The sequence below is a fragment of the Lissotriton helveticus genome, chromosome 6 (genome assembly GCF_964261635.1).
Source record: "Lissotriton helveticus chromosome 6, aLisHel1.1, whole genome shotgun sequence".
NCBI classification, from domain to species: Eukaryota; Metazoa; Chordata; class Amphibia; order Caudata; family Salamandridae; genus Lissotriton; species Lissotriton helveticus.
In genome coordinates, this window is record NC_136067.1 from 1296377506 (window position 1) to 1296654708 (window position 277203).

The window sequence follows — 277203 nt, forward strand, 5'->3', positions numbered from 1 at the left end:
TTTGTTTCGTCGACTTTAAATCGGCATTTGACCGTGTAAACAGATATCTTTTATGGAAAAAACTAGAACACCAAGGAATTCCAGACCCATTACTAAAGCTTATACAATTATTGTATTCTGAAAATTGGGTCAGGGTGATAATTGGTGATGGCCGAACATTATCTAATAATATACCCACTACACGAGGACTAAAACAAAGTTGCGTACTTGCTCCACTACTTTTTAATCTATTTATAGCCGACTTCACCATTGCATTGAATGAAGTCAATGCACACCCACCGAAGCTAGCAGGAAAACAAATATCAAATCTGCTGTACGCAGACGATGTCGTACTTTTAAGTCATACTAAGGTGGGCCTGCAGAAACTAATTGATCGTATATCAACGTACGCACAAGAGAACCAGATGGTAATAAACGAATCCAAGACGAAAATAATGGTAGTCACTAAGAACAGACGACAAAAAAATAAGTATAAATGGATGCTGGAACAAACTCAACTAGAACAGGTTGATTATTACCGGTATCTCGGTGTTATATTCAATGACAGTGGAAATTTTATCCTACAAAAAAAAGACATTACCAGGAAAGCTAATAGTTTGGTGGCCGCTTTTAGGATCATACAAAAAAAACTAACAGCACTGTCCTATGGCCCGCTATTAAAGATCATATCAGCTAAACTATTACCAGCTTTAACGTATGGCTCTGAAGTTTTAAATGGTAAGGACGCGGAGATAATTAATAATGCAGTTGCTAAAACTTAGAAGACTTTATTCCATCTACCGTATAATGCTTCGCAGGCTCAGGTGAGATTGGAGTTTGGGATAAATAACCAACAACTCTCACGAAAAGGTCACATCCTGAAAGTATGGAATCGTATAAAAAATGACCACGATAATCAAATGTCCCAGATACTATGGCATGAACTCAAAGACAATCGGAAACTGCAAGCTTGGTCATATTTAAAGGAAGCGAAAGAAGAATTTGGAGTAATATCAATCTGGGAGAATACAATTACCAGGAAAGTTTCAAAAGAACAATTAATAAACTGACTAATCATCTCTCGCTGATAAAAGACAAAGAGGTACTTGTAAAAAGAAGACACGCATGGCCAATTATAAATGGATTTAAGAAAAAGCAAGTCCAAGAATACCTTGAAACATCATGGTCACAGCAAAGTAAGCGAATTTTCATAAAAGCACGCTTTGGACTTTGGCCAGGCTTGTGTCATCTCCCGTCTTGGAAGATTAGTGAGGACAATACTATATGTAGGTTATGTAAATGTGGACAGGAAGACATCATACACCTACTATGTCTTTGTCCTGCAATAGAAGCTGAAAGGAAAATTATCCTTAAGAGACTATTTAATGCCCGTGGAGTAAGGACATGTAGACAAGCATTAATGGCATGCCTAAACCCGAACGACATATTTATGAATTCTGCTTTTGTAAAACTTTTATCTATGATTGGTAAAAAACTTGAGGAAAATACTTTTTTGAAATCACAAAATATGTGAGATTAGAATAATTATGTATATGGTCTTTTAAACTTTTTATTCTTTGATGATTTTAAAAGCATTTTTGTAAGATTTTAATTAATCAAACAAATAAACTAAAAAAAAAAAAAAAAAAGTCCAAGTGGGCGACATGAAAGGGGTGGGCAGAACAAGCTTTGCATGACACTGGGATCTGAGCCCAGCTGCAGGCTTCACATGGGATTTGTGACACCTCTGCTTAATGCATCCTTGTTCAAAACGTGTTAAAGCTGAGCTGGCTGCTGATTAAACCGCGGAGCCAGGGGTCACAGCTTCGGGCCTTCAGACCGAAAACTTCAAAGGCGACGGCCCAAATCCGTCTAGTCGGATTTCCACAGGTAGAACCTTTTATTCACGTCTGCCTGATGGATTTAGAGCAAGGTGTAGAGAGGTTTAAAAGTGAAGACGAGAGGCCGAGTGAAGTACACGTTTCTGCCCCTCTCAGCGGATTTCTCGCACTTCAGGGAGCAATGAAGGTTAAATGCCTTTGTTGTGTTTTCTAGTAAACAGACCAGCTGCCCAGAGCAAATGAGTCAGTAGTAATTGCACAATACTGCCGAATCAAAGGGGGGCAGAAAAAAGTGACGTACCTCACATACTTCCCGTGGACTTCGTAATATGTCTGCTTCTTCGTTGTAAAGGACTTTGTTGAAAAGTCATGGTTCAGGACTTAATGGTTCAGGACTTCGTTGTATGTGATTCTTCGTTGTTAAGACTTCGTTGTTAAGGTAAGTCGTTGTTTGAACTTCGTTGTTTAGGATTTTTCCCGCCATACCCATAAGCCCCTTGTGCCACCGGTACCTCACTTTTTCCCATATAAAAAGCGATGCACTGGCGGCACAAGGGGCTTGTAAATAGACCCTTAAGTCTGTCCAAATTTACTCTACCCCAGGAATCACGCTTTCACTGATTTTTGGAAATGGCTGGAATTTCACTTTAACCAACAGAATTAAAACCTGCAAGAAATATGACAGCAGCTAGACCAAATGGAGGGCGGGACTGATTACTTGAGAGAAGGAACATGAAATACATGAGATTTTGTTAGATTGTATAGTATTCTTATTTGGCATTGAAATTTCTATTCTCATTAGTTGGGGTCATTTTTTAACTGCCTGTATGTGTAGGACTGATATTTGTTGTTTAGGAATGATATTTGTTTTGCTTTGAGGGACTACTCTCTTGTTTCATTCAAAAGTAAATATAGTTGGTTTAGTAACAGGATTACGTACAATTGTCTTTTTTCAATAACTTTTATGGGCCACGTTTTGACTGACAAACTGTAACATATTCTATTTGCACTGTACGTGTACGTGAATGAGAACAAAACAGTTAAAAGACATCTGTAAGCTAATGGTTTCTATATGTAGATGTACATGCAAGAAATCCAAAGCAGAAATATTAAAAACTAAGACACCAACGTCCGGGTAGGTTGAATTACACATGCCAGTTTCCCTACCAGCTGTGAGATCTGTTATGCTTGAAATGGCCTTATGTTAACTGTGCAATAAACCTCAAAATTAGAAAGGAAGAGAGTTAGAGAAGGTGAATGCTGTATTGCCTGCAGTGTAGCAGAATAGTTGCAGAGACATGATATTATTCAGGTAACAACATATACACAGTGAATCGAAGGATGATAGCTAATTATCTAGGCATATGATGCTATTAGTTATTAGTGTATCATAATTCCTTATTACATTTAATAAAAATTCAAATTACAAAATGGCACCAACAAATATGTTATATTTGTACCCCGTTTCTTGGCTATCCATTTGTTGGATTTTGGTTTAAAGTAGCATTGCCTTTTGTAGGCTTTAGATATAATAAAGAGATCACACAGTATTAGTACATTCACCCCCATGGTAGTTGCTGGATTATTTAAGGTTTTCCCCCTTCAGAATAATTTTCCTAGTTTGCACCTTTAGTTATCCAAAGGCACTCAAGAGCCTGTTTCATAAATGATAAAGTAAATAGGTGAATTTTTCGTAAACATTTTAGGCAATGAGTTAGACAGTTACAAGTGATGTCATGATTTGTTTCCAGAGTTCCTGCTGTGGTCCAAAGCACCCGATTCTAGTTAGCCAGTAGAAGGAAATGAAGCCTTAAACAAAGTAGACAGACTAGGCGTCACTTTCTCCAACTTCACTATTGAGAAATCAGTTAGCGGCATATAGGAGCAGAATTAAACTGATCAAAGATAGTTTCAGAGCTCCCTAAAAAATCAGGGCTGAATCTGGAAGGACAAATATGGACAATTGTAGAAAATGTCAAGAAAACAAGTATAGGTTATGGAATGTTATTTAAGCGTTCGAAGGAATATATACCAATAATTATCTCCTAAGAGAACCTTCAGCTAGGAAAAAGTCATTAGATATTCATGTTTTTGATTGGAGGAACTTGAACTTCAACACACCCAAACTTTATCAAGCAGCACACATACATTTGGCATGCCTTCTTGTGCAAAAAGCACCCATCGGCCTAGGGTTTTTTTGCAGGCAAATTTCCTGAAGTAAATGTTCACCCAACGGACTGTTAATATGAAACATTTTTGAGTGGAATAAATATGGGTGAGCATCCTCTATTTGCATTTCCCTTTGGGGAATGTAACTGCAGAAAGTTTTATTTCCTCTAAATTCTCCAGGAATCGTATAACTATGTGGGGGCTGCATGGGATCTACTTATTTTCAGCATAGTATCTCAATATTTTGAGATTATAGAAAGGCACATCTCTCACTAATAACATCTCTAAATACATTGAGAATAGTTTGGATGAAATGCTAGTGTTAGGACACAACAGTTTGTTTAGCCCTGGCCACACGTCATTTTTACTGCACCAATTTAGCAATTGTTCTTAGTATAGAAGTACTGGAACACAATTTCCTCTACTGATGTGATTAAAGTAATGTTCCGTTTTGTTCTGCTGAGTTGCCAAAATATATTCTCAGTATGGTCCTTTGTATTAATAAACCTGCAGATGTGAGACCACAGCTGAATTTTGGAAATAAGCATCTTCTCATTATTGTTCTGTGCTAACTTGAGGCAGCAAAGAGAATACTGACTTCTGCTGTGCTGGGGTGCTACTTATGTGGTGGTAGTGCTGCTTCTCAAGCATGTGTAAATTGATAAATGCACCCGTCATTTGACAATGTATGTACAATATTACTACCATTGTCAAGAGTGATAAAATGAATGATTTAATTTGGAGTTTGTGGTCGCCATTTCTGGAGTTTACCAACACATTGGCTGGTATTTTTTACTTCTCACACCTCCTGCCACTATGTCTCTAGTGGGTGATGCACTGGGTCGTCAGACCTCACTAAACGTTTCTGAAAATAGAAGGCCTTAGGTTCAGCAGGCACCACATTGCAATGACCGCAGGCAGAGTGCAGGGGGTGAAGAACCGGGTTTTCAAGTACCCAGCGGCGTCAGGGACACGCCCGAAGTCCTCTAGGTTCCCTTGCCTTGGTATACAGAGACACGGAACACTTCTAGGTGGCGTCAGAGATCACATTTATTATCTGCAGTTAGTAGCAGAAATCCCAGTAATACAGCACGGTGTACAACTCAAGAAACTGCTCAATTTTACTAAGGTGAGACATCCCTATTTATACACAAAAAGGTACTTTAAAATGCACGCCCCTGCACCAAAATTCAACCAATAGAAAATACATGACATCACACAGCATCATACAGTAAAGCTCATTTTACAGTGTCCCAACCCACAAGTTTATATTTAGGCATATCTAAATAATAATCTGGAAGGCCCGCACAAACCCTTAATTGAAAGCGTAACCCATGAAATGAAGAAAAAGTCATGAAAAGTAGTTTCAGATAATGTGCAAGATAACAGCTACGTAAAGAAACTTAAAAGTTAACAAATGTCTTGGATGATGATTGGAAAAGTAAATAACGATCTTGCAGGGAAATTGGCTTGGCAGGGTCAATTCCTAGGTGACAGGCCAACTTCTGAAATTAACTCCAATGCACAAAGGAATCCTTGGTTAATGTATATATATATGATTCACAATAGGTCAGACTGCTTTGCTCACAGACTAACTTCTGAGGCCTACATAAAAAGTAACACCAGATGGCAGTCACGACACATGGCAAAAACCCATGTTTCAGAAAAGAAAGTTTTAAGGAAAGAAACCATTTAGATATTGTTTAAGATAAGATATGCGCAAGGAAATTAAAGGTTAACGAGTTCCTGAACAGTGATTGAAAAACTCAGACAACGATCAGCTAGTGAAACTGGTTTTGCAAAAGGTCAGTTTCAGGTGAAAAGGGTTACCCTCTCTGCAGTTCATTCAGAGTCAGAGAAACCCAAATTAATATATGCACGAACTCAGAAGGCAAGGCCACTTGTTTTGGGCCTACTTCACTGGCCTACGTGAGGGCAAAACTAAAATGTAGTCAGGTTTGAGAATTTCAGAACCACAGGGGGGGGCAGACATGCATTTCACCTCTAGAGACTCCATAACCTGTGACCAGTTCAGGTAATTGGGCAATCTTGTAGCTTCTTGTGATGGATGCATTCCTAGGTCCTAATGGTTTGCCAGAAAAGAGCGGGAGGCAGGAAGCACTGGTAGATACATCCCAGTTCAATTCTCTTAGTCGAGGGATGTTAGAGCATGTTCCCTCACAGTGACCTATAAGACTTACATGCCTTGCCCACAGGACTCTTGCCATAGCTAGAAGTGAGCCCAAAGTCAGGGAAGCTGCATGGGATAGGGTACAAAAATCCCAGGTAGGCCAAACAGAGGATAATATATGCTGTCATATGAAGTCATGCTCAATCGACTTTTTACTTCACATGTGCTAAGGCTGTTTGGGCTCTCTCATTGTCTTTGTGTCCCTGTGTTCCTGCTATTGGTAACATCAATAGTTATGTAGAAAGATCTTGGTAATCCAAATCAGTGCAATAAGGATTCCTAATTATAATCCTCGGTGAGATTGCAGCCCTCCACTGCCCAAAACTCAGCCAAAAAACGAATACCATGTGTTATTGGTGGTACATGATCCCCTCTCATGCAGATGGGTCCGTGGATGTTGCAAACATGCTCTTTTGTGATTACCTCTTGAAGCTAGACGAGAATACGCTACTAACCCTGCTACCTGATTTCTTGGTCTCAGCAACTATACATGGTGTCAAGTTTGCCAAGGTGGCTATTAGCCATTTACAACTCCAATATTGGTAAATTGGTTAGATAGGCAAGTCATTGACACATCTGAGACCGCATCCTGTTGCACGCTGATGGGTCAGGCACCCAAGTATTTGCTGCTGACTCACATTTATGCCACAACTCCACTACTTGTAACAATGGAGCAGGGTCTGAGATCAACATCTACTTCTCCAAAGAAGTAGGTTCCATTCCTGTGCCTGAGTAATGAGGACCGTATGGAACAGAATGTGGCCTATGTAGATGAGAAGGCATACAACAAGTCTAGAACATCTCCGAACGCGAAACACATGGTAAACTTAGCAGGTTTGAAATGGATGGTGGAGATGAATGTGAACTGAGGACCACTATCTGGGATGCCCACTGTCCCCACCACTTCAGCTCTTGACCCTGTGAGACAGAGGAACTCCGTTCTGTTGGATTATACTATTAGCAAAGTAAATTTATTGCACAGTTGATTAAAACTCACAATTTAAAATGCATAAAAATTGGTTATCAAACATTTAAAATTATTTGCGTAGTACGTATTGTCGATGAGTCAGTTAATAATGTACTTCGTTTGGATCGTGAGCTCAGAGTTGCTCAGGGCAGTGTCTGGCTATTGCACATTTACATCTTTTTGTGCTTCATTAATTCTTTTTGCCACTGCGTCAAGGTATTTTGTAATTCTGCAGTTTAGTTGGGTCTCTTGTGGATTGAAGCACAGTTTGACTGCCTGTCGGCAGGATCAAATCCCCTTCTGATTCCATATTGCACGTAATAGTCATAGGATTATACTATTAGAAGCACAAGAGGTTTGTAAATTGTAGTTTTTTTTAAATGTTATAAGGAATGAGGATAAAATAATAACTAATAGCATCATGTTAGCCGGGGTGGCGTGCAGCCCAGTCCCTGATCACACAAGGTGCCGCAGCCACAGAACTGCTTCAGTGTGTCTATTCAGACACACTGCCAACCTGTTAGGCAAAAGTGTAATTGAACAGAGTAAAGTAAAATACCCACTGTTGATACAAAAAAGAAAGTATGTCTAACCAGAACTTGAATAATTTAATATTAACTGAAAATTCAAGTTTTGCATTTTTAAAAGAGGCCAATAACTTTGCAATATAATCCTTTGTTCAGGGTATGTTGTTGCCAAGCTTGGGCTGATTTTTTTAATACTGCCCTAATAAATTGACCAAGTTATATCTGGGATTTATATTCCAGATAGATTCTCACAAACTAATCTCACCCATATGTTGGCAACTTGCCACACAGCACAACAATTTCGGGAAAGTGTTACTGACCGTGTCATGCGGCTTTTAAACTACACGTTTGAGCTAAAAACTTCAGTAATTATCGTTGTTTGATCTCTCCACATTTTCCCTTCTATCATCACTCCAGATAAAAATGGCTTCCAAAGTCATTAAGGTAGCAAAGACTTTACTACTCAAAGGCTGGAGGTGCTCTTCAACTATCTTGTCTGACGTTTCGTTGGAAGAATTGTGATCCCTCTCGGTTTGGGGGAAACTCCAGTACTGCGCTTTTGAATCAGGTGGAGTTTTCTATAAGATATGGGACCTTTATTTGGGGATCTGTGAACAATATATGGCTAGTTTAAAACCTTCACTTTTTTCACTGAGCAATCTTATATGTTCCACCACTGATTTCCTAATATGCTGCTCACACTATGTGCCACCGTGTTGCTTATGACAAATTGATCGTATTAAATTTTATTATTACTAATGTGAATATATTTACATTATATAACATCACGGTAGCAAACACACGCCATACTAAATGGTCATGGTTTGACCTTCAGATGAGGCTCGCACTCTTCGCGCAGCTGCAGATCTCCCTTTGGCCATTTTCCTTCCATCTCTACCTTACTCACAGAGCTTGGACTTTACCATCCTCATTTATGCATGTTTTCTACTCTGTGGCTCATGTGGCTGTGGAACCTTCTTGACGACAAGTAGCTAGACCCGGGGTGTCTACGGCCCCAAATATGGGAAGCAAAGAATAGAGCGACATGTTCTGTTCGCTCCTCACACTGCCTCTTCTTACTCACTAGTCGCTACTCTCTGTCTTCATTGACTTCACTTCTTGGACCATCTCTTCTTCTCCCACATGGCTCTGGAGTTGCTAAATTCTTTAATACTTTATTCGATACATGTATCATAAAAGTACAAACATAAAAATACATACATAGATTTCAGGTATTACAGTCCTCCTAAAAGCGTTGCAACATTACAAACAATTAAAACTAAAGAAAAATAACATAGTTAAAATTCATACTGAGTCATGATCTGTGCACGAATGGGACAACAACCTTAACCGGATAATCCAGGCACTAGCCAAAAACTTAGCAACCCCGCAAACAATAACCATGCAAGAGGTGTCGGAAATAATGTGAAGGGCTGATCTATGGTCCCTAACTCCTAGCTTTCTACAGACTGGCTTCAACCATTTATCTCTGGCCTATTTGTATGCTTTACATGCAAAGAGGAAATGGCCCAGGGATTCTTCCGGGCAAGGACAACCTGGGCATTTCTGGTCCTCTTCCCTCCTTTCTTTCCATCCTGCCATGAAATTTTTAAGAGGGAGAATGCCATATCTAAGTTTCAGAAATAAAGTTCTGTCTCAAGGGGTTTGTATGAAATCCAAGAAGGGTTCTAACTTTACAACATGCTTATATTCGAAAAATTTCTCCGTTAAGGGACCCCAATTTGGGTTGAGCAGAACCTTGGCCTCTATACACTCCCAGTATAGTTTTTTCACTGTTTGTTTTGATGGGGGGGATTGGGAGGCCCAGGAGTCGCTCAATCCCAAAGATACCACAAGCTTCTTTAAATTGTTTAGCCACTTTATTTTATTTGAAGCATTCAGGCTAATTAGCTCGTCCAGCACTAAAGCATATTTTGCTAATTCCGGGGTCCTTCTAAGGTGCACCCAAAATAGTAATGGTCGGAGTTGGACTATTTCAGAAATAGATCTTTTGCCCATATCAGCAAATAATGGTTTCAAAGGGGTCGCAAGTGGGAGCGAGACTAGGTCTCTCATGAACTTGTTCTCTGCCACCACCAGTGCTTTAATATTCTTAGTGCCCCATAATTCGGATCCGTAGACCGCAGAGGCTAACACCTTCCCCTCATAGACCGCTAGGGCAGGGGCTACTGGTCTACTGACTGAAAGACGTTGATTCTTTAGGATAGCACTGGAAACCCTTTTAAGATTTAAAGCCATTTTGCACAGATGGGATTCCCAATTCATTTTGTTGCCAATTCTAACCCCGAGATAATCGAATTCATCCACTACCTCTAGAGGGGACCCATTCAAGGAGAGATGAACCTTCCTATAATTTCTTTTTACGGACATGACCATCAACTTCATTTTTGCAGTATTTACCGTTAACCCACGGTCTTTACAGAACACATTAAAACGATCAAGGAGTTTTTGCAGGCCACTGGGGGTTTTGGACAACAGGAGGGTGTCGTCAGCAAAGAGGAGTGTGTTGCTACATTCAGTTATTTGCTGCTGCCACTTATCGTTCAACCAGTCAGAAGCCAGGAGGCCAAAGAACATACAGAAAGATTTAGGGAGACACCGTAACTTTTTGAGTGGAGCCCAAAACCTACCCTCACTCAATACTGTTGTCCACCTCCTCCAATGCTGCACAGAGCCTACATCATTGGCCTTAAAAGAAGAGTGGCGCAAAGGGAAAAATTAAGAAAAGTGCAGTACCCGAGGGTTCTGCATGATAATGGTGGCAATGCAAAGCAAAATGATGAATGACCATCAGTGTAGTGCAGGGGATGGATATGTTGTGTAGGAATAAAGCAAGAGCACAACTAAACATGCTGCACTCTAACATGCTCAGCTCACTAGGTGCCACGTTTGCCTGCATTATTGCTGTCACTTACACCTTTGGGTTTGGGTGAGCGGTTTCTGCCACCCCTGCTGCTTCACATGCCAACTGATGGCTCATGGTGCTTTTGACTTATTCTCCCTCTCAAAGAAAGAGGAATGTTGTGCGTGCACCCTCCATGTTTTCAACAGGGTTGAAGGCAGCATCTGACCACATTGCCATAAAGATAGGCAAGACATGATTTCAAGGGCCAAGAGGGGCTTGCAAGTTATAAGCCACATTTGTATTAAGCCAGAGACCATGAATGGAAAAACCGGTCTGATTAGCCTACTTGCCATAACTGGTAGCAGGCATGCCTGTTTCATTGGTGTTGAGAGCAATGTCAAGTTATAGAAGACTAGGGGGCATATTAGCAAGAACCTCGTTAAAATTATCGCCGTTTTAGCGGCAGGAAACTGCAGCTAAAACGGCGATAATGGGCTTGCTAATATGCGTTATAGAATTCCAATAGAAGCCCAGGTTAGATGTCCTGCACATCTAACCAGGGCTTCTATTGTATTCTATAACGCATATTAGCCCATTATCGCTGTTTTAGCGGCAGTAAAACAGCGATAATTTTAACAAAGTTCTTGCTAATATGCCCCAGAGTGTCAAGAAGGAAAGGAATACTTCTTGCTCTGCCAGCCAGCTTGTTCCTGAACATCGTGCTCAGTGCATGGTGGAGAGTCTGCACTGCCTAGACTACTGTAATGGCTCAGTGCTCATGGTTGCCCAGATGGGTGTTCCCCGAGTTACCTAAAGCACCAGGCATAAAGGGTGGAGGCAGAACTCAGCAATCTACCTGGGAACAAGTGAATGTCAAAGTTGAACTACCTCTTTGTTTATCAAATAAACACCAAGGCTTTCAGGAAAGGGGCATGGATAAGCCTTACCACAGACCCTTCTCAAAACAGTTATCTGTCCAAAGTATGTTATTCGTGATTACCAAACTAAGATGAAGTGAAGTCTGTTCCTGTGATGTCAGTTCCTATTTGTATAATAGAAAGGCAATCATAGGAGGAAGATGTGTAGCATTGCATTTGTTCCCTTATTTTTTCCCATGGTCTTTGCACCCTTGCTACTATTTTTTCTAGATGTTTGTTTCAGCAGTTTGATCATCTAGATCAAGTTTCTCCAACAAGTAGCTCGTGAGCTACTGGTAGCTCTCAAGCCACCTGGAAGTAACTATACCAGCCAAATAAATTAGACGCTTTTGCTTGGTTGAATAATTAAATGTACAACACGTTTGAAAAGTGTGTATTCAACATGCAAATGTGTGTTATCAGAACAAATAAGCTGATGTTTGTAGAAAAATTGCTGAATTTCCATAATATAAATTTAAACAATTTAAGTGACATATCATACAGTGTTTGAAAGATTTATGGCTAACGATATTTTTGTGATAGGGGCATTGCAATTATTTATGTTATGTATTAATTATTTAGAAGATTTCCACATTGACAAAGCTTTTTTTTTTTCTTTGCTGCCTGCAACAATGCCTAGTGAACCGAAGTGGTCACTGCTCATATCTTGGATATGTTGGCCACTAATGTAATCTTGTCGGTATTCCACCAGAACATCGACCACAGAATATTGTGGCAAAAAATATCAGGCACTAAAATGTTGTGAAGGTAATTTTATATAGTTGATCACAGGTTTACTATACTTTACTTATCATCTGCATACCTTGACCATATACATATATGGTCAAGGTACATACATGTGAAATTAAGAATAACTAATCTATACATACCTATAGGAAACTACCTGCTTGATATTTTGGTCCTCAATATTGTTGCCACAATATTTTGGTCCCACAATGGTTTTGTCCTACATATTCTGTCATTTGACCAATCTTCTTTGACGTGGTCACGATCAAAATACTAATACAATTAGTACCTCGGGGTGATTTTTAATGCCCTTCAGTAGCTCTTGTTACAGAAAAGGTAGGAGACCATTGTTTTAGATGCTATACCTGGAGGTCTTATTAGGCTCTTTTATCCTTCCTGGCACCAAGAGCTGCCTCACTGATTACTTCTGGGGCATTCTCAATCTTCACTCAAGATCTACAAGACTGCCAAAAAGGTTTTTCCTTTTGTGGGTTTTCCCCCAAACTGTGACTCTTGACAGGTACTCAACACCTTCCCTGTATACTATTCTGTGCAGTGTTGCAACGTGGCTATTGGGAGGAGTTTGTCTTTCCGCTGGCAAACAGGAAGCTCACTCAACAGACTTTCTAAGCATCCAATCCTGTTCAGATTGCAATGCCAATGATTTTTCTTTAGATTTGACAATGCTATGGATTTCTCTCAGGATCTAACATAAGAATCACAACAATTGTGCCTTGAGAATTTTGTGATAAAGCTGACCATGGTGTCATGTTGTAACGACATACGAATAGTCCATTCATTTGCCCTGTGTTTTACAGGGGATCCAGTTAAGTTAAGAGAATGTTTGGATTCTCTTACATTGCTTTTTGCTTTTCACCATACACAATTTAGTCAATTCCAAGTCATAGTGGGCTACCTGATCAGTTGATTTACTGAATCTGCATTGGTTAGGGCAACACATTTCACAGCCAGTTTGGATCCTTGTATACAGTATTCTGATACCATGCTGTTATCTTTTTAGAAGACATGTGAACGTCATGACTTGGAGTACTTGGTTGAAGAAGCATTGTGCGATTTCCAACATGGGTGAATGGATATTTTGACTTACTTGACTCATTTCCATCAGTTGGCAGCTGAAACTACATGGGTTGAAATAACTAAGAGGATTCTTTTTTTAAGTTGATGGAAAAAAATTAAGAACACATTGATTTACTCAGCGATTTCAATGGACTACTTTTTTTTTTTTTTTTTTTTTTTTTTTTTTTTTTTTTTAAGACCTTTATTCACAAAGAGCAATTTACACAGCATGAGCCTACAACCCGGAGGCCGGCCCGCCATTTCATATTGTTAGTTCAGAACATATATGTTCAGTGTTTCTTACACGCATGTTTTTCGTAGGTCTCATAGCACGCTGTCAGTCTGAGTCTTACATTTTACATGTTATAAACAGTAAAGGACAACATTCCCCAACTTAAGACCTAACTGTATCCACATGCACACCCTATACAGTGAGTGAGATCGTGTCTCGGTATCCCTAGTGTATCCCTCGGTCGTCTCCAACTCTCATTTCAGACAACACTCAATCAAGCACCCACAGTGTATTCCGCTAGTCTTCCTCGGTATCCTGCAAGGAGTTCAGATAGTCTGTTAAGAATCCCCACATGTCCTTGGGTTTCGAGTTGGCTGGTAAATCCTCCTCATATGTTTGGAGTTTATCTCGACATATGGACATATCATGCAGCCATACTTTCGTGGTTGGTACCCTGCGGCTGTGCCAACATTGCGCTACCTGTCTTTTGGCTAACAACAAGGCGACGGCACAAAATTTCTTTTTCAGCGCCCTGAATTGCGGTATAATACCTAGTAGACAGATCTGCGGAGTGCATTTCACCTCATCCTCTAACATGATCGTGAGTGCGGCAGTAACCTCCGTCCAGTAATCAGCTACTTTCGCACACTGCCATGCCAGGTGTACAAAATCCGCACCTTCCCCATTACAGCGCTTACATCTGTCTTCCTCTAGCAGCCCAAATTTACGCATTTTGACAGGAGTGTAGTAAGCTTGGTGCAAGAACTTGAAATGAATAATCCGCAGATTCCCATTTGGTGTCAGTATCTGCGTTAGTGCGCACGCGCTGCACCATTCTGCGTCTGACAGTGAATTATCCAAAAGCACATCCCATCTCGCCTTAGCCTTGTGTGTGTGTCCTGCTATTTCGGTTTGTGCAGCAGTGTATAGTCGGGACACCAGGTGAGAGAGGTCTGTCGTAGTGATCAGCATTTGCAAAGGTGTCAGGGTGTCAGGTTCTGCTGGGAATGAAGGGTAGTGTTCACGTAATGCCCTCGTCAGTCTGTAGTATGTGAATCTAAACATGGGAGTCTGATTTTGGATATAAGCCAAGTCGGTAATGTCCAAAAATTTGCCTTCTTGAAACACATCAGACATTTTGTTGATCCCGACTTTGTGCAGCAGAGATATCCCCACTTTTTCGTTAGTGACCGACAAAGCCTGATGGTTCCGTAGTGGCATGTCCGGAGCATATAACGGGGTTTTGTGAGCCAATTGCCCCAGTTTGTGCCAAGCTTTGATGGTTGTGTCTACAGTGTTGATATCTTTCATGTGAAGCGGCGGTCGTGTGTGCGACAATATCTCAGATAAGGGGACAGGATGAGCATCGCCCTCCTCAATGGCCACGTGAGTGATATAGGGGACCTCATGGAACCAATAAGCTGCGTACTGTGCCTGAGCACAGAGGTAGTACAGTAGAAAATCAGGCACCCCGAACCCGCCCTGCGTAATCGGGAGTGTTAGTGTCTGTAGATCAACACGAGCTTGTTTACCTGCCCATATCAGTGTTAGAACCAGGGACTTTATGCGACGGAAGATCTCTTGTGGAGGTGTAATAGGTATGTTGTTAAAAAGGTACAATAACTTAGGCAGTATGTTCATTTTTACGATCGCTATGCGATCAGCTATAGATAATGGTAAGTGGATCCATCGCTGGACCTTGTCTTCAAGTTTGGAGAGGGCCACACCATAATTCGCGCGCAGTACTTCGTCAGGATCCCTGTGGAACATGACCCCCAGGTAGCGGATCGGGTCTTGTTGCCATTCTAGTGGATAGTCCATTTCAAAAGGAACGGTGGTGTCAGTGAGAGGGATGAGTGAGGACTTGGACCAATTAATAGCTAATCCCGAGTGTCCTCCAAATCGGATATACTCCCGCAACAGCGGGTTCAGATGTACCCCCGGATCTCGTACGTACAGCAGCATATCGTCTGCGTAGAGCGATATATGTAGCGGCCTTGATACAAATTGCAATGCCGATTCCTTGTAATTTTGACGCACTATGCACGCTAGTGGTTCTAACGCCAAAGCGAAGAGTAGAGGTGACAGGGGGCATCCCTGCCTCGTACCTCGCCCAATATTGAAAGGGGCAGAAATATAGCCATTGATGCGGACCCTAGCACTCGGCGCAGTATACAGTAAGGTGATCCACTGGACAAATCTTTTAGGGAAACCCATCCTGTTGAGGATAAGCAACATATAACGCCATTCAATGGAATCGAACGCTTTTGCAGCGTCGAGCAGTACAGCCACCGCCCTAACCGAGGGCTTCAGGTAGTGTGCTAGTGCAAACAGGGATCTGGTATTGTGTGAGGTGGATCTAGTGGGAACAAATCCCGCTTGGTCCGGCAACACCAGTCGAGTCATCAAAGGGGTTATCCGAACTGCTAGCAATTTCGCGAGAATTTTCGAGTCCACGTTTATGAGGGATAGGGGTCTGTAGGAGTCGCAGTTCTCAGGGTCCTTGGAAGGTTTGAGGAGTGCTATTATCATCGCCTCTCGCAGTGTGGGAGGGAGCGATCCATTATCAAAGGAAGTACCATACATAGCCACTAAGTGTGGGGCAAGGATATCAACAAATTTTTTATAGAATTCGGATGTGTACCCGTCGGGTCCCGGTGCCTTACCGTTGGGGAGGGAGGCGATTACCTCAGTGACTTCCTCTACTGTGATTGGCCGAGCTAGATATTCCCTGTGGGCATCAGACAGCCAGCCAATTGCCACATCATGTAAATAGGCGTATGTTTCATCTGTCGTGGCTGTGGGTTGAGATTGGTACAGCGCACTGTAGGAGTCCACAAAACATTGCACTATATCCGTGGGTTGCGTACGGAGCATGCCATCCCCAGATTTGATACGGAGTATAGCCGATTGTCCCCGCCCCTCACAAATTTTACGCGCGAGCACCCTACCTGGTCTACCCCCTTCGCCAAAAGCCCTGGCCGTGTGTTTGCGATTTAGGTAATTGAGTTCCGACGTCAGGAGGTCAGCATGTTCGGAGTTCAGTTCGCGCAATTTGGGTAATATTAATACGTCCTGTGTTTTTTCGTACCGCAGTTCTAAATCCCTCATTTGGCTTTCGCAGCGGCGAATTTGTCCCCTGATGTCTTTAAGTATACCTATGGTTGTGCTGATGCAGACGCCCCTCAAAGTGGCCTTAAAGGCCTCCCATAGGAGACATGGGTCATCAGTACTTTGTGCATTTTCAGCAAAATAGTCTTTGATTGCCGTAGTCACTGCGTTGGCATATATTTTCAATGGACTACTTGTCTCAAGTAGAGGCTATGCAAGCAGGAGCTGTGAGGGATCCTTTCAGTAAAGGTGGAAAGGATGTATTGTGGTGAAGTTGGACATATAATACAGGCCTGTGTTAAATGGCTTCATAACAATTCTATTTTTCTCTAAGAAGAAGACAGGTGTTAAATGTCTCACTGATACTGGATCATCTATGAAAAATGTTAACATTCATTTGCACAATTTAAAACTTGCACTGACAGTCAGACTATACAGTGTTTGTGTAATATTTTATGTAGAAATAGTCATCAAGCCAAATGTGCATTTTTCTTTCTTACAAAGAGTTAAGGTGGCTCAAGAACACATGGGTACGAAGAAATTCGAATATGTTAATTTAAAGACCCATCTAGTTGGACAAAATGAATTGTATTTCAGCCAACAATCTATTTATTTTCCAATAAAAGAATTGTTATTACAGCTGAATATTATGAAAATCTGTCAAGGCTCAGCCATTTCTTTGTCAGAAAGGAGTAAAGACTACTTTGGATTTAGGTTTGTGATTTTTATGATGGTCAACTGTTTACTCTGATGTTCTTGCCTATTCTGCTTCAACAGAACCTCTGACAGTTATGTTCAAAGAGTAACCAGAGTATGAAGGTCAAGAAATGTGTGATTCTTTAGAGCTTCCGAAGTTTTATTCAATTTCGATCCATTGAAAAGATTCACCACTAGTGATCATTCTTGAAAATGGATTCTTCTGTACATCTTCCTTTGTTAGTTTACCAAATTTTTCAATGGCAGTCAGATAAGCGCCGAAGGGCATATTGTTACATCTCTGAGGAGAATAGTGTCAAGAACCTACTGAAGTCTGTGCATGTTCAGGAAGGGACGAAGTGCTTCTGAAGCTGCTACCAGCTTGTTCATAAACATCGCACTCAACATATGGCTGAGCTTCCATGCCAGCTAGATTACCGTGGCATGTTCACACTCGTAATCACTGAAAGTAGTGTTCTACGAGCTGTCTGGAGTGCCAGGCGCAAAACTTTGGAATCCGGCATGGATCAAAGGATGTCAAACTCGACTTCCTCCTCATTTAACTCACAGATGACTGTGTAAATATATTGATCTTTCACAAAGTCATGGAGATTCATGAGTATATGCATATTTTATTGTCGCAGACTCCTGTCTCCGGATCCTTTTGGTTGCATGGAGGTGGTGCAGCTTCCTGGCTCTACAAGAACAACAAAACATCTATGAGGCATGCCAAGAAGCTCTTTATAAAGCTACTGAGCTGTAGCTGTAGATAAGAGACAATGCCTGGTGTCGTGCTATGGAAATGGAGATGTGGCAATCGGCAGCATGGTGACCACAGTTGTGAAAGTAAACTCCCCAAGATTAGAAACAACATGTCCTATAACCAGCCACTCCCCAAGGGCTTGCTTCCACACTCACCCATCACACCCATCCATCACAGGTGTCACCAGTCAGGTGACCCTGTCAATAAAAGAGACCTGGCGCACAGGCCCTTGGTCAGTTGCTGGTACCTGTGTCACTAATTTGCTCGTATGGAGGCCTAGGGTCCAAGGGCCCTATTTATGAAGGCCTTGCGCCGCCGGTGCGTCACTTTTAAAATGGGAAAAAGTGACGCACCGGTAGCGCAAGGCCTTCGTAAATAAGGCCCCAAGACCCTACAGTAGGCAGAGGCATGTGAGCAATTGTTCCGGCGGGAGGCGAAGCTGGAACAAAATCCTCTCTAAATAACTGAGCTTCAGCCTTGAGATTAAGAATTACCTTCCGAGGAGCCTCATTAGGAATGAGGACAAGAATGTGTTGTAACGGCCAGAGCTGCAGACTTTGGAGCAGGGAATTCAGTTTTGAATCTCGGCACTGGCTCAACATTCTGTGACTCCAAGCAAATCGCTTAATCTTCTGGGCTTTGTGTAATGTAACTGGTGCCTATGTAAAGCACTTCAGGTCGAATTTGCACTATATAAAACTACAAAAAAGTAAAATACTTTCAACATTTTCGTAGTGAAATATCTGAACTGAAAACATGTTCATCTAACAGGTACTAATTCAGCATCAGCAGCCAGGCGGGAATTCTTTGGATTGTTGACCCAAATGCAAACATGAGCAGCATTCTAAAAATAAGCAATCAGCAAAAATGTTTGTGCAAACGCAATGGGCCTTGAATTCTACTTAATAAATTTTTGCTTTCTCACAAAAATGGCTCGAAGAAAAAAAATTCAGTCAGCAGTTCCTTTTAATTGGTTTCAAGAACGTACTTCAAGGCGGTTGCTCACATGAAAGTGATAGAGCGCAGATTTGCTCTGTCGTTTGTAGGATTGCATTATAATCAAGAGCAGTTTGTGCCCTTATATAATACATTATTTTGTTAACATTTGTGTCTTTAGGTCGTGTACTGTAATAAAGTGAAAAGTGAAGTGGTAGAGGTATTTCAGTGTAAACATGAAGAAAATAATGTGAAATCATATGTGACTAGATGAAAACTCTAATTTGTAGAACTGAACATGTGGCTAACGAAAATTTCCATGATTAGTATGCTTATGCATTGATTTAAATGTGCACCCAAATGATGTTCACTTATGTGTGTGCCTTATAAAATAAATGTGCTGTTTGTTATGTTGGCCGAAATCTGTAGGCCTAATGTGTATTCCTCTCAAGCTCTCATATTAGATTTGCTAGTAAAATTCAAGTGTATGTAGAATCTGTTCTTTCTCACGCTTCTATTGCAGGTGGAGAAATTCATCCTTGTCAGTTAGAATAAGGTCTTTGCTTTAGGAGTTGGGTTTAGGGTGGAGAAAATAAGTTGGAACGGCAGTGCTGATAATATGGGACGGTGTTCTTTCTCACCGGAGAGAGCATGGGAATCAAAGTCATCGAGCCAAGGCCTGGGAGCGGGGAACATCCTTTACAACGCAACTTTTACAACGCACTACCATTACGATGCAACTTTTGCAACGCATGTCATTACAACGCATTGCGCTGGGGGCGCTCTAGGATAGGGAATAGATGTAACTTACTATCCAACACCTTCCCTACTATCCACGGGGACTGGAGTTGGAATAGTAAATTAAACTATTCACTATCCAGCACCCCTTAACGCTATGCGTTGTAACAGCATGCATAGTAAAAACTGCGATGTAAAGGTAGGCGTTGTAAAAGTATGCATTGTAACGTCATACATCTCCTGGGAGCATTGCTGCCGCATGGAAAGTTGCCAACAAGGGGCTGCCTTGCTTGGATGGGGTGATGCCGCGGGGTATTCTGTGACGATATCTGAAGTTCTTGTATTAAAGTTAGGAATGGAGTCCGGGGGACGTCTGCCTTGCCTTGGGAAGAGAGCATCTTGAAACAAGCTCTGTAGCTTTATGCTACTTGATCCATCCGCTGACATCTTTTCAAAACTTGCCTTTGAGAAACGCTAAGTAGGGGTGTCACGTTTTTGATAGTGTAAGGGCAGACTGATGCTTTTTACCTATGAACCTCCGATGATAGGGAAATGGGATGTTGGAGCCGTCCTCTTGTGTGTCCGGATTCTGGAATTGTTTATTACGTCTATGCTGCATCGTCATAATTTCACCCGTAGGTTTGGCTTTGTATTGGCTTCAATGCATTTCTACACCCTCTTCATGAGGTGCTTGTACGATCAACTGTTCTTGGCTTTGTAATTAAATAACTTCAGACTGGGAGTCTGTGGTTCTTCTGAGTCATGGTTCATTGGAACAGTGATGAGTAAATTGGCTAACAATTTTCCCTCCCCTCCACACTTTCGTGCAGACAAAATGAGACATTGACCCAAGGGGTTTCAGGGTAAATCTAGAACGTGGACCCCGGCTCCTTCAAAAGCAAATACCAGAGTGAAAATACCAACACACAAATACACAGAAAATAGAGGTGGGCAATGAAAGCTCGAACCAGACGCCAGGCTCAACTCAAGGCGTTCTGAGAAACCTGATCCCAAATCAGTCAGAGCTTTTCACCTGGGACATGTGGCCTGCAAGAGCACATCCCAGGCACACCTTAATGTTATATGACTCACCTTATCCAAGTGCCATAAAATGTGCAAGGCAGTCTGTTGTGAAATTCCCATGGGCCAGGTTTCTGCAATGCAAAACTGTCAAAAATGTGGGTTCTGCCTGTCACCTCATACACCATGAATTAGAAATAAAGCCTTAACATTTGATAAAGGCTTACACTTCTCTGGGCTATAGTGCACAATGTGAAACCATGAAAACCTATGCTCAATCCCACAGTTCATGCTTTAAGCAATTGTGTGGTCCTGGGTGAATACTTTATTTAATTGTTCCTCTTTTTTCTTCATTTTCACTTACAACACCTTGTAATCAGTTACAATGTGCATGCTTCCGTGATTGTGTAACTGTTTAGAGAAGTTCATATTGAGCAGCTATGAGTTTCAGATTGGACTGCAAATAATGTATTGAGGTGTCTGTTGGACCCCTAGCATCAGTGTCACCCAGCTAGGTTGCATCAGCGAGTCATCAACCCCTCACCATGGAAAAGAGATGACTCTAGACTTCCATTGGCTGGCGTTGGCTCGACTCTCGTCTTCCCAGGTAAGCGCTGAGCATCAATCTCTGCCAGTGGCTCCCATTGAGGTACCTTCAAATAAGTATGGGAACCGTGATCCCGAGTGCAACTTGGGGAGGAAGAGATTCTTGAGTGCAGGCCCAGCTTGATTTTTTTTTTAACAAATTTTATTATCTTTTTTGCTTGACAGCAGAAATCAAAACAAGAGCATGTTACATGAAGCCATGGCATATCACATATTGCATCAATGCTGTATCTTTAAGCCGAAGAGTGCTTTAGAAAAAAGAAAGGAATCATGTGCTCATTGTGTAGCATATCAATTGTCAGTAACCTTCCTCACCCATTGTCCCCAACTCGTTATCCCTCCCCCGCCCTCCAGTTCTATATCACAGTACAAACTCTTCACAGAAAAACTTAATCCACAGCTTCCGGCCTGCATTACCAGTCTCATATCAAGGACATTCCTGAAATGCAATACAATACTATCTATAACTTCAACAACACACCATACTCCTGTCATTGTACGTGGTGTGTTCAGGGGATCAACACTGGGAACCCACAGTTTTCATTGCAACCTATCTCATGGATCCACGACATCCACCTCCTGCAATTTAAAAGCTTCTAACATTACATCCCACTCCAATGCTATTGGAGCTTTCCTTAGTCCCCTGACTTCCTCCCGCCGCAGTGCCGCACTTTCAACGGTACCCCATTTGACCATTTCGCTATGCCATATATGTGTGGGGGGCGGTTTCTTGGACTTCCACCGCATAGTGATGGCCCTTATCGCAAGGAGTAATTACAAGTTTATGAACCTATATTGCATCTTGTTTTTTGAGGGGGACCTGTGGAGACCCAATAGGCATTCCTCCATGGTGTTGGTTACGTCACTTTGTGTGGCGGCAGTTAAGTGTCGTCTGACCGAGTCCCAGAATCTCCCTAGGTGTGGGCATGACCACACCATGGGCCCGATGTAGGTAAATCTAATTTACCACTTCTAAAATACCGAAACATACCGATTCGGTATTTAAGAAGTGGTAAATTAGAGGGGGGAAATGTAGGTAATTCTGATTCGGTAAATACCGAATCTGTAAGATTCGATATTTACCGATTCTGTAAATACCGAATCGGTATCCCCCATTGATTCCTATGGGCCTTGAAGCCCATAGGAATCAATGTGGAATACCGAATCGGTATTTACCGATTCGGTATTTACCTATTCTTGCAAGGGTGCAGGGGGTGTCACTTTGACACCCTCTAGCACCCCAATTACAGGCTTGTGTGCCATGTGGCACACAGACATGCCCTAAGGGCATGTCTGTCTGTCACATGGCACAGCTGTACATGCACAGATGTGCATGTACAGTTGTACACCTGTATTCGGTATTTTATCACCCAACAGGATTGGGTGGTGAAATACCGAATTCTGAAGGCCTGTAGCACTGTAAACAGTGCTACCTAAATCTGGAATTTACCGAATCTGTAAAATTACCGATTCGGTATTTTACAGAATCGGTAAATTTACAGATTCGGTAAATTTACAGATTGTGCAAAATATTGCCTCCTACATCTCAATCACCAAATACCGGTCGGTAACGGCCGAATTCGGCCGTTACCGACCGGTATTTGGTGACCTACATCGGGCCCAAGGTGAGCTAGATCGGCTCTCGCCTCGTAGCATCTAGGGCATTGGTGTTGCGTTTGTGGGAACATTTTGTCTAATCTATGAGGGGTAAAATAGGCCCTATGCAATATCATGGTTTGAATAAACTTGAATTTCTTGTAATTTTCCTGGGATGTGCTATAATTTTCTCCCATTCCTTATCGCTGAGAATCCTCCCTATATCTTCCGACCATGCGGTTCGCAGTGTGTTAAGGGCTATCCCCGCATGTGCCCGAATCCCAACGTATAACCATTTAATCAAGTGCCTGCCCCTCCCCATGTAGTATAGCATTTTAACCAGATCATTTGTGGGCGGTTCCTGTCGTTGCGGGGCCCAGTGTGTATTGACATAATGTGTTACAGCTACATGTAAAATGTACATATGGTCAGGTATTCCAGTCTCCCTAACGAAGTTATTGTAGTCCAATAACTGTCCCTCTTGAAACAGATCTGATATTGAGGTAACTCCTGCGTCAACCCCTGGGGCAAAAGCGCGCTTTGTAGTACGCCCCGCCACTAGTGGAATACCCAGTAGGGGGATATTGCCGGCATAAGCGGGTATGTTCGCGTGTAGTGGAGGGACGCCCTCAAGCATTGCAGCGCTATGCGCAACAGGGTAGGCAGTTGCAGTAGTAGTTTGCAACGCGGCAGTAGGAGCGCATGTAGGCCTCCTCCTGCAATATCTCAGTCTGTGTATCCTATTTCTTGGAGATTCCGTCCGGCCATCCAGTAGGACAGCCATTGCAATTGGCAAGCAGAATAGTATGCCCTGAGGTCCGGCACTCCAAGACCACCCTTATCCGTGATCAGTTGCAGCTTTTGGAGGCTGATCCTACATCTGCCAGATCCCCAAATGAGGTCCACCAACAAGGTGTTTAAAAGTCTAAAAGTACAGTGTGGGATCACCACCGGTAAGTTCGTAAAATAATAAATCAGTCACGGCAGAACCACCATTTTTGAAATAGCTACTCTACCCATTACTGACAATGCCAGGGTGGTCCAGAAGGCAATACTAGAGCGCAGCGCTCTAATCGCTCTATACAAGTTACCCTCCAGTAGGTCAGAGGGTGTCCGGTAAACATGTATGCCCACGGAAGAAAAAGGTGTGAGATTTCGTTGGGTTAATGGCTAGACCCGACACACATTAAAACTCAAATAATATCTCCGCCAGAGGTGTCAAATCCGATCTCAGGTCCCTAATGTATAGAATAATGTCATCAGCATATGCCGAGAAGATGTGAGTGGTAGGCCCAATGGGAATACCCATCTCCTGTGCGACGGCTCTTAATTTTATCGCCAGTGGTTCCAGTGCTAGTATAAACAAGAGTGGCGAGAGCAGGCATCCCTGTCTCGTCCCGCAGAATAGCGGGTATTCGTCCGAGATATGACCTCCAGTAAGGACACGGGCAGTGGGGGCATGATATAGCAGGCAAAGCCAATTAACAAAATCTTCCGGGAGGCCGAATGTGGCAAGAGCCTTGAACATGTATTCCCACTTAAGCGTATCAAACGCTTGGCGGAGGTCCAGTGATATGCAACCAGCATGAGCCTGCAGCGGTGTGGCGGCCGACATAAGGTAATGTGATCTCCTGGTATTCAGAGACGTGCTCCGGGCTGGCAGAAATCCCGTTTGGTCTATGTGTATCAATTTATTCAAGAGGGGCAGGAGTCTGTTTCCCAGGGTCTTGCTAAGGATTTTGTATTCCGTTGCTAAAAGCAATAGAGGGCGGTAGCTCGCCATGTCAGTGAGGTCTCTACCCGGCTTTGGGAGTGTAATCACCAGTGCTTGTGCCATCGTTAGTGGCAATGCTCCCATTTCCAGTGTCGTGTTATATAGCTGCTCAAGGTAGGGCAGGAGGGAATCCATGTATGTATCATAAAATTCCGCAGGGCAAGCCATCGAGCCCCTGGGTATTATTTCGGGGTAACCTCTTAATCGCTGCCTTGAATTCGGCCTTGGTGACTGGGCCAGAGAGATCTTCCAGTGCTGCCGGAGTTGGTTGTGGGCACGGCAACTCATAAAGAAAAGCCTCAATACGCGTGTCAGCGCTAGGTGTAGAGTTACTGTATAATATAGCATAATATATACAAAAGGCTGTATTAATGTCAGCTTGGGTGTATACTCTATTGCCCTCCAGGGTGTCGAGTTCCCTAATCACAATGGCAGGGGGCTCATCAAGCAACAGCCTGGCCAAAAGCGCTCCTGATTTATCCGCCTCAGTATGGCATCTCTGAGTGTAGCTCCGGTAGTCTATATTGCGAAGGGCTTCTAATTGTTCTGCATGTTGAATATGCAGCTCCTGTAGTGCCTCCAACTTCCCTCAGTCGTGAACGGCCTCTTGCTCTAGTCTATCTAGTTTCCGTTCCGTGTCTGTGAGGGACTTATTTATCTCCTGCCTAGCTCCCACTGTCGCACTAATAGCCCTCCCTCTAATTACTGTCTTAAAGGCGTCCCACTCGATTAGACCAGTAGAAGCTGTGTGGGTATTCTCGGGGAAGTAATGTGTAATGGTGTCCGCCATTGCGGCGCGAAAGACTGTGTCCTCAAGTAACTGTGGCCACAACCGCCATGCGGGTACCTGGGTAGGTCTCCTGCCCCACGTAATCGTTATCTCCAGAGGGTTGTGATATGAAAAGGTCTTTGCAAGATACGTGGAGTGCATGACCTGCATTGCAATTATGTTCGAGCAATAAATTATGTCTATCCTTGTATGTAGAGCGCACCGGGGAATAAAACGAGTATTTTCTGTGCGTCGGGTGTCGCATTCTCCACACATCACTTAAGGCCCAGCCATCCGCCCAACAACAGAGCGCCCTTGCTTGTTTAATCACTCCTGCACCATGTAGGGGGGTGGGACCTATCCAATGTGACGTCCATAATTGTTTCACTGTCACCCCCTATAATCCAGGAGTGGGCCTCCCAACCCGCCAGCGCCATGTTCAGTGTGCTGAAAAAGCGCTCCTGCTCTGTGTTCGGTGCATAAATTCTACGCAGCACTAGGTGCTGGCCATCGAGAGTCCCTCGTATAAAAATGTATCGCCCCTGTTTGTCAATTCACTGTTCCACACATGTAAATGGTACCCCATGTCGTACCCATATGGTGACGCCACGTGCATACCCCAAGTAAGTAGTGGTAAAGACCTGCCCTCTACACCTCTTACATAGCCTCACAGCCTCCTGTTCCAGCATATGGGATTCCTGGCCCAGCTTGATTATGGTGATATAGTCTGAGACGTGATAAAAATGGCTCAATATTCTGCAGCTGCTTGTTGGCCTTTCACGTCTAGGTAAAAACATTTAAAACAAACACCTAAAATTAAAAATACATGCAAAAAAATTGGGAATTGCAGTCTTACGCTGTGGCAGCCCATTCAGTTAATGTAGTTAGTGCGTATGTCACCGCGTGAAATCAGCCAGTCTCAGAATTAAATTCTGTTTTTCCCAGTGCGGGGCATAAATAATGATCTGGATATTTATAGTCCTATGAAGTGCCAGACCGTGCCTAAAAGTGCTGTGCAAAAACAACAGTTGATGGACAGAATACAGAACAATGTCATGCATTCACCCCAGTACAGAGATCTGGGCCTAAATCCATCGTTTTTTTGCTCACCATGCCATTCCAGTTTGAACACAGCCATATGCAAATCAGTCTTGACCCTGTGCCTCATGGGATCAGTCCAGCCCGAACTGCCAAGCCAGGTCCTCCCTGGACTGGAAACAAGCATCCTAGGACCGGTTTCGGGGTTTCACCCCTCTTCAGCCAGGATAGCTTGATTCCAGTGGCATGTAAATACACAAGTCATTATTCGGAAATTGTATTATCCAAAGTATAGTTTAATGACAACCTTGAGGTGCCTGTAGCTGAAAGGAAGGGGTTCTGGGTCTTCTGCACTGTCAAGCCATAGGAGAGACATAAATTGGAAGAAAAAACAAGTGAAATGTGCAGTTGGTTAATTAGTAAATCTAAAGGCTGCTTGGGAACCAATATCTGTATGGCTTTAATTGAAGAAGTCATTTGAGATTTCATGGAGTCAAAGATGTAGGGATAGTGCAAGGATGCTACCAGTTGAGCTTTGAAATGTGCCCTAAAGGGAAACTTAGTAGACATGTGTGCGCTAAGAACAATCTGATTTACCTTTACAAAAACAGATATATTTTACAAGCACTTATTTTATTTTACACACTACATCGTTTTACACATTTTCTGGCAGCCTCCCCTTCCACCGACTTACTCTAATCTGGGGTGATTTGATTGCACCAGGCCTAGTTGTTTTAGTTGCACCTAAAATTATTGTCTAGAGTGGGTGTTGATGGCTGATGCTAAATGGGTGTTTTGGGGTGTAAACGTAGCGCTGGCCAAGCCATGAAGGTGTCAAGCCTGCTTCCTATTCTCCAAGACACCATAAAGCAGAATATAATGTGAAACGGGGGCTGTAAGAGGCAGTCTGTGAATTCACACGGGACATGGACGCATCATGCAATGTGTGTGTCACCTCCAGGAACCACCACAACAGTACTTACAAGTTTTTTTGTTTTTGTATTTCTATGCCAGCACTCCATTAGCACCCTGAAGAGGCCAATTACCACTAGTCTCCCTCTTCAAACAAACATTTTAGGCGCAGCTACAGTTCCTAAGCCTGTTCCAATCCATTCCCCAGAGAACAAATGCCTTGGGTGAGAGGGGTGACTTGGTAATTTAGTGCAGAAAATGCACACGAAAATGCACCATTTTACACCAGTTTTTAAATGTTTTTCTAAAGGGAGTACTTCCCTGTATTCCCTGAGACATTCTGAGCTCGCTCGCAGTGCTCTCTCACATGACAAAGGGGCATATTATCAAGGGGGTTTATCTCCGCTTTTTTGGCTTTAAAAGCCAAGAAAGCGGAGATAAAATTATCTCCCTATTACCTAGCTGTTGCTAACACCAGTTAGGGACAGCTAGTAGGAGATAGCGACCATCTTGGGCCCCGCTTTGCATGTCAGTGATATTTATCACTAATGACATGCAAAGTGGGCGTGCCAAGATGTTAGCGACTGGAAACAGTCGCTAACATCGCTATCTCCTATTACCAACTTTTGGAGATATTCGTGCTAAGCGCGAATATCTCCAAAAGCTAACACCTGCCCTGAGCAGTTCTTAGCCATGTTATCCAATGGGAGATGGATAACATGGCTAAGAGCATTAGCTCGGTAATGCATGAATATCGCTGACTTTTCAGCGATATTCATGCATTTCGGCCGTTTTTTATTGCTTAGGAGATAAACCTTGATAATAGCAAGGTTCCTAAGCGATATAAATCGTCGCAGCTCGGCGATAAAAATATTGCCGCTAAGCCAACATAGCGTTAATTATCGCTAGTTGTTGGTAATATGCCCCCAAGTTTTTATCTCCCTTGGAAAAGAGATATCATTGGTTTATGACAATAGGGAAAAGGAAAAGCATTCCAAAAAGTGAGAACCACATAGGAGAAGCTGTGGTCCCCCTTTCCCGCTTTCCTAATTCTGAGGCTGGCAAGCAAAAGTGGAGCCAAAAATGAAAGCTCCCAAACCAGACAATACTTGCTTAATCTTTTTCTCAAGAATTGAGATCCCTCGACTACTATAGCTTTGAAGGTGAAGCAGCAAACCTTCAAATTAATTCTTTGTTCCATGGGTAGGCAATGGAGTTCTGTAAGCTGAGAAGTAGTGTGTGAATACCTCTTTGTAGATAACTCTGGTTTGATTCTGACAAGCTTGTTATCTGAAGATCATCATTTTGTGGAAGCCCGTATATAAAGAGTTGGTATACATTGGACCAAGCTGTACTCTCCAGGTGCATTGCTACAGTTCGTTAACATATTTTATAAGGATTGTGCAAAAGAAAAGTTTCACATGAGAACAGAACACCAAGGGCCGGCTACTCCTGGACTAAAAAGACATGTTATGAAAGCAAGATGGCAACCAGACAATAGCTATTTATAAAATACAGGCCAGCATTAGCTCAGGTCAGTCTAAATTTGAATAACGCCCAGTAAAAATAATTTCATGTGCACATGTCCATATGAATGTAAAACATTTAATTGTGAAAACACGCCTTCACGTGTGATGTGTTTTATAAAGTAAAGAGGTAATATTTCCAGTCTATTTAGCAAAAGATCAGAAAGCCATTAACAGAAGCCAATGTTTGTGGTAGAGGTACATTACAGATAGCCCATCAGAACACCATATGATTAACCTGGACGACTATCTGCCTTTAGAATCCAGCTTTGAAATCAGCCGGTTGCTGTACATGGCTTAGGAAAGGTGCTGCACATGAGTGGATTTAAGAAACCATACTACACTAAATCTCTCTCAAGGGAATGTCCAAGTGGCAATATTCGACTGAACTCATTTAGACATCTATGGCAACCTTAAACCAGAAAATAACAAAAATGGAGTGACCATGTAGCAACATAGGGACATGACTATAATTGTACAGTGAACATTGGATATCCTCTCTGCTATATAATGTTTGGGCAAAAATCACATTTACTTGTGGGTGGGTGCTCTGAGTTACATCTGATGGCACTGGCCTTGTCAACACTGTAAAGTGAGTGTAATGACTGAAGCAGTAATTAAGCCTATTAGATGATCAGTGGAATGAGGCCCACCAAACCTCCTGGAGAGAAGATACCTACCTGTAAAAAATAATAATAAATAATGAAACCAAGAGTAAACGTTTGCCCTTTATTCCATGGTGTCCGCTTGTTGATAAGAAGTCTATTTCCTTAAGGAAAACAAATTTGGGAACTACCCGAAATCTTAGCTCTACATTGTAGAGAGACAAATGGCTGGTAAATATGGTTATACAATTTTACCTGGGATTGTAAGACACAATTATAGACAAGCGTTGGCAAAACCAACAGATCTTGCCTTGGCAAGCATGCATTGTTTTATACAAGATTTATGTATTGTCCTTGCAAACGTGCAATGGTCAAAGAAAGTGGCAAACAAACAAGCACAGATAAAAATGCAGGAGTGGCACAGCAACCCAGGAGCACTAACCCTTGCCAGATATGTGCATGTCATTGTGGAAAACAACATCACACAGAGAGCGAGGCAACCAATCGATGAACTGGGCTGACCTAGACCCCAAGCTGTATACTTTGGTGGCAGGAAAAAAAACGTAAATAACACTTGAACAGACCAATAGAGAAAGAGGGTGGCCCTAGGTCCCTCTATGTAAGTATATATGTCGTTTTAGTATAGTTTTTCATTGGAAAATATGAGACTGGAGAACAAACTGTCGTTAGGCCCGACCTAAAAATTGCATAAAAACTGTCTATTACCTTCAGAGAGGACGTAGATTTGCAAGAAAACCCTCCCACTTGTGACGTGGCTCTGGATCTACTCAGTTTCAGGAAGTCAGGCTGAATACAAGTATGGCATCCAAACAACCAGATGTAGCTCTTGGTAAAATACACAACTCTTGGCCAGTGGTAGTTACAAAACTCCTGACAAATGGTGAAGAAGCGTACACCAGAAATCTCAGACACTGTGAAAGAGGACTCGGGGTCATATGATGGTTTTTGTACTCTTTTTTTTGCTTTATAATTCTGCCGTTGCAGATTTCTCGCTGAATAAGGACATTTAAATGACCTCCACTAACCGGTATAACAAACTCAGCTTTCCTTAAAAAGTAAAGGGTCTGTAGTTTGAACAGTAAACCCAAGGGGGGTTCAGAACAACTATTTGCACTAATGAACAGTCAAAACTCTAGCTGCCTAACCCAAAGGGTTGTGTCATGTCTATCACCACAACACACAGAGCAAATGTGGCACTCACATATGCTCACCCCAACTGTCGTACGATTCCGCGATTTGACATATGATCCCTCTAAAAAAGACATTTGATGATGTGGAGCAATGCCATGTCGTATCACTTCACACATGCCAGTCAGTATGAGTGCTGTGTTATTTTGCATATGTGTGCTCAAGGCCCACCACGCAGCAGGCGCACAAATGGTCCCAAATGTGTGAATCCAAATAAGTTGTGACTTTTTGATACTCCTGAGCTCACAGAGGTCTCACTACGTAAATCAAGTTGTATTACCTGTACCAGGAGTCACAAAGCAGAATACGCCAAGCCATTCTAGATGCAGTATGTCATGTCCTGACAGATAAGGACTGGAGGACACTAGGACCCTGTGGGTCATGAGGGAGGTGACCAGGTCACCGGACACCACATCCGGTCAAGGACGTTAGATCGACCAGGACGGACCGAGGGGACGGACGTGTATGTAATCTGCAGCAGAGAAAACACAATGAAGAATCATTGAATAACCAACCTGTGTGCAGAGTTCGACATCTGTCCTGCGCCCACTAGTGAGACACGACACAGTAGATGTCTCACTACATTCAACGACATCTTGTTATATGCACCGTGAGTTACAGATCACAATGTTCCACGGTGCTCAGCTCCTGTCCTCCACCCAACATCAATATTTCTCTCCCTTGACCCAATGTATGATCCAAACTGACTGGATAGTAGATCTAGAAGTTGGAAGGGATGGTAATGCAGCAAAGCCCATGCAAGGGCTTCAGGCATCTACCCTACTGATGAACCATGGAAGACGAGCAAAGGGAAATGGGTGGGCCCACTTATTTTGTCATGCCCATTTCCAAGATGGCCACCACCTTTGGGCAGCAATTGCATCAAAGGGGCAAGACCTTAGGGATTTGAGAGCGTGTAAAGTTATGAATACTTTAACCCTTTACCTCCTGACAGAGATCTCCAACTCTGCGCCAACTACATCTCTCCGTCGACAGATCTTTGCTACTGTGTTAGAATGAAGCACAAACCAAAATTCATACAGCAATTTAGAGTTCAGTCAATGATGAGCAGTTTGATAAAGTTTTATACGTTTTATTTCTCGTTAGGAGATTAGTCATAGTTATAGTTTTTATATCCAGTTACAGTAATATCGAGAAAAATATTGGTTAGAGGCAGCATGAAAAATAGCAACATGTTCAATAAAGGAAATACAGCCTGATTCATGAAGCTAAATTGCACTCGCAAAGGGCAAGATTCTCAGAATCTTGCCTTTTGCGAGTGCAATTTTGGCATTTGGGATTCACAATCCCAAATGCAAAAATCGCTAATGAAGAATTAGCTAATATGCGAGGATTAGCATTTAAGGAATCTCTATTAGAGATTCCTTAAATGCTATTCATGACACTTTCAAAAATTGCGATTTAGCAAAATTGGGCCGCTATTTACCGAGAGGTCAGACCTCTCGGTAAATAGCAAAAACTCAGAGAAATGCTTTTAAAAGCATTTTTCTAAGTTGCATGTTGCACACACACATGTCCTTTGGACATGTGTGTGCGCAACACCTGTTCAAATGTGCATTTTAGGGGTGCTACAGGGTGTCCTTTGGACACCCCTGGCACCCTTAAAATCGCTATCTTATTTGCGAGTAGTAAATTGCTACTCGCAAATAAGGGATACTCCCCATTCATTCCTATGGGCCTCTTGGCCCATAGGAATGAATGGGGAGTTATTCCTTTTTTTGCGAGTAGGAAATTTCTACTCGCAAATAGAGAACATGTAGGAATCGCTATTTATTTAGCAATTCCTACATGAATGCCGTTTTGCGTGTCCTCAATAGCGAGTCGCTATGATTCGCTATTAGGGCCACGCAAAACGGCCTGTACATGAATCAGGCTGATAGTCCCTATCTTAATCTTAGGGACCTAACCCAACATGAAATCCATAAAGAGTTCCTTGTGGAAAAGAACAATGAGCCAGAGCATCAAGCTAATAGTCGCAAGAGAGCAAACAAAATAGCAATAGCAAAGAAAATATGTGAGGGCTAGTCATGTAAAGCATGATCAAAATGGGGACTTTCCACCTACTAATAATCTGAATTTTTGTTTTTACACATTTAAGAAATGTGCATTTTCCTATGGTTTGTTCTGTTAAGCATTCTCTACATTATGTCTAACATTCTCTGCTCTACCAACCCCACCCACTGGGGAAACAATTACACAAGGCACTGCAATCAGGTCACACTCGACACACAGAGAAGTCACACCAGCACCCGGCCCCAGTGCCAGCAGTGCAGCAACCTATAACAGGGGCCAGCAAACACACAAAACGTCCAGGAGCAAAAGCGCACAGAAAGGGACCACACAGCACACACAGCCATGGCAGTGGAACAGAGCATGAACACACTGAAAAGTATGCATCAGAAATGATTGCTAACCCATTTGAATTGTAGCCTCCTGCTAACGTAAAATAATCTTTAAAATCCAGAGGTAAAGAAAGAATTGGGCTGTAGAAAGCTTTTTGCCCACAACACATAAAGTTTAATGTTAAACTGGTAATAAAAATCCCTCCTATGGCTGCTGCCTTTCACTTTGCAGTGCACTTTCGTACAGAACCCAGTGGAGGTGAAAAGACTTGGGGGTATATTAGCAAGATGCTCGTTAAAATTATCGCAGTTTTAGCCGCAGGAAACTGCCGCTAAAGCGGTGATAATGGACTTGCTAATATGCGTTATAGAATTCCAATAGAAGCCCAGGTTAGATGTGCTGGACATCTAACCTGGGTTTCTATTGTAATTCTATAACGCATATTAGCAAGCCCATTATCGCAGTTTTAACAGCAGTTTCCTGCCGCTAAAACGGCCATAATTTTAACGAGGTTCTTGGTAATATGCCCCAGACATCGTACATTTGAGAGACAGCAGTAGCCCAACTTACCCAAGCTCCGACGCCTGGGCTGGAACCAGGCCTCCCCCCAAGACAGCTCCTACCCACAGAGAGCCAGATAAATATGACACTATACTAGCACAGCAGGCTCTCGCCTAATGTTGGAGTGCATTGATAACAACACCTTTATACAACATCATGATGCAATAGATCAGTGCATACATACCACATTCATACAATTCAGACAGGCTTTCCTACCACTGCTCACAGACAGAGTGATTACCCGGTCTGTTGGAGGTGCATTCCCCACAGAGGACAGGCACACAACCACATCCAAAAGAGAGAGGACAGAGCTGTTAATCTGCACAGTGTTATAGTTCTGGCCAGGACATGGGCTGCTCATACTTAGCAACTCACAGTGTGTAAGCACAAAATCTGCACATAATTTAGAAGCTTTCACACAGTCTTGGGACTAGACAAGCCCCATTATGCAAATGGTTACATAGTGAATGCTGCATCAGTGTCTACGCCGTCGATCTCCATGCACTGTGCACTGCAAAACATAACACTATAAAATGTCTTCACTTTCCTGGCCAAGCAGCTCCTCTTTATCAAAAGTGCTCACTGGCATCAGAAATGTGGGGCATAGAGTCACTGTGACAGTGTGGACACCAAGTGAAGGAACCTTTTTCCATAAGCTCAATAATATGCCAGCTTGCCTCTATTGTACCAGATATACCCATGGAGTTAACACCTATTTGAACTGACATTGCGACATTCAATGCCCATCTGGATTTAGTGGGAAAAGTTTGGAAGCAGTAGAAGAAAGACTAGACAAGTACCAAAAAATACCTTGACCAAGACATATGGACGCTCTAGTGCAAATTAACACATTTGGAAGACAGCTAGAGGAGCAACAATATTCACTTTTATGGTATCCCCAAAACGGCTGAAAAGGACAAGATAATGGGCTTCCTGCCAATCTCATCTAATGCCTGCTTGGGCTACACTTACTTGAACCACTAGAGTTTCAAAGGGCACCTCATACCTGACCTCACAGATCTGCTACAAAGGACCAGCTGCTTCCTATAATTGCATATTTCCTGTGCTATTGACACACCAAAGCAGTTGTACAGACAACTAAAAAGAATAATTTTCAGAATACCAAGAGGAAGACATTTTTGGCCCTTTGCCTCAAATTACCACAACGGCATATCAAATATGACCTTTGATTCCAGCAACTATGATAATCACCATAGAGGGGGACACAGACGAGTACACAGGCCCAGAGTAACTGAATGATTTTCTCGATGCACTCATCTCTACCCCCATGAATGCAATAGGGGCCCACCCAGTTATCAGGTATGGTGCAGACTCACAACCCACACAAATATACACCCAGGGGCGACTAGTGGCAATACAATGATGGGCGACCAACCCACAGGAAAACCTACAAAGGCAGCCTGAGGGAGGTAGTTGGGAAACTTTCTAATGACAGGGATAAATCAAGGTCTCCCCTGAAAAGGAATCAGATGGCGGATAAAGATAATGATTGGCTCTCCCACAGGGATCTGGTGCCCTCGTCTACAAATGCGTTATTTCATGACACTGTGATGTTTCCGGTTTCAAGCTGCCTTGTTGTTGCACAAATGTTACAAATGTTTGAACAACACATTGTTGGCACATATTCCAGGTTACATACTTGCAAACCTTGAACTTTAACCTGAGACCAGGTAGAATTGACTTTGTATCTCAGCAATTTCTGAAGTCACTTAACAAGACATATGGACCTTCTTGTGTAAATTAACACTTTTGGAAGAAAGATAGAGGAGCAACAATATTCACTTTTACGGTATCCCCAAAACGGCTAAAAAGGGCAAGAGAATGGGCTTCCTGCCAATCTCATCTAATGCCTGCTTGGGCTACACTTACTTGAACCACTAAAGTTTGACAACTGCTTGCAAAAGCTGACATTTGTAAAGTCACTGGGTTTTCACCCACGAAATTTCTTTTTGTAATGTACAAAACCCATTTTACCAGTCATAAACGTTTTTCCAACTTATAAAAATGGGTTCTGTGATTAATAATGAATAGCAGTTGGAAAGCAGTGTTAAAGGGGCAGTCCGTCCAAATGATGATTCAGTACAGTATTTGTTAGTAGTTTTGACCACAAATCCGGTCACAGGCCATTGTCCAGTTACTGACTCCTCAAAGAAGAATTTAATTGGGATCCCAAAGGAAAGGAATGCGCTTCTCTTTGGAACACCTTCATCTCTGGAAACTGGGTTGGTTTACTCAGGGAGAGTAGGCAGTGGTCCAAAGCAATAGGGTTTCCTTTAAGGAACTCCAGCTGCTTAAAAAAGAAGTCCCATTTGGGAACGCAACCACTGAAATGGTGGTCTACAGTACATTGCATCTTGTATCCCTCTGTTTGTAGGCAATCACAATGGGTTGCAAATTGCAACCAGCCTCGTGAAAATTAATTAGGCAGGTCATTAAGGGATTTTCTGCAAATGGTGATTTTGAGAACCAACCAAATATAGAATAGTTTGGTTGGCAAAATCAGCTTCCATTCACAAAAATTCAGTGTGCAATTTGTGACCGTGTTTTGCAAATTGAATCTTAGTATCTGGCCTCACTTGGCATAGTTGCTTTTATTGAAAAGCATTGGCAAAGCCTCGAGTTTGCCTATGTGAGATCTATTGGCTTTGTCAATTTTATTTTTACATGTTGCATAGAAGGACAGGCTGCGGTGCAGCATGGCTTAAAGTTTTAAAAAAAAGCACCATGAGGCGACCAGCATTGACTGAGTCATGGTGTTTTTGTTACCTCAAGCTCACTCTGCTGTGCAAAATGTAACACAAATATAGCACTGGGGGTTGGGAGGGGGAGAACAGGAGGGAGGAGGGTGGTGGTGTGGTAAAATAGATAGTGAGAGAAAGGCAGTGGTTGGGGACAATGACAGCCGGAGAATGGGGAGCATGAGAAGCGCAGGGGTGGGGGACAACAGACAGGCGGAGAATGGGGAGCTAGGGGACAATGAACAAGAGACAGTGGGAGGAGGGCGGGTGAGGGGAAACCACAGGAGGAGTGCTGACGGGTGGTGGAACAACGGACAGCAGGAGGAGGGCATGGCTGCGGGGGCGGGACTGCAGATACATGCACACTACGAGAATGCATGTGCAAAAAGTAAAAAAGGGTACCTGCAGGAACCTGCGACCAGTGAAAGGACACTGACCACCGACAGGAAGCTGCACTTTTTCAATGGCCAATGGCAGGAAAACAAGGCAAAGCCCCAGGAGAAAGCGTAGATCAGGAGAAGGGGTGACCAATAAGATGCAAGGAAACAAGAGTTACACTGAAGCCAACCAATGGTAGGTAATGGTAAGTAAGGGGCTGGCCTTTTTAACCTTTTTTTAGGTCTCGCCTATTCCATTCCGCAGGAATGAATATGCAAGTCTAATGCCGCTAAACCACCGCTAAACCAAGACTTAAACCCAAGGCTCTCAAAAGGCTCTCAAAAAGCGGATTTCCAACAGTTCACGAGAATCACGTGACCACAAGCACGCGCATTTCCCCACATGAAAGGCATCAGCCTCCCTCCCACAGGCTTCCCCAGCGTGCGCTTGGCCGGCCTCTGCCAGTTCTCCTCCCCTAATTTTTCACTTCACTTTTCACGGCCGCAGGCCGTGACTCCCATTTCACGGCCACAGGCCGTGACTCGCATTTCTACTCCCCCCAGACCATGTAGACACCATTGCTTCACTTAGCTTAAAGCACACCAGGATACTGGAGTGCTTTAAGCTGAGCCATAAAGATTCTTATCTGTTGGCAGACATCCCCTGTGAAATGCAAATCTGACCTTAAGGGCCGACTAAACAAAGGCACATCTCCAGTCACATCATAAGTCACAACTTGCATGCTATTCTTTTAATATAATACACGTTGTCATTGATGTTTCCGTCATTGCATCTGAATATATCCTACAAGTTTCATGCTTTTGGCATGCTTTTGGATAAATGTATTTATTTTCTTTTTGTGCGCGCAAACACGCAGAGCACAGCCTCTCTCTCACTCAGCTGCACGTTCGTCCATTCCACCCCCCACCACTCCCTCTCATGCATGCTACTCGGTCTCAAAACACATTACTCATGACACTGACTCCATTACTGATGTGCTATTATTTTAATATAATACAAGTTGTCCGTGTGCCCCACTTTCTCACCCAGCATGTCCGTGTGTCCCACCTCCTCACCCTGCTTGCCCGTGTGTACACCTTCTCTACCAGCCTGTCCATTTGCCCTCACTTCTAATCCAGCCTGTCTGTGTGCTATAGCTCCTCATCCAACCTCAGTGCCAGCTCCACCTCAGGCTGTCCGTGTACTCCAGCTCCACCTTAGCTTGTCTGTGTACTCCAGCTCCACCCCAGCCTGTCCCTGTACTCCAGCTCCACCCCAGCCTGTCCGTGTACTCAAGCTACAGAATAACATGTCCGTGTACTCCAGCTACACCCCTGCCTGTCCATGTTATGTTATGTTATGTTATGTTATTTTTATTTATACCGCGCACAGCTGCCCCAGCGAAGGGGCGTCCTGGCGCTTTGACAAGGCAAACACAACACAACACAAAGAGACTCAGGAAGGGCAAAAGAGAGCAAGAAAACTAAGCAAATAAAAAGGTCTTGACGGCTCGTCTAAACTGAAGAAGGTCATCAATGGCCCGGACATGCGGAGGAAGAGAATTCCACCACTTTGCTGCTAGCACACGAAAAGAGCGGCCACCAACTCTAGCCAATCTAAAGCGCGGAACCACAGCCAGATTCTGACCCATAGATCTGAGGGTACGCGAAGGGACATACGATATCAGCAGGTTCTCCAAAATTTGGGGAGACATACCTTTGAGGATTTTAAACGCAAGGCAAAGAACCTTGAATTTAATCCTCTGGGGTATGGGGAGCCAATGGAGGGAGTGCAGAGATTTGGAAACCGAACACCGCCTTGGCAGACCAATTACCACTCTGGCTGCAGCATTTTGAACTCGTTGCAGCCGGGTGAGTTCTGCCTGATTAATCCCGGCTAAAAGCGAGCTGGCATAGTCCAGCCGGGACAGCACTGATGCTTGGACCACCAGTTGCCTGGTGGAAGCATCAAAAAATTTGAGGATAGGTCTGAGCCCTCTAATGATCCCATAGCAAGAAGCCGCCACCTTCTTGGTATGACAGATGAAACCGAGGGTCGAATCAAGCCACACCCCCAAATTTTGTTATCTCCGATGCTGGGAGAGGAGTCACACCTAATTCAGATGGCCACCACTTGTCACCCCACAACGCCGCCTGCTCACCGACCACCATAACCTCTGTCTTTTTGGTATTTAACTGGAGACAGTTGGAATTCATCCAGTTAGCCACTGCCCGTAAGCCGTCACAGAACCTGGGAGCCTCCATGTCTGAGTCCCCACTCAGCGTGACCGCCAGCTGCGTGTCATCTGCATATGAGACCATCGTCAAGCCCCATTGCTTGACGACCGCAGCCAGCGGCCTCACATAAAGATTGAAAAGAGTGGGACTCAGCGATGAACCCTGGGGGACCCCCAGGTCTAACGGATAGGATTTCGACTTGCCGGGCGGAATCGCAACCTGGAATGACCTTTCAGCAAGGAAAGATCGGAACCAGCATAGGGCGGAGCCCGTGACACCCACTTCCTCAAGTCGCTGAAGCAAGATCCCGTGCGAGACCGTGTCGAACGCGGCACTAAGATCTAATAACAGTAGTGCCGCCGTCCGACCAGCATCAAGCACGGACCGCAGATGTTCGACCATGGAAAGTAGGGCCGTCTCCGTACTATGGCCCGCACGGAACCCATTCTGAGTAGGGTCAAGAATGTTAGCCCTAGTAAGATGGTCTGCAAGGATGCCGTTCACATGGGCCTCCGTGACTTTCGTGGCCCAAGGAAGCAAGGAAATGGGGCGGTAGTTCTCAGGTTTGAGGGGGTCAAGGGTAGCCTTCTTCAAAATAGGTGTAACTACAGCCTGCTTCCACCTAATTGGAACAATCCCAGATGAAAGTGACAGATTGATCAAAGAGAGCACCGGAGTACGGCATAGCGGTGACATATTCTTACCCCCTGGTAACACGATTAAGAGTCAAGATGGCATAATCCGGGGGGAAAGCCAAATTAAGTATTGAAGAATCCGAATCCTGCAACCAGGTTTCGGCGAGGAAAAGCACATCAGGAGATTCATTCATTCCATGTACTCCTGCTCCATCCCAGCCTGTCCGTGTACTCCCCCTCCACCTTAGCCTGTCCGTTTACTACAGCTACACCCCAGCCTGTCCGTGTACTACAGCTCCACCCCGTCCTGTCCGTGTACTCCAGCTCCACCTTAGCCTGCCCGTGTACTCCTGCTCCACCCCAGCCTGTCCGTGTACATAAAAAAAAACATACAAATGTACACTTACCTGTCAAACGCCGCAGCTACAACACAGGAACACAACATGCCTTCCGCCCCCTACGATTCTCGATCTTCTGGAAGATTCCTCGGTGACGCATGCCAATCGCAATGCGATTGACAAAAACGTAGCACTGCGATTGGCTGGAAAAAACTTCATTAACAAATACAACACGGAACTCAAAGGGAAAAAAAATATTGAACGCAAAAAAACATAACGTACAACGTCAAGGGGACACATTGTAAGTAAAACTTTAACAATTACCTAATGAAAAAACAAAAAACCTGCTAAAGGTGGGCCACACAAATAAACATTTTTGAAAGTTAAAAAAGTTAATAAAACGCACAGACCATCTCCCTCACAAATATTTGAAACACTTCGTTGATTCTCAATGCTATTTCCAAATATTATAATCACAAACACCATTATAAATTCATAGTGTGTCCCAGTCTGCCTCCATTTTATGTTTAATCCAACATACATCCTTTCAAGAAATGACCATCTTACACCTCTGACCTACACAAGTGTACCTCAAAGTCCGGCTATGTACCAAACCAACTTTTGTGAATGTCACAAATAACATTCTATAAAAAACAAAATAACAAATGATCTTTTACTCACAAAAGACATGAAAACTACACTATAACCAAATCACCACACTAACCAATAATACGTTCATTTATATCACCTTGAATTATTACTCACCAAATAAAATTTTATTTTTTTTAAAAAAAGAACTTTGCAGGATAAATGGGAATAAAGTGAACATTCAGATAAAACGGAACTGCTAACTAAAAGGAACATCCACATTTGCAGTTTTAAAATGTGTTGACTAACATTATTCGCATATTTCATTTACAACGAAAAAAACAATAAAAGACTTTCACAAAAATATACATTAACGCACCTTCATATAAACTATGTGCATCGAATAAAAATCGAACATTTTCAGGTAATAACACCACAATAAAAAATTAATTACATACGCGCAATAAAAAAAATTGACACAATATAGATTACATACAATGCAAATATATACAATAATGTAATACACTAAGAAAATATTCATTAAAACATAGCACATCCAATTAATACATGAATAAACTCAAAGTACATACCCCTTCAAAGGGAAAATACATTTTTTGTGCAGAATTCGTCCAATAAAACCCAAAAAAAATTTAAATTACAGTTCTCAGCAACATATACATAATATATCACATTTCAAACCATTAAATTACATTTAAATTAAGTAAATACGCTATTACTAAGACAGTCGCGAACGAAAAACTAAAAAAGTTATCGACATTCAGTAATAAACATTAGTAAATTTATTCACACTATCAATAGTACATTCAATTAACTTAAAAAAACACATAAAAATACACTCTTACCTGTCAAACGACGCAGCAACAGGACAGGAACACCAACACGCCTTCCGCGCCCCACGATTCTCGATCTTCTGGGGAATTCCCCGGTGACGCACGCCAATCGCAACGCTACGTCAAAAACGTAGCGCTACGATTGGCTGGAAACAAACGTCAATCAAAAATTGAACACGGAAGGGGAAAAAAAAAATAACTAGACCGCTGACCTACTTAACGTAAGCAGCGTCAAGAAGACCCATTGCGTCCGCCATTTTTTTTTTTTTTAAACATCACTATTACGGCACACAAACCACCAATTAGACACACACCACACACTAAATATTACAACACACACACACATACACATACAAAGTTACATAGACATTGCATTTATTACATACTACAAGAAAACACTTACACACCTTCAATTCTACACATATACACATGTGGATGACGCACGTGCGTTCACGCGCGTCATTCCAAACAATAACATTATACCACACACCTCCCTCCTTTAAAAAAAATTTTTTAAGTAAGAACAAAGTCTCTGAACCGTACAGGAGCTCTGCGATTTCTTGAGCTTCTCAACAACTCTTCTGTGTTAGAATCACAATCAACAGAAACAGCAGTCGAATTAGATGACCCTGAACTGTCTGCAGTGACATCCAAAAATACATTGAATGAATCATCCTCATTTGAAAACACCTTTGGTGAATCACCTCCAGAAAGTTGCTTGCTAATATTAAACTTTGAAACTCTACTAAAATGCCAAACACTTCCATCCAGTACTCTGACAGCATTCTTGAATACTTCAATTACTTCAACGGGATCAGACCACTTTGCTAACCCTTTATGTACATAGCCTCCTTTTTTTAATCTCACAAAATCTCCCACTTGAATAGACACACAGCTTTTTGTCTCCACTTTTGACAAATCCTTCTTCATTTTCTCCTTATAAGCATCAACCTTCCTACGAATTTCTCCAAAATCAACCTCTGCAAAATCAATGCGACCACTATCTTTATTCTTTAACCACCAAGGAACCAGATTAGTACTGGGTTTACGTCCTCTCAGTAACTCAAAAGGAGATAATAAGGTAACAGCATTAGGAGTGGTTCTATACGACAACAGCATGGATTGTAGCGCTTTATTCCAGCATAAACCACCTTTGACAGCTAATTGAATAGCTTCCTTGACCACTCTATTGAATCTCTCCATCTGACCGTTGGCCTCTGGATGGAATACCGCTATTCTTCTATGAAAAATACCACGCCTATTAAAATAACTCTCCATTTGCTTACTAACAAACTGTGGACCGTTGTCTGTCACTACCTCTTGAGGAATGCCCTCTCTACAGAAAATTTCATCCATAAACTGTATAATAGCATCACTAGTAACCTCCCTAACCATCTTTATTTCTGGCCATTTAGAAAAATAATCTATCAACACTATGCCAAAAGAATGCTGTTGTGGCAAAACACTAAATGGTCCAATAATGTCAATACCAAGTTTGTTCCACGATGATGCAGGTAATGCAACAGGTTGTGGTACACTGGGTAAAGCCTTAGCTGTTTTATCACTCCTAGCACACAATTCACACAATGTCACCTGTTGCTCTACAAAATAATCAATACCAGGCTACCAGAAGTTGTTTTTCAAACGCCTTCTAGTAATCGATATACCAAAATGCCCCATATGAGCTAAATCTAAAAACTTTTTCCTAAGGCCAAAAGGTGGAATAAATTTATCACCTCTCAATAGGATGTCATTTTCTATCGCCAGTTCATCTTTAATTTTATGATAACTCATTAGACCACTAGTAAAATCTCTTCCTTCAGGCCAACCCTTCAACACATATTCCTTCACTTCTTTAAGTTCTAAGGGGTATATTATCAAGGGGTTTATCTCCGCTTTTTTGGCTTTAAAAGCCAAGAAAGCGGAGATAAAATTATCTCCCTATTACCAAGCTGTCGCTAACACCAGTTAGTGACAGCTAATAGGAGATAGCGACCATCTTGGGCCCCGCTTTGCATGTCAGTGATATTTATCACTAATGACATGCAAAGTGGGCGTGCCAAGATGTTAGCGACTGGAAACAGTCGCTAACATCGCTATCTCCTATTACCAACTTTTGGAGATATTCGCGCTAAGCGCGAATATCTCCAAAAGCTAACACCTGCCCTGAGCAGTTCTTCACCATGTTATCCAATGGGAGGTGGATAACATGGCTAAGAGCATTTGCTCGATAATGCATGAATATCGCTGACTTTTCAGCGATATTCATGCATTGCGGCCGTTTTTTATCGCATTTGCGATAAACCTTGCTAATAGCAAGGTTTATCTGCGATAAAAATCGCCGATGTGCGGCGATAATTTTTGTCTCTAAACAAGTTAGAGACAAAAATTATCGCTAGTAGTTGGTAATATACCCCTAAATCTTTGTTCATTTCTTCATTCCATGTCTCTTCTAGTACCACCGAATTTTCCCCAAACACTAAATTGACATCACTGAAAACATGTGCTACTTCACAATCATCTTTATCAACCACATCAGAATCTCTGCACCCCAATGGAAGTCGTGACATGCAATCAGCATGGACATTGGATTTCCCAGGAATGTATTCTAAAGAATACTGAAAATGTTGCAACCTAGATGAAAGTCTAGCTAATCTAGATGAAAGTGTACGTCCTCCACCCGGTGACAATATATGCACCAAAGGTTTGTGGTCTGATTTAATGACAAATTTCGTTCCCCACAGGAAAGATCGAAAGTGTTCCGCTCCCCAAACACATGCTAAAAGTTCTCTTTCAATTACAGAATAATGTCGCTCTGACTCCCTCAACGTCCTTGAAGCGTATGCTACAATCCATTCTTTACCCCATTCCTCTTGAATCAACACTGCACCCAATCCACAATTGCTTGCATCAACTGTCACAATGCATTTCTTGCCAATTACAAATGGTTTGAGACAAGGTGCTCTAATTATCATTGACTTTACAGCATTAAATGTTGACGTCATTGAATCAGTCCACTCAAATTTTGCATTTTTCTTCAAAAGCATCCTAAAAGGTTCAATTACACTTGCATAGTTCTGGATAAATTGTGCATAAAATTCCACAAGTCCCAAAAAAGCAACCAACTGTTCTTTGTTTTGAGGAATAGGTGCCTTGCTAATGTTTTCCAAATGTGAAGTTTTAGGTCTAATGCCATTTCCACTAATGCAATGTCCAAGATATTCCACTTCTTCTTTTCTGAATTTACACTTGGAAGCACGAAGTGTTAGTCCTTTCTCTGATAGAGCATTTAACACTTTAAATAAATGTTTGTCATGTTCAATTCTATCTTTCCCAAAAACTAAAATGTCATCTTGGAATGCAATTGCTCCAGATAAACCAATTAGAGTCTCTTTCATCAGCCTTTGAAATACCGCAGCCGCACTTGCTAGCCCAAAAGGCATCCTGCAAAATCTGTATAAACCCTCAGGTGTAATGAAAGCAGTTAAGTCTCTTGAGTCTTCATGAAGGACCACTTGATGATACGCACTTGCCAAGTCTAAACAAGAAAATACTGTGGCATTATCTAAAGTAGAAACCATCTCATGCAGATTAGGTAAAGGATGTGAATCCACGCAAATAGCATTGTTCAAACTGCGTAAATCTATGCACACATGAAGATCTCCCCCTGATTTGATCGAAATCACATTGGGCGATACCCAAGGAGATGACTCAATGGGTTCTATTATTTTCTTTTCACACATATCATTGAGAATTTCTTTTAATTTTTCCCTATAGGAAAGAGGAACATTCCTAACCTTATGACGGACAGGTAAGGCATTTGCATGTACTTTTATCCGATGTTCAAATCCTTTATATCTTCCTAGATCATTGCAGAATAATTTTGGAAATTTTACTTTAATTTCAGAAATCAAAACACCTTCTCCACTTTTACTTGGCACAGAATTACTTGGTTCAGAATCAATAGAGTAAACAGGAGGATCAGCATTAGGATCAAGTTTCATTCCAAGTTGTTCTTGGTGTGGCCAACCTAACAATGAATCACCAGACTTTGTAATATACACCTTTCCATATGTAGAGCGAGTTTTAAATTTAAGTTCAGATATGAAGTAACCAATGAGTTGCAGTCTATGGCCTGTATATCCGCTTGGTGTGATATCAGGTTGCATTAAGTTAACATTAGGCCAATTAGACTTAAATAACATGTCGGGTAGAATAGTGTACCATGAGCAAGAGTCTACAAATACTTTAGTGGATACTCCATCAATGCTGATATCACCTGAAGGAATTTTTTTTACTTTAGGTTCTTTAGTTATGCACATTATAGTATTAACATCAAATTCACAATCACTTGAACCTTCATGCTCTTGGTCTTGTACTAAACTGACTCTCCTTGGTGCAGATCTACAAACTTTTGAAAAATGCCCCTTTTTTTCACATCTTGAACAAATTTTATCTAAGGCTGGGCATAAATTCGAATTCCCCAGATGGTAACCACTATCACATCTAAAACAATACATATTGTATACTCTTGAATCTGGTCTTTGCCACATGTTCATCCTTTGATCAGGTCTTTGCCAAGTATTTGTTCTCTGATCAGGTTTTTGCCATCTATTTCTATTTCCACTTCTATACTGGTTATCATTCCTTGTGTTGATAGTTTTCCTATATTTTTCTGAGTCCTTAAGTTTGTCATTTTCTTTGTTAAGAATTAACACATCTGGTTTATTGTTGTTTTGTGATCGAATTTCATCAACAAATTTTTCAGAATGCTCTATTGACTTGGCAATCTCAATTGCAGCATTCAAAGTCATGTCAGAAGTTGTCCATAACCCTTGTTGTATTTTTTTATTGTTGGTACACATGAGAATCTGATCTCTTAGTACTTGATCATAATTAATATGTTCAAATTCACATGTAACCGCTAATGCCCTTAGTGCAGAAACATAGTTATCAATAGATTCATCAGTTTGTTGTTTCCTTGAGTAAAACTTAAATCTCTCCATGACCATATTAATTTTTTTTCCATATCTAATAGCAAGTTGTTTAGTTGCAATCTGATATACATTCAAATTAGAAGTATCATTTAAAGGAGGTAAACTTTTGAATTCTTTAAGAGCAATCCCTCCAAGACAATGCTTTAATAAAGCTAATTTTCTTTCTGCTCCACAATCTTCTTCTTCTAGAACCTCAACATATGCTAAAAACATTGGTTCCCAAATATCCCATTCAATTGGGGGATCACCCTTAATAGCTAAAAATTATGGAGGAGGTTGAATCCCCATCATAGTTATATAGAAGGATTAATAACAGATTAATTTAAACAATTAAATGTGAATAAACAAATTATTTTACAGTCTCCCTTAAAAGTTTGTGACTCACAACAGTGTGTGCGAATCACAGAAGTCACTTACTGTTCCTTGTATTGTGGTATTGGAGACAATTGTTTTCTTTTTTTTTTTCTTGTAAATATTCCCACAGTAGATATTATTCACAGTCTTTAGGCCAATTGAAAAAAAAAAATTTTCTTCAGAATCCAATGTTACCGATCAACATCCAATGAAAATGACCGTTACAAATCTGTTCTTGAGTCATCCAATGGAGAGGATAAAGTGACATCCAATAGAGAGAGTTAATGCGAAAATCCTTGGAAAAAACGACCAATGAAACAGCTTGAAACGAAAAAAACAGTAATTCCTTCAAAATCCATTTGTTGCACGCATAGAAACGTGTTCCCGATCGTCACCAGTATTGTGGGATAAAAGGAAAGCTTCTCAGAAGAAGAAATAGGCGGAATCCATGAATAAGTAAGAGGAGTTTTATTTGTAAGTTAACTCCAGCAACGTACCAGTTAGAATGGCATCACAACCGCCGGTCATACCTTTTATCTGAAACACACACATTCAAAGGACAACACGCACACGAGACACAGATACACATGGGCACAGCACGCGAACAACAACCACGCGACACACACGCATTTAAATCATAACACACGCACGCATATTGTTTGTGGATGACGCGCGTGCGTTCACGCGCGTCATTCCAAACAATAACATTATACCACAGTTCGGCCGACAAAAGTTTGAAGACCTCTGCCCTAAGGAGTGAACCCACTTCCTAGGCGCTCAAGAGAGGTTTGAAGCCGATTGTGTTTCTCAGAGGGGAGCTGAGGAAGACTTCAATGATGCAACAAGCTTAAAGTCGCTGTAATGTGCGCTCTGTTACTGAAGCTAATACTAGAGCAGGAGATAACCCCACCTGTGGCCATTGTCTGAGATGGATTGGATAGCTCAAAGAAGCCTTCAGTCATGCAATTAAGTGATCCAAAAATCTCAGGGGCACCAGTCTGAATCTCATTGCAGTCTCACCCCCAGCACATTTGATAACTCCATTAAATCTTCTATTTCGTGAGGTTTGACACTGACCTTTCTACCAACGCCTTGCACCCTTTTCCTGTTTCCTCTTATAAGTGTAGTCTTATTGACATAGAATTGTGCCCCCTACGCCATAAAATGATTATCACTATTTCCAGGAGTACGCCTGTTCTTTATTGAGCATTCCTCTGGCATTAAATTCCCTTCTGTGTCATTCTCAGCGTGCCCTATGCACTGGGTACTCGACTGACAATCTTGTCCTGCACCTTCCAGAGCACTCATATTTGTGTCACCAGATACTGTTTCATCCACTTCTGCAACATCTGTGGTCAAGCTGGCAAGTTGGAGATCTCCATTTCAGAGGGGGGTACTGAACTTCATCTCTAGAATGTAACCCTGATTAGAGTTTCTGGCAGAGCCATTTCTCCATCTCCTCCCAAGCTTTTCTACCAAGGGTAGGCGAGTCTGTGCGTCAACCTTTCCATGACCATTTCCATGAGAGGGTAGCATCAGGTCCATGTTTTTTACCTTCTACCCTCCATTCGAAAGCCCACTTCTCCTCCTTTCACAGTCTTTACTTCTATATTAGTCATACTGCCCAGACTAGTCATCCTTCGAGTAATTTTCCTTTCCTGTTTTCCTCTTCCTCTCCCCTTCCTTATTTTCACCATCTCTAATGTGATTGATCCTGTGCTAGCACTGACCAGAGTGGCTGAAAAGCCAGGAAGCCCCAGGAGTTTCCCTTCTGAGTGTCTGAGGGCTAGCAAGGCTCTCCATTTTGGACTTCAGCTGATGTTTTATCACAAGTATACCTGTCCTGCATTTCACCACTGCTGGCCCCCAACTTTAACTGCTCCCCTGCTTCTGCCTCAGCTGGTGGCCTCCTTCCCTCCTCTAGCACCTTCTGATTTGCTTGAAAATGCACCATTTGCCCACTCTTTTTTCAAAATGTTCTCGGGGGAGAACCCCCAAACCCCCCGTAAGTGGTTCAGGCTCGCTCGCTACGCTTGCTCGCCGCACTGAAGTACGACAATTGTTTTCTGCTCACCACTTTCAAATGTCACAAGCCGCCACTGTGCCAGCGTCGTGCAAATCACTGATCTGTTGCAGCAATTGTGTGAAATTGTTTCCAGACAGCGCTTCTCTCTCCACTGATGTCGCATGTGTCGCAACAGTGAATGTGTGGGGACAGAGAGAATCATCATGCAGAGAGATGGAGACAGAGAGACATGAGGAACTGCAGAGAGAGAGAGATCGGAGAGAAAGGGCGGCAGAGAGGGTGATCTACAACTAGGTAGAACGAGAGGAAAATGTGTATTGGGTGATGTCTTGTCACATATTTTCTGTCACAGCAAACCCTTCTGGCACAAACAAGTAGAATTGCACAGCCAACCATGATCCACTGCTGGCAGTCCTACCCCCAGAGGTGAGAGGGACCCTCAAGGGAGCTGTGCGTGCGCAATGTTGGAGCCCTGGCAGCCGAGTCCACAGGGTGTGCGAGGAGGGATGTTGGGAATGCACTGAGGAGTGCACAGCATTACCATTTACAGGATTTAAGGAATAGGGGTTGGGGGACCTGGGTTCAACATTAGCACACAGCAGGGGGCAGGGTAAATAATTCTATATGGACTCGTGGGGAAGGGGGAGGGGTGTCATGTTTCATCACTAGGTCTTCATACTTACTTGCACCATTCACAGGCGGAAAGCAGCAGAAAGCTAGCTCCAGACCTCTCCAACACATGAAGGAAATTATCTATCAGACAGCGGTTCAGCATTATTCAAGAAATTGAAAAACACATCTTTACCTCTTTCTCCTCAGGACCTTCGTACCCATGGCGGCTCTCAAAGTGGGAAGGCGAGTGGGCAGGGGGTTGGCATGTAGACAGGACAGAGTGCCCAGTTCTTCCGCTGAGTAATGAATGTCATCTTGGTTCTACCATCTTCATTGAGTGAAACCTTAGCAAGGAAGTGGCTCTGTATTGAATAACATGCCTATCTTTTTAGGTCTCGCCTATGCAGCGCACATGCGCTGCATAGGAGAGAGACCTAATGCCATCGGCACAGCTTTGGTGCCAAAAACGCGCAATGCCTGCTTTCAATGGCAACGCGTGCTCATCTGGCGATTTCCTTGCAGGAGCACGCAGCGCCATATGGTGGCACCATATGGTGGCAAACTCCCGTAGGGGAATCGCGCAGGCCCCCTCCCCCTGCTGCTGCGCGAAGCGCGCGCTTGATGATTCACAAGTTAAAATCAAAAGGCAGCGTGAAATCTGCAAGAAATTATGCTTCCAGTGAATTACGTTCTTCCACCACAAGGTGGCAGCAGAACACTGCAATGAAGCCGAGCCGCAGGTGCTAATAGTTTCTTTAAACCCCCCCCGCCCATCAGCCTGTGCTCACTGCTGCCTTGTCCCTATCTGTGGTGTCACCCTGCTGTGAAAGAGCTGCGTGGAACACCTGTAGGGTCATTCTCAGTAGTGCCTCGAAGACAGGCTTCCTTCCAGAGTTCAAGGCGCTTAGCTGGTGATTAGAAACATAGAAATGAAAGCGGAGAGGGCCGGCCAGGCTCACACTCCTTCCTGCTCTTTACTCGGTTACCTACTTGGTCCCCAGCTCGCTTCCACAGTTCTCTTCAACGCTGATCCCCCGTGTTACTTCTGGGATGTACATGCATTGACTGTCCACCCCTGGGACAGAATGTTCTAGAATCTTACTCCTCAGCTTACCTACCGCCTGTGCAGACACAAGGGGAGCTTGTGAGTTGGCAAACCCTGGTTTCTTCGCTCCTTTAACCTCTCCCCCCCTTCTTTAGGTAAATTGCTTGGAATGGAAGCTGTTGGCACCAACCCTACCTCCTTCAAGCCCTTGTGGGTGCCTAGAGTCACAGTAAGTGCTTTCCCTCACACCGGGCTGCACTTTATAGTAGTGACTGTCAAGCTCAGTCAGGCAGGTAGAGATGGCCAGGTAGAGGTATTCACAGCAAAGATTGCAGATTGGAGATTACACGTCATGCAAGAACACACACAACAGGAGACTGGTACAAATGGATTGAAAGGAAAGCCTCAGCAGGGCACACCAAGTACACATACAAGACACGCATTGGCATAGCCAATAGTTCTTGCTTTTGGGACCTTATAAGTATTTAGGTATGCAGCACAACATCCTTGGTGCAACAATATCAACTGTTGCATGGCTAAACACTTATAAGGTCCAAAAGGCGAGAACTATTGGCTATGCCAATGCTTGTTCATAAAGGTATCAGAAAGCATTCTCACCAACGATTTGATAGTCAGCACGGTGACTCCACATTTCATCCATGGCTGGTTAACTTCAGACAGATGTGGGAACTCGCCCGATTGCAATGTCAAATGCAGGGTTGGAATCATGGTTCTGCGTCTGGAGCACCAGGACAGGCCCGAAGCCATTAGCTGGATTACATGTTGGAAAGGATAAGGGGCTGGGATGGCGGAGGTCTTCACTGCTAACTGTGCATCAAGGCTGGGAACCCCGCAAGGGGTTGTTATAAGTTGAAGAGCTGTGATGCTTAAGGAGATGAAGAACTGAGGAGTCCTGATATGCTAATGAGCTGTGGCTCCCAAATGTTGGGTGCTGAGGAGCTGTATTGTACTGATGGGAGGTGGCATGCTGAGCAGCTGCGATGTGCTGAGGAGCTGGGATGTGCCGCGGAACTCTGGTGTGCCAATGAGCTATGTATGGTAAGTTGTGCTGACATGTGGAGTGTGGAAGTGATTGATGTGCTGATGAGTTGTGGGATTCTGAAATGTAATGATGCTTCTGGACTCTGTAATTGTCTGTGTACTGATCATGGCTCCACCCCTGCAGTGAAACAATGCCCCAGAACCACACTTTGTGCACCCTCTGGCCAAGTGTGGCAAGATGCTATAAAATAAAGGAGCGAAGACCGCATGTGGTCTTTGCAGCCCATAACCACTACTGTGCATGTGTCTCTTTATTGGCGCTGCATGCGGGCATGTTCGCTTCCTGACCAGGCCCTGCCTGACAACAGTAGGGGCAAGTCACACTGGTGACGAGGGTGGGATACACCCATCACCCCGCTCACCTGTAGGCAAACCAGCACGGCCACATCACAAGGCCAAATTCCAGCTAGCTGTTGAGCAGTATTCCGATCTCTGAGCCATCCGTCTCACGAGAGAATAGGAATATCTCTGCAGGGCGTGGAAAGTTTGATTCACTAACGCAGACCGGAGTGGACCAAGAGGAGGTGTGAGTAATCCCTCCTCCCTTGTGCTACCCTGTGCTGCCCACAGCTGTTACAGGCACCCCCTGACAGCCGCTCCTCAGAGCAGCTTGAGACGACCCCTCTCACCTCCAGGTCCGAGATGCTCTGCTGTGAGCTCCGCTCCAAAAGCCACTGTAGCGGGAATTCCGTTCTCCTACAGAACTGTGCATAGAGATTTGGAACCTCGGCGAATTAGGGTGGCCCAAAACTCACCTCAGTACCAAAAATCCCCTTACCAGGCTAGCTACAGTGTCCCATTGGTCATAACAAACTCCCAATGTTTAGACAAACCAGAACATGAACTTACGATACCTCAGGTCACGTGGAACACATGAGCACTCTTTCGTTATATAATCATTTCAAACCAGAACGTGGAGTAAATGAGGACACGTGCACATTTGAAATATTTATTTACTAATGCCGTTTTCTCAAACGCAGTATCTTAGATAATACAAGGAAACATATTATCAGAAGCAAAGTTATCAGCATAGTTACTAGTCCAGAAAAAGCAAATGGTGACAGCATACTAAAATGCTGTAATGAATAAGGGTTAACAACACCTAATTCTCACCCTCCCTAACTAGCATATTATATTAATATCTAAGAAGGTCTCTTTGGGTTCTAGCAGGGCGGCCCCATACCTCAAGATCCTAGTATGAAGAGATCACATCAGCTTCCACCAGCTCTCTCTGCATGCGAACCGCATCAAGTGTGTATGTGTGCTCTAAGCAAAGCAATATAAACGCGCCTAAAGCCAGAATTTGGCAGGAGCTGCACTTATGTTATGTCTATGAAGGTGCGGAGATCAGACCTCACAACAATTCTGTGTCGAGTTATCCTTGAAGCTTCAGCACTCTCTGTACAGACATAGTTTACTAAGCAAAGCTGATATCAGAGCAATAACATATTATTCTCGAGTAAATCACAACGCTCTTGTAGGTTGAAAGCTAAATCAACAATTAAGTGTCGTGTGCAGAAGCAGCAATAGGAAAAAATGGCGTTTAAACATGTAATAAGCTTGTGCTAACTTAACACAGTATATAGATAAGCAGTAACTATATGACACCCCCCCATGATCCGAGCACGGATAAGATAAGATAAGATAAGGGCCTCTTCATGAAAGCAGAGTTCAAGAACTATGAGCAAAGTTATAATTTAAAAAGTGATGGAAAAAATTTTCATCCAAAAATTCCAAAATGCCAATACAGTGTTTACTTGTACAAGCCAATAGTTCGGGGAGGTGAAAAATTCAAGCAAAATTTGCAAAAAGTTATTTCAGCAGAAATTAAGGGGCCGTGATCTGAAACTCGGAAAGCCTTTAGGGCAAGACCGAATATGCAAAATATGCAGCAACAGCCTCCAAAATGAAATCACCGTCTTCATCCGAAAACAGTTCAGCCATCCAATTTAACAATGGGAAAGAACAGATGTGCTCTTCTAGGACCGGAGCCTCTATTACCATCAGAGGACAACTCGGTGGGTTCTCAAGAAAGCTATGCGCCAAGAAGTCGAGCGCTGCTTCGAGAATGTTCCAATGACCCATTAGTCCATGCATCGCTGCCAAAGCCATAATCCTTTCGCCAGAACAAACCAACTCGTGAGTAACGACGGGACTCATCAGCTGATTAAAATCGACGTCAGAAGACACCGTCTTGCTGAGACCTAAATCAAGGGCCCAGTCAAAGTCACAGCTCAGGTAATGAAACACAGGCTGGACACAGGTGTATAGGAAAATCGAAACGATAATCCATATGCCGTGCTTAAAGTCGCAAGCGGCAGTGTGCCATAGTACTCAAGCATCCGGTTGCGAAATAGTGCCAGGAGGGGCTGTGCGGCTTCTTGCACATGAAGGGCATCCATGCTTAACGAAACAAAAGATGACCAGAACGCCAGCCGCCAGTGCCAGTAAAATGGGGAATCCACCAAACAGGCTTGAAAAAATAGAATGGAAGAAAGCAGGAATGACCCCAAATATTTTCTCAAATGAAGTCACTAGACCGCTGCTAACTATTTTGAAAAAATTAGCCAGTCCGGTCGTGGAGGACGCGTTAAAGATTGAATGGACCAGCTCGCTGAAATGCAACGGCAAGTCAGTATTTAAAAGTGCCTGAACTTCTGTGCGTGTGTTAGCAATGTGAAGCACAAATGTTTCTCGAGCCGAACTCAAGGCCACTTCTTTTTGGGACAAAAGAGCTCTTATTCTACTCATGCCATTGAACTCCGCTGTCAAGGTTGGGATGCGCGGCCAGATGGAAACATCCCCGTTCCCATGCGTGGGTGGGTAAAGCACATTTTTGCTGCAAACCACACGTTCAGATACGGTCACCACATAAGCAACACCTTTAATTAACCCACAACAATCCTCATTATTCAAAAGTAAATAACTTCCGTTCGCCAGTAAGGTAAAAGTGGGAACGATAGCGGGAGCTGGTGTGCCTTTCAAAACACAGGCTAAATTTGGCCGGTCCTGATTACAAGAACCGTGCAATTGAATGTGTCTACACATTAAGGAGTGATCCGGAGTCTCAGTACACTCCTCCCCATTCAGATAAACTTCTTGTCCGTCTTTTAAACATCTATAAGTAAATGGGAGGGACCAGACTTCATGAAGAAATGCATTATCTAATGGTTCATATCGACCTATAGCAACATATCGCATACAATTTGTGAACTTATATAAAGCAAACGGCAATGTTATCAAACCGTGGATAAGCCACGTTGCAGCAGTGGCCTCTGCCACGGAGAAAGGCAAGGATTCCAACCTTTCAATATGTAACATTGAAAAAGACGCATCGCGCATGGAAAGTAAGCGCTGCTTGTCAGTTAAATTAAAGGGGGCAAAGAGAGAGGAGACATTCATGTAGGTCCATGGCACCTTGCCAGACTTCAGTGTTTGCAGGGTCCACGCAAATTGCATGATAGAACGAAATTGATTTTGACCATGGTACAATACAGATACTTCATCCTGCACAATATCCACGGCAGAGGACACAATATTATCTAACGTGTAAATGCGGGAAGAAAGCATGTTAATACTATTATCTACCACTGCAAGCACTTTTTCTAGATTAGCTTGATCAATAGCTCTAAGGCGTGTCGCCGCCTCAATCTGTGATGTCTTCCAGATTTCATTGTAAATAGCATATATCCATCTTTTAGATCTACCACTAGCCGGGCCTTTTATGAAATCATTTAAATCCACATCTTCATTCAGCTTGGACAGATGTAATTTAACCGCAGCCAATGTAGAATGTTTCAGCCAATTTTGACATAATTTGCCTACTGAGTAAGTCGTGACAGAATGGTCAGAGTCAAAACGTGGATCAGGTCTGACCTGCTTAAAGCCATCAGATAAACCCAAAAAACGGTGCTGGCATGAATCAGCACTGCTGTGCCACATCAGCCAACCTTTTGGATCCAAACTGGATATGTTAAAGGATGAACTAAGCAAAAGGGTCTGCAAGTCCCTAATTGAAAACTGAGTATCATTACTCCAGCCAGAATAGTCTTCCAACTCAGGGATGGTAGGTGTATTTAATTTTTTAGAAGTAGCCAATCCAAAGCATGTTGTTTGCCAAATAGATGAATTCAAAAACAACATATGATTTGGGATGAGGCATGCCCTGTGCAAAGCCTCTGTGCCTTGTACCTGCCAGCTTTTAGAACCCCAAACTGATTTAAGGTCAATAGATTCCTTCCATAATTCGTAGCCGCCACTTGCCAGCTGATCAAGAAAGGTCTTCGAGTATAATAATTTAGTATCGGTAAGTCTAACCTTGGACATTGGCTTTTGTGTCATTTTAAAATAAAAGGACCCAGGATTGGACTGATTGAAGTCAGTAAAGTAAGTGTACTTTTTCAAAAAAGTACTGGAACTGCCTTGTTTAGGAGCTGGGCAATGCTCCCATTGTGTATAATTTACAGTATTCCTTCTAGAAGTATTTTTCCAATTCTTTATTTATGTTTTGGAACTCATAAGAGATCCACATAAAAGAAATACAACATATATTTGTACATACACAAACTATGCATAAAACAGATACTGACAAGCATTTGGTTCCCAAGCCCTCTAATAAATATCTAGAAAACATTTAAAAAAGTTAAATATATTAAAACAGAACATTTCATTGGGCGTATTATTCAAAGCATTCAGAAAGGAAGTAGTTTTATGTAAGAAGTGATTGCCAAAATGTTGAAAGCAAAACAAATCACCATAATTAGCCGATTCTAAGTACAAATCTTCCGCATCAAAGGCAGCATAGTATTTCAAATCAGAAAACAAAGACTCTACGGCCTGAACATCCCAATCATCAGAACGTATGTTTTGTTTCACCACATCCCCCATGTTAACTCTAAGCACATTAGGGAAATTAACAACCTCTGTAGGGCCATGAATTTGAAATTTAACGGCATCCCACACTATCCCATCAAGGACAGGCCAAGCAGTGTTGTTAACAAATGTCAAGTCTCTTTTCAGTCTGTGTGCAGAATGCGATAAGGAAAGGGGGGGCCAAAGTTCCATTGAGATGCCGAATGCATGTTCTTTCCTCGACATAGTGTCCATTTACAATCCGGAAAAAATAAAACACAAACCCAATTGACATAAAAAGGTACATTGAAAAAGCACCAGCCAAATATATGTCCAAGGGGGAATCAAAAAATGTTTTTTAAACAAACTGGCATAGATTGCAAACCGTGAGGGTCTCTTCGAGGCATTGGAAACAGAGTCAAATGAAAATCTGGATTCTGTGGCCAAACGTGTCTGCAGATCTGGCATGGATAAGTCAGTGGGGTAAGTGTAGTCAATTTCATCATGGTCTGTACCAAGCAAAGTACTTAATAAAGGACTGGAAATTGCAGGCAATTGGATGGCCACCACAGGTTCAGGATTAGAAGTAGTGGTCAAAACAGAATTTCTCACAATGGAAGGACAGGAAACTGCCGGAGTCATACTAAGAAGAATCGGCCACTCTGTGTATCTTGACATTGTCAATTGAGATAAACCTGTTTTCCTTACGACCTGGAAGCGGAGGCAAAAGGACTGTTCTTGTGCCCTTCAGTCCAAGGACTGGAACCGGAGCTCGATAGGAAGGTCCAAATTCTTTCTTGTTATTGATCTTCTCTCGAACCAATTCTCCAACTTGGGGTAGCCAGCCAACTACCGGGATCTGCAACGCATCATCCGATGTGGAGGGCAAATGTTCCTTTGCAAGACTGTCTCTGGTCTTTTGTAGATCCTGTAAAACATTGCAATGTTCATCTACGTCAAAGGTTGTGGCGCGAACCACGCAGTCTAGACCATCAAGGTCAGGGACGTACATCTTGATGCCAAACAGCATTTCGTATGGGGTCCGCCCACCCAGAGACCTTCTAGGGAGATTGTTAAGTGCACGCTGCACGCCATTAAGGTGGGCCAGCCAGATTCTGCCAGTGCCTATAACTCGAGCTGTCAAAGATTGCTTTAAATCACGGTTCATTCGCTCCACTAAACTATTACCCTCAGGTCTGTAAGGAGACGAAAACTTGACTTGGACCCCCATCGAAGTCATGGCATCCTTATACGCCTTAGAGGCGAAAGCCGGACCCTGATCCGAATGGAAGGTACCACAGGCAAAAACCCCTACAAAGACACGCAAATCTCTAATGACATTCCGTGAATCAGCGCTGCGATCGTTCCAAACCCACACAAAGCGTGTGCATGAATCAACTGCTACTAAGATGTACTTATACGCAGTATCAGAGGAAAAAGGACCGCAGTGATCTAAATAAACACAACCTAGTGGTTTATTAGATATGTACAACTGTGTCTGTGGCGGACGCGCAGCAGTCGAAGGTTTAATCTGCTGGCAAATGTCACATTGAACGACATAATCTCGCGTCTGTTTGTACAGTCCCCGCCACCAGAAACGTTGTTGTAATTGAGCTAAAGTGGCCGAGACGCCCGCATGCGCAGACGCCACACCTTCATGCGCCGCTGTAATCAAGCTAGCCCTGCGATCCGAGTTGGGAATCAAACGTTCACCAACTTCAGTAATTTTCACAAAAGGAACCCTTTCGGGACTTAAGTGGTATGTGTACTTCAAAGGGAACCCCGTAGGATGTTTACCTCCCTTCTCAGTGGCAGCAACAGCCGCCAAGATGTCATCATCAATCTTACTTTTGGACCGTGTAACTGCTGCAACTAAATATGTGGACACCGCTGATTTCGCTGCTTCATCAGCAAGCGAGTTACTGACAGCGTGAACTCCCACACGCTGATGGCCGAGAGTATGAATCACAAAAACGAGTGGCAACTTAGCCTTAAGCTCAGCCACTCGAACCCAGATCATCTTGTGTTTTATTGTGCTACCCTTGGAATCACGAAAATCTTTCTGAGTCCAAAAGAACAAGTTCTCATTGTAAGACTGGACACAGTAGTAAGAATCACTCACAATAAGAGTAGTCACCCTAGGATCAGCGTACTCCAACGCTAGTAAAAGAGCACAAAGCTCTGCCAATTGTGCGGTGCAGTCCCCTAGAGTCTGAGTGTGCACAACTCTGGACTTGAACTCATCGTTCACCATGGCACCGACCACAATGGCGCATGCGGAAACGTAGGCGTGTTTAGAGCCATGCGCAACCTGCGCCGAACCATCAGTGTAAATGATGCAATGGAAGTCCTCCAAAGGTCGCATAGCTAGAGAAGCCGGATGAACAAATTCATACTGCAAGTACTCTTGCGACCGTAATGAGGCGTCAAAAATAAACGTGACATCCGTGGACGTCAAGGAAGCAGCCCATTGAATCCACCGAGGGTGCAAAGCTTTTGAATTTGGTACACTGGCTTTAGTAACTGCCTCCAAATGAGGACACGGTGTAACAACCGACATGCGTTTTCCCTGTGATAGAGCACGTTCCTTAAGAATCGCCATCTGCACAGCCGTTAAAACTTTCTCCACAGTGGAAAACAGCATTTCAGCCGAAGTGTACATGTGTGACTTGTAAGCAATAGGTACTGTGTCTCCTTCATTAAAAGTCAGGTACGTGAAACCCACCGTCCCAGGAATAATTCTTATCACCAGGTTAGTGTGGTTATCACGAGTCAGCAGAAATTTAGAAGCGAGCAGATCAGCCTGCAAGGATTGCAAGATGGCCGAGTGCTCAGGCAGCCAGCATGACTTGGAAAATGTTGGTTGTATCAAAGCATACAAAGGCTTGATACGCTGGGCATATTCCGGAATGTATGTCCTCCCGAAATTTAAAAAGCCCAGTAAAGACTGTAATTTTTTCAGTGTTGTAGCAGCGCGCAACTGTGCGCATTTCTCCAAAAAATGAGGAGCCAAACCTCTACCTTCGCAAACTTTGTAGCACAATTGGGTAGTAATTCAAGGAAACCGTTTTAGAGAGATTCAAGCTTGAAAAGACCTATTTCAAAAATAGGTAGGTTTGTCCGACACCACCGTTTTCTGGAAACAACAGTGAAGGGGTTAAGGTTAGAATGATATACTACTCGAGTGTCATGATATTTGATATAAGACCACCAACGAATGGGCGCCATGTAGCGGGAATTCCGTTCTCCTACAGAACTGTGCATAGAGATTTGGAACCTCGGCGAATTAGGGTGGCCCAAAACTCACCTCAGTACCCAAAATCCCCTTACCAGGCTAGCTACAGTGTCTCATTGGTCATAACAAACTCCCAATGTTTAGACAAACCAGAACATGAACTTACGATACCTCAGGTCACGTGGAGCACATGAGCACTCTTTCGTTATACAATCATTTCAAACCAGAACGTGGAGTAAATGAGGACACGTGCACATTTGAAATATTTATTTACTAATGCCGTTTTCTCAAACGCAGTATCTTAGATAATACAAGGAAACATATTATCAGAAGCAAAGTTATCAGCATAGTTACTAGTCCATAAAAAGCAAATGGTGACAGCATACTAAAATGCTGTAATGAATAAGGGTTAACAATACCTAATTCTCACCCTCCCTAACTAGCATATTATATTAATATCTAAGAAGGTCTCTTTGGGTTTTAGCAGGGCGGCCCCATACCTTAAGATCCTAGTATGAAGAGATCACATCAGCTTCCACCAGCTCTCTGTGCATGCGAACCGCATCAAGTGTGTATGTGTGCTCTAAGCAAAGCAATATAAAACGCGCCTAAAGCCAGAATTTGGCAGGAGCTGCACTTATGTTGTGTCTATGAAGGTGCGGAGATCAGACCTCAAAACAATTCTGTGTCGAGTTATCCTTGAAGCTTCAGCACTCTCTGTACAGACATAGTTTACTAAGCAAAGCTGATATCAGAGCAATAACATATTATTCTCGAGTAAATCACAATGCTCTTGTAGGTTGAAAGCTAAATCAACAATTAAGTGTCGTGTGCAGAAGCAGCAAAAGGAAAAAATGGCGTTTAAACATTTAATAAGCTTGTGCTAACTTAACACAGTATATAGATAAGCAGTAACTATATGACACCACCTTGAGGCTCCTCTCCGAGGCAATCACTACCACAGCAACTGGGACGCTCCCAGAAGGACAGTGCCACTCCAAGCCTGCAGAGTATGAACACTGAGAGGTACTAATAAACATTGGCAGAGGCAAGAGGTTCTCAAGTCAATCCAATAAAAAAGCATGTGCCAAGTCAAGAAAAACACTTGAATAATTACATCCTTACCGTAGACCTGCCTCATTGTAATACTCACAAGTCTCCGCAACCATGGTCGATAAGGTCAACAACGCTGCGCCCAGCCAGGGTACCCCAGGGACATCCAGGTCCACAGCATGGCAATAGCACCATTCAGCAAACTTGCTGATCCAATCACAGCTTCGCCACCCTGGAGAATATTGGTTGGGAGTCTGGCAAACTACTTTGTGGCAAAACAAGAGACTAATGGCACATCAAATGGAAACTCCTACTCCATTACATAGGTGAATACATCTGCAAATTGGAATGCAGTCGCAAAACATTCATACTTTACCGACTCCGTGAAGGAGGTGGTAACCCATTTGCAAAGGGGTCTCTTGGGGGGGATCCCCAAGGGACCCCTTGCCCTTTGTCAATGTCGGCACTAACATTTTTTTAAGAGCAGGCAGTGCCTACTCTTAAAAAATTAAAAGAAAACATTTCATTTTTCTTTTTTAAATGCCCCACGTTTCTTTATAGAGATTCAGTCGCAATCGGTATTAGGAAATCACAAATCAGGAACTGCAGAAGCATCTGTACCTATGGGCCTTAGGACCACATTAAATGTAAGGTAAGAAACTAATGGTGCACTTGTAAAACCAAGTGCACGCTCTATGACACTTTAAAAAAAGCATTTTGAGATGCTTTTTTCAAATTGCACCTGGTTACCATCGATTGGATCCGATGGTATTAGCATTTCCTAAAAGCCTATTTAAGAAATGCTTTGTACATGGGGTTAGGAAATTGTAAACAGGAAATCAAGATTTGGGATTGCTTATTTTGGAAATCCCAAAGTGCGATTTCTACTTGTTAAAAATCGGATTTTGCTACCACTTTTTTACATGTGGAAAACCTATTTAGCATTTCTTAATGACCCGAAAATGCGATTAGGTCCGTTAAGAAATGCTAAATGGCTTCTTATATCTGAGCCTAAACGATTTACTAGGTACTGACGAGCACAATCTTGCTCCGCTCTTTCTGCATACCCAAATCACAACGCGCTCTAAGACCACCATAGGTTGCTATATAGTGAGTTATGAAAAAGTCATAAATACAATTTGAGCCTTTACTCGTGTAAACCTGACTTACTCGCACAAATGGTTCCGTGAATCTCATCGTTTGCGCGAAGTGATCGGTTAGTGTGCTCTTAGCGCCATCTAGTGGATTATTTACCTAAATGCTACTCTACAATATCAATGCGCCGCAGGAAGCACCAAAGCTATGCCAACCCATTTTTAAATTAAATGTATTCATTGTATTCATTCAATATTTTAGCAAACCTGTACATTTCAGGATAGTGCTACTAATCGCCATTTGTGTCAATTCTCCACATTAACATCAATGTTTGCCCAGAACACCAATATGTAATGTGGGAAATGTCCGTATTTGTCAAAATCGTCTCTGAAGGCAGACATTAATTTAAGGTGTTTTGCTGTACAGTGACATTCTTTTTCAATTTATTTTACATCTTCTTTTACTTCACCCTATCTTTCACCACCACTTATTTCCTATGATTAGTTGATCCCATTATGCTAATGAGATTGGCCGCACATATCCTAAGTGAAAGAAATCCTATTTTAAATTACGGATTTCCCTAGATAATATTGAAGGAGAGTCCTGATGTTAAAAAAAAAATGTTTGGTGAATGGGCATCAAATCAGATGAGTTTTATAAAAGGTCTGGCACGTATTTTCCCCATACCCCTTGTTATGCCTTAACGGAACTGGAAATTTCTCTTGACATTACTCACGTGCACAACCTTTGGGCCTATTCACAGCTAAGGCTCTTGATACAAAAAAAGTCTACTTCCTTGCAGACATACCTGCATGCCGTGTGAATGAACGGCAGGCACTTTCGGTGTAAGCTCCCCACACAACCAGCATTGCTGACTAATTGGTGCTGAGGACTCGAGTCCCCTCCACACTGCCCAATGGTTAGTCTTTTTTTGCCCAGCCGCAATCCTTGAAAGAGGAAGAGAGACTTGACCCTAAGAGGGTGCTAAGCTTATACATTGATCACACAAATGACCATCGCATGGATAACCAGCTCTTTGTGGCTTTTATTGTTGCAAAGAAAGGCAAGGTGGTGCAACAGAGGAACTTGTCATGGTGGTTAGTCCCCTGCATCAAAATCTGTTATGGTCAAGAAGCAGCTTTCTGAAGGCCTGCGGGCCCAGTGCACTAGGGTCACTGCTGCCACAATGGCTTTTGCATAAGATGTTCTTGTTCTGGACACCTGCCAGGCTCTGGCATGGGTACTGGTGCATACGTTCATGAAGTATTAATGTCTTGAAGGTCAGATCTGGTGGGGAAGTCACTTCACCTGCTCTGGTGGGAAGGCCACTTCACCCCTTCTTTCCTGCAGGACTTCTTCGTAGGAGTCCACTCCTCAGTACCACCAACTTTGGGAAGTACTGATGAGGAAAGTGTTCGAAACGTGAAGAATTTATAGTTAGAAGTATCCATCAGAAGAGCAAGTTACATGACTTCATTATGTTCTTTTTTAGTGAATATTCTATTTAACTACAGATTCCTCCCACCTATATTTTTATTTATTTATTTATTAATTTTCTAAAGCGCGACAGCTACCCAACAAAGGGTTTCCCGGCGCTGAGAGACACTAAATTGCAGAGCAGGATGGTAAACTCTGAGAGGGAGGCTAGGACAATTTACTGGTTAAAAAGCCTCGTTTTGGTTGCTTTGCGAAAGTGGTCATAGCGAGTTTCCAGACGTAAGTTCAGTGGGAGAGTGTTCCATAGCTTGGGGCCCAGCAGTGAGAAAGACCTTCCTCCGATCGTAGCTCTGCGCACTTTCGGTACGCAAAAGAGGCCTTGAGATGCCGACCTGAGACAGCGGGCCGGCATATAAGCCTGCACAAGGGATTGTAGATATCTGGGGGCATTACCCCATTTGATTTTGTGCATGAGGCACAGAGTCTTAAATTTCACACGGTTTTCGATTTTTAACCAAGTTGGAAATTCACTATTGTCTGAAGCAAGGTGAAAGATACAAGAAATTGACATGAGTGTGTAGGGATGGGGATTCGATGAAGTTCCACTATATCAGTTCTGGAGTGGTACAGTCATCGCAGAGCTGTGTGGCGACACCTAGTGGCATTCTGGAGCGTTGCTGGAAGAATTCTCCGGATCCAGGAAATCTGGGAAAACCGTAAAGGTGAGGAATCTGCAGCTAAAGGTATTCATCACAAATACTGACTTTTGATGACCCAATGCAGCGCTGCACATGATACACTAAGTGCAGTTTGGTAATACATTCATAATGTTATCCAGATGACTGAAGATACTGCCTGCCATTGTTTTGTTAGCTCATCACAGCATTTAAATGCAGTTAGTGAATGGGCACATGCAGAATTGCTTAGCCGAAGTGCAGGGTGTAGTTTAGGGATGTATCCTCCAACATTGTTCAGGTAAGGTCCGCATGCAGTTGTTAGAGGGCTCCTTGCAGCAGGGGCTAAGGAAAGTAAAGTATAAGTTGTGTATGATCTCTTGCGATAAAGTGTCACTTGAAATGTCATACATTTGGCAAAGGAATACCACTCATATGCAGACTGAAACCATGAAATGTAGCACATAAAATAACTGAACACATGGCAGTTATGTGCTGTTCAAGACTAGTGTTTGGGGCTGAAGCAGTGCTGATCTATGGACATAAATGGCTCCCTTTACAACACTTAGCAGTAGCTGTGACTCTTAGGTCTAAGCAGTTGCCTTTTCCACCAGCCCAGTTCACTGTTCTATTGTGAGGCCAGCTCTTATAACTTAACCCCACTTCCCTCATAGTCGTTGGGCAGCTGGAGTCAGCACTAGTCCTTGGCACATTTCACCTAGACTTCTGGTGTGGACAGAAAACATGGGCTTTTGGAAACTGGCTGTAAGATATGTAGCTTTGAGTATCTATCGATAACTTGAAAACACCATGCAATATGTCAGAGTAACTGTACTTTATGTTATTTCTTTGCTCCTTCCCAATCGTTTGTCACTTTCATGATTTCTGAGATCAGCACATATTTGACAACTTTAGAGCAGCGCTGAGGCTGGTATGAGGCAGGTAGCATTCGCAGAGCTCCTACCACGACAGTGAGCGATTCTCAGGATCTTTTTTCCACAGCCTGAAAGCACCATCTGTGTTTGCTATTTGTTCCTGACTGCATTCCCAAGGAGTATCATGCATGTTGCCATTTCATTATTTTGCGAAGCTGTGGTCATATGCACACTTGATCAATGAGTTCATGCTGCGCTGACGATGCAAAGAAAAGAGCTACTCTTATCTTGGACCTTAACGAAGGTGCATGACAGAAGGATGTTAACCAGCATTGTGAGCAAGCTGAGTGGAAAAGAATGACTACTGAAGAGTGAAGGTCAGCATAATGAGTGATACAAGTCAAATATAGGAACAAGGGGGCATATTACCAACGTTAAGCGATATGTATCGCTAACGATGCTTAGCAACGAATTTTTTAACGCTAAGCATCGTCAGAAATTATCGCAGATAAACCTTGCTATTATCAAGGTTTATCGCAAATGCGATAAAAAACGGCCGCAATGCATGAATATCGCTGAAAAGTCAGCGATATTCATGCATTACCGAGCTAATGCTCTTAGCCATGTTATCCACCTCCCATTGGATAAAATGGCTAAGAACTGTTCAGGGCAGGTGTTAGTTTTTGGAGATATTCGCGCTTAGCGCGAATATCTCCAGAAGTTGGTAATAGGAGATAGCGATTTTAGCGACTGTTTCCAGTCGCTAACATCTTGGCACTCCCACTTTGCATGTCATTAGTGATAAATATCACTGACATGCAAAGTGGGGCCCAAGATGGTCGCTATCTCCTACTAGCTGTCGCTAACTGGTGTTAGCGACAGCTAGGTAATAGGGAGATAATTTTATCTCCTCTTTCTTGGCTTTTAAAGCCAAAAAAGCGGAGATAAATCCCTTGATAATATGCCCCCAGGGGCATATTATCAAGGGATTTATCTCCGCTTTTTTGGCTTTAAAAGCCAAGAAAGAGGAGATAAAATGATCTCACTATCAGCAACAGGGTGCTAACACGCGAATTCGCATGTTAGCACCCTTTTTCTCTACGCTTCCCCTTGCATCTCTAATGAGATGCAAAGGGGCGTTCCAGAGAAAAATAATAGGAGAAATGTTGTTAAGCGACATTTCTCCTATTATCAAGGATTTCGCTAACCCTGTTAGTGATAAAAAAAAAGCAGCGCTACCCGCAGTTAGCACTGCTTTTTTCACACCTGGTATTTTCCTGACTTAGCCATGATATCCTATGGAAGGTGGATATCATGGCTAAGTTTGTGAGCCCCTATCATCAAGCTAACGCCAAACTTCGAGAGATTATCGTTGGTTTTCCAGCGATAATCTTTCATTTGGCAGTTAGCGCGAAGATTTTTATCACTTCTGAGATAAACCTTGCTAATAGAAAGTTATCTCTGCGATAATTTCCGGCGATGCTTAGCGTTAAAAAATTAGATGCTAAGCCTCGTTAGCGATAAATATCGCTAATCGTTGGTAATATGCCCCCTGGCTCTTCCAACAGTAGTCGTAGTCCAGTCAGTTACCCCAGGCTGTTTCTTCACTTGCTCTGTTTTGGGGTTAAGACAGCGCCGGGACACTCCTTGGAGGAGCCGTGCGCTTAACAAATACCCCTATAACATAACATAGCATAGCATGAAGACCACCCTGCGGCCAATACGGTGACTGAGGAAGGTGCGACAGTCATAGATTCTGCCCCCTAAGGAGTATTCCTGGGGCTTTTGCTTTCTGTGTCCCCCTGTCGCCTGCTTTTCCAATCCATAATCCCATTGCAGTCTGCGAATAGCCAGTGAGCGCCACGTTTATGCTTAGGGGAACATCAGGTAAGAAAGGAGCATCTAAGCCAGAAACACAGGTTAGATGATCAGAGACTTGCTTTTGAGTCAGAGACGTCAAGGAGCAAAACAATAAAGGAAAAGCGAGACAGATTTGGAATTAGTAGAAAATAAACAGCTGAGGAACCGGTGGAAAAACACCTTGAGCTTGAGACTACCAGGGCAGCTCCTGCTGCTGGAGTTAGCTAGGTGTCTCGGAGTAGTATTCCACGATGTCCGCATTTCCCAGAGGAATTTACTAGGATCTATATGGTTGAAGCTGATATGATTTAATGGGTGACTGCATTTGAACTTGTATGCAATGGACAGAAGTGAGGCACAGAAGACTAAGCAACTCCTTTGCAGGAAACGAGGCTCTAACAAAGAGGAGGCTTAGCGTCAGAAATGTGTCCGTAAGTCACAAATTTGGACTGATGTACAGGTCCTATTTGTGGAAGCAACATGGGGGAGCCCTTGAAATTCTCCCTGAACTCATATTCCAAGGCACATATGGAACAAATCAATGAGTTTAAGACACACCCCAGAGGGACGAGTTAGGAAGGTACCAAAGGGAAAAGGCCTGCAGAGTTGAGGAAATAGACGGCAGATACTGAATACCATATACCTATAATCAACTGTCAACTGGTCCCATCGTTTATTGCATTACCATGTAAATAAATAACATCTTTCAAATTGAGAGCTACTGGGATGCCAGGTCTCTGGCATCATCTGTGATGAGAAACTGCAGACCACCTAATAAGTTAATGATTATAGCAGGCCTAACAACCTAAGCATCACAAACCAGCCATATCATTTCACAGGACCTAAAGTTGTGGGTCATGTTTGCAGCTGACATCACTCCACAGTTTCACCATTCCTGTGTACACTCCTAAACCAGGTTTGGAAGCTCATGAGTATCTTTAGCTCAATTCATTTATATAGTCATGACACGTTTGGGCCATATACAACAACCTTGCTCACATACTGAGCCCTCATTTTGAGAGCGCTTATGAAGTGCACATGATAATATTGCAATAAACATACACAGAATACCATGACAGTAATTACCTGGGTAGATCATAACATATATGTAAAATTATTTTTCTAACGAACATTGGGGCATATTATCAAGGGGGTTTATCTCCGCTTTTTTGGCTTTAAAAGCCAAGAGAGCGGAGATAAAATGATCTCCTTATTACCTAGCTGTCGCTAACACCAGTTAGCGACAGCTAGAAGGAGATAGCGACCATCTTGGGCCCCACTTTGCATGTCAGTGATATTTATCACTAATGACATGCAAAGTGGGCGTGCCAAGATGTTAGCGACTGGAAACAGTCGCTAACATCGCTATCTCCTATTACCAACTTATGGAGATATTCGCGCTAAGCGCGAATATCTCCAAAAGCTAACACCTGCCCTGAGCAGTTCTTAGCCATGTTATCCAATGGGAGGTGGATAACATGGCTAAGAGCATTAGCTCGGTAATGCATGAATATCGCTGACTTTTCAGCGATATTCATGCATTGCGGCCGATTTTTATCGCATTTGCGATAAACCTTGGTAATATCAAGGTTTATTTGCGATAAAAATCGCCGCAGCTCAGCGGAAAATTTTTGTCTCTAACCAAGCAATAGCGATAATTATCGCTATTGCTTGGTAATATGCCCCCTTATTACTGAAATGTGCTCTAATTTCCGATAGCCTGAATATAATTGCATTCAATAATTACAATACACCATAGTTCACAAAATTAATCACATTAATTACAGTCTTCCCTTAAACAGGCACACACATTTCACAAATACATAAAAACTCAAAATTCATCGTATTTACTGCAATTGATCCATTATATTTTAACGTTTAATTGAGCCCAATTGGGAATAATAATCACAACACAACGGCGTTCAGATGAATCACCAACTATCTGCATCATTCCATAGTTGTGTATATCAAATACAGAGGCTCGAGACAGGAATAATAATAAATAGAGCACCGCATTAACATTTTACGCGCAACACTCCATGGCTACTAGTGAATTTACTCAGGATTCCATGCAGAAGCAATCAATCACATAAAAAAGGTACACAACTATCACATGCAGAAGGACACACAGTCCTCATTTATCAAAACTTTTGCATTGCTGAATGAAAACAGCGATGCAACAGTTTTCACTGTGCCCTCCTTGCGACAAGATGGATGTGCCATATTTAATGTACGGCGCACCATGTCGCAAGGAGTTACAGATATGTCAGGAACCTTGACGTATCTTTTGGCGCAAAAGTTACGCATTGCTGTAGTTGTGTTGCAAGTATGACGCAACTCCAGCAACGTGTGGGAGAGGCCTATCTTCAAACCAATGTGTCACCCTTAAGCTTGCCATGAGGCAGGCATAAAGTTTTGACGCAATGGTGTCCTAGAAGTGGCGTATTGAAATCTTATAGATTTCATGCGCCACGTTTACGAGGCTTTGATGTGGGAGAATGCTCACCCTGGATACATTATTCCTGACGCAGATATAATGTGGCTCAGGGCTTTGCAAGGCGACGAATCTTCCTAGATGCGTTATCTTGTAAATATGGCGCAACATGGCGCATTGTTTATGCCTCCGCTGCGTCACAAAAAGTGACGCAACAGTGGCGTAAAAGTACTGCAGGGCCTTCATAAATAAAACCCTGGTTACGAAACTGTACACATATTCAGAACATGTCATCATGCAAATGTGCCAGAAGAAAAGACTTGAGGTATGCCATGGAAAGTCTGGGCATAACAGTCTCACAACATAATAGGCAAGTTCTCACTCCGCCCATAAGAAGATATGGTCAGGATCAAGTGAACACTTCCCCCTTAGCACAAGAAAACCTGTAGTCTTCCAAGTGGTTCCAGCACTTGGAATGGCCATTGGGGTGGTGTGTAGTTTCCAACTACATCTTCTCACAGTTTGGTGAAAGCATTCACAAGAACCCAGGGGCTTAGCTTCATGGTATTTTTGGGGGTGTTACACCCCTACTGAGGTTCTGCTTGCAAAAGCTAGGACTGCCCCTTACTTGTATGCTGAAGTTTGTAACCCTGAGAGCATATAAAAGGCCTCTGTTCTCTGTACTCTTCAGACTACCTTATTCAGTTGCTACGGCTTCTGTGTGACGTGGCCTCACTTATTAAATTTAATAAAGATGTCTTTTCATATTTTCAGCTTCTGTACCAAGTTCTTTTCTATTAGTAAGTATTCCCTGAGAATGAAGATTTCAGTTCTTCAAATAGCGCGGCCAACGTGGGCTTCATCAGAGAAGTGACTTTCTGTGGGAGTGATCTGGTCAGAGGACTGAAATCTACTGAGGAGGACAGAACAGGATTCTACTAAGGAGGTACTCTGTGCACAGGGATTCTGGGGATTCTTTGATTCTGCAGCCCAGTATATTTCTGATCTTCCTGATTTTGATCCTCCACATGATGTCACTCCTGACTGAGAACCTTTTTGGCGTGAGTATTCTAAAAAAGACCGTTAGGTCATGTAGAACTTGACAGTTAGAATTTGGATAACCTTTTGATTAGTAAAAATAAGAAGTACAAGTGGGTCGCTCCCACGACTTTGTTTGGTTTCTTGGTTTTGATTTGGTTATTGCAATTACCAAAGCCGAGCGGTTTGGTTTCTTGGTTTTTGATTTGGTTATTGCAAATTACCAAAGCCGAGGGGCTCGTATATTTGCGAGTGTATTGGTAGAGATAACCCCTTGAAGTTTGAAGCTAGATTAGTGAGCTATAAGATGCCTGGTCTTAGCAAATTTAGTACTGTAGCTTTGGAACTTTGGAATTTGTGTTGGCCAACTTTTGATTTGTATAGGTTTGGATATGCGAATTGCAATTTGTGTAGGCAGGTAATGAGGAGATATTTCTCCATTTGGTTTAGTTGAACGATGCACGTACGAAAAGTACCTTAAGCACCACTTTGATTATAATATTTGCGTATTCCGCAGTATTTTTGGCATGCCTGTTTGTAAGCTCACCTGGAAAAATGTGTTGCTTTTTTGGAAGGTACCATAGTGTGATGTGAAGTAAATTAGCCGGCCCCCCTAAAGGGAATATCTAAATAGGTTTAGATTTACAAACATATTTCTTCCTTGGTGATTTTGTATCCCCAGAGAATAAAAATATGACATAATACAAAACAAGGATCCTTTGTTCTGCGCAGTTTTATGAATGAAGATATGCAGAACGATTTTGTTCTGCTGGGCTGTTGGACTATTTTTGCAGTCTTTTTGAAACACAATTGAGAAGCGTTTCTTCTAAATATGACTTACAACTAATATTTACAAATGGTTTGGTTTAAGTACAGTCTGTGGGCTGTCCTTGGTTTCTGTCCTGAGTATTGATTTGTGGGTTAAATGTGTGTTTAAATGTCTATGTGGGTTTCCCATTAGTGCAACTTCTGTAAGTACATGGCGATGGCGCTATTCACGAGATGCATGGCTAAAGCGCGCTGTATTGTGTGTCCTGAGTGTTTTGACCCCTTTCTGTTTATGTCTGAAATTAGCTCAATGTCTGTTCGTGGTTTTTCTTGATGTTTTCAGTCTATTAAGCAACATTTTGTATGCATATTCTTGGGTCTGTTGCTAAATAAAATTGTCCTTTTTAGACAGAAAAAAATGGAGCAAACATTTTGTCATGTTTCAAGTTAGGCGTCTGTGCTTGGGCTTATAAATGAATGCGTCTAAAAATGATAGGCAAGGGATGCAGCTTGCTCTTACATGTGGAATTATAAAAAATAATTGGGTTTATTAAAAAAAAATATTAATTATGAAAAATAATTATTAAAAATAAGTGCTACAAAATTAGTTTTTTACTATTCATGAAGCTTAATGCTCATACTATGACATCCTAGCATTAACATTTAATTTAAGTTGTGCTATACCGCATAATGAGAACATTAGCATATGGAATTTCACTTAGTGCAGGCGTACAAAACTCATTTTTCTAAAGATTTACATGGGATATGTCTGATTAAAAATCTCTGTAATTTGTAAAGAACATTCTGAGGATGATTAATATGTATCACAAGTATAGGATATTTATTTTTAAGTGCCCCAAACATCAAAGTTGAATTTGGTAAAATAGACCATTTAAAACAGCATTCTTGCCATTTATGATAGCTTTAAAGTGCTTTAAGCTTCAGTAAATGCATACATTTAATACAAATTTACAGACTGTCCCCATTTGGGGTTTGCTTTTAAATGACCCAGTGAGATCCATTTAAGGTTGATGAAATGAGTACCATTGCAACAAGCATTTGTTCTAAAACTGGTATGTGTGTTATTAGGTTCGGTGAATTATTCACAGTAACTGTTGTTTAATAATCTGGGAATAGAGATAATTTTTAGCGCCTAAAAAGGAGAAATTATTTTTCAAAATAGAGTGAATTATTGCAGGTTAGGAGGAATTAGGAAGGCCTTTCGCCTTTGTCAGCCTCAGAATGAGCAGAAGCTGTGAGCTAGGAGAACAGGCTGCTCAAGTTGCGCTAAGATGCTATCTTTAGTTTTCCTGTAAACAATGGAAGAGGTTGTCATGTTGACATTTGTGACCTTTTAAATTAAGGCCTTGTCTCTGTGAAATGCAGAATGACCTTGCTAAACAGGCCTCTAAAAGGAAGGGTTTCTGGTTTCTCCACAAAATTAAAGAACTTAATTCCAAAGGGAAAATATGAAATAGGTTTCTTTGAAAGTCCCAACACATGCTAAATGCTCTGCAGAAATGATATATTTGTATCTCTGCCTCTAAAAAAATAATGTCTGCTAGTTGCTTTTATTTGACCGAAAATGAAGCATTGCATTAAGTCTTAGACAGAAAATAAGACAACGTTTTTTTTATTGAAATTTTGAAGGCTACATGCCTAAGTGAGAACGAATTGTGGTGCAAGGCTAACATGGAGTGTCAGTGAAAGAATTTTACTTTTGGAAAGTTAAAAGGGCTTCATGTTGCAAGGTGACTGACAAGATGGTAACAGTTAAGTAATGGAAATTTATTTTTGTGTCTGTTAATGTGTATTATGTTTTGTCTTCTGATTAAAAGTTATAATTGATGTTTGTTTGTTATGAAAAATGTCTCTCTTTTGTGTGTTGTGTATTTTTTTTTTGCTTCTGCCAACAGATCATTCATGGATTGTTCTGGGTGATTTTAAGGCTGACAAGACACGTGAGTTTGGTTGGTTAAAAAGGGATGTGTTTTTGGTCCTATCATGAATTGTTCCTGCGGGTCCTGTGTGTCAGAAGAGACATAGTGGGTTGTATTTGACAGCCAAATGTCCACTAAATGGTGATTTGCTGTCAAAAGGAGGGTGAGGATTTTAAACCTGACAAATTAAGAAGGCCTCAATAGTGGATTTTCGGCTGCAGGTTCACAGTGCATAAAGTACAGGACTTAAAGTGGGTGCGGCACCGTTCATTTACATATGTTATTGTCTTGTCTATGTTTTTTGTGCTTGATATACAGCAAGTATATCTGATGGCTTGACATGTGTGTTTTGTGCGTTTTTTTTGCATGTTTTTTGTTTTATGTTGCTGCTTTTAATACTATTACAAGTTTACCTGTGTTGTGAAGGGATATACATGACGATGTGTATCCTGCAAACAGTTGGGTAGATTTGCTTTGACACTAAATTTCACAGAAAAACAGACAACACTTCATCAGTGTATGTCAAATTTGGCTTTAATGGTATTTGAAGGAAAATAAAAAAAGAGATATACAGAATCAAAGTGTGTCACATGCTGTTAGTCACGTACTGCCCCTCCCCTTAAGGAACAGGCAGCCCTAAAATTATGTATCCTGAATTGGACGTAAGGATAAATTATAGATCTGTGACTTTTGTGTATGGTGACCTAATTTTTATATTACATTAGTCAGTTTTGTTTTGCTTCCTAAATAGTGTATGGCCTTGTACCATAAAGGAAACAAGGTTTAATTTTTTTTTCCCTGAAAAAGGAACTGGAACATTAGCTGAGATTACCGTATATGGTGTAGAGGCCAGCGGTAGAGCTGACTCTCATGAACTATTTTGATTTTTATGTATCACCCCCACTCTTGGTGTTGTGTCACATGCCTGACTATCACCCAAGTATTTTTTTGTTCTTCCTATAGATTTTTCTTTCGTCACTTCTCCCCTGATTGATGTTGCATCGTCCCTAGTAATTGGGGATTTTAGCTGTGTCCTAGTCCCATTTTCCCTTTTCCATATTCCTTTCACCAGTTAGCCTTCTTTTATTATTATTATTGTATTAGGTTCACACTTACAGATTGCAGTAATGTACCAGAGACCCCCTATATTATGTACAATTCCCTTTTGTATAACTAGACTGTTTTTTAAGAATTTTCTTTAGGCCCAACTCGATGTTTTTCAGTCTAACCATCATGGTAGTGATGGACTGGTTAACTGACTCAATGCTATTATAAGACAAGTTTCCACATTTTGATTATTAGCCTGTGTATTGCGTAGTGCACTTGGTGCACAGTTATTAAAAGGGAGGTATCTACATGTCCCTGATAATCTATAGTATGCAATTTTTCTTTTGAGATGTTCTAGATAAGGAATTTAGGAATACCTAGACTTAATCATGTCGCTATCTACCCTCAGATGGTGGAGGATATGCTCTCACACGGAAACCCAATTGAAGAGCCTAGAGGCACTGTTTTGCCTACTGCCTTTGTCTTTGTATTGCCTTTGAGAAATGACAGTGTATTCTAGACCAGAATTGTCCCATGGCATATGGCCACTCCTTTGAAGATTGCAGGCCACCTGCTTGCAGTCTCCTTGTTATACAATGAACTGTTTAAAGCATCACACTTGCTCCATCAGACGGCATTGGACATCACAGAACAATAATTTCAGTGCAAAGAGCGAAAGAGAAGGATTCTTGTTGTTCGAGGCTTCAGTTTTCCACCCACCTGTCATGTGCTGGCAACCTCTGACAGTGTGCAGTCCCTTGAGCCCCTTGGCCTGAGTTTTGGCCACACCCCCACCCTTTTCTTTGCTCCAACGGAAGTGCAGTGCACCGGAGGATCCATGATTGGAAAAAGGCACTACATTCTGGTGCCCATGAAAGAGCAGCCTGAGCGTTCTCTGACACTGAGTAATGAGTGTTGGAGCCTGAGAATGTAGACCCGGATCTGCATAAGATGATCTGTGCCCTTGATCAATGAAGAGCACACTATCTGTAGTGCCTGCCACAGAGGAGAGATATTGGTGCACTGCCTTGAGACATTGAGACTTTCAAATGAGCTGTGAGTGTTTGCCAGGAGGGCACTCCAACGGATACTGAAAAACACTATTTTCCATGGGAGGCCTGAATCAAGAGGGCCGTGCAACAATTGGAGCAGATATAATGGACAATAGAAGCCTGCCAGAGAGGCTTTTGAACGGACTCTTAGCATAGTTGGTTTCACAAGTGGTTTCCGTGTGATTGCATAAAATGGGTTTGAGGAGACTGATCATTATTGTTTTACTAGCATTGTTTTAAAGTAGTATTCTGTTTTGTAAAAGCAGAATAACATCCATTCTTTGTGGAAGAGTATCCCCTTTTCACCTCTCGCCACTGTTTCACCTGAACATATAATAAGTTACTAAAGTGCATAGGAGCCATAAAAATGTTACTAGATAATTTTAGGATTTGCTTTCTGCTTAGAGTTGTGAAAAATTATAATTTTGTTTGTAATAGTGGTCATTACTTTCTCCTGTTGTCTATATGTTCTTAAAAACGTGTTTTCTAGTGTTTTTAAGCATGATGTTGTCTCTGATGGGTGGGATTGTTTTTGCTACCCAGTTGACATCTGTACCCACCTCCCAACCTATGTCTCTTCCTACTACTACTTCTTTGCATTCTTTCCATACTTTACCTGAACATGAACTGGTTAGGAGGTCAGAGTTTATTAATAATTATTCCTTTGTACAGCTTCTGCATCAACACCAGTTAGTAGTGAACACCACTAATTGTTGGGTGTGTGGTCTTATGCCACATACTACAGATAGAGGTATTCCCTATTTGGTTCTGCCATTTAGTTGCAACGGGTCTGTATGGGCATATCAGACGATGTTTATTTATGCCAACGAAGTCTATCCCTTGTGTTCCATGAAAGATAACTCGAGTAATAGTGCCTTAGTGAAGGGAATAACGGATAATATTGATATCGATTCAGACACAGACTGAGTGATTGCCTATGTAAGGGCAAAAGGAGGGCCTGAGGTTCTGTGAATTCTGAACCCATGGGTTCCATTTTGTGTATGGCAGCCATTTTGTGGTTGCCCTCACATAGGCCATGATTGTGGCTGAAACTAGTCTTTTAAGGACATGTAGACCTTAGCTTGAGTTCATGCTGACTCCTGTTCGACCTGAGTGAACTGACCCTGTTGCCTGAAGCTGACCTTGTTAAACCAGTTCCTGCCCTTTAGCTGATCAAGATTGAGGATCAAAGCACAGGACATTGTAGAGTTTGGTATGCACACACGCACCCCTTAGCCTGCTTCTTATCTGTTTCTGTTCCTTCTTTTATGGTCTGTTTATGATATGGGTTGTGGTCCTTTTATTATGGGTTTGTCCGGCTTGTGTAAGAAGGAATGTTAGGCATTTTGCCTGCTTGCAAAAGCTAGGACTGCCCCTTACTTGTATGTTGAAGTTTGTAACCCTGAGAGCATATAAAAGGCCTCTGTTCTCTGTACTCTTCAGACTACCTCATTCAGTTGCTACGGCTTCTGTGTGACGTGGCCTCACTTATTAAATTTAATAAAGATGTCTTTTCATATTTTCAGCTTCTGTGCCAAGTTCTTTTTTATTAGTAAGTATTCCCTGAGAATGAAGATTTCAGTTCTTCACTACCCCCCCTTATAAATGTATTTTCTTTTTTTTTTTATTTCAAAATATTTTTATTGAAAGTAAATTTTCCATATACAGAGCAAAACATTCGTAATACTTGTACTGTTCTTGCAATGTTGCGGCCTGGCGGGGCCAGAGAGAGAGAAGAAAAGGAAGAGAGAAAGAAAAAAGGAGGGGGGGGGGTCACTGTTCCAGGTATGCGTCGAGAGCTTCCCACATGTTATCTTTGGCAGTATGATTCGCCGTCTTTTTCTTGGCAGTGATATTGTCTGCCCCCCGGAGGAAGGTTACCCAATTGAACCAGCGTTTGAAGGTGGCTTTGCTGGTGTCCTTCCAGTTACCCAAGATCGTTTTCACCGCAGCCGTCAGAAGTACATCGACCAGGTCTCGTACTTCTTTGGACTGGAGTTCTGTTGCTAGGAAGGCAGTGGCTATCCCCGCTAGTCCTCTTTGTGTCTTGCTTCCCGTTACTGTGTCTATGACGTTATAGACCTTGCTCCAGAAGGTTTTGACTCTGGTGCATTCGTATAACATGTGAGATAGATCTCCTGTGGCCATTTGGCAGTTCCAACATGTGCTGCTCTCACTGGCTCCAACCTTCCCTAGTTTCGCTGGTGTCCAGTGCAGCCTGTGGAGTAACCAGTATTTGGTTTGTGCTAGTTGTGGCGTGACTTTGTTTTTGGACGCTGCCGTCCATAGTTTGGCTCTTTCTACTTCGTTCAGCTGTCTTTGTATGGTCTCCTCCCAAAAGGCCAGTGTCTTATTGTTTAGAGTTGTGGTGCGTGGTGTAATTAGCTTCTAAATTTGTGCTGTTTGGTGGCCTATCTTGTTTAAGTTTTGCGCGTATTGTATGATGGTGGGTGTCTGTTTCGTGAGGCCTGCTTTGGTGATAGCTGCTTTGATTTTGAGGAATTCGTAGAACTCCTTGTTAGGTAGGGAGGTTGTCTGCTGTAGTGCCTTGTAGGAGAGTGGGTTGTTCCCTGCTTCTAGTTGTGACGGCGTTGTGATGCCTCTGCTGCGCCATTCCTTGCTGTCTAGTGTTTTCCCTTTGTATGTGACTTTGGTGTTATGCCACAGTGATTCCCATTTGGTGCCTTTGATACTTACTGCCATTTCCCTGTCTACTCTCAGCAGCGCTGTCTTTGTGTTGTGGATTATTGCGTTTTTGGCTTCTGGGTGCTTGTGCGCCGTGAGGGCCATAATTGGGTCTGCGCCGCCAAGAATACTCCTTTCCAGGTCCAGCCATACCGGCATGTATTCTGGTGTGGGGGCTATCCAGTGTAGTCCCTGTTTGGCCAGGCATGCCGTCTGGAAGGCTTTGTAGTTTGTGAGGTTCAGTCCGCCCTGTTCTTTTTTGAGTCTGAGTTTCGCTAAGCTGATTCTTGGTTTTTTTCCTCCCCAGAGGAACATGTTGATGCTTTTGTCTAGGCGTTTGTGGAAATCGGATGTGAGTGTGAGAGGCATCATGGAGAGCAGGTAGTTTAGCATGGGGGTTACCATCATCTTTATTGTCTCAATTCTTCCCCACCAGCTTATGAATTTGGGGCCCCACGTGTCTAGCTTGGACTTAATTTTTTTTAACATCGCCTCTTCATTGTGGTCTAGTGTCGATCTTAGGTCCCTTCCGAAGAGGAGGCCTAGGTATTTTAGGGGTTTCGTTTGCCATGCTAGGCCGGACGAGCCCAGGACAGTCTTGGTGGTGTGACAGTTCATAGGTTTGCATTTGGATTTCTCCCTGTTGAGCTTGTAGCCTGAGACATGTGCATACTCTTCTATTGTTTGCACGAGTGCCTTAATTGACTCTTGTGGGTTGTTTGTGGTGATCAGAATATCATCCGCGTATGCAGCTAGCTTGAAAGCTTGACCCTCTATCTGCACCCCCGTGATCCGGGGGTTTGACCTGATCATGTGGAGGAGTGGTTCTAGGGCGAGCAGGAATAGTCCCGGTGAGAGGGGGCAGCCTTGCCTTGTCCCTCTCCCTAGTGTGAGTGTGTCCGATGTGGCTGCGTTAACCACCACTCGAGCCCGGTGGTTTTTGTACAGGGACATGACCATGCCCCTGTACTTCTCACCCAGTCCAAACTTGAGCATGCATTGGTTAAGGAAGGGCCATGAGACTCTATCGAAGGCTTTTTCCGCATCCAATGCGATCATGACAGCCTTTTCCGCGCTGTTGGCCGTGCGGTTAATTAAATGGCATAGCAGTCTGGTGTTATCTTACGAGAGTCTATTTTCCAGGTAGCCCACCTGAGATTTGTGTATGAGAGAGGGGAGATGTGCATTTAGTCTCGCTGCCATGATTTTAGCATAGATTTTGCAGTCCACGTTAATTAAGGAAATTGGCCTGTAGTTATGTGGGAACTGGGGGTCTTTCCCTTCTTTGGGGATAACAATAATGTTTGCCTCTGCCATTGAGTCTGTCATATTGCCTTTTTCCGCACACGCTTGGAATACTCTGACAAGCGTGTCTTTGAGTAACGGTTGGAATTGTTTATAGAAGGTGGCTGTGAAGCCGTCCGGTCCTGGGGCCTTGTTTGGTTTTAGTGAGTCTATGGCCATCCCTACTTCCGCTTTGGTTATGTTTTGATCTAGGGCCTCTCTTTGTTCGTCGCTTATTCTGGGTAAATCGAGCTTCTCTAGCAGGCTCGCCCCGCCGTCCGCCTCTAGCGATGTGTCCGCGGTGTATAGGTCTTTGTAGAACTTCCTGAATGTTTCGAGGATATGTTTATTAGCTGTGTGTGTCTTGTTATCTGCGTCTGTGATTGCCGCGACTGAATGCTGCCTTTGCTTGGCTTTCAGGTAACCACCCAAGGCTTTCCCTGCTTTATTGGCCGAGCATAAGTTTATGGATTTGTATTTGTTGATCCATGTGGATGCTCTCTCGCTTAGGATTCTGTTTAGCTCATATTTTTTTTGTTGTTAGCGTTGTGAGTGTATTCCTGTCTTTTAAGTTGGCCGTGTGGTTTCTTTCTAACTCCTTGATCTGCTCCTCCAGTTCCTTAATTTTCTTGTTTCTGCCCCTGTTCATGCGTGCTTTGATATTCATGAGTTTCCCCCTTATTGTTACTTTAAGCGCGTCTCATAGTGTTGCTGCCCCTGTGTCTGCTGTGTCGTTATATTGGAGATATTCTTTGATCGCTTCCTCTATTTCGGTGATGTTGGCGGGGGTTTCGAGTATATCACTGTTAAGGCGCCACCTCCTGCTAGGCGTTTCGTTATGTTTGCCACTCAAGGAGAGGGATATGTGTGCGTGGTCCGAAACTGTTATGGGTCCTATTTCCGTTGTGTCTGTCAGGTGTGTGTGTGTGTCGGACATGAGTATGTAGTCTATCCTGCTGTATGAGTTGTGGGGGTGCGAGTAGAAGGTGTATTCTCTGGCACTTGGGTTTTGTAGCCTCCACGGGTCCGTTAGTGCGAGTTTGGTGCATAGGTTTTTAAGTATGTACTGTTCTTGTGAGGTGTGGCTAGGTCTGTGTGGGTGTCTGTCTGTGGCATTATCCATCGCCTGGTTCATGTCTCCTGCCGTGATTAGTAGTTCGCCCAGTGGGATCCTGCTAAGCTCAATTTCTAGATCCTCCCAGAATTTTTTGTCCCCCGTGTTTGGCCCGTATATGTTGGCTATGTGTATTGTCTCGTCACCTCTTTTGATTGATGTATTCAGCCTCCTCCCTTTGGTGTCTGCGGCATTGTTGTGAACCTGGAACTTCCCTTTCTTACTGATTATGGTGATGACTCCTCCCTTTTTGTTGACTGCCGGTGAGCATAGTACCTCGCTTATCCAGTTGGCTTTCAGCCTGTTCGCGTCCTCTAAGGACACTCTAGTTTCTTGGAGGACGTATATATCAGCCTTCAGTCTGTTTAGATAGTCTAATGTTTTCCGTCGCTTGACGGGGTGGTTGAGTCCCTTGACGTTAAGTGACACTATTTTTATGTCCGAGGCTATCTGTGCCTGGCCCCTAGTGTCGGGTGTCATCATGGTGTGATAGTTCTGTCGCTGTACCTTAATGAGGGGTTTATGTAGCTCCTCTTTGCTCTTTGCTTGCTAGCTAACTGCCACCACTCATTGGTGCCCCCCTGGGGTGTAGGATGGGATGAGGGGTTGTGTGTGGATATAGGAAAGAAGAGAAAGAAAAAAGCGTGCTTCCGCCAGGCTAAGATTGTCCGTGCTGCATGGCCTCCCCCCCGGCCCTCTCCACCCCTCCGCCCCCCCTCCCCCCTCCCCCCTGTCAACGTACTGTAAACGTGCGACAGCAACGGTTCCCGCCCTCCGCTCCCCCGGTTCACTAAAAGTCAAAAGAAGACCCTCTCAGCCCCCCCCCGTGCTGCGCATTTAGGCAAAGGATATTGGTTATCAAGTGTCCAAGGTCCTGTGTTCCCTGTGTGCGGTAGACCTTGTTCCGATGAGCTCGGTGTTGCCCTGCAGGGTAGGAGAGTTCTGTGTTCTAAAAATTGTCCATGGATCTCATTCCCATTGTTGAGGTAGTTCCTTCTTCCGGTGAGGTAGGTCCCTTTTTCATTGAGGTAGTTGTTGTGCTTCCGAGGTAGAGTATTATTTGCCGCCTGCTGCTCCCTTCTCTTCCGTCTCTGTGCTGTCTGATGAGGCTCTTCTCTTTGCCGTTCCGGGAGTTGTTTGTTCCATCTCCTCCTGCTCTGGCTTCCTGAGGTACCTGCGTAGTTCCGCTGGGTCATCGAACATACGTGTGTCCTGCCCGTCTGTTACCCTCATTCTTGCTGGACCAACAAAGCTGAACGTTATCCTTGCTCTCTTCATAGTGTCTCTCAGCGCGAGGAACCCTTTCCTTGCTTCCACCGTGCCACTTGAAAGGTCTTGGGTGAAGATTATCTTCTTGCCTTTCCAGATGGGGGTTTGGCCTTTGCGTGCAAAGGCGAAGATAGCATCGGTGTGGCTCGATCTTAGGGGTTTGCAGATGATCGTTCTTGGTCCTTTCATGTGCGCTTGTTTTGTGGCGGGGATCCTGTAAGCTTTGTCGATCTCCAAGGCTCTTTCGAATTTTATGCCAGTCAGCTTGGGTATCAGTGTTTCGAGTAGTGCCGCGCATGAGCCTGGCCCCTCTTCCTCGTCTTCTGGTATGCCTAGGATCCTGATGTTCCCCTTCCGGTTTTTGTCCTCTTGTTCTGCGAGCCTTCTCTGCATCTCACTGGAGACTTTGGAGATGTAGCAAATGTCTTTATCCATGATGACTGATTTATCTTCTATGTCGCTGATCCTTCTCTCTGTCTCCGCTACTCTGCTTGCTATTTTGTTCTGGTCTGCTCGTATGGCTGTGAGTTCTAGCTGGACGTTGTCCATTGAGATCTTTGTGGCCTTGGCCAGGTCGTTGGCTTCGGTTATTTTTTTGACGAGCAGGTCCATCGCAGTCTCTGTGCATTGCAGGTTTTTCATTTTGATCGGTGATTCCAGATCTTTCCTAATTTTTTTGGTATCACCGTTCATCATCTCTAGGCCTCTTCTTCCTTGATATATGGACAGTCTCTCCTTCTTTTGCAGGTTGGACTGTGCTTCCTTTGGTGGGGTGTTTTTGGTGTTTGTGGCTGTGTCAGCCTTTACAGTGCTACCGAAAGTGAACCTGCTTGGCCACCTTATCGACCTTGTTCTGGTTTTCCCGGACGCCAGGGCTACCGTTCAGAGCCAGGTGCTGATCCCTGGTATTTGGTCTTAGCGCTCTCTCCTCTCTGTCGCCGCTCGCTTCGCTGTACCTCGCCTGTCCCTCGCCTGGGCGGTGGCAGGGTGTGTCCGCCCTGTATGGCTAGGGGGCTGCAATGGTGCGTTCTGGTGCTTGGTTGCTCTCTAGTTGGCCCTCGCACCGAGGCTGAAGGGCACCGAGGCTGAGAGCTCCGCTGTCTCTGCTGTCTCTGCCTGTGGTTATGCTCTCTTGTGGTGCCCCGCCGGAACCACCTTCCCGCACTGGCTTCCTTAGTCCACTTGTGCCTTGAGCCGCACTTCCGTTTCTCGCGTGCGTCTCGCTTGTGCTTCTCCGTGTCCAAAGCTTGGTGCGTGCCCGGCTGGTGCTGCCTTTATTGCGGTGTGTTTGCGTTGGTTTCGTTGCACAACCTGCCCCTTTCTTCCGCTGTGGTGTGATCTGGTGTGATCTGCCCCTTCCAAGATGGCCGCCACCTTTGCTCGCCTCCTCCCTGGACGGGCCGCTCCTTAGTGCTCCCCTGTTTGGTGGACGGCGCTCGCAAGAAGACCACCTGGCTAGCGCTGCCTTGTTGCGGTATGCTTGCGTTGACTTGCTTGCACATCCGCGCCCCAGACCGCTGTGTTGTGATAAGGTCTGCCCCTCTCAAGATGGCCGCCGCCTTTTGCTCACCTCTTACCAGGACAGTCGCCACTCTGTTCGCCGGCCGCTACTTTGGTGTTCCCTGGTCTCGGTGGACGGCGCTTGCGAGAGGTCTTTGCGAGAAGTCCAGCGATGCCACGCTTCTCCCTGCCCTGCGCCGGCTGGTCTTGGGCCCGCTTCTACAGCGCTGTGTCTCTTGCCCTTTCCAAGATGGCCACCGCCGTTAGACCCCCCCGTTCCCGGTGGGCACTGCCTCAAATTACCGTCTGCTTCACCGGCGCCTCGCCGCGTGAAATGGAACAGGCATAGCTTCGCTTGTGCCTCTTGGGGGCTGCACTCGCGCTTCTTTTGCAGGGCCGTGTCCCACTGTACAGTTGTGTCCCACTTCACTACCGCTCTACTGCACCACCCTCGTGTGTGACCGCTTGCTCCGCTCTTGCAAGTTCTCGCGGCAGCGGGCTTTCCGGTGGGGGGCTTGCTGGGCTTGCCTCCGTTGTTGCACCCCCTTGTTGCGCTCCAGGTTGCGGTCAAGATGGCTGCCTTTGTTTGTCTTCAAGTTCCGCTTGTGTCTTTTGTGTGCATATTCATGTATTCAAATGTATTTTCAACTGAATAGTTGGGTACAGGTGCCTTCAGTCGGGTATGGTGAGGTGTCTATCGAATTTCACCTGGGATTTTTGCATACATACTCTGACAAAAACACACACACCTCTCACTTATCTCCATTTTGAACGCCCTAAAAAACAAAAACAAAAAATATTTTACAAAATATTGTTTCTTTCATTTAGTACTCCTATTAAGCTGTATTCCTAGCCCTTTCCACTGCCTCTTAAGCCCTCTCATGCACCCTGCTTGTCATAAGATGTATTTTGACATTATATGCCACCGTGATGGTCTGTAAATCTGTTGCTCACACACCCTCAATCTTACTGACCAAGCTACGCCCCTGCAAGCACCATATAAGAGGAGAGGGGGCTTTTTGAAGTAAGATGTCCACTGTTCTCAAGTGAAACCACCAGGTTGCATTTAAGAAGGCAAGGTCAAAGGGGCACGCCACGCCACAGTTTGACAAAGCTTCACCATGTGTTTTGAGTAGACCTTGTCTCTAGTGGCCCTCAGCCCATCCCTGTATCCCTCAGTATTTGCTCATACACGAGGTCTATAGTGGCATGAAACCAGCAAGCATTGGTGGGCATGTGCAGAATGGACAGCCAGGCAATTCCTGACACCTACTTTAAAAAAAAGCAAATCAGGGTACAGTGACGATGCACAATGCAAGCATAGAAGCACTTATGTATCTCATTCATAAATGTTTAAGGGGGGGTGCGAATGGAAAGAATGCGACAACCTTTGAGATGCTAATCTTTTCCTAAAAGGGTAATGTTTGCAGGTTTGAACAGATCTACATAAATATTTGGCTGACATTCTGGATCTAAGGAACTTGAACATAGATTGATAACTTAGTAGGAAAACGGATAGGCCAGAAGGACTAGGCAGTCAACAGGTAAAAGATCATGGGGCATTAGTACCAGGCAATAGCTGCATTATTCCAACAAGGATACTGCCTGGCTTAGGTACCCAGCCCTCTGTCTCTGTGACAGTGCAGGGAGCGCCCCCGAGGTCAGAGGTGGCATCACCAGGGTCAGTCTTGGGGGTGCTCTGTTCTCAGAGATTGCAACCCCTGATCGACTGTCCTCCAACTGTGGACCGGTTTTCACCATCGGGCCTCTGTGCCTACGAATTATGAGCTTTACCCCAGAAACCAGCACTTTCAGGGCACCCATAGCGGCTGCTCCATCCAGCGCTCCCGACACCAAGGAGCTCTCTCCAGGGGATGGTCTCTTGGCATAGACCAGGTTCCCTTGCTTGTCCCTTAAATGGGAACAACTCAAGCACTGGGGTCAGAAATTGGGCACCCTGGACCTAAGCCCGCAATAACCTACCCTCCTATCTTTAGAAGAGACATTGGAACCCCTACCGCCACAAACTTTACTGGGACCTGCCTGGGTCACTGTGTACCTCCCCCTCACTCTGTCAGAGGGAACCTGGACCCCTCCTTAAGAACACTCTTCAGTGCCTTCCAAAACACTCTGGTAATAACCCAGAAGCTCCCTGGGGTCAGTAAGCTTGCAGTCAACCAGGTGTGGGTGTAGCTCTGTAAAACAAGGACTGAATATGTTCTCTGTGGCAATCAAATTGTAAAGCCCCTCATAGGTGTTTACCTCACTGCCATTCACCCAACCATCCAGTGTCTTACACAAGAAATCCACAAAATCTCCCCAGGATGGGTAAGACCATATTTCTTGACAAGGGTTTCCATTATAGGGGATACCTATTCCCATCCTTTCTCTAGAGTAATTAGGGCATCCCTCAAATCCCTAGGTATATGCCTCCACAGGCTAGCTCCTCAAATATCCCCAGGGATCCTGTACATCTCTAGAGCAATTTAATATGCCTCAAACCACCTATGTCATCCACCACACAAAGTCAGGTACCATGTCCTTGTGTATGTGTATGTGGATACTCCCTTCACCACTGGACAGTGTATTTTCGTTGACACCATTCCTGCTGGACTCTGACAGTTGTGTCACCTTCAAATCAGGCTCCTTAACCCCTTCGACGCTGATGACAGAGCGGTTCCGTCATCAGCGTCGGTTGGGCTGTGCTGATGACGGAACCGCTCCGTCTTCAGCACAGCCCTTGGGGGGAGCGCTGGCGCTCCCCCCCATGGGCATCGATTCTTGTCCTTTACCCTGGGGTGGCAGCGGAAGACTTTCCGCTGCCACCCCCTGGCCCCCCCCCACGCTTCCTGGTGATGTCAGCGCGCACAGCGCACGCCGACGTCATCAGGAAGCGCTGGAAGCCATTTGTTTCCAGCACTTCCAGAGGAAGGGTAAGTGTTTGGTGCTCCGGTGGGGCGGGGGGCCCGTTTCTCGGTGCCTTGAGGCATCGGGGGGGAGGAAACAGTGTTTCCTCTCCCCTGATGTCCCAATGCAGGGCATTTCAGGTTCAGGATCGCGCACAGCGTCGCGATCCTGCACCAGAAATGCCCCCACTAGACACCAGGGATTGTTTCTTTATTTAAATAATGTGTGCAGGAAGCGACCCCTTGGGCAAGGGTCGCTTCCTTAGGGGCAAATTTAAATACAGACTTTTCTGCCCCCCCCTGGGGCAGATCGGCCGGTTTTTGGGCCGAATCTGGACCCAGGGGGGGGGGCAGAAAAGCTCACTAGACACCAGGGATTGTATTTTATTTATAAAGGAGGCGACCCCTTGTGTAAGGGTCGCTTCCTAGGGGCCAACAATTTTTTTTAGACTTTTCTGCCCCCCCTGGGGGCAGATCGGCCGGTTTTTGGGCCGAATCTGGACCCAGGGGGGGGGGGGCACAAAAGCCCACTAGACACCAGAGATTTTTTTTTTTAATAAAGGAAGCGACCCCTTGGGCAAGGGTCGCTTCCAGGGGGCAATATGAATATTTTAGACTGTTCAGCCCCCCCCTGGGGGCAGATCGGCTGTTTTTTTTACCGTTTCTGGACCTGGGGGGGATAGAAAAGCCCACTAGACTCCAGGGATTGTTTTTTTTATAGGAAGCGACCCCTTGGCCAAGGGTCGCTTCCATGGGCCCATTTTTTTTCAAAAGTATGTTCTGCCCCCTCTGGGGGCCGATTAGTGTCTTTATTTGGCCTCTCTGCCCTCCGTAGGGTTGCTTCCAGGGGGCCCACGTTTATAATGATTTTTATTCTGCCCCCCATGGGGACAGACACCCCATTTGTGACATACCCTGTGACATAGCCTGTTGTAATGTGTGTTGTTTTTGTTTCTTCAAATGTGTATTGTTTTTTTTTTCTCTTTAGATTGTTGCAGTGTGCGGTTCCGTTACTGGTGGTTCTGTTGTTCTGCTGTTTGTGTAGTTGCATGTGTTTGGTAAGAGACCTTTTTTTGTTCAATTGTAATGTAATTTTTTTTTGCAAAGTGTGTAATAATACGAGTATGTTTGGTTTCTGTTTTTTGTGATTGTAAAACATGTTTTGCATTTGTTCTTGATGTGTACTTCTTTTTTTGAAAAAAAGGTTTTTATTAAAGTTATTTGCAGGCTAAATATCAAATACAAAAAAGAAAATATGATTTGCCACAACTATACATTCACATTCTTAATAAGGTCGAAAGAGAAAAAGAAATAGAATTACACGAAAAACTGTCCCCAAATCTTTTCAAACTTTTTTATCCCCCCAACTCGTTTTGCATACAATTGTTCACATTTCCTGACCCTTTTCATTTTGTCAAACCATTCCTGCACCACTGGTACTTGTGGAGATCGCCAATTCTGGAGTAAAAGTGATCTAGCGACAGACATTGCTATATAGACAAATTTAGCCAAATATTCTGAGAGTTGACAATCAGAATCGAAGCCAAACAGTAATAGTTTAACGTTGCAAATAATTGGAATTGCGTAATAAAATTGAAGAAAATGAAAGATTGCATCCCAAAAAGGCTTAATTTTAGAACAGTTTGCCATAATATGAGACCAGTTAGCTGGATCACATTGAAAGCATCTAAAACAATTTGCAGACAAATTATCATATATTTTGGCAATAGTAGCAGGAGTGCGGTACAAGAGCCATTTGTTAAAATATAACATTCTGCGCCAATTGGCGCCGCGTAGTGAACCAAAATTGAACTTATTAATAGTTTTCCATGTATCGACAGAAAGCACTATATTTTCCTGAGTGTGCCATTTGCGTGTTGCTTTATAACACAGTTCCTCCTCCCGACTATGTGCCAAGTATTTTTTCCATTCCCCTGGCTTTTTTGTTACCGTGTTTATAAAAAGGTCTTCAAACATTGGTGACGAGATACTAAGATGGCTCAAATCTAATGGAGTAAAAATGTTAAGAATCTCGATATAAGACCTAATAAGTAAAAAATTGCTAGGAATCAGACGTTTCATGGTATCGGGCGTAAACCAAAACCCATTGTCCACAAAATCAGCTAGAGTTCGAAACCCAGCACGCTCCCAGTTCACGGTGATTGTAGATTCGATTTTAATTTTTAGAAAAGAAAAAGCACCAAATAGGGGAGTTGATAAATTAAAGAAAGGGAGGGAATATCTTTTAAGCATGGCATTGCGTCGTTTGAAAAACCAGTTCAAGGTCTTGTATCGGACAAATTTCGGGGATTTAGGTACGAGGAGAGGGGATGGGATCTGAATTTCCGAACATATTAACTCAAAAAAGAAATTTTCGAAGGCATTTGCTCCTGAAGTTATATTCTTGAATCGGTCTAAATAGTATACAAAATATGCATAATAGTATTCTCTTAAATTAGGTAGTGAAAGACCGCCATATTCGGTTCTTTCATATAGAGTACGAATATCAATACGAGGGTTTTTTTTCCAAACAAATGCGGAGAACATAGATTCAATTCTGGTGAAAAAAGACCCAGGGAGAAAAATTGGAGCGGTGGAAAATAAGAAATTAAAAAGGGGAAGTATCGACATTTTAATCAATGCTATTCTGCCAAGAAGAGATAGTGGTAGTGGATCCCACCGTGCTAACATTAGACGTACCTTTTGAATCAACGGCACAAAATTAAGTTCTTATGTTCAAATCATGGGCTTCGTTTCGGGGGTTTTCATGTGCGAGTAGCTCACAACGTGGTGTTGCCCTTTTTTTGAATAAAAAACTAGAAGTCGAAATTGTTCAGACGGATCAGGATGATTTAGGCCGTTGGTGTTGGGCTTCATGCCGTTTCAAAACTCAACAAAGACCTATTACCTTTGTCAGTTTTTATGCCCCTATAGAGGATAACTCCCAGATTTATGACGCAATGTTTCAATCTCTGCTACTATTAAGAGGCGATATGGTTATAGGTGGTGATTTTAATTTACTTATGAATCCGAAATTGGATTCTACTTCATCTTCTAAAAAACAGTCTAAACCTAAATCTCATCGGACTATGCTAAATAATATGACAATATTTGATTTATGTGATCCATGGCGTGTGAAAAATCCACAGAAAAGCGAGTTTACTTGCTGTTCGGCTCGGTTTAAGTCATCCTCTCGAATCTACTTTTTTTTGGCATCTAGACAGCTTAATTTCACCTCACAGAAAATTTGTCATTATGGTTTCTCAGATCATGCAATGTTGGTTATTACCTTCTCTCTGGGTCACAACAACATTAAAACACCTAAACGCTGTATTTTTAATAAAGCCTACTTACAAGAGACAAATTGGGTGACGATACTTGAAACAGAGATTTCAGATTTTATAACTCGAAATTTAGGATCAGCTCCTTTACACATCATCTGGGATTCTCTGAAGGCCTTCATTCGGGGCATAATTATAAGCAAAGACGCAGCTAAGTGGCGCACTGTAAAAAACATTAGGAACTCTCTCTCACAAAAAATTCACGACTTAACAATACAACGACTTCTTAATCCAACTCCTAATGTCCAGGAACAACTTAACGTGGCAAAACGGGATCTGAGCGCCTATTACTATTTACAGAGTGAAGAGGCTTTTCGTAATCAATCTCAGAAAGTTTACGAAGAAAGTAACTTCACAGGTAAATTTTTAGCCTGGCAGGCTAAAGCTCAAACTGCTTCAAATATGATACATTCTCTAAAAAATTCAGTTACTCATATTGAGACATCTAACCAAGCAGAAATAAGCTCCATAATGCTTTCTCATTATCATAATATATATAGTACTCAGCACTCCATTGATCATCAAAAATTGTTCAATTTTCTGGGGAGACATGCACTTCCAAGCCTATCCCTAGATGACCAACTAAATATGCGACGCCCATTCTCTCGTGCAGAAGTTGATTTGATTGTTAAGGACCTTCCTTTGGGCAAGGCTGCGGTCCTGACGGCTTCTCTGCAGAGTTTTTCAATGTTTTCTTTAATTCATTTGTCGATTTGTTTCTACTACTATTAAATTCGATGCTCGAAGGCGGGCAAGTTCCCGCATCTTTTCACGAAGGGACGGTTGTTTGTTTTTTTTAAAAAGGGAAAGATTCTAAAGACCCCAATGCATACCGTCCAATTACACGATTAAATTCAGATTATAAAATTATCACCAAATTATTGTCACTTTGTTTTAATTCTATTTCGGCAGATTTAATTCATCCTGATCAAAATGGGTTTATTGTGGGCAGACAGCTTTTTACCAATCCGCATTTTCTGATTGAGGCATTAGATTTCTTTGAGTCACGGGGATTACAGGCTTTGGTCTTATAACTAGATGCTGAAAAAGCTTTTGATTTGGTGGTTTGGGACACACTTTTTATTATTTTGAAACATTTCGGGATTCCACAACAAATTATTACCTTAATTCAAAATCTGTATAGTGGTGCAACAGCTAATATAATTATCAATAAACTAATAGCAGGTTCAATTTTAGTTCAGCGGGGAACTAGGCAAGGGTGCCCCTTGTCTCCCGTTCTCTTTGCTTATTTTATTGAACCACTCGCCGTAGCTATCAGGAACTGTGTTCAGATTGTTCCCCCGGTTACCTCTATGGCTAAGATCAAATTGTATGCAGATGATATCATGCTACTAATTAAGCCGGATCTTCAATCACAAACACAGGCCATTAAGATTTTTTCAGAATTTGAGGCTGTAGGGGTTACCGAATTAATAAAAAAAAGACAGAAATTTTGGTCTGTGGGGGCGCTAACCCTCCTTTACACCCGGATTTATATAGCTGTATCAACCTAAAACCTAAAAGATATTTGGGAATCTTCTTCTCCCCTATAATCCAGGATTTATATATACTTAATTTTGTGCCGTTGATTCTTGATGTGTACTTCTGTAGATGTAAGTTTTTTTTTTCTTCTTTCTAGTGGAATATCGTTGCCTATTTGCTGTGTCTTTGCAGAGTAGGTATTGGTGAGTGTAGCTGTCTCTTGTATGCAAATTGTATATCTTTTCAATATATAGATATTTGTTTAGGCTTACATTTTTTTACTTACTTTGCCCAGTGTTGGGGTTGTTGAGTTGTTTGTGCAGACTCCTTTATTTGTAAGGATAATGTCTAGCCGCCGGATTACTACTCAGCAAGTTGTTGGAATGCTTTTTGATTCTTCCTCTGACCATGATCCAGAGACTGATTCTGATTCTGAGCCAGAGGCGGAAGGTGAAGATTCAAGTAGTGAGTTTTCTCTACACATGGCTTCATCTGATGATGAAGATACTCTGAGTGCTGATGAAGCTACTTTTGGTGTGGATGAAGTGCCTGTGGTTGCGGAGGACATTGCTGTGCCAATAGTGCGGCAAGAGGCATCAGGGCTGCAGCCTGGGGCTGCTAGACTTCCAGTTGGTGTAGTGAGACAAGAGGCAGCTGGTCGGCAGCCTGCGGCTGCAAGACTTGACGTTGAAAGTTCTGACCTCTGGGTTGCACCAGGCATGGTGCAGCTGGCATTGCCTGAATTTACTGGTGTTCCAGGGTGTAGGGTGAACACTGAAAACTTTTTGCCAATTGATTTTTTCAAGTTGTTTATGGATGATGTGTTTTTGGCTGAGATTGTAGAGCAGACTAATTTGTATGCAGAATTTTTTTTGAGGGTGAACAGTGCCAGCTTTAAGCCCCACGCTAGAGCTACCCGGTGGACTCCCACAAACTTGGAGGAGATGAAAAAGTTTTTGGGTTTAACTTTTTTGACGGGCTTGCTTAGGAAACCATCAATGGCTTCATATTGGTCTACTAGTCCCTTGATGGCAATAGCTATATTTCCGGCAGTCAGGAGTCGTGATAGGTATTTGCTTCTGCTTCGGATGATGCATTTTGTTGACAATAGTTCTGCTTTGGCACAAGATCACCCTGATTGTGACCGTCTTTTCAAGATTCGGCCTGTCATTGATCATTTCGTTGATCGATTTCCTGAGATCTTTTATCCTGGGAAAGAAATTGCAGTGGATGAGTCTTTGCTGTTGTTCAAGGGCCGCTTGGTATTTCGGCAATACATTCCTAGCAAGAGGGCACGCTATGGAATTAAGCTTTATATGCTGTGTGACAGTCTGACTGGATATGTCTCTGATTTCAGGGTGTACACCGGTAAGGAATCCAGGATTAACCACCCTGGTTGTCCGTCGACTTTTGGAGTGACTGAGAAAATTGTGTGGGAACTTGGTCGTGGATTTTTTTAACAAAGGCCATCATTTATATGTAGATAACTTCTACACTGGTGTGCGGTTGTTCAGGGAATTGGCCAAAGTGGACACTGTTGCTTGTGGCACAATCCGCTCAAACCGTAAAGGTTTCCCCAAAGAACTTGTTTGTCAAAAGCTTGCTCGGGGACAGTGCAGTGCATTGGGTTGTGAGGAGCTTCTAGCTGTGAAGTTTTCAGACAGGAGAGATGTCTACATGTTGACTTCCATACATGATGAAAGCACTGAACCGGTGACTGTTTGGGGTCAGGTTGCAGAAGTGCGCAAACCTGTGTGCATAATGGACTATAATAGGCACATGGGTGGTGTTGACAGAGTAGATCAGAGGTTGGAACCGTATGCTGCTCTTCGTAAGGCTTACATTTGGTACAAGAAGTTGGCTATCCATCTTTTCCACTTGGCAACCTTTAATGCTTTTGTTGTGTCCCAGAAATCTTGTCCCCAGTCAACGATGACTTTTGTAAAGTTTCAGGAGTCTGTAATAGGCAGCCTTGTTTTAGTGGAACAGGCAAGTGTTCCTAGAGTTGGAGTGGTGGAGGATGTTGCCAGATTGAAAGATCGTCACTTTCCTGATCAAATTCCTCCTACAACCTCAAAAGACTTTCCCAGTCGGAGATGTAGAGTCTGTTGGCGAAGAGGTTTGCGGAAGGAGGTTCGTATGTACTGCCCGACTGCCCTTCAAACCCCGAGCTGTGTGTACCTGCTTGTTTTAGATTGTACCACACGCAAAAGAATTTTTGGGAGCATCCATGAGTGTTAAAGTGAACTTGTTGGTCTTTAATCTTTAAAACTTATTGTTCAGTTTCAAAGTTGGCATTTGTGTAGTGTTTTTAGATTTAGTTGTTGTGTTAGTAGATTTGTATCAATTTGTAATTTGTTTATTTTTAAAAAAAAACTAAAGTATGATGTTGGTTTGCGTGTAGTGTCCATTGTCTGACGGTGTGCATGGTTTGGCGCCTGGCTGGCGGTGTCTGTGGACTGGTGCTTGTCTGGCGGTGTCTGTGGACTGGTGCTTGGCTGGCGGTGTGCGTGGTCTGTAGTTTGGTTGGCGGTGTGCGTGGTCTTGCGTTTGCCTGGTGGTGTGTTGGGATTGGTGCTTGGCTGGTGGTGTGCCTGGGCTGGAGCTTGGCTGGCGGTGTGTGTGGAGTGGCATTTGCCTGGTGGTGTGTGTGGACTGGTGTTTGCCTGGTGGTGTGTGTCGTCTGGTGTTTGGTTGGTGGTGTGCATGGTCTTGCGCTTGCCTGTTGGTGTGTTTGTATTGGTGCTTGGCTGGTGGTGTGCCTGGACTGGTGTTTGGCTGGCTGTGTGTGTGAAGTGGTGCTGTCCTGGCGGTGTGTGTGGACTGGTGCTTGCCTGGCGGTGTGCGTGGTCTGGTGTTTGGTTGGCGGTGTGCGTGCTCTTGCGCTTGCCTGGTGTTGTGTTTGGATTGGTGCTTGGCTGGTGGTGTGCCTGGACTGGTGCTTGGCTGGCGGTGTCTGTGGACTGGTGCTTTCCTGGCGGTGTGTGTGTGGACTGGTACTTGGCTGGCGGTGTGCGTCGTCTGATGCTTGACTGGCGGTGTGTGTGGTCTGGTGCTTGGCTGGTGGTGTGCGTGGACTGGTGCTTTGCTGGCGGTGTGTGGGAAGTGACTTAATGCTGGTTACTACACACAGTGCTAGTTGAGCGCCACTCCATCTAATCCATGAGTTTGTGTTGTTGCTGTGTCAGGAATGTTGGCGTGTGAAAGTGATGGGCCCTTAATTGGCGTTGTCTGCTGGTGGAAGTCTAGTAATGTGATGGGTCCGCGGCTGGCGGTGTGAATGTTTTGTATGTGTCGCATGTATGAAAGGTGTATGATTGGCCTGTAAAGCGGTTGGTGCCTTGTCGTGGCTTTACAGCTCACGAGCTGTGAGTCAATGGTTCAGTTTCTTGTCCTTTCCATTATTAACAGTGTATTTCCTGAGGAGCCAAGCTCGCGAGCGTAATGGTCGCCTTTTAGCTCGGCTCCCGCAGCCCTCCGGCCTGATTGCCTATCCTGTCTTCTATCCTGTCCGGAGACGACACATTATCGGGGAATTGGAAACAGAACACTTTGTTTGTACTTACCATTTGGCCCGGAGATCTCAATGTGCAGCGGCTCCGAAGTTGTGCCCTCCGCAAGATCGGGGCCTCCGGTGAACCTAGACCGGGACCTAGCCTGTGGGATCCGACGGCTCTCGGCCCCGGCCGAGAGCGTGAACCAATGATGAGAGCCGTTGTGCGAAAATCCCGGCGATCCTGATCCGGGCCTGCCCTGGTGACCGCGCGGCTGATGTGGGTGAGATGCACCGGGGACTGACTCTGTGAAGGGGTCCTCCCCCCGCCGCTGCTTTGTCCGGCGGCCCTGGTCCTCTGCACCCGGACTCTGCTTGTTGGGGGCGCCGGTGCTGGTGTAGGCGGGGACCCGTATTGGGCGGACATCCTTTCGGCACCAAGGCTGCCATTGCTGGGACCCCCGGAGCTCTGTAAAGTCCTACATTTTTGAACTGTTTTTCCGGGGGTCGTGGAGGGCGGCGACTGGGCTGACTTCACGAAATGGCGGCCGACCCTCTGGAACAAGAATCACCCTGTGGCGGCGGGCTTGGGTTGCCTAATTGCGCGGGGATCTGGTCTGGTGAGCGTGAGCTTACGGTCAGAGATATCCTGGAAGCTCTGAGATCCCTGCGCGCATCTCTGGACCCCGATGCCCCTGTGGGTCCGCCACGATCTGCCGCCATTTTGGGCAGCCGTTTCTTCTTGCCGCCCTCTTGTTTCAGTGACTCCATTGCCTCGCCCCCCTCGATTGCTGCAAGTGTTGCTGCCGCTGATCGAAGATCATTTTGTGTGCCGGGTACTTTGGAGCTCCCTGTTTTTCTAGGTTCTGACCCTGGGGACTTGGACATTGTGCCGCGGCCCTGTCCGACATGGATGCCTGGAACTGTTGGTGGACTGCCGCCTGCACCTGCTCCGATGGCTTTGCCTTTGTCTATCATAGAGACCCCCTCGCCCTCCCCAGCGGCGAAACTGAACTCCTGTTTTTCATCATCCGTGCTGCGATTGCTGATACATCTAAACTCTCTGTTTGGACTTCTGCTCCCTTGCGGACCGATTTACCCCCCATGTTGTTATGGTAGTCGCCATTTTTCTCGATTGTATGCTGGTCTTGTATTTAGTATCTCATTTTACACTGTCATGTGGTGGGTGGGATTTGTGGTTCGGAAGGGATGGGGGTGATATGCACGACTCTTGGTTGATTCTTGGTATACGACTTAGTGGCGCAATTGTTTCTATCCGTGGAGAGGTGGGAGGTCCCCTTCTCTGTACGTTTTATGGCGCTTGATGGGGTGTCGTCTTGGTCTGTCTTTGCTGTGATTGTTTGGTTGGGCGGAGGGCGGCGGCCGGCCATTTTGATTGCTGTTCTTATGCTCCTCCCTCCTGTTTTCTTCTTTCCGTTTCTGTTCCCTTTTTGTCTCGTTCTTCTCTCTTCCTTCTCGCTATATTTCGGGTTCTGGTTTAGGGCGACAGGCACGCTGTTTGAAGGGTAGGCCATAGCCTTCTACAGGGGTGCAGGGTGGGATGGGTGGGTTGGGTTCTATCTGTTGTTTGTTTTCTGGTTCTATGGCCCTTTTGTATCTCTTTTTCGTAAAGCCGCGTCTGTCCCGGCCTCCCGTGGTGTGTTCGGGGTGGGGTGTGTGGCGTCGTTAACCCTCCTTTTATGATTCGGTTGCTTTTCTTCTCGATCGCTGTACCCTCACTGGTGCTGATACTCCTGTTGTCTCCTGTATTCCCGCCACGGGACGCCTGTGTCGACGTGTCTTCTTCCTTTCGTTTTTATATTTCATTTCTTTTTCCTTTTTTCATTGTTCCACCTTGTCCTCCTCCCCTCCCCCTCCTTCCCCCCCTCTTCCCCCTCTTTTCCTCGTCCCCGCCCCCATCCCTCCTTTTTCCTAGAGGTCACTATGAGGGGCTGGTTTTGATGTGCTGTTTCTCCGATCCCGCTGTCCTGGCTTAGCTGTGGTTTGGGTGGTGGGCATGTAACGATGATAATGCTCAGGTGTCGATTATGTCTTAATTATCCTGATCTTCTTGTGTGCATTGTGTTGTCTCTCCTGTACTGCGGCCCCTTACCCCCTTATTGACGCTGAGGCTGGTTCTGGGACATCGGACGTCTCTATATTGACAGTGAGCCTGTCATACGCCTTATCCCCATATTATAAAATTAACCTTTTTTGCTCCTGTGTTTCGGCCCTCTGGTTCCTAAGTCTCTTCTCCCCTTTTAACGATTGTACTGCCTCTGCTTCGTGCTGATTGATTCTGTAATGTTTGCCTTGGAACCTCTGATTGCTTTACACATTGCGGCCGGCCGGTTTGGTTGTAGGCCTAGACTTGTATATCCTTTTGATGCCAATAAAGGTTTTAAAAAAAACAACAAAAAAAAACAGTGTATTTCCTTTTTTGTGAAATCACTTGCTAATACAATGGTATATACTGAACCATCACTCCCCCTCGTGCCAAATCCAACCAGTATGTGTGTGTGTTTGAAAACTTGATATCAGTGTTTTTTTAAATTTTTTATGCAGGACTCACCTTGTCACTTTTTTTGTAGATGTTGTGATGTGTTGCTTTTGTGCCTGGTGGTGTGAATGGTCTTCTGTGTGTCAGGTATGAAAGGTGTGTGAATGGCCTGTAAAGCGGTTGGTGCCTTGTCGTGGCTTTACAGCTCACGAGCTGTGAGTCAATGGTTCAGTTTCTTGTCCTTTCCATTATTAACAGTGTATTTCATTTTTTGTGAAATCACTTGCTAATACAATGGTATATACTGAACCATCACTCACCCTCGGGCCAAATCCAACCAGTATGTGTGTGTGTTTGAAAACTTGTTGTCAGTGGTTTTTGTTTTTTTTTGAAGCAGGACGCACCTTGTCACTTTTTTTGTAAATGTTGTGATGTGTTGCTTTTGTGCCTGGTGGTGTGAATGGTCTTCTGTGTGTCAGGTATGAAAGGTGTGTGAATGGCCTGTAAAGCGGTTGGTGCCTTGAAGTGGCTTTACAGCTCACGAGCTGCGAGTCATTGGTTTAGTTTTTTTGTCCATGTAATTGACAGTGCATTTCATTTTTGTGAAATCTCTTGTTAATAAAATTATATATAATGAATCATCACTCGCCCTCGTGCTAAGTCCAACCAGTATGTGTGTGGGTTTGAGGAATAGATGGCTGTGTAGGGATCTTGTTTTTCTTAGTCTCTGTGCCAAGGTGTACATTCCGCTTACGAATAACCTGCCAATAGTAGATATTCTTGAAAACCCATGGGACTACATGGTGATGTCTCTCTGGTGAAATCTAACAATTAATTGTATCCACAATATCCTGCAAAACTCACAATTTCCGTCATATTTTCTAAGCAATATTGCGCCCAAATTGTCACGCTGCACAAGTAAACAACTAATTTTGTCAAAACTAATTGGTTTAGCTAGGCGGGTTACATGGGTTTTTTACTTCTTCCTCGGTTGCCATCTAGGGAAACCTAGCATACCCACACATTTTTGGAAAGTAGACATCCGGGGGCTTTCAAGGGGGTATGGCTTGCATGGATCCTCCAACGTTCCTTTTCTCAGAATCCCTAGCAAACTTTAAATGTAGCTGAAATAATTTATTTTTTTCAAACATTTCTGTGTTTAAAAGTGTGGCATCACTGGGCTCACACAAATTTTCACCCACCCCGCGTTCCCCCAAGTCTCCTGAAAAAAATGGTAACTCACTTGCTGGGCCTGCCTAGTGCCTGCGACAGGAAACAGCGCAAAACGCAACGTGGACGCACCGGAATTTTCGCAGTGAAAACTGGCCCTTTTGTGGCAAAGTGCCTACCTTTCGTTTTTGAACCCTAGCTCTGCCGGCACCTAGAGAAACCTAGCAAACCTATACATTTTTTAAAACTAGACACCCAGGGGAATTCAGGATGGGGTGCCTCAACTGCCTCCCACCAGGGTCTGTTACCCAGAATCCCTTGCAAAGCTAAAATAAATTACCAGAAAAACGAATTTTCCTCACATTTCTGTGGTGGAAAGTTCTGGAATCTGGGTGGGTTTCGGAAGACCTGGGGGAACACGGGGTGGGTGGAAATTTGTTGATCCACGCAGATTCCAGAACTTTCCACCACAGAAATGTGAGGAAAATGCTTTTTTTTGTCCATTTTTTAGGTTTGCAAGGGATTCTGGGTAACAGAACCTGGTGGGAGGCAGTTGAGTCACCCTATCCTAAATTCCCCTGGGTGTCTAGTTTTCAAAAATGTATAGGTTTGCTATGTTTCCCTAGGTGCCGGCAGAGCTAGGGTTCAAAAACGAAAGGTAGGCACTTTGCCAAAAAAGGGCCCGTTTTAACTGCGAAATTGCGGTGCGAACACGTTGCGTTTTGCGCTGTTTCCAGTTGCAGGCACTAGGCAGACCCAGGCAAGTGAGGTACCATTTTTTTGGGGAGACCTGGGGGAACACGGGGTGGGTGGAAATTTGTTGATCCACGCAGATTCCAGAACTTTCCACCACAGAAATGTGAGGAAAATGCATTTTTTGTTGTCAATTTTTTAGGTTTGCAAGGGATTATGGGTAACAGAACCTGGTGGGAGGCAGTTGAGTCACCCCCTCCTGAATTCCCCTGGGTGTCTAGTTTTTAGAAATGTATAGATTTGCTAGGTTTCCGTAGGGGCCGGCCGAGCTACGGTTCAAAAACAAAAGGTAGACACTTTGCCAAAAAAGGGCCCGTTTTCACTGCGAAATTGCGGTGCGAACACATTGCGTTGTGCGCTGTTTCCTGTCGCAGGCACTAGGCAGACCCAGGCAAGTGAGGTACCATTTTTTTCGGAAGACCTGGGGGAACACGGGGTGGGTGGAAATTTGTTGATCCACGCAGATTCCAGAACTTTCCACCACAGAAATGTGAGGAAAATGCATTTTTTTTTGTCAATTTTTTAGGTTTGCAAGGGATTATGGGTAACAGAACCTGGTGGGAGGCAGTTGAGTCACCCCCTCCTGAATTCCCCTGGGTGTCTAGTTTTCAGAAATGTATAGATTTGCTAGGTTTCCGTAGGGGCCGGCCGAGCTACGGTTCAAAAACAAAAGGTAGACACTTTGCCAAAAAAGGGCCCGTTTTCACTGCGAAATTGCGGTGCGAACACATTGCGTTGTGCGCTGTTTCCTGTCGCAGGCACTAGGCAGACCCAGGCAAGTGAGGTACCATTTTTTTCGGGAGACCTGGGGGAACACGGGGTGGGTAGAAATTTGTTGATCCACGCAGATTCCAGAACTCTCCACCACAGAAATGTGAGGAAAATGCATTTTTTTTTACAATTGTTTAGCTTTGCAAGGGATTCTGGGTAACAGAACATGGTGGGAGGCAGTTGAGTCACACCATCCTAAATTCCCCTGGGTGTCTAGTTTTCAGAAATGTATAGGTTTGCTAGGTTTCCCTAGATGCCGGCAGAGCTAGGGTTCAAAAACAAAAGGTAGGTACTTTGCCAAAAAAGGGCCCGTTTTCACTGCGAAATTGCAGTGCGAACACGTTGCGTTTTGCGCTGTTTCCTGTCGCAGGCACTAGGCAGACCCAGGCAAGTGAGGTACCATTTTTTGGGGAGACCTGGGGGAACACGGGGTGGGTGGAAATTTGTTGATCCACGCAGATTCCAGAACTTTCCACCACCGAAATGTGAGGAAAATGTGTTTTTTTGTCAATTTTTTAGGTTTGCAAGGGATTCTGGGTAACAGAACATGGTGGGAGGCAGTTGAGTCACCCCATCCTGAATTCCCCATGGTGTCTAGTTTTCAGAAATGTATAGGTTTGCTAGGTTTCCCTAGGTGTCGGCAGAGCTAGACTTCAAAAACGAAAGGTAGGCACTTTGCCACAAAAGGGCCAGTTTTCACTGCGAAATTGCGGTGCGAACACGTTGCGTTTTGCGCTGTTTCCTGTCACAGGCACGAGGCAGACCCGGGCAAGTGAGGTACCATTTTTTTCGGGAGACCTGGGGGAACACGGGGTGGGTGGAAATTTCTTGATCCACGCAGATTCCAGAACTTTCCACCACAGAAATGTGAGGAGAATGCGTTTAATTTGTCAATTGTTTAGCTTTGCAAGGGATTCTGGGTAACATAACCTGGTGAGAGGCAGTTGAGGCAGTTGAGTCACCCCATCCTGTACTCCCCTGGGTGTCTACTTTTCAAAAATGTATAGGTTTGCTAGGTTTCCCTAGGTGCCGGCAGAGCTAGGGTTCAAAAACTACAGGTAGGCACTTAGCCAAAAAAGGGCCAGTATTGACTGCGAAATTGAGGTGCAACCATGTTGCGTTTTGCGCCGTTTCCTGTCGAAGGCACTAGGCAGACCCAGGCAAGTGAGGTACCATTTTTCTCGGGAGACCTGGGGGAACGCTGGGTGGGTGAAAACTTGTTGATCCACGCAGATTCCAGAACTTCCACCACAGAAATGTGAGGAAAATGTGTTTTTTTTGTCAATCTTTTAGCTTTACAAGGGATTCTGGGTAGTAGAACCTGGTGGGAGGCAGTCGAGTCACCCCATCCTAAATTCCCCTGGGTGTCTACTTTTCAAAAATGTATAGGTTTGCTAGGTTTCCCTAGGTGCCGGCAGAGCTAGGGTGCAAAAACTACAGCTAGGCATTTTGTAAAAAAATTGTCATTTATTAACTGCAAAATTGAGGTGTGACCACGTTGCATTTTGCGGCGTTTCCTGTCGCAGGCACAAGGCCGACCCACACAAGTGAGGTACCGTTTTTATCGGGAGACTTAGGGTAATTCAGATTTGTAAATCAACTGTTATTACCTAATGAGTTTTCATGCATTTCTCCCTTCCCAATGAAAGACATTGTGTAAAAAAACATCTTTTTGAAAAAAGGCCATTAATTAAAAAGCTAGTATCAGTATTCCCAATTTTGAAAATGTACAAATATATACTGTTTCTAAACTGTATAATTTGTAACAAATTCAGAAATACATAGGTGTCTTTCATACCGATTTTTCCATGTATACATTTTACAAGAATAAGTGCCCTATACCCAGTAAATAATAAAATACCATTGAAAGTTGCTGCTCAGTTTTTGGCTCTGGGTTCGTCGGGATCTTGGAGAAACTAGAAGTCCTATATATCCCCACAACCAGGAAGGTCACACAGATGTAACGGTATATTGCTTTTAAAGAGCTGTAAAAATTACAAGAAGTTATAGGTGAAAACGTTGAGACAAAAGGCTGTTTTTTTCAACTAATTTTCAATTATTCCAATATTTAAATGTTAGTTTCTATAAAGAAACCTTCATGGATTTAGACAAATGACCCCTTTCTGAATTCAGAATTTTGTCTACTTTTCGTAAATGTATAGCTTTCCAGGATCCATTATTGCTTTCAAACTCATTTCTACCATTAACTGGAAGGAGGTTGAAAGGTCTAAAAATAGCAAAAATAGGCTATGTCCCAGAAAAATGCCAAAACTGTGTGAAAAATGTTGGTTCTCTGACAAAAGACGGTCATTCCCTAAAAGCTGAGAAAATTGAGATTTCAGCCCCACAAACCCTTTTTTGATAACATTTGCAGGGAAAAACCCAGATGCTTTCATTTGCAGCCCGTTTTTCCCATTTTTCTGAAAAAAACTAAAATTTCACTCTATTTTGCTTAATTTCTGGGACCCCTCCAAGGGAATCCACAAACCCTGGGCACCTTTAGAATCCACATGGTTTTGGTAGAAAAGGACGCAAATTTGGCGTGGATACCTTATGTGGTCAAAAAATTACATGGGCCTAAGCGCGCACTACCCCAAATCGCCAAAAAAAGGCTTAGCACAGGAGGGGGAAAGGCCTAGCAGCGAAGGGGTTAAGACTCAGTTCATGAGCCAATATTTTTCTCTCCTCCAAGGCTCTCTCTGCCTCCATTTTCCTCTGCTCCACTAAGGCGTTTTCAGCCTCAGCTCTACTCACCTCTGAAGTCAGTCTGGCTAGCTGCAGCTTTAGGTCCCTCTCAGCTTGTCTGCCCTTCAACTCTTCAGGAGGCAGGGTGTGGGAGAATACCCTTCTTCCGCTATTGGATCCAGAAGGGAACTCCATCTCTGTGGATCCTCTTTTCCCCTCTGGAGCCATTGCCAAGTCACTTCCCGTCTCTTATCCATCGTCTCAGGGTCATTACCCTCTTGGTCCTCTGTGTGTGTCCCATATCAGCGTTTCACCCAAAAAATATACAGGGCTTCTGGCAGGTCCCACTTAGTGGGCTCTTTTTTCACAGCCGCGGTTCTTGCAAAACTTCTTCAGCTCCCTTATTCTAATAGGCATTCCGGATTCATTTCCATTCTTGCACGGTATCACAGGTGCAACAGCAAAAGAGTTCCACATTTATGAAGGTGAGGCAGGAATCAAATATGGAAAAATGAACAATTGAGTGAAAAAGAAGAATACAATAAAAAAAATTTAAATGATCTGAAATTATTTATATAGAATGGTAGTGGAACAAAAAATCACTGCACAGCATTGCACAAGTCCTAATCCTTCTGCTGATCACCAATGTAAGATATGGGGTTGTTAGTTAACTGGGGTGGGAACCCTGGGGAAGCAGCAACCACAATCCTTATCAGGGTGAGGCACACGCCAACCCCAAATTAACCTGTGCTCAACCCTTTGATGGCTTGGCAGAGAGCAGTTAGGCTTAACTTAGAGGCAATGTATAAAGTATTTGTGCAACAAACTGTATATCAGAATGTGAAAGATCACACAAAAAGGATGCCATCCCAGATTAGAAAAATAGAGTAATTTTTAATCAATAAAACAAGGCCAAAACGACAAAAATCCAATCAGTAGAACCTAAGATATGCAATATAAAATATTTCAGTGAAAAATAGTACCAAAAAGCACAAAGTGTCAATTGTGGATATTTGATTGCGCCGCACCGGGAAAAGTAGTGCGTTCAGGCCAACCAGGATGAAGCGCGGGCTTACTACAGGGACTCATTAAATCCTGCTGAACAAAAGTACCTTAAATTATAGTTTGAGGAGTGATGAGAGGAGGCGCTGCACAGTGGAGGTGAAGCATCAGTTCCAAAGGAGTGAGATGCTTCACCATTGAGGATCCTGGCGACGAGGGCTTATGATGCGAAGTCTGGCATTGAGTAAGCATCAGATAGTAGAGAAGGTGCATCAGTTGAGAGGAACAGCAAGGCTGTGATGCAAAATCTTGTAGTTTCTTAGAGTCTCCTGTCGACAAGAAGTGCAAAGGCCTGCGTCAGTAAAGTTTTGCACAGGCGGCGGTTCCGAAGCGGTTGCGGGGGTCAATACATCCATCAAGCAGATGCAATGTGTCAGTTCTGCACGGGGTTGTGCCATGGGGCAGGGGAGATGCGCCAGTTCTGCTGGATCCACAGATGGGCTGGCAAATACCTTCAGGCCCACTTCCAAGGGTCAAATACTAGGGTGGCAGGGTTGGACTCACAGATGGCACAGTTCAGGAATTGGGGTCAAGGTTGTTGGAGCCTTCTGTCCCCGAGGCTCTAATCAGGAGGCCAGCTAACTAGCCCTTGGAGTCACTTTGGAGTCCTGGGTTGAAAAGATGCAGGTTCCATCATTCTCACCCAGGCAAGAGGTCAGCACAGCAAGCCAGCAATCCAGCCAGGCAGTAGTCCCGCATGGCACCAGTCCAGCAGAGTGGCAGTCCTTTTTCCTGGTAGAGTATCCACAGGTCCAGAGGTGTACTGAATAGGTGGTGTTTGAGGTCCAATATTTATACCCAGTGCCCTCCCTCGGGAAGGTGGGAGAAGTTTCTAGAAATTCCCTTTGAAGTCCCCAGGCATCCTGCATTACTTATCCTGGCTACAGACTAACTACAGGGGGTATGAAGTCCTTTTGATGGAGTCAGGACTCAGCCTATTCAAGTGTGAGTAGGGCTCCGCCCTCCCATCCTCCCAGTGACGGTCCATCTAAGCACACCTAATGACTCTATTGTGTGTGGCTGTCTAGGAGGAATACACAAAGCCCAGATACACTCAGTAATGTGAACCAGGGACAGGCTGCCGGCACCAAATGGCTAAAGCAGGAAAAGTTACATTTTCAAAATTGCAATTTAAAAATAGACTTAATCATAAGAGAGAATTTTTCATTACAATTCCAAAGACACCAAACACGAACTGGGTACCTGTTTCCATTTGGAAATTACAGCCAGAGGTACATACAAATTCAACATGAGCAAACAGGTTAGTGACCTGTTTGCAAATGCTAAGATTGGAATAGCCATGTACTAACACAATTTTGCGAGTTGCAAATGAATTGCAACTCGCAAAAAAAGTGTTTAGAGACTCGCTATTTAGAAGGGGCGTTCCCTTCCAAATAGCGACTCTCCAACCCATGTATGAATGTTTTGTGATCGCAATTACAAAACTCTTGCAAATTACCACCCTCTTCAAGAGGGTGGTAATGCAGTCGCAAATGGGAAGGGGGTCCCCATTTTTTTTTTAATGCCTCCCGTTTTCCTTTAAGGAAAACGGGCTGCATTAATTTAAAAAAAACTGCTTTATTTGAAAGCAGTTCCAGACATGGTGTTCTGCTGAGCCCAGCAGGCCACCATCCCTGGGAGGGCCTGTCATTCCCAATGGGCTCGCAAATTGCAAGAGGCTCATTAATATTCAAGAGCCTCGCAATTTGCGATCCCATTGGGAATCGCAAACAGTGTGAAACACACTATTGTACATTGGATTTAGCACCTCGCAATTTGCAACTCGCAATTTATCGCAAATTGGAAGGCGCTAAATCCAATGATGGACGTACATCTGGCCCTCAATGTAATAAGGAAACTCAAATGTTATCCTATGGGGGAGGCATGCTTTGCAGAAGTGAAAAACGAATTTGAGTTGTTCATTATCTGGACATGTAAAACATAAAAGTACATTTCCAACGTTTTAAATACACTGCACCCTGCCCTCATGTGCTGTCCAAGGCCTACCGTAAGGGTGACGTATTTGTATTAAAAAGGAAGGTCTGGACCTGGCAAAAGGTTAATTTTGCCAGGTCGAAATGTCAGGGAGATGTAGGACTTGTAATAGTGAAAAACAAATGTGAGAGTTTTTCACTATCATGACATGTAAAACGTAAAATTATATATCCAACTTTTTAATTATAACACACCCTGCCCAATGGGCTATTCAGGGCGCACCCAACATATGTATTAATAAAAAGGAAGGTTTGGGCCTGGCAAAAGGTTTATTTTGACAGGTCGAAATGGCCTCTTGAACCTGCAAGCAAAGGCTGCAAAGGCATGCCTGAGACGGGTTTACAGGACTACCTATGTGGGTGGCACAATCTATGCTCCAGGCCCAGCAGTAACATTTAATTTACAAAACCCAGGGACACATAGTACCACTTTACTAGGGACTTGCATGTAACTTACACATGCCAATTAGGTATAAGCCAATTTTATCATGTTTTGAAAAAAGAGCACAAGTACTTTAGGACTGATGAACGCAACAAAAAAAGGTTCAGAAAACCATAGGGTCAAGGCAAAAAGTTTGGGGATGACCCTGCAGAAAAGTCCAGCACATACTTAACAAATGTAGTTCCTAAGATTTGATATTTCTGCATGGTTTGTCACACAAAAGTGTATAGTACTAATGTGAAACTTATTTTTGTTCTTACCTTAGCATTCGGGCAGTGCGTGCTTGCCCTTACTATGTGAAATAATAGTGAAAAAAGCTGAATGAACATTTACCCCACTATTCCTGTGTGCAAAGTGCTCCAAGAGAGATCACAATTTGAAGTGACAGTAAGTAAGAGTTGTAACCGACATCTTTTGACCTATCTTTTTAGATACAATTCTGAGGGAAATCCCCTTTGTATAGTTTGTATTGGCATGCATTAAATATACATGTGGAATTGCCATGGAAAAAAAGGCTCACAAATAGTGTTAGGTAGAAATAAATATTATGGGATCTTTTTCATCTCGGTCCTGAAGAAAGCCATACCACCTTATCAGACAATTATTATTGGCTGAAACAGGTCTACCTTGGATGTTGGAATACATTGAATACTCTGAGGACATCTTTTTATGCTTTTAATCAGGCCAAAAGTCACCTGAATAAAGTAAATCACCAAATAAATAGGGAAACCTGCAGGCAATTTTAACCCCTCCTGTGCTCATGACGAGGTCAGCTTGTCATGAGCCACGGCGCTCCGGTGCTCATGACAAGCTGAGCTCGTCATGACCGCGCCCATTAAATGGAACGCTCGCATGCTGGGCTGATTCCCCTGCTGTGCTGAGCGTTCCATTGGAACGGGCGTGGTCATGACGAGCTCATCTCGTCATGAGCACCAGAGCGCCTTGGCTCATGACGAGCTGACCTCGCCATGAGCACCGGGGCGCTGTGCGCGCCCCCTCGCCCCCAGCACAGCGGGGGGAAACAGCCCCGCAGTGAAGGGGTTAAACATAGATGCCAGTGCATCCTCTAAAAATAGCTCTGCTTAATCAACGGTGCCTAGCCCACGCATACACACTGGGGGTATTGGGTGAGGACACGAGAATGAAGCTTGCCACCAGTGCTACTAGTGAGTGAGGGTCTTTTTATAAAACCAATTAGCCCACCCCTTTCCATTTTTTCTAAAGGAGGTACTAGAGAGGTTCAGTCACAAGAGTTATTTCTCCTACGATATAGGTTGTGAAAACATTGGAAGAGGAGGGTACTAAGCACTGTTGCTTCTGACTCCCCATTTCATTTGATTTGAGATTCAAATGCAGTGCAACACCTAAGGGGGTATCTTATTATATTATGGTAAAGTTTTCTTCAGAACAGGGAGGTGGAATGATCGGTGAGAAAGATAAGAGTATCTACCATAAAGATCATTACCAAAGGTAAGTACATTTTTCTTCTGGTGGATACTTCTATTTATAAGTCCTCTCCTTTAAATAGAATCTCAAGCAATGCTCTCTTAGTAGAAGGGTCTGAAGAAAACGTACATGAGGAAATCCTGCAGGATGGAATAGCCAAAATTCCCATCTCTCTTCCACTCCGAATCCAAACAGTTATGTTTGGCATAGCTGTGGAGGGAAGACCAGGTTGCTGCTTTGCAATGTCTGCAACCGGCACTCCCCTGGATAACACAGCTGTAGATAACTTCACTACATTGGAATGTGCTCCGATATCCTCAGGCAGCTCTTTCTTTGCCAGGGCATAACAGATGTTGTTACACAAGATAATCCATTCAGTAAGAGTTTATGAACCACATTTCCCTTTTTATTACCTACATAGTCAATGAATAGCTAGTCATTAGATCTAATCCAATGAAGTGTAGCCAGGCATGACTATGGTGGAGCTCACTAGCGTGTAGCTGTGGAACCAGCCCTTATAATATGACACAGAGCATCTTGCCCATCTTGGACAACCTTTGCAAAATGAGCTCGAAGATGATCAGGAAGGTTCAGAAATACTCGAGCTGCCATGTCAAAGTTTGTGGGTATGATATCCTAGTAAACAAGCAGCATTCAAAGATAGCAAGACTAGGCTTTCCATTGAGACTGCTTTCTTTCTCACCACTTCAACTTTTTTTAATTTCCTGCCCGGTGGCTGAGTAAGAAAAGCACGAGGATTAAGTTGCGACATGGATGCTGACCTGACCGCCAGATGTTAAAACGAGGGAGTACAGATTCAAAAGGATGATCCCTCGGATCTGGTTTCTAGCGACATGCTATTGTCCTACAAATAGCTGGAGAAGAAAACAGTTTGGACCACAGGTTCTTTACCACCCCAATGAGGGCTTCATAAAGTCATAAAAGAGGCTCAATTGAGGCTGGTGCTGGCTGCAATATGTTCGTAAGAATATTAGGTTTATACTGCACTGTTGGAAGTGGGAGCTGAAATAAGTCAGCAGCTTTCTTTTAACAATGAATGAAAAGAAGTAATCTGAAGTGGGTCTGATCCAAAGACCGGGTCAATATCTATTCCAGGGGAGATGGCCAGCCCACGTGCTTCATGTAGTGACTTCAGGTCTAAATCAGTCAGTGCCATTACCATCCCCTTAATATTCTGGAGACAGCTGATCTAATTCTAATCGGAAAAAAATCAGAATAGCCTCCTGGTATTGTCCATCTTTTAGAAGATGTTGAAATTCCATTTGCCAGCATTAGGTCAATAGTAGATATTGGGGGTTCCGCCAATGACGACGGAGCTAGAGATGGCACCAAAGGAGTTGATAGTAGTGCCAGGATCCACTTCGATAGCGGTACTAAGATTGGCATCGAAGGTGCGACAGAGTCAGCGGCAACAAGGGAGCCAGACTTGGTAGCTGGGCTGACTTTGTTGGCAGCGTCAAGCCATGAGACGCTGAATGGCACTAGAGGGACATGTGGATTCAGAGGAAAGTATCAAATTGAGTCTTATGGAGGCTGATGCACTCCAGAGGTGACTGCTGCCCTTCTAAAAACATCTGTCACAGCTTGCAAGGAGGAGGATGGATCTGTACCCTTGATCGAGAACTGTGTATGTTGGAGCCAGAGCTGGCACCAATGGTGCAGGCAGAGCTGGACATGGCACCAGAGGCTGGAGCAGCCTGCAACTGAAAAAAAAAGTCCACTAGTTCTGGTACTGGAGGCTATAAACTAGGGATGGCTTACCTTTTGATTTTAATCTTCTTGAAGAAGCAGAGTGTTTCTTTATCTTATGCCACTGAGGAAAAGTGTTTTTCTAATCCGCATCATTTGTACCGGGACTCCATTGCTTTTTCATTGCCATCTTGTGTCAAACACTTCCACACGACCCACCTGGTTGTTTCTGCTGATGCCTGAGGAAAATCCAAACTGACACGACAGAGACCATCTTGCAGCCTGCATTTCTGCTCAGGAACTGTCGCATACCCAACCTCCTGTTCTTTGCAGTTCAACAGAAAGCCATGAGACACCCGCGCCCTGTGTAAACAAGCTTGTTTACCATCTCCTGCTCCCAGCCTGGTAAACATCCTTGACACCGTGATCAGGTTAACGGGACAATGGTCTGACTGTTGGGCCCTGATCAGGGTGATTAAACAATGACTTGAAAGACTGGCTTTTGATCAAGCCGAGTGAACAATGCTCTGTGTACCAAGCCTTGACCAGGTCACCAACTACAAACATCGTCTGGATCTGGTTATCAACTGCAAACACTGCCCAGATTAAACAATGGACTAACAACCAAAAGACTGGGATGAAAAATGTATAAAAGGCTTGTAAGCTACAGAGTGAAGTAGCAGCCTCCTCTGTCTTGTTTCTGACTAGCTTGGGACACTGTTCCATAGCCCGGGCTATTTAAATAAATCTGGGTTCCTCCTGCAGACGAAGGCTCCTGTGTCTCCTTTTACTAAGTATGGATGGTATGGAAGACTAGGGCGGTTTCCCCGCCGCAAGACCCAGTAAGTGGGTTTAACCGGTTCTTCAAATGGCGCCCGAACAGGAACTCCACGAGCACGAAGGTCAGGCCTGGTAGATCTGAGGAGGTGCACGGAGAGACTCCGATGGAGGCGCCCTCCCCGAGGGATTCTTGTATTTCGGTAGACCGAACGACTCACCCGCTGTCCCTCCCCACCCAGTCTGGGCCACATGACCGCGTCCTCACTGGAGTCCCCTAGCAAATAATTTCTGGAGCAGGACACAGCCCTACGTCTGCAGAAGAGAACTACCCCTGTAAGGTAAGGGTGGACTGATCATCCACCAAGTCTGTATGATTCTGTTATTGACTTTCGCAAAAGCCAAGTTGTTATTGACTTTTGCCAAAGCCAAGCAAGCGAGGTGAAGTTTTAAAAACCCGCTGGTGTCTGTTCTCTATGATTCTGCTGTTATTGACTTTTGCAAAAGCCAAGCAAGTGAGGTGAGTTTTAAAAACCCGCTGGTGTCTGTTATCTGTTTTTAAGCATGCCAGTCAGTAGTAAGTTCAAGAGATTATGTTGTTGTATGTGTACACAGGACTCCCAGCTGGAGGCGGCCTGTCCGCTTCCTCCAGAAGGGACCCCTGGCCATACGATGTATGTTAAACATGGCCCTTCTGCCATAATTTTTTCCTCATTCTGGGTAAAATATACAAAAGAAAGTAACGCGGAATTACAGTGGCCACTTTATGGCTCTTTTAATTCCCAAGTTCTCACCAACTTAGAGGAACAATTAATGAAAAGAAAAATGCGCCCGTCTATGTTTGAATCTGTCCGATTTTGGAGGAAAGAGATAGAGCAGAGAGCTAGAAAGCAGAAGGCTCAAGAAAGAAAACAGGAACGTACGTCAATGGCCGACCACGACAGAGAACATTTACAAAATCAAATGACAAAATCAGTAGAAATAGCCAATAGGGAGCATGGGGCCCGGGTACAAAAATGTTATCCAGCCCGTGAGGAGAAAGGAAAGGGCCATATGGAAGGGGGAGAAGAAAGTGATTCCTTGCTTGATACCATGCTAGAGAGCCCTCCTGCATATGCCCCAATGTACCCTGCCCTGACGCCTCATACCCCGCATGTCCCCCCGCCACCGCCCACTCCTGCCCCCACTGCCCCTCCTACTGTTCTCCCTGTCACACCAACCCTCCCGACTTTTCCTATGACACCAACCACGCCCGTTAACCCTGTCCTCGCTGCGGGAATGACAACAAGTCTCCATCTGCCCAACCCCTGCAGCCTTACCCCTACCCACCCTTTTCCCACTTCCCCTTGGTCTACAGTTAAGCAGGATTTATATAAATTGTTGAATTCCCCCCGACTGGCCTCCTTGCGCTCTGCAGTCAGCTTTTTTTCCCTTCGAGAAAATGACCTACAGGGGCAACAGTGTGAATGTTGGATAAATAACAGGAATATTTATACCTTTAAGAAATATGGTCCACCTTTTCTCAGTGGACGATTATGGAACAGACCACCTGGGCTGAATACATGTGTACTTTGGTCATGCAAAAATTTGAGAATGCGCTTATGCAGATACCCACCGGATTAATGGACTTTAGGTCGCAAATAAAAAGAGGTGATGTTCAGGGAGAGGGGATGTTTGGCGCTATGTCTGTTTTAATGGCTTACCGTGATATGACCGCTTTTTCCAACACCCCTCTAGAAACAGCTATGCCAATGAGAGAGGCGGCCCCTGTCTTTTTTAACGCACTTACCGATGCCCAAAATTATGGCCGAGGGGCTGTTGAAGCACACTGGCGCAGGCTTTGGGTTCATGTTCCTTGGAATAGGTCAGAAGTAATGCAGTTAAAAGGACAATTACCAGATCCCCGGAAGAATCAGGCTGCCTTTTACAGAGAATTAGGTCAGATTATATCTGCGGGTACTCTCGTTCTTGTGGATATAGTTTTACTTTTTGGTACGGTTGTCCCCACTGAAATTTGGGACAAGATTCACCATACTGACCATGAAGTGGCATTGGGAGGTAAATGGGCTGACCTAGAGGCTATGGAAGAAGCAAGGGTAGGAGGGACTAAACCAAAAGCTGCCATCCTGACTTTGCCCGGTAAAATAATGACGTTTATGAAAATACTTTTGCCGGAAACTGTCATTAACTGGGATAAAATAAATGGCTGTAGGCAGCGAAAAGATGAGAACGTGGCTGACTTCTTTACCCGTTTTGAGACAGAATACAAGGGACATAGTGGTTTGGACCCCAGGTTCTGGCCCAGTGTTTGTCGATAAGTTTGTCGGCAACCTGCTTCCTGAGATCTCCGCCAGGCTTAAGAAAGTTGAAAGTACGTGGTCTGCCCAAACTATGACTGGTATCTTGGCTATGGCACAATATCATGAGAATAGGGAGAATGAAGATAGAGACAGGGAAAGTAAGAAGGTTAGGGATCTTAAGACTAGGGCACTTCTGCAGCAGGCTTACCCTCCCGGAGGTCCCGATGCCCGCGCGAATTTTAGACCTCAACTCCAACCCCTTCCGAGGGCTCGCCAGTCTACCCCCTCCAGCCCTCAACGTACTGGAGCCCTCCAAACAGATCAGTGTGCTTATCGCAAGGGGTACGGCCATTGGATAGATGAGTGTCCTGTGTTAGCTAAAAACATAAGAACAGGGAAGACTCGGCCTCGCGTTCCTAGGGAAGCGAGGCCGACTAGGGACCATGGCCCGCCCCATCCACAGGATAAAGAAGGCAAGCCCAGGGATGACGCTCCCGTCCGGCCGCGCCCGGCCAATAGGTTTGATGGGTACGAAGCAACACGCACTTATTACAATGATGATTATGATGAAGTTGATGAGACAGGATCCTACCAAGCATAGGACAGCCAGGAAAGGGGTATTACCAGAGTGCAAATTCCAGTGGATCAAAGGGCCCGTATGTTCAAATGTCAGTTGTGGGGAACAATAAGAATTTTCTTTTGGATACTGTGGCCACCAGGTCTTCTATTGCACGCCTGTCAGTCCTGGAGGCACCCCTTTCTGGCAATATGAATGTCTCCGTGGGTTTTGCAGGAACACCTGTGACGAGCCCTGTCTCTGAACCCCTCCCTCTCGATATTGGCCCTGCACATGTTGACGCTCCCTTGGTCCTTACTACAGGTTGCAGTGAAAACTTGTTAGGCATGGATTTACTGAAAGCTCTGTATGCGACCATATCATGTAGTCCCCAAGGTGTATCCCTAACAATTTCTCCCACCACAGCTTCCTATATGCACCTGTCCGGTCTCCTCCCACCAGAGTTGCAGTCTTTACATTCCTCCCTCTGGGCATCATCAGACACTGATGTAGGGTGTCTCAACATACCCCTCATGTGGTACACATCCAGCCAGGTGCACTTCTCCCCCGCCTCCGGCAGTATCGACTACCCGCAGAAGGAGAAATGGCCATTTTGACAATAATATCTGAATTGATGGACAAGGGCGTAGTGGAAGAGACACATGGCAATATCTGAAACAGTCCCATTATTCCTATTCCTAAAAAGACCAATGGAGATGCTCTCTCCCCTAAAATATACCGATTTGTGATTGACCTGAGAGCCTTTAACAAAATAACAATCTCCCAATACCCTGATGTCCCCGACATTACAGCCCTCTTAACAATGGTCCCTTCTGACGACACGCACTTTTCTGTCATAGACCTGAAGAATGCTTTTTTCAGCATTCCTATACATCCTGACAGCAGACAATTCTTTGGTTTCTCCCTTGGTGGGCGGAGCTTTAGATTCTGCCGCGCCCCTCAAGGTTTCACAGAGAGCCCCAGTATCTATAGTCAAGCCCTAAAAAGTCAACTAGATTCCTTGGAACTCCCTGATGATTCCACACTATTACAATATGTAGAAGACCTCCTTATTGCTGCAAATTCTGCCCCAACATGTAAAGAAGCTACTCTCTGTCTGTTACGCCACCTTGCCCTCCATAACCACAAAGTCTCTTTGAAAAAGCTTCAGTTTTGTCAAGAGTATGTGACCTACTAAGGTCATCTCTTTTCGAAGGAGGGAAGGCAGCTCACCGCTGATCGAGTAGCCATTATCAATGCTATGACGGCCCCACGAACACAAAAGCAGGTGCGAGCCTTCATAGGCCTAACCACATACTGTAGACAGTGGATTTCCAATTTTTCGGCCATGATCAAACCTCTTCTTGCCCTCACCACTAAAGACATATCAGACAGTTTTTTTCCATGGAACACAGAGCATACGCAGGCCTTCCAAGATTTGAAGAGGGCCCTGTGTACTGCTCCAGTCCTCGGTACTCTGGACTATAGCAAACAATTTTTTCTTTTTGTACATGAGACAGACGGCTGTGCATGCGCTGTCCTGACAATGTAAGGAATAAAGACCCCCTGTATAACTCTAGAGCTCCTAGGTCAGGGTAAATTACCAATGTGGAAAAAACTTTCCTAGGCAGTGAAAAGCATGTATGTTACAATTCATTTAACATAATGTGGGGATAACCCAAGCTCAGTGCAAGTAATGGACGACTATTTAAAACATTATAGTTATTCTTTCATCAGTGTTTTTTTTATAAAAAAGTTTTAAGCATCAACAAGCAATAATCAAAAAACATATATACATATATATAAGAGTGCCTATACATCAGTTGTGTTGTATATACCATAAGTAACGGGCGGTGAGCACTTTTATCAAAAACGACACAATACACATGTACATCAAAAGACAACAGATATATATTAAATACACTTTGTGAAACAATTAAAAAAGCATAAAAATGGGGGTAATGGACATATTGTGGCAGGTGGTAATAGTTGTTACAATTCTCTACGCGCGTTTCGTCACGGAGCGTGCCTTCTTCAGGAGTGCCACAAGAGTATATCCTAATAGATCAATCAAGGAAAAAACATATACAACACTTAATACATATAATTACTTAATATGATACAATCTATATGTACATTTTTACACTGAGCTAAAAAGACTAATCAGTTGATGCTAGTCTGCTCAAGGGCGTTGCCAGGTGATACATCGTAAGAAAACACAATCCATTTTCAAGTGAATAGGTAGATAAAGAAGACTGTCACCAAGATTGAATCGGAAAAAGTTTTTCAAGAAGGCATTAGATCACCAAGTAATGAGAGAATTCCTTCTATCTCCCACAAACAATCTAGCCTTAGGACTTTTCATTGCCTCCTCAACTCCAGGTACTCTCCTGTGGAAGCCGTACCCATTTACCTGTATGGTTCACCAACCATCTCCTGGCTATTGTACCCTTTTATCCAGTCTGTAAGTGCCTTCTTGATCTCCCTATGACCGCCATCTTCTGGCTCTTGACGTTTCTGGGTTTCATGAGCAACTGTTAATTATTAATTTTATACACTTGGGTCTTCTGGACACTAGCACTATAATTTGGTGATCTAATGCCTTCTTGAAAAACCTTTTCAGATTCAATCTTGGTGACAGTCTTCTTTATCTACCTATTGACTTGAAAATGCATTGTGTTTTCTTACGATGTATCACCTGGCAACACCCTTGAGCAGACTAGCATCAACTGATTAGTCTTTTTAGCTCAGTGTAAAAATGTACATATAGATTGTATCATATTAAGTAATTATATGTATTAAGTGTTGTATATGTTTTTTCCTTGATTGATCTATTAGGATATACACCCGTGGCACTCCTGAAGGCACGCTCCGTGCCGAAACGCGCGTAGAGAATTGTAACAACTATTACCACCTGCCTCAATATGTCAATTACCCCCATTTTTTCGCTTTTTTTTATTGTTTCACAAAGTATATTTAATATATATCTGTTGTCTTTTGATGTACATGTGTATTGTGTTGTTTTGATAAAAGTGCTCACCGCCCGTTACTTAAGGTATATACAACACAACTGATGTATAGGCACTCATATATATGTATATATGTTTTTTGATTATTGCTTTTTGATGCTTAAAACTTTTTTGTTTAAAACACTAATAAAAGAATAACTATAATGTTTTAAATAGTCGTCCATTACTTGCATTGAGCGTGGGTTATCACCCAAATTATGTTAAATACATTTATGTAGCATACATGCTTTTCACTGCCTAGGAAAGTTTTTTCCACATTGGGACATGCGCTGTCCTGACCCAGATATTTGGAGGTCACCAACGGCCATGTGCCTATTTTCCAGCCACCTTAGATCCTGTTGCAAGGGCTCTCCCAGGATGCCTACGGGCAACAGCTGCGGCCGCCCTCATGGTCCGTCAGAGTGCGGAAATCATCATGAACTTCCCCCCCTGACTCTGATGGTCCCCCATTCTGTAGATACCCTCCTTAATAACACCAAGACACAGTACCTCACTAGCGCACGACTTACAGGATATGAACGGACACTCTTTGCCAGCCACATTAACAGCAAAAGATGCACTGCACTAAACCCCGCCACATTACTCCCACTGAATACTCAGGATGCCCGCTTAGACCCACATGACTGTATATTGAGGACAGAGGAGGAGACGAAGGGATGGGTTGACTTACAGGATACCCCGATAGCAGAACCAGAAGGTACACTGTATTTGGACGGATCATGTCTCAGAGGGCCAGATGATAACACCTCAGCCGCCTATGCCCTCACGACATTGGGGCAAGTAGTAGAAACAGGTCGGATTCCGCGGTGCTCTGCTCAGGCAGCAGAATTAGTGGCCCTCACTAGAGCCTGTGAGTTAAGCAAGGGAATAACAGTAAATATCTATACTGACAGTCAGTATGCCTTCGGGGTGGCCCACAACTTTAGGAGGTTGTGGAAAGAAAGGAATTTCCTTACTTCCCATGGGACCAAGATTCAACATGGCCCCCTAATTCACCGACTGTTAGACTCCACGACACTCCCCAGAAAGGTGGCCATTATAAAATGTAAGGCCCACAAGAAAGTGACAGATGATGTTGGGAAAGGCAATGCTCTGGCTGACCAAACGGCCAGACAAACAGCTCTTAGGAAAAGGGAAGGAATGTATGTAGGAGGTCCCGCTAGGTGGGTGGCAGACGAGGGCATGGTTGAAAACACAGTACAGAGTGTGATTGATATTCAGTCCCATACTACTCCTGAGGAACTAAGGGTGCGGAAGGAGCAATTAGCAAAGGATGGAATTGATGGTTGCTGGGTCCGTACAACTATGGAAAGACAATGGATGTTACCTGACAGTCATGTGATAGCAGTAGTTACGATGGCCCATGGTCCTGCCCACATTAGTGCAAAAGGGATTTGTAAACTGTTGGAACCTACAAGGTACAACTCTAAGATACCAGCATATGCTGAAAAGCTGGTTAAAACATGCATGATTTGCCTAATGTATAACCCAGGAGAAGGCACAGTTACTCCTAAGGGAGGATTCTCTCCTCCTACCTTCCCTTTTGAAATCCTCCAAATGGATTACATCCAGATGGACAGGTGTAACAATTTAAAATATGACCTGGTGGTGGTCTGTACCTTCAGCCGATGGGTGGAAGCCTACCCCGTCAAAGACTGCACTGCTATCACTACCCCCAAAGTGCTATTAAAAGAGTACCTCCCACAATTCGGTTTGCCCCGCTTGGTCTGGAGTGACAACGGGACACACTTTACGGCTCAAATTATGGAATATGTCTGTACAGCATTGGGTATAAAACAAACATTTCATGCAGCTAACCACCCCCAGTCGGCAGGTCTAGTGGAGGTATACAATGGCATCCTAAAAACTAGAATGGCCAAAATAGTAGCCGAGACAGGTGTCACTTGGGTTGATGCTCTGCCCTTGGCCCTACAGTCCACAAGAACAACGGCCAACACCAGGATAGGGTTATCTCCCCACGAAATTGTGTTCGGGAGGCATGCCAATGTCTGGGGTGTCCCACGGCCTAAGAAACTGTCTGACGTTGAATACCCTGTATTAACTGATTATCTGTACAGTCTAACTAATACCTTTCGTACTCTTTATCACCAGCTGCACGAGGCCATACCTGACAAAAGCAAGGACCCAGGACACTATCCAACCTGGCGATTGGGTCTTAGTGAGGAACTTTCAACGGACTAAGAGCCTCGAGCCCCGCTGGACACAGCCCTGTCAGATGTTACTGGCCACCCGCACCCCTGTGAAAGTAGAAGGTCGGAAGAATTGGGTTCATTCGTATCACTGCCGGCGTGTGCCTCTGCCCCTCCCCTATGATCAGTGGGTGAGGGAAGGACTAGGAGACTCAGAAACAGAAATGGTTCCGACGTTTGTCCCATTCAGCGATGCCAGACTGCATTCTACATCTACGGAAGCAGAGAGTGACAGCATACTGAAAGGAAGGGTGGAACCCTCCCTTAACTCAGCTCAACACCAAGAACAATTGTTTCCCGACCATACTGTCCCTACTTCCAACCGATATAACTTGCGCCCCCGAGGGAAGGCTTGCCCTTGACTTCGCCAAGTGCCGATAGGCTGTAGGGCTGTGATCTTCCCAGATGAGTGTAGTGCTGGTGTGTCAGACTAAGGTATGCCATAGGGCTCCTTGGCACCTGCGCCCAGTGAAGCAACCACCAATCACAGACAGCCACTAGAGGTCCCTGACTTAGCACAATGGCCGCCGTCCAAAACACCCGAATTCAGAAACAAGATGTCAGCCTCCGACATAGTAGATGCTTCATGGTCACCGTGGTGACGCTGTTTGTCTCCCTCATCCTGTCTATTCTTGGTTGGCTGTTACTGATCTACCATCCTGTTACCCCACCGACTCCTAGCCCGACTCCTACAGAACACCAGTACTACACGCTACCAGCCCACGAATTACCCCGCCGTGCAGAATTCTTCAATAACACTTTCATCCAAATGTTGCATCATCATCAACTGATCATGAACACTTCCAACTGCTGGGTCTGTGGACTGATGCCGCATTCCATGATACAGCCTGTCCCATTCTTTCCCTATCCCTTCTCCATCTCTGGGTCTTGTCTTGCATGGTGGATGTTGATACAGGAGGCCTACACTGTCAATGGTACGGCCAATTCTGTCCTTGGAACATTTCGGGATGACTTCTGGCGGAACAGATCTGGCAATGCCAATGCTCCTTTTTGCCCGACCAGCTCATCCACATTGCTACTACCACCAGATGAACTCGGTGAGATGGTAGTATTCAACTCAACCACTCGACGAACATTTTCTAGATTCCGCACCAGAAGGATACTGCCTGAGGAATGAAAGACTCTTGAATGTGCAAGGCAGTGTCTGCATCCAAGGCCTAGGGAATAAGAAAGTGGATACCAGTACGTGTGATATCACTAAAGCCTTAAACTCTACATCTCCTCCGAAGCTGGTGGCATCCCCCCAACACCTATTTTATTTGTGGCACTGCCGCCTACACTTGGCTCCCCCGTAACTGGTCTGGTACCTGCTATCTGGCCTTCCTCCTTCCACCTACGTATTCCACCCATGGAGACTACCACCTGTCAATGAAGGGCGCCCTGCGCCGCTCACGTAGGGGTGTCATATCAGCCGAGGATACAGCGGGCCAGGAAGCCGGGGACTTCTTTTAAGGTTTCCTTCCACTCTGGGGCCCCACGGCAAACAGTTGAGCTGTACGAGGACTGACTAAGATCCTTGAGGCCACCATCACAGTAACAGCTGGTGCCCTCTCCAACATCACTGCAGAGCTACAGGCAGACCGCCTTATAACGCTCCAAAATTGCATGGTCCTCGACGTCCTCCTTGCTGATCGTGGTGGTGTGTGTAAATTGATCGGCTCCAGCTGCTGCGTGTACATCCCAGACAACGCACCTACAGTGTACGATGCCATCCAACGTCTGCATCGCCTTTCTTCTGAAATTCATCTGGATGAAGGCAACTGGTCCCTCACAGGTTGGATCTGGGGTCTTATTTCCCAGTGGGGTTGGAGGGTCCTCATCTTCCTTGCCTTGGGAGTAGCGGTCTTGGTCTCCTGCTGGTTGTGCTTTCAGTGCCTGCCAGTGCTCTGTACAATGTGTGTCCAGACCACCAAGCCTCCACCCTCTAACATTCACAACACCAATATGATGATGATGCTCCAACAAAAAACAGATGGTCTTATGAACATTGACATTTCTTAAAGTATTTGCCACTCAATGGCAAAAGGAGGTCTGATAAAAAGTGTTTTTCTAATCGGCATCATTTGTACCGGGACGCCATTGTTTTTTCATTGCCATCTCGTGTCAAACACTTCCACGCGACCCACCTGGTCGTTTCTGCTGATGCCTGAGGAAAATCTAAACTGACATGACAGAGACCTTCTTGCAGCCTGCATTTCTGCCCAGGATCTGTCACACACCCAACACCCTGTTCTTTGCAGTTCAACAGAAAGCCATGAGACACCCACGCCCTGTGTAAACAAGCTTGTTTCCCATCTCCTGCTCCCAGCCTGGTAAACATCCTTGACACCGTGATCAGGTTATCTGGACAATGGTCTGACTGTTGGGCCCTGATCTGGGTGATTAAACAATGACTTGAAAGACCGGCTTTTCATCAAGCCGAGTGAACAATGATCTGTGTACCAAGCCTTGACCAGGTCACCAACTACAAACATCGTCTGGATCTGGTTATGAACTGCAAACACTGCCCTGATTAAACAATGGACTAACAACCACACGACTGGGATGAAAAATGTATAAAAGGCTTGTAAGCTACAGAGTGAAGTAGCAGCCTCCTCTGTCTTATCTCTGACTAGCTTGGGACTCTGTTCCATAGCCCGGGCTATTAAAATAAATCTGGGTTCCTCCTGCAGACGAAGGCTCCTCTGTCTCCTTTTACTAAGTATGGAAGGTATGGAAGACTAGGGCGGTTCCCCCGCCGCCGAGACCAAGTAAGTGGGTTAACCAGTTCTTCACCACCTCTTCTACATAGAAGACTTTGAAGATGGTGAGGAGAGAGAAAGTGACCTAGACCTCACCCGTGACCAGAACCTTGACTTTCTACTCCAACAACTACTACTGTCTTCCTCAGCACAAGCCGTGAACAGTTTCGCTTTGCGCTCCTGGATTGCCTTAGGGTACATTTGGATGCAAAAGGCACACAACAACATGGTACGCCTAGAACCTACGACCAGTTGTCGTGTAGGTTATAAATGAACATATGACCATAACACAAACAACATGGCATCAAACATAATCTTTTCATTGGAGACATATCACATATCCTGATCATTGCAACAAAACCTTTAATGAAGTGGCCAAAGCTTTCCTCACAAGAGTTGACGTAAAGGTCCAGACCCCCATCAAAAGGTGTGGGAAAATTGTAACTGACATCAGGAAGCAGGCAAAGCGTGTTATAGCTCTGATGACATCAAAGGGATGAGGATGAGGATGAGCGCACCACCACGTTGTTCACAACGTTTCACCATATTTTAATCTCTTCCTATCGTGTGCACGTTTTTTCACCTCTGATATTTCACACAGTAGATCACATTGTAAACAGTTTTTCGTGGCTTTACTTCATGTACATAGAAGTCCCCTCATTGTATGATATTGCTTTTCACAGAATATCCCCAGATGAAGGCACCTTGTGCCGAAATGCATTGGGAGGATTTAAAATTACATGGAGAATACTAATGCATTCTGGTTCACCGACGACCTCAAGGACTCCAAGAAGACCTGCCGCACCCTCGAGAAAGCCTGGCTCCTCGACCAGACCACCGACAACATGACCGCCCTCAAACATGCTACCCGCAAGCACCACCAGCTCATGCGCACCACCAAGAAGAAATCCCTGAAGGAACGACTGGACAACAACGCCCACGACAGCAAAGAGCTCTTCACTATCGTCAAGGAGTTCTCCAACCCCAGCACCGGCACCAAAGACATCACTCCGTCACAAGACCTCTGCGACTCCCTCGCTTCGTTCTTCCACCGCAAGATCGCCGACATCCACAACAGCTTCGGCGCCTCACCCACGCACCCAACCGTCGAACCAACGCCCCCCACTGCCACCCTTCGCACCTGGGCCACGGTGACCACCGAAGACACAGCCCGCACGATGAACACCATCCACTCCGGATCACCGACCGACCCCTGCCCACACCACGTCTTCAACAAGGCCGACTCCACCATCGCACCCCAACTCCAGGACATCATCAACGCCTCCTTCAACACCGCCACCTTCCCGGAGAGCTGGAAGCACGCCGAGATCAGTGCCCTCCTGAAGAAACCTACAGCGGACCCCACCGATCTCAAAAACCTCCGCCCCATCTCGCTCCTCCCTTTTCCTGCTAAAGTCATCGAGAAGATCGTCAACAGACAGCTGACCGCCTTCCTCGAGACGAACGGATCCCTCGACCCCTCGCAGTCCGGCTTCAGAGCCAACCACAGCACCGAGACCGCCCTCATCGCAGCCACCGACGACATCCGGACCCTGCTCGACAAGGGGGAAACAGTGGCCCTCATCCTCCTGGACCTCTCCACTGCGTTCGACACGGTCTGCCACCGCACCCTAGTCCAGCGCCTCAGCAACATCGGTATCCAAGAGAAGGCACTGGAGTGGATCATCTCGTTCCTCGCCGGAAGAACACAAAGAGTCCGCCTCCCCCCGTTTCGCTCCGAGGCCACCGAAGTCATCTGCAGCGTCCCGCAAGGATCTTCACTCAGCCCCACCCTCTTCAACATCTACATGAAACCTCTCGCAGCCATCGCACGCCAGCACAACCTCAACATCATCTCTTACGCCGACGACACCCAGCTGATCCTCTCCCTCACCAGAGACCCCGACACCGCCAGAACCTGCCTACACGAAGGGATGAAAGACGTCGCCGAGTGGATGAAGGACAGCCGCCTGAAACTGAACTCGGACAAGACGGAAGTCCTCATCCTGGGATCTTCACCCTCCGCCTGGGACGACTCCTGGTGGCCCCCAGCCCTGGGCACCGCACCCAAGCCAACCGACCACGCACGCAACCTGGGCTTCATCCTGGACCCCTCCCTCTCGATGACCAGACAAGTCAACGCCGTCTCCTCATCGTGCTTCAACACCCTGCGTATGCTTTGCAAAATCTTCCGCTGGATCCCGACCGAGACCAGGAAGACTGTCACCCAGGCACTCGTCACCAGCCGACTGGACTACGGAAACGCCCTCTACGCCAGAACCACAGCCAAGCTACAGAAAAGACTCCAGCGCATCCAGAACGCCTCCGCCCGACTCATCCTGGATGTCCCCCGACGCAGCCACATCTCCAGCCACCTGAGGAACCTGCACTGGCTCCCCGTCGACAAGAGGATCACGTTCCGGCTCCTCACCCACGCACACAAGTCTCTCCACGACCTGGGCCCCAAGTACCTCAACGACCGCCTGACCTTCTACACGCCCACCCGCCAGCTACGGTCCACCAGCCTCGCCCTCGCAGCCGTACCACGCATCCGAAGAGCCACCGCCGGAGGAAGATCCTTCTCTTACCTGGCTGCCAAGACTTGGAACTTCCTCCCCATCCACCTTCGGCTGACCCAGGACCATCTCGCCTTCAGGAAACAACTCAAGACCTGGCTGTTCGAGCAGTAGCATACCCCTCCCCCCAAGCGCCTTGAGACCCTCCCGGGTGAGTAGTGCGCTATACAAATGGCATGATTGATTGATTGATTGACTGGGAGTTGAAGTAATCTTTATGATGAAGATTGGATGTCTTTTCAACAAACTGTGATGTGAGAGTTCCAATAAAAAAGTTGTTCACAACGCATGCAAAGAAGTCTCTTTATATTTACAGTTACAATTTATCAAGAAAACCTTCATAGTACGGACTATTGTCTGTTGCCCAGGGGACATATCCTATCTCCATAGGGATGCATCTTTATACATAGCTCTGATGACGTAACTACAGCTCCAAGCACCTCGCTGACCTGGTGTCAGTGCCTCCTAATGGCATCGGAGAGCTATTCCATAGTTTCCATTACTCCTAAATCCCCATGACACATAGGGGGTGATATATTCTCTTTTCCACAGACCATGTTAAACAGTTGTGAAAATCAATAAACCTACTAGTTTGTTAAATTGCAATGTACTTTCCTTGCTTTCTGCTTTACTTTCCATCTTGTAACGTTTCCCCAGCACAGGAGGTAAACCAAGAAATTCAGGCAACCTAGCAAACTTCTAGTGCATATGTTCACAACACCCTACTCACACTCAAATAAGGTAAGCAAAATATTTGAGAAATGGGTATCTAGGTTTTAACATTGAACCAGTTGCATATTTTCAGCACGCAGCAGGAGGACTGCATCTAGCAGACTTGGAAAAAAGTGCAAACTTTGTCTCCCTAGAGGAACAGATTGTAGTAGAAGTAAATCCGCCAGGTCTTCCCTTGTCATTGTGACCCAAAATCAGTCCTAAATTGATCCAAGGAATATACTGAAAGCAATTTGTAGGCTGGCAGAGGAAGTAGTGCGTTTGGTTGGTGTCTGTGGCAGTTGGATTGCAGAGAAGTGGTGATCTGCATGCTTGCTTCTGTTCATGTTCTTTTAGTGTTGTTCAAAAGACAAACATCAAATTGTAACTCGGCTTTTCAGTGGTACAATACAAAAAAGCACGTAACACTTTGGCATCAATTCATCTGATAATTTTTGTTAATATGTACTCAAATCTCATTCAGTTCATCAACATTATTAATTAGTCATTACAAACAATGTCTGATCCACTACTTCATTTAAACCACTTTACGTGATGCATAGATAATATGAAAAAAGGTGTGAAACCAGTAACGTGGTGATACAACAAAATGAGAATTAACTTCAATTTTGCCAACAATGTGTGCATGTTATTGGAGCTTCATTTTCTTCACCGCTTAAGTTAGGATAGCAGGTAGGTCAAGCACAGAAGGAATGATGAAGTCCGGTGCAGGGAGGGGATTATCTTTTCTCCCCATTTGTGCTGCATTATTGATCCAGACAGTTGCTTTTAAGCCAGCATTGAGTCCCCCCTGAATGTCCGTGTCTAGGCTGTCACCAACCATGACACATTCTTCAGGCTTTACTCCAAGTATGTCACAGCAATGCTGGAATATAGAAGGAGATGGCTTCTCCTCTTTATGCTCCCCACCCACAACAATGGCATCAAAGTATGACTTGCAGGCACATGCATCAATCTTTTCCCATTGCACATGTTTTTCCCCATTAGTCAACAGAAGCAATAGGCACATTTTCCGAAGTTCAGTGAGCATGTGCCTTGTATCCTCAGCTAATATTACATGTTGCAGTCGTGTCGACTTCCAAAGATCATAGCATTCTGCTGCCATATGTTTGGACACTGCTGAAGTCCGAGTTGCTTGAATCACTTCTTCCCAGTACAGGGCCCGCTGCTGGTCAATATTCACGGTAGACGGATCGAAAGACTCATGGAGGAGTTTGGTTTGGTACTTTTCACAAAGGATGCTTGTTTCTTTCTCACTGTACTGATATTTACTCTTCAACAAATGTATAACCTGTGAGAAAACAAAATAGTTATTGAGAGTGAAACATTGCTATGCAGCTCTATTCTCCCACCACCACTGGTATATGCATTTGATCACCTGTGACAGGCAAATTCAGAGTACTGCATATTTCCAAAACATATTTTTAACAGACAGTATGATGAACACATTTACAACTCAGGCCCAGCTCTAACTGTGGGGGAAGGGATTGCAAGTCTATGAAACAAGGCAGTAATTATACACAGGTCTTGAGAAAGGAGGCTTATTGAATGTATTCAAAGTACTACACATTGCCTCAGATATCTAAACTCTTCTTTTTGGAAGAAAATACTGAAAAGAGATCAAACACCTCTCAGTGGTAGAACTCTTCACAAGTGCAGTTTGCTACAGTCTTACCAGACAAGTCAGACAGATCTCTGCAATAAATTAAATTAAGTAATTGAAAAAAGGAAGGTCTGCCTCTCAAATCAAATTGCTGTATATGTTCCAATACAACAAGAAGGTAGGGGCTAGAACTGTCTGAGCTAGTGCTTGTTAAAGACTGGTCGTTTCTCTAGTACCATCCTGTGCTATCAATTGTAGGATTTGGCTTTTACGAGCATTTATAAGATCCTTGTATGGCCAGGGCATATTGCAGAAAGTTATGCTGTGCCATGTCACAACATATATCGCAGGTGATGAAGATGTTTAATGCAGTTAATGGGGTCATGTTTTACTTCACAATTTCACATGCATGGAATAAAGGTTTCACCCTGTGTCTGCTGTGAGTATCACAGGTATACCTTTCTTTTCAGCTTACATGACATCAAAACAATGCAAACCTGCCTTGTTGTGTTTGCCAGTGCCTATTTTCCATATATGTGAAATCATGGAATGAGAATCATCATTTTCATATTAGTCCTTGATACTGCCACATTGGTGGCGTATAGCACAAATTGTCAGACCATGTAACTTCTGCATGAACACCTTTAACACATTTCTGTCTTAACATTGTTTGCAACAAATGAGGAAATGAGGCTTAAGTATACATGAAAGAGTGATCTCTGGACACACATCTTGGCACCTCTGCTAAACTTCCCAAGTAAAAAAGGCCAACTAGGAGCAAAGGAGATAACAGCAAGGGCCTAGCCGAGCACACAGAAACCTGTATTTTGTGTCTGGGAATAGATGGTGGGGGCTGAACATCTCCAGCATTCTGCCCCTTATTTTAAATGTACATATGTCAGATCAGGGGCACCTGGATGCAGGGAGGGGTGGAAGCAGCAGTGACTACTCCTCCCTCCAAGCTTACCCCCACCAGCCTTCAAATTGTAACTGTGGCAGGAGATGGCACTCTGAACTATTTTGAACCACCGTCGGATGAGGCTTTTAATAAAGCGGCCCTTAGTGTTTCCTCGGGCTCCGCTTTGGATCCACAACCTCATAGGATATGGAAAGCACTGTGCTCAAAACTCTTAGCGCCCCCCAGATTGATCTGTAACCACTCCCTTATTAGTGGGTCAGTGCCAAGCTGCTGGAAACAAGCAATAGTAACACCACTTTTGAAAAAAGCTTCGCTCTGCCCCTCCAGTCCAAAAAACTATCGACCTATATCCCTTCTACCCTACCCAGTGAAGATCATAGAGGGGCTAGTTAGCAGGACACTTTCACAGTTTTTAGAAACCAACAATGAATTAGAGGATGTGCAATTTGGCTTCCGTCCAGGGCACAGGACAGAGACTGCCTTAGTGACTGCCCTGGACGGCCTTCGAATAAGCGGTGACAGGGGACAATCAGCTATATTGATCTTGTTGGACCTGTCCGCCGCATTCGATATGGTCAATCATGAGGTATTATTGACTAGGCTTGCTGGAGTTGGAGTAGGGGGTATGGCACTGAAAGGGTTTCAATTCTACCTAGTTAACAGACAACAGGCAGTAGCCCTCCCTCCCTATCGATCAGACTTCACAAATATCCAGCAGGGTGTTCCACAAGGGTCCGCGATTAGCCCAATTTTATTTAACATATATATGAGCCCATTGATGGCTGTCATTAAGTCACACAATGTTAATCTAGTAAACTATTCGGATGACACTCAACTTATCTTGTGGCTGGAAGGAAACCATTCTATACCAATGGAAGACTTCCATGCGTGTACGCAGGACACTGCACAATGGTTGAAAGACAATTACTTATTATTTAACAGCGACAAGACAGAAATTTTACACTGCATAGTTGGGAAAGCCCCTCTTCCAAGTTCTTCTAGGTTCTGGCCTATCCCGACGGATGTACCACAGACACCTTCAGAGACCGTGCGTAACCTGGGAGTTAGCTTTGACAATAAGCTGAGTTTAGAAACTCATGTGAACAAAACAGTTGGGAGTTGGTTTTCCCTGATAAGAATGCTTCGGAAAGTTCTTCCACTACTACCTACACAGGCTAGAGCACTGGTAGTAAGGAGTCTCCTCCTAAGCCGACTGGATTACTGCAACTCTTTGTTGCTGTAGTCCCTAACATTTTTGATCGAGAGACTACAGAGGATCCAGATAATGGCAGCCAAGTTAGCTCTAATGATACCAAGGTGCTCTTCAGCCTCTCAGGCTTATTCAGAGCTTTACTGGCTCCCTATTCTACAGAGGATACAATTCAAGTCACTCTGTATTGTTTTTAAGGCCCTGCATGGACTTGGGCCTCTACCATTGCAGAATCAATGTATCTGGATGCTTTCGGATACAATTCGCTCGGACTTCAACTTCCGAATGAGAACACAGGCTCCCATTGAAGAAAGAGGTGGCTGGGGAAAACTTGCACCCTGTGGCAGGCCCCCCAAGGTGTCTGCCACACTGTGCATGGTTGGAAAGTGGGGGTCCCTTGGGTATCCCCATGGGCCTGATTCGGAGGGCCCCGTGTGAAGGGGGGCCTGCTTCGAGCCCTCAAAGACAGATTCCGGCAGCCGATTCGTTCAGGAGAAACTGAATCGGAACGGCTGTCCGAATCGGTCATCGTAATCGCTCGCTCGTAAACAGAGTCCATAGAGCAGTACGATTCGGCTTCGAAAGACGCGACCTGTCCGAATGCCTTTTGGAAACAAATCGGACAGCCCTACCGGTTTACGTGCATCCTAATCGATCGTTGCGAACTGTATACGATTCGGTCAGGACCAAGGGTTTCGAATCGGATATGGCAAACCCGAATCAGATTCGGAGCCCTTCCAAATGGCATCACAATCGACCCCTTAGTGACAAAGGTTAGTCGTTACAGTTAGGAAATAACATTTTAAAAACCTTACAAATTCACTGAAGAAACCGAGGGTTACAGAGGTGCTTTTGTTACGAAATAGAATTTTTAAAAACTTAGAAATGCACTAAAAAGGCCAAACGTTACAGGGACGTTATAGTTAGGCTAAGACTATAACTTACGCCCTGTAATGCACTGCTTATGACCTCACATATTACATCACCCATGACATGGTTATTGACATCACTGATGACAGCTCAAATGATATCACCCAACATATTCCACAGGACCACTCATACACCCACACACACACAAATTTCTATCTTTATCCACCCACTCATAGAGCCCTATCATATGACCAGTCACTCACCTATACAGCCACTCATACACCCTCTCAACAGAGCCTCTCACTCACCCATACAACCACTCACGCATCCATAAACCACTTACATATCCATTCACACATCCATACAACTACTCACGCAGCCTCTCACTCATACATACAGCTAATCCTACAGCACTCACTCTTCCATAGTCACTCTCATACCAACTCACTTAACTATAAACACTCACCAAACAGGCACTCACTCACCTATACAGCACCTTACACACCCAGTCATTCACTCAAACAGCCCTTAAGGCACCCACTTCCCCACGGTCGCCAGTAGATAGTTATGAGCTGGTTTCCATAGGGAAAGCATTTTTTGCTTTGCTAATAACTTTGGTGCAGTTTGATGAATCTTCATGAAATTTTCAAAGGTAGTGTGCCAATCTCTTCAACTGCGGTCTGGAAATTGGCGGAGTGATTTGTCAAGCGGGGGTCTATAAAAAGGGGGGTCCCAAAACACGTTTTCCCCATGCAATTTCTTTTAGAGATTTTAGACACGACTACAGCCCGAACCGCTAAACGGAATTACACCAAATGTGGCAGAAAGTTAGATCTTGGTACAGAAAGAGCGCTATTTGCAATTGGATGTAAAACTGATCAGTATTTTTGGAGTTAATAAAGAAAAAAAGATTCATGTACCTCTAGGGACATGGGAGTCACCACTGTGGATCCGCAGATCCACACACCAACTGCAGTGCCGTGATTGGCTGGCTGCAACTTGAGAGAAAAGTTGAGGTTGCCAGTTTGTGAATCGGGACATGGTTCCCATGTGGAATCAACTAGCATTGGAATGTAAGCCGTGGCATAACAAAAGCCCAGAAGCCCCAACAATATGATATGTTTCATATTAAATGTATTATTGTTTTTTATTGAATGTGTGCTTTTGGCTGGGAACGGAGCTGCAGATCTGCACTCACACACCCACATACACACATATACTGCCAATAACACATCCATCTAATCACAGATCCATACACCCAGACACACACACCAACTTACACACACCTCACACACCCACACTACTACTCAGACACCGATTCAACACACCGATATAGCCACTTCATAGTCACTTACAGAACCACACAGCCAGTGACTTATAGAACCACTCACATGCCCACACTACCACTCACACACCTACTGACACACTCATACAGCCATTTACCCACTCACAGATCCAAGAAACCACTCAAAAACCCACACAGGCACACACACCCATTTACACATCCACACCGCCACTAACACACCCATCTAGCCCCTCGCACAGCCACTCACACACAGAGGCAGTGATACAGCTATATAAATTGTGATAAGATATGTTTGTATTAATTGTGATGTTGTTTTGTATTGAATGTGTGCTTTTCGTTGGGAACAGATGTGTCATGGATCCGTCTGCAACATATCCTGCAGACCCCCTCTTTGTCCGAGTATCTACTGCAGATCCACAGATCAGAGTGAGAAATTTGGGAAAAAAGAAGGATTTGAAAACAGAAAGAACCAGTGTTTGGGAAAAGGGTGTACTCTGAAAAGAGCATTTGTGTTTATGGTGTGCAGATGATAACTACACATAGAACAGGATGCAAACTTTTAAGTTGTTGATAAACCCCCTGTTGCCTATGTCGGTGAAATGGATTCAGTCTTTTCGATATATTCCATGCATATCGAAGCAGAAGTTGTTTTGTATAAAGAGACCATGTTGAGATCTCGGAGAAATGAAATGCAGAAACTGCTTTATTAACATGTTTCCAGGATTCAGTCTTTTCGATATATTCCATGCATATCGAAGCAGAAGTTGTTTTGTATAAAGAGCCCATGTTGAGATCTCTGAGAAATGAAATGCAGAAACTGCTTTATTAACATGTTTCCAGGATTTCTTTATCTGCGGACAAAACTGGGTTGACCACTGCCACTTCAGTCTTTGGCAAATGTTGAAGAACACCAAGGCAGTATGTGGGAAAAGTGGGATTAATTTATGCAAGGCATCCTTTAGGATTTCCTGTCCTACCCCAGTAATTGTGCCTAGGTCACTGCCACCACAGAGCACAATCATGAGGTCTGGTTGTTGGCCACCCGCAATGCTTTCAACCAAAAGCAGCAATTTATAAAACTCTCTGGTCAATACAAGTAATGTCTAAATTGGGTAAACTTGGTCTAGGTCGATGCCACTCTTTCTACCACTCTCTCTGTCCCAAAACAAAACTACTGCCCACAATCCAGACACTAACCATTTTGGAGATAGGCAGGAGGTAGAAAACAGGAAAAGGCTGAGCAGAAAGAGGCAGATTTGAAGATGAAAGGCAGTTACAATGGAGGACAGCAAGTAAAATATAAAATAACAATTGATTGGATGGTGGAAATGTGTAAGGAACTACATTTAGGTAGTGATGTTAAGAAGAAAAAGTGACTGTGATTGGCTTTGGGAAAATAAAAATAGGTTGTGTTGTTTGGGATATGCTTGGGATTGCAAACAGTCACTCACACCTGCTACAGTTAATGTGAAGCTAATATGCTGGTGAGGGAAGGTCTCGTGAACTTTTGACCTACTGGTAGCAGAGACTATTGGAAATATGGCTACTATGGAATATGGAAATGGAACCAAAAGAGTGTGGGCAGAAGGAACAAAAGAGACTAAAGTGTGAAACTGAAACGCAGACTGGTGCACATAAAATGCTCATTGGGGAGTGCACGTCATGTAATAGACAATATTTTACTAAATAAATATTAATGGAAAAAAAATTAACAGCAGATTATGAATGATCCTAAGGGCTGTTGTGTGAATCCGCAGCTCTGCCATGGATTCACACGTGGGGGAGTGGGCACACTGAGTGCTGCCAAGGAACTGCGGATCCACAAAATATCTACCAAAGTGAGCTTCTTTACAGGAATCATAGAAAGGGTTAAAAACAGTACCCATTTAAAAGTGGTATAACAAAAAACAAAAAATTAAAGGAACTCTTTGATTTACTAAGTACAGGAGTATGGCAAAGAGCACAGTGGGAAAGGTAGCCATTATTGGTACTTTTGTACTGAGTGGAAGAGACTTGAGGGATTTCGGACTTGAGATTTGTAACGGAAAACAGATATAAAAAAAGTTGGACAGCAGCAAAGAGATTTTACAAGTAATTAGGTTGTACTATAAGAAGTATACAAAAAAACAATGAGTGCATATAAGCTGAAAGAAAATGTGTAGCTTCTAAATACTACAGTAGAAAGGCATAATAGAAGGGAAGTTAGATGAGAACATTAACTAAAAATGTAGTGAGCAGCGAAGGAGGAAGAGGAATTGCTATACTGAAAATATAGTTATTTTATTAAGCAAGTATGAAAGAATGTGTTTGAAATTAGATGTGGATGCTTGCTTATAGCATGTAATTTAATAGCATGTAATTTGCACCCACTCACACAGTCAGGCAGGCACTTACACACAGTTACACTTCCACAAAAGCACTTATGTACCCACTACTCATATAGCCAGGCAGTGACTGACACACTCAATCACACATCCATAAAACCATTCACATACCTATTTATTCACCTATACATCCACTTAAATAGTCATTCACACCCCCACCCATACAGGCACTGTGACACCCACTCACATCTATACAGCCATTCATGTACCCAATACTCATTCGGTTACAAATACACTTACACACCCATACAACCCAGTTATACACACACTCAGATACCTATTCACAAAACCATACAGACACTAGTAGATCCAGTCAGACAGCAACCGAGGCACTTACACACCCAAACACCGCTTACGTATCCACCACTAACAGAGCCACTTGCACACACAGTTACACACCCAAACACCCGCTAACACAATTAACAGTCCATACAGCCACTTACGTACCCATTTAGATACCCAGTCACTATCACACCTAGGAACACGTGCACACAGATATTTACACATCTAGTAACACACCCACAGAGGCACTGACATACTCACTCACACATCTACTCAACCACCCAGTCACCCACCCCTACAGCCACTCATATACCCATTTATACACCCCTAATCAGACACTTACACAGGCCGTTACACACTGACATAACCACTTATCTAGCTACTCAATTGCTTACAGTATGTAATCTAATAGTATCTGATATAAAGTTAAATGTATTTTATATTTGCTTTTCAGATATCTGCTTGTGTTTAAAGTGGAGGATTTACAATGTTGAGAAAAACACAAAAGGGAACAAACTGAAGAACGAGTACTACGTGCTTAAAAGTGAGAATAAAAAAAGGATATGATGGGGAGAATATGCTGGGGAAAAAGAGCTGCTGGTAAGCTAAGGAGTTTGTTAAAGCAGTACATGGAAAAATGCAAAATGTGGAAAGCGTTTGGAATAAAAAGAGATGGTTCACAATCAAGGAGAGGGTGTAAGACAAAACATGTTATAAAAACACCTAATATGACAAGGAGGCATAAAGAATTTAAAGAAATATGATTGAGAATGTTTAGAATTAGGGTAAGACAGAATTTAGTATGAAACATGAAGGGGTATAATTTCCAAGGGAAATGGAAGCATACGTCTAGTACCGAGAAAGCTACTTACAACAGAATAAATAAGTGCATGCAGTTGAAACAACTGGCCTATGCTATGAGGTAAAAGAAGGTATTCCCATTGCAAAAGAGGAGATTGTTCCTAGAAATGTAGAGGAAGAGATTGGTGAAGCAGCACAAGGAAGGTGTAGACATGCTCTTGTTTGTAAATAGGAGTGCAGTAGTATTCGTAGTATTCACCAGGAATCAATCGATATATTAAGAAACTTTCTACATCAATTTACAGATAGAAGTGTGAAGCAGACAAATGCATTGTTGCAAGCATTAGATCCATGCAAAGTGAGGAAATATATCAATTTTAAAAGGACACTCATTAGCGTGTCTATACAGGAAAGTGTGCACAAGCAGCTTTCATCATTTTCTAATGTTGGCTGCTCATCATTCACAAATTCTAAATGTAGTTAGAAGATTGTACTTTGTAAAAAGTTAGAAAAAATTAATAAAGCACTTCCTTATGGTACAGTATAAGAAGTTGCTAAATCATGATGCACAGGAATGTTCCTAACTAGAAGTATGTGACAATGGGCAAGTGTCCTCATGCACTTGCCATGCATCCCTTATTCCTTATGGGCATTTCGCCTGCTCAGCTCCCTCTGTGGATGAAACCCTCTGGGCTTACCAACTCAATGAATCTGCCTGATTTAATACAGTGCGCCCTGTCTGCAATATGGTGCTTCACATTCAGGATTGACTCAGTCCTACTCTACCCCCATGCTAGATCCTTCCCAAATTAGGGAGGGGGGATCACACTGCCAACCCTGTGCATCTTCAGCAGTGGAAAATTACCTGCTCTGTTAAATTTAAATTTTGTTGAATACTGGACGTGCCAAACTTTCTTTTTACATAGTAGCCTTTTGTGCTCGACACCTTGTTTCACCATTTATTGGGACAACAGCACACTATGTTGTATGTTGGCTGACAGCGTCCCCACCCAGCGTAGCTAATATAGCTTACCAGGTGACGCAATTGAGCTTAAATGTAGCAACCTACCCTCGGTTCTGGGGTGCACTTACTTTGACCTGTGTGACCAAATAATTGCACAGACCTCTTTGATTTTTTATTTTTTTTAATTTTTCAAAAACCTTTATTCTTTTGCAAAATATTGTACAGGTTGTGCAGCCTACAACCCTGGGGCCGGCAGCCGATGCTAAACAGACACATCCATTCATACCAGGAAATTCCCACACAGCCTATTAGCCGACATCCCGGAGGCGTTCAATTATGTCATGGTGTACAGGATCTCCAGGTATATCCACAGTGTCACTGCCGGAATATCAATGCATGCCATCTGTTACTATACATTTGCTTGCCTACTGGTAATTATCACGCCTACCCCAGCCTATCGCAGGACAGACACATCCTCCATTTGAAACAAAATCCCTAAAACCTACCCCAACCATCCCCCCACCCGCAACATGCCAGCAGTTCGCCTGTCCAATCTACGTCACAGAGAAGTATTTTCTAGTTACCCTCCTTTAGGTATAGGAGGGGGAGACTTGTGCCCCGCTTAGACTCTAGTATTCTACCCCATTCCTGCAGTACCTATCAAAACGCTCCTAGAGAGTTATCCCCTTGTCTCCTTCAGTGTGTGCCCTGCCCTCTAGCCCCGCACTCCCTGCTGATTCATAACACCTCTGGCCTAATTCCAGTTACTCTGTGCTCTCCCCATTCTCGGATTCAGTCCCCACAACGTGTTCCTCAGGTGCGGAAAGCTCATCAGTGTCCCCTCCCTGCTCGGTCTCCTCCTCTAACTCACTTGCGTGGACATATGTCTGGTAAAGAGTCCAGAAGTTCTTGGGACGACTCTTAGGCGGGAGCAATTCACTGAATACTTCAGATTGGGTGCAGCAGTACAGCATATCTCTAGCCCATCTCTTCTTTGTAGGTAACGGACCCCTCATCCAGCAAGAGGCCACGACGTGTCTGGACATTAGGAAAGCCATATCCGGCAGACGTCTTAGCGCCACTGGTAAAGTTTTCGAATATCCCAGCAGTGCTAGTGCCGGGTCGGCTGTGATCTCTACGCCTAGTATCTGGCTAAGTTCCGAGAAAACTTCCACCCAAAATTTGTTGATGCCAGGACAGCCCCAAGCCATGTGGATAAAGTCAGCCATTTGCGCGTGGCAGCGTTCACATTCCGCAGACTGTCGTAACCCGTACCTGTGCAGTCTCTCTGGGGTATAGTAGACACGGTGCAGATATTTGAAATGCACCAATCTATGCCTCCCATTCAGAGACAGTCTTTTGGTGCTGTTGCAACAATACTTCCACATCTCGTCGTCTATTTGTGTTTGGAGGTCGTGGTGCCATTCCGTCCTAGCCTTGGAATATTGAAGCTGTTTGTGTCGGGCTCCCAATTTATTGAGATTAGTAACCAGCTTGCGAGAGGACACCGTCTTAATCACATATGTAAGTTCCGGTACCTCCGGTGGCGCCGCAAGGTCCGGGCCCAAAAGGTCCTGTAGCGCACTCCGGACTCTATGATACTGGAAGCGCGTCAAGAGTGAGGCCTCTGTTTGCGGGGGGGGAATCTGTTCCCACGTCTTCACCACCCCGTCAATGAACAAATCCTCTAACCTCGATATTCCCAACTTGTGCAATGTTCTCGTGACCCCTTTCTCCTTCAGCAGGGGGAGCCATACTGCCCATTCAAAGTGTATCTGCGGGGAATACAGCAGTTCGCAACCCTGCGCCTGCGTCAACTTATGCCAAGCATGGTTCGTGGTCTTTATGGAGTCCAGTCTACCAACACTACGGTCCACCGGTAGGCAGACAGTGGCTGGCAACAGTAAAGGTTCCGCGAACAGTCGTTCAAGGATTACATGTGGTATGTGTGGCCTTCCGTGTATCCATGAATGCAGGTGAGCCGCCTGTGCTACCCTATAATATCTCTCCATATCTGGGGCTCCCAGGCCTCCCATCTCGTATGGTAGTGTTAAGACCTTCCATTGGATTCTAGGTTGTTTACCCCCCCACGCAAGTTTAATGAGTACCTGTGTCAGTTGTGCGAAAAAGACCTTGGAGAGGACCACCGGGATATTAGTGAACAGAAACAAGAATCTTGGTAAAACCACCATTTTCATGATGGCGATCCTGCCCATTAACGACAAGGGAAGTTTGCACCATTTTTCAACGTCATCTACCAGCCTGGAAAAAGCAGCCCTGTAATTTTCCCGAATCAGCATGTCAGGGTCTGTATGTAGCTGTATCCCCAAGTATCGGACCGGGTCCGTGGACCACTGCAGTGGATATTCCATCTCAAACGGCCTAGTAACTGGGGTTAACGGAAAAGCTACCGATTTGGCCCAATTAACTTTCAGCCCTGAGAGGGCCCCAAACCTTACCACCTCTCTAAGTATAGATTTGTTTCCGGATCGCGAACATACAGCAGTGTGTCATCTGCGTACTTGGAGATACCGATTTTGTACGTCGGAAAGTTGATACCCTCTAAAGCGTGGTATTCCCTGATCGCACATGCCAAGGGTTCAGCAACTAGCGCGTATAATAGGGGGGAGAGGGGGCATCCCTGCCTTGTTCCCCTGCTTATTTCGAAAGCGTCAGTGACATTATCCCCTATCGGTAGTCTAGCCGTGGGTTTGTAATACAATGCCCCCAGCATTTGCAGGAAGGGTTCACCCAGTCCCAACTTCTGCAATACTCTCAGCATGAATGGCCATTCCACAGAGTCGAATGCCTTCTCCATATCAAGGAATATAGCCAGCGCTTTATTTTCTTGCCGTACGTGCTGCATTGTTCCCAATACCGTTCGAATATTATACGTTAGATTACGATCTGGGACAAAGCCGGCCTGCTCCGGTGCCACAAGGTCCGGAACCAGCAGAGCCAACTGCGTGGCTAACACCTTAGCATACAGCTTGGCATCCACGTTTATCAGGGAAAGCGGCCTATAGGAGCCGCAAGAGTTGGGAGGTTTCCCGGGTTTCAAAATTGTGATCAGAAGTGCCTCACTCATGGAGGCAGACATACTGCCCTCCACGCAGATGTCATCAAAAAGGGTAATCAAGTGTGGCATTAGTTTGTCTATAAACGCCTTGTAGAAGCCCACCGTGAGGCCGTCTGCCCCTGGGGCACTGCCAGCACGCATCCCTCCCAGCGCCTCCCGTATCTCGTCCTCTTGGATTGGCGTCATCAAGAATTCCCTCTGCGCATCAGACAAGAAGGGCATTCTGATGTAGCTGAGATAATCCTCGATTTCCTCCTCCATTTGGGAGGATTTTGACTTATAGAGATCAGCATAATAACCTTTGAACTCATCAAGGATCTCCATCTCATCCGCGAGCACATCTCCTGAAGCTGTTGTCAGCTCATCAATCACCAGAGGCCTCCTTTCCTGACGCATTAGTCTGGCTAGTACTGAGCTAGGCCTATCCCCTTCCCCGTATGTCCGAGCTGTAGCATACTTGCCCATATGCTGCACTTCCCTATCTGCCTCCTCATTATAGTCAGCAAGCAGTGTTTTGAGCTGTTCCGTTACCTCGGCATCCGGGCCGTTCTGCTGCCTCGTCTCAAGGTCCTTCAGTTGGGTTTCAAGGTGTTTCGACCTTTGTCTAATGGCCTTAAGAACACTAGAGTGTTTGGCCATAGCCATCCTTCTGATGTAAGCCTTGAATGTGTCCCATATAGTCTGGAAACTATCAACTGATCCCAAATTGGTCTCAAAGAAGGAGTCTATGTCTTCTGCCAGTTCCCCTCTGAACACTTCGTCTAACAGGGAGTAAGGGGGAAATCGCCAAGTAAATGGAGGGATTCTTTTCGTCGGGACTACCAGGCTCAAGAGCAGGGGGGAATGGTCTGAGAGAGTACGAGGCAGTACCATGCAACCCCGGACACATTGAAGCACCGATTGTGAAGTCAGGAAGTAATCAATTCTTGTGTGTAAGTCGTGAAAGGCTGAGTAGTGTGTATACCCCCCCTGTGTGGGGTGCTTGGAGCGCCAAACATCGGCAAGGTCGAATTTAACCAACTCTGCCTGCATGACGAGGGCCGCAGCGGCCGGTCGACGAGGCTGCCCCCTAGATCTGTCCAGTTCCGGGTTGAACACAAAGTTGAAATCTCCCCCCCAAAGCATTTTAGAGGAAGCATAGGATCTGCAGTGTGCAGCCAGGGCCGCGTAGAACTCAGGGTGGTCATAATTGGGCCCATATATGTTAACCACTATGAGATCGTGGCCTTTACCAACGCATCTGGCAATCAAATAGCAGCCTTCCGAGTCCGCCTCAATCAATGTCAGTTTTAAGTGGGATTGAGGGTTGACCCACGTTACTACCCCTCTAGATCGTGTGGTGAATCCCACTGCTAGACTGTTGCCCCCAATACCCTTAGCGGTGAGCATCGTACTCTGAGGCGGGAGGTGTGTCTCTTGTATGAGTGCGAGATCAATGTGATGCCTATGTAGGTAGTTCAACACCTTCCTGAGTTTGCGGTAATCGTTCAGCCCTCTAACATTCCAAGTTAAAGCCTTCAGCGTGTCAGGACCGCTGTCAGCGATCGCCCCACTCACATCAGCCATTCCAGGTGTACAATTGAAGAGGTATCAGACAGCGTTCTCCCATCACTGCCAGGCAGTCTCTGCGTGGCTATGTCAACAACAGTGATTCTCCTATATGTAAAATCGGACAGCATTCTGCTTGGCTCAACGTTCAGGTCCCCCTGTGCAAAACAAAAACCCCCATCAACACACACTCCCCCCCCACCCACAGCAGACCACCCCCAACCTGGCCTGACAGGACCCAATCCCACCCTCCAACTCCGAACTTTCAAAAATATCCTGAGTTTCCCCAGGCAAAGCCCACCTAGGGGCGGTTAGAGCTATAAGCGCTAGGGCAGAGGTCGCCATAAGAATCACACACCAGTGCATCATCAATGTGCCATGCAGCAAAAAAAAAAAAAGGCCCTCACCCTAGTCAATGTCCATCAACGGTCGGCCAAGCCAGGGTTCAGTAAGTGACGGCACAGGGCGTCTCCCTGTCAGTCCCCCCCTACCCCCACCACATAACTCTAAGATCAGAGTTCTACAACAGTGGGTAGTAAGAATAGTGCCGATACATTGCCCCGGTCTGTATCGTGAAGGCCACATAATACACATTTGGCGGATTTATAATGAAATGATCTCACCCAATCACCATTCGTTGTCCGATCATAGGGCGTAGCTGTCCCTCTTCCCCTGCTCTTCAACACCCCAAGGAGTCATGACAAAGCAGTGTTCCACAAAAACAACACTACTCAGAGTCAAGTGCATCCAAAAACGGGCAGTGCATCAGACCACTCGAGAGATTATTCTTGTTCGTCCAGGCGGCTGCTTTCTTCTTGGTCTCTGGTCTGTCTGTTTGGGCTGTTCCTCTGTTCCTTGGTCCACTCCTTTAGCGACTTCTGAAGTTCCTTAGGATCTGTAGAAGTGTGAGTGCCCCCGTCTGTTGATCCGTAGTTTAGCCGGGTACAGCATTGCGTAGTCCAGGCCAAGGTCCCGTAATTGTTTCTTGTACGGAGCAAAGTGCCGTCTCTCCTCCTGGACTCTCGCAGTAAAGTCGGGGTACAGGGAAACCTCCATGCCCTCGAATTGTAGCTTCCCTTTGTCTCTGGCTACCCTCAGCGCCGTGTCACGGTCTCTATAATTCAGCAGTTTTGCTATTATCGGCCTCGGAGGGGCTCCTGTGCGCGGCCGCGGACCCAGCGTGCGGTGAGCTCTCTCAACAATAAACATCGGGGAGAAGACATCACCTGCCAGCAGGGTGACCAGTAATTTCTCCACGAATAGTTCCATCTTTCCTGTTTGTGTCGTCTCCGCAATCCCCGTGATGCGTATGTTCGAGCGCCTCGAGCGGGCCTCCAAGTCTTCCGACTTATCCTGGATGACCTGTAGTAGTCTGGAGAACTGTTTGCGGTCTTTATCCCACTCTGTCTGCGCCTCACCCACCTCGGTGATACGCCTCTCCGACATGTCAAGCCTCTCCGCATGTTTATCGACTCGCTCCGACATGCGGTCCATACGGTAGGTGAGCGCGTCAATCTTCATGCCTATGGACGCCATGCTATCTTGCAGTCCCTTCTCCATAGACACAAGCATGCCTTTAATGTCAGTGTACATTGTGCTGTCTGGACCAGTGCTCCTAGGAGAAGGGTCAGGTGCCGAGTCCTCAGGTACCTTTGTCCTGCGCTGGTCAAACGCCAGTTTAGTCTGGGTCCTATCGTTCTTGCCCATATTGCGTTGCCGGGAGGAGTCGATGTCCAGCTTCTCTGCACTAGTCCTGGATGTATGGGTGCTACAACCAGTGGCGCTGGTATCCCAGTGGCGCTCTCACCTCGCAGTGCCGTTTCTGTGCCGCTCCCCACTGCTCGCTACGTTAGTCCCCGCCAATAGTGCGATACAGTTCCGTCGTAGCCGTGTTCACCTCTCTGATGGCAGGGAGACCGTGCCGCCAGTTCTCAGCAGATGCAGACAATTCTCCCTCCGTGGGGGTGTGCAGCCACGTGTCTTGAGCTGCGCTGGAGTATAGCTATCCCCAGGTCTGCAGGCTATAACTACCAGGGGTGGGCCTCCTCCAGACTCCAAGAGCCGCCTATTCCGCCATACCTCCTCGTGTGATGCGTTAGCGTCCCTCTCACGGTCCGCCTCAACTGACGCAGCTCCCTACTGGCTGAAATTCTCAAAATGGCGCGCTCTCCCGGGGGGGCGCCGTGAACCACACCTGCACACCGTCACGCCGTGCCCCGGATGGGGGGGATTTTATGTAGCTGGTGACTTCACTGTCCGAGACTCAGGAGTTGGAATCCCAGAGGGTGCTCCCCACTCCGGGCTGATCCCCCCTAGTTGTTTCACGACATCAGCACTTCCATATACCGGCTCCTCCAGGCCTCACCGAGCAGGTTGCTGAGGGAGGTGGGGGGGGGGAAGAGACCCGGCGCCGCCAAGTAACACACGACGCAGTTAGTGGGAGTCCTGCTGAGCACCTCCGTATCTATGAAGGGGGAACACAAGCTCCGGGGCGGTGCCCAGGTAGTAGAGACTATAGAAAAACAACAAGATGCCGACCCCACCACTATTCAGATGCTCATCACTCTGAGCAAACAAATCAGACTAAATTCAAGATTTGTTTGGTATATTTTATTTATACCTTTTGCTTTTAGAAATTTTAAATACTTAAGAATGGACATATGTCTGAGAAAGACGCCCTACATTTAACATTCTACAAAAATGACATACTAGACAAATCACAACAACATAACTCAATTAGAAAACAAACACAAAACACAATATGCCTTGTTAAACAAAAAAGTCAATTTTTCATGTATTCAAAAAAGAAAACAATATTTCACAATACTCCAACTCAATGATAGAGACACGTTCCCAAGAAGAAGTCAAAGAACACATATAAATTCAGAACATTAGTCAAGATCAGAACTTAATCCTGTATAGTTCATGTATTCCTTATATTCTGCCGACGCGTTTCGAAACCGTGAGCAAAGTGCACGGAATCTCATCAGGGCTCAATCAATGGGGTTCTGTGAAATGTATTAAAAAAAGAAAGAACAAAGAGAGCACTGTGTCACCAACCTTAGTTCAGTACTGGTTGACCAACCCCCTCTCCCCCTGTGGGAGAGGGGGTTGGTCTGATGAGATGAGGGGGTTGCCCTGATGAGATTCCGTGCACTTTGCTCACGGTTTCGAAACGCGTCGGCAGAATATAAGGAATACATGAACTATACAGGATTAAGTTCTGATCTTGACTAATGTTCTGAATTTATATGTGTTCTTTGATTTCTTCTTGGGAACGTGTCTCTATCATTGAGTTGGAGTATTGTGAAATATTGTTTTCTTTTTTGAATACATGAAAAATTGACTTTTTTGTTTAACAAGGCATATTGTGTTTTGTGTTTGTTTTCTAATTGAGTTATGTTGTTGTGATTTGTCTAGTATGTCATTTTTGTAGAATGTTAAATGTAGGGCGTCTTTCTCAGACATATGTCCATTCTTAAGTATTTAAAATTTCTAAAAGCAAAAGGTATAAATAAAATATACCAAACAAATCTTAAATTTAGTCTGATTTGTTTGCTCAGAGTGATGAGCATCTGAATAGTGGTGGGGTCGGCATCTTGTTGTTTTTCTATAATAATATATGGTCCTGCTGACCCTGCGTCCTGGGACCTACCTCCTCAACTACTCAGGTAGTAGAGACAGCGTGCGATGACCACAGGGGGGGCCGCCGCCGAACCGCCAAGATGTGCTCCGCGCGCGGTAAAAATGTCCGCTTCTGACTCCGGCGTTAACTCGAGGTCCTATGTGTGCCCGCTGTAATCCGGAGCGAGGAACTCGGTAGCTCACTTCGGGGCACTCTGATGGTGCTGGGTCCCGTCGTCCGTTGTGTTTTCCACGGAGGGTGACTGCAGGGCTCCGAGTCTTTGCTCCTCCACCGGCCGCACGTCGGGGCACGTACGCCGGCTGGGCGCACAGGCGAGTCCGCTGCTTTTGGGCCCTGAGCTGCCAGACGCTCGCGGGTCTAGAACATCGCCGCTTTTTGGCCTATTGCTGCCGGAGGCCCCGCCGAGTGCTTCGACGAGGTCCGTGCGTTGATTTCACGCCCTGGTGGCCCTCAAAATCCGTCGAGGAAGGATAATTTACAGGATTTATTGGGTGATGATGCGGAGCTCAGCACTCACACATCTTGCATCAACGCCGGCAAGCTCCGTCCCCCACAGACCTCTTTGATTACTAAACCCTGGTGAACACCATACTGGTGTCAATTCTGGTTTGAAAGAATAAATGTATTGTGCCCACTATTGGCGACACCTCGCCCTTACATGTAATGACAACTTACGCAGCGCACCCCGCTTGCTTAAGTGCAGTCGGATCACAGATGCACAGAACCTGCTGTCCATCTCTGACCCTGGATGCTCAAACCAGCAAAAGTGTTGAAATCCCAGGTTCCCAATTTCATGTTTAGTTGCAGTACACCTAAAGTGAACCAGCTGAGCGGTACCACAAACCGCATTGGCCCTGAGAACCTTAAGAAGCACCCAATTTCCACCTGGGCGTGCCTCTAAATGAGACTGGCTCCACCAGCCGTGAGGTCACAGACACACATATATTAAACCTATATACTGGTTTTTGCCACTTGGCACCCTTCTGGTCGGTGATGCAGAACCTCCTCCCTGCATAGCTTACCGTCATGCGTTGCCGACACGCCACCTGTGTCCCTTGAATCACCCTACATCCTCCTGTGCAATAGTCATACTGCTGAGTGGGCAATCAATTCAACATCCCTCCTTTCTTGCCAGACTATTGCATGTGCAGTTTAATCTGTTGTAACTGTACCCAGACTTCCCAGGCAGCTTTATTGCTGCAATGCGAGCAGTTGCTGGTATAGAGGTAATCTCATGCTTGCAACTTGAAACTACAGCGAATTTAAATTAATATGATACTGTGTATCTGAATGAACTATGCCCAGGTAATTAACATTCTCCCACGTGCAGTTGCTGTGAAACATTTTGGACTAGTACATCAAATTCAGCCAGCCACCCCCTAGGGTGGAGTCTTGCACTCCCAACTACTGCTGGTGTAAACCACGGTCACGCCTACTGTTCAGTTGAATTTAGTCATTCATGACACTGACAACCACAGGTGCCTAATGCTGGGCTGTGTGCATGCAGCCCAGGATGACCTTCAACAATCGGCTTGGTGTGGATGGGTGATAACATTGCCTGGCTGAAGTGCACTACCTTTGACAATCACTCCCAACAAGATGTGCCAATGCAGGTAGAAGTAAGAGTTATCCAGACAGTTTTTCTTCCTTCCCAGGTATCTGTGTATAGCACTTGCTGGAGCATGATGCTTGTGTATTTTAAAAGTGCAAGTGTTCCCGTAGGCATATAGCAGCTGAATCAGAGCTATTTTTTTTTTACCCCACTTACTGATATTCATTTTAACAACCACAGAAGGAAGAAAGGCTGATTGAACACACCGGGGGTTAGCTCCTAAGACCATGAGGTCAAACCACCACCGGTCCGAATAGCGGACTTGGTCCCGGTTTTTCTTTGCCATTATCCCTCCTGTGCCCCTTTGCACTCACCTTTAAACCCATTAGTGTCCAATTGGCTGACACTCCAGCGGGGACCTGGCTGTCATATTTAACCTGTATATCCTTACTGCATAGCCACAGTCACCGCTGCAAAATGCCTTGGTGCGTGAACGTGATCACACTAGTGAATACAGTGATTATTTAAATTAATAATACTGTGCATATGAATAAAACTGTGCACAGCCAGCTGAGAATGTCACACGTTAGTAAATGTGAAACCTTCCGCATTTGTCCATTAAATTAAACCAGTCACCACCCTAGGTGAAGTCTTGCCCTCCCGAACTTCTGCCAGTATACCAGGGGGCAGACAAAACAGAGGGAACAGGAGGGGAACAATACGTAACAATGCCTGCCCTTTCTAACATACTGGTAATGCCAAATGGTCTTTAATACAAAACTTTGGGGCAATTTTAGTAGTAACATGCCCTTAATGGTACGTGACATTCTGCAAGCACTAAGCAGAATTCCCCATGTCCACTGGAGACCCCTCTGGTGACGCATGCACCCGTGGGTGTTGAAGGGCTCATCCTTTTAAAGCGTCAGACCTTGTTATGCTGCAAAAGAGGCATGTGCTGCACTCAAATGAGACAAAATAGCTATTCTTTGCAAAACAGAGCCTGTCCGTAACTATTGCCTATATTGGGACAAGAGATGAACCATGATATTAGCACTGATCAAGTCTGTGATGTCATAATCGCTACCTCCGCCATATTCTCATAAATTGCCATATATGACTGACACCGCACTCTCATCCTATGCTTTGTGTGAGCTTAGCCCACTAACTTTGTTGCCTGCGCCACCCTACAGCCCCATGAAAATAGTGCTGAACTCTTGCTTACTACACTGCGGAGCGAGCCCATTGTATTAACCAAATTCCTTCACAATTTCCGCTTCGGGCTGTAATTGGGAACACGCTCACCCCATGGAATCTTTGTGCTGCATAACATGTTTGTTACACAACTCCATGGCACTCGTTTTATCGACCACAGAAGGATGAAATGCTGGTTGTACCCACCAGGATCTGAACCTGTGACCATGGGGTTGAAACAAGCCGGTTTCTGTTCTGCCGCTCTCCAGGCCTGTGAAATTGTATCCCAGGGCCGACATCTGGAACTTGAGCCCTTCATTAGACAGGCCCGAGCTAGAAACCCAGATCTAGGAGGCCAGCCAACCGACTGACCACTTCCAACACCAGAGTGTCACGCAGCCACTCCGTAGCCTGGATACTAAACCAGGTGTAAATGTATCGGAAGACCCATCTCTTGGTGCCTGTCTGCCCCCAATTTTGCTGCGTGTCCTGGAATCGGCCAGTGTAAAATCCAAATGCTGCAGTACGCAGACGATACCATTCTTCTAGACCAAACCCAGGTGGGCCTCCAAAGATTTCTCAATTACCTCGCCCAGTATTGTAAAAACAATATGCTAGAGATAAACGTTAGTAAAACCAAAACGATGGCAATCTCACCTGCGAATGGGAAAAAGATCAAGTGGTATATAGAAGGGAAACCACTGGAGACTGTCACCGCATATAAATATCTGGGCGTCTGGATTGACCATAAAGGGAGATGCTCGGTGCATACAACAGAGATGCAGGCAGTGGCTCGCAGTTTAGAGGGGGCCTTCATGAGAACGAAGAGTGCTCTGCATTCCCAAGATTTTGTCCCTTTGATAAAATTAATCAATGCAAAATTCCTGCCCACAATCTCCTTTCGCGCACAAATCTTCAAAGACAAAATGAACAACTGGCTAGATAGAGCACAATCATCATGCTATCACCGGGTCTTCCGATTGCCAAATTCGACTTCCCATGCCCAAATCCGGAAAGAATTTTCCTTATCCTCTATGCACTGGATTATGGGAGCAAGATACGTCTCATACTGTCTGAAAGCGAAACAAGCTAACCCCCACTTGCTGAAGGGCTGCATATGGCTCCTGCTTAGTAATTCAACTACACCATGGAATAAGTATCTGACATTCTGCCTCAATTCCCTTGAAGCGGGGAATATATGGTCCTCTCCTTTGCCCGACGAAACGAAAGCAAAGCTTTTTACCAAGCAAGCCAAAATTCTATCAAATCAATCGGACATGCAACAGGTTCTACAACTTTATCACGGTCCCTGGGCTGCCAAACTATATGCCCCGAAAACATCACCATCTTATCTCGCATCAGCAATGAAGCCGTATATCAAACATCAATTAATGAGATTTCGCTTCGGCTTAATTCCGTTGAAGGCATACAAGTTTGGCAAAGGATATGTGAAAGAAGCCTCCTCTCAGTGTCGTTTCTGCAATCAGGGCGAGGAAAGCCTAATCCACATTCTGTGCATTTGCCATCAACTCCAGGCGCAAAGAATATTTTGGCTGAGACCAATTTGGCTTTTTCTAGGCATCAGGACTTGTCAAGAAGCGCTCGAGGCCTGTATGAGGGGAGTGAGGTACTGGGTTTTTAAGAACCGGCACAGAACCGGTAACCCAGCGGTGCCAGGGGATCAACACCCAGAGACCTCGGGTTCTCCTGAGTCAGACCTACAGAAACTTCAGAGTCTTCTAGGTGAAGTCAAAGATTAGTTTATTGGCTGCAACCAAGGTAACAGGGTCCTAGAAGTACAACACGGGTATATTCTCAGGAGACTGCACACTTTTACGAAGTCAGGCTTCTCTTCTTATACGTAATTTTCAGCCTTGGGCAAAACATTCCTTGGAATCGTGGTATTTCATTTATAGTTACTGATTACAAAAGAAAAGCAGAGTCATGATGACATGTACATATTTCACGTCGTGCTGCCCATAACAAATCATCCGGCAAGGCCCAACATTTCATCAGATATCGCTAGACCCCTAATAAAAACGGTCACCTCCCCATCATAAAGTGAGTGAAGAAAAGGAGTGGAGAAAGATGTGAGCGAGATATGGCAGGTGTGCGCGCTCAAATGGTTTTATGGCTGGTTGAGCCTAGATGCTATCTTGCTCGGCCACTGGGAGGGAACCGACCTAACAAGTTCGGCCTGGGGCAATGGTTCTAACTTGTACTGGGGTCAGGGAGAAGTCGATTAAGGAGTATGTGTCCTTGTGGAATCAAATTCAACTGGATTAAGGCCTATGTAAAGGGCAACATGCAGCTAAGGGTTTTAGAATGTAAATGACGATTTCGAGGTGAAATCGTCACTCGAATACGCCGAAAATACATGTACTTGATGTACTCGTCATTCTCGGTCTTTTGATACCAAATTCGTCCTATTTCGACGAAGTTTTTATTCTCGAGTCCAGTACTATTATATGAATCCAGATTTTTCAGAACCACAGACCCTCCTTTTGCCCTTACATAGGCAATTAATCTATCCTCATGTTAATCTGAGTCCAGATCTATATTCCTAAAGTCATTGAGATGTTGCTGCAACATCATTCTAGTGCTGAGCTCATGTCTTGACACAGGCTTCCTTACACATAATGTAGCACAGAGGCCACATATTGCAGGAGCACACTGTATGCATAGACAGAACAGGAAAAGAATGGCTAAGACCATCCCAATGACCATCAGAATTTTCCATCCCCAGGCAGATATCAGTTCCCAGAACCATCCCATTAACGACCAATCTCCTTTATCCACATGAATAGATTCGGAAATCTTATGCAGTTTGGAGATGGCCCTGTACACTGTTGGAGCATTATCTGGAATAAAAATGCAACACCTAGACTGGATCAATTTGCATACTCCACCTCGGTCCGCAAGTATTACATCCAAAGCGACCCGGTTCTGAAGGGTCATAAGTCGATCCGACTGGAGCTCAGCAGTCAGGTTACTAAGGGCACCAGCAGTTTCAGTCACGGTGGATTCAACTACCCTTGTCAACTGCCTTATGTTCTTGCTGTTAGCCATGGCACCCCAGAACGGCAGAAAACCCATTGCAAAGTCACCAAATTCTTGACCTGCAGTGTCTTCTTTACTCAAAACACCTCTAACTACCCTTGTCCGATGGTAATCCGCCGCTGCTGTGTAGGTGGGAGGTAACAGGAATGAAACAAAACATGAGCCCGAGAAGTCAGGGGGCAACCATGCATAGGCTCTATCATGGCAGATGAAATAAGTACCCTTAGCGGCTAAAAACGCAGGGGAAGTCTGAGATCCAAAAACATACGTTTCTGTACAGACACTCTTCCCTAGCTGAGCTCTGGGATTCTTGCCAATACCTTGCAGACACAGGTGACCTTGATGGGGTACGATCCAGATAGGGGACGATCTTTTGGCTTGCTGTGTCTCACTTAATGTAGTGCCATATCCGGTCACATTCCAACCTACATATGCAAGTATCTCATCATCCGGGGTATCTTCGTAAGAAGTTACTTCCTTGATCATATCAACTATACCTTTGACTAGGGCGCTAGTCTTGAGGTTGTCTTTTACAGAACGTAGGGGTTGGATTTCTCGTGCATATATGAACATTGTCCTATATGCCCATACTGACCCATTGTGACTAAATGGCAGGACCAAATAGGGGATACCTCTATCCGTGGTGTGGGGCATGAGACCACACACCCAACAGTTAGTTGTGTTCATTACAAGTTGGTGTTGGTGTAATAACTGAACGAAGGAGTTATTAATGAACTCTAATCTCCTATTTGATTCGTGGTCAGGCAGAGGGTGGAAAGAATGAGAGGAAACAGTAGGAGGAGGTATGGGTGATGTAGTGGGCGCAAATGTCACATGAAAAGAGAATAAAACATAGCTTATCAAAAAGACCAGTACGCTGAATAGCATAAAAATACACATTATTATAAAAAATTTCTTCGTCATTGTTTTAAAAAGTCTCTGCTTAAAGTTCATTTGTTTGGCAGGCCTCTCCACATCAGGAAACTCCATCCTTTCTAAGGTGCTGCCCGCGGTGGTAGGTTGTTTCTGCTAAAGGATGCTTCCGTCAGTCTAGGGCAGCTCCCTTGGACCAACCGGAACCAGCGACCTAACGTCGTCAGCTGCACCCAAAAGTCTTTAATCAACCGCGACCCTAGCAGCGGAACCCGGATGGCGGTTCGTAAAAAAAAAAAAAAAATAAGCAAGTTACCTAGATGGGAGAATCTGCACTTTCAAAAATAGGATTTTGGAAAAAACACACATTTTTTATTAGTCCACAGGTTTTTCTCTCGGATTGTAAAATAAATCACTTTTACTTTAGTCTGTTTTTCTTGGTCGCAAATTGTAGCGTCTTTTCCCGGGTACTGTCTGGTCCAGAAATAGTAGCTCAGGTTCCACAGAGTTCAATTGTTCTGGTGGTGGCGCAGTTTCTTGAGAAATGTTCCCACTTTCACAATCAGGATTAGCTTCTTTTACACGTTCATCAGTTGTGCGCTCTGAGTCAGTGCCTCCTTTCCGGACCCATTGGTCATGTGGCAGAGGGAAGGGTATTTTCTTACAATGGATCCCGTGGACCCAATTGGCCTTCCCCTCCACCCTAACAGCCAACAGCCGACCTTGTAGACAGGAGGACGAGGTGAGGCCCGGTCCATCTGGGCTGGTCGTTTCTTGTTCTTTGGAAGTTTCTGACAAGCACCCAGGAACCGGGGTCAATGGAGTGACCCGGTGTCTCAGAGACCGGAGGCAAGGTGTTGTGGACCTGTTGATATAAAACACGCAATTTAGCCGTCAATTCATACAAATAGTCAAGCAAAATGGGGTGTTGCAGCTCGCTAAACTTCGTGGGCCTAGGCACTCCCCATATGTTGGCTGGCCGACCAAAGATTATTTCATAGGGGCTGAGTTTCACTCGCGAATGCACAGTCATTCTGGTGGATAGGAGTGCTAAGGGTAGAGCGTCAGGCCATTTAAGACCTGTGCTCGCTTGGATTTTGGCCAATTTAAGTTTAAGCGTGCCATTGTAACATTCCACTAATCCAGCTGATTGGGGGTGATTTGCAGCGTGGAACTTCTGCCTAATGCCTAGCCCTTCACACACTCTTTTCATCACACAACCCACAAATTCACTTCCGTTGTCAGACCAGACCATTCTAGGCATTCCGAACCTGGGGAAGAACTCTTTCACAAGGGCTTTCGCTGTGGACAAGGCAGTATTGTCCCTTAGGGGATAGGCTTCTACCCATCTTGAGAAGGCACAAACAACCACGAGCACGTATTTTAAGTTGTTGCACCTCTCCATGTGTATGAAATCTAGCTGCAAAACCTCGAACGGATACGTAGGAGGTGCAAAATGACCAGCTGGAGTTGGGGTTCCCCTACCAGGATTGTGCTTCAGACATACCATGCAATTCTTGACAACATTCTCTGCACACTTGGGAATCCCTGAATTCTTCCACACTGGGGCCAACAACTCGCAAATCCCTTCCGCGCTGATATGGGCCATCCCATGAGCCATTGTAACCACTGCAGGCACATATGCATTGGGTAACAACCATCTCTGTTGCTTTGTCGATTCAATCCAACAACCATTTGCATCCATTCTCCCTGTACTTTCTCTCCACATGCTTAACTCTTTCTCCGTTGCCTCAGCTTGGATGGACTTCACACTTTCTATCGTGTCTTCACATATTCCAACATCACCAGTCCATCTTTCTGGGCTCACAACATACATTCGGCTCATCATATTCTTTGCAGTTTCCTTAGCAGTTTCATCAGCAAATGCATTTCCACGACCAACATCATCAATCACTTTCTTGTGTGCACTACATTTCACGATCGCTACTTTCAGGGGCAACGTCAGTGATTCAAGAAGCTCATTCACCAACTGACCATGCTGAATCTTAGCTCCATGCGAAGTCAGGAACCCACGTTCTCTCCACAATCGTCCAAAACTGTGAGCCACTCCAAAAGCATACTGGCTGTCGGTATAGACAGTCACTTTCATTCCTTTAGATAACACACATGCTCTCGTCAGTGCCACGAGTTCAGCGGCTTGAGCTGAACCATGCGGTATTCGCGCAGTTTCAATGATTGTGTGCAAAGTTGTGACAGCATATGCTGTAGTCACGTTACCATTTGGGAGTTTAAAGCATGAACCATCCACCCATAATGTACCATCACATTCAGCAAGAGGAGTGTCGAACAAATCAACTCTCCCTTTCGTCTCTTCCTCTGTTCTGAGGAAACAATCGTGCTGTTCTGAAGCATCCGATTCCTCTGCAATTGGTAACAATGTGGCTATGTTCAAGGTACTGCACCTTTTTATGTGCACGTGGCTCGCTAGTAGCGTCAATTCATAACTGGACAGTCGAGCACTAGTTAAGTGCTGTGTCTTGGTCCTATTTAACAATGTCTCTACTGAATGCGGGACCATCACGATTAGTGTATTATTCATTACTAGACCTGCAGACTGTCGAATAGAAACAGCTGCTGCTGCTGTGGCCCTTAAACAACTTGGCAATGCTCTTGCTACCGGATCCAAAGTTGACGAAAAATAGGCGCATGGCCGCTGTCTATCTCCGTATAACTGAGTCAGCACAGACAATGCACAGCCCTCCTTCTCGTGGACATATAATGTGAAAGGCTTACTGTAGTTGGGGTTGCCTAACACAGGGGCCGAACATAATGCTGTGCGTAATTCGAGAAAACTTTTCTGACACTCATCAGACCAAAGAATGGGATTGGGTGTATTTTTGCACGTTAGTGCCAATAAAGGTTTGGCAAATAACGAAAAATTTGGAATCCACTGTCTACAGTACGATGTAATGCCCAAGAAAGCACGTACTTCTCTCTGCGTTCTTGGCACATTCAATTTTGCTATTGCCTGAATTCTTTCTGGGGTCAGTTTCCTTCCCTCCTTCGATAAGAGATGACCTAAGTAGGTCACTTCTTGTCGGCAATACTGAAGCTTGGAAAGTGACACCTTGTGATGCAGATCACATAGATGACGCAGTAATGTCAACGTGGCCATTTTACAGATTTTCTCAGTGTCCGCAGCGATGAGCAAATCGTCCACGTACTGTGCGAGAGTGGCACCTTTGGGCAGAACCAATGTGTCAAGCTGACTTTTCAGAGCTTGACTGTATATTGAGGGGCTTTCACAGTAGCCTTGAGGAGCGCGTTTAAAGCGGAAGCTGCGACCTCCTAAACTAAAGGAAAAAATATCCCTGCTTTCCTCAGCAATCGGGATACTGAAGAAAGCATTCTTCAGATCAATCACCGAAAACCAGGAGGCAGAGGCTGGAATCATAGTCAATAATGTTGTAATGTCGGGGACAACTGGGAATCGTGGCACCACTATCTTATTTACTTCTCTAAGATCAATCACGAATCTATACACAGGTGGCTGAGAAGGGTCAGTTCGTTTTAAAACAGGCAGAACAGGACTATTGCAAACATTGCCTCGTGTTTCTTCAATCACGTCTTTTTCAATCAACTCGTAAACAATCGCTAGCAAAGCTTTTTCGCCCTCATTGGATATTCTGTATTGGGGAATTCGTGGCATTTTGACATTCGACTTCAATGTTACAACATATGGTGGGATTTCTAAGAGACCTACATCATTCGGACCAGTAGCCCAAAGAATATCTGGGAGAAGTGCCAATTCTGCTGGAAGTGCATTTCTCGACAAATACATGGGAGAAACCACTTTCTTACCTAAAGTAAGTTGTACTCCTGAGGGAGAACAGTACAAAGTCGCATACAATCTTTTTAGCAAATCTAATCCTAGCAAATTTTCACCACAACCTGTTGTCAAAATAAGGGGTGCTTCGAATTCACAAGGACCAACAGAAAGAGATAAAGGGTCAGAAATCGGATTTCTAACCGGGGCGCCAGAAAAACCTACGGAAACGTTCATTTCGCCAGACAAAGGTGCGCCAGGGAGTTTGGAGTGCATAATAGAACTCTTTGTAGCACCAGTATCCAACAGAAAAGGTTCTGACACACCCGATGTAATCACCTCAACGTAAGGTCCACTCTGATCTACTGGAACTGAAACAACTCCCTCTCCTTGTCTAAGGCTGTCCTAGCAATCATTATTCTCCCACTGCTCATTTTCTGTGTAATACTCATCAACGTAGTATTGAGCTGTCCTGTCAGATACGTTATTTTGCTGGTCAAACCTGTTCATAGAGTTTTGTGGTGGAAGGGGACGTGCGTCCTGAGGGGCGTTTCCACGCCCTCTACCTCTAGGCGCTTGCTGACTACCACGACCTCTTACGCCAGAAATTCCATTTGCACGTTGTGGTAGGGCAGGACAATTATATTTGTAATGACCCTCTTGTTTGCAATATAAACACTGGTTGGGACCTACGCGGTTTTGATTGTAATCGAATCTTTGCAAGTTTCTCTGATATTGTTGAGGCTGCTGAAAAGTGTTCTGGTAGTGATTCTGACCATTATTATTTTGATTACCACCACCACGTGGCGGATAGGCTTGCTGTAGCAAAACCTTCGTTTTGAGTTCTCTAGTTTTCTTTTCTACTTTATCTTTCTCATCTTTGTCTCTATTCTCGTAGTACTGTGCGGTAGCTAATATCTGGGCTGAAGATGAGACTGCCCAAGAACTTTCCGAATCTTTTAATTTCCTACACAAATCTGGAAGCAGATTGTGCACAAATTTATCGACAAATAATCTCTGACCACCTTCTGTGGTCATATCTTGACCGCTGTGGTCAATGAATGTTTCTTCAAATCTGGTGAAGAAATCTGAAACAGTTTCTTCTTTCTTTTGCTTGCATGCAGATAACTTATCCCAATTTACGCGTATTGCAGGCATTATCGTTTTCATGAAATCTACTATTCTACCAGGTAGTTCCGCTATCAGAGGCTCAGGCTTGGCACCACCGACTTGTCGCGCATCTGCAGCAGTAATATTAGCCCACGTGTCACCTAATTCCTGGTCATGATCTACATGACGAACTTTTCCCCATAAAGGCTGTGGAACAACGTTCCCGAATAACATATCGATATCGGCCAAATTCATTATACATGACCCAGCAGTTTGCGACAATTCTTTATAGTACCCTGCAGGATTTTTACGCGGATCTGGTAGTGTTTGTTTGAGTGCTAAAACTTCAGCTTGCTTCCATGGGACATGTACCCATACTCGGTGAAAGTGGGGCAGGACAGGTGGGACAGCTGTCGCGTCACCCTCTCTCCACTGTGGGGGAACTTCTCTCATAGGGTATTGTCGTGCCTTTTTCCTACTAGATGCACTAGATTCCGATGGTGACCCAGAACTGCTTCCCTTACTTCGATATGATAATAGCATTTCAACTGCTTTTTCCACATCGGGACCTACAATCATACCCTCTCCAAACTTAAATCGTACACGACACATCTCTCGCGGGATGCATTCTTGATCGTTGTCTTCTAAATCCTCGCCAAGAAAGACACACATCTGTTCGAACACATATCTCTGTGTCGCTGCTTCCCATTGATGGAAGACTTCCATGACAGACTGTACATCATATTTTGCAGTGTCCATGACCCATTTCCGGGCTAAACTATTCAGGGAATCTCTCTCTTGATAATCAGGCAGTTGACTTTGCAATTGTCTTCTTCCTATGTTAGGGGTCGTAGCAGGCGACCCGAAAAGAGGTGAAAGAAGATTAGTAACAGTGCTGGCCATTTTCTGCCGAATGGAAGGTGAGACTGAAGGACAAACTGGTGAAAAAACGGGGTGAGATAAGGCGGGTGTAGAGATGGCAAAAGAGGTATCAGGAATAATAGATGTGGTACCAGGCAAAATCATAGAGGGGGCATTAGGAGATGTAGAAAGTACAGTAGGCACAATCGTAGAAAACACAGGTGAAACAGAAGTGGTCGGTGGGCCTGGAGGAAGCTGCACCGAAGAAGTAGGAGCCAGCTGAAGAACAGCTGGTGGGTGCTGTGGAAGAGCCGGAGGCGCAGCTTGTGCAACTAAAGGTTGCGGGGGTGCTGTGGCATTCTGCGCATAGGGGGGTGGTGAAGTTAATAATTGCGACATTAATGGGTCTTTTTCACGCTCTTTTGCTGTCCCTTGCTGAAGAGACGGCAAAACTGGATAACACTTATCTATTGCCATTTTACTTTGCCTGTGCAACTGCTCATTTATCTGCTCTTCCTCATTATCTTTAAACTGCACGGCAGCTTGCATAACTGAAAGTCCCCCTTCTCTCTTATTTTTCTTAGCTAATTTAATTTCTTTTTGTTTGGCTTCTTTGCGCCATAAGCGGAAAGAGTCAAACATCGCCGGCCGGGCTTTCTTTTTGAAGAGTTTAACTTCAAGGTTGTCTAAGATTTCAGAATCAAAGCTACCATATTGGGGCCATTTTAAAACACCATCTTTCCTAGTGTATTTAATCCATACCTCGTTGTAAATGATGGGGCCTACCCCATGTTTAACGTATAGCTCGTAAGTCGGAGTTCCAACTGGAGGAACCGGACATGAGTCCTCCAATCGGGAGTCCCTATTATTACTACCAAGACAAAACCAATTCCCAAGTCTAAGACTAGGCATCCTCGCTCTCTAGTCTAGTTCCAAACTTCAAAGGATTTATCGATTACGATATTTCTCGTGAATACACGAGTCCTTCGGTTATGGTGCTTGCAAGAACCAATAAAAACCTTTTGTATCTCCAAGATACCACAAAGTAAGTCCAACTAAGGACTGGGAGACGCTCCACTTATACTTAACTGAAAATATCGATGGCGTCACCAGAAGACTCGTCTCAGCGTTTCGCTCTACCGAAAACTTCAAGGGTCCAACATCAGGGCGATAGCCAGGGCAGCAGTCCTTGTAGCCGTCGGGAAGCGGGGAACCTCGCAGTAAAGACCTTCGGACCACGTCGACATACAGGGGTCGATGAGGTGGTGGGCCCTCCTCCGGAATTTCCACACGAAGCTCCTCATGATCTTCAGGCTGATTGGTACCACTGGAATCGCCCCACGTTGGGCGCCAATTGAGGTACTGGGTTTTTAAGAACCGGCACAGAACCGGTAACCCAGCGGTGCCAGGGGATCAACACCCAGAGACCTCGGGTTCTCCTGAGTCAGACCTACAGAAACTTCAGAGTCTTCTAGGTGAAGTCAAAGATTAGTTTATTGGCTGCAACCAAGGTAACAGGGTCCGAGAAGTACAACACGGGTATATTCTCAGGAAACTGCACACTTTTACGAAGTCAGGCTTCTCTTCTTATACGTAATTTTCAGCCTTGGGCAAAACATTCCTTGGAATCGTGGTATTTCATTTATAGTTACTGATTACAAAAGAAAAGCAGAGTCATGATGACATGTACATATTTCACGTCGTGCTGCCCATAACAAATCATCCGGCAAGGCCCAACATTTCATCAGATATCGCTAGACCCCTAATAAAAACGGTCACCTCCCCATCATAAAGTGAGTGAAGAAAAGGAGTGGAGAAAGATGTGAGCGAGATATGGCAGGTGTGCGCGCTCAAATGGTTTTATGGCTGGTTGAGCCTAGATGCTATCTTGCTCGGCCACTGGGAGGGAACCGACCTAACAAGTTTGGCCTGGGGCAATGGTTCTAACTTGTACTGGGGTCAGGGAGAAGTCGATTAAGGAGTATGTGTCCTTGTGGAATCAAATTCAACTGGATTAAGGCCTATGTAAAGGGCAACATGCAGCTAAGGGTTTTAGAATGTAAATGACGATTTCGAGGTGAAATCGTCACTCGAATACGCCGAAAATACATGTACTTGATGTACTCGTCATTCTCGGTCTTTTGATACCAAATTCGTCCTATTTCGACGAAGTTTTTATTCTCGAGTCCAGTACTATTTTATGAATCCAGATTTTTCAGAACCACAGGAGACTCGCCACAATTGGTGACTCGCTTTGTAAAATTCATCACAGCAATTAACTCCTCGATTCAATCATCCGAGCAAGTTTGAATTTTCCCCTCCCTATGTGCCAGTCCCTTGGCTTTTCTGCTTTCCCTTTGCATTACCCAATCCATTATTTCTATTGTCTTTTTTTTTAACAGACTTGAATTCTTCTTTTTTATTTAAAATGTCATTTTCTGGATGTGCATATTGCAATGATTTTAAATAATTGTGCAATAAAAAATTTTTTTTACTTTACTTACTCTCGCCTCGCCAGGAAGCCCGAGAACCAACCCTCTACAACCGCAGTATACCCAGAGAAAGCAGATGCAACGCGTTTGTCATAACGGCAATAAAATGCGTTGTACAGGTGAGGTCTGACGGCTGCACTGTGACGAAGGCCTCCCTCGACCAACAAGTGGCAGTGCACACGCATCACCACCTCACTCAAACGTGAACATACCACGGACCCACCGACAAGCCACATCATCGCCATCACAATCTGTGTTCTGAGTCGGTCCCCCAGGCACTCCTGTGTCTTGTGGTATATAAATAAATAATACCGGATCTATTTTTGGATGAATGAATGAATAACAGATAGCTCAATAAAATAAGAGTCAAGATTCGAGGTAGTAGGAGTTTCTGCAGGTTTATTACAGCATAAGGACAGGATCAGGACAACCTGCATAGGATGACCCAGCAGCTGCTGGGGCTTGGTCTGGGATGAGCGCGCTAACTTTTAATAACAATACATCAACTTATATACATAGCGCAAACACATAGCATTACATTGCAGTAGGCGTAGCAGTGGGTGGAGCAGAAGGCGTGACGCGTAGCAGTCGCGAAAGATAACAGTAAAAAGAGGTGTAACTGGGAGTATACTTAGGCATGTGGTGCAAACGTAACAGAATATGTCATGAATGGGCGGAAACATTGGAGGGGGCTACCTAAGGAGCCGGGACCTCTAACCTGATGGTGCGCGAAAACTGGCAATGACGTGTTACTAGGAGAAGCTGGGGGCTACGAACTCTGTGCTAGGAGCAGAGACTAGAGTCTGGAGGGTCGGAGCGACATGTACCTAAACCCTATCTGGTATCTGATGTTTAGGGAACATGTTGATATAAACTAGGAGTCATGAGGGGAAAAGCTAACTTGACTCTAAGACTGGACCATGCATTATTCTACATGTAGTGCGTGATGAAGAATATTAAATGACCATTAAATACAGTATTTCTCTAACGTGGAGCCGAAAAGGCTAGACAATGACGGAAACTATTGATGCAGTTCAGTAGCTTAGGAATGCAGAGGAGGAGGACTGAACTGATAGCTGGAACTATAACATACTTTTGGCAGACTCAGAGGCAGAGCCGGGCTGCACCGGGCACTGCGAGGCAGGAAGTAAGTGAAGGGTCGAGGATACAGGTGGGGGCTGTATCGCTCCTCAGCGAGGCTTTCAGGAGACAGGAGCTGAATCTGATGTCCGGGCCCTGTTGAGGCCTGGAAACGGGGACTTTACAATGGAATAACGTGCACACTGGGAAACGTGGCAACATAACTTTACATAGGCCTGATATTCGTAGTATTCACGAGGACTAGAAACTAACATACTAGAGGTGGACACAACTGGAATTGCGTCATTAATCGGACATGGGGAATAACATATGCATATTGGTCATGCACACATAACATATGATGGATGAGGCGTAGGGACACAGAACATAGCAAAATTTACTTTTCCACATTCCCTCCTTGTCACTACGTTTCCATCAGGAAACATCAATTTTCATGATACCATCTATCATTTCATACAGTACCATTTGCTCGTCTCGAATTGTCTTGGAACGGGATTTAGAACGGGGCTTGGGACTAGGAATACAAGAGGTAGCACACATGCTGCAAATCGCAGGGCCACATTGTATACAGAGGCAGCAGCTAAATATGATCGCTACTGCAATACCTAGAAAGGACAGGACTTTCCATCCCCATGCGGAAATTATATTCCAGAACCAACCGGACCATGTCCAGGTGCCTGGATCTTGGTGTAACAGATGGGCAATTTTATGGAGTCTGGTTATAGCTGAATAAACAGACGGCGCGTTATTTGGAATGAAAATGCAGCAACTAGATCCGATGACTCTACAGGCCCCGCCCCTATCGGCCAGTATGACGTCAAGGACGAGACGATTTTGCAAAACGACAAATCTCATAGCAGATTGTTCTTCGGTTAAGTTACCTAGAGCAGAGGCAGTCTCATTTACTACAGCTTCAAGGGTTCTTGTTAACCTACGGATTAGTTTACTATTCTGGACAGGTCCTACAAAGAAGAAGAAACCTTTATTGAAATCTGTATACTGTTCTAGAGTAGTTTCAGTATAATCGACAATTGGGGATTCCCTTCTATGTCTAATGTGTACTAGATGCGTGTTTCTGTGATAATCAGATGGGGCTAGGAAAACAGGTGGCAGTAGGAAGGCAATGTAACAGGTTCCCTCCCAATCGAGGGGCAGACGGACATATGCAGTTTGACCACAAATAAAATAAGAATGACGTGAAGCTTTGAAAACAGATTTCCTACTGTCACTATACTGGATAACAGTAGTACATTCACTATGACCTACATGTATAGAACCATAATTACGGACACATAATTCGCCTTTGACAGGTAGTACTGAAATAGCAGGTAAGTCTGGAGTAGTATCAGACTGAACATTCAGGACCATAAAATTCGACGAATAATTACCTAAATTATATACTTCATTTTCTAGATCTAAACCTGTTCTGTGGGGGAAACCTTGCTTGTCTGAGAAACATGTACTGTTAAGAAAAGACATATCTGTTGAGGATGACGTTAACATGGACCATGCTCCACACGAACCATTATGTGAGAATGGATAAGGAAAGAGTGGCAGAACTCCCTTCGGTGTCTGGAAAGGGGGGAGTCGACCACACACCCAACAATTAGTGGCATTGCTGGTCTGGTGTGAGTAATGTAACATACGGATAAATGTGTTGTTGCGCATAGCGAGGCGGTAAGAATATTCGTGAGGAGGCAGATCACTAAACGTGTGCTCTACTGTAGCATTAGCAGACATATTTACATGAGGAACTGGAAAATACAGATAGAATGCATAGCTGGTGCAGGAAATCATTATGCTGATGAATAATATGAAACTCAGAAAAACGATACATCTGATTGAACTTCGACTGACTCTCTCACTATGGGGGTCTATTTTATACATGTCAGAAACAGTCTAACCGTTTCACCTAGGGGAGGACTTATACAATCAAACTGACTGACTTATTTTACTAGACCTGAGCTTTAACTTATACTCCTGCTGCGGAGTTTTCTCTAACAAGGGAGGGGTTGTAATAATGTCTTGTGCGGGACAGTCCTTAAGAGCAATATTCTGGCAGTCTTTCGAATCCTGGGAAATGTTTTTGGAAACGGATTTCAGTCCTCTAAAAAGTTTAACATGAGACAGGTGGATCCATCCTTTTCTGCCTTCCAACTTGACGGCGGTACGGGTGGTGAGGAGGACCTGACGTGGCTCCTTCCAACGTGGTTCCAGCGGACTTGATCTGTCAAAATTTCTGATCATCACTAGGGAGCCTGGAACGATCTCGTGCGGTGCCACCTCGGTATTGTCTGGAAATGCGGCGGCAACCTGTGAACGACATGAGTTGAGGGCAGACATCAAGGAAGCTAGGTAATCTGTCAGCATATTACATGAAACATCGGTAATACTTCGGGGTCTAGGAGTACCCCACATGTTAGGGGGGCGGCCGAATACGACCTCATACGGGGACAGACCTGATCTGGAATGTGCGACCATGCGCATATAAAACAGAGCAACTGGCAGAGCTACTAGCCAGTCCACACCTTTTTCTTTACAGATTTTTGCAATACGGATTTTCAGGGTCTGATTATGTCTCTCTACGAGACCGGCTGCTTCAGGATGGCGTACACAATGAAACTTCCACTGGTACCCTAACAACAGGGAAACGTGCTTCATGAGTTCAGATGAGAATGGCTGACCGTTATCAGAATATACGACTCTAGGGAGTCCATATCTAGGGAAGAATTCACGAACCAACTGCTTGGCAGTGGTCGCGGCTGTGTAATCTGGGACTGGATATGCTTCTGTCCATCTGGACAAAGCGCATACAACTACAAGGACATACTTGAAACCTCGACATCGCTCCATCTGAATATAATCCATCTGGAGGACCTCAAAAGGGTGGTCAGGGGGCTGGAAACCACCTTGTTCCACCGGGACACTTTTACCTGGATTAAACTGACAACATATCATACAGGTACGGACTTTCTGCTTGGCTGCAGCTCGTAAATGCTTGTTGAACCAAATATTCTGGATACTGTCTAACATAGCTTTTTCTCCTAAATGTGCTGGACTATGTGCGGTATTGATAATGACTTGAACCATAGAGTCGGGGAGAAACCATGTGGCTCTACCCTTCGTTAACCATCCTTGATCTGTCTGGACCCCTCCTTGTTCGGACCATTTCTTGATTTCATCGGGGGTAGCATGTAACTGGATATCTATGACATCTTGAGTAGGGTCCTTAACTGTCATGCATGTAGTCGGATCTGGAGTATGTGTCTGATTAACTGGAATGTCTGGAGTCTGTGCTGTAAGCTTGGCTGTGCGGTCTGCTAGATCATTACCTTGGGAAATAATGTCAGTAACTTTCGTATGTGCTTTGCATTTCATGATAGCAATGGATGTCGGTAAATGTATGGCATCTAACAGGGCTTGAATAAGGAGACCATGCTGAATCTTGGTTCCATGAGAAGTCATGAAACCTCTCTCCTGCCAGAGCACTCCGAAGTCGTGTACAACTCCGAATGCGTAACGTGAATCTGTGTAAACATTAACTTTCAGGTTCTTGGCATGTATACAGGCTTGTGTCAGAGCGACTAGCTCTGCTGCTTGAGCGGACAGGGTGTCAATACGGTGTGTTTCAATAACTTCAGTGTCAGTAGTCACTGCATACGCGGCGACTAGTTCTCCTGTACTAGTTCTAATACATGAACCATCCACATAAAGTGTCAGGTCAGGGTCTGGTAACGGAATGTCTGTCAGGTCTTGTCTTGGCTTTGTCGTAATATTAACTACTTCCACACAGTCATGTGTGTCTGGTTTTGAATTAACTGATGGTAACAGTGTAGCAGGATTCAGGACGGTGCAGCGTCTAATTTCTATATGTGGCTGGAACAGTGTCAATTCATAACCTGTTAAACGTGCAATTGTCAAGTGCTGTGTTTGTGTTCGGTTCAAAAGAACTTCTACGGAGTGTGGAACTTGTACTGTCAGGGAATGCCCTAAAACTATGGAATCACTTTGTCTGATAGCTAGTGCTGTGGCTGCAACTGACTTGAGGCACGCAGGCAACGCCTGGGCGACTGGATCTAATGTGCTCGAAAAATAAGCACAGGGCTTGGATTGTCCTGCTTGATCTTGTGTGAGAACAGATAATGCTGTACCTTCGCGTTCAGTAACGAAAAGTGTAAAAGGCTTACTGTAGTTCGGTGTAGCTAGAACTGGAGCTTGACATAGGGCTTTCTTTAACTCGTTGAAACTAAGTGTATGGTCAGATGTCCAAGGGAGGACGGTCGATACGGCTGCCTCCTGTGTCGTTAACTGTATCAGTGGCTTGGCTAGAAATGCATACTGGGGAATCCATTGTCTACAATAAGAAGTAAGGCCAATAAAAGCACGTACCTCCTTCTGGGTTCTGGGCTGGGGAAGACTCGCTATTAACTGGATACGGTCGGGTGTCAACTGCCTACCCCTCTTGGACAGCAAGTGTCCTAAGTATACCACTTGCTGGACACAGAATTGAAGCTTCGAAGGTGACACCTTGTGCCCCATCTCGGCTAGAAAATACAGAACTGTAAGGGATGCTCGTTCGCAGTCGCGTTCAGAACGGGCTGTGATCAGTAGATCATCGACATACTGGAGCAGGGCAGTGTCAGTTGGCATGTGAATATTGTCTAGTTGTCTCTTGAGTGCTTGACTGTAAATACTAGGACTTTCTGTGAAACCTTGAGGAGCGCGTGTAAACATATAGCTCCTTCCATTTAAACAAAATCCGAAAAGAAACTGGCTGTCTGGATGAATCGGAACACTAAAAAATGCATTCTTGAGGTCTATGACAGTGAAAAACATGGCTTCGGAATCAATGGCTGTTAACAGGGATGAAATATCTGGGACAACTGGATACTGAGGAATAATACATTTATTAAGCTCTCGTAAATCAATCACTAATCGATATACTGGGGGTGCATTCGGATCAGTACGTTTCATGACTGGAATGATCGGAGAATTACATACATTGGAGTCAGTTTCTACAACTACTCCTTGAGCCATGAGCTCGTCTATAATTTTGGATAAGGCTGCTACAGCCTCGGGTGGCAATCTGTACTGTCTGATTCGGGGTAACACTACACCTGGTTTGAGAGTCACACGATGGGGTGTGATTTGCATGTAACCTACATCAGTTGGACCTTGCGCCCATAAATGCTGTGGAACATTAGACAATCTTGAATCAAAATCTCGTAATACATAGTGACCCTTAAAGTCACGTAGGAACAGACGTATTCCCTCTGGGGAACAGCAAATAACTGCACCTAATTCTTTCAGTGTCTTAATGCCTAACAGATTTTCTGGACATGACTTAGTAAGTAACAGATCAGTAGTACGGGACAATGGACCTACTTCTAGAGTAACTGGCTTTGATATCTCATTAACTATTGGCTTTCCTGAAAATCCAAGGGAAACATTTCTTGAGCCTGAGAGCGGAGCCCCTGGAACTTCGGCGTGACTAATTGTGGTCCTACTTGCCCCTGTATCGATCAAAAACTTTCTGTCTTTCCCTAATACTTGACTGTGAACATAGGGACCTTCTTGATCTACAGGTATCTCGATGAGAGGCAAGCCTACCTCCCTCTCTAGGCTGTTTCATGAATATGGCTGGTACTCTGGATACTCAGACTGTGCATACTGGTACATCTGCGATGTAACGTGCTGTGTTGCAGCAATAGGCTGCGGTGCGGAAACTGTCTGTTGTGCATTCTGTGACTGCGGAGTCTGTGAAACTTGTTCTTGTCTAGGCGGACGTGGTCTTTCTTTAGTCTTACCAGTAGCTATATTATGTTTCAGAACTGCACACTCGTTTATAAAATGACCTGGCTGTTTACAATAATTGCAGTTCCCTTTAACGGGAGCTGCAGGATGACTGGCTTGATTCGGACCCCTCTTCTGACTGTCTTGAGGAACAGTTTGTGCAACTAGCACTTTCATTTTCGTGTCTTTCATACGTTTTCTCTCGTGTTCTTGCTCTTCTCTGATTCTATTCTGGTGATACTGGAGCATCTGGAGCATTTGAGACGGAGTATTAGCTTGCCAGGTGCTTTCGACTTTCAAAACTCGATTTTTAATTTGTGGACTTGAATTCTCGACTAATTTGGTAACGAAAAGGTGAGGGTATGACTCACTACTTGTCTTGAGACCACTGTTGATACTGAAACATTTTTCAAATCTAGAATAAAAATCACTAATATCTTCATCTTGTTTCTGTTTACAGGCTGAGATTGCATCCCAGTCTTCTTTTCTCGTTGTCAATAATCTGGGTAAAACTTGAATCAATAATTCTGGTAATTCTTTACATTTATCTCCAAGACCGGTACCTGGTACTCGTGCCTTGTCTTCAGCTTCTAGAGCTGTCCAATCGATCTTTTTCTCTCCCACCTCCCATTCTTTTTCCTTTAACTTTTCATATACCCCTGCGGGCAGCAGGACTTTTAACATTTTAATGATGTCTGGGTAAGTGTATTCTCCCATACGGAGCATGTCTTTTAATTCTCTATGGAACCCTGCTGGATCTTTGTCATGACAGGGAATTAATTTCTTCATTTCAAGAAGTTCCATCTTTGATATTGGAGTGTATACAAACACTCGTTGCATTTCGCCACCCGTCCCTCTGACTGGGTGGACTTCTCGTAACGGATTCTGTCTGTCTATGTAGAATGATTTACTTTCTGGGGGTGAGACATGAACAAAATGCGGGTTCAGAAACGTTCTATATTTGTGGCGCTGTTCTAGAATGACACTAATTAAATCGGTACCTAGACCTCTCCATCTATACTGGAGTAACTCGTTCAGGATATCATGCAACGGACCTGGATCAGAATGTTGACCCTCATACAAAGTAATGAGGTGCTGAATCATATACATACCCACCAGTCGTTGCTCGGCTGGGGGCAGTTTCAGAAACATTTGTGCCACTATTTCGTCTGGAAAAGTGGTACAATCAGTAATCCATCGGACTGCTGATCGGGCTAGTTCTTGTTCATGCATGGTACTTAACTCACTATAACCGATTCGTGATTTCAGAATGTGATCGGTAGCTTGAAATACTTGTTCTAGAGAACCTAGTTCTGGTGCTGGATGATGAAAAATAGACTTGTGTTCTAGACGTAAATGGCGATCTGGAAATCTAGATTTTCCTACATACGCTATTCTGGCGGGATTCTCGTCTTCCTCTTCAGGATCAGAGATACTTTCTTTCTCGCTTACTTGTGCTGCTTTACGCTGTTCGTGTAACCTTATTATTTCTTTACGAATTTTCTTGTACATACTCTCCATAGCACTAATGGTCTTGTGCTTACCCTCGGCTATATTATCACTCCACCTTGTCAGGATTCTCATTTCGGCGGGATCTTTAGACGGGTAATCTTGTTCTCTTATTAGACAATTGATCAGGAACTTTAATATCATGAGCTGGATCTCGGCTTTCCTTTGAGACATAATCTCGCCAATACTTTCTGGATCATCCCCTGTACGGATGAAACGATATATTCTGTCTAGATCTTCTTTCATATTCGGTAAGGTGACCAGATACTCGGTCACTCTCCTTACACGTAAGGAATATAAAACCATATTATATTCGCCTGGGACTGGATCATAGACACATTCGGTAAGGGTTTGCCTGATTTCTGTAACAGACTGATGTTTGGGCGTACGCTGTAACGCTTGAGCATGTAATTCGACTAATGTTAAACGCTTGTGTGGCGGCGGGGTTTGAGGAAGACCTCCTCCCGCGGCCCCTAAACTGGAATCGTCGACTGACATTCTTCGTCCTGGCAGGGTCGGTAATTGTAACGTGGGCTGGACTTGTATGGCGGACTGGGCCGGGGGAGCTGTTAAGGGCACCCCGGTGTCTGGAGGAGCAGGAAGTGCCTGATTTACAGGGACTGGCGGAGTGCGAACAGGATTTGCATATTCTGGGACTGTGTCGTCCAAATAGGACGAAATAAAAATATCAGCTGCGGTCTGTTTGTGACGTAGCTTGGTCGGAACTAATGGCGGCGGGAAATTACTGGATGCCTCTGGGGTCGCTTTTGGCAAACCTTCGGCAAGGAGAGGATACATACCCTTAATAAGGGCATGCCTCTGTCTGTCTGACTGTTCGGCTTTGACTTGTTCACCTATCTCGATTAATTCTCTTTCTTGGGCTCGTTCTTGGGATTCTCTACTTAACTCTGACTTTCTGACTTCTTTCTCGGTCCTTCTATGAGCTTCCTTACGCCATAACTCGATGGCATCTTTCTGTGACTGTCTGGCTTTCTTTTTCCATAATGCTTCTTCTACTCGCATGATACATTCGGCATCCCATGTACCCGATACGGGCCATCTATACTTTTCTTCTAACTGTTTGGTATACTCTACCCATAAATCTAGATACATTATGGCGCTTATGCCATGTTTCTGATACATAAAGTGACCTGGACTGTCCCTAGGCGGGACAGGAACTGCTTCTTCTAATAAACCCTTTCTAGTTTTTAACTGACGTAACTTGGAAAAGAGCGGCATTGTAAACTCGAATCGGAACACAATACAATACACGAAGAACAATAACAATTGGGAAAACAATTCAGGCATACCACGACATTGGAAATACATTAAACAACATTATAAATGACAGTTCGAACAGAATATTACCTGGAATACTGAGAACAGAAACAGAACAGAATTTCTCGAGAACGGAACAGACTAGAATTACTGGATGCACTGCTGTAACAGTACGGAACATACCGGTCCCATAAAGGGACGCATCAAGACCCGTATCCACCTAGGTGAACACTTCGTTTGTGAGTCTGGGCACCACCAACCCACGGACCAGGAGTCAATTTAGATTGGTCCTGTCTAGATACTACCCCAGCAATGGTACTCACCGGGCAGCACGGAACGGAAGGCCTCGGACGGGACTGGACTGCTACGACGACGAACTTCGGACTTCGGACTTCAGTTACGGGTGGGCCTCCGGATACCTCGGACCTTGGACTCTCGGCTTGGGCTCTGGTCGGGACTCGCCGCGTTCCTCCACCGTCTCGTTCGGATGCTGGACCGCCTCCTCCGTCTCCTCCGTGGGCCTGAGGGATACTTGAAGCAGAAATATCTGCACGTGGCCGGTATGGTTCCGTCACGGCTGCAGAGGGTCAGGGGGTCGGCGTGGCTTCACCGACGCGTGGGGAAAGGGCAAGTCCCTGTTCGGGCGCCATTATGTGGTATATAAATAAATAATACCGGATCTATTTTTGGATGAATGAATGAATAACAGATAGCTCAATAAAATAAGAGTCAAGATTCGAGGTAGTAGGAGTTTCTGCAGGTTTATTACAGCATAAGGACAGGATCAGGACAACCTGCATAGGATGACCCAGCAGCTGCTGGGGCTTGGTCTGGGATGAGCGCGCTAACTTTTAATAACAATACATCAACTTATATACATAGCGCAAACACATAGCATTACATTGCAGTAGGCGTAGCAGTGGGTGGAGCAGAAGGCGTGACGCGTAGCAGTCGCGAAAGATAACAGTAAAAAGAGGTGTAACTGGGAGTATACTTAGGCATGTGGTGCAAACGTAACAGAATATGTCATGAATGGGCGGAAACATTGGAGGGCGCTACCTAAGGAGCCGGGACCTCTAACCTGATGGTGCGCGAAAACTGGCAATGACGTGTTACTAGGAGAAGCTGGGGGCTACGAACTCTGTGCTAGGAGCAGAGACTAGAGTCTGGAGGGTCGGAGCGACATGTACCTAAACCCTATCTGGTATCTGATGTTTAGGGAACATGTTGATATAAACTAGGAGTCATGAGGGGAAAAGCTAACTTGACTCTAAGACTGGACCATGCATTATTCTACATGTAGTGCGTGATGAAGAATATTAAATGACCATTAAATACAGTATTTCTCTAACGTGGAGCCGAAAAGGCTAGACAATGACGGAAACTATTGATGCAGTTCAGTAGCTTAGGAATGCAGAGGAGGAGGACTGAACTGATAGCTGGAACTATAACATACTTTTGGCAGACTCAGAGGCAGAGCCGGGCTGCACCGGGCACTGCGAGGCAGGAAGTAAGTGAAGGGTCGAGGATACAGGTGGGGGCTGTATCGCTCCTCAGCGAGGCTTTCAGGAGACAGGAGCTGAATCTGATGTCCGGGCCCTGTTGAGGCCTGGAAACGGGGACTTTACAATGGAATAACGTGCACACTGGGAAACGTGGCAACATAACTTTACATAGGCCTGATATTCGTAGTATTCACGAGGACTGGAAACTAACATACTAGAGGTGGACACAACTGGAATTGCGTCATTAATCGGACATGGGGAATAACATATGCATATTGGTCATGCACACATAACATATGATGGATGAGGCGTAGGGACACAGAACATAGCAAAATTTACTTTTCCACAGTCTCACCAACTTCTGTTCTATTCAAGGCAAGCCTCTGTTTGCCCTGCTGTCACTTCTGTCGTTACACAAAAATGTGTCTTCACCATCCGCGCCGCGACTGCCCCCATGTGGCTCCCCCTTCACACGCATCACCAGAGCTGCAAACAAAACCGTGAAAGACCTGCAACAACCGGAAAGAAGGCCCTGTATCTGAGCCCCTGTCGGCCCCCAAGCGTCCGCACCCACAATGACAGTGCACGTAGGGGGCAAGCACATCGTGTCCGCGCACCCCTTGTACTTGCGCCAGATCCATCGGGCATCTGGCCACTCTTGGAGTCCGTGCTCAGCCAGACCGCGGGACAACCGGACCATGCATGCTGTGTAAATATGTATTGTATATTTTTCCCCCCAGCTGCTTCAACTCTCATTGAAATGCAACCTTCAGTGAACTTGCAATTTGTCAATATATAACTCTAACCACTAGTATGTGTATACCAATGAAAATTAGAAAATAAATGTTTCGCTCACCCAATTAGGCGCTCAATGAAATCATTAAAGGAGTAAATGAGAGAAAGGCGGTCTTATCTTGCCCCATAACTACCTACTTTTGGATTTTTTTCACAACAACAGGAGGAAGATTGAATTGGAAAGATTCGGGAAAGATGCCCTTTGAATATTTTTCATGAAACCAGCTATGAGTTAAGTGTTTATCAGATGTGTCCAGACTGGTCAAGCCACCAATTTTTTGCTTGCAAGGGTGCTGGGCTTCTCAAAGGCAGAATGTAAGCATTTGTCATTACAGTCCCTCTTGCTTTCTTGCACCCTGCCAGCCATATCTCGATAAACGGCTAAGACAGCCGCGGTAAACATCGCGCCACCCCTCCCCTAGCCACAGCCTGTGAAAATTATCTGGAAATGGCCAGTTCCACTCTGATATTTAGCTTCCGCAGTCGGGAACTAAAGGTTTACTGCAAGTCTGGGCCGATGACTCAATCTGCCAATGAGCGGAGGATGCTCAGAGGAGAGGTGGGTGCCATTGTGTAAGTGTTGCTCCGCAGGCACTGTGCAAAGGCGGTATTCTAACTCCGCTCCTCTTCCAAGACGGAGCCACAACTTTCATATCCTATAATCCTGCCAAGAAGCATGAACACAATACCCCTTCCCTCACCAGGACACCGGCGATGGCAGGGTCATGACAGCAGGGGCACTGACACCAGACTAGGGACACGACTGTGTGTCCAAAGACAGCATTTAAACTCAGCCCAACTTCAATTCTCCAGCCATGAACCTATCATGCTGTGCCCTTGAGCCCCCCGCCGGTTGAAACAGAGCTGTGAGCAGTGGCCGCACTTGACCAAGCCGCAGTACCTGGGCACAATACCCGGCCTGGGACCGCATTATACGAGGCAACAGCGTCGGATTGGTAACGCGGGCATTCGGGCAATGCCCGAGGGAACGGTGTCCGAGTGCTGCTGTGGGCTGCTTTTTTTAGCAGTCTGGAGGGCCATTTGGGTGCTCTCTCTATTGTTCGAATACAGCCAGCGGCCCAGTAGGTGTCGTGACTCGTGAGTGGCCTTTCTGAGGCAGATGGGCGCTCATTACCTCCGTTCAGGCAGAGGTGTCATTCCCTTTGTCTCGCAGGCCGCCCCCCCCATAAAGTTTTTGTATAAGATTAGCCAAGCAGTGATTTGAGGAGTGATTATGCAAATGTGGGCCGATTTTTTTTGCTGGCGTGCCCGGGCCAATTTTCAATCCCAATCCAACCCTGCAAGGCAAACCGCATATGCGAAACCACGCGGTGCGGGCAGCCATGCGAAACGCTACCCCGTACACCGCCCATCCATATCTAACCCGAGCAACAACCCGCCAGCAGTGAAAACACTTACCTGTTCGCTAACACAAGCATTTCAAAATTGTGCATCGCATGATATCCAAACTTTTCACCTAGCCGTAGCCTGAACCTGCTCAGACTCTAGTGAGTCACTTACCGCCGCTGTTGCCACCAGGGACTACGCTGACCAGTATCCCAGACTCTCCCAGGAGGGAGGAGCCAGACATCAGCCTTGCCTGTCAGCTCGCGCTCAAAAGCGCACAAAGTCTCCCACAGCGCGGGATGCACGTGGGCGAAGTCCAGGCCAAGGGTGGGCCCGTCCTTGCCACTCATTTGCCAGGAAGAGGCAGGGCAGGGCCACCCTCCTGATATTTGGCTATTATTAATGGGAGTGATGTATTTTTAAGGTGCTGCTCATTGCATTCTGGTTATCAGCCGTGATATTGTAACATTGTATGATTCAACAACAATCACCTTAAATATCTAAACGATCTATTTTTGGGAACATATATACGGGGCTTGCAGACCTTGGTACAGCACTTATAGGTGTTCTGTACGTAAGGTCAGTTGTCTCTTTCCTTTCCATCTATTTATTTTATTTTCAAGCAGTGCCTAAAGTTGTATCTCCACTCTTTGTTTGTTAGTTTATTTTGTATTTGTGGTCGTCACGCTAGGAGGGAAATGGGTAAAAAGAAGGCTGCAGATGTAATGGGGGAAGGACCTGTGAGGAAAGGCAAAAAGATCAAGAAGACAGCGAAATGACTGACACAATTAAATAGTAAATGTGTCATGACCTGTATAGATAACTTGATCAGTGACTGCGAGGTCATCTTAGCAGCCCCAACAGAACCGGATAGTAGTATGGCCAATAAACAGCAGACCCCATGTCCTATCACCCCGAGTGGAGTTTCACCATTATTGATACCAGATATTTTTAAAAAAACAGTAACCAAGGGGTTGCCGCTGGTTAACGAAAAAGATTGTCTTCATTCTGTAAGTAATAACTCAGAAAGCATAAATCAAAAGAAATCTGCAATAGAATGTTCCAACAGGTTTTCTGCCTTATATTGACGTTGAATGACGAAGATCCAGACACATCAATAATAATAAGGTCTGGAATTCCAACACTAGGTGTAGCCCCGCAAATCCCATGTACGAATGCGTGCTCGGATCAGTTATCAGGGCAGATGGAGGATCTGAAAGCACAAACATTAAAACGTATGGAGGAAGTGACATCACTTAAAAGTATAATTAATATGCTAACGGATTCATTAAAACACCATATACAAAATGCATCCTCTAGTATAGCAGGACGATTCCCCCCATAGCCTTCACAAGTTGGAGCTAAGAGTGTGGTTGACCAAGAAAGATCTAACAGAGCCCCAAGTACCAGTATTATAGATTACCACGTATCCGGTAAAAAGAGCTTGACAACCTATATAGATCGTAACTCAACTCAATCCACAGTTTTAAAAGGTGTGTATCATCAATCAGGCTCACAACAGATGCTGGGATCCTCCGATGCCTTTGAAAAATCACTCTCCATCAGAATTGGTATTACCAGATGACCATGGCAATGGGGGGAAAATAGCCACTCGATCCATGAAGAATCAGATTTTTCTAATCAGTGTGCCTAAACATTCACCTCGCTTAGTGAAAGAAGACTAACACTCTTTGATCAACAAAAGTATCCATTGGCTTAGATATGTGCGAAAATGTAGATCAATCATAAGGGAAGACATATTTTCGGCAAAAAGGTATACACCGATAGGCTCAAATGTAGATCACGTTTGTCTTACTATGGCTTCTCCGGACATGGTAGATAACCTAGTGGCCTTTGATATAAGGACAACACACCTGGTCAAGACTCAAATTAGGATGAAGTACAATCCTCCAATTTTGCAAAAAATTCCAAATATAATTAATTCTTGCCCACTAAATAATGAGGAATCATGTCTGTCAAATATTGATCGAATTTTAAGGGACCCTCTCCCCATGTCAAGACAATTGAAAGAAATACATCCAGAGGGGAAAGCAGATAACAGTCCAGGGGTATCTATCTGCCATAGCATCGATGGGTCGGTTATAGCCTGGAAGTCTCCAAGAGAATGTATCCTGAAAGGTGAAGACTGTTTCCCCGCTCTGAACAATCTAGTCCCACAGGTAGGAGTTGTGGATAGTAGTACCCAGGATGACTCCGTTAGCCTAACCCATCAACAGGCATCTGATCAATTGGCATATGCCTCCTGGAATATTGCAGGCCTGTATTCTAAAACATCATTGTGGGGATGGTTAGAATTTATAGACACACATGATATCTGTGCCTTCCAAGAAACATGGGCATTAAATCCGATCTACCGTGTAGGCTATTTACATTTTTATAAACCTGCACTTGGTGGGCAGAAGGGCAGACCCTCTGGAGGTCTTACTATTTGGGTAAAGCAGCAATCCTGCTACGAAACAGAAGAAATTCCGATTGATAGTCCAGACATCATGGCAATCTTATGTTTTAAACACCTTCCCCATTTATTGTTAATCAATGTGTATGCGAGAGGACTTGCGGGGGGAAGGCTATCCACCACAATCACCAATTAGACCGCTTTTTGGATGACTTTAAGAGTAAGGGCAATATGAACAAGATGATTATGGGAGATTTTAATACAACATTCGATCCCCTGGACAATAAGAATGGCAACCTTAGTGAGGATGAAGATACCCAATGCAATATTCCATCGCTAGAGTTGCCATCAATAAGGGAGTGGACAGAGGCCGCCCTTCAAATGAAATCGTTGTGCCTTGAAAGAGGTCTTAGGGAGGTAAACGGGAGATCTCACTCAGATAGGTGTGGCTCTGATACCTAACTCCAATGGCTTGAGAAGTAGTCGTATAGAGTATATTCTCATCAACCTCGAGTACTGGCCAGCCCTCATCGTCATGGAGGTATGTGCGAGAAGCGAGAGTGACCACAACCCGCTTGTGTTAACAATGTTGGCCCCAGGCCTCATGTCTTCACAGCCACTAATAATTGTAAGGGAAACTGCCGACACCCTAATATGTAATGATTTGAGGAGGGTCAAATGGGACAGGACTGTAGAAAGTAGAAAATGAAAAGTCACTTGTACAAATGAAGGCAGCCGTTGAGAGTACGTTAGTAGATTATCAATCTATGTCACAAAAGGAGAAAACTGATGCCACTATCCCCAAAGCCCTTGAAGACTTGTTTGTCAAAATCAAGCCCTTATTTGTTAAAACTCATTAACCAAGCAGTATAGTTATAGCAAAACAGGATAACTGGTATGATAGGGCATGCAGAGAAGCTTATAAACAGCTATCTCTAGCTATCAAGTCCAAAGACATGGGAAACATTAGAACTGCCCGAAAGCTGTATAAGACTACCCATGCTAGGGCAAAAAGGGACTGGAACGAGCAAATATGGCAAGAACTTCTCCAAGCAAGCAGGGGAAAAAATATGCAGACCTTTTGGAACCTGGTTAGGTGGGGGAGAGGTGGCCCTGGGCAAATTCCGCAAAACCATGTGGGCCCGGATCAGTGGGTCTCTCTTTTTTTTTTTTTAGGTGCAATTTGCTGCTGAGGATGGGAAAAATCGCCAAGGTCATTTTCAAATCCTAAATGTTGTTCAACCTGTGTTATTTGACATCAAAGTGGTTGAATGCGCCCTGAAGGCAGTACCAAAGGGTAGAGCACCAGGCCATGATTGTATCCCTGCTGATTTGTTTATTTATGATAAAGATAACTGGGCAAAGTATATCTTGTGGTTAGCTAATGCTATTGCCAATGGAGCCCCCATTCCAGTATCTTGGTGTGGTGCCGAAATCCTGCCTATTTATAAAAAGGGGGACCGATCCTGTCCCAGTAATTATAGGTTGATTAGCCTAATTGATTCTATTCAAAACATTGTGGCAAGGCTAGTACTGGGTAGAATGCAGATTTGGATCAAAGCAAACAATATATTATCCCCCTTCCAGGCAGGTTTCTGCACCCATGTAAGCACAATAGATCAGATCTTCCGGTTCATTTTAATTTATTGGCGTGTTGTTTTAATAGCAGGAGGTATCATTTACGCAGCTTTTCTCAACCTCAAATCTGCGTTTGATAAGTTACAGCGTAGTAAGTTATGGGAAGTTTTGAATGGCCTAGGGAGGCCAACAGAGCTCTTATCTTTAGTTGTGAGACTGCATGACAATCATTTTGTACAAGTATGATGGGGTGCTCAAGGCAACGTAACCCAGCGGTTTTCGGTATCAAAAGGGGTACGGCAAGGGTGCGGCCTAGCTCCAACTTTATTTTCGTTATTTATTAATGGAGTGGTAAATTATTTTTCCACGCACCCGACAGATGCCCCAACTCTTGCAGGCATTAAAATACTGATACTTATGTTTGCAGATGATACCCTAATTATTTCAAAAACGCATGCAGGATTACAAAGAGCATTAAGGCAATTTGAGGTATTTTGTTATGATTATGATCTAGCGGTAAATGTAGAGAAAACAAAATTTATGGTGCTACATAACCTCAAGGCAGTTAAAGGCAGGGGCATTATGAATGGGGTACAACTTGAGCAGACAGATGTTTTTTCATACTTAGGTGTTACCCGGAGTAGAAAATTAAATTGGAAGCCCCACATAGACCTTATGGCCCTCAAACACAGCCAACTGGCGGGTGTTTTATTAAAATAACATAGGCTATCTCAGACTAAGCCAGTAGGCCAAGTAATTAAGATTTTTAATGCTAAGGTCAGGCCATCAACAATGTATGGAGCAGAACTCTGGGGCTTCGACAATTTGTCACCTATAGTCGTAGCCCTGAACACTTTTGTGAGAGCTCTAACTGGACTGCCGCAAAATACCCCACTTAAACCCCTCTACTCTGATTTGGGATGTAGTATGTTGGTGGAGGAAGCCAGATAGAGACCACTTGCATTCTGGCGCAGACTATGGTCTACACCAGAATTGTTACACTATGCAAATGCAGCGAAGGATGAAGTGAAAGCAGATAAATCTTGCAAGGGTGTATGGCTCCAAAGGGTCAAGAGCACACTGAGGGATATGGGTATGAGTCAGCTGTGGGAGGATCCAGTTGGTAATCGGTTTCCCTCCAAAAAGAATTTAAGGATGCCTATTGCGCCATGATTAAAGCTGAACATATACATTCCACAAAAGAAACCTCACGGACTGGTCTGTTTTTTAGCATAAGCTCATCCCCAAGTACGAAGATTTTTGAGATTTTATAACGGTACCTAGCGACAGGAGATTGTATTTCCAATTTAAGGTTGGCACACTTCCGGTCAAATCATATACACGAAAATGGTTAAATGCCATTGATAGTAAGTGTCTGATTTGCAAAGAGTGGGATGAGACGGTATCACATTTTTCTTGCTTGTCCAGCTTCCACACTCCCACCTGAGAAATGGTAAAAAAAACAAATTGTATCACTATGGGTTGTAGGTCAAGTGCAACAGCACTACATATTTTGAAAACTGATACCAATGAATCCATTGTGATAGCTATGGCTAAATTCTTAAGCTGGGCATGGCGAATCCGTGCAAACCTTCTCAAGAAACAAGCGACAATGACATCTAGTGCCGATTAGAAAGATATGTCCTAGTCACTGCTTTTGCACTTTAATGTTTACTGTGGATCATTTTGTTCAAATGCTTTGTGTCCATTTAACCTCGTCTAGATCAATTAATTGCAAGCCTAGACTGAACTTTCTTTTTGAAATGCTTTTACGGGTATTATTAGTTTTTACTGGTTAATTATATTGTCATATTAATTGTGTTATTTAAAAAAAAATGTAGAATGCTTTTTAAATTAAGAGTTGATGCTGAAAAATTTTTATGACAAAATATGTCTTCAATTTTTTAATATTATTTTTCTTTTTTTAAAGACGTAATACTGTGGTTGGCTTTTATGATCAATTTGATAGAAAATAATGCATGAATTGAAAAAAATAAAACATTGAATTGATTCCTAGGTTTAGGTAAGTCGGCTGGGTGGCAGAAGCTTTCTGGTAGGCACCTCCAGACTCTGGAGCTCCCTCCCTTTAGAACTAGAAAGGGAAACTCAACTGCTGGCTTTTAGAAAAGCATTAAAACATGGCTGTTCCATCTCTGATCCAGTAGGCCAGTCTTCAGTGTTTATCTGTTCTGTGAGCTACAGCCTAGACACCCTTGGGTATTTGTTCGCATTTTATAAGTCTATTTTTCATTTTATTTTTGTTGGGGTTGTTTTATTATTGTTTTGGGAAGTTAGGCAAAGGAGAGGGGGGAAGAAAGCACAAAGAACAGACAGCAGTAGGTGGAGAACACATTTTAGACAGCTGGTGGAGGGGGTGGGGAGCCCACTGGAATGAGTAAAGCAATGAAGAGGGGGCAGGTGGATTAAAAACAACAAGGGTGGGAGTGAGCTCAAAATGATGGCGGAGTGCCAGCAGGGGTGGATCATAAACAGCCTGCTGAACCAGGAACCAAGTAGCTGCACCCAAGCTACATGTAAATACAAAGAAGTGCAGTACAGGAAGCCTTTTTGTTCCAGTGCATGTGCAGTACATGTGATAGCAAAAGTGCACTTTGTGTGTGCTGTATGCAGTCACAAAAGTGAAGCCTTCATAAATATCAGAGACAACACAGCAGCACGCTGAGACTGGGTTTCTGGGTTCAAGACATTGTTACTCACAGCTGCAGTGGCCAGGTAGAACAAAGGTCAGATGTTTAATAACAAAAAAAAGAAGAAGAGTACCTACATTGCAGGAGCATGCAATGTGGGGAGAGGTGTGGCGCCGCGGCCAGGGCAACTGACGCTGGAATCTGGGGATCACGGTTCGATCCCCGGCTCCGGCGGCAGGTTAGCTCAGCATCATGTGACTCTGGGCAATAGCTCGCTTAATCTTCCCGACGGCCCCAAGCGCCTAGAGACCCTTACGGGTGATTGTGCGCTTTACAAATGTGGATTATTATTATTATTATCACCAGAAGCAGTACTTAGTCCAGGCTCCACAGACGAAGATGCAAAGACTCGAAGCCAGGAGAAAGACATAGGCGAGGAAGAGGCACTGACCAATAGGAAGCAAGGACTTAACAGTCACATGGGAACCAGGCAATGGTACGTAAAGGGCGGGCTGTAAGCCTTTTTAGCATTTTTTTTATTTCTTCCTCATAAATACAAGTTTTTCACAAGCACAGTGCAAGCGACACCTAAAAAGGATCCCTCCAATCCAAAAAATTACAGTCTAATCAGTTTGATCGATGTCAGAGCAAAAACACTGTGGAAAAGCTATTTTGCAATACATAAAGGATTTGATAGGGAGCAATGACTTGGTCCTTAATAAGCAAGGTGGTTTAAGGAGTGTTATTTTACAATCAACCATTGTTTTAGCCTTTGGGCTAAGTGGCAGAAAGCAATAGAAAGAACAGGGAATTTATTCTGCTGTTTTGTCAATTTTCTGTCAGCTTTTGATCTAGTAAACTGAGTGGCTTTATGTTATAAACTAAAGAGCATGATATTATATTGAGCAGTTTGCTAGCGGTGCTGGAAGAACTACACAGAGAGAACTGGGTGGAATTAGACCTAAATGGTTCACTCTCTCTTAAAATCCCGATATGGAATGGGCTCTCTTAAGGATGCTTGCTAGCTCCCAAATTGTTTGCATGATACTTTGCTGATCCACCAGGTATGTTTCAGGATATACATGCTTTCGCCCCAATAACGAGAGAGAGGCATGTTCCGTGCTTAATATATGTCGGCAATCTAGCTATTTTGGATTGGACACAAGTGGGGCTTCAATTTTACCAATTACTGTGAGGTAAATTTGTTGATTATTAATATCAAGAAAACAAACAATTTTGTAGGTGGGGAAAAAGTGTAAGCTCTTCACATGGTCGATTGAGAAGATGATAGTGGACAAAATCTACCCATACACATACTTGCGCATGAATTTCAACAAAAAAGTAATGCACCGTGATGCCCTATGAATATGGACATTGTATAAAGTAGGAGACCTAATGAAATTCAATAGGGATTTTGGTGCACTATCCCTATAACTAGTGTGCAGAGCATATGAAATGTTGGTACCTACACATATGATATGGTGCAGAAATGCTATGCCTGGTTCAAGATTTGATTGGGGGATGATAGAAGGAAACCGCTCTAAAAATGAATTAAGTCTCTGCAAATGTGCAATGGCTCAGGCTGTTAGAGTTGAAACAAATATGAAATTTCTGCACCTAATAGCGATTAAACGTAGTATGCTATTTTGGTATAAACAGCTGTCTGCTCCCAAATTAAAAACGGAAACTTTTTGCACCAAGTAAAATATATAAAAGAAATGTAAGGTGGGCAACAATGAAAGAGAACAGCTCTACTGCATTGTCACGTGTTTTTAAATATATTATTTTAAGATTGAAATCCCTCACTTCTTAACAAAAAAAGGAAATCCAGAAAATATGGTATAGGGACTCCAAGCTAAGAGATCTCTTTTTTATTTACGGAGTTTTATATAGCGCAAAGTTGACCCAAAGGTATCAGGTATCAGAGCGCTTTACATAGCACCAGTTGCGTTACCTGAGGACACATTCATTTTTGTTAGGTTCAGAGAGATTAAGTGGTTTGTCCAAAATCACATGATGCTGAGCGTCATTGCCGAGACTCGAACCCGGTTCCCAGATTCGAGGTCGACCGCCCTAGTCGTTAGACCAACTCCTCTCCCTCCGCCACAAAAATCTCTACTTTAATTAAATATGAGATAAGTGCAAGAAGTAAAGCAATAGAGTTTCTTTATAAAATGCAATGTGTTGATATAATGTGTGTGGTGGGAAGGTTTGTATTGGCAATTATGGCTTAGGAAAATATATTGTGAACTTTTAGGTGCTTTTGTAGAATTTGTGATTTTAAAGGAGTCTGTACATGAAATTATAATTTCTGTTGTTTAATGGACAATGGTCTAATAAACATATTTTTGAACTTGAAATAATTATCAATAATAAAAAGTAAATATTGTTGTTGACTAATGGTGAAGTGTGTGCTTGCAAAAATGGTTAGAAATATACCCTTCAGAACAATAAACATAAAAATAGGCACAACATGAAAGCAGAAATAAAAGCAGAAACTGGCCAACTAGCATTGGCACTAAAGTGGACTACTGTTTATGAAGACACGCACATGTGCACAGAAAAAATGGTGTCACTCACAGCCAAGAGAGGGAAAGGCTAAAATGGGCTAACCAAATAGGCCTGAGGGGGAAAAATGTATATATATATATATATATTTTCCACCAAGTTGTCCACTTCAAGAAATGCGCTCTTTTCACAGCTGGTGCGTGCGTCGAGGTCGGACCAGACCTCGTAACAATTCCTCATCAAAGGACGCCCAAACAAACACACGCACTCCACGGGCTTGGTAGATAATCACGATTTATTTCAGTGCCATTCCCCCTTCACCAACGCGTTTCACCCAGCAGGGCTTGTTCACGGTGCAAATTATCAAGAGTCCATTGTCTCTTTCTACATTAAATACATTTCTTCCACATTAGCACATTATGATGCATTGTGGGATATGTAGTGTTATATGTGTTTTCCCAATTTGTGAAAAAAAGTTGAATTTCTTATTGTTTTCTTATACTTTCAATTCTACATCATACATTTATACTTATAATTCACAATGTCATTTGGGGATGAAATTCTATATTTGTTCATCAGGTGATTTTTATATTCACTATTAATGTTGAGTTTAGTCTTTAGCCTCCTCGTAATGGTCTCAGTGACCTATATATTTATTGGAGGATGAACGATCATTCTGAATTTTCGAGCTCAATGCTTTCCCATTCTCATTGCATTAGTTCTCTTTGTGAAATTTCCTGATTACTAGTTCATATTTCTTCTTTCATTTTTATCCCCTTGTTGACATTTTTATCCTTCTGATGTTGTTGATTTGATTTTCCTTTCTCTCCTTACAGATGTATATATAGCTCCTCATCCCCGTTAAGACCCAACGGGGTCTTCGTTTTGAATCTTATTATTAGTCTTGATTCCAATCTTCTAAGTTTTAATGTTCTATTTCCTCCTCGTTCGTTTATCGGAATCGTTGCTAGCCCAAAATATTTCATGTTCTCCCAAGTTTTGCCAGGGTGTGTCATCATGTGTTTTGATGTGGCGTAGGTTTGATCCTTGTTTTGTATTGCCCTGGTATGTTCTAGGATTCTTTTCTTGAGAGGGCACGTAGTACTACCTATATACCTTTTTCCACACTCACATTCTAGGCAGTATACTACATGTGTGGTATTGCATGTGATCTTCTCTTCAATTTTGAAAATTTTTCCTTGTGGATCCATGATGTTCTTGATGCTTTTTCCAATCTTACATGCCTTACACGCACTACATTTGCTGAATCCTTTCTGATGCTCTTGGAACCATTCATCCGGGCGTTTGTTGACAAAATGGCTGTTGACTAATTTGTCCGATAACGATGGAGCTTTTCTATAGGAGATTTGTGGCCATTTACCCAGTTGTTTTCCAATATCTGGATCTTTGGTTAAGATGCTCCAGTATTTTTTCAGGGATTTTTGTATCTTTGGACTCTCTTTGCTGAATGTCATGACCATTCTTATTGGTTCCTTTGTAGAGATCTCATTCTTATTGTTCTTTTTCCTTATGAGAATATCAGACCTAGTTATTGCTCTTGCTTTCATTTCTCCTTGTCTGATATCATTATATTTGTATCCTCTTTTTAGGAAGCGTGCTTTCGTGTCTTTGAATTTTAAGTTCATCTCATTTTGTTGGGAGCAGTTTCTTTTCATTCTTATAAATTCACCATAGGGAATGTTTTTCTTTATGCTTTTCGGATGAAAGCTTTTCCCATGTAAGATGCTGTTTGTCGCTGTGCTATTGCGATGGACAGTTGTTTCAATTTTTTCTGCTTCAACATACACTTTAGTGTCCAAAAAAACAACCTCTTTTGAACTTATACTGTAGGTGAATTTTAACCCAACGTCGTTGTTGTTCAAGATATTAAAATAAGTCAAAAACTCCGCCTCTGTACCATCCCATAGGAGAAAGAGGTCGTCGATAAATCTCAGCCAAAGGGGTATCTTGGCTGTATAGCTGTCGTTTTCTTCTCTCCAAGCTATGGTCTTCTCCCACCATCCCATAACTAGATTCGCATAGCTTGGAGAGAAGGAAACTCCCATGGCAGTCCCACATTTTTGTGAAAAAACCTCCTTATTGAATAGGAAGATATTATTCCTAAGACACATTTCAATCATTTCTGTAATCATGTTATAATAATTCAGTTGAGCGATTGGTTTCTGTTTCAAAAAATATTTTATCGCCTTTAGTCCAATGTCGTGATTGATAGAGGTGTATAATGACACCACATCAATGGTTACTAGCATATAATTATGCTGCCATTGGGTGTTCATCAAGATTCGAAGGAAATCCCCCGTGTCCTTTATGTATGAGGTTAATGATGTAACCATGGGCGCTAATATACTGTCCACAAATATTGAGACATTCTGATACAGTGAGTCACAGCTGGAAATGATCGGTCTCCCAGGCGGGTTGTCTAAAGTCTTATGCACTTTCGGCAGAAAGTACATAGTTGGCATTACCGGAGTTTCATTTTGCAAAAATTTCATCTCCTGTTCTTTTAATAATCCATCTTCTTTCCATTTTTTCAGTTTCAGACTGAGGTCTATAGTTAGATCCTTTAGGGGGTTCTTCTTCAATCTCTGGTAGTTAGTCAAATTATTTAGTTGTTTCATTGCCTCTTCTATATATGCTGTTTTGTCTTGAATGACTATATTTCCCCCCTTGTCGGCAGGTTTGATCTCAATAGTCGTGTTTTTCATTAGTTTTTCCAGTGCCTTTCTTTCCTGCTGGCTCAAGTTCTCCTTTGATTGGCCGTGTTTTGTATTGGAAATCTTCTCCAAATCTGAAACTACTAGTTCGTAGAATGTATCCATTCGATTTCCTGGATATAATATCGGGCAGAATTTGGATTTGTCCCTGAATTCACTTTTAGGATGTGCATCTGTCTTGATTCCCATCATTTGCAACATTTGTGTGTCTGTTATTGTGTCTCCTTCTGACTCATTTGCTAGTTCATAAGCTGTTCGCAAACTCTCAATTTCCTGGATCACCATTTGTGGTTGATTGTCTTCTCCTGTTTGTATCGATTCTTTTTGTTGTTTACTGAAGAATTTGGCTAATTTTAATTTTCTGACGTATTTGTATAGATCTATCTTGGTTTCGATAGGGTCAAAATGTTTTTCAGGGCAAAACGTCAATCCTTTATTTAGTAAGCTTTCCTCAGCTCTGGTCAGGACATGCTTGGATAGATTTATTATCAAATACGGTTCCTTTTCAGCTTCTTCTTCTATTTCCTCACTGTCCGATTTCGTAGGGGATAGCTTCTTTTTTCTACCGAGGCTCCGTCTTGTTTTTCGTCTTTTCTTTGAGATGGTTTGTGTTCTCCACCTCTCCCTCTGTTCATCCCCCTTCCTCTTCCTCTCCCTCTCGGATTTTGTTGGTCTAAATAGACCAATTGCATCTCTTCTAAAAAAGAGGGGCGTTGGCCAGTGCTTTGTTGTCCTTCTCCTTCACTGAAGTCTGTATCAGATTCACTGGCTGTTACATTTAAGGTTGATTGGCTTGGTCTTGTATTTCCCTTGATTTGTTGTTTCAATGTTTCGAAGCGTTTGGCAAATGTTAGAATGGTTCCACTCTCATAATCATGTTCATCGCGTCTGAACTTGCGTTCTTTTCGCTCCGCTACTTCATTTTCATGTCTCTCCAAATTTCTTTCCATTTCTTTTCTTAGTTTTTTCGTATTTTCTTCATCATTGATGGCAAGTATTTTTTCCTCCAATTCAGCAATTTCTTTGTGTAATTTTGTAGTGTCTATTTTTGCATGTTTCACTATTATTCGTAGCATATTTTTGGAGCATTGCATATTATTTTCGCCCCACTCTTCCAACATTTCTGGAGTAGTATCTGGGTGATTGGGTAGAGTGAAGATTCTCAGACCTCTCGGTATTCTATCGCATTCAATATACTTTTCCAGGGTGATGATTTCCCAGCTTTTTGTTATTTCTCTCTTTAGTTTTCTTTCTAATTGTACGAACAGTTGTTTGTGGCTTAGGTTTCCTGATTCATTCCCTTTTTCCCTTTCTTTGTTCCTTTGCTCTGGTTGTTTCCCTTTCTGAAACATGCGCTCTGCTCTTTCTGAGCGCTTCATGGCCCTCTCTTCCATGATTAATATTTAAGGAATATCCTCGTTGGTAATATGCTTTCAAGAAGGGTAGAATTAGTTTAAGTTGTAACGTGATGATAAGATAAACAAACAATTTATTTTTGGTTTTCCGATGCAGGGGAATATCTCATGGCTTTTTATTGTGTTATTATTTCGTTTGCAAGTCCGTGAGCTTATCGGCTTGTATAGGGAGTTTCTGTAGTTGCTGCCTGCAACTTGCTTTTAATTCTCCCTCAGCTCGCTGCGACCCCCAGTGCCACGCTTAGTTTAAATGTCTGGCGCTGCTTCGCACTCACCTCCTTTCCGTCGTGAGCCTCGCGAAGGCGTCGTGTGCTTTCTTCCGCTTTGTAGAAAAGCCGGCTTCTGGGTTTGTTTACTGCTTCGTAAAAATGCTTCGGATTATTTTCTCTGCTAGATGATTCTTCTGCCTTCGCGTATCCCACGAGGCAGGAGTCCCGTCCCACAGAACATTCAATCCGCATCAATTTCAGGCAGGCAGTTCGGTCGGGCGCTATTTCAATTTTCAATTATTTTCCACCAAGTTGTCCACTTCAAGCTGTGAAAAGAGCGCATTTCTTGAAGTGGACAACTTGGTGGAAAATAATTGAAAATTGAAATAGCGCCCGACCGAAAATAATCCGAAGCATTTTTACGAAGCAGTAAACAAACCCAGAAGCCGGCTTTTCTACAAAGCGGAAGAAAGCACACGACGCCTTCGCGAGGCTCACGACGGAAAGGAGGTGAGTGCGAAGCAGCGCCAGACATTTAAACTAAGCGTGGCACTGGGGGTCGCAGCGAGCTGAGGGAGAATTAAAAGCAAGTTGCAGGCAGCAACTACAGAAACTCCCTATACAAGCCGATAAGCTCACGGACTTGCAAACGAAATAATAACACAATAAAAAGCCATGAGATATTCCCCTGCATCGGAAAACCAAAAATAAATTGTTTGTTTATCTTATCATCACGTTACAACTTAAACTAATTCTACCCTTCTTGAAAGCATATTACCAACGAGGATATTCCTTAAATATTAATCATGGAAGAGAGGGCCATGAAGCGCTCAGAAAGAGCAGAGCGCATGTTTCAGAAAGGGAAACAACCAGAGCAAAGGAACAAAGAAAGGGAAAAAGGGAATGAATCAGGAAACCTAAGCCACAAACAACTGTTCGTACAATTAGAAAGAAAACTAAAGAGAGAAATAACAAAAAGCTGGGAAATCATCACCCTGGAAAAGTATATTGAATGCGATAGAATACCGAGAGGTCTGAGAATCTTCACTCTACCCAATCACCCAGATACTACTCCAGAAATGTTGGAAGAGTGGGGCGAAAATAATATGCAATGCTCCAAAAATATGCTACGAATAATAGTGAAACATGCAAAAATAGACACTACAAAATTACACAAAGAAATTGCTGAATTGGAGGAAAAAATACTTGCCATCAATGATGAAGAAAATACGAAAAAACTAAGAAAAGAAATGGAAAGAAATTTGGAGAGACATGAAAATGAAGTAGCGGAGCGAAAAGAACGCAAGTTCAGACGCGATGAACATGATTATGAGAGTGGAACCATTCTAACATTTGCCAAACGCTTCGAAACATTGAAACAACAAATCAAGGGAAATACAAGACCAAGCCAATCAACCTTAAATGTAACAGCCAGTGAATCTGATACAGACTTCAGTGAAGGAGAAGGACAACAAAGCACTGGCCAACGCCCCTCTTTTTTAGAAGAGATGCAATTGGTCTATTTAGACCAACAAAATCCGAGAGGGAGAGGAAGAGGAAGGGGGATGAACAGAGGGAGAGGTGGAGAACACAAACCATCTCAAAGAAAAGACGAAAAACAAGACGGAGCCTCGGTAGAAAAAAGAAGCTATCCCCTACGAAATCGGACAGTGAGGAAATAGAAGAAGAAGCTGAAAAGGAACCGTATTTGATAATAAATCTATCCAAGCATGTCCTGACCAGAGCGGAGGAAAGCTTACTAAATAAAGGATTGACGTTTTGCCCTGAAAAACATTTTGACCCTATCGAAACCAAGATAGATCTATACAAATACGTCAGAAAATTAAAATTAGCCAAATTCTTCAGTAAACAACAAAAAGAATCGATACAAACAGGAGAAGACAATCAACCACAAATGGTGATCCAGGAAATTGAGAGTTTGCGAACAGCTTATGAACTAGCAAATGAGGCAGAAGGAGACACAATAACAGACACACAAATGTTGCAAATGATGGGAATCAAGACAGATGCACATCCTAAAAGTGAATTCAGGGACAAATCCAAATTCTGCCCGATATTATATCCAGGAAATCGAATGGATACATTCTACGAACTAGTAGTTTCAGATTTGGAGAAGATTTCCAATACAAAACACGGCCAATCAAAGGAGAACTTGAGCCAGCAGGAAAGAAAGGCACTGGAAAAACTAATGAAAAACACGACTATTGAGATCAAACCTGCCGACAAGGGGGGAAATATAGTCATTCAAGACAAAACAGCATATATAGAAGAGGCAATGAAACAACTAAATAATTTGACTAACTACCAGAGATTGAAGAAGAACCCCCTAAAGGATCTAACTATAGACCTCAGTCTGAAACTGAAAAAATGGAAAGAAGATGGATTATTAAAAGAACAGGAGATGAAATTTTTGCAAAATGAAACTCCGGTAATGCCAACTATGTACTTTCTGCCGAAAGTGCATAAGACTTTAGACAACCCGCCTGGGAGACCGATCATTTCCAGCTGTGACTCACTGTATCAGAATGTCTCAATATTTGTGGACAGTATATTAGCGCCCATGGTTACATCATTAACCTCATACATAAAGGACACGGGGGATTTCCTTCGAATCTTGATGAACACCCAATGGCAGCATAATTATATGCTAGTAACCATTGATGTGGTGTCATTATACACCTCTATCAATCACGACATTGGACTAAAGGCGATAAAATATTTTTTGAAACAGAAACCAATCGCTCAACTGAATTATTATAACATGATTACAGAAATGATTGAAATGTGTCTTAGGAACAATATCTTCCTATTCAATAAGGAGGTTTTTTCACAAAAATGTGGGACTGCCATGGGAGTTTCCTTCTCTCCAAGCTATGCGAATCTAGTTATGGGATGGTGGGAGAAGACCATAGCTTGGAGAGAAGAAAACGACAGCTATACAGCCAAGATACCCCTTTGGCTGAGATTTATCGACGACCTCTTTCTCCTATGGGATGGTACAGAGGCGGAGTTTTTGACTTATTTTAATATCTTGAACAACAACGACGTTGGGTTAAAATTCACCTACAGTATAAGTTCAAAAGAGGTTGTTTTTTTGGACACTAAAGTGTATGTTGAAGCAGAAAAAATTGAAACAACTGTCCATCGCAAAAGCACAGCGACAAACAGCATCTTACATGGGAAAAGCTTTCATCCGAAAAGCATAAAGAAAAACATTCCCTATGGTGAATTTATAAGAATGAAAAGAAACTGCTCCCAACAAAATGAGATGAACTTAAAATTCAAAGACACGAAAGCACGCTTCCTAAAAAGAGGATACAAATATAATGATATCAGACAAGGAGAAATGAAAGCAAGAGCAATAACTAGGTCTGATATTCTCATAAGGAAAAAGAACAATAAGAATGAGATCTCTACAAAGGAACCAATAAGAATGGTCATGACATTCAGCAAAGAGAGTCCAAAGATACAAAAATCCCTGAAAAAATACTGGAGCATCTTAACCAAAGATCCAGATATTGGAAAACAACTGGGTAAATGGCCACAAATCTCCTATAGAAAAGCTCCATCGTTATCGGACAAATTAGTCAACAGCCATTTTGTCAACAAACGCCCGGATGAATGGTTCCAAGAGCATCAGAAAGGATTCAGCAAATGTAGTGCGTGTAAGGCATGTAAGATTGGAAAAAGCATCAAGAACATCATGGATCCACAAGGAAAAATTTTCAAAATTGAAGAGAAGATCACATGCAATACCACACATGTAGTATACTGCCTAGAATGTGAGTGTGGAAAAAGGTATATAGGTAGTACTACGTGCCCTCTCAAGAAAAGAATCCTAGAACATACCAGGGCAATACAAAACAAGGATCAAACCTACGCCACATCAAAACACATGATGACACACCCTGGCAAAACTTGGGAGAACATGAAATATTTTGAGCTAGCAACGATTCCGATAAACGAACGAGGAGGAAATAGAACATTAAAACTTAGAAGATTGGAATCAAGACTAATAATAAGATTCAAAACGAAGACCCCGTTGGGTCTTAACGGGGATGAGGAGCTATATATACATCTGTAAGGAGAGAAAGGAAAATCAAATCAACAACATCAGAAGGATAAAAATGTCAACAAGGGGATAAAAATGAAAGAAGAAATATGAACTAGTAATCAGGAAATTTCACAAAGAGAACTAATGCAATGAGAATGGGAAAGCATTGAGCTCGAAAATTCAGAATGATCGTTCATCCTCCAATAAATATATAGGTCACTGAGACCATTACGAGGAGGCTAAAGACTAAACTCAACATTAATAGTGAATATAAAAATCACCTGATGAACAAATATAGAATTTCATCCCCAAATGACATTGTGAATTATAAGTATAAATGTATGATGTAGAATTGAAAGTATAAGAAAACAATAAGAAATTCAACTTTTTTTCACAAATTGGGAAAACACATATAACACTACATATCCCACAATGCATCATAATGTGCTAATGTGGAAGAAATGTATTTAATGTAGAAAGAGACAATGGACTCTTGATAATTTGCACCGTGAACAAGCCCTGCTGGGTGAAACGCGTTGGTGAAGGGGGAATGGCACTGAAATAAATCGTGATTATCTACCAAGCCCGTGGAGTGCGTGTGTTTGTTTGGGCGTCCTTTGATGAGGAATATATATATATATATATATATATATATATATATATATATATATATATATATATATATATATATATATATATATATATATATATATATATATATATATATATATATATATATATATATATATATATATATATATATATATATATATATATATATATATATATATATATATATATATATATATATATATATATATATATATATATTCATATTCAACAGTACAGGAAGCACCAAAGGGAAGACCGTGGGTAGCTTGAATGAGTTCTGTAATTTCACTCGAACACATGCCGACAGTAAAAACACCAAGCTCAGGCTTCTTTTCATATCATGTTGCCAGACGTGTTTCAGGTTTCAAACACCTTTCTTCAGTGGCAGTAAGCTGGAAATTAGTCATCGCGTTATGATCTGTTGATTTAAAGCACCTGCCTGGGTAGGCGTGGCACTCGCTGTGCCTCATGGTGCTTGTAGTTTTAAATTCCCCGAGTTGGTGCCATGCTCAATCCATAATTTAGGCAAATATGATTTCACCCCAGTGGGTCGATGCTCTGTTCCTGGAGTTGATATCTGCCCTGCTTCGTCGTGGACGAGAACTGAACTCTGCTCACATTGCAACCCTGAAATGCAATGAGCGCTGCTTCCTCTGTTTTCTCCTTGCTTATTTCATAAGCTCGAACAGACCCGCATGGTTTACTGTCGGCATGTGCTCCAGTGAAAATAAAGAACTCTTACAAGCTACCTACGGTCTTCCCTTTGGTGCTTCCTGAAGTGTTGGATATTTGGGGCTTTGCACGCCTTACAGGGAACGACCTACCGCGACAGTACGGGTCTGTCCGAGCTTTGAAACAAGCAAGGAATTTACAGAGGATGCAGCGCACGTTTCATTTCAGGGCTGCAGCATGCGCAGAGTTCACTTCTCGTCCACTACAAAGCAGCGCAGTGACTTAACCCCAGGTACAGTGCATCGACCCACTGGGGTGAAATAATGTTTGCTTTTATCGAGGAAATGAGCATGGCACCCTCTGGGGGATTATGGACTACAAGCACCATGAGGCACAGGGAGTGCCACGCCTACATAGGCAGGTGCTTTAATCAGCAGATTACAAAGCGATGCTCTCATTTCCAGCTTTCTGCCACTGAAGAAAGGTGTTTGAAACCTGAAACGCGTCTGGCATATTGAAAATCAACAGAAGCCTGAATTTGGTGTTTTTACTGTCGGCATGTGCTCGAGTGAAACTCGAGCAAGCTACCTACGGTCTTCACTTTGGTGCTTCCTGAAGTGTTGGCGATATATATATATATATATATATATATATATTTTAGTTATTAATATTTTTAGAAAACATGAGGATGGCTAGTCAGCTGGAGCTGTATCTGGGCACTCTTATTAAGTAACTAGGGTAAGCAGAGTCAATTGGGGCCTTGTGGTAGTTAACGTTTAAGATTATCAACGTGAAGCAGAAGTGTTCAATCCTTGGTGTCTGCATGGTCCTGTGTCTATTCCATTACAAAGAGCTGTTTAATCAATGAGTAACAATAAAAGTGATTTTGAAGAGCACATCACTGTGGGACTCCACCTGATGGCCGAAAGAGATAGGACCAACACCCAGCCCCATCACCTTCACCAAGAACCTTTGTGATCATCATCCACAGCAAACTCAATGTAACCGCCCAAGTCAGTGCCATCACCACCACATCCTTCCATAGCCTTTAGATGCTGAAGAAGATTTTCAAACTGCTCCCCATCAGCACCCACAAAAACCATCATGCATGTCCTGGTCAAAAGCAAGCTGGACTACTAGAACACCCTCTATGTCTGAATCGACAGAAAACTCACCAGATGATTGCAGACCTTTCAGAACTCAGAGGCCAGAATCACTCTCAACCTCCCATGCCACACTCATTACATACCACACTTGAAGGAGCTCCACTGACTCCCCATTCCCAAATGAACACAATTCAAACTCATCACGCACACTTTCAAGGCTCTATAGAACACTGGCTCAGCATACCTCAACAATCACATCTGCTTTCACAAATCATCCAAACACCTCAGTTCGTCCAGAATCAGACTTGAACACATCCCACGGATACATAAAACCAGATCCATTGGTTAAGCCTTCTCCTACATTGGTCATTGATCCTAAAGTGTGGAACAACCTACTGCTTCACATAAGAGGCTGCTCCTCACTTCTTGAATTCCGGAAGAAGCTAAAGACCTGCCTTATCGAGTAGCCCCACTCGGCCCTAGCTTTGGCTATACTCAGACCTGATAAGCACCAGGATATCCTCCCAGGTAATAGTGCACTCTACAAGCCAGCATAACACAACTACAAATGATCTAACAAAATCTTGAGAAAATTGGCCCGCTACAGTTGCATACAGATGGAGGTCAATCTCAGAGTTTAGGCTGGATCAACTTAAGGATTTGACCTAAACTCGCTGCAGGGGTTGGCCCTGGTCAACGCTGTACGCAGCTCAAACGTTCTAGCTCACCCCTTAAACATTATTCAAACATATTCCAATCTCACGTGCATCCATCCCACATTTTTCTAGTTCAATGACCTGCTTTATTTATTATAACAATAGTTGGTTTATTACCGAACCAAAGTTAACAGTATTGACAGTATTGTCAGTTTACTGATTTTCTTTACTTATTAATGTATACAACATTGATTTATTGCTCAAACGTTTACATCATGTTACCCTCCTCTGCCCATAATAAGCGGAGAGCCTTGTGTTCATTCAACTGTTAGAATATTGAGAAAGTGTCATGAAGAAACTCCATTTGGCTTTGATGCGATTATAAAGCATGCTTTTGGCAGGATTCTAGTTCAAGATCTGTCTATACTCCGATCAACAACCTCACTAAGGAAGATCGTGAAAAAACGTCAAATGAAACAACCAATTTTAAGGAGTAATTAGTTATGAAGAAATTGTCTTATGCAATTTACCTCGGAGGGCCCCGGGAATATTAAAGTAGAGCAAGTAAGGATACACACCAATACCAAAGAATGACTTGAATTTTGGAAATTTAAGGACCTGCTAGATACAAAAGACAAGCTTAAATGTGTCTAAGATACCCTAGTTTGATAGAGAACACGTGGAGCAGCAATGGTGTAAAGCTGCAAACTTTGAGATCTGATACAGATAGAGGCCTTCCAAGGATGGGAAAAGAGGAATGCAACAGGGAGTCAAGAAGAATAAGAAAGTAGCCAGATGACTGAACCAAAGAATGGAAGGAATAAACAAGTTATCAATAGAAATGCTGAGTTTGTCCTAAAATATACTATTATACAGAATAGCTTACTGTGGTCTTCTGTTGGGGTTCTGATATGAGTGTGAGTATAGTCAATGTGATCAATTATACATGCACCATCGGCGATCACACGAACATTAAAATGCAGAGTCTATAGCCCATGTGGCTGTTCATTCAAAAGCATCTCTATTTTTATCCACATTTTATCGAAGTTCATTTTGTGGGAGACAGATGAAGGGTAACCAAGTGGCTCTTACTAATCTTACTCTTTTAGTCACACGTTAACAAATACACAAGTATGATGAAATGTCCTCACCTTCTCAATGGCTATCTTGCTGGCTCCAGCTGTATCAATAAGTGTGTTGTCCAAGTCAAAGAAGACCGCTTTTACACCACTGAGTACCATGGCTAAGCATGTGATGGTGGCACAGATGCTGAGAAAAATTGAGCAGACACCTGGATCTTAAAAAGAATCTGGCCTATTAACCTCTGAAGAGGTTTCCTGGGAAAACAAGACAAACAATATTCTAGACGATTATCATTTTACAGAACAAATTAGCATTTTCATACACCTCTTACAAATGAATAAATTAATCAGAACAGTTTAACACGTATGGCACAATATGCCATTGGTGGATGAATCATTCATTCATTTCATTTGAATCTTTATTCAATCCATTAATAAACAGACCATAAAAGTACAATCTCATAACAGATTTTATGATAAAACCATTTACATAAATACCAAAAACATTTAAAAGGTTTTTTTTAAACAATTAAAATCAGATTAAAACCAAGTTGATCCATCCTTGGAGATTCATTACGGCAAACTTCTTACCCTTCTATTTCTCCAACAAGCCCATAAAAAGGATGCTATCACAAAACAAACGAAAGGGTTAGGCAAGGCTTTTAGAAAATACAGTGCAACTTTACTTTGAGAGAAATTTTGACACCTTAAAATTGGGAGAAGGAACTTTTCCCTTTCAATACAATAAAATGGGCAAAAGAACGACAAGTGTAAACCAGACTGGGGGGAGGAATTGTCACACGGGCAGGGGCCTAGTTCTGAAAGCTTGAACCCTTTTTCTGGAAACCCCAGCATTAGTGGGATTAGGTTCAAGTGGAATCGCAACAGGATAAACCTATGTTAAGCCACTTTGACATGGTTAAGATAAAAATAGCCTTCCCCCAGTCTGGGTAGGAGTCCATTATAAACTATAAACGACTGCAAACACCTGTTCTTTTTCCAACGTTCAGCAGAAGCCTTTTGTATAAATAGATCGATTATTTTCCGTTTGGATACCTTGGTACATAATAAGCGGTTCCTAAATAATTCTTCCTGCCCAATTGCTTTTAGTTCAGCCTGAACAGAACTAAGCCAGCCAATTCTGCTGTAACCCTCATGCCTCAGGCAGTCCCTGATCATGCGTTGCGTTAAATCAACGCGATCCCTACGCCAGATTGAAATCCACAAAAGGATAGGTGCTAACCTGATGGAATCACACAGGTAAGAGAGGCCCAGTAAAAGATGTATAATATAATTAGAGGTAGAGGGAGGTAATGAGGCCCTAGGCTTAAAAAAGGCATCCTCCGCTTTCTGAAGCTGATCTATTTTAGCCATTCCCCATACTTCCGCTCCATAGGTAGCAGCTGCCTTTGGCTTCGCTTGATATATGGTCTTAATCATTTCCAGTGGGCTAGCTCCTAAATTTTTAGCTAAGCGTTTTATAGCTTGAAGGCCCCTTTCCATGCCCAGGGCTCTGGTCTCAACCAAGTTATTCCATGACTGTTTACTATCAAACAACGTCCCCAGATAAGGAAAAGAGTCAACCACCTCGATTTTCTTAAAGGCCAGATGGAAATATGGAGCCTTTGTGCCTCTCGGAGTTCCTGCTATAATGATAAACGATTTTGACTCGTTCACTCTAAGATCGGCTCCTGGGGTCCCGCGGTTAAGAGCAGGACCCTACTGTTTAAACGCTCAATTGCAGCATTAATGAATTTTGACCAAAAACTGGGAAAAAGACCACCGGAGACCCTCTTAAAAATCCTCTTAAAAATATACACAGCTAAATGCAGAAGTATAGCACTTTATGGGGCGGGTATTTGGGGTATTCAGAATGTGTCGTCTATACAAATGGTAGAAAATAGTTTTTTAAGATATCTTTTAGCGATACCTCAAGGTACTTCAGTTTTTAATTGTCATGCAGAATTGGGAATGGAGTTTATCATAGACCTTATAAAATTACAACCTATTTTACTCTGGCAGAGAGTCTGGTCTGCTGATGCCCTAGGCCTTAATCGAGAAATCATTAAGAATGTAATGGCATTGGATAATTCAAGAAATATCCCATGGTTAGACTATGTCAGAAAAACGTTAACAGATCTGCATAGACCCGATCTATATAATAACCCTGAACTAATCTGCACAATATCAAGAAAGGAATTGAAAATGTTATGTATGAACCACTTAAATCTGCTTAGACTATCGGGCGAAATTACTAAAACATCAGTGATTCAACACCAAATTACCCTGGCCTCCTACACTATTCAACCGTACTTGCTTCATTGCATAAAGGGTTTTGATAGATTTATTTTGACCAGGATTAGATTTGAAACATTCCATCACCTGGTAACATTTCCATCTAAAAATGATTGGTCGAGGAATTTGGGGTTTTGCCCGTGTGATAATCTATCATCGCAATTCACATTTCACGTGGTTTTATTTTGTAAATATTATGAGAATGAACTTAGAAGGTGGATTAAGCAGTATCTGAAGCAGGCCTATGGTGGCAATGCCGACCAGCGTATTTATTCCTACAACAATTGCAAAGTGAAATTTGCATTGCAATCATGTCTGGTTTTTTTAAAAGTATCCTGAGAAAACGGATTTTTATAATTTGCTAAATTGTAGTATTGAAAGGATTTAGCCCTGTCATTGCAATAGTACAATCTTATTTTTAATGTCCCCTTTTTATGATATATGCTTTAAGGTTTAGAATCGTGCACCGCTGGTAATCTTGTTTTTGCTGCTTTTTACGTGCCTCCAGGGTTCGTCCCCCGTCTGGGGCGATAAGGCTATAATCCACAAGTAGCAGGGATACCTAATCGGGTATTCCTGTCCCCCTGGGCACCGATTTGTGCTGAATACCCTGCTCCGGGTTTTTAAATTCAAAATTATAAATCCAATGATTAACAAATGATGCCTCTTCTCAATAATTTGTTATGCCATACTCTCGTTTTATTTCACTTTTGTTCCAATGCATTTCGGCAGTGTGTACTGCCTTCATCAGGGAAATAAGTTCTACAAAAATCAAACAATAAATGATAATCAGCATCAATAATTTCATTGAATTCATGACTTGTTGCTGCTAATGCAAAAACTATACTCAATTTCATATATACATTCAACTCGTACCAAAGTTACATTGTGCGCAAGGAGTGCAATTAGTGACTTTCACAGTTAACCCTCATTGGTGAGTGCTGGGCTTGTCTCGCGTCAAACTATTTAGCGGGTTTCACTATGGCGGCGTTTAAACAATGCTGGTGAGTTCTCCTCGCTACGCGCGCTGGATGGTGGGTTATAACGCTCCCCGTGCTGGAAGCTGCTAAGTTACAGAAATAACTACGCGCTTTCTATGCTTTGCCTAGCTATTGCTCGCGCTTACCTTAGCGTGTATGGCGCCCTGTATTGCGGTCCACCCGCGAGTTCGTTTCTCTTCCGGTATGGGTACTCGGAAGTTCACGCATGCGCACTAATAATGCCTTCACGTTTTTTTTCTTTTTCTACAACTTTATAGGCAGCTGAGTGTTAAGGATGATCTACCCTAGTGCTCGCTTCCCATATGAATCAAGGGGGACACATACATAATGTCCTAGTATTTCAAATATGCCATTAGTGTTATTGAAATAACGAACAACATTTCAAATATATAATGAGTGTTACAGAGATAACAAATGATAAATGATATTTAAGAATTAAAGGTAACAAAGAAATTCAGTTCGTTCATTTAATCCGCCCGGTTTCAAGCTGCACAAATTGTAAATCCAGTAATTCTCCTGTTTTAGAAGGCTCGTTTTATTGGCAGATCCTTCTTTTTTAGGTAGAATTTCCAAAACACATACTCTTAGTTGACTGACGTTGTGTTGTTTTTGTGTGAAATGTTCTGCTATACTGGTCTTGGATGATTTCAGTCTGATGGTACTTTTATGTTCATTTATGCGTGTTTTCAGTTTTCTTTCCAGCACTTAAATACCAAACGGAAAACCAACCAAATGAACATAACCAACAAAGAATTTGGGATTTTTAGATCAATAGCAACCAATGAAAACATAATATGCCAAAAGGCAGACAAGGGAGGAGCCCTTGTAATACTCAACAAGAAATACTACCAAGACACCATGACAGAACATCTCAACGATACAAATTTGTATATGGAAATGGCATGTAATCCCACAGCAGAGATTAAACAAACATTATTAACCATAGTAAATAAAGCCTATGACTTGGGAATCATAACGGATAAAACTAAAAAGTACCTTATTCAAGACAACTACAAATCGCCTACGATTTACCTGGTACCCAAAGTACACAAGGATTTACAGAGACCACCCTGTAGACCAATCGTGTCCACCAAACAAAGCATCCACGAACCAGTGGGGAAATATTTGGACAAATATCTTCAACCCTTAGTACTCAAAACCAAATCTTACTTGAAAGATACTACGGATTTTTTGTTAAAATTATCCACTATCGATCCTGAAGACAACATGATTATGACAACCATTGATGTCAAAGCACTTTATACCTCAATACCCCATCAAAGAGGATTGGAAGCCATTGAAAGGGCCTGTTGGACAGTGAATATCCCCAAGATCTACAAGTCTTCATCCTAGAACTGATGCAGTTTACCTTGTTACATAGTTATTTTGAGCATGATCAAAAATGGTACATCCAAAAGCATGGCACCGCCATGGGAAATTGCGCCGCACCGGCATATGCCAACCTATTCATGGCAGCATTTGAAGAGGAGCATGTCCACCATAACCCCATCTGGAATCAGCACTTAACCATGTATGTAAGATTCATAGATGACATCTTTTGCATATGGAGTGGTACGAAAGAAGCCTTGGAAAACGAACTAACACTTTTGGATACCAGGGTAGACCAAATAGGTTTCACATGGAACATTAATGAAACTAAAATACAATATCTGGATGTGGAAATCACCAAATCAAGCAACAAATTTTCAACCAATTTGTATCGTAAGAGCACAGATAGAAATAATCTATTAATGTACAACAGTCATCATCCTCCAGCTCTCAAGAAACACCTGCCGTACTCGCAAATGCTACGGGTGAAAAGAGTTGTCTCAGAGGCCACACAATGTACAGTACAACTCAACAACATGAGACAGAGATTCAGTGACAGGGGATACCCTAATGACATCACTCAAAACGCCTTAACAAGAGCCCAATTAAAACCGAGGCAGGATCTCCTAAAAAGAAGCGACAAAAAATCCAGCAACCGAATCACATGCGTAAGTAAATACTCCACAGCGAGCACACAGTTCAAACGAATCATCAAAAAACATTGGCAAATGTTGAAATTGGAACCTGATTTTGGTGGAATTTTTTCGGAAGAACCTATATTTGCATATACTCGTTCCAAAAACTTGGCCGATTTTCTGAAACCAAAACATGAAGAAGAAAAAAAAAAAACATTTCGAGGTACAGTACCATGTTACAATTGTAATACATGCAACAATATCATCAAAGGACCAATCATAACACATCCTCAAAAGGGGTACCCCATTTCATTAAAAGTAAATGCAACTTGCGATTCAACCAACTTAATCTACATGATAAAGTGCCCATGTGGTGATGTTTACGTTGGCCACACAGAAAGAAAACTGAAAACACGCATAAATGAACATAAAAGTACCATCAGACTGAAATCATCCAAGACCAGTATAGCAGAACATTTCACACAAAAACAACACAACGTCAGTCAACTAAGAGTATGTGTTTTGGAAATTCTACCTAAAAAAGAAGGATCTGCCAATAAAACGAGCTTTCTAAAACAGGAGAATTACTGGATTTACAATTTGTGCAGCTTGAAACCGGGCGGATTAAATGAACGAACTGAATTTCTTTGTTACCTTTAATTCTTAAATATCATTTATCATTTGTTATCTCTGTAACACTCATTATATATTTGAAATGTTGTTCGTTATTTCAATAACACTAATGGCATATTTGAAATACTAGGACATTATGTATGTGTCCCCCTTGATTCATATGGGAAGCGAGCACTAGGGTAGATCATCCTTAACACTCAGCTGCCTATAAAGTTGTAGAAAAAGAAAAAAACCGTGAAGGCATTATTAGTGCGCATGCGTGAACTTCCGAGTACCCATACCGGAAGAGAAACGAACTCGCGGGTGGACCGCAATACAGGGCGCCATACACGCTAAGGTAAGCGCGAGCAATAGCTAGGCAAAGCATAGAAAGCGCGTAGTTATTTCTGTAACTTAGCAGCTTCCAGCACGGGGAGCGTTATAACCCACCATCCAGCGCGCGTAGCGAGGAGAACTCACCAGCATTGTTTAAACGCCGCCATAGTGAAACCCGCTAAATAGTTTGACGCGAGACAAGCCCAGCACTCACCAATGAGGGTTAACTGTGAAAGTCACTAATTGCACTCCTTGCGCACAATGTAACTTTGGTACGAGTTGAATGTATATATGAAATTGAGTATAGTTTTTGCATTAGCAGCAACAAGTCATGAATTCAATGAAATTATTGATGCTGATTATCATTTATTGTTTGATTTTTGTAGAACTTATTTCCCTGATGAAGGCAGTACACACTGCCGAAATGCATTGGAACAAAAGTGAAATAAAACGAGAGTATGGCATAACAAATTATTGAGAAGAGGCATCATTTGTTAATCATTGGATTTATAATTTTGAATTTAAAAACCCGGAGCAGGGTATTCAGCACAAATCGGTGCCCAGGGGGACAGGAATACCAGATTAGGTATCCCTGCTACTTGTGGATTATACCCTTTTTATGATATTCATATGAAATTGTTTTGTATAATTGCTGCTTTTATGATTTTATGTTCTTGCTAAAATCGAATAAAGCGTTTTTCTGATTCTGATTCTGATTCACTCTAAGATCAAGTGAAACCATAAATGAGGCGTAGGAAGATAGCAATTTTTGAAAGGATACCCCAGTCCTCGCGATCAAAACCACATCATCAGGGTAAGCCAGTATGTGGAGTGAATTATTTGTGAATTTGGGAATATCTAAAGACAGTTCAGACAGGGCTGCCTCCACCCTGTTAGTATAGATGGAAAAAAGAAACGGGGCGAGGACGCAACCCTGTCTGACGCCCTTTTATATTTTAAATGAGCGTGTGCATTCCCCATTTCTGCCATATCTCGCAGAGGCATTGGAATACAGCTGATGAATGAAGCGGATGATCTGAGGATCAATTCCCATTCCTTCCATCATGGACCACAATTTTGAATGGGACACGCAGTCAAACGCGGCTGAGAGGTCCATGAATGCCATATAGATTTTCCCATTTTTTGCCTTTGTATATTTATCTATACATAGAGAAAGATTCAAGCCTTGGTCCACTGTCCCCTTGCCCTTTTGAAAACCATATTGCGCCAACATTAAAATATTGCGTTCCTTGGCCCACTCCTCCAATCTAGCTAGCAACAACCAACCCATACGTTTGGCAGTTGACTCCAAAAGGGAAATTGGTCTTTAGTTTTTAGGGCTACCCCCATCTCCCTTTTTAAAAATAGGAACTATTACACTATGGTTCCATGATGGCGGGGGCCCTTTACCACTATGCTATTGAAAACGTTTTCTAGAAGGGGCACCCACAAGTCATAGCTGTCCTGGAAAAGATCTATTGGGACTCCGTCAGGCCCCGGGGCCTTCCCTTGAGCACACATTTCCAATGCTTCCCTTACTTCTCCAATAGTAAAAGTCAGGGTACCTTGGGTGGACAGCAATACATCTGTATAAGTGGGCTCATTAGGTTGACGTGCAAAAATACTTTCAAAGTGTCCTACCCATAGTTCTTCCTCTAAATGAGTATCTAGAGACGGGTCAGTCACATTTTTGAAATACGGGGCATTTATGACCTTCCAAAACTCCTTACTACTCTTGGAGCTAGCTGCATGTTCAAGATCATCCCACGTCTTTTCCTTTAGCTCCTTTTCGCGGGTATTCCTTGCCTGCTTGTAATCTTTCCGGAGGGTTCTTATAAGTACAGGGTCTCTTGGCTGTGATTTTAATGCACTATGGAGTGCCCTCTTTGCTACAGAGCAAACTGTGTTGAACCAGCGGCCAGGTGGTACATCGGTTGCTGGTTTCTGACAGGTAAGTGCAATTTTTAAATATGCTATAAGGGTTGTGAAATAGAGAAGTAGAAGAGGAGGGGGGCCACCTTCTGTCAAACAGTGTAGGATATCTCCTTTCACTTGGGATATTATATCCACGTTTAAGTTCTTTTTCATGACCTGAGCCCACCTCATTTGGTATCCATTTTTCCTTACAAGAGTGATAATATTGATGCTCAAATGGGGTCTCTTAACTTTTTGTGGGGAACTTACATTAATAAGTAGGAGGGCATGGTTGCTATAAGGAGTGAATGTATTACTAACATGATCCACTCTATTCTGTATTATAGTTGAGACTAGGATAAAATCAATTATAGACTCAGGATTGTTCCTCCTAAAAGTTGGCTCTATCTGGCCTGTTTTCCCACTATTAATTACAGTCAGGTCCCTTGTAAAAAGCAGCCTATAGAGCGTATCCCTGTAAGTATTATGTACAAAGTGTGGAAGGGGATTAGCCTCCGGATTTTTTATTCCACACACACTGTCATTATCATGGGTATTGAAATCTTCCACCCAAATTAGGCTAGGCCTCCTCTTCCGCTTAGCCAGATAAATTAGATGTAGCTCCTCATTCAAGACCTCTAATACACTTTTCATGTTTGCTCCGAATTCGTTATCATAACAATTAATTAATAACCACTCTCCAACAGGTAAAAAGTCTAATTGGAGAATTTGAAAGCAGTTATTCCTGGAGCCCACCTGTTTTACTTGTGCTGCTAGTGTATTGGAGACTAGGGTTAAAAGACCTCCTTTAGCTCTTCCGGACACTGACGGCACTGAAGGAGTATGAATAGTATGGTAGCCCGGGAAAAAAACGGGTTCTTTAGACCATGCCTCTTGGAAACAAACATGGTCTATCATTTGCCAATAATTATGCCATTCTTCGTTACCTATTTTGAAGTAATTCCCGCCACATTCCAAGTTGCTAGCGATAACATATTTGTTTTCCCTTTTTGTAAAATTGGATCACTGGGAACCACTATTGGGGGACGAATAGGGATGCAATTTGGTAGTCAATCACATGCTTCCAAATCAGAGAGAGGGGCAAATCTGTTGTAAAGGCCAACTACAGGTGCTGAAGTTAAGTGCTCTGGGTGTCGGAAAATGGGGTCACCTATCCTTGACCAGCCCCTGTGTTCGCTCTCTAATGTTGGGTCCTGTTTATAAAAGTAATCTAATGATAATGGTATTATCTGGGTATTCCTCGTCTTAAAATGATCAAAGTTGCTCAAAAGTAACCCAGCTGTGTACGGTTTGTTAAAGTTTATCACTACACAATCCCCTGTAAATGAGTTCAATAAGTTTCCCATCCGTTTCACCCTCCTGGCCATAATAATTTTGTTGGTTAAATAAATCTTTCCCATGCCCCAGTCCATTGACTGGTTCGATAACCAGTGCATGCATTTGTCCATTAGCTGGATGGTTGACTCCTGTTGGTTATTCTGCAGGGGCGGAACATTAGCAAGTACCAGCACTAAGGGAGAAGCATCCGGAGGAAGATGAAGCCGGTGATAAAAACTCATTTCCGCCCTAACCGCACGGTTAGGTTCCACACTGACAAATCACGTATCCTCTCCCGGTTCCCCAGGCCCTCGAGGCATCCGCTGGGGTTTAGGAGCCTCATTTCTATTAACATTCAATGCTGGTCTTTGGGCCATCGGATGGTTAACAGTTTGGAGTTGGACTAAAGCTGCTGAGTCTTCCCTTCCCAAATGGAGGGAAGAAAGAGATGGTACAGACTTGGCCCCATCAACACAAATGTCAGTCTGGTTACTGACCGCGAGTGAGTTAGTCAGGGGCAGCGTCAATATAGATGGTGCAGCATTAAGACGCTCCAGGCCTAATAAACTATCTTCAATCTTAGACAGTTTAAGGAAAAATTGGATCCAGGATAGTAGTCATTACTTTAATGACTTGAGTTCAGAAGAAATCATCCAAAGCTAAGTCTCGAGTCTGGGTGCCTATACATGATGGCGGTGTGGCAATCAGAATATCGGGGGCAGATGTCTTGGCTCTGGATACTCTCTGTTTGTTCCTTCTCACCGTTTTTGGTTGTTTGGATTTAGCAGGACCACGACCCCTCCGCAGCTTTGGTGGCGAGTCACTTGCCACACTAATACTGGGCACATCTCCCATGTCCCCTAAAACAGAGGTGGTGGGGGAACATCTGTTAGGTGGCGTGGCCCATTGCCCAGGAGGGATATCATCACCAGATAATACAATGAGCCTCGGGGGACTGGAGGCGGGCTCGTTGGTGGTTCCAATGGATGATCTATTTGCAAGGGGGAGTGGCTCCATCGACAGGCGCCTCTCAGTCAGTTCTATCTTGTGTGAGAGGACGCTCGCCGCTCTGACTGAAAAAGCGTTGAGAGTTGCAACACTCCCTCCTCCCAGTTTCTCCATGAATGCCCTTCACTTCCCCATGGGCATATCTAAGTATCACAGAATGAAATTAAATTAAATTAAAGAGTACCTGCTGGCCAAAAAGTCGTGAGGGGTGGCCCAGCACGGCCTCCTTCGGGCTCTGACGGGCCCACCCTTGGCCCGGGCTTAGCCCGCGCGCATCCATCGCCACAGGCCGACAATGTCCTTTTCAGCGCGTTCTCCAAGAGCTAAGAACTCTGGGGGCATGTAGTCCCAGCCTGCAGTGCAGACACTCCTCCGTTCTCCTGCCCAGCATCACAGCGGAAAGAAACGGCTACCTGGTGGATGAATAGTTCTGGGGTTCAAATTTGGCTTATCACGGTCTCTGTGATCTCGAAACGCTATAATGTGGCATGGAAATATATAACCATAGCAGTCTTAGATGAGGAATGCATAATGTTAGGAACTCAATGATTGTTATGCTTAAGTTTTAACTAGAGTGGATATTTGTTGTCCTGCGTTCAGTGTGATATGAAAAGAATGGAGAAGGGGCGGAGGGAGGCAAGTGTGAGCTTTCCAGAGGTTGCGAAAAAGACTGCAGATGACCAGCACTGACGTTCCTTTATTGGTATAGTGCTATTTAACTTGGTGACCCCACTACTTAAATATACTGATTTTGATTGTGTACTTTACCATAGTTAGACTTATATTTTATACTAGGATATTAACCATTATTTTTCTTTTCATAAGGAAAGCAAATTTCCTGAGTGGGGAAGAATGAATGTGAACTACTCGACAGGACTACATTCTAAAGTTCGCTGTTTGCATTGTATCATTAAGGATATTCAATAAAGGGGTGTGGCCTGACTGGCCAAGATCGCGAGCCACCCATGTTGAGCTCCTGACTACCCTCTTAAACAAACTGACAAGAATCCTGTTTCCTGAAATAACTAGATGTGTTTCCTAACCACGTCTTACTTTCTGGGGACACGCTAACTGCCATGCTCTGCTTATTTCCAGCAAGTGGTCTCCAACCCGGCCATTCTTTGTACTGTAGCCTACATCTCATGGAAACGATAAGATGGCAACTGCTGCTGAGCAAAGCTGCATTTCAGCCTCTTGACTCTAAGGCAAAGATGTGGCCCTGAGCAGTAGCAAGTGTCCAGCCCTGATCTGTACTACAGAGGTGCCCACGGGCAACTAGGGAAAGAATAGTGGGCGGGAAAACTGAGAACTCAGCAGCTATGATTGGGGGGGGGGGGGGGGGGGGGGGAGTGTGGAGGCCTTGGAGGTGCTGGACACACCCTTTGAGTGGTGCCCGTGGGCCAATGGTTTGAGCTAAAGGAGGAATCAGTGGTTTCCTCTATGCTGACTGCTGGGCGAGGGCTTTCATTTAAACAGTGAATTGGTGCCCTGGGCAGGAGATGGTGCCCAGCCCCACACACAGAACTATGAGCCTGTTCGCTTTCAGACACCTGCTTTCTCCTGGATGTTCGGGCCTATTTTGGAGACAGACTGGGAGTGCAGGTGATTGGAGATACTTGAAAATGCACCCCAACGTCACATGCTGCCCATTGCCGGCCGGGAGGAGAATGGTGAGGGCAGGCTGGGGCCCATACTAATCCTTACATTTTCCTGTTCGCTCTAGAGAGACAACTGGGCTGGGGCAGTGTGACTGGGTCTCAGGCAAATTGTGAGGAGGGGGAGCCCACCACACTTTCTTTTCTCGCCAAGGCTCCTGAGCCTATCTATATCTGTTGTTGAACTGACTAGCTAACAGCTTGATTATGCTGTGAAATATCTTCCAGTACCTAGGGACATAGGTGTACCCACACTGCAAGATCAAACACAAGATGTAGACGCAAGCCCTGGCCCCGGGACCATGAGACGAAACAAGCCCAACTCCTAAAAAGCTCAAACAAAGATTGATAAATTCATCACCTGAAGTTATAAACACTCAGAAAATCCGGCAGAGGCTGCCACCCCCCCGTCTCCCTGAAGCCGGTGACAGGCTATCCAGGCCTCCAGAGTTCCACTGGAAACTAAAAATGGGGAGATGGCTTCGGAGGTCACTCTTCTTTCTCAAGACCTCCATAAAGTGGTCATCAGGATCTCGGAGGCTTAGGTGCCATACTTCTGAGCTTGAAGATGTAGTAAAGGAACTCAAGTCGACTGTCCTGCACCTATCAACACCATCCAATGCCCAGGAAGACTGGGCAAAGGATGCGGAGAACAGAGCAATGACAAGTAATATCGCCATTGTGGGCATCCCGGAAGGGGGCGGAGGAGTTGATCCCTCAGAAGTTCCTAGTGACATACATACTTAACAGTTGAAAGGCCCCACAAATCCACCCCACCCAAATAGAGATGCCTCTCCGCACACTTTGATAGAAAAGCTACTAAACAATAGAGACGTGATCACTAAGGGCACATGTGCGATAGAGCTGCTCACATTTCAGGCAGGTCGAATGATGGGTTTTTTCAGAATACATGGGTTAAGTCCAAAAATGGAAACCATATGATAGTGTTTAACAACAGTGGAGGGCCTCAAAACTTCTATTTGGCAAGGCTTAAAGTGATCATCAACTCTAGATCCATCTTTTGCAAGACCCTTCCCAGGCTGCCTGGTATTGGGCGACTGAGAACAAAGCTTTAAGCTGCAACCCAGTTCCACCATGGGGTGAAGCCTAATAACAGGCTAAACAAAGGACTTGGGGCAGCCCAGCAAACCTCAGAGATGAAGGAAATCATGCAAATGACGTTGTCCGCCTAGGGGAACACCAGGTTCCATAGAAACAGGAGGGGAACACCCTGGGTGTGACTGAAACTCAGAGCCTAGTTCTATGCGGAGATCACCATTGTCCCCAGTCTCTGGGTTGAAAGTGCGGAACTATCTGATAACTGGTTATTTGGCCCTCAGAATTCTACTTTGCCAGCAACAATGAAACCTGCATATAGCATTCTTGCAAGGTCCACAGTAGGGACAGGAGTTATATAGGACTCTCACCTACTTTCTTATTCACTGTTAAGGGTGGGGTGACAGATGCTTCTGGGGTGGAAGTGTGGAGAGAGGGCGGGAACTAGTTGCTACTGTTTCATTACCGATTGTTTGTATAAGTTACTTTTACGCAGAGTGCTTGCTCTGGTCCATGAGAATGCTCATCTTATCAGGGATGGCATACATCACTCATACGCAAAATACACCACCACCAGCCAAACACGGTTGGGACTGATACATACAGTCTTTTGACTGATCCATATTACCCTCCATCATGTATAACTTCACCATCATCATCTCAATATCAATAGCCTAAATGAACATTTTAAAAAGGGGTGATACTCAGATTTGTGAAACTCCACACACCACCCACCATGGCACCAAGTGCTCTTTCCTTGCCCGGTTTAGCTATGACAGAGTGAGCTACAGGCCCTCTCTATACACTCTAAAGAAAACACACCACAGAATCTAGCAGGGCTACCTATCCTCTTGCACAAAAACATTCCTCTTGCTGTCGCTCACATCCACTTGGGAGATTTGTGGCAGTTGAGGGTTCCCATGAGGGTCGCCATTTCAACCTACTGTGTATCTACGTTCACCATTGCGTACCAAGTTCTTTCCTGAGGTGCTCTAGGGCTAATTTTTGGCTTTGCCTAGGGTGCCACTACTGTAGGAAGAGACATGATAGTGCCCCACATGGATTTTACAAGAACTAGAGGATTGAGTCAGAGCAGAGGAGGAAGACTGGCACTGCAGGTGGTAGGGTTGGGGCTCTGCGTGGCCTAGTGTGCGAGGAATTCCCAGGTTCATGCATACACACATATGTCCATAACTCACAAGACTTATTGCTGCTTCCCAACGCCAACATCCTGCACACAAGCTGCACACAACCTGCCTGTGGTTTATCGGACCATGCCCCAGTTATTGTTTGGTTTGGGACCTGGGCGGAGTGGCTGTCTGTTCTAGCGCCTTAATGCTTGGTGCCTACAGAGGACTTAATCCTACTAGTTTGCATCTACCTAAGACTAAAGTAGGCATGATGCAAGTTATTGAAAAAACTTTAAGGATAGATGAATTCGTACTTGCAGGCAAGCTATCATAACTTATCTAAACCCTGAATTGCCAATTTGTAAAATTTCTTTGCAAGTTCCAATCATTCATTGATACTGGATGCTGTGGTCGCTAGGACCAAACTTGATTTCTTTTTAAAGTCTTAGTAAAACAGTACTGTTTTTAGGATTAATTTCAAAAAAGTTTTATTGTGTACGAAATGTGCGATAATTGCGATGGACTTAACTAATTGGATGCAATAAACTTGAAAACCTGGGGCCTGGTAGACAAACAGTGTGCACAATGTCTATCACAGGAACTGAAGGCTTACCTGAACCAGAACAAGGACACAGTGAAGTCACCTGGCATACTATGGCTGGCAGGGAAATCTACCCTCACCGGGGTCTCAGGGCCCTTTTTGAAGGGCAGGGCGAGCGAGAAATAGCAGCAGATATGCTGGAAACTGAAATTCTGGCACTGGAGCAGGAGAATCATTGACAACACAGTGAACAAGTGTGGTGCCAAATTTAAGTTGAGACAGCCTCACTTAGACAGACTTGTCTTGCAGAAGTACAGAAATGCTGGGTAGCTACTGCTAGAAGAGTGTATGACGGGGGGATAAATCCAACAATTTACTGTACTGGCTGGTGATTAGTAATGTGGCATCTAGAATGATCCCTAATATCATCGACAACATGAAGTCAAGTGGCTTAGGCTATAGCTTCCACCTTTGTGGACTACTATTACTCCATCTATGCTGTACGGGAGCGGCCCACTTGTGAGGACACCTCTCTGCTCATCACAGATATTCCCCTTTAGAGATTAAAATCCACTGAACAGCTGAAACATGCCAGCAGTGATAGAAGCGTGCCTGAAGGACATGAACCCTGGTTAGACACCAAGGACAGACGGTTATCCTAGGGAGTATTTCTGTAAATTTCAATCCTTCTTCTTGCTACCCCTACTAGATATGTATCTCGAGTTGGCTGAGAAGAGCTGCTTCCTATCCAGTCAGGATCTTGCGACCCTTATTGTTCTTCTTAAACCAGGCACCTGCTGGATCAATGTGACTTCGAGCCCCCAATCTCTGTCATAAAGAGATTACATTCTACTCTAAGACCCTAGCAAAAAGTCTCCTTCGAGCGCTAACACAAATGGTCCATCCAGACCAATATAGCTTTATACCTAAGCGCAGCACTCAACATTGCACAGGCAGAATGCACATGACCCTGGCACACTTGCAAGGCCTAAAGCCTCCTGTTCCCTTATGCTCATATTTTGAGAAAGCTTTTGACTCTCTGGACTGGAGTGTCTATGGAGGAGTGTTACTAAACATAGGCTTTGCCAAATGTATGTCTTATGTTTGGGTCCAGTATGCCCAACCACAGACACAGGTCCAGGTGAATGGTGTTTTCTCCCTCTACACCTAATTTGTAGCTGCACAAGACAGGGAAATCCCTGTCACCCTCATTTTTTTCTTAGCTGTATGGCCACTGTTATTGTACATTATATGTGAGGCTCAGGTCTGGTGGTTTGACAGGAGAATTGGGATAGACAGAATTTATCTCAATGCAGATGATATCCTTCTGTTCCTCTCCCGAACGACCATCACAGGACCTCTTTTAATTAAAATACTGGACATATACGGGTGGCATCTGACCTCCAACTTAACTTGTCCAAATCCATTTTGGTGTTATTGAAGGGAGATACCGGGGATGTGTATTGGCAATCCCAGGTGTTGCTCAGCAGACTCCACTTTCATAATCTGGGAATTCATACTTCCTTAAGAAACAGCCTTACCTGAAGCCTCAACCTCAGCCCCTTAATGCTTAAAATGAGAAACAACCGTAACAGACGGGCGAACCTTCTGCTTACCACCCTAGGCAGAATAGCTCGTTTAAAGAGCATGGTCTTGCCAAGGTTCCGGGTTGTGCAACAATATTTCCCAGTAATTAGTCCTCAGAGCTGGTTCTAATAACTGCTTACTCAATAAAATTAGATTGTAATAAAATACATTTAATATAAATCACAAAGACGACACTGGCTTTTTTTGTTTTTATAAAAACTTTCTGAAATTACAAATCTAAAAACAAAAACGATTTGCATAAGTGTACAAGGCTTACATTTTGTTTCTGGAAAAACTGAAACTCTAGGTTTTCAGTGCAACATTAGAGATCCTGATTTGAAATTTCAGAATGGACCTTGAAAATGATACAGTACATCATTCTGCAAAGATCTAAATCACGTCAAGTGCAAACCATATCTGCATGATTCAAGGAAGTGATGGATGAGCACCAGCAAGAGTTGAATCAGAAACCTGTCCTTGGTGTCCTAATCACCCGGGAAGCCTGGGTCACTTTTTTTTTGCATGCCCAGCCTACCACGTTCCGCGGCTGAAATGGCTTAAACCCATATGTAATAATCTTGAAATTAAAGGGATTTTAGAAGCCATGAGGATATTTCGCTCTAATACATCAGAGATGGTGGTGGTCGGTGTGGCCAAGTATCTAGGATGGGCCTGGATTATTCGAACTAGAAACCCCAATGTCTCTTAATGTCTAGAAGTCTTTATTAAACTGTCTATTAAATTGTTTAATATCTTTTTAAAAATGAGGTAAACTTTTGGATGCTGATTACGAATATGGTTTTATAAAATATTGGTGTTTTATATGTACTGTCTTTTATGAATTGACATTCGAAATAAAGACTTTTGAACTTGAACTTGAATCAGAAACTGTACTAAACCAAAGGGACAAACATATTCTCAAACAGGTGCTAAGGCCCAAGTCAGTACTATTCAATCATGATGCTCCTGTTTCTAACTACACAGAGGTCATTCAAAAGATGAGGAAATACTATGATGCAGTCAACGACAAGTGCACAAGCAAGAACGAAGATGAAGGACAACGGTCCCAACCTGCCTAAAATAATAATTAAAGAGAATCCTGTAAGTGGCAATGATTTAAGTAAGAACACAGGTAAAAGAAGGCTTAAGACAATACTCAAACTTTTTTCACACCCCAGACACATCAGCCATGACGGCAGACTTGTGACTACAGAACAATGAATTTAATGTGTACAAGATGACAGTACTAGAGGATGGTACCATGTGGATTAACTCAGTTACTGGACACAGGGTACAAAAGGAGGGAATAAAGAGAAGGAACAAAGGCGTTACTTATCTTCAGTGGCGTCTTATCTACTAGAGACTATCTAACTGCAGATTCCTTACCTTAGAATATTTCCCAGGCGTCAGACTGAATCTGGAAATTCTTAAGTCAGTAGGTGCCGTTGATCAGCTCTGCATCGAAAACGACATGCGCGGTGCCTATATAGTCACCATCCCAGCACACCGACATAAGTTTCATTTCGTGACATTATGGCACCAGAAACACAAAGAAATATCAGAAGGCTGATGGATCCATATGCAGGCACTAAGGACCTCAGGGGCCTACTAGTCAGAAAACAATGGTTTGCAGATGCGAAGTGGTTGGGAGGGTCAGTAAGGAATATGCAGCTAGAGGGAGTATCTACTAGATAAGGCATTATCAAAGGTAAGTAACTTGTTAATTTGATAGAAATTTCTAGCTGCAGATTCCTTACCTTATAAGATATACTAAAGGAATACCCCCCCGGAGGTGGGCCTCTTAACTGCCTCAGACCGAAAAGTCCTGGAGGACTGAACGGGCAAGATGCATCACAACGGATCTGACTGTCAATTCAGTAGTGTTTGTAAATGTGTGCAAAGAAGCCCAAATAGCTGCCTGACAGTTGTCCAGGACAGGGACTCTGCGAGCTAACACAATGGTCGCAGCCTTGGTTCTGGTGGAATGAGCTTGCAAGGCCTAAAGGAGTAGCTTCTTGGCCTGTGCATAGCAGTTCATAATGCAGAGCACAATCCATCTGAAGATGGTTTGTTTCTGCAATGCTTTTACTTATTTCATTCCTGCTTACCCAACAAACAGTTGATCATCCACCAGGTTTTCTCTGGTGCAAATGTTGTAGAACAACATCGATCTTTTTGGGTGCAGGCAATGGAATTTTTCTTCCTTCTTAGAAGGGTGAGGCGAAGTGAAGAAGGTCGGAAGCTTGATGCCACCTTTGGCAGAAAGAGGCATGAATACGGAGATTCAGTTTGCCTTGGAAGAAGTAGGTGTAATTAGGGTGTACAAAGGAGGCCTGTAGCTCACTAAACCTACTGGCAGAAGTAATGGCCACCAAGAAGACTTTTTTGATCATTAAGAGATGCAGAGGGTAGCTATGCATGGGTTAAAAGGACGAACACATCTAAAAGGTTAATACCAAATTAAGATCCCTGTGGAGCATAATGAAATCTTTTAAGGGAAACATGTGTTGTAGTCCTTTCAGGAAAGGAGTCACAATAGGTAACGTAAACAGGCAGGGCTGATCTGGCAACCATAAGAAAGCCAAAATGGCTGAAAGATACCCTTTAACTGTGTCCAAAGCAAAGCCTTGCAGGGCTAAAGATAGAGATGATCAACATGATTTTCAGCGCACCAAGCCACAAACTTCCGAGGGGAAACCAAAAATACTCAACTGCTGCCACTCAATCTGCATACATGAAGGTAGAGCGTGCCCAGGATCGGGTGTAGAATCCTGCTCTGTTGCTGTGACAGAAGATTCTCCCGAAAGAGCAGCCTGACCAGATGACCGATGCTCATGCTCAGGAGTTTGAGATACCATACTCTGTGTGCTCAATTCACAGCCACATGGATGACTTGTGCCCAGTCCGCCCTGATCTTCTTCAGAACTCGAGGGAGGAGTGGTATCGGGCAGAAGGTGCACAGGAGTCCTGAAACCCACTCGAGCCAAAATGCATTTTCCAAGTAAAAGCCGCCTCTGTGCAGAAGTGCTGACTTTGCGCATTCTAGGTGATGGCGAACAGATTTAACCAGGGTTCTCCGCAGTCGCTGAAGAGACTTTGCACCACTTACAGACGCCATATATGATCTCCTGTACATTGATGGTGTGGTTTGTCCGTCCTGGTGTACAGAGAGCCTGCCAGGTGTTATACGACTAGGAAACTGTCCTGATGTTCCAGCCATGTCCCAGACACTTGAGGCCTCTTGACACAAGGTCCACAACTCCAGCCCACCGTGCTTGTTGCAGTTCCACATTACGGTGGTGTTGTCCATAAACACCTGAGCCAGCTTCATCTTGATGGAAGGTAGGAAGGCTTTCTATGCCAGCTGGATTACTCTCTGCTCCAACAAGTTGATGTGAAGCTGAGACTCAGTCAAAGACGAGTACTCTGATCTCAACCTCTCTCAAATAGCCACCCCAACCCAGAAGGGAGGCTTCTGTCACTGCTGTGAGGTCTGGGTGGGGAAAGGAGATGTGTCTGCTGCTGACCCAATTGTGGTTAGCCAGCAAACACTTTAGGTCTTTTGCAGTTCCCTTCGCTATCGGAAAGAGGTTAGAGGGATCCACCTTATGCTGCGACCCACTGGGATTTACGGAGCCACTACAAAGCCTACATATGGCAATGGGAATTCTTTACCAGCAGGATGGCAAAGGTCATGAGACTCAGCAGGGGACTGACTAAGTTAGTCTCACCAAAACCCAGAACAGAAGCTGAAACATTGGAATCATAGCCTTAATATCCTGGGCTTGCCACTCTAGAGATGAGGCACTGAACTGCACAGTGTCCAGAATGACTACAATGAAAGGGAGCATCAGGGAGGGAGTCAGGTGTGACTTTGGCTTCTTCATGGTAAACCCCAGCGAAAGCAGGAGGTCCACTGTAGTTTGGAGGTGGGCATAAACTGTCTCGGCCAAGCCCACTCCAAAAAACTGCTCATCAAGATAGGGGAAGACTGGAAACCTCAACAGATGGGCTGCAACTGCCTCTATCACCTTTGTAAACAGCAAGTCCAGCGAGCCCAAAAGAGAGTACAGCAAACTGAAAGTACTCTTTGCCCACAATGAGACGCACGTAACATCTGTGGGCCGACAGAAGAGGTATGTAGTAATATGCATCCTGTAAGTCCAGCACTACCATCCAGTGTCCTGGGTCCATGGCAGACAAACCTGAGCCAATGTGAGCATTTTGAATTTCTCCTGTTCTAGGAAGTAATTGAGAGGGCATAGGTCTAACATAGGGCAGAAGACTAGCCTTCTTCGTCCACAGAAAGCAGCTGGAATAGCAACCATGAATTACTTCTGATGTCGGCACCCACTCAACAGTTACTTTAGCCAGAAGATCCTGTACTTCTTGACACAGCAGGGAGAGGAGGTCCTCCATCAGCTGACCTGAAGATTGTGGCACGGACGCGGGGTTTCGGTGAACAGAACAATTTGTACTCCCCTCTTGTCTGATGTTACAGACCACCATCGGGGCAGGCAGTGCTGGATCCTACCACCGACTGGTTGCCCATGATGGAGAGAGGGCATATTAAAAGGGTTTAGAGGCTGCAGGTGGGAACTAGGAAGATCTCTGGCCTTGTGTCCCGCAAGGCGTGGGTGAGCTGTGTCCGTGGCCATCAAAGGAATAGGTAGCCTGCTGGCCTTGGAGGTTGGGCAGAATTGGACCTGGCTTGTAGGCCCTACGGCAACCACGGTTGGGGCGAAAGGCAGAATGGGGCTGGTGTGGGGCCGTGGAGAGTCCCAACGACCCTGCAGTGGCCATGCTGCCCTTAAAACGCTCAAGCACCGGATCTGTCTTATCGCCAAACAGATGATTGCCATCGAAGGGCATGTCCATAAGGCAGTGGCCTTCAAACATTTTAATGCAACATTCTCCGTTGTAATTTAAAAAAATCTAGCCCCATCCATAATTTTTCTTAATTATGCTATTACATTGTCAATGTTTAAATATGTCTAGACGTAGTTAACATTCCAGTTAGGTTTAGTTACCAATTTTAAAAATACAATTAAAAAATGGATTGCCAAACATGCTATTTTGGTCAGCCAGGCCTTACTAACGTGCTAAAGAAACCACAGTGTGATTATCAGAAATGAAGGGGAAGTTGAGTAATATTGGGAGTCACTTAACTTTTGACACATGCTCCCATTAGAGATATAAATGACAAAAGATGTTATGGATGGCCAATTACAGAGTGGCTAAGTGTGCCTCATTTTTTGTGCTTAATACCAAGCACTATTATCAGCATAATGCTTCTTTTGGCCATAGCCAGGAACCCTCCTTGGGATCACTTAAGGCCTCCTGGGGCTCTCGCCGCAGTTTGAAGACCTCTTCGATAAGGGATGCCTGGACATCCCTCAAAAAAACAGTTGACCTTGTCAAGGCATGGTGATGAAGTGCCACCAATGAAGCAATCGCTGTACCTAGTGAGTCAGTCGTGTACAGGCCGCAGCTTATTTTAAGCAGGAACCAGCCATTACAAAGCAACCGTTACCACGCATTACTTTTACAACACAGTCGTTACAACGCAACTACCATTACTACACATAACCTTTACAACGCAGTATCGTTGGTAAAGGCATGTGTGTGGTAAAAGCAAATGTAAGTATTTAAAGTAAGTAATACGTGTTTTTATATATTTGTATATTGAGGAAAGCTTTTTTAGGGTTTAGGGTGGTTATGGGTTTTTGGGTGGCAAGGACATTTTTAGCATTTAGGGTGGGTATTGGTTTTTGGATAGCACAGGAATTTTTAGGGTGGGTATGGTTTTTTGGGTGGCAAGGGAATTTTTATGGTTTAGGGTGGGTATGGGTTTTTTGGGTGGCAAGGGAAATATATAAATATATATGTTTTTCATATGTATATGTGTATATATATATATATATATCCTTTGATTTATTGAAATTATTTAATGTATTTATACAGTTATATAGTCTTTCAACTTGCATTTATGTTTTTAAATGTTTGCTAATACTACTAAATTCGTTTTTATATCGGACTGCAGTAGAATGTTATATCACTTTGCCAGGATAGTTTTTTTTCTGTGTCTAGTGATCACGTGATCGGCACTGAGGTGATGTGGGGTGGTACCTCTTTAAATACTCTAACATGGCGTTTGGTCGATGTTCTCCGCTTGTGAACAAGGGCTCTCAAGCTCGAAACGCGTCATTGCTGCAACTTGAAAATAAAATCTTCACTTACCTGATCCTGTGGTCTGTCTTCCTGCTTCGCCGTTCTACGGGATCGGAGGTTGCTGTGGAGCTGATATATATTATTTATAGTTTGTACCAGCCTGTAAAAGTGTTACCAGGCACATGCATTTACCATGCATTCCTGTACCACGAAAATGTCAGTATTATACAGATTATTAACCCTTTTATTTATACATAAAAAGGGTTTATACTTATCTGTAAAATACTTAAATTTAAAATTAAAACCTTAACCACGCATATGCCTTTACCATTCAAGCCCTTTGAGATTTGTTGTAAAGGCATGCGTGGTAAAGGCATATGCATGGTAAAATCCTGTATGGTAACGTACGATAATGGTAGCTGCGTTGTAACGGCGTGTTGCAAAGGCATGCATGGTAACGGCATGGGTTGTTCCATCATACATCAATTTTAAACTATGCTCCGTCTCTGCCTTCAGCAATACCCGAGACAGGATGTCTTCAAGACCATGGGCACTTGAGCAACCAAGCCCCAAACTGAATGGCAAAAGAGCCATGCTGCGTTCATGGACGCCAAATCCTGTTGCCAAGGATGTTCAGCGTCTTGGATTCCCTATTCAGTGGTGTGATAGTGAACATGCAAGGGTTAACATTGGACATGGAGGCCTGAACTTCCAGGCTTCCGGGGTGGGAGGTTGGGTGATGAAAGCTGCTTTCCCAGCAGTGGAGAGGTGGCAGCGGGCAATGGTCCATGCACATGACCGCCTGGGTAGAGCTAGTCCCAGACCCCAAATAGGACATCAATTAGGACTTCATTGATGGAGAGAAGAGGTCCCATGGAGGCTACACCAGGCTGAAGCACCAATGTCAAGATGTAAGTCTTGACCGTCACCGAGGGCAGCGAAAGGTTGAGAACCTCAGCCGTCCTTCTTACCATAGTGGCAAATGAAGCCCATTCCTCCATAGCCATACTAGGAGGAGAAACTAGGCCACTGTAAGGAAAGGTGTCCAGAACACTGGCATCCATCAATCCCCATACCAGTTATTCTTGGCCAACGGTTTTTCCAGGGGAGTCGGGATAACCATAAGCATCCTCAGATCCACTCCAATCGTATTCCCCACAGGGCCTGTCCTGTAAAGGGAGGCACTGTCTCTGACCTGGAGGTTCTTGGTGTGGTCCGTGTGTATTAGAGTTGAGTATAACGATGAGGCTGGCGCCACCGGGAACAGTGTCACTAGAACGGACTCCAGGAGAGGTTGCGAAGTCACGACTAGAGCTGGTTCAAGACATCTGTCAGGTGAGTTCTTCAGGTTCTGGTGACCTCTAGGGCAACCACACAACCTGTGGAATTGCAGAAACAAGACTACTGCAAGCTCAATGAAGTACCTCATATTTAGGGCTTTGACTTGCAAGGGGTACCAAGGTTAACCAGTAAAGGCTAATTCCTGAAAATAGGTTTATGCATAGAATGATTAGGCTCAGCTAACAATGTAGTACTATCAATAATTTGAATGCTCATTTAGTATTATGTCATTCATAAAGAGACCATAGATATATGCAGGTCGCAGTCCTTGGGATTTGGTCAGCAACAACACATTCGTGGTACGGCACATGAATGCACGAGAAAAGGGGAGGGGAGAGGCACGTCTTTAGATGTCAACTCCTAGGTTGATAATCCAGGATTTTGTGATTTTAAGATATGAAAGAAAAAAAATACAACATCCCTCCATCCCCTCCAATGGCAGTCATTCTGATGACCACCCTCCCTCTGTGATACCTGTTTCCTTGCCCCTCCCTCTCCTTACTCCGCAGTTACTTGTTTTTCACACCCCAACCTCCAGCAGTCACTCTCTTTCCTACCTTCCCTGTGGCACCTATTTTCCTGCCTCCATCCTCTACTGCACCTGTTTTCCTGGGCCTTTTCCTCCATCAAGCTGCCCCTCTCCAATGATCACCCAAGACCTTTGACACAGCTACCACCCATGTAATTTTGTAAGGATACACCAACAGAATGCAGGAGGTGTAATTTGTTCTCTTCAGTAGCAGATCCAAGTTGAATTTGTAACTAAATAGAAAACAAATGTACAAAAGCATTTTTTAGGTCTTCCCTAGGAAGAGCTTATACTATCTCTTCGAGACATGCTGTGTTCAAAATATGAGCTTGACGCCCCTCTCATCTTTTCTGTTGGTTCCTCTTACTGTCCTTGCTGAATACTGGCTTTTCATTGGTGAAATAGCTTACTAGTCCCTCCTTTAAAATTTTTGAGACCTCCCATATGGTCTGCCCCTGTAACATGGATTCTTATGCTGCATGTTATTTATTACACTTTTAAGGATTAGGTTTTTAGCTGCCCTCGAACAGCGCTCACGCTCAGCTGATGGTCGCCTTACCTTTCTCTGGACATTGCCTGGGCCCCTGTGCATGAAATGTTGTTTCTTCAGACCACTTGCACATCCCAACATGGCATGGCCACAAACCTTTATTTATTTCCTGTGCCACAATCATTTTGGGCTTGTGTGGTTCAAAAAATATAGTTGGCTTTCCTCCAAAGCATACGCCTTCCACCTCCCGACACAGCATGACCACATTCCTTTATTTATTTAATAACAGCTTTGCTTTGACTTTGGGCTCATGTGCTTGCAATGTTGTTTGTTCAGACCCCTCCCACATCCCGACTCAGCATGACCACTCAACTTTATCAACGGCGTTGCAATCACTTTGGGCTTCAAAATGTTTTGTTGACTTTCCTCCAAAGCAGACCCCTCCTACCTCCTGACACAGCATGTCCGCACGCCTTTATTTATTTACTTAATAACAGCGCCGCGTTCTCTTTGAGCTCGTCTGCTTGGATGTTGTTTGTGGGATTTCCTCCAAGGCAGACCCCTCCCACCTTCCGACACAGAATGGCCAAGCGCCTTTATTTATTTATCAAATGCACCGCTTTCACTTTCAATTTAAGGGACAGAGCTGAGCGCTGCATTTCAACACACTCAGCTTTATTTCTTCACAGTGCCATGCAAATCCTCCTCTTTTGTTGGATGCTTCCCCTGTAGCTCTCACTACCGAGGGGCTGTGGCTGCTGCCCTACATCTGCTCCGTTATTGTTGTTGAAACATTAACATTCCCTGCCAGCATCCTGTGCAAAGAATAGAAAAAGACCGAGAAGATGATGGTCCCCTGGTCTTCAGTTAGGTAACCGGCTCTTACAGGCAGCCTTCCCTAATGGCAGTAGGTGTGCCTTGTTTGCTTCTTTTGTAAAAAGCTCTCAAATTAAAGGAATACTTTGTCTATTTTTAAACTTCCGAAGCATCTGTTATTAATTCTTCATGAGGCGCTTCACTCTGTCTGTTTTATTTAGCCTATCCCTCTGTATGGCAAGCAAGGCATACTGAATGCATTACTGTCCAAAATTTCTGACACCCTGAACCGCTTTCAAACACATTTGACTTTGTCGATAAGTTTTTGTTGTTATTATGGTCTTTTTGGACTTAGAGGCTGCCACCTTTCCCAGTGCTCCTTTGGTCCACTTATAGCTTCTGATAACAATAGTTTCACCATTTAAGTGTTACTTGTATTGTTTCTAGGCGATTAGCCAGGGTTTTTGCTTGCTCATCCTAGAGCTTGCACTAAGGTATTTGCGTTTTCAGGTTCAAGCTGGATGTTCATCTTCACAACTAGAGACTGTCTGCCAATGAACATAAAAGTAACCTGAAACTAAACATTTTGTCAAGAAACATCATAGGCCAGAATGAATTAGGATGGGGTAATAGAGCTCTCAATTCATCATGTCATTTGTTAGCTCTTCAACCAGTTCCCATATCAATGTGTTTTTGTGCTCATAGTACTCCATGCATCAGTATACAGTACCTCTACAAATAGCAAACAACATACATCCACTCCACTACAAGCAAAAAAATAAGTCAAAAACAATATAATTTACAACGCAAATAGCTCGAACTTTAACAAATGCAAGACAGATCGCATTGCATATGCTTGTTTTTAAGTATTTGGGAGAAGCAACACAGGAGAGTGGAAGCAACATGGGAGGGCTGGAGCAACACAGGGGCACACGTGAGTGAAGGAGAAGAAATGGGCAAGAGACCAATGTAGAGCAGGCGGGAAATAAGCATACCGGCAAGAAGCCAACGGGGGAGTACAGGTGTGAGGGGGAAATTCAAAGGGCAAGAGGGGAGGACACTGAGAAGCAACACGGAGGGCAAAGTTGGGATGGAGGAGCAACAAGCAAGACAGCAACATGGTGTGGGGGGAGCACACAGGTGAAAAAGCAAGAGAGGGGAGTACAGGAGGGCAACCAGAATGGGTAGGAAGAAGCACACAAACAACAAAGAGCAACACAGAGTGCAAGAGGAAAGAACACAAGGGAGACAGCTGGGGAAAAACACTCTTGTGCCATGGTTAACAGTAAAGAAAAAAGTAATGGTTGAAACTGCTACATAGTGTGGAGCTTACTGATCCCAGTTATTGTTATGATCAAAAGCCCCGTTTATGAATTTTACGATACTTTTTCCTGCTTTCAAAATAGGAAAAATGTATATACCTACCACCAGGCTGCCTGTAATCTAGAAGCCACGAAGGAACACACATTTGACACTATATTGGACAGACTGAGATTTCGGTTTCAGGAATGACCAAAATTACAGAGAAGATGGGAGAAGCAATTTAAAGTCCAGGTGATATGCACTTCTCGCTATTTGTGAAAATAAAATGTAATCACCAAAATGCATCTGTCAACGTATACAATGGAAATACTGGCCGCTGCTTGATGATGTTGTAGTAATCGGTAGATAAATACTTCCACATAACATATTTAAAGTGCCAGGCATGTACTTTACCTGGAATACAACAGATTTCAACTATACTAAAAATACCGAAAATCTCAATGAACAGCACTATAATCACCGGAAAACCAGCTACAACGGTGAGAACAATAATTGTTTCTCAATAATATATTTTAAGCTTAGTGCTTCGAAGCTGCGAACAATTGCCTTTTTGTATTATAAAAGTATAACCCTGCTGCTGCTGCTATCGTGTTTTACAAATAACCGAATCTGCCGTGTCTCCCAGAAATAGATGCATAAACGAGGATGTCTGTACCTCACCTGCTGAATCTGACTTCTCTGGAACGTCCGGCCCCACACCCGGAAGCCGGTAACTTCCAACCCGGCACAAACAATGCAGCTTCATAAACATAACCGCTGACTGTCAGCAGCCGTTACGTTGTTTCCACTACTGTACTCCTCCTTTGCATTCGTTTTGGGTTTTTTTAGGAGAAAAAAAGAAAATAACACACCAATGCTAAAAAAAACACCCATAGTGATTTTTGGCTGAGAAGGCTGCAAAACACCCCCGGTAGAGATAAACTGACTACCAACTAAACAAATGTTCGGAACTCTTTGCAGCACCCCGGGGGTACTCATACATACGGAGGACCCGGGGGTACTTAGAAATGGTGGAAGGGGTACTGGTCGAAAATGAGACGACGAAAAGCTTTCCTTTAATGATCAAGAGGACTTCCCTTTCCGTCCGTCTAAACCACGCCTACTCTCATACACTTGTGTGGAGGTCGAGTGTGTAGGTTTAATTTGCCTAAATCGAGATCTTTGTTTGCCGTATTTTGTTCTAGTACGACTGTACGAGGGAAAACAGCTGCGTGATGAAGAATCCATTCGGATCCGAAACGGCCCCAGTAAAACGTATTGAGTGTGTCCCGGACTCGTTGCCGACTCACGTGTTCATAGCGTGCGTTTGGCACAGACCAGCATTCTACGGGCACCGTAACATCTCTGCACTGTGGGGCCCCTTTGGCTATGTATGTGAGATATTGGAATTTTCAGTGTGCACCCCTGCCTATAACATGGCTCACTTAATCGTCAATCAGTAAGCCATATGTTCTACTCATCTAGGAGCTAGTTGGAATTTAACACCTTGATGCCAGACACAATGGCACTGAGCTTGTCATTTCACGGTTGCTTAAGTAATAAACTATGAAACGAAGGCAGCTTTTAAAAAACTTTTTACAAACACTAAAAATGCCAGCTATATCACTCTTTATTAATCATTTATATTGCATTTACTTATATGTGTTTATTATAATCCCTAGGGACTCAGTTTAGCAAATGTAAAAAACAAAAAAACTGCTTGCAGTTTGCAAGCAGCTGCTTGGCCAATTCCTAATTCAGTAAGCAAAATAATTTGAACATGTTGCTTGCAGGTACCACTAGGGTCATACCTTCTAGAGCAGTAACCCCCTGCGCCACCTACAAAAAAAATACAAATCTGTGACATGCATGTTATCGCTGTGATTTTGCATCAAGCACATAAACCTTGTGTGCTATTTTATGATAAATGAAACCTGTGGCAGGACTACACATATATATCTAAAGCCAGTGCATTAACTACTACAGTTATATCGCTGCTATTGTATCCCGGAACTTGCAGGGTGCCTTCACCCAATGTCAGAAGCCCTTTCAGAGGGCCACAGGCGACGCAGGGGCTACTGGGCCCAACCGTGGGGGTTGAGACCTTTTACTCCTGACATCCCGCCTACTATGGATTCTGAGCCACCAGGCCAAGTACCCGTTCTACACTTGACTCTCTGTAGTAAGTGTGGTCGAGCATTGTTTGGCTCCCTCGGGGTTAAGGGGCGTTGTGGATACAGCTTTGTGATCATGGGCTCAGAACTCAAAATGCGTGCAGCAAAAGCAATAATAAATCTTTCTCCAGGCAAGTACTCATTTTTATAAAAAATGCTACATTTTTTGTTTCTACCGCAAACCACAAAAAGAAATAATACAACTGACAAAACAATTAAAGAGTCCTCCCCTGAGGTCGGGGGTCTTTTGTCTCTTTGGCAGTTCCCTGTCCAATTCAATACTAACATTTGCGATTGTGATTATTCCCCATTCACTATTGGTAACATCCGGGATGTGCTCCACTAGTAGTTCGAGTCTCAAGAGTCTACTATGACTCTAACTTAAAGTCAATAGTGGTCCAGCACTGTTGTGCTTCAACTAGCAGCAAGTTCCCCCAGGGCTAATAGGCCTGAAATATGTCCTACCCACAACCGTAATAGTTCTGGAGTGCGCTCTGTATGTGGGCGCTCGTAGCAGCTACAGTCCAGTTCATGTAAGTCAGCTGCATGCGGACTAAGCAGCTGCACTCAGCAGGTGCAGGAGCTCTACGTCGCACTTCAGCTGCTTCTCCTGAGGGGTAAGTGTTAGTTCAAACCCGATGGTGGGTGGCTACTACGATTCCTGCACACGGGCAATGACCCAATCAGTGCAGTAGCCATTTCCTCACACCTCACGCCAAGAGTCCACTCAACAGGGCTCCCCTCTGGGCCTTGCTCCCTCCAACACTCTCTCTTCCTCACAGTCCACACTTGTCTTGCCAAGCAGGCTGGATCTCCAGACTGCAAGGCAGGTGGTCTTGGATTTTCTGGGTGATGTCCCCCTCACCCGGCATGGTGACTAGGACTGGATTCCAGTCCTGGTCATAGCAGAAGTCTTGCAGATCTCCACCGTCTCACAAAGCCTGTATGACTGCTTGGCAGATGACAATTAAGGGTGTCTTAAACTCCCCTTTTTGTACTCCACTTCCAGACACTAAATGTGATTTAGGGTCTCAGTCTTTGAAGTTTTATGTTGGGGTTCTGCTTCTTTTGAAGTGCCTTCTCCTCTGCTCCCTCTACCTCTTGAAAAGCAGTCTGTCACAACAGAGTTATCTCCGAAGCAGATAGTCCAACAAAACAGGCCATGGGAGGGACCAGAGTTCACACTTGGATGTCAGTCACAGTGATATGTGCCTCAGAAGGCTAGGCTCCCAGCCCTTCTTTTTATGATCATCTTATCAGCCCGTCTCCTTCCTTAGATGTGTCCAGGGCCTTTCCTTGTGACTTCTCATTGAACCAAAGAGCACCCTTTGAAGTGTACAGGGGAGGCCTGATCCTCACCTCCACAGTATGTGTCCCATCCAGCTTACAAGAATACAACAATACAAGAATCTGTCAGGGGGCATCTCTCTACCTCATATCCATGTTTCACCGTGCAAGCCTGCGCCTCCCAAAATGGAACCAGCGTCCTTCATGTATTGTATCATCCAAATGCAAATATACATTTAGGGTATATATATACAGCGTGCACAGTGCTGTATCCTCCATTCACTGTACCACTCACAGGCACACATACATCCAGCACTTGCATGTTGTGTCCTTCATGTACAGTATTTCTCATAGGCACACATTCAACATGCACTTATCCTCTACGCACTGCTCAGCACTACATCCTTCAGATACTGTACAACTCACATGCACCTCCAGTACATGCACACACCATGCATGCACTACTCAGTACTGCACTATCCCTGTATTGCCCACTTCCCTTGCACACATACACCCAGCACAGAAACACCACTCCTACGCTGCGCAGCACTTCACACCATTCTGATGGAGCCAAGAAGAGTTAGGCACACAGCAGCTGCACCTATGAAAGTGAGTAAGCCTGTTAACCTCACCCCATTGACAGGTTAAACAAGCATTGACATAGCAGTTAGGTTTCACCTTTGGTACCTTATAAGTGTTTCGCCAGAGCAATTGGCTTTGCCAATGTCTTGAAGATATGTTGCGGAGCATTGTAGCTGCTGTGCGGCATGTGGAAAAGTTATTATAAAAAAATGTTGTAAGCAATTTTGTTACCTTATATATAACTAAGAAGACAATATGTTCAACTGAACAACCCTAAGAAAAAAAAGAATTAGCATAAAAAATATCTTTTAGTTTTTTTCCTTGCAATGCTGGTAACTCCTTACTGCCTGTTCTAATGTTGGTTATAGCTTTTTTTTGTTAGGGGGAACATAAACAACTGGAGAGTGGAGACCGGGAAATAGTACCTGAATTACAATACGAGCAGCAGATGTAAACTAGGGGAAAATCAACAGATGACAGATTCCGAGGGCAGACTGAGGTGGGCTAAGAGATCCTGAGATAGTGGTGTAATGGTGCGGAGGTGGTGCTCAGGTGATGCTGACTGATACTGGAGTGATGCTGTGGTGCTGAGTGATGCTCAGGTGGTGGTGCTGCATGGGTGCTGAGGTGATGCTGCGCTGATGGTGAGGTGATACACTGATGCTGAGGTTGTGGTGCTGCGCTGATGCTGAAGTGGTGCTCAGGTGATACTGAGTGATACTGAGGTGATGTTGAGGTGGTGCAGAGTCATGCTGAGGTGGTGATGCTGCACTGATGCTCAGGTGCTCTGAGTTGGTGCTGTGTGATGCTGAGATGGTGCTGCGCTGATGTGGAGTTGGTGCTGAATTGCTGCTGAGACTGGGTTGCGCTGCTGGTGGTGTACTGATGCAGAGGTAGTGCATCGCTGATGCTGAGATGGTGCTGTACTAATGTTGAGGTGGTGCTGCACTGACGAAGATGTGGTGCTGTGCTGATGGCATGTTGGTGGTGCTGAGCTGCTGCTGCTGCGCTGATTCTGAGGTGGTGCTGCACTGGTGCTGAGTGATACTGAGTGGGTGGTGTGCTTGTACGAAGGTGATGCTCTGGTGATCCTGAGGTGGTGCTCAGTTCATCTCCTTTATTTACAACAAGGGGTGGTGATGGACAGAGTCTCTGAATTAAGCAGAGTACTCTCACCCAGTCAAGAGATCAGGGCTAGATCCAACACCGTTTTTTAGCTCATTGCACCATCCCAGTTTCAGAACCTGGCTGTATGCAAATTAGTCTGTCCCTGGCCCAGTGCATCATGGGAACAGGGCAGACCAGACTACAAAAGCCAATTCTTACACTGGGAAGGAAACAAGCTTCCGGGGACCGGTTTCTGGCATTACAGCCGTCTTCGGCCCGGCTTGCTTGAATCCTGATGGTGCAATGAGCAAGGGACTCACATCTGAGTATACCCTTCCACGCTTAGGGTGGACAAAATTATTTACAACAAGGGGTGGTGATGGACAGAGTCTCTGAATTAAGCAGAGTACTCTCACCCAGTCAAGAGAACAGGGCTAAATCCAACACCGTTTTTTAGCTCATTGCACCATCCCAGTTTCAGAACCTGGCTGTATGCAAATTAGTCTGTCCCTGGCCCAGTGCATCATGGGAACAGGGCAGACCAGACTACAAAAGCCAATTCTTACACTGGGAAGGAAACAAGCTTCCGGGGACCGGTTTCTGGCATTACAGCCGTCTTCGGCCCGGCTTGCTTGAATCCTGATGGTGCAATGAGCAAGGGACTCACATCTGAGTATACCCTTCCACGCTTAGGGTGGACAAAATTATTTACAACAAGGGGTGGTGATGGACAGAGTCTCTGTCCCTCACCACCCCTTGTTGTAAAGAGTTCATCTCCTGGGCTCCAGCTTCAGAAAAAAACATTTCACATTTCATGAAGTTAAAATTCAAGTTAAGGCAGTGGTTAACAGCTTTAAAGCACAGTGCTGCAAAGTGTTTGAACAATCTATCTGTTTGAGGACAGCAGCATTCAGGTGGGATGGAAAATAGGGATTGTGAACACAAGGGGCAACATCTCCTATTCAGAACACTTCCGTGAAATTTAAGATGGCTGCACACTGCAACAGGGCCATGAAAGTGTGCTCCTATTACAGTATCTTTTCTAAATGGTTAGTACTTTTAAAGAACACATAATAATGAAGCCAGTTCAGAAAACGTGCTTTTCATGAAACAAATAAGTGAATAGAGGTTACAAGCTGATAATGCCTGAAATTCTAAATTGTTCTCTTCTAAAGCCAGACTGCTGGAACAATGTACTATAGAGCATTCCTTTGCAAAATACGGTCTCCTGAAGAGGTCTACACTGGCATGATGATATAATGGGTTAAATGCTTGTAACCTGACCAAATTCCAGCAAGGCAAAACCAGCCTTCCATCCATCATCTCCTTTTGTATCGCTTCCATTCTTTTATGGTCAGTACGTGGAGTTGCACTGTGCTGGTTTGGAATTCATGTAGCACTTAGTAACCCTGAAGAGGCGTTGACAGGTAGAACGCTGTGGTGTCGGGCCTCAGGCCCACATTATGTCAACGAACAACACAGACACCAGGGGTTTGTAGTGAAGTAACTGGCCACGAGCACGTGCACCTGGGCCTTTTTATTAGCGGGGCCACGTCACTCGTGACACCCGTGATGGATGGGTGTGGGGTGCAGTGTGTCCAACCCTCGAGGGAGTGGCTGGAAGTCTAGCTTCCTGCGGAACACTAGAATGTGTTCCGCAGGACATTACATTCCTCCCCAACTTTATTGAGGAACAAATAAAGTGTTAGTCCAACCTGTGGGGATAAAACAAACCGTTAACTAGATACCACAGGGTCCATCAGTTTCTAGCGTCTGGTGGCAGGACGATAGCAGACCTGGGCTGGTGACTTTGCTTGCAGCGGAACCTTCTCGGCGGGCACCCGTAGTTTAACCTGAGGGGCTCAGGAAACGTCCGCTGGCTTGGAGACGTCCGCTGCATACCGTCAGTTCGCTGACGATGACATGTTGTGCTCTCTTGTCTGGCTTCCACTTTGCTGACGTCGGTGATGGTCTGTGGTGGGTTCTAACAGTTCCTTGTAGTGGATTGCGTCGTGAATATGGATGGAGTCCCAAGTGAGAATTCACAGGGGTGTTGCTGGACCGACAGTGCCTGTTGAACTGCTTGGCTGTGACCGGTCCTGTGGGTGGGGCAATATCTCTTCACGCTCTCCCGCCTGGGGAGGCCCGTTGTCGGGGTTGCTGCAGGACTGGAGGAGGGCTGCGCTGGGGACCGCTTGTGTGCCGTCTGGGGGCAGCTGCAGGACCGCCGAGGAGCCGTTACTTAGTTGCACGCACAACCCTAACGGGTGGATGACGCTTGGCCAAAACTTGCACTTGCTGCCGCGTTTCCGGTGTAGGCCAGGGTCCCAGGTGGCTTCTGAATTCTATTGGTCGCCGGGTGTGGCAACGGTGTAGGACTCCAGTCCATCAGTACTCTGATAGTGGTGTTTGACGCATGTGCTGATGGCTGGCGTGATGGCGGTTGCCAGCCATGTGGTGACTTGGGATGACAGGTGGTGGTGACTTGCTGGGAGAGTTGGATGTCAGGAGGGACTTGGCAGCCATGTGCCTCCGCCTTGCTGATGTTGAGTTTCAGTGGCGGCTTGACACGTAGAGTGTGTAGATCCTCTCTTGCCTGGCTTGGGGCCACTGCCGACTCCCATCTTGAGGCGGTGTGAGGGCAGACACTCAGTGCTGATCTTTACCCGTGGAATCTGCGGACAGGAGCAGGGATGCCGCTTGACCTAGACTGCCGATGCTCGGGGACGGACAGTCGCCTTGGGAAGCGTTAGGATGAGACACGGTTGGCGCTTGCTGTGGCTTATGTACGGTTCACCCATGAGGCTGTAGCCAGGGACGTCGGTTCGCCTTGGTGGCTGTCTGGTGTGTCAGGGTGTGCTCTTGGCCTTGTTGGTCTATTCAGCTTACCTGTGTTCCTCCGATTTTCGGGGTGACAGGGCTGTCACTCTTCTTTCTTCGAGAGCATTGCCCTTGGACCTCGAGGCAGCGCTGTCGTGGCGCCAGCTTCTGCCTTTGCTCCGGCATACTCCTTGCTTGCTGGGCGACGTGACGTCCGGTCGCGTGTCGCCGATTGCTGGAGCGCATGTAGATGTGGTGGCCCGTAACGTGGCGTGTGTGACTCCTCTCTTGCCTGTTCTGGGTCGCGGCCGACTCTGTCTTGAGGCAGTTTGAGGGAGGACATTGTGTGTGGTCTTCGGCCCACTGCGGGGCTTCGCTGGGGCGGTGGAAACGCTTCACTGGGGCGGTGGAGACGCTTCGCTGGGGCGGTGGAGACGTGGGTACTCTCCTACCTGCGTACAGCAGTGCTTCCTGTGGAGATGTCTCTGTCTCTCGGGCACCTGCCCATGCTGTCAGGTTCCCTGGCGCGGTTTTCTGCGCGCCTCTGACTTTGCATGCTTTGTCCGCTTCTTGGGCGCTTTCTCTGGTATGTCAGGTGTCTGTATATCCAGAGGAGCAAGTGGTGCAATCTCTTCTCTGGCTGTGGCGTTGGTCAGCCACTTGTGGTGTGCACCCTGCACCAGTTTTCCTTGTGCTTTAGATGGGGATAGCTACCTCGAGACGTTGCAGTCTGGCTGGTCACTCACGTTCGCTGGTGGTGGCTATCTTGCGAGGTGCTGCTTACATTCGGCTCTGGGTTTCTGGCAGCTCTCTGTGGAGTTTGTCACTCTCTCCCTGTGTTTAGCAAGGGGTGGCAGGCAGTGCCTCTTCTTCTACTGCCAGGGTCCTGAGGCGTAGAAGTGGTTAGACTTCTCCTACGTGAGTACCTTGTCGTGATGAGCATTGCAGGCTCCTTCATTTCTGGGTGGGTCACATAGGCCATGCGCGACTGTTTGGGCATGGAGACACTTGCTGTGGCGCAATAGGGCCGTGCCTGAGAGTTCCTTTTCTGTCTGTGCAGGTTACCAGTCATGGGTGGAACGGCCGCTGTAGTGTAAGGACTGTGGAGGCACTTCGTATTCGTGCTGCGGCGGTCTTGTGCAAGTGAAAACCTCGTCAGAGGAGCAATGGTGTAGCAGGATTGTGGGCGCAGGGGCCTTTGCGCGTGTGCTTCCTACTTCTTTAGTATTGCTGTGGCAGCAGGGGGCCATCGGGGGCTCAGGATATTCTCTGCTAGCATCCTGGTTCTGTAGTGACAGTCCCAGTACCAGGCGGGTCACTCTGCCATTTTCAGTGCTTGTTAGCTGGGAGGAGGTCGCTGATCCTTCAGGTACCTTGATTATTAGGGTGGCGGATGCACTTCCTTAGGCTCGTTTTGTGCAAACCAAGTGCTTATCTTCTGGGCCATGGCTGACATGCTGTGCAGTGGGCAGGTGCTATTTGGCGCTGTGGGCCTTTATGGCTGCCTCAGGCACTTTTTTTTTGATGGGGCTGCGTGTCCTTCCCTGTTTGGATAGTTGCTGCTGGTTTCTCTTTTCAAGCTCAGTCCTGTACTGTGCTGCCGTACATCGATTTCTGGTGTGGAGGCGATGTGGCTGTACCCCCACGGGGTGGCAGTGTAGCACTGCAGTGTTCAGCCTGACGGTGTTTCACTTGCTGCCGGCCGTGATGTCTTGGGGCTATCGGGCAGGCAGGCAGGCGCCTGCAAACTTGTCCACGGGGTGAGCAGCACGGGGAAGGTAGGACAGTGTTATTTCCTCCCCTAGAATTGTGGGCTCTTGCGGGGGGGAAACATTGATTGGAGCAGAGCTGCTGGTGCAGTAGGTCTCTGGGGCATGTGCGTGTGGGGGGTCAACTCGCTCCTTTCCTGTGCTCTTTAGTCCTTCAGGAGCAGATGCGCAGTCACCCCTGACGGCCGGGTGGCGTTGCCTGTACTATGGCCATTTCACTGAAGTTGACGGGGCATGGCGTGGAGGCAACGATCTCGCTCGGCCGGTGCGGCTGGTTACAGGCTCCTCTCCTCCTTAGGCTACCACGCTGCGGGTGTCCACTTGGGGCGCCGCACTCACTCCTCTGTGCAGTAACAGGGAGGTAGTGAGCCGGCACAGTCTCACCTCCCCAGACTGTGGCGCCCTGTCGTCTCTGACCAGCTGCTGGGGAGGGTGCAGAGGTGAGTGCCGGTTGGTGTGCCTTTGATTGCGGGATACCGGCGGCTGGGATGCGGGCGTTTAGAGCGGGGAAGTACAGCTTCTGCACGTCCTCCGATGGGCACCTCAAGGCATGGGGGTATGTCAAGGGTCAGGGCTTCGGGCGCAGCGCTAGTGGCGGCAAGTCTCCGTCTTGCCTCTTGGCCACTGACCTTCTGATGTCGGGTTGGCATCACGGCTGCAGCAGCGGCGGCCATTTGTGGTCGCTGCCGGGATATCTCCTGTGATGCCGGTGCAGGTGCTGGGTGGCCTTCTTTTCCCTCGGCACAGCGTCGATCTTCGTACTGGCACGTAGTATGAGTAAACCACCGTGCAGGCAACACTGATCCTCCCGGGCCTAGGAGGCGGTGACCGGAAGGCATGAGAAGCTCAGTTTTCTCCGCAGTCACGGGTGGCTGGAGACTGCTCGCCGGGGGTGCCGCTTGCCAGGCCTATTTCCTCCCCCACGAGGAACAACGAGAGAGAGCAGCAGGCATGCGTGGCTAGCTACCCGCCTCGTCGCCAATGTGGTGTCGGGCCTCAGGCCCACATTATGTCAACGAACGACACAGACACCAGGGGTTTGTAGTGAAATAACTGGCCACGAGCACGTGCACCCGGGCCTTTTTATTAGCGGGGCCACGTCACTCGTGACACCCGTGATGGATGGGTGTGGGGTGCAGTGTGTCCAGCCCTCGACGGAGTGGCTGGAAGTCTAGCTTCCTGCGGAACACTAGAATGTGTCCCGCAGCACATTACAAACGCTACCACTGAATGGGGTTAACAGTAACGTTTGCAGTTTGAAGCAGTAAGAAAAAGTGGAAGTGCAGTATAATGGATAGTATTAAAAACAAGTAATTATTATTCCAAAGAAATATCACATGGGGGCTTCTTAATTTCAAATATTGTTCATTTACATGCATCACAACACCGAGGGCTCTAAACCAAAGTGTTTGAACGCCAACTAGGCAGGTGTTTCCAAGCCTTTCACCTCTCAGTAGCCATGTTGAATTGCCCCATCTGCCTGGAAGAAGACCATCTCTATAAATAGGTAAAGTGTTTAGCTGATATTACCAACTATGACTTTCAGTAGTTCTTTAAATTGTTCTGACGTTACAAAAACAATATCATTTTTGTACATTCAGAAATAGGTATTGAACAATGGTCGGCAAAGGTCTTCTGCACAATTATTTTAACGTTTATCTTTCTGCTTCCCACTGCTTGATCGTGAACTTTATCTTCAGTGGGTAGAATGGCAGCCCACCTTCCTCCCCTTATAGCCTCCTGGCTGCAGCTTGTGCTATCACACGTGGAAGGGGCATTTAAAAGCCAAAGTAGACCTTGGTGGCAGTGTATAATTTTAGATCATGTGGGAGTGATCTTCAGACACAAGTTTCCTAAAATTCAGGCTTGTGTGACCGAAGCAGTGTAAGGATAGGATGAGAAAATATTTGTGACGCACACTTATACCCGAGGGTGTCAAGGCGCTGGTCAGACGGCTGGAGAAGAGAAAAATACCTACTGCCAACTAGGATGAAAATAGCAATGATTTCAACAATTTTCTAACAACTGGAAGAGAGTCTGCGTTGGAAATGGAGGTAGCCAGGGAATTCTACAGTATGGTGGCCGCTACCGAAAAGAAGCGACCGCCCCATCTGACCCTGTGATATTTTGGAGAGCCCAATGTTTCTGAGTGGAGGATCTCAAGGTCCTCCCAGGGGTGTACCATTGGTACATGGTTTTCAAATGCGGCAAGCCTTAACTGTGCAAGGCCTTATATACCATGCTCGGCACCTTGAAGGATATGCGCTTCCTAATGGAGAGCCAGTGCAAGGCATGAATCCCCTCCCTGGCTGATTTATGCTTTGGAATGTTAAGGATCAGCCTAGCCGTTGTGTTCTGCCTGAAGCTTGGTCAGGGATGCCGCATTGATGTTGAGCATTGCAGTAGTCCAGCCGGGAGGTCACTAGTGCAATGATGGCGGACCGATGCAGTTCAGACGGAATACACAGCAGCACCTTTCTAAAGGTTCTTAAGATATAGAAGTATGTGCTGACAGTTCGGCTGACCTGAGCATCAAAGGTCAAACCCTCGTCAAAAATGACCCCCAGATGGAATTCTGCAAGCCAAATATCAATACCTCAGTCTTATGACCATTAATCTTTAATTTTGAAGTTGCCCTTCATCCAGCAGATAATGCTAGCCATGCACTGGTTGAATTTCTCTGTGACCAGTTGCAAATCATTTGAGATGGAAACAATGATTTGCGTGTCGTCTGCAAAGGAAAGCACCTGGAACCCAAATAATCTCACCAACTCAGCCAAAGGGTCACTTAAAGGTTAAAGAGAGTGGGACTCAAGGTAGAACCTTGGGGGACCCCACAGGAAGGCTAAAGGCCTTTGCTCTGAAACATCCACAGCTAACGATGTTCGTTCTACCTGACATAAAAGAGTGGAGAAGCTGCAAAGCCTTTCCCATGACTACCACTTCCTGCAAACGCTAAATCATACACAACCGGGGAGACGGTGTCAAATGCTGCCAATAGGTCTAGCATAATCAGCACCACCGATCCACCTGCATGCGAATATGGTCAGTGGCCGCAATAAGGGCAGACTCGGTGCTGTGACCAGCGCAGAACCTGTTCTGCGAGCGGTCTAAGATCTCCTGGGATTCAACGTATTTTATCAGTTCAGGGTTGATTAATCTCTCCAAGATTTTAGCAGGTGCAGGGAGAAGGGGGATAGGTCGAAAAATGTTCAACTCTAATGGGTCGGCGTTAGGTTTTTTAAGGAGTGGTGAGACAATGGCTTCCTTTCAGGTAACCGGATAGCTACCGGATATGACTATGCTGTTAAGCACCTTACAGGAAGTTAGCTACAGAGTCAGGAACCAGTTAAAGTATGGAGGGCATACAGGGAACCAATGGTGCTCCGGACTTAAGGCCCAGTTGGAGTTCCTTAGTTTGCTGGACCATAATTTATGGGAAGGAGGTAAAAGCATTCTTCCTGGGTTTGGAGTGAGCTCCTCTACGTCAGGGTTATCACCTTCCATAGGACTGAGCTCCTGAAAAGATCTTGAGGATCTTGTCCTGAAAGTAGATAGCTACTCTGTCACAGAAATGTTGGGAGGGTGTCAGCAGCTGTGTCCCTGGAGATGCCTTGGCGATCTCCTTAATGACTTTGAATAGCATACTTGAGAAATTGTCTGCTGACAGGATCTTTTTAGTTAGGAAACAGGATTTTACATGAAAGATGGCATGTTTGTATTTCAGCAGCAGAGATTTCTGCTTGATTATTTCCCTTGGGCAGGGGTCAACACGCAATTTCGTTCTTGTCTGCTGCATTCCTGCCTAAGGGATATGAGCTCTTCTGAGAACCATGCAGCTGATGGTTTTGCTCTTTTAATGATGCAGTTTTTAAAAGGGGCAACAGGGTCAAGGGCCTTATTGATCCAGTTTCGGAAACCCTCTGCCATGGGAGGGTACATGATGTTCTTCTCTTCACAAGCCGTAGCCAAGGTGGCCTCCCAATTTATGGCTGTGATCTTGTTCACTCCCCTGCAGTGTAAGTACCTCGACGAGGAGCCCTCCTTCACCATGATGGGAAGAGTAGGACAGACTTAGAACTCAAACAACCAGTGGTCAGCCCAACTGAGGGGCTGAGCTGTCTTGATCACTAAATTGTCAGGGTTGGTAAAAATGCAGTCAAAAGTGTGACTGGCACTGTGGACTGGAGATTGAACCAGTTGTTCAAATTCCATAGATATCATGAGCTCTAAGAGGTGAACTGAGTCGTTGTCTTGTTTATTATCGCAATGAAAAGTGAGCAGTGGTAACAAATGGTTCCAGAGTTTTCCACCATATCTACGTGAACCTGGCTCTTTGGCCTGGCGGGCAATATACCAGACGGCCTGAGAAGATATAGTTATCAATAACTTAATCCCAAATGAAGCTACTTCCAGTAAAGAGCAAGGGTTACCGTCCACAGTGCTAAGGGTGCATCTAAAGGAATCCCGAGACACTAAGGCCAAGCTGCCTCCTCTGGTGGTCTAGGTTGTCATAGCTAAGAATGGCATAGCGAGGGGGGATAGCATTTGTCAGGTCGGGACCCGAGTTGTGCCCTAGCCCATGTCTCGGTGACAAAGAGGTAGTCCAGGTTGAACGTTTGAATAATCGGGGCAATTTTGGTTTTCTGTTTGGGCTTGGAACATGCATTTATTAACACCTCTCCAATAGAACTGGACTTAAGACCAACCTTGGTTCTGGTCCCTGTCTTCTTCTCCACCCCCAGTTCCTGAGGCTATCTAAGGGAGCCGGGGACAGAAGCCCGACCATTGGTAGGGCTAAAGTAACAGTGCTAACAGTGTTCAGCCTCCATGTAGTAAAGTCAAGCTTGTCTGCACACCCCACATGCTGTAGTTGAGGAAGCAGCTCAAGGAGTTGTGTCCTGGAGTTGGTTCTTACCAGGGTACCGTTGTCTCCTGGGGAAAAACGGGCAGCACGCCTGGTCCGTGTCACCATCCATGCAAGGACAGGCGCAGACGCGCTTGCCTTTATCACGCCAGCAGCGCACGTGCTGTGCATGTCCACTGCGCGCATGGGTTTGCATCAGCTTTTAGTGCCCCAACCTGGAAGTGTGCACGAGCTGGACCGCCAACCTCCAAAATGGCTGAGAGCTAGGGGAAAGTGCTGGTGTAGGGGACTCTCTCCGCACAAGCAGGAAAACCTGTGGCAGACCGGAGAGTCCCACAAGAAATGAAGAGGAGGAATCCCCAGAAGCGGGAGGAAAGAGAAACGCCAAACAGAATAGAGTAGGTAAGGCAAATAATGTACATCAGTGAAATATACCCCCCAAAGAAATGATGCACTGGCAATTAAAAGCAAATTAAAACAGTTAAAACAGCCTGATTGACCTGAGTAGTAAAAATAGCAGACACTATAACTGCCTCGTAACTGTCTAAGTCAGAAAGTAACAACTGCTGTAAAAACAAGCATCAACAAAGCCCCAAGCAGACATAAATAAAACACAGAGCAGATTTAAGATTTAGTACTACACAAACACCAAAAATCCAAATATCAACTCCACCTTAGGGAAAAGTTAAAAAAAATAAAACTAAACGAGTCCCCAGAGTAATAAAATGTAGAGCGCAACCACATGCTTAAGAATCAAATACTGAGAGAAGTTAAACCAGAAAGAAAAAAAAGAAAAAAAGTTCCAGACTGGCTTTTTAAAGTCCCAAGAGAGGCAATGATAAGAAGTGTAACGTCAGAGGTGGGAGAAAGAGCGGAGCAGCGCTGGTGAGAGGATGAAACACATCCAAGAGAATAAAGGTGAGAAAGGGAGTGATGGAGACTCCTGAGGGGGCAGGGTGAGGAAGGGGGTAGAGGGGAAAAGGGAGGGTGGGATGGTCACAGCCGTGGAAGAGCAGCCAACCAAAGTGAGACCAGGAGGCACACTACGCCAGGGAGCAGTGAAGATAGTGATTGGAGAAATTAAAAAGTAAGGCATGGAACGTCTTCTTGAGTATCGTACAATTGAAAGGATTATGGAGCAGACAGTGACATTTAGACCCATCTGAGAACAGATGTCCCTGTGTTTTACATGCAGCCCCTACAGAAGCTCCAGTTTTACTTTACGTCTTGACTACTATTGCCCCACCTGTCCGTTCTAGGTGTTCTTCAACTACTCACTGCCTTTGTTGCCACCACATCAGTGTCTTCAGTCTTTGCGGACCTCTGACCTCCTGGACCTGGCGCACTGGCAGAACACAAGGGTTTTACCAGTGAGTGACTCATACCCTGGACGTCACTGGAAGGGAAACCAGCTGGCTGTGAAAGAGGGGGAGCGCCTGAGTGCATGGACCAATGGCTTCTCAGATGCTACGGGTTGCGGAGGCTTCTAAGACAAGTCCCTCCTATTGGCTGAGTGATCTCTAATGAGAGCTCTGAGGCAGCAAGAAATTAAATTGAACCAGTACGGTAGTTATGTTCGGATGCAGCCCGTGGTAATTAAATAAATAATTAAATGAATTAAAACATGTCACAGTCATCGATTTCTAATGTACATAAACCAATTCTCATTGAGCACAAACCTTTATTGTTCTAGTAAGGACATGGCAAACAATAACACAACAACAAGCGGGCACTGTTCTGATATAAGAAAAACGTTCAGCCGCCATGCAGAGAGATGATGCTTCTTGCGCCTTCTTTTATCATCACAGCTCCCGCTTCACAGTCGCCGCACTTCTTCAAACATGAAGCTTGGCGGCTTTGGAGGACTCTGGGTGTACTAAATGAGGCTTCACGTGGTGCATAAGAGAGCAGCAAGGGAGGTGACAATATTGGAGTCTGATTCAACGATGTGAAGAAGGAACAGGTCACCACCATGTTGATGCCTAGGGACGAGACTAGCTGCTTTGTATACAAAATGCAACCTTTGATGAAAAGTGCTCATCCCACAGGATCGGGTGAACAAATGGCGTTGGGACCAATTCAAAGAAAAAAAAAAAGAGTGCGCTGACCAAAACATAAATAAACAAGAGAGTAGGAGGACTTGTAACAGGGGCAGTACCATGAAAGTGAAAAAACACCCACAGCCGAGACAAATAGCAAAGTTTTGCCAATGAAACTAAAGGAATTTAGAAAGGCACACAAAGGAACCTATGAAAATGGTGGGCATGTCTGAAGCTCATAGATAAGATTCAGCGTGTCTCAGAAGAGACAGCGTATATGTCCTGCCTAGGCAAGACCGAGAGGACCTGCTCACGCCTACTGATCACTAGTAGGCAGCCACCACCAAGCGCATGCTGCTTAACTCCTGGTGAAAGCAGTAGCCTTCCAGCACTAGGAGGGTAGCTCTCAGGGTACCCCTCCTGGTTCAACAAGACTGCAATCTGTGAGCCAGGCTGGCGCACACTCATGATACGTGTTTGCCTATGACAACAAATATCAGTATTAGGGATCCAGACATCAGTACAGTTGGGCACTTAAAGCAGGGGTGCACAGACATTACCATGCAGAGGGGGTTTTGGTCCCAATGCCCCATAAAGTATTTTAATATGCAGTCTGTTTGTACCAGTTAATCAAGCCAGATTAGAATTACTATCTATTTTGTATTTGTTGCAAATTTCTTTTGGGGCAGAATTATTTAAGATAAATGTATTAAGTGGACTCTCCGACCAGAATCTGCCTTTCGTGAATCCGCACCTTGATGGTGCTACCATGTAACCCCACTTTGTAGGATCCCAAAATAATTTATTTCATTTCCAGCATAGGTGGGAACCCCTGATTTATAAGAGAGGGAATTAATGAGGCTTAAAGAACATGGCTGCGGTGGGTGCCGTGTTTCTCAGCTAAACACCATTAGAGTCCTTCATTTTAATAAGTCTCAAGCTGAATTTTTGGGTGAGAATGTGCCTTGCCGCTAGAAGATTTATTAGTAGTTTCAAACATCATTCATAGACACTTAATGTGTGTGTAACAAGTGAAATGATGAGGTACTTGTTAATTAAGTAAAAGGATTTATTCCAAATGAAGAAACTCCACCCGTCAACGGAGCGTCTGATCAGCGGCAAGCCAACGGTTACAATGGCAAACCGTAGATCTAACGTCCATGAACGGATGACTAGACATTTGTATGATAACATGTTATGCACGAGTTCTTAAACATATCGTCACACGCCGCGTGGGGCTCCACGCGGCGTATGACGTAACTTTATACATTACATCACCTTCCACCTTACAACAGCAAACAAAGAGGAATTAAGTAAATACTTAAAATTTCACAAATTCATTGTACCTTTCTGGGGTTTTAATACGTCTGCCGAATGAAGAAAATTGTTGATTAATGGTAGTGTTTTGAATATCCAAACCATGTCTGACAGGAAGTGGTTCATCAGAATGATATGGAACATCCAAATCATGTCTGATCGGAAGTGGTTCATTAGATTGACTAGAATCATTCGCTATATGTGGACTATTAATCCAAAAAGACCAGTCTAAATCATCAGAGATGTTAGTGTATACTCTACTTTTAATAATTTCGGCTTGACGTTCTGTAATCCTTACTAATTGTCGCTTATTCCACCAACCTCTTTTATTAAGGAAAGCGGACCCTTTGCTGATTTTTAACACTTGAACAGGTGTACAAAATTTTGAACGACCTTTCGTTACCTTTCCAGGACTTTTAATTAACACCCAGTCTCCTACTATAATATTTACAAGATTACTGTTTAAACCCTTGTCAAAATTTAATTTCATTTGATTTTGGTTTTCTCGTACAACATTCTTAATTGAATGAAACTCAGGAGGTTTCTTTACAGAATCTTTTTGTAACCATGATGGAAATAAAACAGAACGATTTTCTCTCCCCCTCAAAAGGGAAAAAGGGGATACGCCAGTTATACAATGAGGGGACGTGTTGTAATGCCAGACTTTTCGGGTAACGAATTCTCCCACTTTATAGCCACAAGATATTGCAGTCTGGATACCCTCTTTAATTACTCTATTTCCTCTTTCTACGAGACCATTTGAAGATGGGGAATATAAGGCTACTTTAAGTTGTTTGATATCTAACTCTTTTAAAAACGTATGCATTTTATCATGTGTACCATTATCTGTAACTATAGATTTTGGAGTTCCTTCTAGATCAAAAACTTTCTTCAGAAAAGTAATGGTTGAATTTGAATCTGGCGATTTAAAAAAGTCAAAGTATAACCATTTAGAAAAATAATCGACTAAAAGGATCACATATTTATTCTCCTGTTGTAGAATGGAATATGGACCTGAAAAGTCTACTCCAACTTTTTCCCAAGGTGAATCATGAAATCCCGTGGGGTGTAAAGGCATTTTCATAGTGCGCCAATGTTTGTCTGATAATAAACACTCGGGACAAGTATCAATTAGATTCTTGACTTGTGCATCCAAGGACGGCCACCAATAGTTTTGCTTAATTCGCATAGAAGTCTTTGTTATTCCTAAATGCCCCTGATGTGCCAAATTAATAATAGATTCTCTCAGCTTAAAAGGGGGAACACATTTCTCACCTTTGCGAACAATATCGTTTTCAACAAAGAGTTCATCTGCGACTTGAGCGAAACTCCGTAGCTCTCCGCTCAAATTTCTCGGTTCAGGCCAATGATGGGTAGAAAATTCTATAACTTTCAACAAAACATTATTATCTTTAGTGGCATTTTTCCAATCTTCCTCTGAAATGATAGTACTAACTTCTTTTATGGCATCTATTAATGTGACGCATTCTACATCTTCCACTACTGAGTCTTCTTCATCATCTTTGAACATAGCCATTCTGGATAAACAATCCGCACGAAAAAAAATTCCACCTACTATATGTTTAATTGTGAAATTAAATTCTTGTAATTTTGACACTAGCCTCATGAGTCGAGCTGACAAAGATGTAGAGTTAGATTTATTCAATATATAAATCAGGGGTTTGTGGTCAGTAACTAACTCGAATTTCCTTCCCCAAATGTACATTTTAAATTTGTGAACCGCCCAAGAACAAGCTAACGCTTCCCTTTCGATTGTACTGTATCTTTGCTCAAAATCTTTTAATGCTCTAGAGGCGAATGCGACTGTTTGTTCCTGTCCGTTCACTTTTTGGGTAAGAATTGCCCCTAAACCAGAAATACTTGCGTCTACTGTAATAATTGAGGTGGCATCCTCCCTAAATGCATGTATGGCTTTTGCAGAAATAATAATTTTTTTGACTTCACAAAAAACCTTATTTAAATCATCGGTCCAAATGAAATTTGACCCTTTTCTTAAAAGTTGTCTCAGTGGTTCAACTAACTGTGAATAAGATTGTACAAACCTGGCGTAGTATTCTGCTAGACCGAGAAAAGATCGCAAAGCGTCTTTATCTGGGGGAGGTTTTGCATCTTCAATAGCCCTAACAACAGAAACTTTGGGAGTAATGCCTTTGTCTGAAACGGTATGACCCAAATATTCAATTTTATTTACTGCAATTTTGCATTTTTCCTTATTAACTGTCATATTTTTAGACATTAAAATTGATAGGACTTTTCTGAGAATTTTGTTATGTTCGTCTAAAGTTTCAGCAAAAACTAATATGTCGTCCAGGTATGCTTGAACGCCTGTAATTCCTTGTAGTAATTCATCCATTAACTTCTGAAAAACACTACCTGCGGACGCCAGCCCAAAAGGAAGGCGCAGGAATTTGTAAGCCCCGAAGGGTGTAATGAAAGAGGTGAGTTCTTGTGACTCTTTAGACAATGCAACCTGATGGTATGCTGACCTCAAATCTATCAGTGAAAACCACTTTGCCTGACCAATGTTTGCTAGTAGTTCATGGATTCTTGGTAGGGGATGACAGTCGATAATAATGTTCTTATTTAAAGAGCGTAAATCCGCACACATCCTAATTTTTCCAGTCTTTTTTCGAATGACTACAATTGGTGCGACCCATTGAGAAGAATTGATAGGGGAAATGATACCTTGTTTGCATAAATCATTTAACATTTCTTTTAATTCCGTTCTAACGCTCAACGGAACTGATCTGACTTTGTGTGTTACAGGTTGAGCCCCTGGGGTTAATCTTATTATATGCTCGAATCCTTTCACGCTCCCAACCTTCTCTTCAAAAACGGGTTTAAATTCTGATAAAATGTCCTGAATATTTACATTAGAATTTTCTATGCTGGCCACAGGAAGCCTATCAGAAACTGCTTTGAATTTAGGCAAGTCTCCAACTTTGATGGGATTATCGTCACCAGGAACCAGATAAAGTCCCATCAAGGCTAAATCTTTCCACCCCACGATGTTTTTACCTTTTTCGGCCACATAAATTTTTGTAACTGTTTCTCTTCCCAGACATTGAACCAAACCTTCAAAATAACCCAACATATTAATATCCTTCTCACCAAACGCTCTTGGATTGACGTCAGATTCCAATAATTCAACTCTTTTGTCCCATTTTTCATAAAAAGTAGAATCTCTGAGGATGGTATATGGCGGACCCGAATCTGCCATGACCTGTAATTGAACATTATCAATAATGGCGGAACATAAAGGACCCTTAATAGATTCTACATCGCCATTAGAATCCAGAGTTACAATAATGTTTTTAAATGAATTTGTACAATCATCTACATCAATGCAATTAATATTAGGGTTTTTCTTAGCAAATCTACAAACGCCTTGAAAATGGCCTATTTTTTTACAAATGGAACAACGCTTTTTGATAGCTGGACAGCTTGTAGCATTTGCTAAATGATCCCTTGAACCACATCTGTAACAGAAAACGTTCTTTTTCTTTTGAAAATTTTTGATTTGACTTTTGTTTTTAGGATTAATTGCACAAACAGTACCTTCTTGGTCAGAATCAGAGTAGTCTAAAGTGTTAATTCCTTGTTTAGATGGTTCCATTACTACCTTACTGGTTAAAGTGGAGCCTTCAATACTAAGAGCCAGGTCGATGACTTCACTTAAAGATGGATTTTTACATCCAAGAATCCTTTGTTTGATTTTTCTAGAGACACAATTGAACACAAACTGATCTCTTATGAATTTATCCGGGGAAGGTTCAAAATTACATGTGATAGCAAGAACTCTAAGCGCAGCAATGTATTCTTCAACCTTCTCTTCCTCCTTCTGTTTCCTGGAATAAAAATTGTGTCTCTCAAGCATGATGTTAGGCTCATCACAAAATTGTTTTTTAAGTCTAGCGATGGCTTCAATATATATATTCCATGTATTATCTCCACTTTCGTCTTGAGAAATAGGAGGGGCAATAGGAACATTACTTTTAAAAATTTGTTGGCCAGCTTGACCTAAACAACCAAAAAGTAATGCAAATTTTCGTTGTGCAGGGTAGCCAGCAGCATCAATGGCAACTAAATGATTCTCGAATAAATCAAACCATTCTGACCAAATAATGTTAGGGGTACCTGGTTTACTCAAGAAAGGAGGTGGTTGTGTAATCTGATGTCATTGGTTATCAGTCATGTTAAAATTGAAGGTGTAAACAAGGCAACTCTTAACAGACTTTAAATTATGCAGTTGTCACCAATTTGTGAATAAGTAACTCCTAACAGACTTTAAATTAATGCAGATATCACCAATTTGTGAATAAACAAAGTAAATGGTATTTAGAACATATAGTTTTATCTTGGACTGATGTAGCGTGCGTATCGCAGTAGTGATACGCAGAGGGAGCAATTTATTCAAGCGTGCGCATCGCTGATGAGAATACAATTGAATAAAAGAGCGTGCGTATCGCTGTAATTGATTGTAACATTAATATTTGGATTGTTAGGAGCGTGCGTATCGCTGAAGCAATACGCGTATAAGTCTTTGGATTTGGTTCGTCTTTTTAAAATAAAGTAAATGGTTAACAGTACCTTGTTCCAGACGGGGAAAACGTCTACCTTTCTGTTTGTTTTCTTTCGTCGAGCGCGAACCAATAGAAATGCGCGTTTAAATGCACGATTGTAACCGTCCAATGGGTGAGGGTCGATCTGGCCAAAATGAGAATATGTGGCGAATCAACGAGCCTCTCTCAGTTTTTGGTAACCCTATTGGATGTCCTGACGTGCTGAAATGCTCCGTATTTGTAAAATGCAGCCAAACACGAAGATGAGAAGATGATGTGCTGGAGATGAGGTGTCGGTATCCGGGATCGTAAGTGATTAATTATTTCGTATTTGCGTGGGAAAGGGTGGAGTTTGTTCCCAGCGTCGCCAAATGTAACAAGTGAAATGATGAGATACTTGTTAATTAAGTAAAAGGATTTATTCCAAATGAAGAAACTCCACCCGTGAACGGAGCGTCTGATCAGCGGCAAGCCAACGGTTACAATGGCAAACCGTAGATCTAACGTCCATGAACGGATGACTAGACATTTGTATGATAACATGTTATGCACGAGTTCTTAAACATATCGTCACACGCCGCGTGGGGCTCCACGCGGCGTATGACGTAACTTTATACATTACAGTGTGTTAGGTCAGTAAAAATAGTTACAAATCTAGAATCCATTAAATCGTTTATTGTATTTCAACACAAGCACCATATTCAAATAACTTTCAAGTTGCCCATTTTCGAGTGGGTCATCTAGTCCAGTTTTGTTTGCATTGTTTATCTAGTTTACCCCTCATTAATTCAGGTCTACAAATATTTAAATGTAAGCAGGTTATTTGGATTAAATAGGCCCCTGACTCAAACTGGGAAACTTGAAAGCATTCATAGCAGCGAAGTGACTCCAGTGCATGCAAAACCTTCATCCGATGCTGGGTTTAGCCAACAACACTGCTTTCTGGCCCTTGTAGTTTCTCTTTCAGCTTTATATTGTGTCATGCCAGTTCTTTGGGGAAATGAGGACTCGGGGGCAAATGAGGTGTGTATGTATAGCAGTAAGCACTAATCATGCTTTTAGAACGATGGATGGCACGTGCTTAGGTCACCAATTTTCACTGCTGCAGTTCTGCTGTTTTCCCTTTTCATCTTGTAGTATCCATGCCTTGTGCAGGCTGCCATTTGGATTAATGAACATTCTGTGGTTACCCACCTTTAGGTGCCTGCACATATAGCTGCCTTACTAGTGGATGCCACATATTCACATGCAATGTAGGAAACTGGACGCTATTAAAATGGTAGGTATGCAGGGGTTGCCTCTATTCTAAGACTCACTGCAATGCCGTTATGTGCACCATGTTTTAAGCATTTTTTTGAACTTCACAAACTACACCCAACACCACCCATATAGGCCAAATAACACCTAGCAACCATCATGCATTTACTCTCAATACGTGCCAGAAACTGGATGCAAATCGTGGCTGTTAATATAAAGGGATATGAAGTTTTGTTTACATTAAACATCTACTGATCATAAAACTTTACCCTATTCGTTACGTATTTGTTGGGAAAGTGTGATTCAGATTCAAACCACCTCCTCCAATGTCCAATATTTTGAAAGTTGTGGCAGCTAGTATCAAGGCAGAGTGGGGGTACGACAGATGACGATGAGAGAGAAAAAAAAACAGAAAAGAAAACAACTTATCTTGTGCTCTCCTTGTCAGCAACTCTGTGCTCTTCTGCTGCACTGCACAGGCTCCCAGACTCCCCTGCGGCCAATCCTGACGCTACATGAGAGCAGCATCAGGGTTGGCCTGTTTGCCCTCAATTTGCACTCCCAGAGAGACTAGGAGCCCGTGCCTGCATGACTCCAACCCGGCAATGCAGCTTGGGTTGGAAACATGCAGTGCGCATATGTCGGTTTGGCAGTCCTGAGATGGCTGGCCAAACCAACATGCGCACTGACAGTAGTGCTGGAAACACTCCTCCTCTAGCCTTTCATTGTCTGGCCCTGCCCTCAAAACTCGTTTTAAAAATAAAATGATAATAATCCTGTGTTATTATCATCCTATTTTTCAAGTTTTGTGGCTTTTGGCTGGCGGGCAGGGGGTACGCAACTCCCCAATAGTGGAGGAGCTGCCATGGTTTGAAAGGGCTTTCATGCAGCTCAAAGAATACTTCTTATGCATCACAGATTTTCACTTCCATATCGGAGTCTGACGACAAAAGTAAATGGAAGTCCATGTAAGGAGTTAGCACAAAGCCATAATGTGGACAGAGAAAAGATTTTGGGCCAGATGTAGGTAATTCCGATTTACCTACTCTTAAATACCGAATCATACCGATTCGGTATTTAAGAGTAGGTAAATTGGAAGTAGGCAGATGTAGGTAATTTTTATTTTACAATTACCGATTCTGTAAGATTCGGTATTTACCGATTCGGTAAATACCGAATCGGTATTTCCCATTGATTCCTATGGGCCTTGAAGCCCATAGGAATCAATGTGAAATACCGATTCGGTATTTACCGAATCGGTATTTATTTATTTTATTTATTTTTTTATTTTTTTATTTAAGAGGTTTTATATAGCGCTAGCCAGACCCGAAGGTATCAGAGCGCTTTACAGCGAGTAGAAAAACACATAAAAGAGGGACAAGAAAGCGTACGTGATCAAAAGATCCAGTGTGCTGTGCGTCCCTCGGAGCACATTGAGGTAGAGTGGTTCCGATGTAGTTTCGATCCGAGGGTAAAGTCCTGAGCTCCGTTTCCCTCCGGGAGTGGAGGAGAGTAGGGGGTTAAGGGGCGTGGATGAGGATGGGAATGTTGGAGCAATTGTCTGTTGGCAGCAAGGTGTCAGCTTGTGCACTTCGGATTTCAGTTTGGGAAGGTACGGTTGAGGTATAAGTCTTTTAGGAGTCTTTTGAATTTTATGAAGGAGGGAGTAGTCCTGATGTCAACCGGGATGGAGTTCCATATTTTGGGTGCGTTTCCTGCGAAAGAACGAGCTGCAGTTTTTTGCTTGCGTGTTTTCAGAGGGATTAGTAGGAGGGTGTTGGAACTCCTAAGGTTTCTTGACTGGCCGGCTTTCTTGAGCTTGGAGGCCAGGTATTCTGGTTTCCCTGTGTGTAAGGCTTTGTGAGTAAGGCAGGCGGTTCTGAAGTTGGCACGCAATTCCACTGGGAGCCATTTTAGTTCTCTGAGTGCGGGAGATAGGTGGTCGTACTTTTTGACTCCGGTGACCATTCTGGCAGCCGCGTTGAGAGTTGTTTTGAGTGGGGCTAGGCGGGAGAGAGCTGTACCGGAGAGAACTGCATTCCCATAGTCCAGTCTAGATAACACCAGTGATTGGGTGGCTTGCTTGAGGTCCGTGGGTGGGATGAAAGGTTTGATTTTGTTGAGGAGCTTCAAATTAAGGAAGGCACTCTTGGCAGAGGTCATGATGTGATTTGTCATGGTTAGTTTTTGGTCGAGGGTGATTCCTAGAGATTTTACTGAGTTAGCCAGGGTGAGATTGCCATTGAGAGCATCTATAGCTTTCAGCCACTCTCTAATTTGCGGGTTTTCATCTTTGTTGGAGATAAGGAGGATTTCGGTTTTTTCATGATTAAGTTTAAGGTGGTTTGTGGCAAGCCATTGTTGAACTTCTTTGAGAGTGTTGTTGAGTCTTAGGATGTCATTAATGGAGGAGGTTTCCAGGTAGATCTGGGTGTCGTCAGCATATAGGTGGAAGGGTATGTTGGCTTTTTGTAGGATGGTTGTGAGGGGTTCCATGTATATGTTGAACAGTTGAGGAGAGAGTACTGAGCCTTGGGGGACGCCTCTGTTGACGGGGAGTGGGTCGGACGTAAAGGATTTGATTTTTATCCTTTGGGAGCGACCATGAAAGAAGGAAGAGAACCATTGAAGGACCACCTCGTCTGCACCTACTCGGTCTTTGAGAGCCTTGATGAGAAGATTGTGATCCACAGTGTAGAAGGCTGCCGAGAGGTCTAGGAGAATGAGTAGGCAACATTGGTCAGAGTCAAGGGATTTGAGGATGTCTTCCACGATGTTAAGGATCGCAGTTTCAGTGCTACATCCTTTTCTGAAGCCTGATTGGTGTTGGTCTAGCGGTATTCGGTAAATACCGAATCCTGGCAGGGGGAACGGGGTGTCACTTTGACACCCTGTAGCACCCCAATTGCAGGCTTGTGTGCCATGTGGCACACATACATGCCCTAAGGGCATGTCTGTGTGTCACATGGCATAGGTGTACATGCACAGATGTGCATGTACACTGGAATTCGGTATTTTACCATCCAATAGGATTGGGTGGTAAAATAAGAAGTCCTAAGGGCCTGTGGCACTGCAAACTGTGCTATCTACATATGGATTAACAGATTCGGTATATTTACCGATTCGGAAAAATACCGAAGTGGTAAATTTACCGAATTGGAACATATACAAATTCTGTAAATTCCGCGCCACCTACATGTCAAAAGCCAAATACCGGTCGGTAACGGCCTAAATCGGCTGTTACCGACCGGTATTTGGCTACCTACATCTGGCCCTTGATGCTCAGCGAATACTCACAACCTTGGACCTAACAGACATATTCTTCAGTATCTTCAGAGAACAAGCATTGGCAAAGCCGATAGATCTCGCAGTTGCAAGAGCTATTCGTTTTGCCAATATGTTTTAGCCATGTTGTACACTAGCAATCATCATGGCTAAAAGTTAGTAGGGTAAACGATAGTGGAGTGTCATAAAGTGGAGTGATGTGGAGTGACGTAGAGATGATTAGAGTGTTGTGGAGTGTCAAGAGTTAACTGGTGTAGAGTGTTGTGGAGCGTTGTAGAACAGAGTGGAGTGGCATTGAGGTGTAGTGTAGGAAAGTCAAATGGCATGTAGAGAAGTAGAGTGTCAGAATTGAGTAGTGTAGCGGAGTGTAGTATTGTGCCATAGAGTAGAGTAAAGTGGCATGGAGTGGCATAGAGGGAGTTGCGTATAACGTCATAGATAGGAGTAGTGTTGTAGAGCGAGAATGGTGCAGAGTGGAGTAGAGTTTGATGGAGTAGAGGGTCAGAGTGGAGTAGCCTAGAGTGAAGTAGCATGGTGGTGCAGAGTAGATTGCAGTGGTGTAGAGTTACATCGCACAGAGTAGAGTGGCATAGAGCGTAGCGGTGTAAAGTGCAGTTGTATAGAGTAAATTGTTTCAGAGTGAAGTGGTGTAGAGTGGATTGGCGCAGGGTAGAGCAGTGTAGAGTGCACTGACGTAGAGCAGAGTGGTATGGAGTGCAGTGTTGCAGAATAGATTAGAGTGGCATGGAGTGATGGAGAATGCAGTGGCTTAGAGTGCACTAGCATGGAGTGTAGTAAAGTGGCATGGAATTGAATGGTGCAAAGTAGAGTGGTGGAGAGTGCAGTCTTGCAGAGTAGAGTGTCAGAGTGCAGTGTTTTAGAGAGTAGTGGTGCAAAGAACAGCGGCGTAGAGTAGTGCAAAGTGCAATGCCATAGAGTGCAGTGTTGTAGAGAATGGTGGTATAGAGTGCAGTGGTGCAGAGTAATGGCCACAAAGTGCATTGGTTTTGAGTAAAATGGTATAGAGTGCATTGGCATAGAGCGCAGTGGTGTAGAATAGATTGTTTCAGAGTAGAGTGAAGTGGTGTAGAGTGGAATGGTGCAGGGTAGAATGCAGTGGCATTAAGTAGTGGAATTGAGTGCAGTATTGAAGAGTAGAGTGGCATAGAGTGGAGTGATGTAGAGTGGAGTCACACAGAGTAAAGTGGAGTGGCCTAGATTGTAGTGGTTTAGAGTGCAGTGGCGAAAAGTGCAGTAGTGCATAGTAGAGTGGACTTGAGTTGGGTAGAGAGGCAAAGAGTGCAGTGTCAGAGTGCTGCGGTGCACAATACATTAGAGTGGCATAGAGTGTAGTGACAAAGTGCATTGCTGGTAGCGTGCATTGGTGTAGAGTGGCATAAAGTAGAGTGGTGCAGAGTAGAGTGAGATGGCGTAGAGCAGAATATAGGGGTGTAGATAAGAGTGGCGTAGAGTGAGATGGCAGAGTGCTGTGGTGCAGAGTAGAGTGTCATAGAGTGCAGTAGTGTAGTGTAGAGCAGCGTAGTGTGCATTGGGGTAGAGTGCAGTGGCGTAGAGTATTGCACAATAGAGTATACTGGCTTACAGTGCAGTGGTGCAGAGTAGATTGCCGTAAAGTACATTGATTTTGAGTAAAGGGGTATAGAGTGCATTTGCAGAGAGGACATTTGCGTGGTGCAGGGTGGATTGCAGTGGCATAGAGTGGAATGGTACAAAGTGAATTGGCATAGAGTGCAGTTGAGTGGCATAGAGTAGAGAGGTGCCTATCACAGTGCAGTGGTGCAGAGTAGACTGGTGGAGAGTTCAGTGTTTCAGAGTAGAGTGACAGAGTGGAGTGGTGCTAGGTAGAGTAGAGTCATGTAGAGTGGTGTACAGTGAATTGGCATAGACTGGGGAAGAGTAGAGTTCAGTGGCCCAGAGTATGGTCGCATAGATGCAGTGGCAGACAGTAGAGTGTTGAAGAGCAGACTGCCGCAGAGTGCAGTGGTGTATAGTAGAGTGATGTAGAGTGCAGTGGCGTAGAGTGAGTAAGAGAACAATGTTGTAGAGTGCCGTTGGCTTAGAGTGTTGTAGAGTATTGTGGTATAGAGTAGAGTGCCATTACGCAGAATGTGTGGTGTGCAGTGGTGCATAGTAGTTGAGAGGAGAGTGCACTGGCATAGAGTAAATGATATGGAGTAGAGAGGAGTGGAGCGGTGCATAGTAGAGTGCAGTGACAGTGTGGAGTTGCATACTGTGGAGTGGTGCCGAATAGAGTGCAGTGGCATGGAGTAGTGCAAAATAGAGTGGAGTAGGGTGAAATGTGGTGTGGTAATGTACAGCCACTACAGATAACACATCTTCAATTGAAATGGCCATTAAATTTGCACAGACATACCACTTTACTGATTAAAGTATACAGCGCACAAAGGATACTGCTTGGAATTGTCATCACCTAGTGTATTGATTTTGTTTGATCGTATTAAAATATTTGTTTCCACCACACTTCAGAATTACCTCAAAATTTGCTTCATTTATGCTGTCTTAATTCTGATATATTGTGAAAAATCTGCACATTTTATTTACAGTCATTTACATTTTCTTGTGTGCTTGAAAAACTAACATCGTACAGCATTCCGACGAGCACACCCTCGGAAGCCAGCATGATTGGCACTAAATCTTCTTACTTTGAAGTCAGACAAAGAAAAGTAAACACCAAGATCCCTGGAAGATAAAGCCTGACATTGGACCTCTGTATTTGACTGCACAGCAAATGTGACAAAATAAAAACAAGATTTTAAATGCCTGTTTACAGAAATCCAGTACTGGTGGAAGAATACAGTAAATAAGATTTTGGGCAAGGGATGAGCCGAACTCAAGCTGGACAGCCTAAAACACAAAGCCAGAAAATAGAAAGCAAGCAAATGTGAGTTACAAACCACAAAGCCAAGGATAAATAATGGGTGGAATGCATTCCCAGGGAAGCCTCCGAATGTCCCCAAGATATTGTTAGGAAATCAGGCAGCTGGACGCCACTGTCTGGTAGGATTCGACCTAAATATCACCCATAGTTGCTTGATGTGCTCCTTATCTACAGCTCAGCACTGTTATATATAATATATCATGATATCAAATTTCATTTTCGTTAAATTTCAATTCTTTTATTTGGGACATTTAAAACGACCATAGAATTACACATACGACTTTAAATAAGTAAAATGTACATTTTTTTAAAATCATTTAAAATTATCAGAGCATCATTATTCCCAGCCTAAGTACAATATATAGTATAAACCAATTACACTAAGACTCCTTCAAGGTGTTGCCATAAATACCTGGTCCTTAGCAATTTATCATATAACCCATCATCACTATTGCACAAAACTTCATCTTTCTAAAATGGTTGCCAAATATCTCCCGAATGTTATCGGGCAAGGGAACCTTAGAGTCAGCCATAATTTGGCCTTGCTCATTTATATTGTGCCCTTCAGTGGCCCATAGCGCTGGCCCGTATAGCCTATCTCCATATTAAATATATGGCCACTGTGTTCTACAGCCTAAGTGACACACTATACTGTCTGCACCCAAACAGCCTACATAGTGGAAGTATCCATTTTTTCCTGGGCTGCATAAACCTCAGGCAAAAGAACATAAAATGAGCAAGAGACTCCTCAGCACAGGAGCAAACAGGACAGTGGACCCCACCACCAGTCTGATGCTTCCACTTCAATTAAAGAGACATAAGTGGCAGTGTGCCATACCGTAATTTAAGAAACAAAGTTATATCCCCTGGTAATGTCAGAACATTTCTGCATTTCTGTGTTAAGGGTTATAATTGGAAGCATCTTTTACCTACTTGTACCAAGTCCTGCTTGGTTCCAGAAATAAAATAGAAGTATACCTTTTGTATACTTAACCAATTTGTCTGGATTCTGTCTCTTAAGTGTGTGTAATCTGTCGATAGAGAGTGCGGGACCACTAGTTCAATTTTATCATACTCACCTGGGCCCATAATCATTCACACTTTGAACTAGTAGTCCTGCCTGGTTACTACTAACAGTCTATCAGTACTTGAGTCCTTAGGACTTATACCTGTAAACCATGACTTACCAATCCTTGTCATCTTGGCTATAAGTCCTGTGGATCGAATGGGGTGTTAGAATAAAGCAGGTATTTATTTAAACAGGTTATCCTCCCTGAAATAACCACAGACTCGGAGAAAAGTTTTAAAGCTTTATCTATGCAAGATTTAATTGAGTCTTTGACCAAATTACAAAGATCATGAATTTCATAAGCAAGAATGTGATTAATACAATGTAAAGTTTGCAATAAATCACAGTAACACCTTTAGACATTGGTACCTGGGAAGGGTGAGAAAGGCAAATAGCACAAGGACATACCACACAGATTTATATTTACCTAGAATGGTGCGATGACCTATCCTGGCCACGGGCTGGGGCAAAGTCAGGACCAGGCACCCGACTAATCAGGCGCCCAAGGGACAAGACAGGTGCAGTTCAGGACAGGTGACCTCCGCTAAAGTGCAACGCCAGTGTCGCACCCCTCTCTCTATTAAGGCCAATTGGATATTCCAATTGGGTAATCGATAATTTCCCACATCTCGCTTCTTCTGACAGAGTGCTCCGCCAGCACCTTTACACTCGATCTCCTATAGCAGTCGTTGGGTCAGTGACAGGTCAGCTACGTGGACAAATTGGACAATTTCTCCATCAAATCTACCATAGTTATACCAATTCGAGGGCAATGTACCACCCCTAAATGTTGCAAATCTATGTGTTCCCCTTCAGTGATTGGTTGGAAAGACGAGGCGAGGTCATCACACCATACTAAGATGAGATCATTTCAATTGACTTTACATTGATCAAGTTCCCGCCCATAATTTATTTTCTCACGTCTTTATTCCACCCAGCAATATTGGTACACAATTTGATACAATTTATATGACTTCAGTTCCTCTTGAGGTCAGAAGGGCATTTTCTCATAGACATCGTGGGTAAGAAGAGTGTTGGCTCTTGTTCAATGCCAATGCTTCAGCAATTTCGGAGTTGGAGTGCGCGTGCGCGGGTTTTCAAAGATGGGATTTTTCATAGTATTCAGGCACAAATATGAGCTAGCAGCAAAGTCAAAAAGAGACATTAGAATACAAAAATAAATGAATGCACGGTATACCACTTATCTCTACTCTAACCCCATTACTTTAATTTAACTTGTGCATTAATAGTTAGGGGGGCATTTGCTGGAGATTCTGGTACGATAACCATCTATCCTTACCTGCTGCTGATCTTCCTGGGTGGCTCCTGCCATCAGTCTCCCCCGACGCCGCTGCTCTGAACCACCACGCGGCTGCCGAGCGGGAAGACTACATCCCCAGGACACCTTGCTGGTCATCCCGCCCACTTCCGCCTACTACCGTGCCCTGAGGCGCTCAAAGGAGCGGCGAACCTTCGGCAGAGCGGGGGCATTTGCTGAAGATTCTGGTACGATAACCATCTATCCTTACCTGCTGCTGATCTTCCTGGGTGGCTCCTGCCATCAGTCTCCCCCGACGCCGCTGCTCTGAACCACCACGCGGCTGCCGAGCGGGAAGACTACATCCCCAGGACACCTTGCTGGTCATCCCGCCCACTTCCGCCTACTACCGCGCCCTGAGGCGCTCAAAGGAGCGGCAAACCTCCCACGTCGCGGGACGCGCGCGGGTCAAGCGCAGGTTAAGCCCGGGACAAGGGCGGGACCGTCTGTGGCCGTCCGGGGCCTGAGGAGGCCGGGTCGGGCTACGCCCCCTAACACCTTGTATCCAACAGACGAGCGGTGAGTGGTACCTTAGTCTGACACAAATAACCTGTGGGCAATTGGTGAAAATGGGGAAGAACGGTGCCATTATCCCAGCGGCCAATTTAAACTCTATTGACACCATGCTGGAGCACGCTATGAACTTGGTGAGTAGTGAAATCCAGCTGGCCGATAGAAGACTGTCTGCGGGCCCTTCTAAGCCACCTTACATTAACCATCATGATACCATAGACTTAAGTGTGGCACAGTCACTGAGTCATATAGCAACTGTACACTCACCACAAATTGTAACTGGAGAGAATTCATTAGATATGGAAGGACAAGACTTCACTGTGTTAGTTGTTAATGTCAAGGCCGATCTAAGCCCGACCGACTATCTGACCACAGTAAATGCACCCCCCTCGCCTGACCCAGAAATATGCCGGACAAAAAAGAAGAGGAAGGCATCAAAACCACCCTGCCCCAAACCCAAACGAAAACAGCCCCCACGTTTGAACTCTCAAAGCACAACATTAAATAAGTGGTTTAGGGGCAATATAACCACCGTAGATCCAATCCCAAGCAGTGACCCATGTTGTAATTCTATCGATCCAATCATTGTAGTCGACGAGGACACACAATGTAACATCACGCAGACGAAGTCTACACAAACCGGCTTCTCAGACTTTACACTTGGGGACACTGCAATTGATATCATTGTTGATACAGTGTACAATCGTATTAAAGGGCTAGTGGACTTAAGCTTTGATAAGTTGTGGAAACGTTTAGACAGCTTGGAAAGCCTAACTCTTAAAGCTACATTGCCCCATAGGGAAAGCAATGATACAATCAACCATGTAAACATCCAGGAAAATTCCCTGCCAGGAACATCATCACTCCCCCCTGCACCCCCAGTCCCCCTAATTGAAAAACCAGTGCCAACCACCACTAATCGCAATAAACCTACATGCCCTGACACGCCCCAAATTGTTAATCCAAATGTCGTACATAGTAACGTGACTACTAACACTAGTACTACTGTGGTCGGCCATAAGGGGCAAGCCGAACCTAACAAGGACATTTAGAATTTACCACCTGCTTCCTGTCCATATGTGTTAGTCCTTGCAGGGGTACCTCCATTAGAGAAAAATATCCGGAGTCATGGGTACAATTAACTCCTTTAGCGCTACCGCGTTTTCCCGCTGTGCGCTGAAGAAGTAGAAAAAGGCTTGTTCCTGACAAAGCCAGCTCGTCATGAGCGCAGCATAGGTAACGCCCATGACGAGCTGGCTTTGTCATTAGCGTGGAAGTGGTTAAGAAACAAATGTGTTGACTGGATGGCTAAACATAAAAGGTACAGGAGGCCCGATATGCGTGAAATTTTAATGGTTCGCAGGATGGGTGGGACCCACAACAAAAACTATCAAAGGGGATTGTATCGTTATCAATTTTTCACGCCCAAGGACTGTTGGATCCATACTTGCAGTTAAGGAAACTAACAGTCTCTTCTCAACTAATATTTGTGCCCTACCCCTTGGGTCATTTTATAAACGTCCATCGACACAGCACCCACTCTCCAGTCCCTTCCCTCAGTGTGTCAATCAATATTCGGCTATCTCTGACTTAGATACCCTCGATTGATCCTCACATATAACTCCCGTTAACAGCGGGGTGGTGTGCAGGGATATCGATGAGATTGTTTGTGATAGCCCTAGGGTGCCTCACTCTCACCAAATTGATAGTTTTGATTCCACACTGAGGGTTCTAAGCTGGAATGTGGCAGGCTTAGCCTCAAAGCTAAAATTAGGGGATTGGGTAGATATGATAAAAACATTTGATATCCTTTTGCTCCAAGAGACCTGGGCCACTAAAGAATTATATCTTGATGGATAGGACTGTTTTAATATTATTCCCCCCAATCCCACACATGACAGACCATCGGGGGGCTTATCAATATGGGTCAGCATTGCCTCAGGTGGCAGAGCTAAATTAATCCCTACTGGGAATACTAATTTTCAAGTCCTAATCTACACACGGGGTGCCTCAATTTGTTTTATTAATTTTTATAATAATGATTTTTTAACTACACCCAATCCGAAGTTTGTAGAACTTTTTAACTTTATTCAGGATCGAGACAACTTATTGGGAAAGTATAAATTGGCGGGGATCTGTCTAGGGGGTGATTTTAACGCCAAGATAGGAAAAGGTCTTAATGGGAACTCCCCTCAGCTATTTATACACAACTCATGCAAGAGAGGATATGAGTTATTAGATCATTTAGTAAACTCAAGTCTTTTAAACGTGATGGATTTCGCCCCTATCAACATCACCGTTAATCCACTGCCTACGTATAGAGGCTTAGGACGAGGCTCCATCATTGACTATGTCTTTATATCCCCCTCTTTACAAGACTATCTTCTTGGGCAGAGGTAAAGCCATCCACCTTTGGAGATCATAACCCTATAATTGTCCTGTTAAAGGTTGCACGGCGCTCCGATTTTAGGAAAGAACTGGGAGCAGGTAATTTACATCTCTCGACTGACACCTTGAGAGTTAAATGGAGAGGATTGGATTATAGGGAGATCTTTATGAGGATGGTAAAAACATATCCCTCCCTATGCGAGACTTGTCTTGTTCTGGCAGACCCTAATCCTGAGGCAGTCTATGCCTTCACTGAATTATGTGCGGGCATTAAAAATGTGATCTCTAGACTAGTGGGCGCACATAAATCTGATCCTAAATGGTTTGACAACACCTGTTCCAGAGCCAATTAGGAACTGAGAGCAGCTTTGTCGGCCCAACCTAGAGATCTCACACTTATCCGTGAATTAAGATCTAATTATAAAAGGGAATTAAGATTAAGGCGCGACACAGTCTTGAAGGAACACTAGGACAATCTGGCCTGTGCTGCCAAAATTAACAACACAAATACTTTTTGGTCTGCCACCAAATCTCTGAGAACTCTTGGTAATCCTTCTACCCCTCTCCACTGTAACATCTCTAGCGAAGCATGGGTCGCCCTTTTTTCAAAGATATATGCTTCCCCACTATATTGCGACAATTCCCTGGAAAACCTGCCCCCCACCGGAATTATAATATCTCTAAGTGAGGTAGAGGAGGCAATACTCCAGAGCGCGGGTAACAAAGCCGCAGGCCCGGACGGGCTACCCATAGACCTTATAAAATTAGAGCCGGAGTTCTGGGCTCCATTGTTATTAAAGGTTTTTAATAATTTAACTACAACTAAAATTCCCAGTACATGGTCAACCTCTGTAATTATTCAAATTTTTAAAAAAGGATCTAGATCCGATCCCAGTTGCTATAGGCCCATTTCATTAATTGATAATACCCTCTAATTGATAATACCCTCAAAATATTAGGGAGAGTCCTATTTAATAAGATCAGGGCCTGGGCAGAGGATGGAAACATTCTGAATAAATGCCAGTTGGGGTTTCGGAGCCATCTAGGCACAGTGAAACAGTGTCTGAACCTTAATTTAAAATTTAATAATAGGAAAGTACACCATTGCTCGACACAGTCCACTTTACCTGGCATTTATGGACCTCTTTTCCGCCTTTGATTTTGTCAACAGATCAAGGCTTTGGCAACGCCTCCTGGATTATGGTCTGGACAATAATTTGGTATACTTTTTAGCCCACCTTCATAGAGATTTAAAAGCTAGAGTAAGGATCAACTTGGATAGAGCAGTGTCAGGAGACATAACGGTCGGTAGAGGTGTTAGACAAGGGTGCGTTCTTGCCCCTCTTTTATTTATTTTATATATTAATGAACTCCACAATGTTTTGTCCAAACAAACTCCCGACGTCCCAATAATAAATGGCACTAAACTCCCCGCCTTACTCTATGCAGATGATGCTGTTTTAATGGGTCGCACACCAAATGCTCTGAGGATTTTAGTTAGGGGATTTGTAGATTTTATGCATAGTCTTGACCTCTGCACTAATTTAAAAAAAATCATTTTTAATGTGCTGTGGCCCTAATAAACGTCACATCAATAGGATCACTTTGGATCAAGACTCCCTGTTATGCACTCGCACTTTTCCCTACCTGGGCATACAATTCTCAGATAGCGGCTCATGGACCCCACATTTGGCTTATGGACGGTCTAAGTTCATTAAAGCTATAAACTCAGTATTGACCCTTCCTAAAAAAAAAGACTAGAGGTGGTACTGTCTTTATAAAAAATTTATAGGACGCAATGCGTACCAATTATGACTTACGGGCCGAAATCTGGGGATACACCAATTTAAAAAATGCACAGGCTGAGGAAAACAGATTTTGCAGAAGGCTCTTGGGAATACCAATATCATCGCCTATTTATGTAAGCCATACTGAATTAAAACTGTTTTATTTGGAGGACTATATTAGGGCTCGTCCTGTTTTGTTCTGGATAAAGGTTTGGAAAAACCCTGAAGCCTCTCTGACCAGGGAAATCTTGGCTGACTGCTTAAAATGCGACCAAGGCACCAGAATTCCCTGGCTGGCCCAAGTACGGGCGAGCCTGGCAGCAGTCAACCTCGAGTATATTTTTGATAGTCCTGATGAATTAGATGGGATTGACTGGAAGAAGATCCATAATATCCTATATAAACACTATGGGGAGATTAGATATAAACAAGAATCTGTTAAAACTCTGTGAAACAGTACATCGAAATGGAAGGTGATACTGAATCCACCTCATGTTTACCAGCTGGTTATCTCAAAGAAATTACATGTTGGGAGCGTAGTCTTCTTTTTCGATTAAGAACATGATCTATAAAATACTTATTGTGTTTCCCTATAGGCTACCAACCTAACATTGAGACCTTGGCCTGTCCATGTCAGAATTTAGGGAAACAAACTATGGTGCACTTTTTGTTCTTTTGTTCATTCTACCAAAAATATAGTAAGCTCTTGTTGATATCATTCTTTAGAGCTAAAGGTATAAAGGATTTTAAAGAGGCCTATAAAATTGTTCTCCAGCTCAAAGATGATGGCATTATATACCGTGTGTGCACCTTTTTAAAAATGGCTATTCGTTCTCGCTCCTCTGTTGGCCTAAGACGTATTACATGTATTTAGAGGTGTTGTATATTTGCACTTTGCACAGTCGCACTTTATTTCATGTTGCTATCTGTAAATTATATGAGCTATAGTAATCTCTTCACCCCGATGCTCCATGGGAAACCTTGTATTTTGCACTTCTTAACGGTCTTTTAAATAGGAACTATGCACTTTATAAAACTAGCACTTTAGATAATGTTGCTAATTGTCCTAGTGAACTGCTTCTTTAGCTGATGCTTGAGAGTTTGTGTACTATGTATATACTGCTGCTACCTTAAAGGTGATTTCTGCACATGAGCACTTTATTTGATGCTGCTATAGAAACATACTTGAAAGTTGGTGAAGACTTGGAAAATAATGCACTTTTGCACATTGTCATGTAGTGTTGCTGCTATTGCAAATGAAATGGAAAACATAACAACGTGTTTATCTTACTTTTAATGTGATTTTTATTATCTCGACCATGTACGTGATTATTTGTGTACTTTTATGGATAACGAAATATCCGAATAAAGATTATTGACTTGACTAATAGTTAGGTAGAATGGACAAGCTTTAGTACAAGCAGCGGCATAAGCATTAGCATGTGAGGTTTAAAGTGGTCATTTTGGCACTAGTTTTTTTTTTTTGCAGAGTTTTATATAGCGCGAACTAGACCCGAACCGAATCAGGTATCAGAGCGCTTTACATAGCACCAGTTACGTTACATGAGGACACACTTTCATTTTAGGCACGGGGAGATTAAGTGATTTGCCCAGAATCACAGGAAGTTTTTGGTGTCGTTACCGAGGCTCAAACCCAGATCCCAAGTCCGAGGTCGAGCGCTTTAGCCGTTAGGCCAACTCCTCTCCCCTAAGGGAGAGGAGTTGCAGAAGCAGAAAATTCCCACCAAGCAAAGAACGTCACACCACGTGAGTATGGCAGACGCATGCGCAGTACAGTTCCCGCGTTTTCGGCAGCCATGTTAATACACTCGAGTTATTGTTAGTAAAAGCACATGGGTAAGCTTCCACTAGATACTAGAAATGTCGTGTAATGCAATTATTAGTTGACAAAACATGTTGATTAATATATTACAAGTTATTTAGAGAGGGCTGAGTTCAAGCCACTTTCAACACTCTCCCAATTCAATTGCTTGGGGAGTTTTCTTTTACCATTAGACTGATAAACGTTCATCTTTTTGTATATATCCCCCTTTAATTCTTCCATTTGAATTTCATCAAGTTTTTGTTTCTTCGTTTTCTCATTCACAGTATACCTTTTTCTATTCCTGCTGCATTTGCACCAAATCATTATCACTAACATTACTAGTGATATTCCCATTATTGGCATCAGTACTTTACCTACAATACTTCTACCTACATTAGAAATCCAGTTACCAATAGAGGAGAGACCATCAGTTAGTCACTTCCATGCACTATCAACTTCCAGTGGTTTCAGTTCTTCTTCCAAATGTGTAATATTTCTCACATACCTTCCAATTTTAACACTTTTATCAGGTATGTAAGTGCAACAATGTTGCACCTTCAACGTTCTACAGACTCTGCCCTCTTTTGCCAATAATATGTCAAGAGCAAGTCGATTTTGTAAAACCATTGATCTGATCGCAAGCAATTCGGTATTGATCAACAGAAATCCTCCTGCAGTGTCAGTCGATGAGCGATCCACCACTGTAGACAATTTGCAAATTCTTTGAGTATTCAGAACTACTCCCACTGAAGGTATTAATGCACTAAATATATTGCCTACAATTTCTGCAAAACTAGCTCTTCTGTATCGTGTTAGTTTATTTTCGTGTTCATTGCTTCCAGTGGTTCTTTTTACATGGTATACTTTTGGGAATACTATTCCGAAATAGCAACTGCCATACCAATGATCAGATAGCTTAAAATAAGCTTTGTCCCCACAAATATAATAGACTCCAGGAAATACTGGAGCAGTTCCCCCTTTTAGTCCCCAACCCCCAATTATGAGGAAATTGTGTTCACATTCACTGGAACCGACGACTCCATTGTTATACTCAGTTTTCTTTCCATGGAGACAGATTTTCCCCTTCTTTTCAAAATCCAGTGACATAGCAGCATGAGTCTTTCCAGTTGCCATAAATTCTTCCCTTTCAGCCCATTTGGGTATCTGAGGTTTCGGTTCAATGGCTTTCTTATGGAAATCCTGTCTCCTTTTCTCTACTAAATTCTGAAATATGTTCTCCTCCTTGTGTAATCTACAGGTTAGATTGTCTTTGTGTGCTTCAGCTATGTCTATTGATTTCATTGTTAAAAAATATTCACCCATGAATTGTGAGTCTTTACTACTAAGGACAGGATTCATCTTCCTACGGATAGGGATTTCAGAGAAAATGACATCCATGTTAGAATAATTCTGTAACCTTCCAGTTTTATAAAACAGACTAGTTAATATGCTACAGGAAATACCGTAGGTCAGGGGTAAATGACGGTAAGTAACATCTTCAGCTAGTGATGCTGGTAGTTTCGTACATACAAAGCAATCACTAATTTGCATTGTCTCTACATAGTGTACTAACAGATTTGCAAAAACATTCATATCTGTTTCATTTCTATTTCTAAAGTGGTGTAAATCTAACTCATCTTGTGCTTCTAAGTCTACTCTATCTTTTTTGTGGTGCGCTATCTTTCCGTGTATACTAGTGTCATTTTGCTTAGCAGCCATTATGTACCGTATTGCTATTGTCAGTCCTAGCCATAGTATGAGCACTATAGCTACACTACATATGCATATTCTACGGCATGTCTTTATACAACTTCTTTTTGAGTTTCCAGTAACACTTTTATCAGCCATTTTGACTAGGAAGCTTAACCCCTCTTTGAGAACTTACACAGAATACACCTGAGATTTTGTCTCAAGTTGGCCTCACTTCTTCAAAATTTTGATCAGCAATCAATTCTTCATCACTGATTTCCAGATTCTCAAAATCCTCAAGGATGATATATGTCCATTCAGGGCCCTTGAATTTATTATTCAACTTTTTCAGGCGTGGACTTCTCCTTCTTTGATTACTTATAGATGGTTCAGTTTGACTTGTCCCTTCGTCCACCTGTTCAGGTTCTTCATCAATTGTGACTAGGCAATATTTCAGTCTTTTAACAAAACCAGGCCATTTATCGCCCTTTTTAAGTCTTTTAGCTGGCACTGTGCTTTCTAATTCTTCAAATGTTCTTTTGTTTTCTTAAAGTTGTGGCACAACTTGATTTTCATCAACTTCAGGTATCCTCTCTAACTGACTTGGTCCAGGGCTTATTATTGTTGACATTTCCGCCTGGATGGGTTCTTCTAGACTAATCTGACCTGATTCAGGATATGACTTTGTTGGGCCTGGAGTTATTTCCTCGTCCTGAGCCAGTTTTGCTAATCCTGTCTGGTCCAGCACAGGTCTTGCTGATTCTTGATTGTCTTCCGCCTGCGCGGTTTGCTAGTACCTATCTGTCCTTCCTCAGACAAAGATGTTCTTGTTGGGGTTTCGTTGGTCTGAGTATATTGCTCTTTCCTTATCTGGTCCTCCTCATGATTACCATTAGCTTTGGTTTCTGTAATCGGAGTATGTTCTTCTATGCCTATCTCGTCCTCATTATCAGTCTGACTATCTAGATATGTTTGGCTTCTTGTTCTCATTCTTATTTCAGGTATGTCGACTACTGGAATCCATTCATCCTGACTGGTGCTCGGTTGTTCATCATCAACTACTTCAGGATCAACTTCTTGAGACCCTTCAGTTGCACAACCTTCAGCCTCAACTTCGTCAGGCTCTGATATCCTTTTGGTATGGCTTGCGTGGATCCAGTTGGGGATTCCCTAGCACTTTACAGCTGTGGTGATGACTAATATCACTTCATGTGGATCTCCCCACCTTGGTGCTAGGCAAGATTGCCGGGTGTGATTTTTTATCACTACCCAATCGCCAGGGTTCAAATCATGAGCTGGAGTTGAATGTCTGGCTTCAGCGTGTTCCCCAACCTGGTGAGAGATAGAACGCACTTGGTCAGCCAATTCTTTGCAGTACTCCAACACTAAAACATCAGATATAGTTAACAGCTGATGTCCTCGTACACATGCTTGCCTCATTGCCCTTCCCATGAGTATTTCTGGGGACTCAAGCCTGTTTTCTTGTCTGGAATGCTTCTGAGTCCCATCAGGACAAGAGGTAAATCATCAGGCTGTTGAAACCTGGGTCGGGTCGGGGACAATCGGTATTTGCCCGGCGGTATTGCCTCTGTGACCCTCTAGTTATTTAATCAATGAAGAGGCAGGCGCTGGAGACTGGAAGGCAGGAAACAAGGTTTTTATTCTCTCCGGAGGAGAACACAACAAAACGGGCAGAAGGTATCGTTCTGAGGTGCTCTAGATACATTTCTGAGGCCTGGCCTCTTATACACTGTTTTATGACTTTATTGCAGATTACACATTCATGTTAAAGCTTTGATGTATGGAAAAGGCATTCCCGGAACTCCCCTTTGGGCCCGTTCCCACACACATTTACAGTTGAAGTCCCCACCCTAGTCACAACAGGTGATGAGTATCACGCAGCTGGATATTCCGCCGATTCACGGAATGTGGGGGGTTTGATCGGATCTCATGGAGTGGGGGCTTTGATCAACCCGGGGATCCTTTGATGGGGGAAGCTTTCTATTGTACGGGGAGGGGCAAGGAATGGTATCGGCAGAGCTGGGTGTCGGCCTGGGAACGGGGAAGCCAAACGGGCACACGGGAAAAAGGGGGTTTGCATCTAAGGGCCGGAGATCATGAAAGGGAAGAAGGGAGGTGTCGCGCTGGGAACAGGATGAGGGCCAGGGGCAGAGCAGCGCCGAAGAGGGGTTTATGATTCAAGGCAGGTGCAAGCAGGGGGGGTGGTCAGCGTGCAGGCTTAGTGAAGGCGGAGGGCTATGTCAGGGGCCAGCGGCATGCAAAAGGGTTCGTTCTGATCGGGGCATCTTAAAATGGCGGGTGCGCACGACAAAAGTGTGGCATCAGGGGAAGAGGCAAGATGGCGCAGATAATGTTCACCAAAACGTACTAATTTTCAACAAGGCCATTGTAATTGGGTTGATTCGCACATCTTTCCCAATCTTGCTTTGATCGTGCCATTCAATTCCCTCAGTCAAAACGCCATTGACGGCGTGCAGCGAGGCCACGCCCCCTTTTTTGGCCACGCCCCCTTCACCGAGCTTAAAAGCACTGAATACGAGTGCATTACCAGAGATTCCCACTCCTGAGGCGGAAAGCCGGGAGCTGCACTATGTGATTGATACTGCTTTTAATAATCTTTTACTCATTTCATTGTTGTTTAATACTGTGTTTTTAGCCTACCTTGACCCACTGCTTCACGTTCGGGGAGCCTGCTGATTAGGAGCAGCGCCTCCCTCCCTCAGTCAAAACGCCATTGACGGCGTGCAGCGAGGCCACGCCCCCCTTTTTTGGCCACGCCCCCTCCACCGAGCTTAAAAGCACTGAATACGAGTGCATTACCAGAGATTCCCACTCCTGAGGCGGAAAGCCGGGAGCTGCACTATGTGATTGATACTGCTTTTAATAATCTTTTACTCATTTCATTGTTGTTTAATACTGTGTTTTTAGCCTACCTTGACCCACTGCTTCACGTTCGGGGAGCCTGCTGATTAGGAGCAGCGCCTCCCTCCCTCAGTCAAAACGCCATTGACGGCGTGCAGCGAGGCCACGCCCCCTTTTTTGGCCACGCCCCCCGCCTCTCCTACACTATTTAATGTGTCACTGGAGGAAGCGCAGCGGACGAGCGCAGCGGGAGCGCCGTTTGCGCGCCGAAGGCGCGCATAAGGCAAGCCCGTCTGCGCCCGTCCGCGCCTGGACCGGGCCTAGGGCCTCTCCCCCTACTCGTTCCACCATTACCAACCCTGCAACTACCATTATGTACAACTCCGACTACCTTCATTCGCTAAATTCCACTGCGCATCAATGCCAGCGCATTAATCTAGCAAAACAACCACGCCACCTTCCTTACATCTGCCCAAAATGCTCCTTTATCACTAATAACTACCGCCCCTCACAAACAACGATCACAAACAAAAAGACACTACCTAAATCATGTATAGCAGCTCTGATAAACATGCGCTCCCTCCCTAAGCATAAATATGAAATCTCCAATTTCATTGAGAGCCACAACATCGACCTCCTCTTCATTACCGAAACATGGGGCGATCTCTCCTGCGGACCAGATTTCGCTACTGCTACCCCTGAAGGATACTCTAATATTAGACTGGACAGACCTCCTCCTAAAAAAGGAGGCGGACTAGCCATCATATACCGTGGAAACCTAACAGTACGAACAGAAACTATCCCCACCTCTTGCTGTGAAGCTTTGTCTTTCTCTATCTCTATCCCTAATGCGCCCCCTTTCAAAGGTACACTTATGTACCGCCCTCCTGGACCTCGCAGTCCTTTCCTTGCTAGTTTACCCATGCTTCTTGAACCACTGGCAGGTGAAAGTCAGTACACCTTTTTAGGTGATTTTAACTTCCATCTTGAGCTATTGGACAATCCTGATACTACTGCTCTGTTATCTGAACTAAATACTATAGGACTCCCACAATTGGTTACTGGCTCCTCGCATGCTGCGGGCCATCTTCTCGACGGTCTATTCTCTAGCGAGAAATCCCTAGTAATAAAGGATCTCCTTCCCTTTACCTGGACGGACCATTCTGCTATTCTTTTTGATTTTACACTACAACCTACTCCCCCACGACTCCACACTTCCTCACCCTTAAATACATTCAGAGCCTGGAAAAGCATCGACATTCCTGCTTCCCAATCCTCACTATTGACCTCCCTACCACCCACTGAGGCTGATCCTGAACTAGCTGCCAATAACTATACCACTTGGATCCGAAACACTATCGATCAAACAGTCCCACTTAAGAAACAATCCTCCAACAGAAACATCAAGTCCTCACCCTGGTTCAATGATACTCTCAGACTGGAAAGACAACACTGTAGGCGCCAAGAACGCAAATGGAGACGTGACTACGATCCAGAGCAAAAAGCCCTCTATAAAATCATGCTGCTTAACTACAAACAACTAATTATCAAGGAGAAAAGTAAATACTATAGCAGTCAAATTAATCTCGCTCAAGACTCAACCAAACAACTCTTCCAGGTAGTGACGCGTCTCTCTGGACAAACAGCATCCACCCCTATTACATATACCCAAGAATTATGTAACTCTCTGGCAAACCATTTCCAAAAAAAAGTCACGGACATCTTCTCCCAATTTAAAGCGCATGCCAATGGTACTGGACACCCTCATTTCGCCTCTAATGACCAAACTCCGTCGGACATGAATTCTACCAACCCCCCTCGAACAAACCCTCTCAGTTCCTTCCAGGAATTTTCTCAGATCTCCTCTGAATTGGTGTCTCATCTCTTACGCACCACGAATTCCGGATCTCCGGAAGACCCATGTCCCCCCGCCATTCTCAAAAACTTCCCCGAAATTATAAGCCCTAAACTCACCGATATTTTTACTACAATGTTCCGGTCCACTACTTTTCCTTCCATCTGGAAAAAAGCCATTGTCAAACCTCTTATCAAAAAAAGCTAACTTGATCCGACGATAGTTGCCAATTATCGTCCTATCGCCTGCCTCCCACTCCCTGCCAAAATTGTGGAAAAAATAATGAATACACAAATTTCAGATTTTATAGATCAAAACAACTGCCTGGACGAAACACAATTTGGCTTCCGGAAGGGACACGGGACGGAAACTGCGCTTATAAAAGCCACAGAGGAAATCAGGAAGTCTTTGGACAGTGGAGGATCAGTGGTGCTCATTCTGCTGGACCTGTCTGCGGCCTTCGACACGGTCGATCACTCCACTTTGATCGACCGTGTCGAAACGGCAGGCATCACGGGTGCAGCGAAAGAACTCATTGCTTCATTCCTCACCGATCGAGTTCAATCCGTTGCCTTCGGCAACTTCAACTCACCTCCCTTCACTCTTCCTTGTGGTGTTCCCCAGGGGTCCTCGCTAAGTCCCACATTATTCAACATCTATGTGTCAGACTTAGCGAGGACCATAAAAATCCATCACCTGGCAGTTACATCCTACGCCGACGACACCCAGATTGTCCTAGCCATAAACAAAAACGGAGATGAAGTGGCCGCCAACTTTAATCTGGGAATGCTGGCAATAAGTAATTGGATGGCAAGAAACTGCCTGAAATTAAACTCCGATAAAACGGAGGTGATGCTGTTTGGCAATCTCTCCCCTGCTTGGTCTCCCACATGGTGGCCTGATGCCCTGGGACCCCCCCCTTCCCCTGTGACCAAGGCAAGAAATCTCGGAGTTATACTGGACACCAAACTCACCTTCATGCACCACGTCAACACAGTAGTATCCTCCTCATTCTATACCTTGAGAATGATAAAAAAAACTCCTACCTTATCTTCCCATGAATATGACAAAAACGTTGATTAGCGCACTCATCATGGCCCGCATTGACTATTGTAATGGTCTGCTAGTCAATGCTCAAGAAGGTGTTCTAAAGAAATTACAACTGGTGCAAAATGCGGCGGCCAGATTGATTACGGGATGTCCTAAGTATGCCCCCATTTCTGGGACAATCCGAGAGCTTCACTGGCTGCCTGTAAAGAAGAGAACTAAGTTCAAGGCCCTCTGTATTGCCTTTAAAGCAATTCATGGTCAAGGTCCAGCGTATTTGAAAGATTCCTTCTGTCCTTACAAACCTGCTAGATCCCTAAGATCCTCAACCGCTGGACTCATGCAGGTTCCCAGGACTAAGAAAGTCTCCTGGGGAGACAGATCCTTCATAGTTACCACTTCTAAACTATGGAACAGTCTTCCACATTTCATCAAAGCCTCCACATCTCTTCTCTCTTTCCGCAAGCAGATAAAATCCTGGCTGTTCACGCAATAACTCCTCATGGACCAGCTCTCTCTCTCAGCGCCGAGACACCCACGGGTAATTGAGCGCTTAACAAATCGCCTAAATAAATTGTTCTACCATTCCAGTAGTATGCACAGTGCAGCTTTTGCTCAATTTTGAATGCTTCACAAATCAATCCAATTATTTCACTATTAAAATGTTTTCCTCCGTCTGACTTAATCGTTACTGGAAAACCGAACCGAGGAACGAGTTCTCTTAAAAAGAGTTTGGCTACAGTTAAGCTGTCGTTCCTACGTGTGGGGAATGCTTCTACCCATTTTGAAAATAGGCAGACAATGACCAAGACATACTTTAATCCTCGACAAGGAGGTAACTGAATGAAATCAATTTGTAACCTAATGAAAGGATCTTCTGCTTTCCCAATTTTCCCAGGGCAAACCACAGTTCTCTTTCCAGGGTTAAGTCGCTGACAGGTTAAGCATCTCTGGCAAAGACTCTGCTATGTTCCTGAACTTCGCATTGAACCAGTGCTGTCTGAATTATCGGATCATGGCATCTCTCCCTATGTGTGCGTCCCGAAGGTACATTCTAGCCATTGGTGCAAGCATACAGTCAGGTAGTACTGGCCTCCCATCTAGTTAGACTATCACACCGTCTTCAGGTCTCACTTGACACCCTATTTTCAGCCAATCTTCCTTTTCTTTCTGTTCTGCGTCATTTTCTAAGTATTACACTTCTTCCCAAGTATTCACACCTCTCAACAACATAAGTTGGCAGCTGTTTCCACATGGTTCTATTTTCTTGTTTATTGCCATTTAAATGTTGGGCCACCTGGTCAGCATAACGATTACCGGCTGTCACTTTGTCAGTTCCAGATTGGTGAGCAGCACACTTGACAACGGCCAATTCTTTTGGCAATTGAATTGCTTCAAGTAATTCTTTTACAAATTGTCCATTTTAATACAGGTTCCTGAAGAAGTCATTAACTCCCTTTGCATCCAGAGCTGGCCAAAGTCATGCATAACCCGTAACCATACTGGCTATCAGTGTAAATGGTTACTCTCCAATTTTTCCCAATTTTGCACGCTTTTATTAAAGCAATCAATTCGGCTACTTGTGCAGATTTGACTCCTGGTAAATAGGATGCTTTTACTATTTTGGATAATGTGTACACAGCATAAGCAGCGCTTAGCCCTCCTTCCTCATGTCGCATACACAAGCCCTCTACAAATAGCTCATGTTCAGGGTCTCTTAAAGGTTCTTCCTGTATGTCTGCTCTCGGTTTAGTACTGAACTCAGTTAAGTCGATACAATCATGTTCGACGTCTTCCCTTACGTCCTCAAAATGGGAATCTGGCAATGAGGTTGCTGGATTTAGAACAGTGCACCTCACAATTGCCACGTTTTCTGAACCAACTATAATTCTTTCGTATTTAGTCATCCGACTAGCAGTTAAATGCTGAGTACATGTTCTTGTTAATAGAATCACGACTGAATGTGGGACATATACTGTTACAGGGTGTGCCATGACAATGGATTCACTTTGCTCAAGACTCATACAAGTTGCAGCTACCGCTTTCAAACAACCTGGTAGTGCTGATGCCACTGGGTCCAATGTGGCAGAGAAATACGCCACAGGTCTTCGCATTAACCCATGGGTCTGGGTTAGGACTGAGAGAGCACAATTGTCTCTTGTGTCACAAAATAGTGCAAACTCTTTCGAGTAATCAGGCATCCCTAATGCTGGAGCTTCACACAGACTGTTACGCAAATTAAAGAAAGCATTCATGCCTTCATCATACCATTCGACTGGGTCTTTTGCTCTTTTCTTAGTCATCTGAATCAATGGTTTGGCTAGTACTGCAAATCCCACAATCCACTGCCTGCAGTAACCTACAACTCAGAGAAACATCCTGATTTCTATCTGTGTTTGGGGTAGCTTCATGTTTTGAATCATTCTATTCTTTCAGATGTCACTCGTCTGACCCTCTTTCTATCTGGTGTCCCAGATACTTGACTCAGGTGGTACAAGATTGCAATTTCTCGGGGGACACTTTGTGTCCACCTTTTTGCCAAGTGGTTCAATAATGCAATGAAATCGATCATGCAGTCCTTTCAGGTTCTCGATGCCAACAATAGGTCATCAATATACTGCACCAGAACGGATTGTCCAGGCAGTACCAGTGATTCAAGGCACTTTTTCAAGATTTCATTAAAAATGAATGGACTTTCCGTGTACCCTTGAGGAACACGATGCCAAACGTAAACATGCTCGTCAAATTTGAACTAACATAAAAACTTGCTATCTGTGTGCAATGGGATGGAAAAGAAAGCATGGCATAAATCAATTACAGTGAACCATCCCGCTCCCCATGGTATTTGATACAGAACCACAGCTGGATTCGGTACCATTGGGCAACATGGAACGGCAATTCTATTAATTTTACGGAGGTCTTGGACCACCCTGTACTTTCCGTTTGGTTTCTTTATGCCAATTATAGGTGAATTACAAGGACTGCTCATTATTTCTTCTAGAATGCCGTGTTCAACCAAACGCTCTATTTCTGGTGCCACTCTGCCTTTATTTCAGGACTCATTTTGTACTGTCGAATATTTGGGTAAACTGCACTTTCTTTTACTGTCACCTTTATGGGATCAACATCTGCCATTAGGCCTACTTCTTTTCCTGTAAAATCCCACACATCAGGATTAACAAATGTTTTCAACTCTCCAGGTAAGTCTTCTAGGCACTTCTTTTCAATTTCTGTTTCTTGTCTTGCTAGCATAATTTTGTACACTCCATCTTCATCTGGGGTTTGAATTTCCACACCATTAGGTGTGCAAAAGACTGTGCAGTTCATTTTGCACAGTAATTCTCTCCATAACAGATTTACAGGGCTAGAGTTACACACTACAAATTTGTGCACCTCTCTAAAGTTGCCAATGCAAACCTCCATAGGTTCTGTGACAGGGGTCCTAATTTGTTTATTAGAAACGCCCACTACTTGGATCGCCTCTCCCGAGAGGGGTAGGTTTGGGATGTCTGCTGTTCTCACAGTGGAACGGGTAGCACCAGTGTCCAACAAAAAGGTAACATCATTTCCCTCTACTTTTCCCTTAATGTAAGGGCCTGACTGATATACCGGTAAGGATGTGCCAAGTACGCAATCCTCCCCCCCCCCCTCTCAGGCACCGTCAATATTCATCCGTCTCAAAAAACGTGTCTGCAAAAGAAACTGTGGTGTTACCGTATTTTTCTTACCACTTCCCTCCCGAAATCCTGTGTCCACAGTGTATTTGGGTTGACTCACAAAATCTGGCATAGGGGCTTGAGGTTACTGATTCTGTATTACCTGTTGCGGCTGTCTCATTGACACCTCATTCTGCGTCTGTGGATTTACATTTGGGCATTATTATTCGGTATTAATTTACACTCGTTCCTCCAATGCCCTAATTTTCCGCACCCATGACAAGGAAACTTTTTCTTTGCTTCTTCTTTACTCATTTTCCCTCTGGGTTTACCTCAACTCCCATCACCTTGGCCTTCCCCTCTTTTCTGATTATTTGCTTGCTGACTTAATTGAAGTTCCTGTTGCTCTGCCATTTTTACCTGAGCCCACATTACTTTTTCTTCTAATTTCTTTTGCTTATTATCAATTTCGTCCTCACAGTATTTTGCATACTTGAGAATCTCGTCAACAGGCTTTGCTTGCCGAACACAGTTTAGGCTCTTTAATCGTTTGGGAAATTTCAGGTTTTAATCCGGACACAAAACGATAAATAAAATGTGTCATGTCATTATTATCAATGTTTTCTAAACCACTGTACTGTTTAAATACCTGCAAAAGAAGTTCATAAAATGCATGTACAGATTCATCTTTATTTTGGGTGGTTCTGTCGATTTTAGTGCAGTCTGTCTCTTTTGGAGGAATCTTTCTCTTTAAGTAAGTTATCACCTGATTGTATTTCTTCATAACCTCTCCTGAAGGGGCTGCTGCCTTTGGGTCTCTAGGGTATTCATCATTAGGCCAATCTACTAGGATTTTACACTCGGACCACAGATCAGCTGGAATGACAATGTCAAATAACCCATCTAAATCTTTTAACAGTTCCTTTGACACTTTCACAAACCTCTCGACTTGACAATACTCGAACCTCCTGAGGCGGAAGCCGGGAGCTTGAATTGTCATTTTTAAAACTTTGTGTGTCACTTGATAACTTATCTTTTTAAACAAAACGTACCATTTTCCTGAGCGCTCCGCACAGCCGATCTAACGCTGCCGCGGCCTGAGCCCTGAAACCACCTCTTGACGCCATTCCGGCAAGCCACGAGGCCACGCCCCTTTTTAGAGGCCATGCCCCCCGCCGCCGCATATAAATTGACGCTGAATACAAGCGCCAAACTAGATTGCTCGAACCTCCTGAGGCGGAAGCCGGGAGCTTGAATTGTCATTTTTAAAACTTTGTGTGTCACTTGATAACTTGTCTTTTTAAACAAAACTTACCATTTTCCTGAGCTCTCCGCACAGCCGAGCTAATGCTGCCGCGGCCTGAGCCCTGAAACCACCTCTTGACGCCATTCCGGCGAGCCACAAGGCCACGCCCCCCGCCGCAGCATATAAATTGACGCTGAATACAAGCACCAAACTAGATTGCTCGAACCTCCTGAGGCGGAAGCCGGGAGCTTGAATTGTCATTTTTAAAACTTTGTGCGTCACTTGATAACTTGTCTTTTTAAACAAAACTTACCATTTTCCTGAGCTCTCCGCACAGCCGATCTAACGCTGCTGCGGCCTGAGCCCTGAAACCACCTCTTGATGCCATTCCGGCGAGCCACAAGGCCACGCCCCTTTTTAGAGGCCCCGCCCCCCGCCGCCGCATAACCCACTATAAATCATGTGCTTATTTCGGAAGCGCAGCGGACGAGCGCAGCGGGCGCGACAAAGGCAAGCCCGTCTGCGCCCGTCCGCGACCAGCCGGACCTAGGGCCCCCCCACCATGCCCAGACTGCACAATATACCCGGGCACAACTCTATAACCTCCAAGGCCAATGGCCTTTGACCGACCCTGTAAAGGAGCACATCGACAGACTGGAACTGTCTGCCCCGTCCCCTTCCCCATCCCCTTCAGTCACGTCTGGCTCTACCCCTCCCCTTCATAACCCTTTTTTCCAATCCTCCGGCTCCCCCTGAACCTACCACTCTATCCATCTACTATCTTAACACTCGGTCAGCAGTCAAGCACTGCCACGAACTCTTTGTCTTATTGGACTCACATAAACCAGACCTCTTATTTCTCACAGAGACCTGGTTCTGTGACAGCTCCCTCCCCTCCCTGCTAGCTGCTCTCCCTGCTACTTATTACGCGCTGCGCACCGACCGACCCCCCGGGAAATCGGGCGGTGGCGTCGCCCTGATTGCCCGCAATGAATTCCCCTTTCAGCCTCTAACCTTCTCCTCTATTGGCACATAAGACTTTTTAGTCATCCGCTCCTTATCATTTAAAGTTCCACTCACCTGCCTGCTTATATATCGCCCCCCCCAATCCCCTCAACCCTTCCTCACCGGGTTCCAAGACCTTGTGGCAACCTTAGCGATCAATAACTCTTCTATCATGGTATTAGGTGACTTTAATTTTTGGCCCTCTGACCCCGCAGAATGCTCTACTTCCAAAGAATTTTCAGACACCCTCCGCTCCCTCAATTTCATCCCATATGTTCACTCCCCGACCCATATTCAGGGCCACACCCTTGATCAGATCTGGTCCCTTAACTGTCCCATAGCTCTTTATCCATCTCCCCCTGCCCCTGGTCCGATCACTTCTTGATTTCCTTTTCCCTACACCTTAGTCTAGCTACCAAGTCCTCTCTCCCCAAAAACACCTGGGCTCGATCTTGGAGCAAGGTGGATATGGCTTCTCTGTCCGCCACACTTTCTTCCTCCAGCCCAAACTTACTCGGGCTGCCAGCCTCTGAATAAGCTAATTCTATTAATTCCTGACTTCTATCTGGCTGCGACTCGGTCGCCCCACGCAGGCAAGTGTCCTCCAAACGGGCAAAAGATGCCAACCGCTGGTTCAACGACGAACTAAAGGTCCTAAAACTTACTGTCCGTCACATCGAGCGAGCCTGGAGACGAGATTACTGCCCCAACCTCAAATCTCGGTTCACCTCCCTCCTGTCGCAATATAAAAAAGCTATCCTGACTACTAAAACAGCTTATTTTTCTTCCAAAATCTTGGCTGCCGAAAACCAGCCCAGAGAAATTTTCTTCATCGTCCATGATCTCGCCTACTCCGATCGAGCTTCCCTCAAACCCTCCCCTTCCCAGGACTTATGCGACTCCCTCAATACTTACTTCTTGGACAACATTTCGAAGATCAAAGCCAACATTCCCCCCCCCCCTTCCCCTTCTTTTCTTGACCCTCGACGTCCACCGGTTGAAGCATGCCTTGACTCCCTCCCCCCTTTAACGGAAGAGGCCTTCCTCTCCCTCCTTCCCTTGGTTAAATCAGGTTCCCCCTTAGACCCTTGCCCTGCCCGTATCCTTAGGCACATTTATTCAATCTGTGTGCAACCACCTCTCACTTTTCTCAATAGCTCGCTGTCTCAAGGCGTAGTCACTTCATCTCTAAAATCAGCCATCATTGTCCCCCTACTCAAAAAACCAGGTGCCGATCCATCCGCTCCTGTCAACTATCACCCCATCTCTCTGCTGCCCTTTTTAGGGAAGGTATTGGAGAGACATGTGACCAGAGCACTTACTACCTTCGTGGAGGAAAGCGGGGCGCTAGCCCCCCGTCAGGCCGGTTTCCGCCCCGCTCACTCCACGGAGGCCGTGGTATTATCGGTCCTGGACAACCTTAGAGAGGGCATGGACACCAACCTCCCCCAGGCCTTGGTCCTCCTCGACCTCTCTGCCGCCTTTGACATGGTTGACCACTCCATCTTACTCTCCCGTGTAAGGGCGGCCGGGGTTGGAGGGTCTGCCTTGGTCTGGCTATCCTCCTTCCTCAGGGACCGCACCCAAGCAGTTCACCTGGGTGACTTCTCGGCGGAGCCACGGAGGGTACAATGTGGGGTTCCTCAGAGTTCCTCCCTTTCCCACTCCTTTTTAATCTGTACATTGCCCCTCTGATCTTTGCCCTCCAGCAAATGGAGGTCTCCGTTTATAACTATGCGGACGACCTCCAGCTCATTTTTTCTTTGTCATCATCCCCTGAGTCCATGACCAACTTCCAATCCATTATGACCTTCATCCGGGACTGGATGAACCACAACCACCTGAAACTAAACCCCGACAAAACCGAGCTGGTTTTGACAGGTGGTTGCTCCAGCCCCTGGTCCCCCCTTTTTTAGCCCCCTCCCTAGGTCCCCCTCCCTCCCCATCGTCGTCTGTGAAAACCCTTGGGATCAAGCTTAATGATCAACTTACCCTGCACGCCCAGGTTAGTTCAGTGGTGTCCTCTTCTTTTCTTGCACTTCGCACAATCCGTAGGTTTTCCCGCTTCTTTTCTTTTTCTGCCCTCAAACTTATTGTCCTAGCAATGGTTGTCTCTCGCCTAGACTATGGCAACGCCCTCTACTGTGGTCTGCCCGCATATAGTATGCGGCGACTTCAGTTGGTCCAAAACCAGGCTGCCTGCCTAGTCTACAACCTGGCCAAATCCCATCACGTCACCCCGCTCCTCAAGGCCTTGCACTGGCTCCCCATCCGTGAACGAGCCCAGTTTAAGATGGGATGTATCACTTTTCAGTCCCGGGTGGGATCCGCCCCTGCTTTCATCTCCGCGGAAATAAAAACCTATGCCCCCGCTAGAGAATTGCGCTCATCCTCCCAACACCTACTAACAGTCCCCCGCTTCAGACGTAAAAAATGGGGAGGCTCGAAATTCTCCACACTCGCCCCCTCCTTCTGGAACTCCTTACCTACCCACCTCAGACTTGCCACCCATTACTCTCACTTCCGCAAGGCACTTAAAACTTTTCTTTTTCTCCAAGCCTTTCCACAATAACCCACTCCTTCCCTCCGACCTACCTGCCCCATGAGGTTCTGTGCACCATAGCGCCATGAAACCGCCAGGTGAACGTGCGCTTTATAAATATTTTAAACTCAAACTCAAACTCAATACCATTCAACAGGTTTTTCTCTAAGCTTTGGGAAATCTTTAGTAAATGATAAAATATCTTGTCTGGACCATGGGACATGTACATAACCTCCTCCTGACACTTCTCTCATCGGACACAACCTTTCGACTTGTTCTGCTTCTTTTAGCAAATATTCAGATGTGGTTTTAGTTGCCCGTGCCTCTTCCTTTTTCTTTGTCCATCTCGCTTTCCACTGGTCTAAATCTCCCCATTTTTGCAACAAAGACAACAGCTCTTTAATCTGCAATTTACGTCCTAACACATTCATGTTTTCTAAATGTTTGTCAGAAAATTCAGCTCTATACGGTTTCTGTAACACCTTTGATTTGCCAATGTCAATTCCCATTTCAGAAGCCAAATGCATTAATTTTTCATGGTATGTTTTTGTATTACGAGTAATACTTCTGCATATAAACAACAATTCATCTTCATTAAATGTATTTAATCTAACCAGACCCTCATTACCTGAAACCATTTCTTCTAATTCTACCGTCAATTTGAATATGTCCAATACTTTTGGTTTATCTATGTCTCGGGTCCATCTATCTATTTCCTCTGGGCTTACTACTGTACTTCCTTTGAACATCGGGGAGTAATTTTTCTGGTTGAGTCATTCACTGGCTCTCGTATGGGTAAATCCATCAGAGAAATTACTGATTCGCATTCACTTGCATGATCATCAACTATTAAGGCATCTTTTCTAGGCTGTACTATGGGTGTAGTCAGAACAGGAGTTTTAGGACTAGCTTGTTTATCTCCATATAAAGGAACTTCCAGACCTATAGTTACTGGTATTGTCAGGGCTTCAGGACTTGTATTTAATTGAGAGATTTTCTGAATTAATTCACTACGCTGTTTGTTTAAAGCTTCCTTTTCTTTCTCTCGTAATACCTTTTGTAGTGAAGTTTCATGTACAATTTGCGGAACCAAAGGTGGTTGCAAAAACAGAGCACTAGGAGTATCTCTCTGTGTTTCTTCCTGATAAGGTGGCAGATTTTTCATTAACAAATCATCCAAATAATCATCATCCGAATCCCCACCACCAGTCATTAAATGTTTCGTTTTCTACGTATTTTTACTTCCTGTTGGTTCTTCTGTGGTAAAGACAGGATATAATCCTCCTACTAGCATAGACTGTTTCCATTGTTTCATTCGTTTTTCTCGAGTATCTTTTGGAAATCTGGGGTAAAATCTGCTAAACCCTCCATCATTGCGAGATCTATTTCGCTCACAAGCCCGCGTCTCCCACTCCTCTAGCGCTTCATACTGTGTTAATCTCGGTCTGGGATCTAATTTATTCATGCGATTTCTCAAATTTGTGCAATATTCTACCATTAAATGTACCATGTTCCGGAAATGCTAATATGCCATCGTCTTTTGTATATTCTATCCAATTCTCTAACCACACACGTGTGATAGCCCCTTTCTAACATCATGTATGATGTGGGCGTTTTTAGCGGTGGAATAAGAATTCCTTCTCTTGTTTTCACTGGTTTATCCTTTTAAAAATATTTTTTTATTTTCTGCATTAATTACATTTTTCTTTTCTCTCCGTACATTCTATATGGTCTTCCTCTAAGATCTTGGTCTGGGGCGAAACCTAAATATGTTCTATCTGGGCAATTTCTTGCAATATTTAAATACCACATATACCATTTATTTTAATTTCAATAAAATGTGGTTTGTTTACTATGCAGAAATATTCTTCAAATACCAGCGCGATTTTATAATGACCAATGGGTTTTTTACTTACAAGCAGCGTTAACCAATGATTGCGTGGCTTTTCTGTGAAGTGAATCTCACTCTCTGCACTCACCCCCCCTTTACAATTTTCTCACGGCTACACACCCGCAGTTTCTACCAATACCAGCGCGGCTCTCTATGACGTCAGTGCAGCACCCGCGACTGTCTCCCTCCTTTACAAGGTAATTAGACAACTTCATTTTTTTAAATTTCCGTTACACATTTCATTATTTAACAACATGAAAACATTCGCTACTGTGCCTGATTGACTAAAAGAAAAGATAATTTCTTTCACAACGAGTAAACCTAATTCCGCCTACTCTTCATACACTGCGAGTAAACTACCTTCCATTCACTGTTCACTTAAGCAAAAAGAATCTGCTACTCCTTCGGAATTACCCTTTCTAGGTGATATAAGACCAAAGTTTCACCAGCGAACTCCTTTGCTACCAATCACTCTCACTTTTATATCAGAAAGTAATCCCTAACGAGTGCTTCAAGTTTTACCTAACTTTACGCACTTATTCCTCAAGGCAATTAACCTTACAGCAGTGTGGCTTCTATTTACCACCCGCTTTCCTTATCCCGGGATATTCCAAAAACAACATTTAACATCACGCGCGGACATTGGTTAGTACATATAGAATCAATAATCCTTACACAAAAATACATAATCAATATGCTACTAACTACCTATTTCTTAAATAACCCCTAACCATACTACTGCTATCAGAAAAGTATACTGATAGAGCGCGCGGGACCACTCGCTCAGTTTTATCATTATGGCCCCATAAACATTCACACTTTGAACCAGTAGTCCTGCCTGGTTACTACTAACAGTCTATCAGTACTTGAGTCCTTAGGACTTATACCTGTTAACCATGACTAACCAATCCTTGTCAATTTGGCTATAAGTCCTGTGGATTGAATAGGGTGTTAGAATAAAACAGGTATTTATTTAAACATTTTATCCTCCCTGAAATAACCACAGACTCGGGGAAAAGTTTTAAAGCTTTATCTAACAAAGATTTAAGTGAGTCTTTGACCGATTTACAGAGATCATGAATTTCATAAGCAAGAATATGATTAATAAAATGTAAAGTTGGCAAGAAATCACAGTAACACCTTTAGATATTGGTACCTGGGAAGAGTGAGAAAGGGATATAGCACGAGGACATACCACACAGATTTATATTTACCTAGAATGGTGCGATAACCAATCCTGGCCACGGGCTGGGGCAAAATCAGGACCAGGCGCCCGACTAATCAGGCGCCC

At 44.1% G+C, this 277203-nt stretch overlaps 1 protein-coding gene across 3 annotated transcripts; it reads right to left on the bottom strand.

Annotated features, from left to right (window-relative positions):
• Positions 1–123942: 123942 nt before the first annotated feature.
• NANP (N-acetylneuraminic acid phosphatase) lies at positions 123943–220269 on the bottom strand. 3 transcript variants are annotated; one of them, XM_078649043.1, is made up of 4 exons: positions 219868–219897; positions 192697–192731; positions 192175–192360; positions 123943–124818 (listed from the first exon to the last, which is right to left on the bottom strand). In XM_078649043.1, the coding sequence occupies exons 3-4, from the start codon at positions 192262–192264 to the stop codon at positions 124183–124185; spliced, it is 726 nt and encodes a 241-aa protein (XP_078505169.1). In that variant the 5' UTR covers positions 192265–192360; positions 192697–192731; positions 219868–219897; the 3' UTR covers positions 123943–124182. The 3 variants fall into 3 exon arrangements, with proteins under 3 accessions (XP_078505169.1, XP_078505167.1, XP_078505168.1); XM_078649041.1 differs by lacking the exon at positions 192697–192731 and having other exon boundaries at positions 219873–220269; XM_078649042.1 differs by lacking the exon at positions 192697–192731 and having other exon boundaries at positions 219868–219951.
• Between the last annotated feature and the right edge of the window lie 56934 nt (positions 220270–277203).

Coding starts and splice junctions, on each gene's coding strand:
- NANP (XM_078649041.1), bottom strand. CDS start 192,264: ATGGTACTCAGTGGTGTAAAAGCGGTCTTCTTTGACTTGGACAACACA. Junction 124,819..192,174: donor GCAAGATAGCCATTGAGAAG/GTGAGGACATTT, acceptor GTTTTCTCACAG/GTTATACATTTGTTGAAGAG.